Genomic DNA, 235,453 nt, shown 5'->3' on the forward strand with positions numbered 1-235,453 from the left:
CGATATGCTTGCTCACACTTTCAAAGCCCTCAGTTGTTCAGCTTTTTGGTTAGTCTATTGTTTTCCTCAACTGTTACTCTTTGCTTTGGCCAAGCTATTAAAATATTTCATAACTATGCTCTTTTGGGAGGATAGGGGTATTGTTATGACTTTGCTCATTCCAATGAGACCGCATAAAGACCTGCCTTTTTAGAAGTCCCTCCACAGTGGCCCTTGGGATGAGCCTTTGAAAGAGCTCCAACCCTCTCTGCTCCCTTGCTATAGACACAGGGAATATGAGTTGTCATTGTGTGTGTGTGGGGGGGGGGTAGCAAAGAGCTTCAGGGTTAAGTCAGAACTTGAGTAAGAGAAAATGCTACGAAAATGGATACTTTTACTGAGATTTGGCTGCTTTCTGCATTAACTTGTGGAGGAGCTGCTGCATACTTTTAGAAAACATCCAGAGCTCTGAAAAAGGTATAGGATTTGCCAGCCTCTTCACTACTTTTATGGAAGGACCCATCATTTTTACTGACACTGCCTTTTCAGCCAGTCATGGTATTAAAATGGGGAAGTGTTTATGGAAGAGCACTTGTTTGACATGAAAGAATGAAAATAATAAGGTATCACTTCAAAAACAATATCAAGAGTACAAGCAAACAGCTAAATGTCTAAACCAAATAAAAGTATTTATCAAAATATCAAAACGACAAAAGAGAGTCCAAGAAAACAAATTGCCCTCCACCTCACCCCCTAATTCATTCTCATCTGTCCTTGCTAACAATCTAGTCTTTATTGTTTTAAAAGATTTGTTTGTTTAATGTATATGAGTACACTGTAGCTGTCTTCAGACATACCAGAAGAGGGCATCAGATCCCATTCCAGATGGTTGTGAGCCACCATGTGGTTGCTGGGAATTGAACTCAGGACCTCTGGAAGAGCGGTCAGTGCTCTTAACCACTGACCCCCCCCTCATCTAGTCTTTATACTCATTTTTTTTGGGGGGGGGGAGAGGGCTGCTGCTGGGGAATTAAGCTTAGTATTGCATGCTTTATACAGTCTACCACTGAGTTACTGTCTTTTCTGTGGTGCATGTTTTCTCTCAGGAGGTCTCAATTTTTTTTTTTTTTTTTTTTTTTTTTTTTTTTTTTTTTTTTTTTTTTTAGTTTATTGTGCGTATGTACATGTATGTGTGTGCCAAAGCACACATGAAAGTAAGAGGGCAGTTTTTGGGATTTGGTTGGTTCCTTTCTCCATCCATTTTTACCTGGGTTTAGAAGATTGACCTCAGGTTGGCAGGCTTGTACAAGCACTTTTCTCTGCTAAGCCATCTTTCCAGTTCCCACTTTTCTTTTTTGAGACAGGATCTCTCACTGGGTCCTGGGGCTTGCCAATTGGTCTAGTCTAATTCCACTTTCTTACATTTTTGTAGTAATACTCCCTCTCCTTCCTAAGGATTGAGCCCAGGGGCTATACCCTCAGTTCCCCATTTTTGTAGTATTTTATACCTAGAATTTTAAAGTCTTTTATAAGTGCTTTCACCTTTCCTTTTTCCACTTTCCCAGTAGCTCCTTCCCTCCACTGTAACCACAGTGTTGAGCTTCTTCCCTGCTCATTCAAAGAACATCCTCCTGCGTAGACTTCCGAATACAGGCTGGCCTAGAACTCAGAGATGGCCGGCCTCTGCCTCCCAAGTGCTGGGATTAAAGGTGTGCCTCTTCACACCTCTGTTGCCAGTTTGTTCACTAAAGTGTGCCTGGTATCTGAAGAGTCCAGAAGAAGGTGTCAGATCCCCCCTGGACGCCAGGTGTGGTGGTGCACACCTTTAATCCAGTGCTTGGGAGGCAGAGGCAGGTGAATTTATGCGCCATCCTGATCTACTGAGCAAATTCTAGGACAGCCAGGGCTACGCAGAGAAACCTGGTCTCAAAAAACAAAACAAAACAACCCCCCCCCCCAAAAAAAAAACCCAGATCCCTCATGGAAGTAGTTATAGGCAGTTGTGAGTTGTGAGCTGCTATGTGGGTGCTGGGAACGGAGCGAGGGTCCTCTACAAGATTCTTAACCCCTGATCAGCCCATGGAATATCACTATATAACCATCTTTTCTCACAACATCTGAGTGTCCTTCTAGGTTAAAACCAGAGATTGAACATGCCCATTAAAGCCTTCTAGTCTGAATAACAGTCTTATTGTCTTCAAGTACTCCGTCCTCTCTTGTGAACATGACTTACTGACGCTTTTATTTCTGAGAGATTCCTGGAGGAAGAAATGGGGATGGCCAAAGCCATACTTATTTTTAATAGGTATTCCCCATTTCTTACCCCGAGAACGTTCAACTCCCAGGGTAACATACAGGAGAGATCTTCCCGCTGAAGAATCTTGAAATTCGTGCATAATCTTTATTCAGAAGGGACAAGGGAAGAAGGATCGGTCTCTTCAAGGTCGTACCTACCCTTTCCTTTTGGAAATGCGGAATCCACTACAGAAGCCGAATCCAGACTACCATTCAGGCGGGTCTTGCAATTCCCAGCGACTGTTTCCGTTTGTTCCGGGATGGGGTGGGACCAGGTCCGTCGCCCCCCTTCCGTGGTCCGCCGGCCAAGCCCGCTTTTGCTCAGGCGACTTCTGAGTCCCCCGAACGCGCAGCGGCGCCGGCAGACGCGCCAACCGGCCGCAACCGGCCGGCGCCGTCTAGAAACTTCGCTCAGCCTCTCGAGATCGAGGTTGCCGACTGAAGCCCGGCGTCCCTCGGGCCCAGCTGAACGCGCCACTCGCCTCACAGGGCGCTGCCTCGAAGGAACCGGCCAGGTCTCCCTCAGACGCCGGCCCGGCCCTGTGAGGACCCGCGACGCCTCGGAGGCACGCCGGGTCGCTCAGTGCGCGCTCGCGCCGGCCGCCGTCGAGCCGCGCGGGCCCCAGCTGCAGGCCCTCACCCGAGGGCGCCCGCACCTCAGCTGCGGCCCGGGGGCGTGGCAAGGCCGCCGGGCTTCTGTTTTCCCGGCTGGGGCCGGCTTTCGGTTTCGATTCTTCCCAGCGAAACAGTGGGGCCGGACCCGTGAACGTCGCGGTCGCCCGTGCTAAGCCTCGGTCCGACGGCCATGGCCCAGGCCGCGGCCGCCGTGGCAGTGGCGGTGGCAGAGGTGACCCAGCTGCTGTGCGCGGCGGGAGGCGCCTTGGAGTTGGCAGAGCTGCAGCACCGCTGGCGAGCGAGCCAGGGAGCCGACGCGCTGGAGCGGCTGCTGCGGGACCGCAAGCGCTTCATGGTGGCCTCGCGGGCGAGCGCGGGCCGGGCGGGCGCGGCGGCGGCGGCCTCGGAGCGCGTGGTGCTGGCCGTGTCGCCGCTGCGTCTGTGCCGCGCGCACCAGGGTCCCAAGCCGAACTGCACCGGGCTCTGTGCGCAGCTGCATCTCTGCAAGTTTCTTATCTATGGCAACTGCAAGTTCATGGGGACCGGGTAAGGACACCCAGGATGGGCATGGGCGGATGCTCCTGGCCCTTCACTCCCTGGCTTCCAGGAGATTGCGGCAGACACTTGGGTGAGGGTTCCTCAGCTATGCCTGTCCTTCACTCTCAAGAGTGTTCATGGATCACCTCCTTAGTGACTGACAGTGTGTCTCAGAATGGCTCCCAGGAGGGAAGCTGATCCTCAGGACTGGTCAGAAATGTACCTATGAGGAGCAGGCAGCAAGGCTTGCAGTCATAGCTGTAAGGAAGTGCCACTCAACTTCTATTTGCTTGCTTAGAAGTCGAAAGTCAGATTTTCAATGTTCATAGGGGGTTTCTGCACTCCCCTAACCATAGACCTTCCTGGGTGCTTTCTAAACACCCCGCCCCGTCTTGGTTCATTTGGTGACAGAGCCCTGTCAGGAATGCCCTTTCTAGTTTGCTTTTTAGTGCCTAGGGCAGGTGCTGAAAGATTATTCACTTTTTTTGAGCCCTTTCTCTTAACTTTTCTACACTACACCTTTTACTGTCCTTATTAGTTTGGGCTGAGCCTCACTTGCACCTGCAAGGTGATGAGTGAAATTTGTTTATACTGAAGATTTTGGGCCTCACCTTAAAGGTAATAAGGTCTGATGAATGCCAGCTGTGAGGTTTGTGTTTTAGGAAGATGTCTTGGGTAATGGTGTGAAATGCTGGGTTAGGAGAGGATGTTGAGACTTCGTGCTTGGAAGCTAGTCCAGTTATCTAGGAGGATTGGTTTCTTCCCTCCCTGTTTCCTTTTGCTGTAACACAGTAGACGTCATTTTTTATGATGTCAGATGATAATCACCTTGGGTTAGTAACCTTGACCTATGCAGTCGATCAGGCTGACAAATACAGCTACACCCTCAACACTTTTGAGGCAGTTCTGAGCATCAAGTTCTGGGGGTTGAAGGAAAATTGGACAGGAGAGGATCTGGTGGGAAGTTTGTGTGGGCTACGTCTAGAAGTGATAAATATCCCATTTACCAGAAGCCATCTCCCTCCCCTGCCTAAGGGGTATGGTCTGGGAAATGTGGTCTCTAGGACTCATTTATTCAGAAATCAGATTAGAACTTCTCCAAATAATGTGTATGTGAGAGGTTTGGGGAAGTTAAAAGGGAGGATGACCATGTGAGGAGAGGCTGAGGAGAGATGTCGACTCTTGTTTCTGCTCCCACTGTGGACTGAAAGCCAGAGAGGGTCTGAGTTCTTTGCTTAAAAGGAAGGCTAAATGCTTACATGCTAATTTGGAAGCTGCTAGGTGGTAAATCTGTAGTCACAGAAGTAAACCAAAACGATCTGTAGGAGAAGGAGGGCCTACAGAGAGGGTGGAAATCTAGGAACTCAGCCATGCAAGAATGAGACATATCTGGGGTGAAAGTAACAAGCCCAGAGAAAGAGGGTACATATATAGTGGGTGGTGGCTGGCTCGATCGATGCAATGACAGGAATGGCTGGTGAACGAATGAATGAATAAAATGAACACGTAGCTCGGTGTGTTGGCCTGTTTGGCTTGAAACTTGCTAGGTAGACCAGGCTGGCCTCCAACTCAGTGTCTTCCTGCTTCTGGGACTAAAGCCATGCACCACTGAGTCTGCCTGGTGACTCTTTATAATGTGCTTAATTGGCAAAATCGTCATGGAAGGGAAATCTGCTCTTATGCCAATTCCCAACATTTGGGTTCAAATTCTGTACTGGAAATCTGGACATTTGATACTTACTGGCCTCCATAATGGATGCTTTCTTCCTCATTCTTCACCTTTGTCTTTAGTCCATTATTTATACTAGGTAGTTTCCTAAATATTTTCCCCCAATGGGTAATGGGAAGTGAGTGTGATTAAGTGTAATTTCCCTGTGTATTTTACTTGTCTTCTTGATCACAAGGTTAGCTTTCTAAGAAACAAGCCGGAGAAGGAGTCTTCAGTCCCTGACTTCCAGACCTGTCTCAGGAGGCAGTGTGCCTGCTGGTCAAGAGCATGGACCTATGAGCTAGTCACCTTGTTTCGATCCAGCTCTGCTCTTTGCTGGCTAGTAATCTCGGGCAGGCGGCTTTGTGGCTGACTCTGTTCCTTCAGTGATGATAATATTACTCACAGGTTTGTTGAGGACTGAATGGATTAACTAGGAGATGCTCAGGCGACCTCTGTTGTACGGTAAATGCTCATTACGCTCTCGTGCCATTGTTGCAGTTATTTGGTATACTTGGGTTTGGCAGCCTCTAGCCTCTGGGGATGCGGCTTATTTGTTGTTTTATACCTTCTGATGGCCTCTCCTCAATTTTTGGCCAATCCAGACTGTGCAGTTCCTTTTCCCTTTGGTACTACTGTGTTCTTACCACAGCTGACCTCAGACTTTCCATTCCATGTGTGAGTTCTTTTCTGTTGCAATCACCAGTTGGGGGAGAGGAGTCAAGGATGAGTTCAGGGCTTCTGATCTGTAGGGAGGAGGGGCGTTAACTTTTGACAGAGATCAGGGAGCTAGTAGGAGAAGAGGGTTTGGGGACGATCAGGAATTTGGCATTCTGTCAAGATGTTTATTACAGATGTTAAATAAGGTATGGTAATGTTTGCATCGAGCAGATGCTGCTTGCTTGACTTTCCAGGTGGGATCGAGACCGTCATTACAGATTTCTTCCTGAGTTCTTAGGGTGGAGTATCAATGCCTGGTAGATAAGTGCTCACCGGATGCTTGTGGGTTGAAAGTACGGTGGGAGGGGCGCTACAAAGGGGTGGGCCCAGGAGTGTCTGTGTCTCAGTGTACCTGGAAGTAAGTCACTCTGCTTAGCATTTTAAAAAGATTTATTTATTTTAATGTACGTACACTGTCACTGTCTTCAGACACACCAGAAGAGGGCATCAGATCCCTTTACATGTGGTTGCTGGAAATTGAACTCAGGACCTCTGGAAGAGCAGTCAGTGCTCTTAACCTCTGAGCCATCTCTCCAGTTCCCAAAAAGATTTTTATTATTTTAAAGTATGTGTCTGTATGAGGGGTAGAGTGAGGGGAAGGGTGTACATAAGTGCAGGTGCCTTCAAAGGCCAGAAGAGGGTGGTAGAGAGACACCAATATGGGCGCTGGGAACTGAAAGTAGAATAGTGCCCCTAACTACGGAGCCATCCCTCTACCCCTGCACAATTATGGGGGTGGGGGGCACGAGTTAGGTTGAAACAGGGCCTCTACATAGCCCTGGCTATCCAGGAACTCACTGTGTAACCCAGACTGGCCTCAGAGATCTGCCTGCTTTTGCCTTCCAAGTGTTGGATTAAAGGTATGTGCTGCCTGCTCAGGCTTTTCATCCAAGTGCTTACTGAGTGAGTGGCCAGTGTGCTGTGACGGTCCCCACCCTTCTCTTTGTATGCCTGCTGAGAAGTGTTGTTCTGAGCCCTAGACATTGTCCAGTCTCATCTCTTCCTGGTAAATAGGCATATGTTTTCATGCACAGCTGTTTTTTTTCCTCTGCTGCTTATAAGGAGGGTCAGGAAGTGCCTGATAAAAATGCCACGAAGAATGATTTCACCAGCTCTGTGAGTCTCCTAGGGCTTCCACAACAGAATACCATAGACTGGGTGTCCTGACCTTTCTTCTTCCCTCCCTCTTTCCCCTTTCCTTCTCTCTTCACCTCCATTTCTTCTCCTTCCTTCCCCTCTTCCTTCACAGAGGCTTGCTCTGTTGTCCATCTAGTCTATAACCCATGATATCCCTGCCTCAGCTTCTGACTACTGGGACTACAGCTATATGTTATAATAGCTGGCACACTGGGGGGCTTAAACAACAACATTTTATTCCCCACTATTCTGGACGATGGAATTCTGAGATAAGGTTCATGTTGGGTTGGGGCTACTCTAATGACCTCATTTTATTTTCATTACCCCTCTCATGACCCTATCTTCAAAAGAAGTTTTACATCCTAAGGATCTGGAAGTTGGAACTTTTAACAGGGGATTTTAGGGAGGTGACATTTAACCTGTAACATCATCTTTGCTTCTTAGCAGGAAGAACTGTAGGAATGGTCACAACTTGAAGACTGATCACAACCTGAGTGTGCTGAAGACCTATGGTGTTGACCACCTCACGTATACTGAGCTTTGCCAGCTCTTGCTTCAGAATGACCCTTTGCTTTTACCAGATGTGAGTGCTTAGAAGGGTGGTGGGGTGGGGAAGGTCTTCTTTGCTAGTAATAGTGGAGAAGCCAGCTGATTGGAAGATAGATAACTCTTAGTGCTGAGAACCCCATTCTGACCAAGAAAGAACCATTGCACAGAGGAGACTTGGCTTTAATATCCAGCTCTGCTAATTAAATCTACTGGATTTAATATCCAGCGCGGCTTAGCATTTACTGAAAACATTTCTTCCCTATCAGTTAGGCTGGCACCACCCCTGTAGTGATTTGGTGAGGTTGCTCAGTACTTGAAGCAAGTGTTATTTAGAACTAAGCAGAATGAGAGACCTCAGCTGGCCCATCCCTGAACAGTAGGAATTGGAACTGCATGTTTGGGTGTTGTTTCAGTCTATGGAGAAGCCTTCCATAGCTGCTTGACAGTCACCCAATACTCTCTACCCATTCCCTTGTACCCAGGAGAATATGTACGTTAGCTAACATGAAATCGCAGCTTGTGTAAGCTTATTGCGTTGTCTCTGTATTATTTGGTGGGGGAAGATTAGCTGCACAAAGGTTTGTTGGGTAAGGAGCCGGAGAAGGTACAGAACCTTTGAGACAGCAGCAAGGTAGGGACGCTCCTTATGGCAGAGGGAAGGAAGGCAGGGCTGAGTAGGAGACTGACTAAAGGAGAACAGTTCTATTCTACCAAGCTCAGGAGCTTCAGGAAGGAGCAGTGACTCATCAGATCAGAGCTGCTTTAGGATCAGGGCTCTTTTTCATTGTGCTGGGCAAGGCCTTGGTGTGAATAGGACCCTGGCTCCTAGGGTTTCCCTGGGCCTTGAGTTTCTCCAGCAGATCTGAGCAGGATGTTCTCCATGTATGGGGCAGACTACGTGGGATGCTTTGGCACTGTTGCTGGTTTGAGCCAACAGATTAGATTGGCATATTTAAATGCAGATATTTCTATATAGACAACTAATGTCACCCATTTGAGGGATGGCAGCACAGCATCATGACTGGCACATAATAAATACCAACTTTTTATATTTGTCTTTTTCAAAATTCATAGTGGTTTGCTTCAGCTAAGCTTTTTGGGATATGCGTTGTCAGCTAGACATTGATGGCCAGAGGATGACACACACTGCTTTGCCCTTAAGGGAGGCAGATCAAATGTTGGGATAGGAAGGTCAGAGGACGATTTGGGTGATGTTTAAGACACTGTCAAAGTTCACGTTCCACGCTGTGGGGAAAGGTATTTGAGGCAGATGAGGCCTGGGGTGCTGGCAGGTAAGTGTGGCAGAGGGCAGCATGGTGCACCTCGTATGTCCGCGTTGGTATGTTCACGGTTCCCAGTTCAGTAAGCTCAACAGCTCTGTGATATTGACGGCCTTCTACCCATTCTAGAGGTTCAAAAATTGGAGTCTCAAAGCTTGTCTAAGGCAGGTGTCAGAATCGCTATCTGGCTTTTTTCCCTTGGGTAGACCATCTGTATAGTGGAGGCCTTGAAAGAAAACTGGGTTCTGCCTCTGAACCCCCAAGAAAATTTCCTACAGCCTGTGGAATGTGATGTCTAGAAATTGACGAGGTGGGCTACTTTCCATGTTGAAGTATTTGGAGTGTAGAGAAGGAGCAGTTGATTGAGGTTCAAGTTGCATGTTTTATTGTGCATTGTGGTGTGTTTGTGATCTTAACACTTGGATGGTGGAGGCGGAGGACTAGGACTCATCCTGTCTTTACCTATGTTGGTTCAAGACAGCCTGGGCTCTGGGACCTTGTATTAATAAACCAGAAAGAAAGGTGCAGGTTTGACAATAGCCCAGTTGAGCAAACAGCAGATACAGTGACCAGCTGTGGGACTGGGGCTAGCTGATGAAATTTTAATAAAATGTATTAAATTTATTAGGGGGCACTAACATACTAGATACAAGAATGGGTGTGAGTATGCTTGTTCACAGTGTGGAAGTCAGATGACAACTCCAGGGAGTTGTTCTTACTTCTGGTCATTATGTGGGCTCTGGTATTTGAGTCTGATTCCTTTACCTGCTGAGCCATTTTGTTGGCCTTAGTTGTTTAACTTTGGAGTCTTGCTAGTTCCCTTGAGAAATGAAGGGCAGTGTTTGGCCAACTTTGAGATGTCTTGGCCCTAAAAACCTCTCTGATTTGAATTTTGAAAGGAAAATTGGGAGAAATGAACTAGTAAGGTATATTTGGTTTGGTGAGGTTGTGTTGGTAAGGGTGGGTATATTAAGGAAGACAGGAGGCTGCTACTGCTCTGGCCTCTTTGAATTTCTGTGGATCTTCCCAGGAGAGGGTCTTATTTGGAGTTTGTTTTATCTTAGGGACTGTTTCAGTATCTGTATCTTAAGTAAGAGATGAATTCTCCACAGCCCATATGAATGATGAAATGGTATAGTGACCATGAGGTCCCTTTCCCCCATGGCGTGGCTGTTGAGGTGTGCTGTATAGTGTTCATGTGATGATGTCTTTTTTCCTCTTTGTCAACAGATCTGTCTACACTACAACAAAGGTGATGGACCTTTCGGCTCTTGCTCCTTCCAAAAGCAGTGCATTAAACTCCACATCTGCCAGTACTTTATACAGGGAGAATGCAAGTTTGGCACTAGTTGTAAGAGGTCCCATGAGCTCACTAACTCTGAGAATCTGGAAAAATTGGAAAAGTTGGGTTTAAGTTCTAACCTAGTGAGCAGGCTACTCTCTACTTACCGGAATGCATATGACATCAAGAATAAGGGTTCGGCCCTCAGCAAAGTGTCCCCTTCTCCTGCAGATCCACAGGGGACTTCTGGTAAGGCTGATGGAACGTGCTGCAGGCTTTGGGCTCGGGGCCTAGATTTTGGTTGGTTAGTAAATAGAATACGACTGTGGAAGTGTGGATCTCTTTTAGTAGAACTCACTGATCCTTCCCTAGCTAGGTTGTGAAGATGGTTAGATTCTAGACACAGTCAAACAAGGTATTTCAGAGGATACAAGTTGGAGTTGGCACATTCTTAATTCTAGAGGAGCTGGGTCTGTACTGTAGCATGGTCAGCTCCCCTGTGTAATTGCCTTCCACCTCCTGGAGAACTTTTCAACGAGGGAGCTAGAGTTAGAATGTTGGTTACACAGCCTCCGGGCCGTCCCTTAGGTAGCATTCTTTATGATATTACAAATGAATGCAAGAAGGTGTTTGTAAAGCTGTGACTCCAGCCATCCTGCCATGAGCAAGCACAAGTTTTCCCCCTCGTACCGTTTTTTTTGGCCTTGTTCTTTTCTGCTTTTTAGTACCTAAACAATGCCTTGTCCATAGTAACCCATGAATGTGAGTGCGTGTGGTGGTTTGTTTCTCAGTGTCAGGCGTAGTGACAGGTAGAGGAATTTCCACTTGAGATTTTATGTTCATAAGTGCTTTTCTTGTCTGTCTGTGCACCACACATGCCTGGTACTTGCAGAGGCCAGGAGAAGGTGTGAGATTCTCTGGAACTGGAGTCCTAGATGGTTGTGAGCTACTATGAGGATGCTGAGAATTACACCAAGGTCTCTGGAAGGGGAGCCAGCACTCAATGGCAGAGCCATTTCTAGCCCCTAGTAGAGATTTTTAAAAGCATTTTTAGTTATTCTTTGGTGATTTCATACATGTATACAATATTCTTAATCATATCTAATCCAAATCCCCTTCCCACTCTTCCAGTACTTTCTCCTTCGACTTTTATGTGATTTTAAAAGTTTTAAACTTTTATTTATATGCATATGTTGTATATGTGAATGTATGTATTTGTGAATGTCGCATATATGCAAGTACCCGTAGAAGTCAGAAGAGGGCATCGGGTCTTCTGAAACTGAGTTACAGATGGTTTTGATCTTCATGTGGTGCAGGACTCGGGTCCTCTGGAAGAGCAGCAAATATTCTTAACCACAGACCAATTTCTTTAGCTCCTTCATGCTATCATTTAAAAAATATTTACATTTATTTGTGTGTGTACGTATATATGTGCATACATGCAAGTGTGTGTCATAACACATATGTGTAGGTCAGAGGACAGTTTGGGGAAATCTATTTTCTCCTTTCCCTGTGTGGATCTTAGGGATCAAACCCAGGTTGTTATGTTAGACTTGGCAGCAAGTGCCTTTACCACTGAATCTAGTTAATGTTGTCTGTATGTGTGTTGGCATGGGGCTGTCCACCTGAGGATGAACAACCTACCAATGAGCGGTGGCTATACCACCAAAGAAAAATGACTCTTCCTCTCGCAAGCAGTAATCATTTGCCAATAGCTTCTCAGCCAGGGCAGGAGCCCTGTGAGCCTGTCTGGCATCCGCAATGGAATGCTGACTGGCTTGATATTGTGTAGGTAAGCTCTGGCTGCGGTGAGTGCCTGAGTAAGACATTTCAGAGAACTTTTCCTGAGCCTGATTTAGCTAAGCACTTAACAGTCACTTATTTTCAGCACCTTGACCAGCTATAATCCTGCATTGGTAGCTACTCACTGCAAAAAGAAAGTATTGTAAACCAAGGTTGAGAGCACCACTAATATATGGGTATAAAATACATATTTAAAAGGTGGTTTGACAACATGTCCATTTAGCAAAACCACGGAGTAAGTTACCCTCTAATGCCTATGACCTCTCCTGCCATGGACTTTTGCTTGTGTTTACAGTTACAAAACATGAATTCTTACAGAGCAAGCCAGTTGTACCCAAGATGTGCTGTTACTTACTACCAGTAGGCATGTCTTACCTGACAGGCTAATACTGTAGCTTGCAGAACCCACTGTAGGTATGCCGTTGATGACTTTTCTCCTCCAGTGGCCTGACTTGTGCCTTCTAGCACTGTGAAAATCAGCCAACAGGGAGGATGATTTCAGGTCAGTTCCAGTTTGCACTCTCTGTTTCTCAAAGTATGTTGTGTCATCAGCAACCATCTACCTATGCTGAGCAAACAAGAAATAGCAATGCCTGTGTTATTTTTATGGGGGGTACCTCTGGGGCTTCTTGACCAATGACTCATAGAGAGTATTTCATGCTTGGAAATGAGGAAATGAGGGCTTTTTAGCAACCCATGTGTTCTTGGGGAAAGAATTCTCCATCCATGCAGTGTACCTCTACTCAAATTTCTTTTTAAAAATTATTTAATTGAGATTAGCATATAGAGCAATGTTCAAAGCAATGTGTTTCCATTATTTTCCATAGAGCCTTGGTTTTGGTTAATGTTCCCTTTCCCTTTTCTCCCCACTGTACCCCAGACCTTATCCATGCTTAAACCTTTAATCCCCAGTGCTTCCCAGCTGCTACTGTTCTAACCCACCCTGCCTTATGACCTGTTCTTTTTCTCATGTGCGCCTTTTCTAGCTGCCTGGTCTCTGTAGACATTCTCAGCAAATACACAAACCTAAAATTTTTAAGCTAGAATGTACACAAGAATTTTTTTGTGATGACTTCTTGCTCTGTTCTCAATACTGGTCTCAAAGTCAACAAAATGATCTTTTGCCTTGGTCTCCGTAGTAGTCAGACCTTTAAGTGTATGCCTTTGTGTCTGCTTGGAGATTTTATTTAACAGTCATTTCTTAATTACCTGCTGTATATGGCCCTTGAGGGAGCATCAGAAAACTTGGATCTCACAGTAGGGGCTGTTGGCCGGCCTCCTCTTTTCTTTGCTCTTTCATCTCAGCAGCTTTGAGAACTTGCCATATGTTAGTCTCTGTCCTGGCTGGAGTTAGGCTTTAGCCAACATGAGAACAGGCCTTGACTCCTGGCACCTCATCATGCCCATCCACTCACATAGCCAGTGACATAAAAATATTTTTTAACAGATCTTTTCCTAAAATGTCAGCTGAGTGCCAAGACCGCCAGCAAATGTGCTGACTTTTCTAATCTTATCTGATTGTGTGTTTGTGTGTGTGACCTCACATGTGCACAAATAGGTATATTTATATGTAAATAAGAGATCGTGTGTACTAATATGAGTAGAGGTCAGATGACAGTCTTAGGTGCTATTCCTCAAGTGCTGTCCACCTTGAGTTTATTTATTTTTTTATTTTTATTTGAGATAGACTTTCTTATTATCTTGGGCCTCACCAGGTAGGCTAGGCTGGCTGGCCAGTGAGCCACAGGGATGTGTCTGCCACTGCCTTACCAGTTCTAGGACTCCCAAGCATGTCCAGTCATGCCCAGCTTTAATATGTACGTGTGTGTGTGTGTGTGTGTGTGTGTGTGTGTGTGTGTGTGTGTGTAGGCAAGATCTCTTGATGTAGACTAGGCTAATCTTGAATTCAGCAGAGATACACCTGACTCTCTCTACCAAGTGCTGTGACTAAAGGCATGTATCAGCATACCCAGCTCTTCAATTTTTATTGTCACTTGCTTGGTTGGGACCCACAGACCAGCAGATGGTATCAGATCCCTTGGAACTGGAGTTACAGGTAGTTGAGAGACCATGTGAGTGCAAGAATGTGAACATGTGTCCTCTGGAGAGCAGCTTTTAACTGAACTCTCTCTCTAGGCTCAGTTGGGTTTTTAAAATCAAGGGTTCTGGGGCATTGATCTGTGGTCCTCAAGCTTGCAAGTCAAGCACTTACTGAGCCGACTCTTCTGATTTTTTTTGTTAACTCCAAGATATACAGAGGCTTTTCTTTAAATGATGTTTGGAGCATCATCTGGATTATGATTTTATTGAAAACTGAGGGACAGATCTGCTGCTGAGTGGCTCAGGTCCCAACAGTCACTACCCAGGAGATAGAGAACTTGAGGTCTCCCAGGTGTGGAGTTTGAGACTCAGCCTGTGGAAATATTGGGGAGATTATAAGAAAGAAAAGGGAAGGTGCAAATAACAGGGTGACAGGTGATAGGCTAGTAAATGAGGAGAGGCTATAAATGAGGTTTTATTCTTATTTAGGGTAAGTGAACAGGGTAAATATAAGTAAAGACACATTGGAATGGTAATAAGAAATGCATACTTTGGACTGGAGAGATGGCTCAGTGGTTAGAGCACTGACTACTCTTCCAGAGGTCCTGAGTTCAATTTTCAGCAACCACAAGGTAGCTCACAACTGTCTGTAATGGGATCAGATGCCCTCTTCTGGTGTGTCTGAAGATAGCTACAGTGTACTCATAAATAAAATAAGTAAAAAGAAAGGTTTACTTTGAAAGAACTTAATATACTTGTTTTAAGAGCCCTATAAGTAAACTAAAATTAAGAGTATTTTATTTAGAGATAAAAACTTTCCATATATTATCTTTTTTTGTTAGTACATAGTTCTAAAGACTTCATTGACAAATATTTGCTATAGAAATTAAATGTGATTTATAAAATACCTTTCTATTTTTTCTTCCTAGTGATTTGGATAGATTGGAGTTGAAAAAAACAAACTGTGGTGTCCTGGACTTAATAAAAAACAAATCGTGGTGTCCTGGACTTAACAAACAAAAAGCCCTGGTGTGCTGGGTATTCTAGGGTTCACCCTAAAAGCCGTGTGCCCACCTGTGTGACCCCTCAAAGGATAGGTTCTATCAGTTTGCCTAGGCCACTTTTGCACAGAGATGGATGAATTCTTCCTTCCTCTTAGCCATGAAGTGCTGTCATCCTACATGGAAAGTGTTGACGGTAGCTGACATGCCGTGTGCTGTTTCTTTGTAGAAAGAGGAGACAGTTCGGGCCCTGTGTCACCAGGCACCCCTGGCCAGGAGGAGACTGAGCAGATTTGCTTGTACCATATTCGGAAGAGTTGTAGCTTTCAAGGTAAGTTAGACGCTCTTCCCTCTCATGGGAGAGGAAACTGCTTCTCATTACTGGGATGGCTTTAAGGCACCCCTAGAGAAAGCAGGGGTCTTGCCAAACTAGTTCTGAATCTGCTTTTGTTGAGGAGAGAAGAAATTATTTGTATTTTTCAAATGAAGTTGTAGATGAATTTTAGGGAATATAGGACTTTGGATCTGTACCAGGTGTCAAGTAGCCACAGAACTTCATGAAATGGGGCGACTCAGTCTAGTGGAAGCTAAGATAGTTGCCACTTCTGTAGGGAAGACCTCAGTGAGAAGATGGAGGCACTCGAGTTAGCGCTTAGAGGGTTGCTCAAGGTTTCTTCAGGTATTGGGCCAGTTGTCCCTGCTTGCCTCCTCTACTACAAAGAGTAATTCTCGTGTGGGTCAGTATCTTCACAAAGCTTTGTGATCTTCATAAAGATTCTTGTACAAGTCCTGTGACTGCAGCCATGTTTAATCTTTAGATATCACACAAGTAATTCCTGAATGTTTCCACGTTGTGAAGGAGTTAGGCAGTGCAGAGCTGACATCTCCATCTCCTTCATCCTCCCCAGTGGAAAACATGCACTCTGTGCTGTGCCACACTTGCTTATGTGTATGGTGGTTTGCCTACATGTATGTCTGTGTGCCATGCTTGTGTCTGGTGCCCAAGAAAGCCAGCAGAGGGTGTCTGATCCCTTAGAACCGGACTTGGAGAGGTTGTGAACCACCATGTCAGTGCTCGGAAGCAAACCTGGGTCCTCTGGAAGAGTATTCAATGCTCTTAACTATTGAGCCACCTTTCTTGTTTTTAAAGATTTGTTTGTGTTCTTTTTTTAAAATCTCCTTTTGCTTCTGTTTTGTTCTGCCTGCTTTGTAGTGTTGGGATTCTTAAGTGATTCTGATGTCTTTGGGGCACTTTTCATTGCTGTCGAGTACTTTTTACATTTGCTCTTCTCTTTAATCCATCATTTCAAAGGATATAAGAAGGAAGCGGGTGTGGATTTGGGTGCTTCGCCTTTCCATGTATGTAACTCAGCCGGGAAGCCTAGAGCCTGGGTTGTACCGAGGTAGGGCCTTAGGAGGATGCAGATAAGAGGGCAGGCCTCAGGGAGGAGGGCTGCTGCATCTGCTGTTGTGCCAAAATTCTCACCAGTGGCAGTGGCTTCTCCCAGGGGCCTCTAGCTATGACTGACCTAGCCACCACATTGAGTTCCAAGTCTACTCTTAGCCATAGCCTTGGGTCCTTTCTGAGGCCTCAGTCTGGTGGGCCTGAGGGAGATACTTTTTTGGGGGGGGGGTTCTGTTTTCTTTCATGGAGATTTTCCTCAGGCCACCTGGGACTTGCTTGTACTTGGAGTTCTTCACCATAGCTTTTCAACACTGGGTGCTTTCTACTCACCTCTGGCTATTTCCATTAGTGTCCTTTGGGCAGGGAACAGAACTCTTGATTTGACCACAATGTCTGGACCATAACTCCAGCCTGGCCCAGTGCTTCTTTATTTGTTAGGCTCATTTCTTGTCAAGAATCCAATAGGTCTCTGAGTTCAGTGTGAGTCATGTAAGGGCAAACACTGTACAAATGAAGGAGATGCAAGTCCCAAGATGACTGTGTCCTGCCTTATTGAACTTAAGAGCTTTCCTTGGCTGGAGACCCCAGCTTGTTTCATTGCACAGCTCCTGGCTTGTCCCTAGCAATGTCGACAGGCTCCTCTGTGGTACTCCTCGGCTGCAGTACCTTTTGTAGAGTCTGGAAAAGAGCTGACATTGAGAAAGAATGGACATATTTTAGGAAATTTTAATTTTCGACTTTTAAATTAGCCTACATTAATTTTTAAAAATATGAATTAAAGTGGGTTAACTATAGTTAATAAGAAACGAATCTTTATCAACCTCCTTTCCCTTAGCATCCAGGTAGGTTCTTTAAAAACAAAAACAATGATTTCCTGCTCCTTGGGTGTCTGTCTAGAAAGAGGGGACATGTACTAGCACACATGTCTCTTTACATTAAATTTATATGCATATTTGGTTTTGTTCTTATGTAGCACTACCACACCCGTACCTTTCTTGTTTTGCTTAGCCAGTTGCTTACTTTGGAAACTACCTACTGAAGTCTTAAGACTCAATTCAAAACATGCAAAGTGATGGAGGTCTTTCCTTACGTCTCTACATAAAATGTTTGTATGTGTACTTAATTAGAATACTACTAATCTCTGTCTCCTGCTTTGTATGTAGGACTATCGTGCACCCGGTTGAGTATCTTTCTAATAGTTTCCATTCTGGCTATCTCTCCATTTCAGTGAACTTCCCAGGCCTTTTTTCCTTTCTATCCTCCTCACCATCTCTGTACAAATGTACCAGAAACTCGCAGGACTTTTGACAGGTGTCAGAGACAGCATAAGCAAAGATGGGGCAGATACCGGGGCTTCAAGGGGAAGGGCAGTGGTGAGCCTATGGCTCAGAAGACAGAGAAAATAGAGGGAATTTGTGGATACTTATGGACACCAAGCCACCTTCAATGGGATGTGTTAAGACTATGTGGATTCCTGCTTCCTTCCCTCCTTCCCTCCCTCCCATTACAGGTTGAACCTAAGGCTTTTTATCTAGGCTAGGCAAGTGCTCTGTCACTGAACTGTATTTCCAACCCTATTTTTATTCTGAACTTGTGATTCTTCTGTCTTGGCCATCAAGCTAGACTCTGGGACGATTCCTTTTGGAGTTAAACCTGGAATCTGACCTCTGCCCTTCCACATCTCTATGTATAGAGACAAGGAACAGCTTGTCTGTCCTCTGCAGGACTGAGATCTTTTTATGATCTACCTCTTTATGGTTATGAAATGGCGTTTTAGACTAACACATATATTTTGAAAACTCATTGCAAATATCCCGTTTAAAGGGAAGACTCACATAGTAACACCCATAGTAGTACTTCAGTATGTAAATGCACTAGCAAAGCATAACTTCCTCATAACTTTCCAGAATGTTCTCAGGTCAGTAATCAGAACCATTCCCATTGACAATTACAGGGTGGGGCCACATTGATCACTGTAGGGTGTCTTACTACTTTGTTTCTATTTTAGATAAGTGCCATCGAGTTCATTTTCATTTGCCATATCGATGGCAATTCTTGGATGGAGGTGAATGGAAAGATTTGGACAACATGGAGCTTATTGAAGAGGCATATAGCAACCCCAATAAAGAAAGGTAGGAAAATAAAAGCATCCTCTCATGCCCCTTATCCTGGCTTTGTGAAGCCTTTTATGTGCAGCATAAGGGATTTAGTTGCAACAATAGTTTGCGCATGCTACACACACACACACACACACACACACAGGCTATGATTTATACTAGTTTCAGGGAGGAGCTGTGGGAAAAGAAGGTAGTACTTTGGTTTGCTCATACAGTTATTCATTATTATAGACAATTAAGACATTGTCTCTACAGACTAGGAATTTGTAAACTTCTAGTCTTTCCCACAAAGTCACACAGCAAAACTGTTTTAACCTGAATGTTTTCATTCTTTAAAATTTTTCTAGCATTTTCACAAAGCCAATTCGTGTAAACAAGGAAGACTCAGGTAGTCTTCTTTTAGGTATTTAGCCATTACTTGATTTAAAATGTGCTGTGATATACTGCTAAAAAGATAATTTTATTTATTTAATTGGGGGGGCATGAGCTGGAGAACTATCATAGTAAGTAGATAGAAAACTCATTGCTCTGCTAGAAGCCCTGTGTTTGGTTCTGGCATCCACATGGTAGCTGTCTGCAATCCCTTCCCACCATAGAGGATCTTTTGCCTCTTCAGGTTCTACACTCATGGTGAATTTGTACAGACAAAATACCTATACACATAAAATAAAAATAAATAAATCATTATTAAAATAAAAAGATTAGGTTTTATTTTATTTTTGTTATGTTAATATGCATCTCTCTCTCTCTCCCTCCCTCCAGATGCTTATTTCTAAAACCATCTAAAGAGCCACATTTGGTAAAATGTTAACACGTTTCATTTTCATTTTAGCTGTCAAATACAATCTTTTTACACCCCTCTTCAGTGTTACCTGTGTTTGTCTATTTCTGGTCTCTGGTCAGTGCCCGTCTTCCAATCCCACACTGTCTGACCCATGGAAGCTCAATACGAAGTTCTGGTATCTGGTAAAGCAAAGGCTCCTCCCCCCCCTTACTCCTTATTCCTCCTCCTGCTTCTTGACATTTTGCTCTTTAGGAATTTAAAAATCTTATCAGCTTACAGATTACTCTGTATTCTTGACTTGAAATCCCAGTGACTGTTGTGAGTTTGGGGAGAATTTTTATGCATACACATGCCCACCTTCTGAGCCCTAGGGCTTGGTCTTCTCTAGAACTGCTGCTGGGACTTTGATAAAGTATGTGCTGTGTGCCTTGAACTTCACTTTGTCTTTCAGTTTCCTGGCTTCTCCTTCCTTGCCTTTCCTCTTGCTGCATTTAGGGGAGTTCTCAGAGTCCCTGGCCACTAGTTCAGCCTCATAAACTTACTGCTCACTCTATCCCGTTGTAGACTTTGATGATTGAGAAGAATCATTTGCACCATTTGCATCTGTAGATGTTAGTCTGTCTCAGTCGTCTGGCTTTGTTTTTGTCAACTGTTTTCTCATGGAGTCTTGTTTCCACGTGTTTGATTTTAAGTTTGTGTTTGATGAAACTTTATTTCTGGAAATTCCTGTGAGGTGAATTCCTCCAAAACGTTTGTGTTTGCTTTTTTGGGAACCAGTATCTTTACCGCTAATTCTCACATAGAAGCGTGAAACATCCTAAAACTTGTAGGAGGCTTGACTGGACCAAAGTCTTGGGGAAGTTTTTCCTCTTCCCTCCTGAGCCAGTGTGTATTTTCTTCTGATTGCCTGGGCATGTTCCTGGGATCTAGCTATACAGAACTCTGTCTCTGTTCTCTCTCTTTCTCCTTTCTTTCCTTCCCCCTCCCTTTCCCTCTCTCATTTATCCAGATGTAGTCTCAAGTAACCCTGGCTGTCCTCAGACATATGTGTAACTGAGAATGACCTTGAACTTCTGATCCTGCCTAACCCTCCCAGGTACTGGGATCACGGGTGTGCACTAACAGGCCTAGCAAGAAGTGGCTTTCCTGAACTGGGTTTTGGGTGTGGGTCTGTTATACCATCTCTTTGGAAAGGTGAGATAGGAGGACCACAAGTTCAGGGCCTGCCTGCAACTTAATGAGTGCTTCAAAATTAAAAGAGTGGTTTCCTAGTGTGTGTAGAAGTTCATTATCCAGCACTAGAGGGGAAAACTTCTCCTTAGATTTGCCCTCCATTCTTACTCAGACACTGTGTTGGCTTGTGTCCCTACCCTGCTGTCTTGGCTGCTAAAACCACAACTCTTTGTCTTACTCATTGGCACTGTCCTCACTTTCCTTTCTGGTTTTGTGATTCCTTTTGGTCTTTGAGCATCACCACGTTTTGAAAGGAGCCTGGACTGGTGACATGCAACGTAGGCTGTGTAGCCAGACTGTCTCCTTTATACTTTGTTGGCTGTACTTGCTAAGATGTGTTTCTTAGCATTCATGGGCTTTTATTTTTCCATTTGTTACACGGTAATAATTGTCTTATCCCATAGGGTTGTAAAGATTGAATCTCCTAAACATAAATTATTTTATGCAGGTGCTGGCAAATGCTCAATTCATGCTAACTATTATTAATTTTGTGTTTAAGGATTTCTGTTCATTTTTTGACAACTTAAAAAAATGCATTTATTTTTGCAGCTTTGGAGATCAAACCCAGGGTGCTGTTAATTGCTAGGCCAGTGCTCTCTGCCTTCACCATATTTCCAGCCCTAATTAAAAAAGAATGTTTTAACCAATATTTTTATATTTCCAGTCAGAATTTTCATAATATCCAGTCTTCTGTATCACCTTTGTTTCACAGAGGAGAAGTGATGATCCTAAAAAGCAGTGTCCCCACCTTTAGAGACATTGCTAACTGAGTACATCTTTGCTGTTTGTATCTACCCATCGTGTATTCTCTTGGATGGAAGCATCATGTCTGTGTTGTTTGTTTAGTGAAGTTTCATCTGCTCTTCACTTTCATTTGCAGGATTGTGTACACAGAGGCAGCCTCTGGCTTTCACTTTGATAATTTAGACTTTGATTCCATGAAGTTTGGTAATACTCGGGCTCGCCGACTCTCCACAGCTTCTTCAGTCACCAAACCCCCACATTTCATCCTCACTACTGACTGGATTTGGTACTGGTTGGATGAGTTTGGTTCTTGGCAGGAATACGGACGACAAGTAAGTGTGGTGGAAAGGGATGACTGTTCTATATAGATGAAGAAGCCATTCGAAACAAAAGCACAAAGATCTAGGAAGCATGTTTGGTAGACACCAGAATCTCCAGATACCTGGAAGACAGTATATCTTTATAAGCCCATTGAATGATGAGATGTCTTTGTTCATTAATTAGTGTTAAATAACTCATGAATGTTATTTAATATTAAATAGCTGTCATGATGTCAACTCTTTTCATTGATTTTATTAGTTAATAGCAAACACTGGAGTTAATACCTAGTATAACTGTAGTATAATGTTGAAGGATTTCACAATTGCCTCTCTTGCCTGTTTGTACAGTTTTAGAAGGTAGGAGTGTGTGAGAATAATGACGTACATAATACCATTGACGGGAACCCCAGCCAGGAATCTCATTGTCGGTTATTTGAAGGTGTCCACAATGGCTGAGATCTGAAGGAGTCTGGAGAAGTGTGTGACGAAAGCTATTTATGTAGATTTCCCCTTCCACAGTGAGAATTGTCTGTGGGCCTGATGCGTACTTGTGCTCCCTGGCTTGTTGGAGCTTATACCAAGTCCTGGGTTCCTTAGTAAATGTCACTTTTATTTCCTCAAACGAGGTGAAGAGATAAGAGACATACCCAAGCTGTGTGAATACAATTTCTAGAAACTAGGTGTAAACCTTTTGAAGTGGCCATTCTAAATTCGAAGACTTTTGGGAGATGGTAGTTACATCAACTCCTGTGTCCACCAAATCTTCTATTTCTATGTTGTTCACTAGCAACTTTAATTTTGGATTCCAATTGTGTGCCAAAATACATGTTTTCCTGTATTTCCAAAGCTTCTTGATCTTTCTACTGAAACAGCGTTGTCTTTCATCTAGGGAAACAATTACAGCTGAGCAGTCCTGCCACCTGTGTTCACATGGACCATTTATAATATATTCTCTCTCTCTCTCTCTCTGTCTCTCTCTCTCTCTCTCTTTCTCTCTCTCTGTGTGTGTGTGTGTGTGTTGGGTATGCTCATGCTACTGCATGGAGGCCAAAGGACAAATCATGACAGTTGGTTCTCTTCTATCATTTTTTATTGATATACCTTTTGCCTACTGATTTCTACCTTTTTTGTTGCTCATATCTCAGTTACCCTGCTTAGTAGTTACTGTCTCATGTCATTCCCTTCCACTACTCCCTCCCCATCCCCTCACTCTGCTCTCTGGAACCTTCCTCTTTCCTATAAGAAAATTATCTGTCTAAAACAGGCTGGACTGACCAGCATCTTCCCTATCACCATAGGCTGTAGACATAAGGTTTTATGTGCTGTGTACAGTGTGCCTTTGGGTTATTCAAGTGCCGATTTCTCTGTCCTCATATCTTGTTTCAATCCCAACACAACATTGTAATGTTTATACCATGAATCTTCTGGCTCCAGTTTGTGTAAATGATTCTTACCATTTATTCTCTGCCTTGTCAATAAATGCTGATCACCCAGTGGCTGGGCAGAGGAGAGAATAGGGCAGGATATCCACTAAATAGAGGAAGGAGAGAAGGAAGGCAGACATGCTGGTAGGATGGAGGGATTGGAGTCATGAAGAGCCAGATCAATAAGAATATGCAAATATCATGGGATGGTACTGGGAGACAGCCAGACTATCATAGAAAGTAATAGATTATTCAGTTGGTCAGTTATTAAAATGCAATTTCCAATAGATCTTGGTTTCTTTGTGGGGGTAGTTGGGAACTAACACAAGGTAAAGAAATATAGCTGCTGGATTAATTCATTTAATTGTTTTACATTTATATTAAGAATAATTAATTTCAATGGGCTCTTGCCTCCATGACATCTCTGGATTTCCCCTTACAGGGCACAGGGAACTCTGTGACCACCATCAGCAGCAGTGATGTGGAAAAGGCTTACCTGGCATTCTGTGTTCCAGGGGCTGATGCCCAGGCAGCCACCTTGAAATTTCACGCTGGAAAACACAACTATGAGTTAGACTTCAAAGGTATCTCTTACTTGTGGAGTAGAGTCTAGCCTCTCATGTTAACCTGGAGCCTGAGCTGCTATAAGAAAGGAAAGGAGGGCATATCTATCCCCAAAGCCAGAGAGACCCACCAAGAGATGGTGCTGTCCTTCACTGTCGAGATATGCGTTGAGGACACAAGGGTGTGAGGAGAGGGGAGACAGGGTTAGTGAGTAATGTGGCTGTAGTGTTCTGAAGGTTAGCCTCAGTCTCTTGACAAGACCCAGGTGGCTCTGTTATATTGTGTTGCCTTACTATTCCTGTTGTGAGACTGAAGCTGCCACATTTTTTTTCAGCCTTGATGGGACAGAGTCAGGTTCAGCATGTTATAGGACACACGTTTAAACGTTCTGTATGTGTAGTGTCCAGAAGCTGGAGCTGGGATATCTTATATCTTATATTCTGTATATCTTAACAGACAAAAGCAGACAATTATCCATTGGCTAGTTCTTTAGTGCCTGACTTGTGAGAGTGTGTATTAGTTTCTCTGTAACTTCTTGTGCCACCTCCATGCAAGCACACTCGTCTGCTCTGCTCTGTTTTAATTACATCTAGTATTTTATATTTGGCATCTTGCAAATCCATCATCTTAAGGGAATCTGAGGGCTTGACTTTGGTGCAGTGTGCTGGCTACCCTCACTGTTTTGAGTGTTTTATTCTGTGTGGAAAGCAATAACGTGCCATTAGCGAATTTTCCTAAAGCCACTTGGTTGCTTGCTTTGGGACAGTTACTTTTGAATCGTGCTTTTATAGCACTTGTGGTTTTGTTTGAGGAAGACTCCCTATAGCTTATCTTGCTTCTCAGAGAAGTTTCTTCTGTTCTCCAAGGGAATGACTTGTACTAGAGGAATGACTTCTGCCAACCAAGGCACGAGTGTCACAAATGCCAGTCACTGTGATTGATAATGGTGTGTAGAAGAGCACAGGGAGATAGGAAAGCCAGGACCTCCTGCAGTTTGTGCAGATGCCACTCCTCTAACTGATGCTAACCAAAGTCCAGAATAGTTCCTTAAACATCTGGAAAACAAAACAGAAACAACAAAAATTTCAGACACACCTTTTTAGTTCTCAGCTTCAGTCTCTGGAGATAGAGCAGACATTTAGGGTAAGGATCTAGCAATATCTATAGACTTGTAGCAAGAAAAATCATGCTCATCATGGCCTGACCTAAGGTCATTAGGTCATCACAGTTTGCCTCTTGCTTTTATCTTTTGGTGCGTAATAGCATCTTCAAAAGAAAAGGGTGAAAGTCATTGGATTCACCTATACCGTCTTTACTATATATAATGAAATAGAGTCTCCAAGTAAACTATCACAGATGCTTACTGATTATTAGGAAGCAAATACTTTCAAAATGTATATAGACAGTAGCCCAAATGACTTATTCTATGTTTGGGGAGACCAGCTCAGATCCCTGTCATGAAAGAGCAACTCAAAGCAGTAGCCAAGTCTCTAGAAGCAGAGTAATGACATTCTAGTCACTGGCTATCAACAGGCAGACTCCTCTAGAGGAAGCTCTCTATGGATCTATTAAGGAATAGACAAGGTTATTAGGGAAAGGGGCTCTTTTTTCTCCATGGAAGGTTAGAGAAGATGTCTAACATATATGTAACCAGTTCATATATTCTGAATAGCCTATTTTTACTAGGGAAAGGTCATCTGAGTTCATTATAGATCAGCCAAGTGTGTTAACAAGCAGAGCATAAGTGGAAGGCTGAATGATGGGTGACAGAAAGGTTATGGAAGCTGGAAGCTGCTATATGAACAGTGGCCTTCAGAAACACTGTGTTTAGTGTAAGGGACGTGCCCTCCAGTTACGACTATACAGTCTATGTTCAAAGACAGGTGAATCTAAACATCTATGATCTTTAATGTTAAAATGTTCCTAAAATGAAAATAAAAGTTAGCTTTACATATTTAAGTGTAAAAGTAGCACCTGCTAGGAGACACAACCTAGACATTTGTCATTTTCAGTACAAAGGGTGAATAATACATACCTTCAGTTCTTGGAGTGAATCTGATATTAAAGGTGAGTCAAATGTTTAGTTTATTAAAGAGAACATAGGTTTGAAAAGATTGGTTAAAACTGCTTTAGAATCAGTTTACTCAAATTTTTAAAGAGTTATAAGGACAAAATCATTACATATAAGTTACAATAACTCAAGATACAGTAATTTGGTTTCAGACTTGGCTGGAACTTCTTTACATCCAAGCTGAAAAAAATTGCTGAGCAAAATATTAATTTAAGTATGATTGAAAGGAACAATTCAAAAGCACTTATATATAATTGATATACCAATTACTAATCATTTCTCTATTCATTAAACTCAGTCTCCTATGGATACCTATTTTCTTTATGAATATTTGGAATGTATTAAATTGCCTTATTTTTAAGACTGATCTTGGGTTTTATATGTTATCTGTCCAACCCACTTAATTTATGTTTATAGAACATTATTGCTGTGCATGCATCCCCATGTGTCTATGTGTGTTTGTCTACATGTGCATTTTTTCATTGGAATTTTTTTTTCAGCCTTTCTGCAGAAAAACCTTGTGTTTGGCACTTTCAGAAAGGTTCGTCGCAGACCCAAGTATGTGTCTCCCCAGGATGTGCAGATGAAGCAGTCCTGGTAAGTAACATTTGTGAGCTTGCTTGGTGTGTGGCTATAGTTGAGGAATGTTTGCTTTCAGTAACAGGAAGCTTTTCAGACTGCATGGAAGTCTACTGACTGGCATGTGTGAATGCGTACTACTACCATTCAACCCTATCAGCCGGGAAAGTCTAAGCCATAGTGAGAATCAGCATTGTGCATTTCATCACGGTTACAAGGCTATTTGTTGGTATGCAAACATGGCTAGATTTGAAGCCAGCTCATCAGTTTGTCTGAGTGTGACAACTAAATTATAAACCAAAATCTTTACACATGTTGAAGTAATGAAATAATAAAGGCTCATCATGTATTTCATTCTTGAATATCATGGAATACCAAAGTAAAGAAAGTGGTGTAATAGTCCTTAACAAACCAGCTTCACTTCCACAGTGAGTTTCTTTGTGTCACAGGATGGCTGCTGTGGGCCTCTAATTGAACCCATAGGCAGGACATAAGGGAGGAGAGAAACTTTCTGTAGCAGATGGGAAATTCTTGATCTCTCAATTGATCAGATGTCCTTTAAAACCAGAATGGTTTAGTCTTGGGCAGGTGTGATAGGATTGGAGCTAGCAGACCACATATGCACTAGAAGATGACCAGGACAGTGAAGATGTACCACGTCTCCTTACAGTCTAAGGCTGCCATGGCCAACGCTGCGACTTTAAGCCAACAAGGTAGCTAGCTGCCCATAGCTTTATTAATCTGAAAAGCCAGGATTGCTTGGTTCTGTTGGTTCTCTGAAGACTTCAGAGGTTAAGTTTATTGTGTTTGTAAAACAGGGAAGCCATTTAAAAAAGATTTGGTATGAAAAGGAAGTATATTATCAGTCCAAGAAACAATGCCTTGTAACTCATACAACAACAGTTTCCTGATAATGTGCCCTCTTTTTTTCCTTAAAGTTTATATTTGATGAAATGTAAAACATATACTTGTTTGAAAGTCAGAACTCTTTATTCAGTATACTCAGTAGTTTGCATCTGTTTACCCTGTTCCCATTGAGGTAACCATTTTTGTCTGCTTCTGATTGCTTCTTTCTGCGTTTATCTTGCAAAAATAAGATAATTTGTATATATGCATAGGTACACATAAAGCCTTCTGCTTGCTTCCTTTCTTTGCTTATATAAAAGGTAACCTGCTTTATATACACAATTCTGTCTCTTTTAAATATCTTTAAAATACCCTGGTGATTGCTCTGTTTGAATCATTGAGGGCTTCTTTAATCTGCTCCTGCTTGTGTGGCTCTCCAGCAGTTGTATGTAGTATAGTTTATTGATTTGTCCTTCGTTCATAATGATTGTGTTTCCAGTTTTGAGCCATTACAAAATTCACTACTACAAAGAACTCTGGTGGGCTTGGAGGTGTCAGGTCAGAGTCATGGCAAACAGTTCTTCCCATGAACGTGGACTGCTGTGTCACCCAGCAAGTCATGACTGCAGGCTTTTCTTGGCCTTACCTCTAGTGATGCATCAAGCCCTCAGGCTTCTGCCAATGTCCAGAATACTTCAGTTTGCTTTCTTTTATGATTGACATTGATTATATAGATTTTTTTTAAAACATAAGGGTCAGTTCTCCCACTTTGTTTTTCTGCTCTGGGCAGTTTTTAAATTTGATTTTTATTTATTGTGATTGTGTGCTTGTATGATGAATGTGTGTGAAAAGACTTGCATAAGCGTGGGCCATGCATAGAAGACTGGGTGAAAACCTTGGGAATTGGTTCTCTCCTTCCATGGTGGGTGCCTGAGACCAAACATACTCATGCAGCAAGCAAGCACTTTCCAGCTGAGGGCTTTTCAATCTGTCAGGGCTTTGAGCCCTTGGCTGCAACTCTAAACTTCAAATATATTAGCTTGGCCTGTTGTCTGCTTTAGTGCCTTGCTATCCGTAGGGTATTTTTCATTAGGGCTGTTTTTGTTTGTTTGCTTGCTTTTTTAAAAAATTCTATTCCTCTGCAGGGCTCTATATTTTGTAAGCAAAATTTAGGAAACTCTTTGTTTGTCTCTTTTCTGAGACTAGATTTCTTGTGCCATCGTCCTAGTTTAGTTTTTAGGGGACCATAAACAGACATATACTTAGCATGTTCAGTGCGAGACCCTGGGCTTGACTCCTAGCAACACCAAAATGTAGTAATTTTGATCAAATACAAGATAAAGTACAAGTGACTCAAGACCTCTGGTCTGGGCTGTGAGCTGAGTGTGGTACCGCCTCCTGCTCACGCAGGGGAGGTGTCTGATTCTCTCTCAGCCTTTGCCCAATAGCTAGTTGTCAGTAACTCTAGCGGCAGTGGCTGTTTGTGCACACATAAAGCCATACCTTAGTGTCAGGGAGCATCATCTAATGTCAAATTTGAAACTGCATTTGTATACATTTGAGCTTCTGTTTTTGAAATTCAGGGCTCGTAAGATGGCTCAGTGGGTAAAGGCATTTGCTACCAAGTTTGACACATCCAAGTTCAATTCCTTGGACCCATGTAATGGTAGTAGAAAAAAAAATGGTAGAAGATTTTCCTGTGCCCTCCACATGCATACTATGGTACATGTGTTTGTGTGCTTGCACACATGCACACATTCATCATACACACATTTATCATACACACAATATTAAGTGTTATAAAAATTACTTTTAAAAATATTTTTCTCTATTAGTTTGGAAGTTCAGTATATTAAAGACAATGTAAGAAACTATGTCAGCTCTTCACTTAGGCACAAATAAATGAATATTTTTGCTTTCCTACTCTAAGGACCTTCATACTTTCCTCTTGATTTGTTTGTTTGTCTTAACTTTAAGACTGTTGTTTTTTACTGTGAAGGTCTCATAAAATTACTCACATTTTAACCTTGGTTTGTCTTTTTAAATCCCTTAGGTAAGATCTTATGGGGGAAGAGATATGGCTGATTCTAGTTTGTCTGAGTATCTTTATTTTGTGTTTGAAAAGATACTTTTTCACAGATTCTTAGAGCACCTGAGCCACCCCACTGTCTTCTGCCTTTTATTGTAGCTTTGGAGAAATTGGCTGTTGGTCTAACTAGCACTTTTGATTATATCACACTTTTCCCCCTCTGGCTCATTTTAAAGGCCTTGGTCTTAGAGTTCTGTGCCTCACTCTGCTGTGTGCAGGCTTGTGGTTGTATTTATTCTTCTATATTTATTGAGATTCTGTGAGCTTCTTAAAACTGTGGTTGATGTGTCTCCTGAGTTCTGTTCAGTCTTGAGCTTCCTTGGGTTCTTGACTGGATTCCCACCAGGCCTTTCTCCCACATTTCTCATCTCCTTGCTCTTTGAACTAATTTCTGAATACGTTCACTCCACATATCTTTCAGCTCACCTCACTATGACTGATGGGTGAGTCTGTGAGTTAGCATGTTCACTGAGTTTCTGTAGCCAAGGGTCCCTCTGCTTTTCTCACAGTTCTGATTGGTTCTTGCAGGTCTTTTTATGGTTTTCTACATGTGTGTTCCAAGTGTTTTCTTTAAGCATAGGAAGAATAATGGCTGGTTTATAGTCTGCTTGATAATTCCACCATATTAATAGGTGAAATCGGTGAAAAAGAACCTTGAGGCTGGTTATGCTGACAAACTTGCTTAGGTATTTCTAAACTATGACATCTTGCTAGGAAAACTATTTCTGGGATGTCCTGGAGGCTTAGGATAAAGAGACATGTCCCATGCCAGTAGAAACAGAAGGTAGATCTGCTTTAGGAAGGGAAGTGGAGGTCTCACTGAGAGGGAAATGAATTGGATTATAGTTTTGACAGTAATGTTCCTCAGCCTTTAGAGTCATATGGTTTTTTACTGTGGCTTTTATTTGTTTATATTTGTAGAAGGTAATGCAGAGCTTCTGTTACATGACATCCTTTAATTTAGCACAGTTGTGTGTGTCTGTGTGTGTTTTACAAAAAAGAATGCACATTTAAGAAGGACAAATAAAGGGCCACAAGTAGCCTTTTATCAGCTTAACTCAAATTCCTGTTATCAGGTGGGTTTGGGGACCAATTTTACAGCTTTGAAAATATTTTCTCTATGTCAAGTGAATATCATTAAAGCTTCAAAGAGCATTTGGTGCTTTTTGAGTTTCAAGAGTTGGATAAAGGTCGAGGCCTGTGTATACTGCTTTAATCAAGTGCTTTGTCCCTTCTGTGGTTGCTGGTATGCAGGTGAGAAGTGCATCTCTCAGGATTGATAGCCTTTTGGTTTGGCTGGTAGGCAAGATGCCCCTGTTCTTTTGCTGTCAGCATTGTGCTGTGTGCTTCCTTGTCTTCCTCGTCCTCTAGCCTTTAATGTATCACACTGAGACTCGGGGCTGGTGATTCTGGTAAGTAGAGTTCACCTGTGATAGGCTTCCATGTATCGAAGGATTAAGTCTTAAATTTTGTTTACCTTTTAGCAATACAAAGTTACACGGCACAAAGAGCATTCCAGACTACTGGGACCCTGCAGCCCTGCCGGACCTGGGATTTAAGGTATGGGATTCACACCCTGGAGCTGGACAGAGGGTTTTGTACAGATGGATGAGTGTGAAAAGAATGCTTTATGCAGCTGTGTCTCTGGACTTTCAGCTTTGCTTTTGTAGATCTTGAGGGTTTTTAGGCTGGGTGACTTTGTTGGTCACCCAGAGAAAGGAGGCAGTTGAGATGAGAGGAAAAGATGAACTGTGACATTTTCCAGGAAGAGCAGCAGTAAGGACCGTCTAAGCAGGGATGGACCAGTCAATCTGTTTCACTAAGAAATGAAGAGAAACGGGCACTTGAATGTGATGAGGGACATTTAGAGGGAAGACACCAGACAGCAGTGGACAGGAGGGCAGTTTAGTGCTCATTTGAGGTCTGCTTTCTAGGAGCAGTCCTGTGTAGTACAGCACCGTCCTGACCAATGTCTCCTGCTGCTCCATCAGTGCAAGGCATGCTGGCTGGTCTTCAGTGCTGGGGACATGGCAAACGCTGCAACAGGCTCTTCCATTATGAAGCCTATCATGGGAGGACTTTTCTCACAGACGCAAAGCACACACAAATTGTAACAAGAGGCAGCATGTGAGGGGCTAGAGGAGCTCACACACCTTTGTTGATTCCAGTTCTCACAGGACATGTGCTCTTTCTTATATTTTTGTTTTGGGCCTGTGTGGGATGTAAAAGAGGAACAGTGACTAACATCCTAGAGACACTTAGGATGGTGGCTTAGACTTATGGGCCATTTTCAAAGTAACCAAGAGGGAAATTACTATACCTTGTAAGCATTCCCTATCTGAAGAGACTACATTTTGGGAAGAGAAACCAAGCCATCATTTTTTGGCTTTATCCTGAAGTTATAGAGGTTTCTAGTGGTTACAGGAACAGTTCTTGTATATTTGAGTCATATGACAATAACATATGAACCATATTTTCCCCTTGTAGAAGATCACTCTGAGTTCTTCCTCAGAAGAGTATCAGAAGGTATGGAACCTCTTCAACCGCACACTACCTTTCTACTTTGTTCAGAAGATCGAGCGGATCCAGAACCTGGGCCTATGGGAGGTCTACCAGTGGTATGTGTGACTGAGATCTTTCTTATCCTGCTAGCTGCATATTTATCAACCTGCTCTGCCTCTTCAGGACAATCAGAGACAGCACCATGCTCATCCAGTGCTGTTGTGTGCCACGAACTGTCTCTGTTCTCCTACTTTCTTATCCTAAGGCTGTGATGAAGTGGCCCCTTGCAAAGATGAGGGGACTAAAGGTTCCTAGCACAGGTCCTGTTCTCACTGACTAGCAAAGCCAGACTTCACTCCTGTCTACTCTTGACTTTCTGAAAATCAGTGGGACCAGAGAAAGACAGTTCACTCACATCAGCCTCAAGAATGTAAAGCTATAGCCAGAGAGCAGGGGCATCTGTCTGTCTGTCTGCTTTGTCTATCACATCTCGAGAACCAGCATGATCATAGTCATCCAGCATTTCTCCAGATAGGGTAGAAATTCATTATGGCTTTCAATGGTGGCCTGGGACCTGCTGACTTGTCCTCACATGGTTTTGGGATGATAGCATTCCACAGTGATGGAGACAGTCATAGTAGAGAAGGGAGGATGGGCTCTGAGGGTTTATGCCCCTCCCAAACCAGACCTACAGCCGTACAACTTTACTTCCCAGCTTCCCAGGTTCAGCTCTCTCAGGAGCTGGGTGGAAGAAGGGCCCATGCCTGCTCCTAAGAACTGTCTGCTTCTGGAACCTTTTGCTATGGAGGGGAAGCTTTGCTTTTGCTTCTTGGCCTGGTCCAACTGTGTGTGCTCTTTGGCTTGAGCCTCTAGGAGTTAGCCAGGGCAGCCACAGACCTCTTCTAGTCACATGATGCTGTTTTAGAAAATGGGTTCAGGAGGCTGTTCTTTGGAGGTCGGCACCTTCTTCCCTCAACATGTATGTTTCTATCATTCTAGGCAAAAAGGCCAGATGCAGAAGCAAAATGGGGGGAAGGAAGTAGACGAGAGGCAGCTGTTTCATGGTACTAGCGCCAACTTCGTGGATGCCATCTGCCAGCAGAACTTTGACTGGCGGGTCTGTGGTCTACACGGCACATCCTATGGCAAAGGTAAGACACAGGTAGCTTCCAACAGTAGTTGGGAAATTATTTGAAGACAGCCTTAGAGGCTGCACTTGGAGCCAGTCAGTCCATGTTGCCAGTGGGAAGTGGCCTTCTGGCCTCTGTGGAACAGCTCCACCCGAGCTGACAGTACTCTGGCTATTGCTCTACTATGTGTATATATAATAAATGTATTATTTATTATAAGTTCAGTCAACTTATGGCAGGGCAGTCCTACCTCACCAGGACTTGTTTCCTGTTGAATGGAGGCTCTGAGAGGTATTGAGAGTTGGAAATGGAGAGCAACAGTCTTTGAACCTTGCTGAGCACCCGAGGCTGTGCCTTCCTGACACCCTTAGAACAGAAACCCGAGAGAAACCTTTCATCCAGTGCATGAGTTCTAGCGGCCTTTTCTGTTGGTTATTTTAAAACAGTACTTGGTAGTAATTTCAAACTGGCAGGAAAGTTGCAGGCTGTGTTTATATACTTACACACATATGCTATGTGGTTCTTGTATACATTGTATCCACATCCCTAGTATTTTTATTTTAAAAATGTATTTATTATATATGAGTACACTGTAGCTGTCTTCAGACACACCAGAAGAGGGCATCAGATCCCATTCCAGATGGTTGTGAGCCACCATGTGGTTGCTGGGAATTGAACTCAGGACCTCTGGAAGAGCAGTCAGTGCTCTTAACTGCTGAGCCATCTCTCCAGTCCATCCCTTGATTTGAATACATTGTCATGTTGGCCTTTCTTTCCATCTTTTTGTTTTTGAGCCATTTCCAAGTAGCTGGCATCTGTGGTACCTTTTCACCTTTAGCACTCACTAAGAAGAAAGTTATCCCTGTAGCCACATAGTGATTACCACAGTTAGAAAATTCAAGGATCTGTTTGTTGGTCAGGCATGGTGCCACACATCTTTTACCCCAACACTTGGGGTTCAGAGGCAGGTGGATATCTGTGAGTATGAGGCTATCCTGGTCTACATAATGAGTTCTAGGAAAGCAAGGACTATGTAAAGAGACCTAAGTCTCAAACAACAACCCCCTCTCCCCTAAAAACCAACAAAAAGAAGTTGTCTTATTTTATCTAACTGTGGACTGCCTGCTCATTAGTTCTGTCTGATGTGGTGATGCTTGTGGGATCACCAAGCTGGTGATAGATTTGGGAACCCCACGTAGAGGAAGCTTCTGGTTCAGTTTCCCATTTGATGAATCGTCGTTCTATATGTTGGGTTACTGGTATCTATAGAATGGTTCAGTAAGAGGATGTTACTCATTTTCCATGTCACCCAACTAAGACTGCATGGGGCAGCTCCATCTATAGATGGGAAACTGAAATCCAGAACTGATTATCAACGGATTCTAGATTTTCTCTGGATTTGGAGCTGAGAATAGAGAACTAGGTGACCTCTTTGGACGCCCTGCCACATAGAGAGGTGCTGATGCCTCCCTGAGGGAGAGGAAGGTAGAGAAGTGGAGTGGAAGAGGGATGTGGTGTCGAAAGGGCGGAGACTGCTGGCATCACGCGTCACCAATGTGCTCTTCCCGTGCCTGTGCAGCCTGTCTGTATCGTTTCAGGGAGCTACTTTGCGAGAGATGCCGCCTATTCGCACCACTACAGTAAATCCGACACACACTCCCACACGATGTTCCTGGCCCGGGTGCTGGTTGGAGACTTCGTCAGGGGCAGCACTTCCTTCGTCCGGCCTCCGGCCAAGGAAGGCCAAAGCAATGCCTTCTATGACAGCTGTGTGAACAGCGTGTCCGACCCAACCATCTTTGTAGTTTTTGAGAAGCACCAGGTCTACCCTGAGTACCTCATCCAATACTCTACCTCCTCCAAGCCCCCAGCTGGACCCTCCATCTTTGTTGCCCTAGGCAACTTGTTCACCAGCCGGCAGTAAGCATGGCCAGGATACATTAGACATTTCTGCAACATCTGTCTGTCTGGTGGAGCTATTTGGAAAGTTTTTTTTTTTTTTTAACAGAACTTTTAATGAACTCTTGTTTAATGTTGGCTTCTCAGTGAAATTACATTTTTTTCCTCCTTTAGTTCTGGGGATGAAACACAGGGCCTTGTGCTTGCTAGAAAAGCACTCTACCACTGACTTTTTCCCCCAGTCCTTTTAAATGTTTTTACTATGAGGCAGGGTTTTGCTAAATTATATTCTGCCTTAGTCTCCCGAGCAGCTGGGACTAAATGCCTATATTACCAGGCGTGACTTGAAGCCATAATCTTAATCCTTGTCTGATAACAGTTTTAGGTTTTAGGTACTTTTAGGTTGGCTTATGATCTTAGCAGTATTGATTGTGAGCCCAAGTTTGACTTATAATAATGTTCGCATTGCATTTTTAACTCTTTGCTGACTTTGATGTTTATTAAGACCAAGCACAGAATTTATACATAGTGTTTTATGGATTTGTTTTAACTGTGAAGAGTGTCTATAACAATTCTGGTTTTGGAGGGTCTGTGGTCCATTTGCTTTGTGTCAGAGTAGCATAGTGGCTTGTGGAAGGGGAGACTACATGGAAGACCTTGGCATCACTGTCACTTTTGCCCCCTGCTCTGGCACTAACCTGGGCAGTTCCTGACGTAAGTGAAGTACAACTGTCCCTGGCAGGAACATAGATTAGTGTCCCCCAAGTCCTGGGCTCGGCCCACAAGTGCCTCTATCCAAATCCCTTAAGCACACTGGACAGCTTCCAGGTGTGGGTTTTATGTCTCAATGAGATTGAATACCTGTGCTTCAGTGTCACGTGAGAGTATGGAAATAAAAGACTGTCTGAAGTAGACGAAGACTGGAGTTCATTTTTCATTGTCTGTTTATAAAGAGTCCCAGATGGGCACCAGGCCCTTTGCTACATGTTGGGATTATCTTGGTCTTGTAGGCAAATATATTGTAAACTGAGTGGTTTTAATGAACACTAGGCATTTATTCAAGGTTTTGGAGGCTAAGAAGTTCAAGATCAAGGCTCCTGTAGATTCAGGGTCTGGCCAGTATCATTCCTTAGCTGGCCATCTTCTCAAAGTAACCTTGGTGGTAGAGGAGACTATCCCAGGCCCTTTATTCTAGAAGGGTGCTAACCTCACTGGTGAGGGAATCCTGTTTTGGAGCCAGTCACTTTCTAAAGAGCACTCACCCCCAAACAGTCATCAGTGAGTGCAGATTTAACGTGGGTTTAGGGGTGAAATATTCAGAGCACAGCAAGCGATAACAAAGTTAATATCGGCTCAGTAGGACTGCAGGTCTGGGTCCTCACTTGTTACCTCCCCTTCCAAGCTCCAGCAGTACTGTCACATGTATATTTACATTATTTTTCTTACCTCTCACCCATAGGTTTTGGCCTACAAGTGTAGTTTCCTTATAGAACAATGTGTTTTCCACCTGCCACTGTGTCTGAATGCACTCATCTGACCCAAGTTGGCAGCGAGGCTGGCTCCATCTTAGAGTTGTGCTCCTGTATATCCCTTGGAGATTAAATCTAAGGCAGTGTAGCTAGAATTACCATCTTTGGAGTGACCTTACACCTTACACAGGACAGTGTTACTAATCAGTCCACAGATGAAGAGAAACATAAGCCCCATTTTAGGATCAGCCACATAGCTGGAGACAGTGTGACTCCATCACATCCTGGATGGTTCATTGTTTTGTTTGAGCTCTTGGTCTTGTGGTGATGGTGGGGGTAGGGGGTGGAGAGGGCATTTATTGGGTCCTGTGAGTGGTGGAGACCACTGTTTGGTCTGACAATGTTAGGGAGGAGCTTAGAGCACTGAACAGTTGCCTGGTTTTGTGGAGTTGGGAAGGAAAGACTGTTCCTGCATTTATAGACCTGGGACCCATCTGCCTTCCCTTGTCTGCTGTGAATAGGAACAAGACTGTGTTAGAATCACTGGACTCCCATCCCTTGATGGCAGTTTGGACCCTCAGTTTCCTTTCTAGCCCCACATACTTCCCACTCTATTCTTTGTAACACCAATAACCAAGTGGCAGGAAATAGAATGTAGTATTCAAAACCTTCTGGTAGATCCCAACTGGGTCCTCACAGAACCTTCTAATCCTGTACACCTTGGCAGCAGATATCATTTTAACACATCTCATCAAATGCCCACCCACACCCCCACCCCACACAGGCTTTGGACCGTCCTTCAGCAGGACCTGTGCACATTGTTAGGTCTGCAGTGGCTGTAGAGTGGCCAGGGACCGGGAGAACTCTCAGGGAAGTGAGGGGGTCTGGAGGTCTCCAGGAATGTTTATCTCCAGTGAGTTTCCCAGGGCCAACTATCAAGAGAGTCAACAGTGTCCTTTAACCCGTGTTATTCTATCTGTGGAAGCTTCCAATCAATCTCTGTCTTTATTTAATCAAAGTATAGTGAGGTTTTGGAGCTGCTTTGGAGGCTGAGTGTCTACATACATTATTTCTCTGAAATCCATGAGAAGCTAAAAAAGCCTATACCTGTGCTGTCAGGACTATTCACCTACGTGTCCCTGTGTCCCAGCACTGTAGAATACCTCTGTCCTGAAGCCAGGACTTCCTGTGACACCTTACCCTTGGTTTAATCAAAATGACCTTTCCCTTTAATCTCTGTCCCAAGAAAACCATGGCTTGAACCTCACTGATAATTTCAAAATAAAGCATGACAAATGTTTATTAAACATTTATAACTGTGACATAAATAACTTATGCTCCCACACATGAACCCTTTTAATCACCCTCAGCTATATGTTCCTATAACCTGCCCATCTCCACATGAGGCTTTCATTTGAATCTTGGGCGCCACCCTCACAGTGATGTGCGGATGTCACCATTACAGAGCTTCCTCTTCTCACCTCCTTCTCTATCAGTGCGACACAATCTTGATGGAGACTCCATTTTGGGGGCCCAGAGCAGATTTGGATTCTAGCCGAAGTGGAACCTGGAATATAGTAAATTAAGATATTGGACAAAGTTAACCATTCTCTGCCAGAAAACTTTCTTAGAGCCTCTCCTGAGGTACGGCTTGAGAAAATTTTGCTGCGGGCTGGGAGACAAGACCTTTGGAGTCAGAAGGTGCCAGAGGGAGGGCGCCTGGCTTCTATAGAAAAAGCTGAACGTTTTAAAGCTGTGGGTGGTCGTTACGACATATGCTGTTGTACTGAGGGTGATGCTAATAAAACAACATGGGGGTTACGGAACAGCATCATCTGAGCACATGGAGGATGAAACGGAAGCTGCTGTTTCATCAAGAGATGGGCGTCCCTGAGAGGGACTAGACCAGCCCTAGAAGAAGCTGACAAACTATGGGGCAGAGAAGCAGGGTGGCCCCACCCTGGAATATCAGACCCTCACCTGAGTCTCAGGGCTGGCTTCAAAGCGGAACTTGTGGAGGACCTGGAGTAGCGTCAGCTTGACCACCAGCAGCCCCAGCCATACTCCAAGGCAGCTCCTGGGCCCAGCTCCAAAGGGCAGATATGTGAACGGTCTCTGCTGAAGCCGGGCCTCTGCTGTGAACCTAAGGGTCAGGGGAAGGTTACAGTTGGCCTGAAACACCTGCTCTACCTAAAGCAGTGACTCCCAGCCTTAATGCTGTGACTCTTTAATACAGTTTCTCATGTTGTGGTGATCATAAAATTATTTCATAGCCATTTTGTAACTAATTTTGCTACTGTTACGAATTGTAATATAAATATCTGATATATGACTTCCAGAGGGGTGGAGACAGGTTGAGAACTGGTGATCTAAAGTCCCATTCCCAGCTGAGTTTCTCCTTCATGTGAGATCCCTTTCCCTCATCAAGGCCAACAAGATCCTGTGTCTAGGACTGCCCTTCAGGTTCTGGGTAACTAGTAGCTTCTGATCACCAGCATGTTCTGCCCAATCTTAGAGCACTGATCCATTCAGATCATCAGATGAGTGTACACCTCACCTAGGAAGTTATCCAAGGGTATATGAAGCCAGGATATAATCCAGAATTCTAAGACTTGACCAACAACATATCCTGACTCTATCGGGCCTCACCTCCCCCTTACATTGGACCACACAATTCTTCTCATTTCTTCTTAGAAAGGATTTTAGGCACTTTGGCCACATCCCTGAAGCCTTCCCAGGGGTGCAACATGTCATCTCATTGAAGACTGGTAGCTGCCTCCCTGCTAGCATGGCTTTGCTGGTCTAGATGTAGGAAACTTGAGGCCCTGGATGTTGAGGAATTTTAATTCAGTGACATGGCTGCTCTGGCTAGAATAAAAACAATGTCCGTAGTTACACATCTTTAATCCTAAACAATGAAGGTAAGATTAGTTTGTAGAAGGAAGCAGCCATGTTTGAAAGTGACCTCTAATTGAGGGACTGACAAAGTGATGAATCAGAGAAAGATTTGACAGAATGATAGGGTACAACCAACTCTCAGGAGAACAGACAGGACAGGGAGGCTGTTTACGAGCAGTGTGTGGAGGGAGAGCGGAGTTGGAAGTCAGTCAGCTTGGGGCCGTGGAGTCTGTAGTGCAAGAGAGCTGAGTTTGTCCATGAGTTTATGCAGTCCATTGTTGGTCAACAAAGGCAGTTGAAGCCAGAGAATACGGAGCTGGATTAGAACCAAGTGCCAGAGTTAGTCTGAGGACAAGCAGAGCTATTCACTTAGAAGCTGAGAGAAACCCATTTAAATCAGTCATCTTGAAGAGGTATTTTGAGCCAGATCAGCTGAGTTGAACTACCCAGAGTTCAGAAAGAAGTAGAAAGGGTGAACTTACTCAGCAGTAAGCTCTAAGACAACAATTACGTCAGGGGAATTAAAAATACTTTTATACTCAAAGCCTCAAGATTTGGACTAACAGTAGAATGGTTGGTTAGGTTTGCCATGAGATCTCATCCCTAGTTCCATGGATCTAAGTGATAGTTAACAATCTGTGACGGCCAGCTAGTTTCTTATCACTTTTATGTTTTCTTGTGATGCCCTGAGCCCCACAGCTGCTGTTTCTGGCTATGAATCTTTACCATGTTCGTAGGACCCACTGAGATGGGGGAGGCTAGTTATCTGAGTCTCAGCCCTTAAGCAGGTTGGAGAAGTGGGCTGGGTTCAGATGGAGTCAGGAGAGGGAGACCTACAGTAGTACCTTAACTGCATCTACTAGTGGGTCACAGCAGAAGGAAAAGTGACTGATTCTGACAAGGAGCAGGGTGTGAGGGCTGCCCAGGTATTTATGCCACAGAGTGCAGTTGACAAGGGGCCAGACCTGTGTCCATGAAAGGAAGCAGATCCAGGTCTTTTGGATCTCATGAATTTAGAGTTAAAGGACAGCAATGCTGATGTGAATGCACTGAATGGGGTGGTGCTTTGTGGCTTTCTTGTGCAACAAGAAAGGGGGAGAGCTGGTTCAGTAGTTCAGATCATGTACCACTCTTGTAGAGGACTGGGGTTTGGCTCCCGGTACTTATGCTGGGCAGCTCACACCTGCCTATGCTGCAGCCCCATCAGACCTGAAGTTCTTCCAGCCTCGTAGGTGCCTACACTCACATGCACATACTTGCATCCAGAGACACATGATACATATAATTGGTATTGAAATCTAAAAACCTAAAACAACTACCGCCACTCTGCCTCCCGTGTTCTGGCTTGGAAAAACAACAGATATTGATCCTTTGATCAATTGTGCATTTTGCTGTCGTACTAGATCTCTGGATTCAGCTTTTCCTTTGGAATTGCTGTGATCTTTGAGGATGGCTATGCCTTTGCCTCCTGGTTGATGTCTCTATGGCAAGATTTCTATCCCATACACTCACATTCCTCAGGGACCCTGTTCTAGACAGAATTCACTTACCTTTCAGGGTCAAAGGTCTCCGGGTATGGCCAGTAGTCTGGGTCATGGTGCAGGGCACCCACAGCTATCTCCAGCACTGTACCTGCAGGGATGTGCTGTCCCGACACCTCACAGTCCCGTGCTGCCTCCCGTGTGAACCTGTGAGGCGGAGGCAGGAAACCTTGCCAGTGTGCAAGCAGGTAGGGGCCTCAGGGTGTTAGGGGACCCAAGAGTATGGGGTGCTGTTGGTAATACGGGACCCAGCTCTCTTCCCAAAGTGAACCATTTAGAAAACATTTTTGTCCCATAACCCCCTTCTCTCAAGGAGCCTCCAGTCTCAAGGCCCTTGTGATGTGTATGACCCTTGGTGATAATGGCACATCCATGGGCTCAGCACTGTGGATCTCTCCATGGACCTGGGGGTTACAGAGGTGCCTTCCGGCCAATTGACTGCCTCTCTCGTCTCCCCACTCACAGTTAAGCCTCCTCTAATTACCCCACATCTCTCATCTGGTAGTGTAGCCCTGTTGTCTGGCTTCTAGCCTCTACCCACAACTCTGTGGTTGGTTCTCATGATGAGATCTTGAAAATAATGGTGGCTCATCCTGTGGACATGCAACCTATATCTTCTCTTAGCCCTATGTGCCATCGACTAATGGTGGCTCAGCCGCTAGGGGATAATCTCGGTTGTCAACTTGACATCTGGAATCAAAACTGAAGCAGCAGGGCACACTTGTGAGGGACTTTTCTTGGTCTGTTTGGGACACACCCTAAATCCAGGCCATACCTTCTAACGGCAGCCATCATAAAAGGGCATGGAGAAGCTTGGCTTTTTGCCTGCTTGTCCTCATGCTCACTGGCAAGCTCATCTGCCCTGCTGATAAACCACTCCATCACTGAATCTGCCTCTTCAGGATTCCTGTGCACATTAAAAACCTTAAGCTCTCTGGGACTTCCCTAGGACTCCAGCAACATCCAGTCTCATGGAATGAACATCTCTCAGATTCTTGGCCTTTCTCTCAGGAGACAGCCATTGTTAGACTAACACCACAGCTGTAAGCCACTCTAATTGTGTGTGTGTGTGTGTGTGTGTGTGTGTGTGTGTGTGTGTGTGTGTGTGTGTATTCGTTCAGTTCTGTTCCTTTTGAGAATCCCGACTAATGTAACTATATTTCATAGAATAAAGCTGTGACTAAGAGGAAGCAGATCAGAAACCAGGAATCTGGGTGCATTTTGGGATGACAAGCTTGGGACGGAACCTGTGACTGAGATCATGAGCAGGTGAGGGAGTAGAAGCTGCTTTTACAGCATGAGATATTTGCCTGCTCAGATTGCAAGGAGTGTAGAGCCAGGACTAAGACGAGAGTTGGATCTTCTGAGCCACCTTTGCTGGCTCTCCTCCATGGCCTGTCTGTGATGATTGCTCAAGGTTCCTAGATTCTGTGTCTTGTCTTGCCACAGCTCACAACAACCATTACTAAAGAGTGCATAAACTCCTTTCCTTAAAACCTACAAACCAGGGCTGGAGAGATGGCTCAGTGGTTAAGAGCACTGACTGTTCTTCCAGAGGTCCTGAGTTCAATTCCCAGCAACCACATGGTGGCTCACAACCATCAGTAGTGAGATCTGATGCCCTCTTCTGGTGTGTCTGAATTAATAAATAATTAAAAAAAAACATACACACACAAAACCAACATAATTCTCTTGAGTTTTGTCTTATTGCCATGGGCCAGAAATCTAACCTAAAATCTAGCTGTACAGTTCTGTAGCCTTAGTGTTGTGGTTTGCATGTGCTCAGCACAGGGGTGGCACTGTTAGAAGCAGTGGCCCGGTTGGAGTAGGTGTGTCACTGTGGGTGTGGGCTTTAAGACCCTCATCCTAGCTGCCTAGAAGTCACTCTTTTCCTGGCAGCCTTCAGATGAAGACATAGAACTCTCAGCTCCTCCTGCACCATGCCTGCCTGGATACTGCCATATTTCTGCCTTAATGATAATGGACTGAACCTCTGAACCTGTAAGCCAGCCCCAGTTAGATGTTGTCCTTATAAGAGCTGCCTCGGTCATGGTGTCTGTTCACAGCAGTAAAACCCTAAGATACTTAGGATTCCACCCTTAGGCCTGAACATGGAAACCACCTGGATTAGATATAATTTCTGGCCTCTTCCTTCGAGTTTTTGCCCCAGAAGTTAGGACTCTAGATGCATCCTGCCAAGTAGGACTCAGAAGTAAAACTACTGCTTGCTTTCAGAAGCAGATACAACTGATTAATCTGTCCAAGTTTGAGATAGAGCAGACATGTATCAACTACTGCATCCTTTCAAGCCCTTTGCTTGTCTGTATTCACAGAACCCCAGCCTCTTCTCTAATCACATCACCACTGGAGACCAGGCTCCAGACCCTGTGATGTCCTTCCCTGACTTCCCAGCCGTGCCTCTCTTCCCTGTTATGACTGGGACTAGAAATATGTTTCTGGAAATGGAACTAGAGGCAGAGAACTGCAGACCCTTTTTGCTTATTTTAGGGTGCAAGCATGCAATCTTTAGGTTTTTAATCTTGAGAACAGCCTCTTCAGAGCTCTGGTTAGAGTTTATAGAGAATTTTAAAGATAGGACAAAGCTTTGTTTTGGACAAAGGTGGCATTGCAGGTACTGTTTTCTCTTCAACACCCCCCTTTACCATCTCTCTCCTCTCCAACTACAGTTGGGCCATGGTGCTCTAATGGTTTCTTTCAAACTTCACCTTCCTGTCTCAGTAAACGAAAGCCCTTCCTCATCCTTCTCACTTTAGCCACTTCTCATTTGCAGGTGAAGTGAGGCTGGGTGGCCATCTGCACTGGGGTGCAGAGCTACCTTTCAAGGGCAGGTATCCGAGGGGGTACAGGAGATTCTCAACTTTCTCATCCTGACATCTGCAATCAAGCCTCTTTCGATTACCCCCAGTTTTCTCCTTCACATCTGGTGGTCCACCCCTGCCGTCTGGCTTTTCTCTTCCTCTCCCATGGATGGTCCTCATCAGGATCCTTAGAAGTATTATGCAGCCCACCCCATGGGCACTGGCAGCTTTTTCCTCCCTTCCTGGACCACTGCTCATCATTAAAGAAGCCGTGATTAAGAGAAGGAAACAGGCTGGAAAGATGGCTCAGTGGTTTAGAGCACTGACTGCTCTTCCAAAGGTCCTGAGTTCAATTCCCAGCAACTACATGATGCCCTCTTCTGGTGTGTCTGAAGACAGCAATAGTGTATACATACATAAATAAAACTTTAAAAGACAACCACCGAAGATTCTAAGAGAGAGAGAGAGAGAGAGAGAGAGAGAGAGAGAGAGAGAGAGAGAGAGAGAGAGAGAGAGAGAGACAGAGACTAGCCTGGGCCATAGTCAGTCTCACAGACACCTTCCCTGTGTAGAAAAGACCTGGTTCCCTTACCAGGCTAGGGTACTGGAAGCTGTGCACTCCTCCCGTCTGCCTGTTCATCTACCTGCTCCCAGCTCCTATACCTTCTCACTCCTGTACTTCTCTCAGTAAGGGCCTAGAATTAGTGGGAAGCCTTCTGTGCTCTAAATACTTAAAATAGTATATAAGGATGACTAGAATTAGGGTGTTTGCCTGTTACGACAACTCTGGAATATTTCAGCATTAGAACTAGTCTTGGTAAGGTTTGTTTATTTATTACTTTGTGAATAACATAAACTATCATTTGAACCATTTTCAGGGGAGCAGTTCTCTAGTATAAGTCTATCCACTGCTTGGCCAATGGGAAGTGGCACTATTAGGAGGTGTGGCCTTGTGGGAGGAAGTGCGTCACTGTGTAGGCAGGCTTTGAGGGCTTCTATACTCAAGCTCTGCCCAGTCGGAAGAGACCCTCCTCCTGGCTGCTTGCAGAAGATAGTCTCTATCTGGCCACCTTTGGATTAAGATGTAGAGCTGTAGAACTCTCAGCTCCTTCTTCAGCCCCTTGTCTGTCTTCAGGCTGTCATGATGCTAATGGACTGAACCTCTGAAATTGTAAGCCATCTCCAGTTAAATGTTGTCCTTTTGTAAGAGTTGCCTTGGTCATGGTGTCTCTTTACAGCAATAAAACCCCAACTAAGACACCCACTGTTGGTCAACTATCACCCTAGAGTAATGGTTCTCAACCTTCCTAATGCTGTGACCCTTTTATACAGTTCCTCATGTTGTGACCTCCAGCCATAAAATTATTTTCATTCCTATTTCATAACTCTAATTTAACAACTGTTATGAATTATAATGTAAATATCTTGTGTTTTCTGATGCTCTTAGGTGTTCCCTGTGAAAAGGTCATTTAACCTCCAAAGGGGTGGTGACTCACAGGTTAAGAACCACTGCCCTAGACTCTGGGCATTTTCCTCATCTGGTAGAAAACATCCAACCAGATTGTTTGTTTTGTCTAAGCATGTTTTATTTCTCAGAAGTAGACTATATATGCTTGCATGTGGATATAATATTTTTAGAACAATAACCTTCCATATATGGTCTGAATATGAAGTGCTCCCCTCCAAGGGTCACTTGCTTGAAGCAGTGGTTCCCAATGTACTGTGCCCCTAAGGCGGATCTTAGGGGAAGCCACTGGATTATGGGGGCTCTGAACTTATCAGAGAATTAATTGATCCATTGATGGAATTTATAATTTAGTGGCATTGGAAACTAGGCAGTGGGCCAGGTTGGAGGATACAGGTTGGTGCCCGCCAAAGAAGGATCTATCTTGTTTCTAGCCTCCTTTGCCCCTCTTGTTTGTTTTGCTCTTCTTTCTCCTTCTTGCTTTCCCTTCCCCCTCTCTTTTCCCCTCTGTCTCCCCCTTCCTCTTTTCTTCTACCTTTCCTTCTTATCCCACCCTCTCCCCTTGTTTCTCTTTCTTTCTCTCCCCCTTTTCTCTTTCTGGACTTTAATGAAGTAAGCAGCCTTCCTCCACCATGCCCTTCCACAGGGGAGTTTCTGTCTTGCCACAGGCTTGAATGGAATGGAGCAAGCTCACCGTGGATGGAACCACCAGTCAGTACAAATCTTTCCTTCTTTAAGTTGTCTCTCTCAATGGAAAACTGGCCAACTCAATGCCTAAGCTACCATGGTCTCTTCTGGGGTATGGTACTGAGTAGGGCTGGAAGTCCATTTTCTTTAGCACCTTCTATATCATCTAGGGTTTGGTTTGGTTTGTAAGTGGAAGCATATTATTCTTGTGATTTCTATATGGGGCAATGGCTCAGTTGGCAAGTGCATGCCTTGCCAGCACACACACCCGAGTTTGATGATGGATGTGTGGTAGGTGTGAAATCCCACTGCTGGGGAAGCCAGAAATCTTACCTAATGGATGAACTTCAGGCCAAAGAGACCTGTCTCAAAGGTGATGGGTGGCACTCCTGAGGATGACATCTGTGATTGGTCACTCTTACACATGTGCATGTACACCTGCTCAGAGCACTCCCACCCCCATGTTAAAGATAATCAGATGCTGGTGTTTATGTCAAGTGATAGACTTAAGCATCCCTAAATTCCTTAGAGGAAATATGATTATCAGACAGGGTGCAATGATATGTTGGTTTCACTCACAAAAGGAATTATGAGTAACTATGGCTTCCTCTGTTTGTTTAATCTTTCTGTTTTGGATGCCTCAGAAACAGTAAGAAGCCAGGCTAGGGACCTCATCTAGATCCAAAGCCTCTGACACCTTCAGAATGAGGCTTGTAGCTGACTCCAAAACCTAGAACTTAAAACTCAGCTAGTATATGGACTATGAAATTCCCAACCTCAGTTCCAGAAGACACAGGGCCATGCCCTGGTAACTCCACCTTTCTGTCCTTCCTAAGATCTACTAGGAGCAGCATGCAGGACCCCCTGCAAGCTGGGGAAAAGAGCTGGCCTCACATGGTGTTGGTGGGTCTCCTGTTTGACTCGTGAGCTATGCTGTGTAAGGCTTAGGAACAACTGACAGTGGTCAGGTCTTTGCTACCTGCTGTTGTAAGCTTCCAGGTAAGCCATGCCGGCGTGTGGAAGTCAACAACATGCTTTCTTAAGAAACCACCGGGAGTAGAGGAGCAAATTCCCAGGTAGGCCAGCCTTTGTTGTGTAACCCCTCCCCCCAATTTAAAACTTGGTTAAATAAAACTGGCCACAGTCAGTTACTGGGGAGAACAGAGGAGGCAGCCTTTGAGTTACTTGGGTGGGGGGTCACAGGTAGGGACGGACTGCTGGGAGACTGAAACAGCGAGTATTTGGGGAGCACAAATGGGGAAGTAGCCAGTCTAGCTATTAGAAAGTTAGACTGGGGTCATTCACCCAGAAATTTCACAAAAGCCAGATAAATAAATCATAGTCTGAGTCTCATCCATTTGAAACCTAAGATGGGAGATAGAAATATCTATTAAGTTACAGTAAGGAGGCTTTGGGGCGGTGTCCACACGCTGAAGTGTCTGTCCTGTGGGTTTTATTTTTGAGCTTGTTCCCCTCATCCCTTAATGTGTCACCTAGATGAGACCCCCGGGGGGATTTTTAGATATTTATTTTTCAAGATAGGATCTTTGTATGCAGATCAAGCTAGCCTGTAAATCATGATCCTTTCTGCTCGAGTGTTACCTGGGATTATAGGGGTGCACCGCCATGTCCAGTCATGAGGTGAATTCTTGATCTGGGAAACATTTTTTTTTTCCTTTTTTAAAAATTTGAGATAGGTCCTCACTATGACTGGAACTCACAGAGGTCTACCGGCCTCTGCTTCTGAGTGCTGGTGTTAAAGGTGTGCACACCACACCCAGCCTGAAATGGTGTAGTGTTGACCAATTTATATCATTTTCCCCCTGCTGTGGAGATACAGCTGTTGAGCTGAGCCAGTTCCCCCTTTTCCTGGAATCTCAGCAACTATGGCAAGACCCAACCCCACTCGCTGCCAGTCAGTCCTGGGACTCAGAGATGGTCCTTGAAGCCGCCTTGTTCTCTTTTACTACCGAATGATTTGTTTTGGATTTCATTTTGAATTTGCATTTTGCAGCGAATACCAGTTGCCTGCAAGTCCTGTGGGAGGAAAGCTGGATATAAATCATGAAGAAGAAGAAGGATTGGACATCAGGTTACTTGTGGCTCCTCAGAAAGCCACAGGAGGGCCATAGACTTGGGTCTTCATGCCAGCATCAGAAGAGTAGGAATTTGAATTACTGAGCTGATCTGTATCAAGAGGCCCTCAACTGTTGTGGCGGCAGCTTACTGTATTTGCTTCTGGGCCTCTTTGGATTATATCTGTACATACACCTGCTATGTTGTGGTTTGAAACATCCCTTTGAGCTACCCTCACATCACAAATGACAAAAGCTATCTCCATATGGTCTGTGTGGTATTTGAAGGAGTGCTGAGTGAAGTTTGTGAGGAATGATTCAGCGGTTCGTGCTGTTTCTGTGAAGTCTGCTCACGGTCTCACTACCTTCAAGGGACCCTGGTTAAGATACCTTTCCCCCTTGGGGTGCTTGGTTTGGGAGCGTTGGGAAGAAGTAGACCTGGTTACTGATCTGATTTGCAGGTTGGTGTGATGATGTGTTAGTGACCTGCTGTGAGTGCCGAATCGTGTCCCAGAGTGTAACCTGTAGGGCAGTCACAGCTCGGAAGCCCTCGCTGTGGGGCTGGAGAAAAGGCTCAGCCATTAAGAGCTCATTGTTCTCCCCAGGTTCAGTTCCCAGCATCAATATCCGGTGGCTCACAACTTCCTGAAACTCCCGGGCTCTGATGCCCTTCAGCCTCTGCCTGCACCCACAAGCAAGTGGTGCACATAACCCATGCAGGCACACGTGCACATAAAAATAAACAGTTTTTTAAAAGTCCTTGCTAGTGGTGCACATAAGTCCATATGCACTCGCGCACACACACACACACACACACACACACACACACACACACACACAAAATAAACAAATCTTTGAAAAAAGAAAGCCTTGTTATGAAGTCTGATGCAAGAGCTCCAGCAAGGAGCTCTTGGACACCAGGGAAGGAACATTCTACATTCTAGACTCAGATGGCCCTCTGCTAAGTGCCCCCTCCAAGGGGCTTTGGCCTGTTTTGTGTGTAGGCGAATTTTCTAATGCCATGCACAGAATGTACGACGATGGGTGAGTGAAAGATGAACGGATCAATGGGCGGGGTGATCATCGTCAAGGGCTGGGAGGCCAAAGAGACAAGGTTGGGATGAGAAGAAAAGCCATGCAAAGGCTAGTGATATTTGGTAAAGGTAGTTAACCTACAGGAGAATGGGCCAGACTTTTCAGGCCTTGTGTCTGGTGCCCCAGGGGATACAAAGAAACCTAGGAACCCAACCAACCCAGCCATTTAGGGATGTGTGATAACGGGTGGTCAGTGAAGGCCCCAAACAGTGATGCTCAAGGGGACGTGGATGTACCTGAAAGCCGGTGGGTACATCCTCAGGGTCTCTGCAACCACCATGTCCAGATAGGGCAGACCTTCCTGCAGGTTGTGGTACTCAGGGGCTGGCTGAGGCAGGAAGCAGACAAAAGGAGGTTGTGTTAGAAGGAATCTCAAGCTTTTGGTCTTTTTTTCCCCCCATGAGCTCTGAGTCCAGCTTCAACAAACATTTCTGTGCAAATCCTACAAGATGAAAAGTGGAGTCCACCCAGATGGCCTCACAGTAGCCCCAGCATGCTCTGTTTGATTCATTTCTTGGTGTTTTATATTACTGAAGACAAGTGCACCTTGGACTTGGGGATCTTTGGCTGTACCATGGCGAGATCTGATGTGAGGGTTTGTGTTCTCAACTTGACAGAAGGGAGAGTCATCTGGAAGATGGGCTTGCAGTGCGTTAACTCAATAGGGTTAGTTGAGGGAGAAGGTCCACCCACTGTGGGTGACACCATTCCCTGGGCTGGGATCCTGGGCTGTCGGAGCGGGGAAGACAAGTTGAGCATTGGCTCGAATACTTTCACTGCTCTGACTGAACATGTGACCTTTAAGCTCCTGACTCCTTGACTTCTCCACCACGATGGGCTGTAACTTGGAACTGAAACCTAAAATAAACCATTGTCCCTTGGGCCTTGTCAGCATTTTGATCACAGCAACAGGAAAAGCAACAAAGGCAGACACTAAGGCTACAGTTACAGTCCCATTTATGGGAGCTGACGGCATGGTTAAGCACAGCAAGCCTGTGCTCTTGTTTAATGCTTCCAGCAAAGCAAGGTGGCAGATTCCCCCGAGTCTCAAATGAGAAAGCTGTGGCTCTGAGAGGCTGTCACCTGGATGGTAATTGGTACAGCGGAAAAGCCGAGAGACACACAGGGATGTGGCAAAGAATGAAAGCTTGCAACAGTTAGCAAGGATGAACAGTTGACAAAACCCTCCAAAGCTGTAATATACCAGCAAGAAGAGACAGCTCAGACAAAAAGCTGTCAAAGGGTATGAAAAGGCAAAGCCCAAGAGGAAGAATATAAGTCACAGCGAAAAAAAAATTGCAAAATAGTAAAGAGTCTGTTTCTCGAACATCAGATTAGAAGTTGGAAAAGACTGATTAAATTTTGGGAGTGCAGTTGTCGGGGTTCTTAACATCTGATGACTCTCAAGGGGAGGGCAGATTGGTGTGTGGTGTGGGTATCCCATGGGGGGAGCAGGGTGTGATCCATGTACCCCCAGCCTGCCACTACACACGGTGTGTGTGTGTGTGTGTGTGTGTGTGTGTGTTTTCTGACAGGTGCTACTGTTCATTTCTGAAATGCTCTCACAGGCTCATGCTTTGAACACTTGCTTCTGCAGATGGTTTGGAGCATTAATTAGAGTGGTCAGGGGTCTTTAAGACGTGAAGCCTAGCTTCTGGAAGTAGGTAAGTAGAGGCAGGCCTTGGTCCTGGTTTGCTTCCTGGTCTTATGAGCAAATGCCACCGAAGCTCCTGTCACTCCATGGTGGCATCACGATTTCCCTACGTGTCAGGTGTCTTGCCGTGGGGAGAGAGGTAACGAACACACTGGGTGACAGCCTCACTCATTTCAGGTATGGGGAGGTCTTTCTTCTGTGCCCTCTCCTCTGCAGAGCAGCAAGAGGCAGGCACAGAGCAAGTCCACAGACGGGCCCCAGGTGACTTTCCTCTACTTGCAGGAAAGAGGCCCACAACCAGGCGACCACAAGGCCATACCACTAGGTAGGGCACCTCCAGTCCCCTGATGAGAATCCTGGGGCAGCTGCAGTGTTACCTGGGAAACTGGTATAAATGCAGAAAAGCGAGTGGCAGGAGAGGAAGTAGGGTCAGGACACCTGGGGTCTTGACGCCTATAAGAAATACTTTAGCTAATCTATGATGGTTCAGCCTCTCAATAAGACACGGCCGATAATGATGGGTCATCACGCGCCGGTTTGCAGCACATGTATGTAGTTGAATATCTCCTTCCCCTGCCGCCACCCCCTAGGCTGTGGATGCTCATGAGGCAAGGAAGGCAAAGAAGATATTTGCACTTTGTAATAGAAAATGTCAGCCATTGCCTGGCTTTCCCAGTGCTTGCTCGCCTCCACTCGGGGCTCTTATTTGGCGTTCCCCGTGTTGGGGAGCTGGTGCTCTGTGATTGTTGTCTTGAGACTCCTAATAAGTTCACTGTTACATTTGTGCTCTGGAGTAAAGTTGAAAAGAACTTGGGCGCATGTTCTGGAGCTTGGATAACTGCCTCTCCTGGAGGAATTCTCTGTCCTGACCCTTAGACACAGACACGAGAGAATGTGGATGGGGTTCACAAATCACACCATCTTGGGGTGACCACGGTGGTCATCTTAGCTTCAAGCTGGAAGAGATGGGTATGTGGTGGGACTGGCCGGAAGGCACATAGATCCAAGACTTCTGGAGGTAGTGGTCTGCTGTGGGGACTGTGGGGAGGGGAGACACCTGGACTGACTTGCCTTAGACCCTACCCTCAGCCAGGCTTGGGACTGGGGTTCAGGATCCTGTGAAGGTCTGGACTCCCTCAGCCCAGTCCAGGCCCAGAGACGCTTGGGAGTTCGGGACACTTTCTCTTTGGCTTTCCTTCAGCAGTTTGGTTTGTTTGTGACCTCTGGCCGCTAAGTTCACTGAACATGAATTACTGTGGTCCTGCAAGCAGCTTTGGAAACTGGCTTTGTATGATATAAAGATGGGTGGAAAAACTCAAGCAAATAATTGAAAATTTAGGTGATCTTTCTTTCTTTACTAAGGATGACACTGAGTAGAAATGAACCAGTGCCAAGACAAACAAGAGACCTTGGAGGAAAGTGAGCTGTGCTCCACCTGCATGGTTAGCAGTCCTCCTATCTTTGGGGTTAAGAGTCACACATTTGCATTTTGCTTTAGGCCTCACAAACTGTATAGTCAGCTCTGCAAGACGTGGCTAGTTAGTCTGAGGGGACCAGTATAGAAATCTGGATTGGGACAAAGAAAAAGGAGCCTGGAGTTGAGAATGGGTAGGTCATGAGCTGTTGGTGGCCACCTTCTGCTTCATGGGTTACTGAGCATAAAACGCCAGTTGGCTCAAGAAACAAATTAGATGTAAAGAGAGAAGCAGAGGCGAAGGACAGAGATCATTTCCTGGTGGCTCATAAGAGTTCATGGTCCTGGTGTGCTATCTGCTCCAAGCAGGTTCCCACTTGTGGATCAAGTCAGTGACAGCTGTCTGTAACCACAGCAGTCCTAACAAATGTAGGAATGTGAGAGACAAACAAGGGAGGGAGGGACATGGTGACTATACCATAATGAAGGTCTCTCTGTCTGTCTCTCTCTCTCTTTGTGTCTCTCTCCTCTCTCTCTCCCTCTGTCTCTCTCTCTGTCTCACTCTCTCCCTCTGTCTCTCTGTCTCACTCTCTCCCTCTGTCTCTCTCTGTCTCTCTCTTCCTCTGTCTCCCTCTGTCTCTCTCTGTCTCTCTCTTCCTCTGTCTCCCTCTGTCTCTCTCTGTGTGTCTCTCCCTCTGTCTCTCTCTGTCTCTGTCTCTCTCTCCCTCTGTCTCTCTCTGTCTCTCTCTCCCTCTGTCTCCCTCTGTCTCTCTGTGTGTCTCTCCCTCTGTCTCTCTCTGTCTCTGTCTCTCTCTCCCTCTGTCTCTCTGTCTCTCTGTCTCTCTCTCTGTCTCTCTCTCTCTCTCTCTCTCTCTCTCTCTCTCTCTCTCTCTCTCTCTCTCTCTCTCGTGTGTATTTGTTTCTCTGATGGATAAATGGTGCTGGCTCCCAACTCAACTTGTGTGATTATAAACTCTCCGGATTTTTTAAAAGAGAGATGCTCATTGGGGGGCCGACACCTCCATTATAAAGTCAATGCCTGCATTTATTCTTTCTCTGCCTTGGCTTTCACTGCCTTTAAACTTTGACTCAGTGCACCTTCCAGCATCATGACGGCCCTGGATTCTGACATTCTGGGGGTTTAGCGGCCTGTAGTGGGGCCCTTGGAGCCTTCCGGGAACATAGGAAGTGTAAACATACAAGATAAAGAAACACACCCTTCATTTGAGTTAAATCCAGGCCGGGCAATGAAAGTCCAGGATCTCAGGGACGTAAATGGCCTGAGCTGAGCCTGCCAGCAGAGGGCAGCCAGGGGATGGGAAATAGAGAGTCCCCAGTTCCTGAAAGGGACCTTAGAAATCATTGTATCTGGAGGAGGGGGGAGCGAGCCTGGGAGGAAATCTTCCAGCTCAGTCTTGCTGAGAGTGTTCTGAGCACTTTCCACGCGGCACCGGCACCGTGAACACCTTTGACAGCAGCCGGGCTCGGTGCCAGAGATCCAGAGTGACAAGGGCTCTGTCCTTTGGGGACCTGCACTTCAAACAGATCGTGGCAGGAGACGTCACTAGAGGAGAGGCTTGGGAGGAACAGAGCTTCTCATTCAGCTTGCGTAAAGGAATGAATGGGTCCCCAAGCCGAGTGGATGAGGGAGAGATGGGGAAAGAGGGCACATCGCAGGCACAACCCAGAGGGAGCCATGTCCACGCTGGCCTTCATAAAGAACAGTGTGTGGCTGGTACTTTAAACTAGGATTAAACAGATACTGCAGTTCTATCAGGGGACTTGGCTGTTTTTAAAGAATCATGGCTCATTTTATTTTTAGTGCAGTGATGAAATGCTGTGAATTGTAAATATCTCATATGTAGATGGTCTTAGGTGACCCCTGGGAAAGGGTTCTTCAATCCCCAAAAAGGTCACAGTCCACAGGTTGAGGACCACTTCTGTTATCCCTATGCTAGCGAGAAAGAGGCAGGAGGAAACCTAGGTTTTGATGGTCAGCCAGTTTGGTTCAGTGAGAGATCCCGTTTCAAAGAGAGAAAACTCACCTCCCTCTCTCTCTCTCTCTTTCTCTCTCTCTCTCTCTCTCTCACACACACACACACACACACACACACACACACACATACACATACACACACACTCACACACACATCCTTGGAAGAAAAAGCTGAAGACTCACTCAACATGTTTAAAATAGAAATAGCATCTGTTGGAGCTGGTAAGATGGCTCAGTGGGTAAGTGCTTGTTAAACAAGCTTGAGAACTGGAGTTCAAATCCCTTGCATATAAAAACCAGGCATGGTAGCCTGCTCTGTACCCCAAGACTGGGGACAGAGATAGAGGATCCCAGAGCTCAATGACAAGCCAGTGTAGCTGACATGGCATGATCTGTCTCAGGGGAAAAGGGGTAGAGAATGACCGCTACCTCATGTTGACCTCTGACCTCCACATGTACAAACATGAATAAGCATGCCACTATCACACTCATACGTGCACACACACACACACACACACACACACTACAAAGAGACAGAGGGACTACACTGAGCTATGACTAGCCCACCCCAGGCTGTTGTCCCAGTTTCTAACTGTTGTTTAATATTCATGAGGATGTCTAGGAAGTGGGGAACAGAGGGTAGAAGAGTTAAGGGGACAGTGGGGTGGGCTCTGCTTGCTCTGGAGGGCCAGGATAACTTTGGGAGCTGAGTAGGAATAGTCTCTTACTTCCAGTCAGGCAACATGTTGAACATCTAAGTTTCTGAAAGATATTATGAAGTCATCTGGATTCTGCAGCCTCCAAACTTAGAAGTAAGGAACCTGAAACCCACCTTTTCCCCACGAAGAATCCCCATCTCTCCCTCTCCCTGGCCAGTCTTTGGAGAGCCTGAATGTTCCACGAGTGAAGGACATGTTCCACAAGTTATGAGTTTGACCCAGCTGCTAGGATAGCATCAGTAGGTCACCTCAGATGTCCCGCCCCACAGGAAGGGCAACTGCAGGATACAAATGGGAACTGTAACAAACTGGTTGGTGTTTCTGATGGGATACACCCACTGGCAGGACTCCTTTGGAGAAGAGATATCTGTCTTCTGTAAGGAGTGTTAGTAAGAAAGTGACTCTCAAGGCTTATTAAAGTCATATCAACTGGGATTTACTTTATAAAATGAATTTCTGTGCTCCTAGAAAGTAAAAAATTAAACATCAGGAAAATGGAAGATTTAAAAGCACATGGGACCCCCCCATGTTTCCATCCACACATGAAGATCCCTTGGTTTCCAGGGATATTTTCATTTATGTTTGGTCTTCACTGGTCAGTAAGTTCTAGTTTTATTTCTTTGGGTTTTGGCCTCTTTTTACAAATTAATTTATTTTTACTTTATGTTCTTTGGTGTGTTGACTAATGTATGTCTGTGTGAGGGCAACAGAGTCCCTGGAACTGGAGTTATAGACAGGTGTGAGCCACCATGTGGGTGCTGGGATTTGAACCCAGGACCTCTGGAAGAGCAGTCAGTGCTCTCAACCGCTGAGCCCTCTCTCCAGCCCTGATTTTTGGCCTCATAGTCTTAAAATTTTTTTTTTCTTTTTTATGTGTATGTTTTGCCTGCATGTGTGTATGTATACTTTTTATGTGCCTGATGCCCCCATGAGTTCAGGAAAAGGTGTCAGATCCCCTGGAACTGGAGTTACGGATGCTTGTGAGCCAGTGGGTGGGTGCTGGGAATTGAACCAGGGTGCTCTACAAGAGTTCCTCTGCAGGGGCTGTTAACCCCTGAACCATTTCTCCAGCTCCCTATATGGAATTTATTAAACTTTTGGTTTTGTTTTATTTCCTTTTTGAGATAGGGTCTTTTGCCTTGTAGCCATCAGAGGCCATGAACTTGTGATTTCATGCCTCAGTTTCCCACATGCTGGGAATACGGGTAGGTGTCACCACACCCAGGCTATTGACACGTCTTTTAAGTGGAAAACAATATTTCCCTTTCCTGGTAGCCTTATGTTTCTACATTTAGATTTTTTTAACCCCTCCCCTGTTACATTAGGATTTTTGTGTGTATTAAGTATCATTGTGTTCCTTGAAAGCTAGATACACACATAAATTGACACATTTCCACACACTAGCTGTATGCACAGATGTGACCTGAAGGGTAAATGAAGATAAGGATATTGAATTACAAAGACTTTTCTCCTGTAGATTCCTGGACCTCGTGGAAATGTTAACATGTTCTTGTCAACAGAAATAAACATGGCTGGCTCTGATTGATCCTTTGCAGCAGCAGCAAGTGACACTGATAATCCTCCCTCCCCCACATGCCATGGCTACTCCAGTGTTGTACAAACAGGGCCTAGTGATGTCTCCTTTCTCTCTAAAAGCAGGAAATTAGGAAATCTTTTAAGTTTAGGGATAGTTGGGGGAAATATGGACACAGGAAGAAAAAGGTCCCATGTACCTGGATTCTCTGGGGAGTGCAGACCATAGCATGAAACAGACCTGTGGAAAGTGTGATGTCCCTGTCCCTTTCACAACAAACTGAGGAGCAAAACCTTCCTTGAGGCACAGGGCCTGGCTTCTCCCAGTCTGTATTGGTGGGTTTTGTGTGCCCACTTGATACAAGTTAGAGTCACCAGAGAAAAAGGAGCCTCAGTTGAGGAAATCCTTCCATGAGATCCAGCTGTAAGGCATTTTCTCAACTAGTGATCAAGGGGGGAGGTTCCAGCCAATGTGGGTGGTGCATCCCTGGGCTGGTGGTCCTGTGTTCTATAAGAAAGCAGGCTGAGCAAGCCAGGGGAAGCAAGCCAGGAGGCAGCATCCCTCCATGGCCTCTGCTTCAGCTCCTGCTTCCAGGTTCCTGTCCTGCCCTGTGTGAATTCCTGTTCTAACTTCCTTTAGTGATGAACAGCAATGTGGAAGTGTAAGCTGAATAAACCCTTTCCTCCACATGGTGTTTCTTGGTCATGGTGTTTCATTACAGCAATAAAAAACTCTTTGACTAAGACACTGCCTGTCTTGGGGTCTCCATGCCTGTCCTGGGGTCTCCCTGCCTGTCCTGGGTTTTCCCTATCTGCTCTGTGGTCTCACTGGCTTCCTCTAACTTCTCCCAACTGAGGGTTCATCTCTCAGATTTCATAGAAGTTTGTCCAGTGGATTCCTGTCAGCTGTTTCAGCCTCTGAGTGAGAAGCCACAAGACCCTGGATATAGGGTGTATGTGTGTACACGCACGCACGTGCTCATTCATATACACACTCTTCTCTTAAGTTTTCTGGCTTATGCAGCAATGCTCCAAAAGTATTGTATGCTAGTTTTAGAAAACTTGGCAGTTAGAAGCAGAAATACATTCATAGCTTAGAGGAAGCCACGAGGAGTGCGCATGGCAGCTATTTATATCCACATTAACAGAAAAGAGCCAGAAGTCACTTCTCACAAAGAGAATGTTTCAGGTGGGCCTGGGTTTGGAAGCCATTAAGGGTTTAGCTGAGGGGACAAAGGAAAGAAGATAACATTTGCATAGGCATACTCACACTCATCCGCATACCACACACACACACACACACACATACACACACACATACACACATACACACACTCACATATACACACATACCACATACCACATACACACATATACTACATACATACACAACCATATTACATATACCACACACACCCATTACCATGTACCATACACTCATACACACATACCTCATACCACACACATATTACACACCACATATCACATACACACCAAATATCACACACACACACACCCCACACACTTATCACACACATATCACGTACCACACATGCACCATATACATACACAACATACTACACACTCATACATACACCACATATACACATACATACAACATACCACACAGTATACATACCCCATACCATATGCACACATGTATTCAACATGCTCACATGAACACACATATACACATCATCATCCTCACCATCACCACCACCAGCTTCATCATCTCTCTCCCCTAAGGCCCGGGTTGAACGTCATCAACTGTGCCAACCCTCTATAGGGTCTTGCCTTTACAGAATAAAAGCCACAGGATTTCATCTTGTGAGGCTCTGTCCTCATCAGAGATCCCACATCCTGTATACACAGGGCCACCTCTGTTGTCCATCTTGTAATGGAATCCCCCCACCCTCCCAGCGTCTCAGAGGTTAAGCGTCCCAGTCCAGGCCACGTGGCTACAGTAAAAAGAGACTGAGTCCAGGTCTTCCAGACAAAGACATAGAACATTCCAGAACACTGTAGTGCTCTGTGCCCCACTCAGCCATTTCCGAAGTACCTGACATAGGACACAGAAATGGCTCCCCCTCCCCCCAGCTTTTATCAATGGCGTGTTTAGTAAGCGGGCCGTCGGCCGCCTTTTGCTCAGAACTGTCTGTGATCTGTCCGTGTTAGCTTTAGCACTCCCTCTGCCTTTTGCTGTTTCTTTGTGCTGAGGATGAACCCAGGGCATTGTCCACCCTAGTCGGGGTGCTGCCACTGAGCACTCTCACGGGTGCCGCCGTTACCCTTGTGGGTAGCTTCCAGTTTGGAGGCATCATGAACAAAGCTGATGTGAGTATTCTCACCCATGCTTTTGGGTGAGCTTGTACACGGGTTCCTGGGGTACGTGTCCAGGAATAAAAAACTACAGGGTCCCAAATATCAACTCAGTAGATATTTCAAAAAACAGTTTTACAAATGGTTTGTGATGCCTGAAATTTGGGGGATGAATCCGTCAAAATGCAGCAAGTTGACATCTTAGTTTTCCCGTATTTATTCCAACTCCAAGTCCCCCCCCCCCCCACACACATCTTCCCTTTATCCATTCTGATAGTCTGAAGTCTAGCACTTTTAACTATCCCGGGGATAACAAACTTGGGTGCTGTTTTGGGAGTTGAATTGTTTATTCAACTAGTGTGCGCCTTGGGGGTGATGTAGGGGGTGATGGGAACAAGTAAGACATATATCTAAAAAAGCATATCTTATAAAAATTGCCCCAGTTAAATGCACTGCAAGTACCCCTGAGCAAAAGTGCATTCTGGCATCAAGCAGACTTACGTTTTTGAATTAGCTGCTGTTTCATGATCTTTAGCATTCTGTCCTCTTCATTAGCATGAATCATTCAGTTGATTGTATTCGATGCTTAGAGAAATAAGCCCTTTTGTAAATGATCGTTAAATCGCCCAGCCTGCTCTCTGGGTGTAGAGAAAGAGTGGACTGCATTTAATTTGCAGGGAAAATGTATTTATTCACTCAGTCCACAGATAGACATTGCTAAGCAGCTCGTGGGAGGTGGGGGGGGGGTGGGGAAGAGAAGATAAGATGCAGTCCCTGAGCATATGGAATTCATTGTTCGTCGTGGAGGCCATTCATTTGTTCATGCAAAGATTTATTGTTCTGGTGGGGCCACTGGTGGCTTCGGAAGGGTGGAGGTAACACAGTGAAAATGGCATTTCTGTGATCTGACAAGGACAGGAAGAAGGATAGATGGAGCAGGAAGAGCTGGGAAACAAGGCAGGGGGTTATTGCGGAAACAAGGAGCTCCAAGCACAGCCCGAGAACGTGAGCTAGGCACCTCCATCTTGGTGCTGTCTGCTGGTGCTAGGATGGGGTGGGGTCGCCCCAAGGCAGTCAGATCCAAATGGTGTTTTCCAAGCTCCCCAAGGGAATTCTTATTTGGAGCCTGGGTATCACAATCACTGTGGTGAAGAGAAAGGAAGAGTAGAGGGTGGCTTGGGATATCAAGGTCCACAGGGAAGGCTCCCCAGGCTTCCCTGATGGTGACTGAGAGAAAGCTGGAAACAGGATCCACCCAGTAGAGGAGGCACTGGGTACCTGAAGATCTGTGATAGGGCCACACACCCTCTAGAGCCAGCAGCTTGTGCCTAGAAGTGGGAAGAAAGTATCTGTGCCCTTGAGGATTAAAAGAAGGAAAACTGCCCAGTGGAGATGGCTGGGTCAGTAGAGAGTAAGGGACTCGGAACAGCATCTCAGGTTGCTGTAATCTGTCTGACTCTAACCCATCCGTCAGTCCGTGTGTTAGAGTTCACCCAGGAGAGCAGCAGCCCCGTGCTTTCTGGAAGTGGTGGGAATATAGGTGGCAGGGCTTAAGGTGAGGTCATCCGGTTGTTAGAAGGTTGACCTCGAAGGGGATAGCAGGACCCTAGCTCATTCCCCTTCTGTTAGCTTCTCAGCCACGAGTTAAAGGCTTCCCTCCACTGAGCCCTGCCTGTTCTAGGTAACGAAGGCCTGTAACCAAGACCTCACAACTGGGAGCCCAAACAACCCTTTTTGGCTTTACTAGTTGATCATCTTGAGTATTTGCTGTAGTGACATGGGTCACCCCTTATCGAGGGCCAGGGACAGTACTGTGGAAGGCTAGCACATTGCCAGCTAGGGGAGAAGAGGGGCCAGGACAGACACCAGTGAACAGGCAAAGGTGAACAGAAGAAGTGATTGACAGGGAGTATTGTGAAACTCACACACCATGTGTCCTGTGTCCTGAAAGGACTGGGAACAGACCAAATACAGGGAACACGAGTTGTCTGTCACATGCTGTAGGTCACGGATGTGGCAGGAAATGCTGTGTGATATTAGCAGATGTACCTTTGTCAACAGCGGGGTGACCCCAAGGTGCCTCCATCTCTGAGCTGATCTGATGTACAAGGGTCATACCTCACCTGCTCAAAGACAGCTCTGTGACCCCGGCACATTTTAGCCACTCTGTCAGACCAAGTAAATGCCACAGAAGGCGGAGTGGCTCACGGTTTACCGTCCACCCACCCCTACTTCCTGTGTGCTTTTTGTTGATAATCTACCCCAAGAGTCAGAGTAGGTCACTCACTGTTTAGAGAAACGGTAAATGGAGATAAGAGCTCTGAGCACTGGAATTTATTTTTTATCCACTTGGCCTAAAAGCCACTGCCTGTTAAATTTAGACAGCCGGTTTCCAAACTCCTCCCGCCCTCCTGCTTCCTGCCCCCTCTCTGCCACCATGCCTAGAGCATGGTCTCTGCTGGTTGTGGAATATGTAATCCATTCACAGAGCCTGGGCCAGAGTCAGCCTGTCTGGATGTTTATCAAAATGTATCATTGGAGGGCCCAGGAGACAAGAGCCATTTCCTCTGGTCTCCAGCTCAGTTCACCAGTGTAGCAGCAGCAGCCAAGAGCTGCCCAAATATTTACCCAAACATCCTCCCAGGCAGGGCTCCTGGGCTTCTTCTGTCTCACACTGTAGTAGGTGGGTCTTGCCCCACAGGATGTCACAGCATTTCCTGCTGACCGTCTTAGGTTTGTTTGCAAGGTCACCTTCTACCTGCCCAGAATCTATCATTAAATGTCCCTCCCAGCACTGTCTCCTGCCCCCGCCCATATGTCATAAATCCCTTTGCAATCAACTCTTGTTGACCTGGAGTTCTGTTGCTTTTGATATGACTTCAAATAAATGAGCCATTGTCTGGGCTCAGAATGTTCTAGAAAAAGGTCTCCACTGTGATGAAATTTATTATAATAGGATCCCCGTACACACGCACATGTGCACGTGTGTGTGTGTGCACGCACATGCACACACATCTTTAGATCCATATTGTCCAATCAGTCTATTTTCAAAGGTCAGGGTAAAGGTGGGGAGGAGGGCCAAGTCCAAGCCAGGCAGGGAAAAAGCTGTCCTCCATTAAAATAAACCCTTGTTCGTCAAGAGTGATATCTAAATGCCCAAATCATGTCTGATACCAGATTTCAAGAATCATTGAGAATTGAGGCTCTTTTTTTACTTACTTTGATTTTATATAAATGTATGTGTCTGCTGTGCTGTGCATTCACTTGCATGCAGTGCCTGTGATGGCCAGAAGAGGGCACTAGATGCCCTGGGACGCTGTGGGCATGCTGGGACTAAAACCTGGTTCCCTACAAGAACAGTATGTGCTTTTAACTGCTCCATGATCCCTCCAGCCCCAACAGGTATTTTTGTGCACCAGCTCAGGAGAAAAGAGTTAGACACAAGCGTTCTTGCTGGCGCTGGATATCAGTCATGGGACACTTTAAAGAAAACACCAGAGGAAATCTCCCGGTTCCAGAAATGTAACCCTGGCATGAGGAGCCACAGGTGAGCAAACTCACAGTGCTCAGCAAATGAGGGGCAGAGGCAGCTTTGGAGCATAGGCCAATAGATGGAGACGCAGCAGCATGCGTTTCTGCGAATAGTGCTAGAGAGACAAAAACTTCGGGTTCTCCGTGCTCAAGTCTGAGAGCATGCGGTGCTACATCCTCCTTGGGTGACCACAGAAAGTCCCAGAAAAGACATTGTACTTGTGGGATGGAGTTGGCTCTGCTCGGGATCAGAACAGGAGGTGAACTTGAGTAGTGTGGCTTTGCATTCCTCAGCACCCACAATGCACACTCCTGCTCACAAGCAGCGTGGGCAAGAGCTCCCGCCCCCTCCCTCTCTCTGGGGAGCACCGAGAAAAGCCATGAGTGTGGGGAGAGAAGGCATGGACGCTGGTGCAAGCGCTTCCTAGGACCTGGATCTGCCTGTGCGTTCATTCTGGAAGTTCCCAGACCTGTAAGAAACCGCTGTCTGTTGTTCCAGCCCCCAGCCTATGGTGATTTTGCTACAGCAATCTGAATTTACACCCACCACCAAAGATGCTTCTTATTCAAGCTGTGTGTGTGTACGCATATGTGTGTGCATGTGTGTACCCCTGCACGGGACATTCCTGTGCTATAAGAATATCGTGCATTGCTTATCTGAAATTCAGATCTTGCTGGAGGAAGTATGTCAGAGGGGGTGGGCTTTGGGGGTCACAGACTTGCTCCCTTCTAGTTTGCTCTGTCTACTTCCTATATGCGATGGAGAGGAGATCTCACAGCTTCCGGCTGCTGCACCTCATTCTCGACTATGCACTCTTTGTCTGGAACTGTAAGCCACAGTCAACTGCACGTTGTGTCTGGTTAGGGTATTTTATCACAGCAAATTTCAAACAGAAAAGTAACCGATTCAGCCTCCCAGTGGCCGCTCACGTCTCGCCGGAGGAAATGCAGCCCCCAGAGCTTAGGCGGTAATGGGAGAGCTGGGGCTGTTTTCCTTGATTCTATGATGCTTGCGCCCTCTTGTAACACTGTGGCCGGTCTCCTTCCCACCTGCTGCTATTTTAGGTCGTCCTCTGCAGCTGGTGGCTCTCAAGAGAAGGACTTCTTGCCAAGAGTGCCCTCTGCAACAGCAAAACTAAGAGCAGAAAGGCAAACTAAGCAAAAACTAAGAGCAGAAAGTGAAGGAAGGCATGAATTTCCCTCCTATGCCACGCCCCTTCTCCAGCTGCAAGTGAAGCCGGAATGAGGCTTATGGGGAGAAAGGTTTTCGGATTTTGCTTTTGTTTTTTAAATTAATTTGAGGTGGGGGCTTAATTAGGGACCGCACCTGCCTCAGAGTTTTATTTTCCACCGACCATAGTTTAGGGTTTGCTCAAAGTTAGCTGCTTCATGCATTCAAATTCCCCACGTCTGCTGAGCCTCCATGAAGCAGGCGTCCAGCAGCTCTGCAGATAGACCCCACTAGGCCTCTCCAGAGGAGAGGTGGCTCCCCTCTACTCCCTGTGGCGTGTGGAGGCCACCGTGAGCTCTCCTGAACCTTCCTGCTTCTCCTTCTCATGATCCACCCACATCGGAATGCAGGAGGAGCACAGAGGCCCCAGGGCTCTGCATGGGAAGAGTCTGCCCCCTCTTTCCAATGCCCTCAGAAAAATCCCCTCATTTTCTGGGTCACCTCAGCCTGTAGCACCCAAGGATTCACACAAAGGCCACTCCACTGTTCCCTTTAGAGCTTCCTCATACCCTGCTCTGGGTCCTGTTCTTGGAACCCTCTTTTGGCTTTCTTATCTCTGTTCATTGGGCTGTTCTAATATGTGGGAAAGACCCCCCCCCCAGAGGTGACTATGGCCCCATGAGAACAAGTCCCTCAGTCACACATGACAGAAGAGCTTCCGCTTATGTGTTTATTTCAGTGATAGATTCTTTCAGAAATAACCCCTTTTCCCTAATAAGAATGTTGTCTGCCTCACAAGGATCCATTTAGCGTCCCATGGGACCCCTTCAGGTCTGTGCACTGCCTTCCTTATGGCTGAGAACTGGCTGTGTCTGCTCCGCATCCCTGTGGAGAGTTCAGGTAGGGATGGCCAATGCACAGTTCCTGGGGCCAAGGGCATAGGGACATTCTAGTGGATGGCTGGAACCCAGAGCTTTCACGGGGACACTTTGAAGGTCAGGATCCACCCTGGGTGGGGGTGGGGACATTGGAAAGCCTTCCTCAGAGAACGGGAGCCTGATGCTGAGGCAATTTCCCCAACGCATTTGTGTTCTTTCACACAGAAGCAATAAAAGCAGTTAAACAAGGTTTTGGAACAACGCTGAACCGTGTTCCGTAGCCGCTGCATGTTTACTGCCATTTTATTGGCACACAGTCTTCTGTGGTTTCTGCCTCTCTTCAGCCTGGTCCCAGCCCAGAGATGGTGGTGGAGGCCTGTGTTAATGAGGGCAATTTGTTTTGGCTGGGGATCTTAGAGTCTTGTGTTTCTTTTGTCTCTTTGCCTGCTGCTCTGGTTCTGGGCTTGGTGCACACATGGATGTCTGGCTCCTCACCCTACAGTCTCAGTGCATCTGACCCCACACAGGGGCAAGGGCAAAGGGACTTAGCAGGAGGGTTAGTTAGAGTGGCCGAGAGGGTGAGTCCTAGGTATCAGAGGTGGCATTCCAAGTCACATCAGGGGGGACACTAGGGGAGGACCAACCTGCTGTAGATTTTTCTCCCTCTGGATCATTGGGCCAGGCAGCCGCAAGCAGAAGTTAAGTGTATGCCTCCACACACAGACACTGGGAGGGTGGGGTGGTAAAGAGGGTAGGGAAGGAATATCGAGTGCGAGTGTGTGTGTGTGTGTGTGTGTGTGAGAGAGAGAGAGAGAGAGAGAGAGAGAGAGGGAGAGAGAGAGAGAGGGAGGGAGGGAGGGAGGGAGGGAGGGAGAGAGAGAGAGGAAGGGAGGGAGGGAGGGAGAGGGAGGGAGGGAGAGAGAGAGAGGGAGGGAGGGAGAGAGAGAGAGAGGGAGGGAGGGAGGAAGAGAGAGAGAGAGAGAGAGGGAGGAAGAGAGGGAGAGAGAGAGAGAGAGGGAGGCAGGGAGGGAGGGAGGGAGAGAGAGAGGGAGGGAGGGAGGGAGGGAGGGAGGTGGAGGTGGGAGGACCAGGAAGCCTCCCGAGGGGTGAGCACAGGTGAGCTGGAGCCCTTTAGGGGCCAAGATAGGAGGCCTTATGGGTCAGGACCCGGATGCAGGATGTTGGGAAAACATGGTCATGAGTCACTGACAGAAGGCATGTCTGTGGGGCTGGCTGCTACATGGGTGAGCTGAGATGAACAACTAAGTCTGGGCTACTGAGGAGAGTAAATGAAGGAGGAGTGTCAGGTAGGGACAAGCACACCTCGCACCCCGGACACCACCTGTACCACAAGCTGGGAAACCTTATGGGTGTTTGCGGAATCACCCTTCAGAACCTTGGTCCTGACCGAGGGGTAGGAAGACACAGCTATGGTGAGATGGAGAGATGCCAAGCCCCGAGGTGGAGTGGGAATGGGACCAGTGATGTCATTTATAAGAAAGGGAAGTTCTAGGTCCTCCAGAGTTCTGTGGGTGACTGTCACCTGAGCCATGTGTAAAGTGAGTTGTAGTTTATACACAAGGGATGAAGGCTGAAAGATTTACGAGTAAGGTCAGTAGGACAGATGGTGGCCTCTGGCAAAAGGGGCGTGGGGTTTTCACAGAATGAATACAAAGCGAATTTTGACTCTAAGGCCTTTGTCATGGACACAGGAGAGAAGAGGCCAGCGGAGCAGTGCATAGCAGATGCTTCATGAGATGGGATGTAAACCAGGCGGGCAGGGTAAGTGGCCCTCTTGGGACTAGGGCTTTAGGAGTCAGGGAAGGTAAAGATGAGAGGAGAGGCCAGGATTATGCTCAAGAGCAGGGCTCTGGCCAAGAGGAGGAAAGATACGGTGGGCTCTGCTCCCTCAGCTGCAGAAGCCACTGCAAAGACCATATGGAACCTCTCTCTCTGGACCTGGCACAATGCATGAAACAGACAGCTCTGGCTGGTGAGGGCTGGTCCTGGTTAGCCCAGGGCCAGGCAGTTCTTTTGGAAGGGACTGGAAGCCAGTTGGGAACCCTGCAGCCTTCGTTTTTAACAATGTGATTAGCTACATAGAGCTGGTTTTCTTAGCCTTGAACTTCAACCCTCCCTGAGTGTTGGAGGAGTTCTCTGGCATGGAGCTCCTGTGTGGCAGTTACCCCCCCCCTTTGTCTTCATACTCTAATGTGTGGTGGCTGGGGAGCACCCCAGCCCAATTTGTTTATCCTGTTGCCTCAGCTAACATAGCTTCTCCTCAAAGAATTTTTCTGGGACTAACAGGGTCAGACAAGTGAGTCTATTTGGAAAGTAGGAGGAAGTGGACCCAAATGAAGGCAGGAGAGGGATATCAGTGGCCTCTTTGGAAGATTCCCCCATTCACACTGTGTGCCCTCTCTCTGCTTATAGGTCACCAAGCATGACTAATTGGTAGAGCAGATGGCTGAGCAAACTCAATTCTCCTTGCCAGCCAGACTGGCAGAGATAGCCACCAAGGACTGTCTGCATGCACCCCTGGGCAAAGACATCCCTGTTTCTGCCAGACAGAGTCCCATACCGCCCTCTCTGCCCTGTGGCCTGCACCCTGGGTCTACAAGTTTGTGAGCTGGCATCTCAAGTTCTCTAGAATGCCCCGTGAATCACTCAAGTGCTATACACATTCTAGGAGTCAACACACCTGTGCCAAGGTTCAGAGAGAGCTAAGGAGGCTGGGGCAAGCAGAGGTGTCCTGCCTCTGCAAGGGGGAGGTTGGATGTAGGGCGGACAAAGAACTCTGGGACTCGGCATGCAGGGACAGGAGCAAGGTCACATAGTCCAGACGGTGATGCAAGCTCAGATGCCTGTGGAGCACCAGGAGGCACCGTGACTCTGAGCTGGGACCCAGAGGGCATGGGTGTGATGTTGAAGGGCTGCTGGCATCTGGCCTTACTGCCCTTGTCTAAAGCTGCTGAAGGGAAGGCTAAAGGTTGCCTGGGTTGCCATTGCTTCAAGAAAAAGCTAGGGCCTAGGTTTTTGTACAATTATGATTCCTTAAGCCCAGCAACTAACACATATTTAAAAGCTAAAACAAGACCTCTTTAGCTGCATCCGGTTTATAGGCTGCCTGCGCTGACCTTTGTCCTCTATATGACTGGACTCTGAGGGCTGGCATATGATTTGATGTCTGCGTAGAGACTTTGGGTCCCTAGGATGCTGTGGTACCTGACTCCCCATGTAGCTTCCCCTTGGGTTGTGACTCCCACCCTTGAGCATACCCAGAGTGACTATGGAGTTTGTTGCTAAGCCACATACACCAGTTTCTAGAGACACTGAAGCTACAGGGAGCCATAGGCAGTATGGTGTAGCCAAGGATGAGAAACCCTTCAAGAGGCCTGACCCATTACTATAGATCCAAGCTGCCAAGCTCAAGATGGTAGCTTCTAGAACATTACACCAAGATTCGACCTTACAGATTGCTGGGAAAGTTCTTCCGGGGTTTCCTTTGGTAGACTTCAAATCCCACCCGAGGAGCTAGCACCGAATACTAGAAGCACACACAGAGTTTAAATTTGTTTCACCACTCACCATCTGGGCGTCCTGAGCCAACTCTGGCAGCTGCAGTTTCTCACCTAGTGCAAGAGAGAAGTGCTGGCCTTGCTTGCTGCATGGAGCTGTGTCAGCACAGACCTCCTTGAGGGTGGCTGAGAACACAGCGTCTGCAGAAGACTCAGCGGACACTCACTGTTTCTGTTCACCCTCCCCATGTGCTTCTGTGGCTCCTCCCCTTATGGCAGCCTTTGTAGATGGACCTGACCCAATCTTGGATTTGCTCTTTCTGACTAGGCTCAAAGTCTCACTGCATATCTCCCACTGTACTTGGAGGAGGCTTCTATGAGGTAACTTTGGGAACAGGCTCCTAGAAAAGTAGGCCAACTGGCATTTCAACTGGAGGATCCCTTAGTTGTCCTGCACACAGGGAAAGGTAAAGTTGGATGAGGGGAAGTAAGGTTGTGGATGAGAATGGTCCATCAAGATACCCATGATGTTCCAGACACTGCTGGGCAGTGAGGATGCTGGCAGTGAGGATGTTGGCAGTGAGGATGTTGGCAGTGAGGATGTTGGCAGTGAGGATGTTGGCAGTGAGGATGCTGGGCAGTGAGGATGTTGGCAGTGAGGATGCTGGCAGTGAGGATGTTGGCAGTGAGGATGCTGGGCAGTGAGGATGTTGGCAGTGAGGATGCTGGCAGTGAGGATGTTGGCAGTGAGGATGCTGGCAGTGAGGATGTTGGCAGTGAGGATGCTGGGCAGTGAGGATGCTGGCAGTGAGGATGCTGGGCAGTAAAGATGCTGACAGTGCAGATGATGGCAGTAAGGATGTTGGCAGTGAGGATGTTGGCAGTAAGGATGTTGACAGTGAGGATGTTGGCAGTGAGGATGTTGGCAGTGAGGATGTTGGCAGTGAGGATGTTGGCAGTGAGGATGTTGGCAGTTTGGATGCTGGCAGTGAGGATGTTGGCAGTGAGGATGCTGGGCAGTGAGGATGTTGGCAGTGAGGATGTTGGCAGTGAGGATGTTGGCAGTGAGGATGTTGGCAGTGAGGATGCTGGCAGTGAGGATGTTGGCAGTAAGGATGCTGGCAGTGAGGATATTGGCAGTGAGGATGCTGGCAGTGAGGATGTTGGCAGTGAGGATGCTGGCAGTGAGGATGTTGGCAGTGAGAATGTTGGCAGTGAGGATGCTGGGCAGTGAGGATGCTGGCAGTGAGGATGCTGGGCAGTAAAGATGCTGACAGTGCAGATGATGGCAGTAAGGATGTTGGCAGTGAGGATGTTGGCAGTGAGGATGTTGACAGTGAGGATGTTGGCAGTGAGGATGTTGGCAGTGAGGATGTTGGCAGTGAGGATGCTGGCAGTGAGGATGTTGGCAGTGAGGATGTTGGCAGTGAGGATGTTGACAGTGAGGATGTTGGCAGTTTGGATGCTGGCAGTGAGAATGTTGGCAGTGAGGATGCTGGGCAGTGAGGATGTTGGCAGTGAGGATGTTGGCAGTAAGGATGTTGGCAGTGAGGATGTTGGCAGTTTGGATGCTGGCAGTGCGGATGTTGGCAGTTAGGATGCTGGGCAGTCAGGATGCTGGCAGTGAGGATATTGGCAGTGAGGATGTTGGCAGTGAGGATGTTGGCAGTGAGGATGCTGGCAGTGAGAATGTTGTCAGTGAGGATACTGGCAGTGAGGATGTTGGCAGTGAGGATGTTGGCAGTGAGGATGTTGGCAGTGAGGATGTTGGCAGTGAGGATGCTGGCAGTGAGGATGTTGGCAGTTAGGATGTTGGCAGTGAGGATGCTGGCAGTGAGGATGTTGGCAGTGAGGATGCTGGGCAGTGAGGATGCTGGCAGTGAGGATGCTGGGCAGTAAAGATGCTGACAGTGCAGATGATGGCAGTAAGGATGTTGGCAGTGAGGATGTTGGCAGTAAGGATGTTGACAGTGAGGATGTTGGCAGTGAGGATGTTGGCAGTGAGGATGATGGCAGTGAGGATGTTGGCAGTGAGGATGTTGGCAGTGAGGATGTTGACAGTGAGGATGTTGGCAGTGAGGATGTTGGCAGTGAGGATGTTGGCAGTGAGGATGCTGGCAGTGAGGATGTTGGCAGTGAGGATGTTGGCAGTGAGGATGTTGGCAGTGAGGATGTTGGCAGTTTGGATGCTGGCAGTGAGAATGTTGGCAGTGAGGATGCTGGGCAGTGAGGATGTTGGCAGTGAGGATGTTGGCAGTAAGGATGTTGGCAGTGAGGATGTTGGCAGTTTGGATGCTGGCAGTGAGGATGTTGGCAGTGAGGATGCTGGGCAGTCAGGATGCTGGCAGTGAGGATGCTGGCAGTGAGGATGTTGGCAGTGAGAATGTTGGCAGTGAGGATGCTGGGCAGTGAGGATGCTGGCAGTGAGGATGCTGGGCAGTAAAGATGCTGACAGTGCAGATGATGGCAGTAAGGATGTTGGCAGTGAGGATGTTGGCAGTGAGGATGTTGACAGTGAGGATGTTGGCAGTGAGGATGTTGGCAGTGAGGATGTTGGCAGTGAGGATGCTGGCAGTGAGGATGTTGGCAGTGAGGATGTTGGCAGTGAGGATGTTGACAGTGAGGATGTTGGCAGTTTGGATGCTGGCAGTGAGAATGTTGGCAGTGAGGATGCTGGGCAGTGAGGATGTTGGCAGTGAGGATGTTGGCAGTAAGGATGTTGGCAGTGAGGATGTTGGCAGTTTGGATGCTGGCAGTGCGGATGTTGGCAGTTAGGATGCTGGGCAGTCAGGATGCTGGCAGTGAGGATATTGGCAGTGAGGATGTTGGCAGTGAGGATGTTGGCAGTGAGGATGCTGGCAGTGAGAATGTTGTCAGTGAGGATACTGGCAGTGAGGATGTTGGCAGTGAGGATGTTGGCAGTGAGGATGTTGGCAGTGAGGATGTTGGCAGTGAGGATGCTGGCAGTGAGGATGTTGGCAGTTAGGATGTTGGCAGTGAGGATGCTGGCAGTGAGGATGTTGGCAGTGAGGATGCTGGGCAGTGAGGATGCTGGCAGTGAGGATGCTGGGCAGTAAAGATGCTGACAGTGCAGATGATGGCAGTAAGGATGTTGGCAGTGAGGATGTTGGCAGTAAGGATGTTGACAGTGAGGATGTTGGCAGTGAGGATGTTGGCAGTGAGGATGATGGCAGTAAGGATGTTGGCAGTGAGGATGTTGGCAGTGAGGATGTTGACAGTGAGGATGTTGGCAGTGAGGATGTTGGCAGTGAGGATGTTGGCAGTGAGGATGCTGGCAGTGAGGATGTTGGCAGTGAGGATGTTGGCAGTGAGGATGTTGGCAGTGAGGATGTTGGCAGTTTGGATGCTGGCAGTGAGAATGTTGGCAGTGAGGATGCTGGGCAGTGAGGATGTTGGCAGTGAGGATGTTGGCAGTAAGGATGTTGGCAGTGAGGATGTTGGCAGTTTGGATGCTGGCAGTGAGGATGTTGGCAGTGAGGATGCTGGGCAGTCAGGATGCTGGCAGTGAGGATATTTGCAGTGAGGATGTTGGCAGTGAGGATGCTGGGAGTGAGAATGTTGGCAGTGAGGATACTGGCAGTGAGGATGTTGGCAGTGAGGATGTTGGCAGTGAGGATGTTGGCAGTGAGGATGTTGGCAGTGAGGATGCTGGCAGTGAGGATGTTGGCAGTTAGGATGTTGGCAGTGAGGATGCTGGCAGTGAGGATGTTGGCAGTGAGGATGCTGGGCAGTGAGGATGCTGGCAGTGAGGATGCTGGGCAGTAAAGATGCTGACAGTGCAGATGATGGCAGTAAGGATGTTGGCAGTGAGGATGTTGGCAGTGAGGATGTTGACAGTGAGGATGTTGGCAGTGAGGATGTTGGCAGTGAGGATGCTGGCAGTGAGGATGTTGGGCAGTGAGAATTTTGGCAGTGAGGATGTTGGCAGTGAGGATGTTGGCAGTTTGGATGCTGGCAATGAGGATGTTGGCAGTGAGGATGCTGGGCAGTGAGGATGTTGGCAGTGAGGATGCTGGGCAGTGAGGATGTTGGCAGTGAGGATGTTGGCAGTGAGGATGTTGGCAGTGAGGATGTTGGCAGTGAGGATGTTGGCAGTGAGGATGCTGGGCAGTGAGGATGCTGGCAGTGAGGATGTTGGCAGTGAGGATGTTGGCAGTGAGGATGCTGGCAGTGAGGATGTTGGCAGTGAGGATGCTGGGCAGTGAGGATGTTGGCAGTGAGGATGCTGGGCAGTGAGGATGTTGGCAGTGAGGATACTGGCAGTGAGGATTCTGGACAGAGGAGGAGCCTCCAGCCCAGGGAGGATGATTTGCATCTGATCCACAAATGCAAAGGTAAAGGACAAGATGTTTTAAAGAGAGGATTTGAGGGGACATGCAAGAATTGACCATGAAATAGAAGAATGCCCGGAAGACTTACTTAATTCAGGTAGAAAATGAAGAGGTGTCATTTTCACTCACTACGTCATAAACGTATAGGGCTTCTCGTGGCACAGGGTCACAGCGATAGCTACAAACTTAGGTAAATTCAATGGCAACTTTGGAGTGGGTCAGTGATCGGCCACCCCTGCCTTTTGAAAATGGGTATCATGAAAGCAACCTGCAGATTTCTGCCTCACACCTTCCATGTGGGGTCTGCTGCTTGTTCTATACCCAAAGGGACACAGACAGTCACAGGGGCATGGGTTGGCAGCAGGCATTAGCCCTTGCTATTAGGAGAGAGATTGGCAATGCCAGAAAGGTACAGTCTGCCCCTCTTTAGAGGAGATTGATTAAGAGTGGAAGGCTATTGGCCACAAGCTGCCCATCCCCCATCCTCAGGTAGAGGGGAGTTCCTGATTTCTTGTATAGTAGGCAGGAGCAGACAGGGAAATCTCTCATAGAGACCTAGGTGAGGTTCTGGAACCTCAGTGGCTGGTATCCACCCGTACTCTCTGATCTGCGCATCATTTTGTTGGCCTCTGGAAGAAAACTGTGTCCTGGGAAAATAAGATGTCAGAGGTGAATTCAGTAGGGGGGTAGGAAAAGTTTCCAGCAAAAGGGAAATCGTGGGGCTGAAGAGATGGCTCAGTGGTTAAGAGCATCGACTGCTCTTCCAGGGGTCCTGAGTTTAATTCCCAGCAACCACACAATGGCTTGAAACCATCTGTAATTGGATCTGATGCCCTCTTCTGGCATGTCTGAAGATAGCGACAGTGTACTCACATTCATAAAATAAATAAATAAATCTTTTTAAAAAGAAAAAAAAAATAAGTTGTGACTTTCAGTGGCAGGGAAGGAACCTGGTTGCTGTTTTTGTTGTTGTTGGTGGTGGTGGTGGTTGTAGTAGTGGTGGTGGTGGTAGTGGTTGTGGTCAAGGTGGTGGTGGTAGAGATGGTGGTGATGGTGATGGTAGCATGGTTGTGTTGGTGGAGGTGGTGTTGGTGGAGGTGGTGGTGGAGGTGGTGGTGGAGGTGGTGGTGGTGTTGGTGGAGGTGGTGGTGGTAGTGGTGGTGGTAGTGGTGGTGGTGGTAGTGTGGTGGTGGTAGTGGAGCTGGTGGTGGTGGAGGTGGTGGTGGTGGTGGTTGTGGTGGTGGTGGAGCTGGTGGTGGTGGTGGTGGTGGAGCTGGTGGTGGTGGTGGAGGAGGTGGAGGTGGTGGTGGTTGTGGTGGTGGTTATGGTGGTGGTGGTTGTGGTGGAGGTGGTTATGGTGGTGGTTGTGGTGGTGGTTATGGTGGTGGTGGTTGTGGTGGAGGTGGTTATGGTGGTGGTGGTGGTGGAGGTGGTGGTGGAGGAGGTGGTGGTGTGCATAATATCAGAAGCTCAATGACAGAGCAGCAGGGGATGCATATAAGGGACATGTACCTGGGTTTTTGAAATGGCTTTGAGGTAGGAATGACAGGATGTGATGTGACAGTGACATCAGAAGTCTGGCAGGCACTGAGCTCTGTACTCCACACTTCCATGCTAGCCAGTTTCCTGGGGCTCACAGCTTGAAGAGCAGATGACATGACTGTCCCCTTTAACAGGTGAGGACGTAGGCTTGAGAAGGATCTGTACTGTCCCGGGATGGGGTAGTATGGCTGGATAAAATGCAGGGAGTTAGGACTCCGAGCTTGGCATCACAGGCCGGGGCTCACAGAAGGCAGGGTGAGTGTCCATGTCAGCTTTCTGGGTGCAGGCTGCTGGCCTTGCTGTGCCGCCCTATGGGCTTTTGCAGGCAGCTCATGAAGCAGATGAAGGCCAAGAGGGGCAGAGCGGAAAGTGCTTCCTGCAGGATGGGAGGAGAGTGGTGACCTGGCCACTGAGCTCATAGACACGTCTGAGGGCACGTTGGGTTTGGATCCTGTGGGCGACATGGCAGTAACTACTGAAGCATGGAAAAGTGCTGGGGAAACGGGGCTTCCTTGGGATTCTCCTGTCACACCAAAAAGAAAATGCACTCGGAATAGAGAGCCCGTGAAGTGGCCCCAGGGCATTCCCAAGGAGCCGGGAAGACTCAGTGGAGCCAGTGGGGATCTATGTGGCACGTGGGCATCTCTTCACTTGCTGGCTTTTCCTGCCCGCTGGTTTCTTGGCAAGACTCAGCCCAGCATAAGAGTTGGAAGGAAGGCTAGCTTGTAGGTTTCCCTGGGAAATATCTGGCGCTCACTGAGTCTCCTTTCTCGACTCTAAAGAGGAATCATGGTGACTGCGTAGGAGATGGTGAACCTGCACTACCGTGTCACTAGTTCTGCATTTGCCTGGTGTCATCGACAGCGACAGTCCCCAGCAGGGGCACAGGGAAGACTCACTGTCAAGCCCTGCTGAGACAGTGAGACAGGATTATCAGTAAGATGTTGAAGCCAGAACCAGCTTTAATGCTGTTGAAGTTAAGTAGATACCACAGCTATGAAATAATCAACTCAGAAATGTGCCTTGTTGGAAAATTGCAGAGATAACGTTTGAGATAAGCCAGTTTTGTCCCAGTGATGCGGTGAGGAAGGGCGCCACAGAAGATCCCCGAGTGTGCCTTACAACTCAAAGACCAGGCAAAGGGCTAGGAAGAGAAGGGAATGAGACTTAAAACCTAGGCTCACCAGTCGGGATCTCAAGTTTTAACCCCTGCTCCGTCACAGATGACCACATCTGGGAAAGACTTAACTGGTCCGACGTTATTTTCTCATTTGTAAAGTGGATTCATGCATACACGAGTGTGCACGTGTGCATGTGTGTATATGTGTGCCTTCATGCACCATGCAGAGAACAGAGCAAGACATCTGATATCTTGCCTTATTCGTCTGAGACAGGGTCTCTCACCGAACCCAGAGTGAGGCTGGCAATGAGCCAACCTTAGTGACTCTTCTGTCTCTGCGCCCACACAACTGGGGTTACAGGAACACTCTGTAAGTGGGTCCTAGGCTCCAACTCATGCTTACATAAAAGCCCTCTCACCCACTGAGCTATCTTTACCTCATGGAGGCTTTCTTAATCTCTCCACTCACTTTCCTAGATGGTGAATGACCCTGTAAACTCAGGGTTTTTCAAAACAGGGGCCGTGATCCTTTGGGGATCTATGAATTTAATTTAAGGGGTGAAGCCCAACACTTTGAATGCTGTAGTAGCCAGGCATGGTGGCACACACTTGTAATCTTGTCACGAGGGGACGAGAGTGGAGCAGAGTCAGGAGGATTGCTCAAATTTAAGTTCATCCTGATCTTACATAGTCAGTCCTAGAACAGCCAGAAATGTATAGGGATATTCTGCCTCAAACAAACAAAATACGTAAGTGAATAAATGCAGGATACACATATACATGCACATACATACACACATATGCATGTACATACACATGCATACACACATACAATACATACATATATGTACATACAAACATACATACACATACATAAACATACATACATACACACACACACAAATATAGCAACCAGAGCCCCACCCCACCACCACCACCACTGCAGGTCATGTCCTCCTTTGTATATCCTGTTATTCCCATGTATGCTCACATATGTTGCTTGCCTCAGTTTCCCTCTTTTCACTGGAACCCCTGTATAGTGTGATTCATTTAAGTCTGTTAGTGTTCCACAGAGGAGCAGCCTTCTTCACAGCATAAAGGCACAAGTTCCCTGCAGCAGGCATTAGCCCTGGCGATTGTCCCTCTGCTCTGGGAGAAAGACCCAGGGGCTAAGCCATCTCTGAAGCTAAATGTGGACTCCCCAACTTAGAATAGAGACAGAAGTACCCAGATAACTGTAAATATCAAAATACAACACCTACATCTTTAAAGTATAAGTATATCTCATGCTGAATGAGAGACACTAAAAAAAAAAAATTAGTCGTTGTTCATCTGGGATTCAAATTGAGTCAGATACCTGTATTTTATTTGGCAGCTTTAAGTAATAAACAGAGCAAACAGGGGGAAATTTAGAAGATTAAGACTTTAAAATGCCTCCAACTAAAATACTTTGTGCTTTAATATGATCATAAATTAACAGCTGTATTGCATTATGCAAATTTATGTTAAGTTATTCACTCTCTGTCATCACGCCCCAATAGAAATTGTATATATGACATTTAGGGGGAAATGACATCTCCTGATAAGGGTTTTGCTATGCATTTTGGTGCAGCTGACTATGCCTGATCACAGCAGCCCGGCCTCCTTGCGTAAGTGACTCATGGAGTTCCTTCTGGTCTAGGACCCTGGACAATGGTCCCCGGAGCGGTGGTTTCTATGGCTGTCCAGAGGTGCGTACCCCTTTCTATGGTGGCTGTCCAGAGGTGCGTACCCCTTTACCCAAGAATGTCGCCTCCTGCCAGTGAGCACCTGTGCTCCCGGAGCTCACCAGGAGGAGGAGCTTCACCTGTATGTAACCTCTGTCATTCTGTCTCTTAGGGCAGTCACACACAAGGAGAAAGACTGATGTCCCACCAGTTTGCTAATTTAATGTTCAAGCAGACATAGGTGTAGGCCATCAGCTCTCCTTAGACAGGGGCACTTGATTGGCTCATTTAGTGACGTTACCTTCCTGCATAACAAACAAACAAACAAACAAACAAGCCACTGGTTGATTTCTTTCCCTTTTTCCTTTCCATTTATTTATTTATGTTTGTTTATTTGTCTGTTTCCTTGAGACAGACACCCTTTTTAGATAACCTAGGCCGGATATGAATCAGCTCTGTAGCTGAGGACTTTGAATCCTAATGCCTTCATTTCCCGGGTACTAGGATTATAGATGTGCACCTACCCTTGCATGACTGTTTCTTAAGGTTGTGGCACTGCATGTGGTGGAGGTGCCCATTTCCGATCTGGAAGGGAGGATCAAGCCTTGCAAAGGGCACATGACCTCCATTATTAACCTGGTACCAAGTAAAGCTCGGAAGCCAGGAAGCCAGATGGCTTTCGGGAGATCTCAGAATACCAGGCCCTGGCTTGGCAAAATGACCATTGGCAAAAATAAGCTACGGGAGGAAGGTAGCTTAGAGGGCCCAGAATGATCCGGAACTGAAAGTGCTGGTGTTGTTGAAGAAGCAGTACCAGGCTTCCCATGGGTGCAGAAGCCTGCCATCCTGCAGACACAGGCTATCACTGTTCTAAAGATGTACAGGCTGGGGAGGGATATGTGGGTTCCACTGGCCTTCTCAGAGAGGATACTGGTTCCTCAAGCTATGCAGACAGGTGAGCGTGGGCCTTAGGCGAGCTGCAACCCAGTGTGATTCTGGGCGATCTCCTAATGTGCTTCCCCAATTTCCTTATCTACAAAGCAAAGGTATGTATGTAGCTCAGTAGTTGAGTGTCTGCCTTACCATATGTGAAGTCCTGAATTCAATTCCCAGTAGCACATGCATGTATGAACGCACGCACACAAGTGTGCATGTATCCAAAGGGGGGTTAGAGTGAATGATTTATGGTTTTCACCTCTAACCATCAGCTCAACTACTACTGACTACTGCTGAGCACCCACTCAATACGATGAGGTGCGAAAGCATAGGAAAAGGTTTTGCAACCCGAGACTCTTGGTTTGGGCCAGGCACACACACATCTCTCCTAATAGTACATCTCATAACCTATCAGGCTGGGTGTGCACCTTACTTTGAACAATGGCATAAGTTCCTCTTCCCCTTGACGAGGACCAAAACCTCTTTTATGAACAATTTCTACCAAAAGGTATACCAGAATGTGTCTGTGTATAGAAGCAGTTTACACCGCTGTTGAGTGCATGCATGCTTAATTAAACAAATTGGATCCTCTGAGTGGACATTTAGGGAGATTCCTCTTCTTACCATCTACACTTATACACAGTTAGGCACACATAGGATTCAAATCATCATGGGAAGGGACATACGAAACGAGGAAAGAGTTACCGGATGCATCCTTCTCTTAAACCTCATAGGAGGGAGTCTCAGTGGTAAGAAGACCCTTTGAGTTCCTCGTGGTATGTCTGGCTGTCACTCCTGACAGTGTGTATCTGTCTGACCTGCTCCATTGCTACTCTGTTTTCCTTGCTACTTGGCAATCTCTCTCTGTGTGTGCGTCTTTATTTCAGTTATTTGATTAAGATGCCGAGAGCCTAGTGATACCTGGCCCAGACCCTGACCACCATCCATGACAGACTCTGCACTGTGGGGAGACAGTCATGCCTACTGTGGGCGGAGCAAACTGAAAAGGCTTCTACCTGTGGGAAAGCATGGGGGGGAGTGGAAGGCAAGGGAACTGTGAGAAAGTGTGTTGGGAGGTGGAAGGCAAGGGAAAAGAGGGGATGAGATGGGAGCTTCCTAAGGTAGGAGTTTCTTGCCTTTCTGAGGTGGTGAAAACAGATGTGTTTCAGAGGGCGGAGTCTGTGGCTTTCTTGGTCACAGGCTGAGACACTGAAAAGGTAGGAGGGCTTGAGCATGGATGTAGAGGAAGATGCTGGTTTCTGGAAATGTGGACTCAAGAAGCCTCACCAGCAAGGATAGACTACACTCATGGACCGCTTCTGGCTAGGCTGGCCCACATGCAAATGAACGATGGGATCTGAAGGAGGCTTGAATCAGCAAAGCCTTTGACATTTGACGTAGGAGGTCAGGAGCAGGCTAGGGGCAGGGGTGACATTCACAGCCCTTCCTCAGAACTTTGTGGGGGGAAAGCAAGGATGGAAAGGTCACGACTACTGCAGAGAGGCCAGACCCAGACTGGGTTTGTTTCACTAAATTAGGGTCTGTGTCAGACCAGTACTTCCCAGAACTCCAGGCAGACACTGTGGGGCCTATTAAGTAGGCTTTAAGGAAACATTTGGATGTGGGGGAGAAAATGCAGTCAGATACCATGCTACCTGACAGGCTTGATGCATAAATCATCCCCAGGGGAGGAAACTGTTTGTCTGAAGCCCGGGGACAGGATAGAGGGATTCTTGATAGAGCAGGTTTTACATAGGAATAAAAGCTAGTAATACATAGAAGTATCTATAGAGATTAACTTAAGAGACCCAAGGGCAGACAAGGGGAATATACATTTGCCAAGTGTTAAATAAGAACCCATTTCTCCCTGGTTTAGTTTAGGACTGTTTTCAAAGATCTAGCTATTGATCTATTGTTCTCTCTCTTTCTCTCTCTCTCTCTCTCTCTCTCTCTCTCTCTCTCTCTCTCTCTCTCTCTTCTCTCTCTCTCTCTCTCTCTCTCTCTCTCTCTCTCTCTCTCTCTCTCTCTCTCTGTGTGTGTGTGTGTGTGTGTGTGTACTCTCAAGAGTGTATGGGCACCAAGTGTGTAGATGTCCTTGGAGGAACTGGACCCCCATGACAGACAGTTGTGAGCTACTTGGCTTAAGTGTTGGGGACAGAGCTCCTAACAGCAGATTCGTCTCTCTAGCCCCCCTTTTCTTTCTTTTGCTGGGTATATTTTTAATCTTGTTTAATCAGTTTATTAATTATTATTAAACTAAATTTATTCTTTGACTGATAAAGACAAATGCATCTTAACTTATTGGTATTTCCTTGTTGATGAGTAAAAAGTGATCTTTTTCTTTTTTGTCTTGATTGTTTGTTTGGTTGGTTAGTTGGTTTAGTTGTTTTTGCGACAAGGTTTCTCTGTGTATCCCTGGCTGTCCTGGAACTCACTCTGTAGACCAGGCTGGCCTTGAACTCAAAAAGATCCACCTGCCTCTGCCTCCTGAGCACTGAGATTAAAGGTGTGACACCTGGAAAAAATGTTTTGTTTTGTTTCTAATATTGTCCCTTGAGACTTGGTGGCAGCAGAAAGAGAACATCCTAGGCCGAGGAGGAGTCAGCTCTGTGAAATCTCCAACATGCTGTCATGAGCTTGGCTGCCTACAGTGGTGATGGAACGGAAGTCATATGTCCATGTCTCTCATCTTTGTCCTCTCCTCTCACAGAGCAGTCTCTCCAGACTTAGTGACTATTCCCAAGATGGCACCAGGGAACCCAGGTGCTGTTTGACCAGGGTCAGATTTAGTCTCTGTCCCTAACTTAGTTGAGTTGCTTCATTCCAAGCTTTCCTTTCATCTTAGTCTTTAAAATGAAGTAGAAACATAGTGTTGGTTCTTGGGAGTCCCTGGTCCCCGTGCTGTGGAGTGAGAGACAGTTTCCATCAGATGCTTCTAGGAGACTTCATTTTACCCAGGATTCTTGGCTAGCAGGGTTGGTTTCTTTAGAGCAAGGTCAGATTTATTTAGCACATAAAAGTGATTATGAATAATTATAATGCTCCGAAAATGTTTACTGTTTCGCAGGAGGTAAGAACCATCATTAGTATCTTCCAGGTTTACAAATCTCTCATTTTCAGCTGAGCTAGGGACTCATCAAACGAGATTTACAGCAAGAGGTAAAAGGATGAGAGAGTGGGAGAGAGACCAAAAGCCGGCTTACCCCTCTACCCCACACCGAAATACCTCGTCATCTTTCTTAGCTGGGGGAAGAGACCTGTGGTGGGATAGGGCTTCATTTGTCTTGCTGATAAGAGGCAGAAACGGGTTTCATGGTCCTGGAGTTGGCCACAGACCAGATGACCACCTGGCCTTGGGTTTGGTGTGATTTTTGTGAGAGCCTCTTGGACAGTCACCTGCCCACCTTCTCAGAGCAATCATCTCTGCGGCCTTGTGGGACTTGTAGCTGGTAAGATGGACTGGATATACCATCACATGGTCTCAGAAAAGCCTGCTACTTCCCAAAAACCTGACCAGTGGTTTTTCTACAATGCCATGAGATGTTCCAGTCACCAAAAGGTGTTTAGGAAATCACTCCTGTCATTGACGGTGGCTTTAGGTCAGATCTTAGATCTTTTGGAACAGACTCCTCACAGCACTTTAACAACAGGTGATGATGATGGTGATGATGGTGATGATGATGGTGATGGGGATGATGATGGTGATGATTATGATGGTGATGGGGATGAAGATGGTGATGATGGTGATGATGATGGGGATGGTGATGGTGATGGGGATGGTGATGATGGTGATGGGGATGATGATGGGGATGATGGTGATGGTGATGGTGATGATGATGGTGATGGGGATGATGATGGTGATGATGATGGTGATGATGGTGATGGGGATGATGATGGGGATGATGGTGATGGGGATGATGATGGTGATGATGATGGTGATGGGGATGGTGATGATGGTGATGGGGATGATGATGGGGATGATGGTGATGGGGATGATGAGGGGGATGATGATGGGGATGATGATGGTGATAATGATGATGATGGTGATGGGTATGATGATGGGGATGATGATGGTGATGATGATGGTGATAATGATGATGATGGTGATGGGTATGATGATGGGGATGATGATGGTGATGATGGTGATGGGGATGATGATGGTGATGATGATGGTGATGATGATGGTGATAATGATGATGATGGTGATGGGGATGATGATGGGGATGATGATGGTGATGGGGATGGTGATGGTGATGATGATGGGGATGATGATGGTGATGATGATGGTGATGATGGTGATGGGGATGATGATGGGGATGATGGTGATGGGGATGATGATGGTGATGATGATGGTGATGATGATGGTGATAATGATGATGATGGTGATGGGGATGATGATGGGGATGATGATGGTGATGGGGATGGTGATGGTGATGATGATGGGGATGATGATGGGGATGATGATGGTGATGATGATGGTGATGATGATGGTGATAATGATGATGATGGTGATGGGGATGATGATGGGGATGATGATGGTGATGATGGGGATGGGGATGATGATGGTGATGATGGTGATGGGGATGATGAGGGGGATGAGTAGCCGAGAAAGGCTTCAGGCAGAGTATCGGCTGAAGAAGAAACCCAGGACTGAGATCTTGGCTTCCACAATACTCTTGTGGGTGAAACATTCAGGACCTGTGGTCAGAAAGGTGGGGAGCTTCCTATGTACTGTCTATTTCACACGGTTACAAGCCACTCAAAAATCCAGAAACTCGGAGAGTAGGTCACGGTGACAGGAAAAGTCATAGTAAATCTAGGACACTGGCTGCTGAGAACCAGGAGGACAGGTCAGAAACGGTGCTGGTGAAGTGGCTGACGAAAGGTTGGGTCCCCTTGCTACAGATGAACATGGGCAGGGCTGCCCTTACCAACCTGACAACTGGCATCTCCACAGTTCCATGAAACCGAGGCACACACAGCTCCAAGCTCCACCCTGGAAGGTGGTCCAAGTCCCTCTTTTCCAGTATGGCTACAGCCACCACTGCCTACGCGGCTGACATGAACACCACACAGTGTTGATAAGCATACTTGGTACAAGTCAGGAGATTGGAGAGCCAGTGGGAGCCAGGGTCCCTCCCAATGGAACCCTTATCTTTGGATGCTGGCTGTCCTGAAGTTGTGACAAATATTTTGAAAACATTGTAATCAAATGCTGACCACTGTGCTATGGGAAGGTATTTGGCCCCAGAGTGTTAGCATCTACACAGCGTTAAATAAAGGACGTGACCTTGTATCGGGTGGTTGAACCTAATCCGTTCAGTCAGGGCAGAAGAGTGAACATTTCTGTTTCCAGGAGAAGCAATCCCTTCGCCAGCCGGCAGCGTCAGCTCCTTGAGTTTCCGACTGCCAGTCTGCCCTACAGACTTTAGACTTGCCAGCCCCCACACTGCATGAGCCAACTCCTTAAAATAAACCTCGCTCTCTTCTTGATTCTCTCTCTCTCTCTCTCTCTCTCTCTCTCTCTCTCTCTCTCTCTGTTTGTCTCTGTCTCTCTCTCTGTCTCTGGAACTCTTCATTCCCTGCCAATGACATGGGCACAGTGACAACTCTGACTTTGTGAAGTTCTTGTGAGGACCAGGGTGAATCTTGTTTGTAAGGGAAGGAGCTTGGGTCTCCCCCTGAGAACATTCAGTGTCATTGTTACTGACAGCAGAGAAGGCGCCTATTCCAATCCCTCCTTTTAGACAAGGAAACTGAGGCACAGAACAGGTGGTAGCAGCTAATGTGTATATTGCTGATACTGTTCCAATATCACACACGTGTTAACTCGGTCTGCGCAACAACACGTGAGCTATAGAATGTGCCTGTCCCCATTTTACAGAGAGGAAAAGCAAGGAACAAAAAAAGGTGTTGTCAGTGACCCCTGCCGCAGATTGATGGTGGCCATTCAGTGTCTTCCATGTGCTGTGGCAACGAGAGCCCAGTACCTGGGTCTTGGGGCATAGAAGGCATGTTCTTTGCTCTGGTCTAGTTTGCTGAAATCTGACTGGGGGCCTGTGGTCCTCAACTCGATAACTCAAGCTTCTTCACCCAATTACCAGCCAAGGGTCCTTGAGAGATGAGGTGCAATACTGCCCCATCCCAGCCCCACAGAGAGATCAATACTGCCCCATCCCAGCCCCACAGAGAGATCAATACTGCCCCACCCCAGCCCCACAGAGAGATCAATACTGCCCCATCCCAGCCCCACAGAGAGATCAATACTGCCCCATCCCAGCCCCACAGAGAGATCAATACTGCCCTATCCCAGCCCCACAGAGAGATCAATACTGCCCCATCCCAGCCCCACAGAGAGATCAATACTGCCCTATCCCAGTCCCGTGACAGGTAGGGCACAAACCTGTGTCTGATGGGAGAAAGGAAGGGCCAGGATGCCAAGCTGTGCGTTTTTCAGGGGAAAGTGGTTTTTTTTTTTTTTTTTTTTTTTTTGATTTTTAAGAACCACAATTGTAGAACATTTCTTATTTGTTGTTGTTTGGCTCAAATTTGGGTTATTTTGAGATAAATTCTCAGTGCTTATTCTAGGGGTCGCTTCAAATTCAAGATCCTCCTGCTTTAAAATCTAGATTACTAGGGTTCCAGGTGTACACCCCCAGTGCTGGGCCAGCTCACCTCGTTGTCAGCCACTGAAGTGACTCATCTGTGTCAACTCCTTGCCTGCCACGGAGAAGGTGAGGAGTTGGTGTTTCCCTTCTCTGACTAATTACAGCGTGTAGGAGAGGAAGTCACAGGAAGTCACGACAACCAGAGTCTGGGTGGCTCACTACACATTCTCCTACATGGCCAGGGAGACCCCAGTGTTCCCTTCTCATCTCCATAACAAGAATCCCTTGGCATGGGGTCTGTGGTGTGTTTCCCACAGCTCCTGCCCCAGTTTGGTCCCAGCAGGAGGAGACCAGTGGAGTTTAATTACATTCTTCCTAAAGGGAACATTCTAGAAATGAGCCTTTGAAAAACAACTTGTGCTATCAAAAAAAAAAAAAAAAAAAAAAGGAGGGGGGTTGTTGTTGGTGGATCAAATTAAGCAAGTGAGGGGACAGTCGCCTGTGTTCTAGAGACCCAATCTAAATATTTGAAAGTAAAAGACAGATTTCTAAATGCTCAGCTTCATAAACCTCCCACACCGCCTTTGACTGCAGAGTCGCATCCCCTCAGATCTGGAGTGTGCACAGGCCTGGACGGGCGGGCTCATCTAGTTGCTTTTGTCACACATGCCTTGTTCCTTTACCAAACATCTGGGACAGACAACACCACAATACAAAGCATAACACTACTCACAGTCCTGGGGTGGGACAGACTTACGGACAGTCTGTAACACAACACTTTGGAAAGGCCTCTCATTCCCCAGTGCTCCCCACCCCCACCCCCTGCCCGAGTCTAAGGTATTAGAAGACTGACCAGAGTCCCAGAGGAACCCCAGCCCAATGTTATAAAATTGCTAGCTTCTCGGGGACATCCATATCTTAGAAGGAAGTCCTTTGTTCTGAAGCCATCATGCCTGAACATATACTTCCCATCATATACTTGGGTGTATTCTCCCATCATCCTCCTGGTGTGTCACTGCTCCGGATAACCCGGGTTCCCCTCCTTTTCTTGTTCTGAAGGCTCTAGTCGTCACCTGGTAGATCTGAGTGATGCCCCACAAAAGCCCACAAGAGCACAGTTGTTTGATGGTGGGGACCACCTTGTGCATCCTCTTATGCTTCCTCCCTCGGTGGTGACCCAGTCAACTGGTTCCTCCAGGAAGCAGTAAGCCACTGGTTTTACCCAGGATGCCTCCCTGCTGACCATGGCTCAGATCTGCACTCAGGTCTGCCTCCGGTTGGAGAAGGAGGGCACCGCATCCACACCTCTCAGCATCTGTGTCTACTAGGCCAGGTATGTATTAGGTGTTTTTCTGAGACCAGGCTGGGCCAGGGGGCCTGGCAGGTGTGGTTTCCTATTCCTGGCATCTTGCCTGGCCCTGATTTTGGTGCTCCAGCCAGAGAAGTACAGGTTAAGAGTAGATAATGTGTGGACACAGAGCGGTGGCATCCTGAGTCTCGAAGTGGGTCTTTTAAGGATCACGAGTTTTCAAATTCCCATCAGATTGCACTATTTGGAAACTTCTGTGTAAAACAGCATTTGTCATAGGTGTCCAGGGAAGTCAAAACACAAAGTTTCCATTAACTCTTCTATTTCCAAAGCTAATAGTAAGGAACAAAGTCTATTCTTTGTTGTGCACAATAATTAAACAAAAGAACCACTTGGTTCAAGTCTAATTCTAGGCTAAGCTGACCCACAGAACACTGAGCTGTGCTCCGCCTGCGGCTTTACGTCACTCAGGTTTACTTGGAATTCCTGCTTTTCCGGGTTGCTGTGAACTGACTCCCCATCTTATATGCTTAGCAAAGCCTGGATCCTCTAGACCCCAAGATATTGAGTGTAAAACACTCTAAGTCACCACAGGAAAAGCCCACATCCAGGCTGACTGGTGTGTTGTGGCCCTGGGAGGGTCATCTCTATACAGGTCACTTCTCTCTGTGCTCTGCAGGGACACAACAGGGGCGGGGTAGGGTGAATTTGAAACTTTCACTGCTAAACATCAAAAGAGCAAAAGTACAGCGCTTGCTGAGGTGGGACAGCTTGGGAAATCCTAAATCCTTCCTGCCTGCCCTATTTGCCCCACAGTTGCCCAGGGTCTCCTGACGGCTGGGACCTTTAGTGGGCAGTGAGCCTGGAGGTGACGTGGGGGATGGAGGTGGAGGGGATCTGGATCTGGGGAACAGACCTAGAACAGGAATGAAGGAGGGAAAGGAAGGAGAGCAGATGGTACTGTGGGCATGAAGAAGAAGGGAAAGGAGCTGCAGCGGAGTGGAAGAGCATTTGGATTGCATTGGTGTGTGTGTGTGTGTGTGTGTGTGTGTGTGCACGCTTAGCCTAGAGAGTGGCACCTATTAGGACTTGAAGCCTTGTTGGAGTAGGTGTGGCCTTGTTGGAGGAAGTGTATCACTTGGGGATGGGCTTTGAGAACCTCTTTCTAGCAACATGGAAGCCAGTCTACTCCTGTCTGCCTTTGAATCAAGATAATAGAACTTTTCGGCTCCTCCTTCGGCCCCATGTCTGCCGGGATGCTGCCATGCTCCCACCTTTATAATAGACTGGACCTCTGAACCTGTAAGCCTGACTCAGTTAAATGTTGTCCCTCATAAGAGTTGCCTTGGTCATGGTGTCTCTTCACAACCATGGAAACCCAGACTAAGACTCTGTATCTATATCTTGACATACCATCTATATCTATTAGGTTTTTCTTTTTTACCTATTTGGGAGTGATCTATTCTAGCGTTCACTCATTTTAGAATTTAGAATTATAGTCTAAATTCAACTGCCTAGGACAGTGTCATTCTTACATTTGATTCTCAATAATAGATGTAAATGGCTAGAAAGTGGTTTTTTTTTCCATTTCCCTGCTACAGGAGAACCATCGTAGTGTTTATTCTATGGAGTGTCAGTGCTAATCTCAAAAGCACAAAAACAAAGCAATATTGCTCAGCTGTGACAAATGCTCTGTTAAGTGTCTATCGGTGGGGCAAGCAGGGTCTATGCTTTAAAGACTGGTGATCTATATCACGTCCTCCTCAAAAGCCTTGGGTGGCACATGACCAGGGGTACAGCCATCTCTGATGCTGGGGTAAGTTTTCTTTGGGGGTCACTGTGGGGTTGGCACTGGATATCTGTAGTTGAATATGAAGGATTTGGGGCCTTAGATAGTAACAGAAAGAGGCTGTGACCATTTGCAGCCCAGATGGGCCCTGAGAGGTGCCATCTGCCCTTCTCTTCTGTTTGTGGAAAAGCCATGGGGACAGTCTCTCTGGTACCTGCTCCAGGTTTACTGGCCACTCTGCTCTGGGGACTCACACGTGGTCCACGTAGAAGTGTCTGTTGTAGGTTTTCCCTCTAGAAACTATCTTGTTGGCAGCGGGGTCCACAGATCACAATTTCTGAGAGCCTCAGGCACACTTCCAGAGAGGCCCCACTTCACAGGTGTTTAAGACTCCCTGCCCCACATTCATTGTTGGGGTGCTACAAGTTGAGGTTCACTTTGGAGCAACCCCTTCAGTGACAATAGAGAAAGAGTATAGTTGTCAACAACACTTTGGGCAGGCAACCAAGACTGCTAGGTACATCAATCAATTCCCAGGAGAGCCTCAAAGCCAGGCGGAGCTCCCGGCCCGAGGGGAACAGCATAGTGGGCGCGTGCTGGATGACAGGTCTCCAGTTTATACAAGCATCTCTCACTTGCCATCTTTGTCTGCTTTGAGCATGGCTTTAAATCAACCGAAAGCATGCCCTTACCTCCCATCAGAGAGCAACTTAAGGAGGCAAGAAGACTGTAGGGTAAATTTAGGACTAACGGATTTCCAAGATGCGTTAGGATGGAAGGAATCCCGAAACACTCTATCTCCCATCCGTAAAATGACTGGCATCATCCTTGGATAATCTAGAAATCATTAACATTTATTCACAAAAGACGAGGCACTGTAGATCTTTGAGGCCTTCATTATCATTAGGAATAAATACTCAGTGGGTCCATGCCTGTCACAGCAGGAGTGGGGTTTACAGTCGAAGGGCCTGGCTCTTAACGTATGAGCTGCTGACAGACAACATCAGAATCTAGAGTTCCCTGGAGTCTGTAAGGAATGTAGATGACCCGGCTCCACTCTGAATTAACCCAACAGGAATCTGCAGCTTAGCTGCATAGTTCCTATGCATGTTAAATTGTGTGTGTGCGCGTGTGCATATGTGTGTGTGTGTGTGTGTGTGTGTGTGTGTGTGTGTACTCGAGTGTGCATGGTTTAGAGGCCAGAAGTGGACATTTGTACTCTGCTCTGATGTTCTCTATTGTATTTTCTTTCTTGTCTGGCCTGGGAATTACCAGGCAGACCAGGCTAGTCTCAAACTCGCAGAGATCTCTGCCTGCCTCTGCCTAAGTGCCGAACTAAAGGTGTGCATCACGGTGCCAGCTCTGTCTTATCTTCTGAGACAAGGTCTCTTTATCTTATTGAACCTGGAGCTAACCGGCTGGGTAAGATTATTCGGCCAGCAGGTCTCTTGCCTTTGCCTCCCAAGTGCTAGATTTTTAGACACGTACTACTCTATCTGCCTTTTTACATGGGTGCTAGGAATCCACACCCAGGTCCTCATGCTTCCGTGACAGATAGTTTACTAACTCAGCCATCTCGCCAGCCCAGATATTTTTAGCCTTTGGCTAGTGCCACAGCCTGGGCCTACTTCACACTGCTCTTATTTTTATGCTTGGAAATCAGGGTGTTCTTTCTTCTACATCGTTGCTTTGCATTCAGATGCACTGTTGTGAGATCTAAAGGAGAGGGGCAGCTCTGAAGAGCCATGGGGACTGTTAGCCGGGTATAGAGCTGACAGGACGCCCAAACTCCTCAGAATTCCATCAGATTTGGATAAGGGGAAGAACCCTGGCCTGTGTGAGCCTGTATGCGATCCTAGCTGGGAGACTCCCCCCCCCCCATAGTGAGGACAAATTTATAATAGGTTATCCAAATAGTTTTCAACCCAAATGCTCCCCTGTGACAAAAGGGTGCGTGTGTTTATGAAATAGCTGCTTGTGGCTAAGGGCTATTTTATTTTTATAACCATGGGACGTGTTTGTTTCTTTGAGATCCTTTGGATGCTTCAAGGAACAAATCCCCAACCTTGCTGGCATTGAGTAGCCGAAACTAATCAGCTGAAGGAACCAGCACGGATTGTTCTCTGATCCTTAGGAGAAGTAGGAAGAGGAAGATGTGTTTTAATTAAATCTTTATAATGTGACAAAGTGGCTGTTGGGGAGCTCTGGGGAGTTGATTGTCCTTCTAAGTCATGACTGTATTCAAACTACCCTGAGCAGAGGCTGTATATCAGGGTTGTCCGGTTTGTGATAAATTTATAACTAAGTTCTGCAGAGCAGATTTATATCAACAATTAAGCAGAAGGAAAACGGCTCATAAATTTTGGCTGGCATAGTCTGGCACCAAAGAGGAGGCAGGAAAATAGTTTAGCCAGATCAAAAGTCAAGAATTTCAACAGGAAGTGCTAAAGCTATAGCAAAAACAGTGCGAAGGAAAGAATTGTGGGGTTTTTTTTCCCTCTCAATCCTTTAGAAATTATATACTGGAGCATATAATGACACAGCCTCGTGTCAAAGGCCTGACTAGAGAGTTATCTCCTTTTTGTAGTTTCCTAAGTAGCAAAATGGGATAATCCTTCCCCTGATCCTTTGCGACTAGCCTAGTGGTTGCACCCACTCTTCTGTCTGACCAAGACAACATGGCGGAAAGATGAGTTCTCCAAAAGTCCTGATGATTTGAGAAGGACAACACTGTGGTCCAAATATTCAGCTACCAGAATTTATGTCTTGGGTTTTGGTCCTTCATTTTATATGTGAATGCTGTTAGAAGGTAGAGCCTCTGAGAAATTAGGCTTAGACAAGGTCATAGGGGCAATGGCTAAATTTATGACAAAAGAAGCAGAGGAGCTGGGAAGTGGCTCAGCCGGTAAAATGCTTGCTGTGTGAAGATCTGAGTGTGGATGCTTGACAATGTGAAAATCTGGGGTCAGGGGCATGTGCATGTCATCCCAGAAGGACAAGGACCAGACAGGTGGATCCCCGGGCTCACTGGTCACAGTTCAGTTGAACTGACCTCCAAGTTCAATGAAAGACTCTATCAAAAATAAAAAGGAGGGTGATGGAGGAAGACACCTGACATTGACTTTTGGCCTTCAGAGCTGTGTGTGTGTGTGTGTGTGTGTGTGTGTGTGTGTGTGTGTGTGTGCACAAGCAAGTGTGTGTGTGTATGCATGAATGTGTGTATGTGCAGGAGTGTGTGTGTATGTGCACAAGTGTGTGTGTCTATGTGTATATGTCTGTGTGCATGTGTGTGTGCACCTGTGTGTATATGTGTGTGTCTATCTCTCTGTGTATGTATATGTGTGTGCATGTGTATATCATCTCTGTGTATATGTGTGTATCTATCTATGTGTGCATGTGTGTGTACATTCACACAGACCAACATACACAAAAACAAAAGGAAAGGAGCAAAGACCAAGTTAGCAAGTTTGCTATGCCATCATGTGACAATCTCTGACATGTCATGGAGCATCAAGAAAGCCCCTGCTACCTGACCAGCAGACTCTAGTATCCTACCTCTAGAAAGGTAGTGAAACAAACATCCCTCTCTCTGTCTCTCTCTCCCCCTCTACTCTTCCCCCCTCCCTTCCCCCCTCCCTCCTCCTCTCTTTCTGTAACTTGTCTATTTTCAAGCCTTCAGCTACAGCAGCAGACTAAGGGAGAAGGCTCTAAGTGAAAGAAAGAGAGGCTGAGCAAAATTCCCAAGACATTGGAAGAAATTATATGTGCTCTAGAGAGACGTCTAGAGACAGGGATTATTGGGCAGATTGTAACTGTTATATTTATGCCAGAATAGAAGCCCCCTCCCTGAAAGGAGGGAGGCAGCCAAAGTCAAATGGGTCAGAGTAGACAACAGGAGACAGAACATGGCGAGGCAGAAGGCAAAGGCTAAAACTCAGTAGTGAGTGGTTCCCCAGCGTTTATGAACTGTGTTATTTTTGCTAGAAGTGAAACTTCTGAACTCTTGACTTTCATGACCGACGTATCACTTCTTGATTGGTGAAGGTTACGATATGACAACCTGCTAGCCTGGGCTTAAGCAATAGGAAGTCACAGGAAGCAATGTCCTAGGCACTGCTGGGTTCACAGTCCTGATGTCCTAAAGCTGATCTGAAAAGTTCTGAGGGAAGGAGAGCATGGTCACCTCAAAGGAAATTAGAAAGTGGGAAATTCTAACTTGGGGGACCATAGGTTCTATGCCCAAGGCTAGGCAAGCTGTTTTTCAGCTACCCAGAAGTCATTCACCCGCTTCCAGGAATGTAGTCTGTGAGATCTACCTTCCCACCCACTGAAAGTCTGAGAGGAAGGGGTGAGGCCCACTTTCTTCTCTTTTTGTTTTTTTTTTTTTTTTTAAGCAGAGATGGACAAGTAGCCCAGGCCCAAGATAATCAGGACCCTGTGTTCTCATAAGCTGAGGGATCTATCCTTGAGAAAATGTGAGACTTTGGTGTGAGAATTTCAGAAAAGAGAGCCATTCTTCTCCACGCTGGACTGAAACCTGCTGTTCCCATCTTCCTAACGTGGAGGTCAGAGGTCACTGCTGGAGATGAAGCTCTGTGACAGAGGGATTTAATGCCGGCTCATTGGGTTGAGTCATCAGGCTGGTGAGGGTACCTTACCTCTTTACAGTTCCCCAGGCAGTCCTTCTGTTGAAACTTTCAGGCAGGGGCTGGGGACTTGACTCATTCTAAAAGTGCATGCTGTGCTAACGAGGGCCCTCACCTTGGGTCCCTGATCCCTATGTGTAAGCAGAGTGTCACTTTATTTCAGGGCTATGAGGATGAAAGCCCAGATCCCAGAACCCATGAAATGCTGAGTGGGAGTAACCTGCCGGACTCAGACAGTAGAGACAGGGAACCCTTAGAGCAAGCTAGCTAGACAGACTCGCCATACAGGAACTCCGGGTTCAACTGAGAGACACTGCCTAGGTAAAGAAGACGGAGAGAAATGGAGAGACTCCAAACTCCTCTAGCCTTGGTCCTTCACATCCATGTGAACACGAATACACGCACGCCTGCCCACACAACACACATGTGAGGAAAAACAAAAGAGGATGTTTAAAGTATGCGTGGGGGAAAGCACAAAACTGATGGGAGAGACTGCCCAGCGCTTCCGAAGCTGAGACAGAGAGAGCGACTGGACACAGGGCTGAAACTCTTACCTCAGCAATTCTACAGGAGCCCACCTGTGGACATTGCCCTGGGGTCTACCTGGGTGAATTGTTGCTTATGCTAATTTATTGTGTGTGTGTGTGTGTGTGTGTGTGTGTGTGTGTGTGTATGTTACCACAGCTGGAGTATGGAACTGTTAGAGTAAGAACTGTTGCCTCATTCTGTAGTATGGGTTGTTGGAGGGGACCAAGCTTCGCAGGAATTGCCTTTACCACCTGATCTTTCTCACCTACCTATTGGGTGACATTTTCTACCACTGCCCGCAGCAGTCTCAACATGACTGGGGGTTGGGGTGGTGTTTGTTTGTTGTTAGTCTTACTGTTTGGGGTTTTTATCATGGAGGAGGGTAGCAGCTATTACCACATTCCCAGAAGGAAATCACTGGAGTAGGGATGGTGTGGAGACACTTGAACAACAGGTCATCTAAGGAGGCCTGCTCTGTAGAGGTCAGAACACCCTGGTACAGGGCAAGTCTGCAGCCATGGAAGCTGGCGTTAACTGGCACTCAGGAGATATTTGTTGAATGGAAACCAGCAGGAAAGTTATAGCGAATCATACTTCACATGCAAATTTTCAGGAATATTTTCAGGGAAATACTTAATGTGTGAACAGCTAATCTGCATTTCCATGTCCTGACAGATGGCCCATATTAACAGAGTTCTGAGTCTAGTAAAAATAAATAAATAAATAAGAGGAGAAAGAGAGAAAAGGCAAGAAAGAAAAACCTACATGTATTCCCTGAGTGGGGACCACGCGCAGGACTGAACAGAGCTGCGTGCTCCCCAGTGATATCACTTATTGTCTAAGAAAGACAACCTGGACACATTCCCATCTGTCAAAGATCCCCCCAAATACTGTCCAGAGGAAGAAAACAGCCCTCAGGCTGGCCTGGGTAGAGTAGGCACTCTTTCTTGGGAGACAGTTCTGGATCCCAATTGTCTAATGCTGTATCCTCAAAATGAACCAAGGACTAACATCATCAGAACTTCTGGGATTGATGGTCAAAACCCTAGCACCTCCTCCCCCAAGCCTACATTTACAGAATTAGAACTTCTAGAGCCAGGACCCTGAAATCTGCCTTCCGGTCATCTCGGAGGTTGAAGACCTTCACCTGGTACGATCAGTCTATATGCCATGGGTCTCCCCAGTCCTTGGGGGCACTGAACAAAGCTCCATGGGAGATGGTCTTTTGGGGAAAGGGGGCCTGGTCCTAGGCTCAGAGGCTGAAAGAGGTCAGGACTTGGTGAGTTGAAATCACCTTCCTTGAGGTCAGGTCCAGCTCAGATCATGGTAGAAGTGAGCCCATAGCATCAGATTTTGTATGGGAACATTTCTATGCCCACGGCTTCATTCCCAGATAGTCCAGCTTGTAGCTGGTGAACCTAGCAGGTTCCATGGGCTTTGTTGCCGTCTAGATATTACAACAGTCTAGAACTGATTGTGCACACCTTATATGACCCTGGAAGGTTTCTTTTGAAAGAGATATTGCTTAATAGACTATTGGCCATTAACCCTCTCAGAGTGAAGATAATGATCCCACCTCTTGGAGCATCTGAGTTTCTGTCAGATGTAGCACATCACAAAGCACCCTTCAGATACTTCTATGGCCCTTTCTTCATCCATTTGCCTCGCCCTTTGGCTTGAGACTAAGGGTGGGCTTTCCCCCAGCCTTCCTGAGGAATGCATCTTCCCTGGTTCTCAGCCTTGGGACTTCAGCATACCTGATCTTGGGGCTGGAGTCAATTTGCTTAGGCATCTCGGTGTCCCCATGCCCTGACAACAATAATTAGCCCATGATTGGCCAAGGGACTCTGGTTAGTGGCCTCTGTGACTTTCAGTCATACATCCTCTTTGGTGGTGAGCAGTGAGAAAGCTTGTGGTCCCAGGCACCCCTGCCAGACTTTCTATGGCTTCCCAAGGCTAAGCATGTGGCTAACAGGAGGAAACAGGCAAAAACTGAGGTAAGAGACATGAAGGCACGAGGGTATCTTTGAGGTGCCACTAAATAGTTTCCTAAAGTCTCATTCATTCTCAAACTGAGCAAGATTCTGTACCCATACAAACGCTTGTTTTGCTAAAAATCAGTTTGACTCAGGGTTTAGTTACGGGATGCTAAATATGTTGTAAAAGACACACTGGGGTACACCCCATTGTCTCTGACCCTCCTTTCTCCCCAAGTCCTCAACTGGAACCAAATATTAAATAAATACCAATACAGTGGACTGAGACAGGTGGTAGGGTTATCTGGATTCATGGCTTGTTGGGACTCCATGCTTGAAGAATATTGATTAGTGGATCAATGTCAGTCCAGAGGAAACCCTGTCCTGTTCAACATTTTAATCAATGACTTGGATGAACTAGAAGGAAGGTGTGGTTAGCAAGTTTCAGATGACACTAGCTGGAGGAAATGCTAATATGACAGATGGCAGAATCAAGATTCAAAATTATTTTGACTGCATGAAAAAGTAATAAGGTGAAATACAAACCTTGCACCCAGGCCTAAAAGATCAATCTGTATGGGGGGGCTGAGGGAGGGGGGGGCTGGGGATACCCTGCTGGGAGCTGACAGAATTAAGAAACTTCCTTAGCCTGAGTAACACCATTTTACACAGATCTCAGCCTAGGTTTCTGTTTCCCACAGTAAAGGCCTTTTCCCAGAAAATAGGTGATCTCACTTTGGTCAGGGAGCTAGCTGAGTAGAACGATCATCCAGACAAAGGATCCTGCTTGGCAGAACATTTCCTCCTGTTCCTAGGTTGTTCCCTCCTCAAGTAATTCTTCACAAAGGGTATTGTGAGAAATCCTTTAACTGGAAAGTTCCCTTTTCCATGCCTTATTTCCTTCTACCACCTATATAAAACTAGCATGTGAAAAAATAAAATTTGTCAGTTTGATCAGACCACTTGACTTGTTGGCCTACTTCGAGCCTCTTGTTCCCCCATTCTCTCCTAGGTGATCCTGGGTTCCCGTTGACTGTCCTGCGGGTCGGGGTAATACCCAGCTTGGCAGCTGTCATCATAGCAAAGAACTTGAAGTTGACCACATGGGCTCATGTGGAGCAACTAGTCACAATTCTCTGGGTTTCAAGTATTCAAAAAGTGACTTAGAGGGGAATACTAACTTTGTCTCTCCTTCCCCCCTACAGGATGAGAAGTAGAATCTTCTAGAAAGTAGTTTCTGCTTGTGTATATATTTAACCCCAATGCTTCCAGTAGCACAATAGGACACATTCCGAAACTGCGACTGTTGTGTTAATGATATCAGAATGTAATGAACAAGAGTCCCATTGTGGGGGTGTTTTCTTATTTATAGTATAAGCTTCTAAAGTGATTCAGGGCAGCGTAGCCTCCTGAGCAAACTATGGGGAAGTGAGAGAACAGCCTAGCTCAAGGCAGGCAGGCGGCTGCTGCAATCAACTACAAAGGGGCTTCATCTCCAAGGAATACCCAGAATGCATCTGTGCTTGGGGCTCCCTGACTCATTCATTCTACCTTCTTGTTCATGTGGTTGGGCCTCCTCCTCTGCTCACCCGTTACTGCTTTAACGGGTGTTCTGTGTCCACTTCTGCCTTCAGACTCCGTTCCCTTTGCTGACTCCCCTCTCCTGTCTTCCTCGGGGAGGCTGCCCCACAATCAGAACACGTGATAGCCATGGCTGCCCTTTGACCCCCAATTTCTTCCTGGGCCTCTGCAGGTCCCCAGAGTGTCACAAGCTCTTTATTTTCCTGTCATTCTGAACACCCTATTTTATTTGCTAGCCCAGAGAGATAGAGAAGGTGGGCACGAGCTAATTTTATCTTACAGGCTTAGAATGTTATTTTGGCAAGTTATTAATTGGAGGAAGTTCTACCGAATCCACTGCACTGTGGATGCCTGGACCGCACTGTACTTACATACTTCTCCATGAAGAGATCCACCTCTTTCAGAAGCCTCTCCTGGCAGTCAGGGTGGGTGGCCAGCAAATATGTGACGAAGGAGAGCGTGTTTGCGATGAACTCGTGGCCAGCAGTGAGGAAGAGGAAGGCCTGGCCCGCAATTTCATCCACAGTTAAAGGCTTAGATGTGGACGTAGGATGACACCTTTGGGGTGGGTCCCCTGTAGAAGACAGGGCTTCTGTGACCATGTCAAAGTCTTCCACACCCACAGAGCTCATGGAATGCTGGGTATCCAGCACCATCTGCAGGAAGTCTCTCCGCCTCTGAGGACAAGAGAGAAAAGGGTACATTAGAACCAAGGGGATAGGGTTGGGGAGCTCCTAGGTGGCTTCCAAATAGCTAAGTAGAAATAAGTCCTGGTCACTGTGTTATCTGAGATGTTGAGAGCTGGTGGTCACCTGGATGACAGCACTGAGGTGCCGATTGATGCCCCAGTGAAGAGGTGAGGCTGGTCCCTTCTTTGCCATTGTACAGACTTATGGAGCAACAGTGAGATTATTTAATACATGCGATGTGTGATGGTGAAAGCAGGCTTTCTATATCGATCACATGGACATTGTGTGTGGAATCTCCAAACTCTCCTTTTACAGTTATTTATAGAATAGTCAAACCTACCTGTGAATATTCTCACCTTGATGAGCTGGAGAACACCAGACTTAGTTCTCTTACCCATAATGGCTTGGATACCCAGCCACTCCCATTTTCTTTCCCTTCCTTTTCCCCCCATCCTACCCAGCCTCTAGTGACCACCTTTCTTTGTTTCTGAGGTTAGATTTTCAGTTTTGACATACCCAACAAGCATGCTGTGTCTGTTTTTCTGTTCCAGGCTTATTGCACTTAACATAATGTCCTTCATTGTCTTAACTATGTAGCTGAAAACCAAAAGATTTCATTCTTTTTTTTTTTTTAAGATTTATTTATTTGTTATATGTAAGTACACTGTAACTGTCTTCAGACACACCAGAAGAGGGCATCAGATTTCATTACAGATAGTTGTGAACCACCATGTGGTTACTGGGACTTGAACTCAAGCCTTCTGGAAGAGCAGTCAGTGCTCTTAACCACCGAGCCATCTCTCCAGCCCCCGATTCTATTCTTTTATAGGGCCAAATAATATTCTTTCTTGTTAATGTACCATACTCCCTTCGTGCATTCTGGATGAAGTCATTTATATGGGCTGATTCTCTCGACACTCCCCCCAAAATGCTGTGCTTATAAGAAAGCAGGTTTTAGAGCCATAGACACTGCGGGATCTCATCTTTAAAAACAGTAAGTGTACAATCTAGAGAACCGTGTGCATTGCTCATATGTAGTAAACATTTGTCAACCTATATTCGGCAGACCCCTAGAGCTAGAGGAGGTGGGAAAACCAAGAAAGGTCTTTTAGTTCTGATTAATGCTTTTTAACGCTTTTTATGCGTTTGTTCTATTGGCTGGATTTCCAATGAGAAAACACCTGATAGATTTAAATTAGAGCATATGTCTATTGTTAACTCTGCAAAGACACAGGGGACGGCTCTAAGTTTTCTCATACAGTGGATAGTCACCAGGATGGGATGGGAGTGTGGGATATGGGGGAGCTGGCTGGAGTGAAGCCCCCAGACTTAGCTAGCTGCTTCCTACGGAGCCCCTTTTCTCTCCAGTAATCCCCAATCTCCTTTGAGTGCTTAAAGCTGCCTTATCATTTCCCTACCTTCCTTATCAGTGATTTGCATATTCTTTACATTTGACTACCACTAATTCTAACTATAGGACTGTTTACCACAGCTTTGGCATTTACAATGTATATTCCAGGCACATCCTTTCTTTGAAATGCCCTTTAATGTGATAAACGACAACTGGGATGTTGTTCTTTTCTGAAGTTTTATGGGATTAAAACAGCAAGAGGGGAGTATCAGAACCTCCAACAAGAAAATATTAGAATTTCAAAGTATTTTCCTAGTTGTGGTGTTTTCTCAGTTCATTGGCTTCTGGATTTCTGTTGCATGAATAATCTATGCCCCTTACAAAGGCATGTAATTCCATCTTTTAAGTTTTTTAAGTTTGTTGGCATTTTGTGTGTGGCTACTTTTCCTGAGCCATGCGATGAACAGCAGCCCCAGGGTGTGACCCACCCCTTTCCGGGGCCTGGGCCAAGTGTAGTGCTAAGTGCATATTAAACATGCAATAGAATCTTCTACAAATCAGAATCTAAAGCAATGGGTACCCTCAGGGTTAGGTACATTGGGCTTGGTTTCAACTGATCAACTGTTGTTTGGAGCTGGAGGCCTTTGCTGATGAACAGGTTAGTGACCATCAAAGGTGTCATCTAGGACAGCAAGGGTAGGTAGGGCTCACCACTAAGGACTTACATACATTGAGGCTGAGAAGGCAAGGTCTCCATTTCCCACCAGTCCGTTTCAACTATAGAAAACCAGAGCTTCCTTACTGTGCCCTAAACTGCCCATTTTGCTATCCAAATGACTTCTTAACTGCTATTGGTCAGCATCTGGGTGGCTATCGTGGTTCCACTGCTGACCTGTCACAGTGGTCCAGGGTAGCGGAACATCCAAGGCTCCCTGGGTGCCAGGATGTGATTGGGGAAGCAAAGCACATGCTAAGGCTGCATGGCACAGCTTAGTCTCTGAGGCTTGGCTGTGGCTTTTCCTGGGTGGAGCAGGGGCGATGACAAGACAGCTCACAGTCATATCTACACCACACATTTTTTTCAGAAGCAGCATGGTGGCTGGCATGTTTTCCTCTTATCCCAGCCCAGCCAGACTGCTAAAAGGGCTGGTGAAGTCTTACAGAAATCTTACTTAACTGCCAGCTAATGAGGCCAGGGGAAAGGGCCTCTCTCTAGGGTTCATAAGCTAGAGAACATCGTTAGTGCGGATGGGATTCTTTCGTTCACAGAGCATCATGAAGGGCACGTGAAGCTGCCTATTTAGGATGGAAACAGGGCTGGTTTATAGTCATATCCAAGAAAAATACACGCCTTGATAGATGTAGGTGTCTAATCTGCCCATAGGCTCGAGCTTAGAAAAATATTTACCTTTTAACATCTGTGCGGCATTTTCACTGTGCAAACACACATCTGTTTGATGGAATGTATACAGAGTTCAGAAGGGTTCTAAGTGAGTTTTCTTTGTAACTGTATAGCCCTGTCTTGACACGGGCAGCCCTGGATTTGTGGTTGGGAGGTTTTTCTCAGATCAACTCATTGTTTGAAACAAATAGCTGTAAAGTTTATAGAAGGAAAAGCTTGAGGCAATCCCAGTAATTGGCTCTTTAATAACCTCTCACCTCTCAGTTACTCAGAACAACAGTTTTTGAATCTTTAGCCTGGTTTTACAGCCAGTGGGTTTCAGGCTAGGGCCTCCAAGAGTTTGTGTGTGTGTGTGTGTGTGTGTGTGTGTGTGTGTGTGTGTGTGTGAGAGAGAGAGAGAGAGAGAGAGAGAGAGAGAGAGAGAGAGAGAGAGAGAATACTCTCACAGGCAATCCTTTGTAGCAAACAGTGAGGTTTGAAAATGTTTCTTATCTTTTGTCCTTTGGACTTCCTCCTCACAGTCTAGAAACATACTTGAATGAAACTATCCTGTTTTTTTCTGGCTTTAGAGCGGGGCTAGGTATACCAGTTAGCCCATTTTCCCCCACCTCTAAAGGCATTCAAGTTGAGCTAATGGTGTTGTAGGCCAAGGGGTTGAAAGCTTGTATATACATTCCTACACCTTCCCTATCCCAACATAGCTGCTACAGAGTCCCCCGGGTATGCAGCTGAGCAGGACAGGCTGTTGCCCATGGCTGCTAAATGCATCAAGCTACTAATTGACTTGGACTTCATTCTAGGCCAATGCCTTAACCATCAGGCCTCATGAATCCCTGTGAGCCACTGTCTTTGAGAAAACCCTTTTAAAGCTCCATCTTGCTCAAGGCAGTTAAGGGAAAGCCCTTTTAGCCGCCCCCCCCTTTCCATTTCAGTGACTGTCTTTAATGCGATGAGACCCATAATGGGCAACTTTAATGACAAGGGTATACCTCTGATGCGGAAAAAATTATTTCTTACACAGAAAACTGCATTCTACTCAAAGTTAAGTTCAGCCAATATTTACTTATCCCTACTATGTACCAAGCAGAGTGTAAGTCTATAAAGAAAAGGGAAACATGGAAGCCTGCTAAAGAGAACAGGAAGCTTCAATCACAAATTTCCTAGCAAGTGTCTGTGTTGAAAGGGAATACCAGATTGATTGACAGTTGCCTAAACTTCTTGCTAATATTTATGCTGTTCATGCTATGAAGCCCCATCTTGCTGTTTTTCAGCAGAAAGGCTATGCTCATGAAAATTGCATGAGGTTCTGACTTAGTAAATGGGGGGGATGTTGGGCCACTGCAACCTGCAACCTGTGCTTGGGGGTAACAGCTAGGCGATTTGAAACAGTTCAGGGGTTGGCATTCATTCAACAACTCACATCAGCGATAGGCACATAGGTGGAGACTTCTACTATCCTTACTATCCCTCCTTCCTGTTGCTTTCTACTGGCCCTTGAAAGTTCAGAATGGGAGACTAGTAAAGGATAAACTCATGTGATGTGAGGAGCTGTGGAGGGATGGAGAAAGAAAAGAGAGAGTGATGCCAAATTAGGTTCCATTCTGTTTCCAGGCTGTGTCCTATAAAAATAGTTACCTCTTCTGCTGCTTGCTGGTCCCGTAAGGCAATCACATTCCTAATGAGTGTGTTAAAAAAGCCATTCAGTTCATCTCGGTTCTTATTGGGCAGAATCCGGGCCAATGGGACCATTATGGATGGAAATGATACTTGAAAGAGAAAAACAAAAGTAGCATTAGAGGGGGAGTGATAATAAAGCAGGGCTATTAGACTCCCGTGACTGGGAAGCATGCACCAGCCTTGAATCAGAGTCACTTGGGAAGCCAGTCTTCTCAGAGCAGTGCTTGATGTGACTCTAGCTTTTATTTCCATTTCCTGTACATCATAAGCAATCATTAAATGCCTGTGCAATAAAGTGAGTCCTCATGTGTACCTGGCCTTGCAAACCCAATTTCACATTTAGAAGTCCCTACCTCTAATCTTAGAAGGCGAGTGTCTTTGCAAGTTCCTCAGGGCGGAGTGGGTGACTGGCTGTGTGCCAAGCCTTCGCGGGAGTACAGAAGTCCATCTACTTTATTGACTTTCTGGTCATTTGTATTCGTCTTTCTCTGCACAAATGTCCCCACATCAGCCATCTGAATTGTCCCTAAGCATGTTGTTGCAGCTGCTGCTGCCAAGGACACTGGCTTCATCTACTGTAGATACTCTTCTGCCGTGCAAAATGCAGCCTGGGTTCTTAGGAAAAGGTTCCCCAGATCAGGACACTTATTATTTCCCTAAGAGATGTCCTGGGCCCAGGGATGAGGCCTTGCCACAGGGGCATGTGACTTCGATCAGCCCACAAAGCTGTGCATAACCTTTTCTGTTGAATCAGGCTGGAGACTGTAGAACCAGAGCTCACACGCCTCAGCCCGTTGAGAAGTACTGAGAGCAGGGGCCTTGTTAATGACAGTCCTTCCTGTCTGTGATTGAAAGTGCATAGGAGGGGCTGCCTTCGCCCCAGCAGACCTCCTGGACACAAATGCCAACAGGTTTCAGTGTGCTGAGGAGAGAGGTGACAGCTTCCCACCGAAACTGGCTCAGAGATGAGAAGAAAAGCTAGCAAATGGTCCATGATTCCAACACACAAGAGGGTGAGACGAGAGAGTTGTTAATGGGAGATCAGACAAGTTTATATAAATAAAATCCTGTCTCTAAAAAGAAAGAGGAAAGGAGGAAGAGGAGCAAAATAGGAAAGATGAGGAAGATGAAGAGAACTAGGAGGAAGAAAAGGGGAGGAGGAAAGAAGGAAGAAAAGAAGAGGAAGAGGAAGAGGAGGGAGGAGGAGAGAACAAGAGGAGGAAGAGGAGGGAGGGAAGGAAGGAGGGAGAAGGGAAGAAGAGGAGGAGGAGGAAGAGGAGGAGGAATCTGGCCAAGAAGTGACTAGACTATGCCAATATAACAGAGGGGCAGGGAAGAGCTCATTAATACAATATCAGCCACACACTGTTGTTTCCATAAAAGCGAGAAGATACCAGAACTGGCCAGAAGGCAAAGACTCCCTTGTAAAATCAATTCAGTGATCTAGTCATGTTAACATGAAGCCTCCTTCCAGAGCCCCATCTAGTGATTTCTTGTTTCGGAGTTGTTGGCTTCTGGTAGAGAAGTCCTCAGAAGAGGGTTTTGAGTGATGGAAAAAAACAAACCAAACAACCAACCCTAGGAAATGAGAGATGAGTTCTAGTCTTGACTTTGCATTTCTCTGCATCCGTTTTCTGACCCTGGTGTGACAGAGGCCAGGGTTTCCTGCGTTGGTCATAAGTCAGCCTAGATTTTTGACAAGAGAATTGTAGTGGCTCCAGGGAGACCAAGTTACTGCAGGACAACTCTGAGAGCCCTGCGGGAACTTTCCTGGTGGAAGGGACTCAAGCTGTCCTGTGAGTGCTGGTCTATTCTCACCACCTTGCACAGGGGCTGCACTTACACGTTAAAGCCAGGAGAGGCCTGGGGATAGAGAAGGCAAAGACACGCCGGCAGTGCTGTACAAAGGGATCTTCCGGAGCATTCTGGGAGTCCACCTGGGTGCCAAAGGCCACACTGGCCACCATATCTGTGGTATAACAGCAGTAACACCTGTGGGCATAGAAACGCTGGAATTTGAAAGATGCTAGACTGCCCTTCCCACAGCACACCCTTCCTGGGGTAGTGGAAGGGAAGCTTCCTGGATGAGCAGTAACAGCAGAATGTGACTGAGGCTTTTATGGAAGAGAAGGTGAGGGCAGAGCATCATTACCTCAGGCCTTAGAACAGAGGGGTCACTAAGGTACATACCTTCCAGGCGAGGGGTGCCTTCCTGTGAAGGGAAACAGGAGCCCCAAAGCCTAGAGGCTTTAGCCCTATGCATGCATAGCCTATCTCAGGCCGGAATCTAGTGATTAGTTGACAGCTGTCAAATCAGCATTGGTGAATGAATCTAATTAAGCTCATTTTTATTAACTCCCCTCCATTTTTCCTTCTAATGATTTGGCAGGCTTTCCTTTCTTTTTCTTTCTTCCTTTCTTTCTCTCCTCCTTTTTTCTTTTTCTTTTTGAGATGTAGGTAGCCCTGACTAGCCTCTGCCTTTCTGCACTGAAACGAAAGGCATGTGCCACTATACCTGATGAATTTGCATTCTTAAAAGTGCAACAAGGGCTGGAGAGATGGCTCAGTGGTTAAGAGCACTGACTGCTTTTCTAGAGGTCCTGAGTTCAAATCCCAGCAACCACATGGTGGCTCACAACCATCTGTAATGAGATCAGATGTCCTTTTTTGATGTGTCTGAAGACAGCTACAGTGTACTTATTTATTATATACATTAAATAAAGTAAAATTGTAACAAAACAAGAGCTCTTCTCATCCAAATAAATAGCAAACAAACTTTGGGCAGGCTTACGGAATATATTTAATGTATTATTGGAAGTATGAGTTGTTTTTTCCAAACAAACAAAAGGAAAAGTGTCTTCCAATAGCGTCAGAAATTTAACTAACCCCAGGACAGAAGCCTGGTCCTCCCAATGCCATTTTAAACTAGCATTATTTTTTACAAAATGTTTCATGTTTATTATTCTTGTCTATATTTGCACAGTGTGTATGTGTGTGTGCGCACGTGTGTGTGTGTGTGTGTGTGTGTGTGTGTGTGTGTGTGTGTGTAAGCATGCACAAGAGGAGGTGTTAGTGGTGGGTACATGATGGGAACCTGTGCCTGACCGAATGTGGAGGTCATTGGACAACTTTGTGGTATCGGTTCTTTCCTTCCACCTTCGTGTGGTTTTTGAGGATCACACTTGGGTCACCAAGCTCCCCAGGCTTACCTTTGACCTCTGAGCCACCCCACCAGTCCCTAGGATCCTTTTTGTTTTCCTACAGGCATTGCCATCTTAAGGCCTTTTGAATCCCTGGGTCACTGAGACTCTTCGATGACGGTAACAGCTGTCCTCACTGATACACAGTTAGTCCTCCTGCTTGGGTCCTGCAGCCATCATTACAGAACAAACGACCTGACTTGAGGACTCTGAAATTTTGACGGCTTATATTGAAAACATTTCTCTGATCGATCACCGATTCCCCATTGACGCAAAAAGTCTGCAAGGCTCCTGAGTTCGATCCCACCAGTCCCTAATGCTTGATGCTTCCAGACTGAAGAGTTTTTTGCTTTGCTTTAATTGCCGAGGAGGCCACCTTGACCTCCTCCGCCTTCTGCGAACTCTGGGAGGGTGTGGATGAGGTTTGCCGACAGCTGGGAACAGCAGAGGCGCTGCTGTTGACTAGCCTGGGGTTTTATTGGCAGTGGTGATTCTGAGTCAGCTGTGGCTGATCTGCAGTCATTCCGTGCCTACTGTGCTCCCAGCCATGATTTAGCACGAAGCATCTGAAGGTTGCTAGGAGAAAAGTCAGTCCGTTGCTTAAATTGCCAGCTATATAAACGTAACATCGCTCCCCTGACCCCCACTGAGCTGTGGCTGCCACGCACAAATGATTGCTGCTTATTTATTTATTTATTTATTTATTTATTTATTTATTTAGCTGAACTGAGATTTTAATCTAGAGCCTTGTATATGTTAAGGCGCTCTATCCTATGGTACGATGTCCCCAGACAATCACTGTTTTCATTCAGTTATTATTACAGTTGTCTTTAGGGATGTAGTTGTTTATGTGTATAAGTGCTTGCCTGAGTGCATTTATATACACTACCACATGCCTGCAGTGTCCCCTGAGGCCAGAAGAAAGCTCGGATTCCCTGTGACTTACAGGCAGATGTGAGCCACCTGACGTGGGTAGTAGGACTTGAACCCGAGTCTTCTAGAAGAGCAGAAGAGAACTTTTAACTGCTGAGCCATCTCTCCAGCCCCTCAATGCTTTATTTTGAGGCACAATTTCACTAAGCGCCCAGACTAGTCTTAAACTCACTCTAGCCCAGGCTGGCCTTGAACTTGTGATCTTCCAGCCTTCGTTTCCTTAGTAGATGGTGATCAATCCCAAGGCTTTGCTTATGCCAAGCAAACATTTTACTAACCAAGCTTCAGTCTCAGCCTCACGACTCACTTGCTTGTTTTTGTCTTTAGGCAGGGCCACACTGTGCAGCTCTGGCCTAGAATTTATGCAGACCAGTTACCTTCAAACTCTCAGAGATCTACCTGCTTCTGCCTCCCAAGTGCTGGGATGAAAGGCATGTGCCACCACACCTGTCCTCAGAATTTTTCTTGTGAAAGTTTAGGTCCCTGTCTTTTCTGCCCTGACATATCTGGCCCATTGTATCCATGGAGATCAGAGGGTAAGATTATTCTGGGACGAACCACTTCACATTTGGGTTGTTCTCAGCAGGCTGCCATCCCTGACTCAAGTTACTTTGAGTTTAGCTTTCTTCTCATTAGTCAGTCTATCCACACTGTTATGGCCGTCTGGCATTTTCCAGTTTGCTACTCCCAAGGTAATTATCCAGCCATTATGCACCGTGGCAAGAATCATTCACTCAGAACTGTGACTTCTCACCTGTAATGGAGCAGCCTTACCTCTGGATGTCGAATGTGTCCCCGGAAGCTGCATAGCGTTTTAAGTGAGCCAGGAGAAGTTCACAGGCTTGGCTGACGAGAGGTATCATCTGATAATAGATAGCAAAGCTGTAATTAGGGCACGGTGCCTAAAATGGCTGCCAATGATGGAGAAGGTCACACGCAGTGCTTTCTGGGCAAACAGACTGTGTTTCAAAGGTACTTTTCACAAGGCTAAGATTAAGGAAGTATTCGCAATATCTGTAAAATACAGTGTCTATAAAAACCGATTTTAAGCTTAAGTGAGCCTTCTGTGGTAGAAACACAAAAGAAGAAAGGATCAAACATGGATCTGGTGAAATAATTATGAAAGCCGTCATTAAGTGTTTAGACAAAACTTCGAATCAGCACTCAGCTTTCTGACATGTGGTTAGCATTAGTGAGCAACTAGACCATATTCCATATGTCCTGGTCCTGGAACTAACCCAAGTCCATGCGAACTTGTTCCAATTAAATTTTCAGATCCCCCACCAGAACACAGAATCTAGTATCCAGAGGAACTGAGGGTCATCTGGTCCAACTTCTTAATTAAGGCAGAAGTTATCTTAATGGTATTTCTGAGAGAGGGTTTTCATCTGTGTTTCAGCTGTTTAAGCCTTCCAAGACAGGGTAACTCTTGATCAGCACGAGGAATTGTTTGGCTTCTTAATAGTACTATATTTTATTGTGGAAAATTTCTAATGCCAAGAGAAAGGTCTAGAGAACAGCACCGTGCACACCTATGTGGCTCCAACACATTTAGGCTGCAGGCTTGGCTGCCCATCCCTTTGACCTCCAACAGGATCTCTTGGATGGGTAGTACTCTCTACTGACTTTTATTCTCTTCTATATATTTGAAGGGCCAAGTTGGAACTGTCCAGGAGGTCATTCAAACCAGTACACATTCTTAGCTGGGGCAGAATGCTGCTATAGGTTCTTCTGAGCATTTATGAAAATTATACTTTGAAACGGTGCCTGGTGTTTGGCTTTCATTATTATTACTCTTTTAAAGGAGCTTTAAAGCCATATTTAAATGAACAATTTTCAGATTTATTTTACTTTATATGAGTGTTTTGCTCTCATGTGTGTGCACCACATGCCTGATCCTGCAGATGTCAGAAGAACGCAGCAGATCCCGAGGGGCTGTAGTTACAGGTGGGTGTAAGCCACCAGGCGGGTGCTGAAACTGAGTGACAGTGTTCTCAACCTCTGGTTCCTCCCCTGCCCCCCGATTTTACTCTGAAGATTATGTGTGTGTTTGCTTACAGTGAGGAGCATTTCAGGTATTAGAAGAGGTCCTGGGGAATCCTGGAGCTCGTGTGATAGATGGTTGTAAGCCACACAACATAGACACAGGCAACTGAAGTTGGGTTCTCTACAAAAGCAGTATGCTCTCTTAACCACTGGGCCATCTCTCTAGCATCTGGTTTTCATTATTTTGATGCTAAACTACGTGGAGTCTGAGGTCAGGGGAGGTTTCATCTGTTTGTTCAATAAAAAAAAAAAATCTCTGGAACATACAACAGAACCTGGCATATAATTACTTGTTGGATGGATGGATGAATGGATAGATGAATTTCAATGAGCATGCAATATTTACTTTTTGCTCTTCAAGTCTTGAGACGATAGAAAAATTATAAAATGTTAATCTAATTGCCAGAGGTGTGTGTGTGTGTGTGTGTGTGTGTGTGTGTGTGTGTGTGTGTGTTATTGGATGAAGGCCCTTCTAGTACAGTTTGCATCCTAGGCATCCCCTCAGGGTGCTATGACTGAGAGATGGTGAGCTCCTGTAAGTCTGGGCCTACTGCAATGTCTCTCAGCCACTGGGGATGCTTCTTTCAGTAGGCAATGGGTCCCAGTCTTTTTTCTCATTCTCTTTCACTTCTGGCTTTGAGGCATTTTAAGATTTATTTATTTATTATATATAAGTACACTGTAGCTGTCTTCAGACACACCAGAAGAGGGCATTGGAACCCATTACAGATGGTTGTGAGCCACCATGTGGTTGTTGGGAATTGAACTCAGGACCTCTGGAAGAGCAGCCAGTGCCCCACAGTATACCCTTTGTCCATACTCCTTTGCTTGCAAATGTTCATTGCAATGACTCACGTTTGGACTGGTACAAGGCTTCTATCAATACTAGCTCCTCACTGGGACACCCTTTGGATATCCTGTTGCTGCCCTGTGTCATGAAGATACTATTGTTTGGGATCTGCAGGACTGCCTTCTTCCCTTTCATGCACTCCAGCAATTTAGCAATAGGGTAGATGTTGGGTTGGGCCAATACAAAGCCTTGGATCTCGGCCTGAGAGGTATCTGAGCTGGTCAGCCCAGCAGCTCTTGCTCTCACACCCTCTGGGCCAGGTCATCAGCAACTCCCACAACCAGGGCCATCTCTACCCTGCTTCCCTGTGCCGATCTCCTAAGTGTCGTATCTGGTGACAGACACGGCCAGTTCTCCCACTCTCATGATGCCAGGGATAGCTCTTCTCCGGCCATAGATGGCAAGGGATGAGGGAGGAAAGGAGGGTCTTCTCCCTCTGCTTCATTTGCACCACTGTCCAGCAGACAAGAGGCACGGCTGGCTCTCCTGCACTCATGTCCCCAGGCTAGCTCACTGGCATCTCCACATCCAGAGCCAGATCTATTGTGTTGCCCAGGTGAGGTGCAGAGCGTGCTTTCCCAAGTGCACAAACAGGTGAGGGGCAGGGCCAGCTCTCCTGCCTGCCATAGGTGACAAGGAGTGAGGTGGGGGCCATCCCTCCCTCAGTTAAGTCACCACATAGCAGACAAGTGGCAGGGCCAGGTCCCTTGCCTGCCACTGATGGTTAGGGCTGAGGAGGGTGTCTTTTCCTTGTCCATACCACCAAAAGGGAGATGAGTGGTAGGGACAGCTCTCCTACACGTGTGTCACTGAGGCCAGCTCACCAACAACCCCCGTAAAGTGTGTGGTCAGCTCAGGTCAGGGTCAGCTCTGTAGTTCTCAGGCACCCAGAGTCGACTTTTCCACGATGCCCAGGTAAGGGTGGGGCCAGTTCTGCACGGCCCTTAGACACAGACATATCACCAGTAACATCCACTTGGCCTTTGGTGACAACAGACCCCTGCTGCTGTTCTTACCATGGTTTCAGGTGGCGTCACCGGCTACTCAGTTCAGGCCATTCCTCACCACCCTCAGTCTCCATTTCTGCCTCTCTTTACTGTGCCCACATTCTTCTGTTTCTCCTTCTCTCCCATTTCTCCACCACTTGTTCCTCTTAGTGGCACCCAGAGTCTCTGAGTGTCTGGGGCCATCTCAGGAATGGTCTCAGGAGTGCTATACTCTGCTTGTGCACTCTGGCATTGGACAGGGATCATCTTGGGCATGGTCCTCCCCATCCCTATGCCTGCCAGACTGGTCGTCATCTTACCCTAGTTTCCTGTCTGGACCTATGGTACCTCTGGCTAGCTCCTTGCCCGGCCTGCCCAAGTGGTCCCTTGCAAGGGTTGTCTGTCTCAGACTCACTCCCACCCAGGGCCTGCGGTCCCAGACACGGTTCTTCTAGTCTCTGGCTTGCTTCCTGTCCAGGGAGCCCATTAGCATGGCGTCAGACTGTGGTGGTCTTCTCGGGATCACCTTTTTCAAGGGATGCTAGTCTAGCAATCATTCAAATGTCCAAAGGTCAGAACATTGAATATAGACATAGGTTCTCTTCTCTCTGTCACCTACCACTCACCTGTGACACAGCAGCCAAAACTTCAATACCCCTAGGGGCAGGGCCTTTCTCCATTCTTATTGTTCCTCTGGGAGGAAAAAATGTCACTCTCTCAAATAGTAACCCCTAGGTAGAACACAGCCTTATTTCAGGCACTATCTAGTAAATAGTAAATGAGCCCCATTCTGTGACTGAACCCTGTAAGCAAGCAGCAAGGTCAGATTTAGATTGGTAGTTTTGCACAAGACACACACCATAAACTAATGTCAAAGTTCAGGTTGATGGAAGCTATGGGTCTTTTCAGATAAATTATCACTGCGTGCAACCGATCCTTTAGCCCTTGAGGCTCCATTCATTAGAAAGGTTTTGTGTTTCCTTTTAAACATTCTTTCCCTGTATTAAAAACAAATTATCTGTATGAGTGGTGTGTGGGACAAGAATTACGGACAGCTGTGAGCTGCCATGTGGGTGCTGGGAACCAAACGCGGGTCCTCTGGATGAACAGCCAGTACCATTGTCCATCTCCCCTACTCCAGGCTTCGAATGTCTATTCCCTTTATTTCCATAAAAAGTTGTCTTCAGTTGCCCTGGGAAGAACAACCCCTGAACTTCCCTGAACAGCAGTCTGGACAGCTAATGAGATGCTGGGAGGATGTGTGGCTGTGTTGGACCCTCTCCCTGTCACAGCTCCCTGCCAGCCCGGCCCATGTGCCCTGTGGGGTGGGGGAACACACGTATGGCACCAGCATCTCCTTACCTGCAATGCTGTGGGAGCCTTGTGGCAAGGAACTGATCTGAGAGGCATGGGGGCATTTCTGTAACTCAAAGTGGACGTGCAGTCATGCCTTCCTTGCTCCATTTAAACTCCAGTAACATTTACCTCAAGACTAAGCAGCCTGATTCGAGCACAGACCTGTACCCTCCTGCACATTTCCCGTATCTGCAGAAGTTTTCAAAGTCCTTTGGCCAGTCAGGATAAACCTAAGTAAACACTCGGCCTGGCACCGCCTTCTCTGTATCAGGAAGCAACCTTGTCAGTGGTTATTGACCCCAGCTGTCTGCCCTTAAGCCCATCTGGGGAAAGAAATGGATAGGTGAGCCTGGTTTGTTTTCAGTGACTCTGTCGAAATTCTTTTTAACATTCTCACAGACTGTCCACTGAACTGTCCATCAGTATGAGAATACATGTGGGTGGGTCCCTTAAAATGTCTCCCAGGCCTCATTCCCAAGAAATCTGACTTTCTTAACGTTTAGAGCGCAGTGATTTCTAAGCACGTCTCTCTGGCTAGCTTCTCTGGATTCCAGTCTTATCTGATCACAGTCATTTGCTACTTAGCATGTATGTGTGAGCGTGCACAGCACAGTGTGCATGTGGGAGTCAGAGACAAGCTACAGAAATCGGTTTTCTCCTTCTATCTTGTGGTTCCCAGAGAAGAAACTAAGGTCGTCAGCTTGGTAACAAGCACTTTTACCTGGTAAGCCATTTGCAGTCTCTTCAGTTAGCCTAATAAACTTAGCTTTTCAAGTGAATTTTATTTTAATAAAATCCTGGAAATAGGACTGGGTAGTGGTGGTGCACACCTGTAATCGTGGCACTTGTGAGGCAGAGGCAGGTGGATCTCTGAGTTCCAGGGCAGCCTGGTCTACAGAGCGAGTTCCAGGGCAGCTGTGCTCCGTAGAGAAACCACTTCTTGAATCAAACCAAACCAAACCAAACAAAAATGGATCTTTCAAAATTTTTCAGAGGATTATTAAAAAAAAAAAAACTAACAACAAAAACTTGTTGTAATGAGGGTCTCCTTAGACATCAATATTAAATATCCTTATTGTAAGGAAGAGATGACGTCCCGGGTTTCGGCATCAATGTTAGGGGAAGGATGAAGAGAGAGGGGAGCACATGGCCCATGGAGGTATGGCAAGGCCTGGTGGCAAGGGATATACCTCTGGGGGGTTCATGTTGGGAATCCCTTTCCCCTGAGGGACCAGCCACACAACGGTATAGTACAGAATAGAGTTTATTCAGGTCATGGGAGAGTTAAGAGGGTGGTAGAGGCAGAGAGACAGACAGAGAGAGAGAGAGAGAGAGAGAGAGAGAGAGAGAGAGAGAGAGAGGAGAGAGGAATAGAGGAGTAGAGGCCAGCCATGAGCACATGGAGAGAGGGGGGGAAGGGAAGGGGAAGAGGAGGGGTAAGGTTGGGAGAGCAAGAGAGCCAGGAGGCAAGAGAGGCCAAGAGAGAGAGGAGGGGCAAGCAGCCCCCTTTATAGTGTCAGGTCACTGGGGCGGAGCATACCTGGCTACTGCCAGGTAATTGAGGGGTAGGGTTTACAGAATCCCAACACTTATACTAGCCAGGGAGGTGTGGTATAAAACTTGACTTATACAAACTTCTCAGAAGCAGAAAGAATGGCCTGTGTATCAGGAGAGCTCCTGTGTTGAACCTAAGTGCAGGCCTGGGTGACGCAGAGGATCTAGGACCAATCATCTACCATCCCTTCTCCCACGAGCACTTGGCTGAAGTGCTGTGTTGCTGGCTGATGTGGCTGTGGTTATCTACCATGCCTGCTATCTGTCCCACCGAATGAATAATGACGTTTTTATCTGGATTAATGTGATACGAGATTGGGGACGAAAATGTTAAGAAGTAATGCAGAGAAAAAAAAAATCACAAGACAACGGAGCATGATCCACAAGTATGTTGACCAGTTGCCACCATTGTGGGTTTGCGGGTTTTTTTCTTTCATTATGTCCCACTGGTACAGAATGTCTACTATTCTGTGAGATGAATACACAGAGCAACGGCTCCGTGGGTTGGGCTTGTGGTGCTGCAGCTCCCTCCCTGTGTCTTTAGATCATCAGGTGAATGCGGTATATGTCTGGACAAAGCTGAGAGGAAACCCAATGCTCTCCAGGAAGATCCCAAGCCTGCCTTTCATTCTGCTGTGTTCCATCTCCGTGGGACAATGGGTGGCTTTTATTTTTGCTTTATCCAACATTTTCAAGATGCACATATGTTGTACTTTTAATTACATAAAATATTGATACCATTTGGTTTTAAAAATGGATTTCGTCTGGGGGTTGTTGTAGACTGAATGCTTGTGTCCTCTTGAAATCCATATGCTGTTGTTCTAATTTCCAGTGTGGCTGGATTGGAGAGGTAGCCTCTCAGGCAACCATTAACATTAAATGAAATCATAAGATCAATCCAGGGAATGATGGTGTGTGCCTGTAATTACAGCATCCAGAAAGCTGAGGTAGGAGAATTATGACTTCTAGGCTAGCCTAGGCCACATAGTAAGTTTAAGGCCAGCCTGAGCTACATGGTGAGACACTGCCTCAAAAGGGGGATCTTGCAAGCTTATAGCATGATGGGTGACCACCTGCAAGCCACAAAAGAGGAACCACCAAAAGCCACAATTGCCCTGTTCTCCAATTGCAGTCTATAAACTGAGTAAACGGTTATCTATTGTTAAAACCACTCCATGGTATTTTAATACCACAATCTTGAGTTGTCCAAGGTCAGAGAGTCAGTCCAGCAGCCAAGCCTGTGTTGTCCCTAGAGAAGACAGTCTGAAAGTGGGACTATTTGGTAGCTGTAGTTGCTGAGAATGAAGTCCTCAATTTGGGAAGAAAATTCCCCAAGGAAGGAAGTTCTCGCTTAGCCTGGACTTTATCATATAAACTCGGACAGTGCCCAGTGTTTTCCAAAGGATTTGATCAACTGTCTCAGAAGATCGGTGTGGGAAAAGCAAGTGGATGAATTCTAACTCCTAGGAGTAGGCAGAGGAGGAACCTTACAGATGGCCAAGAAAAGGTCCGGCATCTCCCCTTTGAAGAAGCACTCAACACCCGTGATGCCCTTCAGAATCCCACCTTTGGCATTTTTCTCCGAGGGTGAAGGATTTGGCTTGGGTAATGGACACTGGTTCCAAGCGCTCAAAGTCAATGCCAATGACTATGATTCTGCTCCCTGGAACTTTGTAGTTCAGTTCCAGTGGCCTAAAAGCAGAGACTTCATATTGTCACCGGCAGAACGGGAGTATGTCACCTTTGAAGTGCTGCGACCACAATTAGAAACAGAATATGTAAAGCACCTAGCCGTCATCAGGAGTGGTCCAAACAGGACACCTGTGGTATGGGGAATCCATCTCCAGGCTAGTTTGGACAGCAGGACTCCTCTCTGCGCCCCTCTTCCTCCTCACAGACAGCTCCCCTTGGTCTCCTGCTTGTTCTCACTGGGTCAATGCTGCCTGGTTCCGACTTTGCCACTAGAAGAGTCCTGCTATTCTGCCTCCTGGGGATGAAGCTCACAGGGTGGCACCTTTGACTCTAAGTCCAGAAGCTGGCCTGTGGACACTCTCTAAACCCACCAACCAACCCAAGAGCCCCTGTCTTTTTATTTCCCAATCCACCTCAAAATCCAGTCACAGCACTAATCTTCAGAAATTACTGTGTTTTGTGTATTCATTTTGCTGAAATGCTCTGAGTGTCCTCACTGACTGAAGGACACAGTACAAGCTTCTTGGTTGTCTCCCAGAGCCCACAAGAAATGGAATTCTGCAGATAACTATGGCAGCCATCTTTGGAGCAAATGTTCCCTCCTCCATCCTTCAGATAAGCCCACAGACCAGACTAGAAACGTGGCCATTATACCAAGAGGGCCTGAGCCGAGGATCCCAGCTAAGCCAAGAGTGAAGCTTGAGTTATAGAAACAAAAGTTTGTTGTTTCAAGTTGCAAGGTTTGGTAAAAAGTTGTTACGAAGTAACAGGCAACAGGTTTCCAATACCCCCTCTTTTGTACCTGTTGTGTCCTTACTCAGTTCTCCAGGAGTGTCTAAGTCAGTGGTGCTCAACCTTTCCGGTGCTACCATCCACCTTTACCATAGTTCCTCAAGTTGTGTGACCCCCAACCATACAATTATGCTTGTTGCCACTTCATAACTGTAATTTTACTGTTATGGGTTGAACTGTAAATATCTGTGTTTTCCTATGGTCTCACGTGACCTCCGTGAAAGGGTCGTTCAGCCCTCAAAGGGGTCACCACCCACGTGTTGAGAACTACTGGACTGTGTTGATGTTAAAGGCATTTGAGACCCATCAATAGACTGGGAGGTTCTTTTTGTCTTAGCATGAGCTCAGGGTAGATGATTGAAATTTGGCTCTGAGCAAAACAGAGATTTCCACTGAGTCTACATCTTCCTTTGGGCATGGATTCTGAATCTTTCTGACTTTGTTTCCTCACCCTGGGCCATGTTCTAATTGTAATGAACTATAATGTCCCATTTCGTAGCATTCTAGGACCCCAAAGACAAATTCTCACTCTATAGCCTGGATTTTCCTAGGATGTAGACCAAGATGCCCTCGAATTCACAGAGATCTGTCTGCCTGTCTCAAAAAATTGGGATCAAATGTGTGTATTTCCATGCCCAGCTGGCTTATTTGTATTACATATATTACATATAATAGATACAATAATATAATCATATATAAACTACATATATAATTTTAACACTTGGTCTGCAGATGGTGATGCTGCTTTTAGGATCTTCTGAAGGAGGTAGATCATTGGGGGTGGGGCTGGTGGCTGACCTCACTTTCTCTCTACTCTCTGTTTCCTAATTGCACATGCAATGTATCCAGCTGCCTCTTGTTCCATGCCATGATAGGCTATGTCCTTTCTTACACTGTGGTCCAGGAGAAAGCTTTCCTTTCTTAAGTTGCTGTCATTTGGTGGTTTGGCACAGCAAAGCAAAACATAGTTAATATAGTATTAACTTAAATATTAGGCTAAGAATTCGCTTGGGATCATGGGAAAAAGGGAGCCATCTTCTAAATTTGGGTCAGTAGAGGGTTGTAGCAGTAACCCCATTTACTTGAAGTGGCATGTCCCATCTATTAAGAAAAAAGTATTTTCATCTCTTTGACATGTTGATTTTAGAATTCCATAATGATGGAACCTGGTTATTTTTGTGTTAAATAATATCATGCAAGTAGAACTAAGATCATCAAACCGTCTGACTCCTTCCTGTTACTTTCTCCCCCAAATCAGGTGCCACAGTTGTCCCTCAATATATCCACTCTCAGGTTATAGTCCCACTCTCCACAGATCTGATAGTATGAACTCAAGGGGGGGGGGGACAAAACAACTCAGCATTTAAAAGCCTTTGGATCTCTGGAAGATTGGAGAACAGTGCCTCACTGAGTGTTGGGGGGAAAGTATTTCCCATTCAGAGAATGGGAAAGGAATGGTCTCTTGAGTTACGTGATGTTGTTAAAATTATATGAGCTCCACATGCTGATGGTGTCTAGCTGAGTGAGTTGTTTACTGGTGTGTGAAGGAAGACTAAGAAAAGAATCAGAGTACAGACTTGTACCCGATTCTAAAACCACACCCTGGGAGCCCGGCAGTACCCTGCGGCTGGTACTGTGGAGGGGACTCCAGAGGTGGATTTACAGTTCTCATCTGCTCCAGGGCATTTGCCTCATGTGTCTGGGGACATCTGGCCTCTAGAAGGCCAAATGGCAAAATAAAGTGCTCCCTTCCGCTAGAGAGTTCTGAGCAAGTTACTCGTCCGGTTCTGGGCATTTAACAGTTGGCTGCCCCTGACACAGGGCAGCAGCCTTTGTGAGCCTCAGCCCGCGTCTGCAGTAGCTTCCCCTCTGCTTCCTTGCACACTCTGTTTCAGCCTGAGCGAGCGCCCCTGTACTCGAAGCAAGCCCTGCACTGCTCTGGCTGGTGCCTGTGTGAAGCTACCGTATAACCTTCTTCCCCTGTCCAAACCTAACATCTGCTTCAGGGCATTCTTCAGAACAAGACTGGAGCTCTGCCACCGGCCTTCACGACGTGGCCATTATGCAGTAATTTATGTACCTTGCCACACTGCTTCACGCTAACGTTCATAACGACAGAAATCAACAAAAGTAAGAAGTTAACATTTCTTCCTGTTTGGTGCCATAGTTTGAATCTGGACTATTCTCAAAGGTCCAGGTCTTAAAGGTCTGGTCCAGTTCTTGGAACTGGTGTAAGTTTAAGAGGCAGGGCCTGGTGGGAGTTCTGTCAGTTATTGGGAGTGTGTCTTTGAAGGGAATCCCATGGCTTCTGCCTCTTCCCTTTCCTGTCTTTCACTTCCTAGCTTCTGGTGGAGAGTTTGTCCCCTGACTGTGCTCCCTCCATGCTGCACTGCTGTCCCCTTTGCTTAGAAGAGATCTAAAAGCTGTCCGTAGTCAAGGGCTGGAATGCCCAGAACACTGACCTAAAATATCTTTGGGGGGGGAGGTATGGTGATTATCAATGGTATTTCAGACTATCACAGTTGGCCCGAGGGCAGCCATGTTTAAGAGTTAAAGTTAGAGGGAATATCTGAATACATGAGCTACTGAAGGGGGTTTTAAAATGAATACCTTGAAACGCACTCTGTTGACTAACAATTGAAAAATTAATTCTAGCTAATGAATCCTATCACTTCCTTCAGCCACTACACCATTGCTGAAAGCCACCTAGATATTAAAAACATCCGTGAGTCATTTTTATGCAAAATTCCCTGCTGATACACATCAGCTCCAGCCACCTAAATGAATAATCAAGTGTCATTTCCAATAAGTCAGAGACTCCTGTCAAGAGTGGTGGCCAATTAGAACTTACTCCAGTGAGGAGGTGGCTGCTGAGGTTGCCAAGCAACAGCCAAGCTGTAAAGCACTCTGTGATGCTCTTTCCCATTTAACCAGCGGCAAGTTGGGAGTGACATCATGATTCCAGCAAAAGAAAGACAAATTATAACCCAGGACGGGGTATCGGTGATGAGGAGTGTGTTTCCTTTTAAATGCAAATGGAAAATGAACACTTAAAAGTAGAATTTAAACAGTCCATCATTATTCTGATTTTAATTAGAAGATTAGGTGTCAGTGGGATACAACTGTGTCTCAGGATAATGGTCTCGTGCTGCTAAATATTCAGATATCCTAGTAAATGGGTAACTGGTCAGACAGGGACAATGTATTTTTAGACTCTGAAGTATTTATTACCACAGCTACCCTGGTTTATAATGACTTTTATTTTTATTGTTCGGAAGGATTAAGAAATAAAAGCAAATATTAAAAATAAACCGCCGGCAGCTGACGCTGCCAAGAGAAAGCTGCTTGTTCCAGCGTTATTGGAAAACTCACTTCTGCCACAGAAGCCCTGTACTGACTGAAGAGTTTGTGCTGGGAATTCCAAGTCCAGACAGAGCCCAAAGCCACGAAGATGGCTGGAATTGCACACAGACTTCCACATTGAGACGGTCCGAGCCGTGTGTTCACTCCTAAGCTGTCTCAACTTGAGTTTTAAAAAATTGTAGCCATTCTCAAATAATACGTCTTCTCCCAGGCAGGAGAGGCCCATTGGGAGTAATAAGTGCATATGCCTCTGTCTATAAGACTCATACATTATTGACTTTACCTTCCTGACAGGAAACATCTGGATGAAAGTGAGAAATTAGACAGAGTTGCAGCCCTCTGTGCTGCGCAGGATGCCAGCTTTCCACACTGTGGAAACGGGTTCCTGCGCATTGCTGTGTGAGTGGCTTAGTCACTCTGGGGTGACACCCAGCCTTAGGGTCTCACTGGTCCCTTGTTTATCTGGGTAAATGAGTGAATGTCCATCACTGACGGAAGTTAGAACACGTAAGCTGCCTCGCAGAGGTTGACTGCCCAGTGTTGCTGAGGGGTTGTGTGTAGAGGTTTGGTCTTCAGGATTGTGCTATTTAGACGTGCTGGGGACCTTTAACAGCTAAGTTACTAGGAGCATGACTTTGGAGGGGACTGTGGGACCCTGGCCTCTCTTTGTCTCTGCTCTGATTCTAGATGTGACCATTTGTTCCGACAGTCCCTCCGTAGTGGCTAGCCACCATCTGCCGTTCTCACTGGAGGCCAAGAAAGCAAAGATGATTGATTTTAGACTTTGCTAAATTGCAAGATTTAGACCTTTTATCTTGATAGGCTACCAGGTATTTTACTGTAGTGATGAAGTTGGCTAATGTGATGGATGTTGGGTTGCTGCCCTCGAAGCACTAGAAAATGAGGTTGACAATGGGAATGGCAAAGGCCTACTATCCAACAGCGCCATTTTACTCAATAACAAACTCATTAACCCCAAGTGTTTACCTCTGAAAAACTATGAGTCCAGAATAAGCAAAGCTAAACTGATCCTCAAATGTCTTTCTAATATGTTGAGTGTGTATGAATCTACAATGATGTAATATTTTATCAGGCTATTCAACCATGGAGGTCTTTTCATCCTCCATGACTTCACATCTCTCTCCTTGGTAGTTGTATTAATCAGATTTCTGCCACTATGACAAAACATCTAAGGCAACCAATTTATACCAAGGATATGTTTCTCTTGGCTCTCATTTCGGACGGTTCACCTGTGATCACGCAGACCTGTGGTGAGACAGCATGGCATGGCTGAGTTTCATGTCAGAGCAAAACCTCTGACTTCATGGCCAGGAAGCAAGAGAAGGAATCTGAGATGTTTGGGATGCCACAGTCCCCGGATGTGCCTTCTGTCAGCTCCCTGGAGAGCCACACTGGAGACCCAGCCTTTACCACACAGGCCCTCAGAGGCACTGAGAATCCCAGTCATAGCAGAAGCCATCCATCCTAGCTCACTACATCAGTGGGGTTGCCCGCTTCCTCTTCAAAGAGCTCTCCTCCCTCATGTACCTGAAGGCCACCTGCCACTCTCCTGCTGACCCACAGTCTTACAGGAGTCTGTGAAAGTTGTCCCTTCAGGCTGAAAGAGCTCAGCGGAAAACACAGATGCTCACTTTCCACTGTGTCCCCCGTTTCTGATGAGTTATGACGTTTAAAAATGAAACAAACACTAACCTGACCGGGGGCATCCCGTTATTTATGTGTTTCCCTTGGAGAAGTGTAGATTTAATTTTAATTTTGTTTCCTGAAATTAAGTCCATTTACTTCCTGATTCATAATAAAACTGCGCACGATTCCAGGCTTATTCACAGCCTTTGGTGAGGAATCTACTGAAAGATTGTCAAGGCTTAAATCAGCCTCCCAGCTGCCCTCTTAAAGGCACAAACACTTTTGGAGAATGAGTAGAAAATGTGCCAGGTTAACCAGGCAAATTTTCCTTTTATAAAAAAAATCAGTTGTGTTTCTTTCTAGTAGTTCTCAGTAGCCCGTTCTGTAAGTCCGGGTCACTAGTCTATCAGCGGACTGAGTCTGCTGGTCTCCTCTACCTGAAGTGGAGTAATCATTAGTCACATTTGATCTGCCTCTGGCCATGCCTGTTATCCCCAATAAGGCTAAAGCCAAAAAGCAATTTATTTTTAAATGAAAATGTGACCTTACTTGCCCCCCCCAGCTTTTCCAAACAAACAAACAAACAAACAAACAAACAAACAAAAGCCACGCAAACGTGCACTCGAATACTCGTGCAAGCTTGTGCACGGACACAACGTTGATTCTAAAGTAATCCGAAGCAGTGTTGACTCACATTAGGTAAATGAAGTGGGTAGGTGGTCAAAGTCTAAGAAAGCCTCCTGAGGTCAACAGGGTGTGTGTTAGGGCGGGAGGTGGGTGGCGCATAGGTACATGTAGGTAGGGAAGACCATAGCTGCCAAGGAGCCAAAGGAAAAGTCTTGAAATACAAGGAAAAGCAGGCATTTCTTTTTCTTTTATTTTTCTTTTCTTTTCTTTTCTTTTTAAAGAATAACCTCTGGGTTGGGGATGGGAGGGGGTGATAAACTCTGAAGTTTGGTGGCAAAAGTTCAAAAGCCACATATTCAGGAAGGACTGGTGATGTTGAGGTTGCACAGTGATTTCCATGCATCCCTGTGCCTGGGCTCAGCATCCCTGTGCCTGGGCTCAGCATCCCTGTGCCTGGGCTCAGCATCCCTGTGCCTGGGCTCAGCATCCCTGTGCCTGGGCTCAGCATCCCTGTGCCTGGGCTCAGCATCCCTGTGCCTGGGCTCAGCATCCCTGTGCCTGGGCTCAGCATCCCTGTGCCTGGGCTCAGCATCCCTGTGCCTGGGCTCAGCATCCCTGTGTCTGGGCTCAGCATCCCTGTGTCTGGGCTCAGCATCCCTGTGCCTGGGCTCAGCATCCCTGTGCTCCTTCATTCCCCTTTGTCTCTTTATGACCTGCCTTTTCTACTTTCATGTATATGGCTTGTGAGTTTGTAAGGAGAAAGACAAAAATTTGCTCCATCCTCTTAGCCTTCTCGATTACGTGTCTGAATCTGTGGGTGGGAGTGCACATGCAAGCGTGGCTGCCCAAGGAGGCCAGAAGCATCCGGTTCCTTGGAGTTGGAGTTATAGGAGGTTGTGAACCGGGTGCTGGGAACCAAACTCGGGTCCTCCGTGAGAGCAATGTGTGTTCTTAACTAAGGAGCCATCTCTCACAGCCCCTTAATTTTTTTTCTTGACAAAATGATTTCCCTTTCACTGATGTTTTTGTCACAAGCATCAACTAAGGAAGTTTCTTAGTTCTTCGTTTTTTCATTTGCCCATTGAGTCATCATTACTGCATACCTGTTAGATGCCCTGCCCATGCAGCTGAAAGTTAAAAAGGGAACATAACACAGAAAACCAAACAAACAACCCCCTCCCCATTTCCCGAAGCATCCATGCAGCAGGATGAGACACACAGTAAACAATATAAATACGTAAACGGAATGGACCCTTAGAGTCACTGAGAGACGTAAGAAATGCCAGGGCCTGGAAAAGCAGCCGATCTGTGGTACAGTGACAGAAGACCAAGCAAACACACAGGGGCCACCCCATCCTGGCTGCAGCAGAGTCATGGAAAGGCCCATAAAGCCACAAGCTCTCAGGAACCTTAGGTAGTTTGAGTCCATGGGGGCTTGGAGTGGCAAGAACTGCATTTTGTTTTGTTTTGTTTTGTTTTGTTTTTTGAGACAAAGCCTCACTGAGACAAGACTTACACTGACTTCAAATTTGTAATTCTCCTGCCTCCACCTCATGAATGCTGGGATTATAGACAGCGGATTGTGATCTCATTGTGTTCCATAATGAGAACCAGTGGTCTAGAGGTGAAAGGTTCAAGGAAGCTTCTAGAAGCCATTAGGGTCACATTTCCTGCAGAAGGAGGTAGTGACAACACGCTTGGGCAGCCTGCCCTGTCCCTTATCTCCTTCTTCCACAAGTGCCTGGAGAACCTGGCAGGGAGGCAGAGCAAACACCAGCTCTTAAATGCACAGATGGGGAAGGGAGGGCCATTGGGCTGAGGAGGGAAAATGCCCAGAGTCAAGAATTTGTGACATCTCACCAGAGCTTGGTGGTCGCTCTAAATTTATCTTGAAGATGATGGTACTCCGGCTGCCTACCTAGAGTTCTGCTTGGAGAACATTTCTCCTCCCACAGCCCATCACCCATGGCCAGTGCTTTTACATCTAAGCGTTTGAAGTTCACAGTCTCAGACCTGGGGACTTGCATCTGAACAGGCTCCCCTGCCTATCCAGTATACATGATCACAGGAGAAACACTGTTGTACTTTTTTCTCCTGAGTGCCTCAAAGTGCCTCTAGCAGTGTCTCAGGATAGCTGGATATGCAGTGTAAACTTTTGCTTTATGGTACCTGGGTGTGTGCAACGCCAGAGAAATGGAAGATGCTTTGCTTTCTGTATAATGAGTAAGCTGAGGGCCCCAGCAGGTGAGACAGTTTGATGTGCCACCTGGGCAAACCTCGAACCTGGTGCAGCTCTTTGCTATACTTTGGGGGAGAAGCCAGATCCTTAAGGAACTGAATGCATGCTTCCTATTTCTTACCTCATTCAACCTTCCAGGACTGAATGCAGACATCAGGGCACCTCTGACTTCCTCCCATCTTTTGTCACGTAACAACAGGACACTGTCTGCTACTAGCTTGGGTTCCAGTCCTGAGGCCTGATGGGAATTGACAAGCAGATTGTTAGCACCCTCAGAGCCAAAGCCACCTTAGTGGCTGTCCTACTTAGCTCTAATTGTCAATCAAGTCATCTGAGAAGAGAGTCTCAATTGAGGGATCAAACAGATCAGACCAGGCTGTAGAGAAGTTTGTGGAGGTTAACTTGTTTGTGGGTTGATGGAGGAGGGCCCAGCCCACTGTGGGCAGTACTATTCCCTGGGCCAGTGATCCTGGGCTGTATAAGAAGCTAGATAGCTAAGCATGAGCCTATAAGGGAGCCAGCCAGCAATCAACATTCTTCTGCGGTTTCTGCTTTAGGATCTTGGTTGAGTCCTTGCCCTGACTTCCTTCAGTGATATACTGTGATCTGTCTGGACAGACAGGCCAAATAAACTCTTCCCACTCCCACCCCCACCACCCGCAAAGCTGCTTTTGGTCAGAGTGTTTTTTATCACAGCAGCAGGTAGCAATTGAAGGACATAAAAAACACTCCTGTCAAAGTCCACCAATGAGCCAAACCTAGGTTTCTCTTGCAAGAACAGAGAAAAGAATTACACATTTATGAACAACGATCTAAGACCCACAGCTGAGACCAACAGATACAGATCTGATGGCCTTGTCACAGTGTGGACATCATCAAAACAACTCTGTGCACCCTGAGGCCCCTGCGAGGCCCTCTGAGGATGACCAAAGTGAAGGGTTGAAGGTCACATCTGAATTTTGTGACAAGAGATTTTGGGTGTCTGGATTGGTTGGGTTTAGCTCAGAGATGACAGAGTCATGTATCCATGTTCTTAGGATTTTGGAGGTGAGAAAAAGGACTTATGAATAGGTGTCCTTCAGAAGAACCTCAGGTGAGCTGTTTGAAAGGGCTTGTCTGTTCTGGTGGTTCTGTGTTCTACTATTCATTGGGTTTTTCTTTTAACTTTAGTTTTGAAAATTTCATATGTGAGTTCTGTATTGACATCACCCCCTCCTTCTCCCATGTCCACCTCTGCTGACTCCTTCTCAAACTCATGGTTTCTTATGCTTTATAGGCACACACACATAAATTTATAAGTACAATCTGCTGAGTTCATTTAGTACGGCTCATATGTGTTTAGAGCTGGCCTTTGGGATTGGATAACCTGCTGGGGGCTTGTCCTTGGAGAAGACGAATTCTCCCTCTCCCAGCAGCCAGCACCTGTCTGCTGCTCTTCATCAGGGCTGGAATGTTGCGAGACTTCCCTCTATCTGTTGGTAAGCCAACTGGCATTACCATTGATTAGACCTTGCCATCTTTTTTTCTTCTATTGAAAATACATATTTCTTCATACAACATATTCTGATTATAATTTCTGCTCTGCCCTACTCCTCCTAAGGCCTCCCTCCCCCACCCCCAAGCCTTGTTTAGGCAGCAGCATTGTTGAGAGTTCCTGTGTACAGCTTCCCTGTCATGTAGAAGACATGGTAACGTTCTGGTCCTCTAGGTCTTACAGTCTTTCTGTCCCCTCTTAGACATTCCCTGAGTGTAGGAGTTTGTGCTGTAGATGTATTGGCTGGGGATGTGTGGCCCATGGCCAGTTGTTCTTTGCATTTTGACTAATTGTAGCTTTCAGTAAGGATCTCTGTTGACTGCAAAAAGAAACCTCTTTAAGAAAAGGTGAGATCAACATTTGCCAACCGAAGGATGAGACCAGCATTTACATATATCCAAGCCTGAGTGTGCACGTGACACAGGGCAGATGGAAGTTGGAGGAACTCAGCAGACACAGAGGATACTCAGCGTGTCCGGAGTAGGTCTGCGAGTGTCATTGTGTTTTCCTTAATCAACAGAGATGTGTTAAATGTCCAGTACAAGCATTATGGCTTGAGTTGTATCTCCTAAAATGTTATATATTGAAATCCTAATTCCTAGCACTCCATATTTGACCATAGAGATTTTTAAAATCTCATGGTCTTTTAATTAAATCTCTTAATTAAAATAAAGAAAGCCTTATGGTGAGCCCGAATCCAGTGTGTTTGGTATCTATACAGAACCAACAAGTTCTTTTAAGATTAGGACACAGACAAAGGACCAAGGGTGGATATAGAAGACAGTCATTTCAGCAAGGACATAGGACCCAGAGGGTCAACCCTGACTTCACTCATACTTCCAGTCTTTCTAGAACTCAGGAAAAAAAAATCTTTTTTGTCTGTGAGTCCCTCAATGTAAGATGCTCTGCTATTGTTTCTCCAGGAAGCTCAGACAATATTCACAAGCTGGGACTACGAAAGATTTTGCTTTGGCCCTTGTATTGGTTTGCTTTCTATTGATATGACAAGGACCATGACCAAAAGCAACTGGGAGAGGAAAGGATTTATTTTGCCTTACAGTTCATAGTCCATTATGGAGGGAAATTAAGGCAGGAACCTAGGCAGAGGACCATTGCTTACTGATTTGCTCCTAATAGTTTACTCTGCTTGCTTTTTTTATACAACCCAGGCTGACGTGCTTAGAGGTGGCACAGTCCACAGTGGGCTGAGCCCTCCCACATCAGTCCCTAATAATAATTTTTTAAAATGTTCCACAGACTTGCTAACAGACAAATCTTCTGGGGGCGTCTTCTTAGTTGAGGGTCCTTCTTCCTAGATGATCCTAGCTTGTGTCAAATTGACTAAAGACTAGCCAGCATAGCCTTCATGAGGCTGACAATTGAGTGGAGAAGCAGCGAGTAATGGATATCATTATAGATATGAGAGTCTTCCTCAGGGGAAGGTTGGGTGTGGGAGCATGTTATAGGGTGACACGGTCAGGAGGTCTCTAAGGATCAACCATGTAGAAACTGAACCAAGAAATATACAAAGTCGTCCCTAGCCACCTTCTTCTTCCCCTCCTTACCCCAGAACATGCTTTTCCATGCTTAAAGCAGCTATCCCAGAGATAGTTACAAATGGTGCTCTCACTGTTGGTCATGTGGCCCCGGCCCTGCAGATGCAGGGGGATTACAGGACTAAGCACTCTGTAGAACCGTGTGTGCCGTGGGGCGCCACCATTTCCTTTCACAGTTTTAATTATAGCTGAAGCATGAAGCCAGCCATCATAACTCAAGCGCCTTGTAAAAACTCCTATTTAGAGGAAAATTATAATTTTCTGATAAAATATGAACACTCAAAATAAGCCATAAAACATAACTGCAAAGTATCTAGAGGATTTAATTATATATTAGAACCAAGTTGCTGGGATATTTTTTTTTCTGCAAAGGAATACCTCTCTATATTTAGAATGAGATTCTTTAGGAGTGCCGTGGCCACTAAATTATGGTTTTATGGAATTTTTGGAACATAATCTGTTTATTTAGGTTCCAGAGTCAAAGGAGGAAATCATACATTATGGATATTTATAGAGTGGCAAAGCCCCAGCCTGTGCCACACTGCCTAAGACTTTTTGCTTGGAAAAAGAAAAAAAGTGAGACACAGGTTTATACTGTTCTGCTAAGACAGACTCAATTGTCAAATCAGGATTAAGACTGGTTTGATCCATCCTTAAGGCCTAGGCAGTGGGGAGCTGAAGAGCTAGCTCTACTGGCAGAATGCTCACTGTGCCTTGAGGCCTTGGGTTCAACCCACAGAACCCACACTAAAAAAAGGTGCATGTGGTATATGCACTTGTAATCTTAGCACCGGGGATGCAGAGGCAGGCAGATCTATGGCCATCCAACTGTGCCTACTTAGCAAAAACAAAAAACAAAAGGATGGTGCCTGAGAAAAAGACTGAAGACTGTGTCCAGGCTGTCTTCAATCTTTTTTTTTTAAGATTTATTTATTTATTATATGTAAGTATACTGTATCTGTTCTCAGATACACCAGAAGAGGGCATCAGATCTCATTGCAGATGGTTGTGAGCCACCATGTTGTTGCTGGGATTTGAACTCAGGACCTCTGGAAGAGCAGTCAGTGCTCTTAACCGCTGAGCCATCTCTCCAGCCCTTGTCTTCAATCTTATATTCAAGGGGCAATGGCTCACTCTCCAAGCAATAGGTTGTTAGACACTCAACCGCCCCCTTTAGCCTGTTGTGTCTTTGGCCTAGAAGCTTTATTTTGGGGTCCTTCCTCCATGGTTTTGGTTTTGTATTTGTTGTGTTTGTTTTTATTTTTTCTTTCTTTACTTCTTTTTGATAGTCAAAGTCAGGGGTAACATTCACAAGAGTGTTTCACATCTAAACATATATTAGAATAAAATGAACAGTCTTCGATCATTTCAAAAGATGGTGAGAAGGTAAAGATGTCAAGTGTATTAGCTACCATTCTTGTGGTTGTGACTGTGACCAAATACCCAAAAAGAAGCAGCTTAGCGAGGACAAGTTTACTTGGGCCTATGCTTTGAGGGAATATAGTTCTTCAGGGGTGGGAGAGGCAGGCTCTGTGGTTGTTGGGGGCGGGGAGTGTGTGTCAGCTACTCCCTAACATTTCAGTAGATCAGAAAGCAGAGAGGGGTCGGGCAGAAAGTAGGTCATGTTCCCAAGAAATCCATTTCGTGAAGCCAAAAACCTCCCTACCTCCCAAAATAGATTGCTGACTGGGAGCTGGGTGTTCAGATACATGAGCCTCTGGGACGGGCTCACAGCCAAACCTTTAGCCAAGGTATGTCCAAGTTCTTTCAGGCCAGGTGTGTATAGCACCCAGAACCCATAGAATGTTAATGTGGGGAATGGCCACCAACACACAGGAAAAAGAGCCAGGTGTGAAATCTCATGCCTGTAACCCCAGGACATGGGAGATGGAAGCCTAAGGAGTGTGAGTGTGAGGCTGGGCTACATGGTGAGACCCTGTCAGAACAAACACTCCAAACCAAGGAAATACAGAAGGAAGGAAGGAAGGAAGGAGGAAGAAATGAGCAGAAAACCTTGAGTATTTCATAAATGATTTGGATTTTGCTGTCATGTGAATCTATGTGTGTGTCAACATCAAAAATCTATTTTTTTTTAACTGTTGCACATGGCTAGTTTCTTACTATTCGTTAAAAAAAAAAAAAAAGAGTTTGGAAAGCCTATTCTAGTCCAAACCAGAAATCTTTGGGTCATCTCTCCACGTAAAGCTTATCAATCACAAGTCTGAAATCGCTTTGACCAGCCAAGCCAGCTCACTCCATCCTTAGGGCCACCACCCTGGCCGAGGTCACCATTATCTCTGCCCTAACTGATTGCCCTGCCTCCAGCCTTATCGCACCCATCCATTTCCCACACTGCAGGATCTTCCTGAATCCTGAAAGTTGATGTCTTTGGCTGGAGAGTCAGCTGAAGGCTACAACCCGGTGAGGGATGGGAGGGGAACTTCAGTTTGGAGGAAGCAAGATTCTGGTATGCTGCTTCTGTCAGCCATGGGGTGTGGCAAACACTAGAAGAAAAAAATATGCTGTGACTCTTCTGTGACGGAGATAAAAGATAGAGAAGACCCTTGTGAGTGACCTTGGACATTACACAGTGTAAGGTTGCCTCACTGTTATACAAAATCATTACATTTAAAACTGTGTTGTTATTATTACTATTATGTGAGCAGGACAATTTCAGAGTCAACTCTCTTTGTCCACCTTTATGTGGGGCCCCAGGATTGAGCTCAGGCTGTCAGGATCTCACAGAGAGCACTTTTACTCAACAAATCATCCTATCAGACCTAAATATGCTTGCTAGCATTAGTTAAAAGAAACAGACAACAAAAGCAAAAACCCAACCCCAGCTCACAACTCCTCCTTGTGAGACTTCTCACCTGTTTGTAAGCCAAGGATTGTTCTTACTAGTCCCTACTCGTTCCAGACACAGCACAGGGACTTTAACTCTTTTGTTTTGTTTTGTTGTGTGTGTGTGTGTGTGTGTGTGTGTGTGTGTGTGTGTGTGGTCACATGTGTGTAAGTGAACATTTGTGCCTTTGCATGCAAAGGCCAGAGGTCAATCTTGAGTATCATGCCTTGGGAATTATCTAACAATTTTCTTGAGGTAGGGTCTCTCACTGGCCTGCAACTTAACAAGCAAATCAGACAGACTGACCAGCGATCCTTGGGACAGCCTGTCTCTGATCCCACTGCGCTATGAGTACAAGCCAATGCTACTGCATGCAGCTTTTTTTTTTTTTTTTTTTTTTTTTTTTTTTTTTTTGCATGGGTTCTAGGCATCAAGCTCCTATCTCATGCTTGTCAAGTGCTTTTCTCTTCTCTATTGGTATAGTATGAGCTTTCTGGAAGTCCTGGCTGGACTTAGGAAGATAACGCAGTGGTGTGGCTCTGGGTAAGCTATAGGAGTGATATACCTTGGCCTGATCAGTTTCCTGATCTATATATAAATCATCAATGATAGTGTCATTTATACTCTAACAGGGTTGTGAGGTTTCTCACTTGCAAAAGTTTACTGGATATTTGGTATAAGCAAGGCCCTGACTTGGGTGCTTGGTATATATTTATGAACAAAACAAAATTCTCTGTGTACACCAACTCTAGAGGAAGAAGGCAGACAGAAGCATAAGGAATGAGCTGCTCCCAGTGGGCAGGCAAGGTCTGTATTAAATGTATCATTCAATGCTGGGCCCTTAGGGTATGTGATATTTGGACAAATCTTTTGGGGTACATGGGTAGGGGGAGTCAACCTCCAGACATGGAAATCATTTCAGTAAATATACAAGGTGTGTCCTATTGAACTTCAAGGAACAAGCAAGGCTGGACATGGGTGGATGATGGAGAGGTCACGTGACCTGTGTGTGATGGACCATGGGGCCTCCCAAGGACTTCTGCTCTGAATGGGAAGCAAGGTAGATTTTGAATTTGCAATAGGATCTCTTCTAAAAGCCCACATTGGCCTGGAATTTGTTACCCTTTATTGTAACAATTCTGGAATTCTGATTTCTTTTTTAAAAGCCAGAATATGTTTGTGGTTTAATCCCAGGTGTGAGGGTTATAGGGCTGCTTTGGACTGTCTGCAGCAGCTGACTATAATTTGCCTCGTGCTCTAGTAGAGGTGTGATTTTGCCAACTGCAGATAGTTTCTGTGATTGTGTGATGTTTGGAATTCTGGGAACTTTTCAGAGGGTATATGAATGCTAGGGCCCTGAGAGTGGGGTTGTTGGTTGTTCAGGGGGTTGGTTGCAATAGTAGTTGTGCTCAAAGAAGTAAAGATATTAGATTCAGGGATCACTCTCTCTCCTCTCTATCCTTTTTTCTCTCTTATCTGCTGATGAGGTGGACAAAAGGTAGGAAAAGAAGAACAAAGACCAGCTACAACCTTCCTGCTTCTGTACGGGGACTATCAATATGTATCACCATGCCTACGAATGGAAGTGGTTTGAATAGATGTGCATCTGGAGCCTACTTGGTTTTTTGGGCTCACTCTGTATTAGTGCTTAGAACAGACTGTGGACAGCCAGGACACAGACAGGAAGAAACTTTTGGAAAAACACAAAGATAAAGACAGGAGTGGTCTATGTTAGTGGCCAGACAATGAGGGAAACAGATTTTGTGTTTTGGGAGATAGAGCCAATTGGATTTCCTGATGGGTTGGTATGGGATGGGAGAATGTGACCCTTGATCTTCTTTGTCAGCTTGACTGAACCTGTAATCACATAGGAAATACACCTAGAAGTGTCTCTGAGGGTGTTTCCAGAGAGGTTTAACTGAGGAAGGGAGACCCACCCTTAATGAAGGTAGTACCATCCCATGGATTAGGATTCCAGACACATATTCTCTCTCCCTATCTTCCTCTCTCTCTCTCTCTCTCTCTCTCTCTCTCTCTCTCTCTCTCTCTCTCTCTCTGTGTGTGTGTGTGTGTGTGTGTGTGTGTGTGTGTATGTGTGTGTTCATACATGGCATATTTAAATCTGCTGTCTGATTACCAGCTGCCTCTTGCTTCCAGCACATTCCTTCTCACCATGGCTGACTCGTTCTTCAACTTGAGAGACAAAACATCTCCTCCCTAAGTTTCTTCTTGCTATGGCTTTGGTCTACAAGACAGTGACTACTACAGAGACCAGAGTCAAGGATGGCACCAAGAGTTTTGAACTGAGCCACTGGGACGATTGTATCAATACATTTAAGATGCTTACAAAGTCCTTGGCATGCAGTACTTGAGACAACTTCACGTCATCAGCCAATACCACAACACTACTTCATCTTCTCTGAAGAGCCTGAGCTTTCTCACCAGCCCATCTCTTTACCTGCAACTCTTGGTCCTCCCCCCACCCCCTGCACCCAGCCCTTTGCTTGTGTGTCTGCTAGAACACAGCTGAAAACTCCTCCTGAGGGAAACCCCATTGCCTGGAGCTCCTTCCCATACCCTCATACAGACAATACATTTCATTTCCACCTTTTATATGTATAAGCCAGAATAAATTTTAAAGGAATTTTTAAAGAAGGGCTTTTAGGAGTCAGTACAAGTTCACCAACAGCAAATGGTACCAAAGTAACTTCATTCTCTCTTCTTTCCTAGAGACAGATCTGTAGCTGTGGGAAACAGAGCATTCATGACATATGTCCAAGACATTCTTATGGAGAAGGAAGAGAAACAACGGGTGGGTAAATAATTCTTTTGGGTATTTTTATGGATGATAGAACAAAGACAGATAAACTCTACCAATCTGGAGTCAAACGGAAAACCATAGGCTTCTACACTCAGGCTAATCCAATTGCATATGCTATTTGTTATTGGCATAATAAACTACTGATTTGCAGTAATCAAAGCTGAGATTAATTCTCTGAGGAGCACAATTTGACATTAAGCCCTACCATCGCCCGAGTCAACAAACGCTGATTTCAAATCTGTCAGAAACTTGTAAGAAAGAAAAAGTTTCTCATGAACACAAATGCAAACAGTATTTAAACAAAATTCTAGCTCATATAATCTAGTGACAAGACAGAGACCACTTATCAAGATCCAAGAGGGCTTATTCAAGGAGTGTGGGCCTTGATAAGTGTCTGATGTGCTTGGCTAGGACAACACTTTCCTAAGGGACCTGAGAAAGCTTGTCCCAGCATTTGAAGCTTGGAATGGTTGCATGGGATATGGTAGGATTCCAAGGTGACCTGTCTGTGTCAAACACTTTACTAATCAGCCGTCCTAATGCCCCCCCCCATATGGGAAAAAAATCCAAGGGTCAGAGAGGCCAAAAGGCAGACAGGTCACACAGCTAAAATTCAGTTTGTTTATAATTTAAACCAAGGCTTTCACCTCACTGATAGGACTTTTAAGAGGAGGAGGGCTCTTGCTTTCTCTCTCTTGCTCTCTTGTCTTCCCCCCCCCCCCGCATCCCTCCTCTTCCCCTTCCCTTCACCCCTTCTCTCTCCAAGTACTCATGCCCAGCCTCTACTCCTCTACTTCTCTATTCATCTCTTCTCTCTCTTTCTGCCTCTACTACGCTCTTAACTCCCCCATGACCTAAATAAACTCTATTCTATATTTAAGAAAAAAAGAGGAGGAGGAAAGTGAGAAGAAAGGGAATGGTAGAAAATGGAAATGAGGGTGGGGGAGAATGGGGTCAGCCCTCGCCTGTACAATGACTTATCTGATGGTTAGCATCAACTGTCAACCTGACAGGAACTGGAGTCATCTAGGAGGCAAACCTCTGGGCATGGCTGGGAGGAAATTTCTAGAATGGGTTGACTGCCACGCTAAATACAGGAGGTACCATTCTATGAAACACGGTCTCAAGCTGTCTAAAAGGAGGAAAGTGAGCTAGCTGATCACCATCAGATGGCGACCTGGCTCAGTCTCAAGCTCCTGCATCCATGACCCTCCTGGCCCCCCTCTGTGATGGACAGCACCCTGGAATTGAGAGCAGTGGCAGACCTCTGCTTCTTTAAGTTGCTTTTTTGGGGGTGCATTGTCACCCAGAGGAAAATAACCAGTCCAAGCTGGCTGCATGGAATATTCAGGAATACATCCATGGTAAGGCTGCACTTGCTGCTGGGGCTCATTTACAATTCATCCCCCAAAATCTAGACTTTCATCTCCTGGTTGGCACACTGGTATCAGCTTCCATCACAGAAAAGGCCAGGGAAAGAAAGGATAATTATAGAAATAAGGTTTTGTTCATTTATTTAAAAAAATAAATAAACTTGATTCTTTGCTGAGCCAAGAGTCTATTAGCACCAAATATACAAGATAAGTAAGAAGGCTCAGCTGGGAAGGGCACCTGTTGCCCAAGCCTGATGTTCCAAGTCAATCTCTGAAACTCACACATTTGAAGGAAAGATCTTACTCCTGCAAACTGTCCTCTGACCTCCACTTGTGAACCATGGGAGCCTCCCCATCCTTCCTCCCCATCCCTCCTTTCCATCCTTCCTCCTCACCCTCCTCCCCATCCCTCCTCCCACATGTGCACTATGGGAGCCTCCCCATCCCTCCTTCCCCATCCCTCCTTCTCCATCCCTCCTTCCCCATCCCTCCTTCCCCATCTCTCCTTCCCCATCCCTCCTCCCACGGACAAATAAATATAAAAAGAAAAAACATTTGAAGACCAAAAATACAAAATCATTTCAACAACACTTTGAAATTCAGAGAGAAGTGTTATGAGGCAAAGAAAACCTTGAGCATCCAAATCAATGCCGCTTAGTCCTGGCTGCTCCCGTACTCCAGGGCCTCACAGGCACATCCTAGAAAATGATGTCCAAGTGTGGACCAACCCATCATGCTGTGCAAACCCATGCAATGGCCATCTTTAGGACCAGCTACATCTCTGACTAAAGCAATGAGTTGGGAAACTCACAGGCAACAGGCAGGCCACCCAGTGTGATTTCACCCAGAATGCCCAGTGCATTGTTCATTGCCAAGGGCTTCACATAAAACAAAGAGGCCTGCCTTAATAAAGAGAAGGAGCCAAACAGACAAGGTTGTTCCTGCACATTTTGGGGTGCTGGTCTCACTGGACATTCGAGCTATCAGGAAAAACTGCCTTGCTTGGAGCTCTGGGCCTGGGTTGACCTATTGTTATTATTATTATTATTATTATTATTATTATTATTATTATTATTATTATTATTATTATTTTCTTTCTTACCCTATAGACCAGAATGAACTTGTGACTATCCCACTTCAGTCCCCTGAGAACAGGAATTATAAGCATGTGTCTCCATGCCCAGATGAAAAAGAATATACTTCATTCAGTGATTTTTTTTTTAAATTCAATATTTACACTCATTACTATGTGTGTAAGAGTCTCCTGTCATGTCACCTCGGCTCCATGGGTCCCTCATGAGCTGCTCTCGGCTCACATCGAATTCCAGAGCGTCACACAGGCATGCTCCACCAGCTTGTCCTTGAAGCGACGTGACTCAAAACTGGGATGTGTGAGCAGCAATGGGCTCTCAACGGTGGCAAATGAAGCTCTGTGTTATTTAAGTTCCTTTTCATTCAATGCATCAAACTAATATGCCGAAGTGTTTCTGTATCACAAGGGACCTCTTGGTAGACGCTTGCATGGAGTAAGCGTTTAATGTTTACCGAGCGAATGTATAATAAAGCTGAACACTTAAGTAAACATGGCTTATTAAAGGGAAGAAGGCATGGTGTCGGTGGGGGGAAATCACGCCTCACTAATCTTGAGTTCTTTGAGCAGAAAAATAAGCATATGGAAAAGAGGGAACCACAGAACCCGCTTTAATTTGACTTTCAGAAACCTATGAGAAAATCCCATTCTAATGACTTGTGTGTTTTTTTGTTTTAAAGTGAGTCGCTAGGGTTGTTTTATCATGAATATGGAATTGCTTTAAAGATCATAAACAAAGCTCACGATAAGCAGAATCATCCCAGGTGGAAAATGATCTCCAGGGCTTCCTAGAGTGCTAATCTATGACGGGTCTCTGTGAAGGACCTTGCCGGGAAGAAGATAGGGACCCCTGAGTTCAGGCAAACCACACACAGAAGCTTCTCTGTGCATCCTGTGGATGTTTGGATATTCCACTTGGATTCAGAAGAGATCTTCTGTTACTTACCTTTCTCATTGCCAAATACCTGACCTGAAATAACTTATTCTTAAGGATTGATTCTTCCTCATGGTGTAATGTAAACTATCCTGGTGGGGGAACCATGGTAGCGGTAGCAGCTCATGGTGCTGCGGCAGGAGCATGAAGCCACCTGTTCATATCTTGGTAGACCAGAAGCTAAGACAGGCAGCCTTCTAGCTGCTAAGACTCTCCACCCTCCAGGGACCCGCTGTCTTCATCCAGGCCAACCCTTCTGAAAAGTTCTACAGCCTTCCAAACCAGTAGCATCAGCTGGGGGAATCAAACACCCGGGCACACTGGGAGACATTTCACAGGCGAACCATAACAGTCACTATGCATTTGGACCACAAGGGGGGTGTAGAAAAAGCAGTCCTTGGGATTAAAAAGTTAAATTGCTGAGTTAGGACAAAAGCCGGAAGTCCCCGATTCAGTAACAGAGAGCTGATGCAGGTGACCAAGAGTCTACCTCAGAGGAAGGCAGGGACGGCTTCCTGGAGGAGGCAGAATCTGAGAGCCTTGAAGAGCAGCTGGGTTTTGCACAGACGCAGTCAGACCTGCCACACGCTGCGCAGGAACACAGCTTGTATAAGCAGATTCATCTAACTGAGCAGCAGCCTAGTAAGATAGCATGTATACCCCCAGAAGGAACAAGAGCTTTAAGAAGTTAGGAGCTCGCGTTGCTAATAAACACAAGCCCTGCTATTATGTTACCTCATATTATAGGAATTATCAGCATGTGCTAAGGTCTGGGGGACTAGAGAGAGACGAGACAGACCAGGATGACCGGAGGGACACCTTATATTGGAGAGATTAGGTTGGTACGTGTGAATTGTCTCTGAGTCACAGATGTTCTTCCATCTTGAAAGAGGATCTCAAAACCTGAGCTCTTCCTCCCTTACTGAATGCAAGGGAATGCTGGACGTTAGTCTGGAATTTGGGGCCCATGACTGAGTGTGGGAGAAGGAAATTAAAGAGCCCCCCCAAAAATAGTGTAGGAGAGAAGCTGACAGAGGCCGAGGGCAACTTTATTTAGTGGCCTTTGCCACAAGTGTGTTGGGTCTGTTTGCACCACATGCACACATCAGAGAGCGGAGGCAGGGTACTAAACAGTCACCTTTCTCTAATGCCGTGTGAGATGTAGCCCTGGGTAGTGTTCTGGGGCTGGAAGATTAGCACATTGGGGTTTAGGCTGAATGTTCAGTTACTCTGTTTAACTTTGCTCTGTAGAAATGTCCCCTGAGACTCATTATGGTAGTGAAGTACAGAGAGGTCTGGACTTGAAATGCGAGGTGGCCTTCATACCTCTGTCTGTCCTCAAGCTACTCTGTGACTGGGCTGGCTATGTAACCTTTGTGGGCCTCAGTTTCCTTGTCTGTGAAGTGGACAGGCTCACTGTGACAATAATATATATATATATATATATATATATATATATATATATATATATATATATATATATATATATATATATATATAAACGTGTATGAGTATTTACCTGCATGTTTGTCTGGTATCACATGGGTACAATGCCGGCAGAGGCCAGAAGAAGGCGTTTGATCCCCTAGAACTGGAATTGCAGGGAAATGCACACTGTGGGTGCTGAAAACCAAACCCAGTTCCTCTGCAAGGGCAGCAAGTGCTTTGAATAGCTGAATCTGTCCACCTCTCATGTGTTCTTATGATTCTCCAAAACCCACTCTGGATTGCTCCCCCAGCAGAGAATGCTGAGGAAGCCTGTCACTGGATGGCTTCATCTCAAGCATCCTGCGGCCTTAAGTAGGTTTTCTCACCTGAACCCTGGATGACCCTGATATCCTACTGTGCGAGCTTCCCATATATGCTGCAAATGTCTCCACTGGTCTGCTTCCTTCACAAGTCCTGAGGTCTTCTTTCTCTTTACAGTCGGCATCCTCGCTGTGCCCGTCCTATGGCTGGTGTGCACAGGGTTGCCAAACAGTCATCAGACAAATGAATGCATTACCTAACATCTCTGCAAGAGTGGTAAGTGAAACGGGGGGTTGGGGCGATGACCCAGGGGCTAAAACGCTTACTCTGTGCATGTGAGGACCTGTGTTTGGATCCACAGACCCCTGTGAAGTCAGTTTCAGCAGCACGTGTCTTTAGTCCCAGTGTAACATGGAAGACAAAGGCGGGATTCCTACAAGTTCACTGCCAGCTAGTCTGGTGTATGCAGCAGCAAATTACAAGAGCCTCTGTTTCAATTAAGGTGAAAGGTGAATAGACGGAGGCCTGGGGTTGTCCTCTGATCTCTACATCTCTACACACACTCTGTAGCCTGCATGCAGCCATGTGTATGCTTAAACCTGTGCGTTCTCTCTCTCCCTCTCCCTCTCCCTCTCTCTCTCCCTCTTTTCCTCCCCATCTCTCCCCTCAGCCTCTCCCTCTAACCCCCCTCCCTCTTTTCCTCCCCCTCTCCCTCCCCTTTACCTCTCCCTCTAACCCCCTCCCTCTTTTCCTCCCCCTCTCTCCTTCCCCTCTGCCTCTCCCTCTAACCCCCCCCCCCACACACACACACAGTTTTTAATTTGACCCAGTAAGAGATGGCTGATATTCTGGTTGAAATTTACACAAGCATCTGTTTATTAATTCACCTGAGACTGTAAGAACCAACACGAAGGTCACTAACCTTCTTTGTTAGGATTTCTGTCTCCTCACTTTGAGGAACTATGGGCCATACCAAGCACCGATGTTTCTTCCATTTGGAATTTTTTCCTTAGAGGTTAAAGCAGATGAAGTGGGCTGGAGACTTGCACTGGCTCGGGTCTCCCCACCCCCACCTCAGGTTCCCGCTATTAATCCATGGGGGCTAGTTTCCCTACTGATATTGTTTATCTTCATTCTGTGGCTTACATGCTTCCTGAGGAAGATGTCAGCGCAGACCCTCAAAGCTCGCTCTCCCGCTGCTGTTTATTAACCTTGCTTGGATTTCTCCTCACGTGGCCTGTGCCCTGTGGATCCTCTAGTTTTGAACACAGCTTTAGCCAACTCCTCTGGCTTTAGCATTTCTGCCAGCTCTGACTTCTCTTCTGCTCTAGTTTCCTTGGGGGTGTTTCCTAGCTATAAACGCCACCTTTACTGCGGTTCTGGACATTTCTCAGAAGCTTTCTGAGAAGTTTTAAGGGGAGCAGACCTCAGCCCCATAGAAGCTATTTAATCTGCTTCTTGTTCGTGGTGGTTTGATTGCAATCCTCCCCCCAGAGGCTCAGATATTTGAACACTTGGTTCCTGGTCACGGGTGCTGTTTGAAAAAGTTGTGGAACCTTTGTGAAGTCTTAGAGGTACGTCACTGGGGGAAGGGCTTCCTGTGTTTGTAGTATCACCTCACTTCCTGCCTCCTCTCTGCTTCATGCTTGCTTTTGAAGATGCTCACACCTGCTGGCTACCCTGTCTGCTGCTTTGCTGCCATGCTTCCCCACCATGCCAGACTCTGATCTCGCTGGAACCGTAAAGCTAAAATAAACCTTTTCTTCTATAAATTGCGTTCGAACATGGTGTTCTATTGCAGCAGCAACAACAACCGAAATAACTAATATCCTTGTTGGTGTAGTAAGCACCCCGGCCAAAAGTCATTTAGAGAGGAAAGGGTTTATTTCAACTTAGAGCTTCCGCTATAAGTGGAAGTCAGGACAGGACCTCAAGGCAGGAATCTGGAAGCAGGAACCAAATGAAACACAGACCGTGGAGGAACACGGCCTACTGGCTTGCTTCCAGGCTCATGTCTACCTACCTTCTTTATATAATCCAGGGCTATCTGTCTAGGGATGAAACTGCCCACAGCAGGTTGGGGCAGCTAGCAGCAACTAACAATCAAGGAAATTCCCCCACAGACATGACCGCAGGCATTTTTTTCTGCAGAGGTTCTGTTCCCTTTTCCCAATCATGTCAGACTGTCAACCATGGTTAATTATCACAGGCCGCCCCTCCGTACCATACTCCTCAGGATGACCCCATTCTCATCCACACACAGGGAGGAAGCTACATACCATTCTGTTGGAAAAGTTACTGAAGTTCTCAACTAGCACCTCCTTGATCATATCCGGCTCTGAAATGACTACGTACATCTGACGACCAAGATAGTACCTAGAAAGGAACAAACAAAACTGCTTTAAAATATAACATTGACATTATCTATTTCTCCCACCCCCACCCCTCCAAGCACCTCACAGAGGTTTAGAATATGGGTGGATGGTGAGTGGGAAGTTAATACACAGAAGCCAGAGAGCACAGGGTTCAATGGTAAGCAACAGTAGATCTGTAGTAAAGAGCCACCAAAACTCTTCCCATCAACACCTTGTCCCAGAACTGGAAATTCAGATGAAACAGAGTCCCTGACTCAGGCAGCTTAGGAAAGACATGTCAAGAAATGTCAATGCACCAATGAAGGTTTCAGAGATCCAACAGTAAGATGGAGGAGGGGAAATGGCCAAGTTTTCCAAATGGGAGAGATTGGCAATTTAGAACAAAGACATTTGTACTAATTCTACCCTGGAAGAATAGGCAGATGTTTGTGAGACCGTGGGAATGATTAATCCTGCTTCAGGAAGCCTGAACTTTGTACAAGGAAGTTCAGCAGATACAGCATCTGAGAAGCAGAGACAGCCTCAGCCAGTCGCACGATACTGGTGAGCTCTGGTCAGAGGAAGTGCTTACACATGTGGTTTATCCTTTTTCTTCTTCTTTTTTTTAAAGATTTATTTATTTATCTGAGTATACTGTAGCTGTTTTCAGACACACCAGTAGAGGGCATTGGATCCCATTACAGATGGTTGTGAGCCACCATGTGGTTGCTGGGAATTGAACTCAGGACCTCTGGGAGAGCAGTCACTGCTCTTAACCTCTGAGCCATCTCTCCAGCTCATGGTTTATCTTTATGGACATACGGAGGACCCAACCCACCAAGACTGAATCCTTGCCTCCAGTGACCCTTCTTTACCTGATGAGGGTAACAGAACAGCAATTAGCACAGCGGGGTGTTGTAGCGTGAGTGAGATCAACCGGGATGCCTGGGTCAGTACCTGGAGGGTGACATGAACTATTCCCAAAGATGGTTCCCAAACTGAGTTTCTCAAGATGAGCCAGAGCTGGTCCAAGTAGGTGGATGGAGAAGAGGCGTGAGTGAGTTGGGCAAAGGAGTCAGCATTGGCACTGGGTCACGCCCTCTTCCCTGCTTAGGTACCACTGTGAGTAACTAGAGACCAACTGTGCACAGTGAACTTGAATTACAGGGCCACGGGGCCAGGCATGCTTCTAGTGTGTGAGATGACATATTTCTGGGTGTCACTGGCTGGCTGGTATGGCCTGTTCAGAGCACCATAGGTCAGACATTAAAGAGAAGTAACATTAAAAAAAAAAAAAAAAAAAAAAAGCAGCTGAGTTTGCTCTAGCATTTTGACTCAGCTTTTATAAGCCAAAATGCTGTTCATTTAAAAATCATTTCCCCTATCACCAAATAAGGGAACAATAAGAGGAGAGGGGCTGGTGAGGTGGCCTAACTGGCTAAGTACCTGTCACATAAGCATGACGACCTGAGTTCCGGTCCCCAGCATTCATGTAAAGAAAGCTAGGTGTGGCTGTGCCTCCAGAGCCCCCTGGTAGAGTTGTGGAGACAGATGGGTTCTCAGCATCACAGGCCTGCCAGCTGTGAGCCCCAGGCCCAGTGAGGGCCGTGTTCCAAACAATAACATGGACAGTAATTAAATCTGATGCCCAGCCTTGGCCTTTGGCCTCCACATGCTTGCACACACATATGCACCCACATGCACATGTGCACAACACTGGGGTGAGCCGCACAACAGAACACAATCACGCACATACTTTTTCTTTTTTAAAGGAAAAAGAAAGATTTCTCTGGCTCCTATTAGGCACTCAGAAAACATCCAACCAAGTGGTCACATTTTACAAAATTGTTAGGGAAGTCGGCGGACCACAGGAATTCAACAGATGTGGTGCATGGAAGGGAAGGCCACCAACTTGCTTCTTACTGTTTTTAACCAAGAACACTGAAAATAAACCAACACTTTAAAAAACTCTGTGGCAGGTGTCATGGGATCTTCTGAGAAGAACAAACGTTTACAGGATGCTGTCCACATTGAGGAGGGTCTGGACCCTTCGCCTCTACCCAAAGCAGGGCTTCTCAGATTTAAAGTGTGCATTAAATCACCTTCATCGGAGGAAATGCTAGCTGCAGGGGGTGGGGGGAGCCCCAATCTGAACAAAAGACTAAAAATTCAAGAAGAGAAAAAAAAATCAAGAAGCAAAATGAACCTCAAATAGGGTAAACACAAAAAAGCACTCACCAAGGCAAAGGCATGTCACAACTGAGCTTCTGAGAGAAAAATGTTGAAAAAAAAAAATCTTTATGATGGTCCCTTGTGGGGATACTAAGTCAAAGGATAACAAATTTCTCAGCAGAAATCATGGAGACCGACACTCACAGATAGTTTGGTAGGTAAGAGAGCTTGTACAGATGTGAGTGCATGAAACCAGATATGGCACTGTTTCTATAACCCTGGTGTGTGGAGACAGGAGGATGGCTGGTGGCTTAAGTCTGGGTTCTTTGAGAGACCCTGTTATAAGAGAATGAGATGGGGAAGTGACAGCAAGGTACCCGCAGCCCTCCCTCAGTCTCTGCATCCACAGGAAGCACCTGCACGTATATGAATAATATACACAGCGGGGCAGGGGTGGGGTGGGGGAGAGACAGACAGGAAGACCAGGGGGTGGGGTGGGGGAGAGACAGACAGGAAGACCAGGGAAACTAGGGGACCGGAGTGATGACTCAGTTGACTTGCTCAATACCGAAATTAAGTTCAGATTCCCAGCACCCATGGAGGGAAAGATCTGGAGACAGGAGAACCCTGGCCTGGCAGGGCAGCCAATCTTGTTAATCAGTGAGCTCCAATTTCAGTGAAAGACTGTGTCTCAAAATACAAAGCTGAGCTAGAGGAGCTGCAGCATTGATCTGTGACTTCCACACACAGGAGCACACATGTGCATATGCACAGAGATGTACACATGCACAAACATGTACATATACGTAGGTCAAAATGATGGAGATCAGAAGGAATTGGTACATTGTCAAGTGGCACATGCAAAGGATTTTCCATTCTCTCTGGCGAATTTCAGGAAACAGGTTTAAGAAACCATTGTAAGAAGAACGGCAACTAAGAATTTATCACTAACAGATCTACCCTCAAAGGAAGGCTGAGGGAGGCTCTCCAGTGAGAAGGGAAATGATAACAGAAAAAACTTCCCAAAACAAAGACCACAGAATGGGTAAAAGGTAGCAGGCTATCCCTCACAGAGTGGGTAAAAGCAGGCTATCCCTCTGTCCACACACTTCTTAAAGTATGCTTGGTGTCATCAACGCTGGTCAACGTACTTGGAGGAAAAGCTAGAGACAGTTACATTCTGAAGTTGAGAGGGAAAAGGACTAGCAGGGAAGGTTTCAACATGTCACCCAGAGTGGCAAGGCTGCACTCATAGACCAAGATAAATTATGTATGCATACTTACAAAACTACTAAGAACAGGACGCAAAATGATAAAACATTTTAATAAATCAAAAACGGGGTGTGTGGTGGCTCAACTATTAGGTGTGCTTGCTGTTCTTGCACAGGACCTGGGTTTGGTTCCTGGTGCCCACATGGCAGCTCACACCCACCTGTAGTCTGATGCCCTCCTGTAGAGACCCTCATACGTGTGCCCACATACAGGACAAAGGAAGAAGTGCATAGGGACAGAAGGACAGGGCAGGGAGGGCAGCTGATTGATAAAGTGTGATAAATGCTGTTGTTGCTTTCCATGCTGATAAAAATGCTACTAATAAAATAAAAAAAAAAATATGGTGAGAGTCTGAAGGGCCCTGTGACACAATTTTAAATTCCCTGACTCTCCAGGCCCAGATGGTTTTAGGCAAGAACTCTCCTAAACATACAAGCAAATAGCAATAACTCTTCGTGATTTCTTCTAGAAAGTTAAAGCTTGAAACATGGCTCTGCTTCACTTCCAAAGGTGGTATTCAAGACACTATCTTGATACCCAGACAAAGACAGTAAGTTGTATAGACTAGTGTCATAGACACACACACACACACACACAAAAAAAAAAAAAAAAAAAAAAAACTCAACAAATCAAATCCAGCAATATGTAAAAGATATTTACACATCACAGCAACTATCATCTTTGTTCTTAATAAACATCCACTTTTTTTGAAACAAAATTCCTTCTTAATAGATACCAACTTTGTCTCATTGAAAGAGAAAAAAAGAAAATCCGGTCAGCAAGTCTGATGACCTGCGTTCAATCCAGAGGCTTTACAGAGTGAAGGGAGAGAATTGTTTCCCATAAGTTTGCCCTTGACCTCTACAGGCTTGCACACACATACCAGCACATGCGTGTACACCCACATGGATGCACACATGCACACACACATATGGAGTCATGTGGGAACAGTCACACACACATGCACACAGGCATGCACACACACACATGCACGCACATACACACACATGAAGACGTGTGTTAGTTATTTTTCTGTTGCTGTGATGAAACATTATGACCAAGGCAATTCATATAAGAAGAAACGTAGTTTGGCTTATGGTTCCAGATAGATAAGAATTCATCATGGCATGGAAGCCAGAGCAGGAAGCTGGGAGCTCACATCCTCACCTGAGAACACCAAGCAGAGCGAGCTGACCAGAAATGGTGGAAAGATTTAAACTTTTTAAGCACCACCTCCAACCAGCGACATATTGCCTCCAGCAAGACCTCATTTCGTAAGCCTCACCAAACAGCACCACACCTAGGGACCAAATATTCAGTATTTAAACATCTAAGCCTGTGGGGGACCTTTTCATCTAAACCACTACAGTACAAATGATTTTTTTTTTTTTTTAATGTTTAGGAAACATCCACACAGAACCAACCTGGGATGGAGTTTAGTGGAAAAATATTTTCCTAGCTCAGGAGGTCCTAGATTTAGTTCCCATCATTAAAAAAACAAGCAAAACAACACACACACACACACACACACACACACACACCATGGGTGGAAAGACACTATAAGGTGTGATCCTCCTTAGACTGGCAGCAGATTCTTGGAAAACTGTCTTTTCTTCCAAGAATTAACATAAGCAAAGACAAGCTTATTCTAAAGTTTGTATGGAAAAACAAAAAATTAAGAATAACTGATTTTTTTCTTGAAGAAAGAAGCAAGAGAAATGAGTATACCAGCAACTTGCCTACCACAGAGGAAACTACAGTATCGACGGAGAGATATAGTTGTACACGTAAATATTCTATACACACATGCTCATATGTGCACATATAGTTGAAAAGACTGAATAATCTCTCTGCATAAATCAAAATCTGCTGGTTTTGATAACATGCTATAGTTTTACCTGAATGTGTTGTAGGTAAACTAGGGAAAAAAAGACACTGGACCTCCCTGTACATTCTTTTGTTCGTTGATTTGCAAATTCCTGTGCATCTATAATTCTTGCAAACTAAGATAATGACTCACAGGTCATTCAGGAAGTTGATAAAGTTTAAAGACATAGCCTTGTTCCCAACCAAGCCTGTTTTACCAAGCTTGGGTGGGCCCCAGAAACCTACAATAAATACTTGCTCCCAGATTCTGATGCAAGAATGTGGGACTACCCTCCAAAGACAGCACCGAGAAGCTCAGCAGCCGGCCCAAGCCAAGAACGGAGCATTCAAAGAAAGATGGGCCCCACCCAGGCCTACCAGGCCCTAGTCTTGGGCAGGAGTGGGACCAGTCACCTCTTATTTGAACAAGCTCCCAGGGGATTCCGATGCCTTTGACAATGAACAGGCCAGGGCCCACATTACAAATCCTGATCTGTGGGCAGAGGGTAATGCCCATTTGTATTTCATCAGATTCTTAGATGTAAGAGAAAACCAGGTGCACTCTGGGAGGCCCTCATATTTTGGCAAGATAGTTGTATTGAGTTTCTTATGATCAAAATAATTTTGTACACCCCTTTGAATTTTTTTTAAAAGCAAAATAATACTTATATATTCTGGTGGAAGGAGCCGCCACGGGAGTCTTTCCGTATTTTTCTAGTAATATTACTAATGCTAAAACCAATTTTGCAACAATTCCTTTAGAATTGCCTCAGAGCTGGTTTATGAACCTCGGGAGGAAACTGGCCCCATTTTACATGTAAATTGTGTAATCTTGTGAATTTATGCTTATAAAGATGCTCATCTGTAGTTTGAGGAGCTCCTGGCAGGATCTTAAATAGGGAAAAATGTATTTGACTTACACAGTTGTGGCCTTCCTCTCTGGAGTCCGGGATGGCTCTGTCACGTGAGTCTGTCCACGTCTCAGGAAGCCATCCTCCCACAACAGAGTTCAGAAACCCGGTCTCTGTGTTAGTTTTCAGTATGCGCTTTGGTTTAAATGTCTCTACCAAAGCCTTCGCTGTATCTAATCTTCATTTGGAGGGATGCCTTCAGAGGTGTGTTCAGGTGGGAGCTTCAGGGGCTAATTAGACCATGAAGGCTAAGAATAGATGGGTTAATGGGTCTCATTGAAAGCAGATCTGCTAGAGAAGCCACTTTGGTACCATCTCCAAAATGAAGTTTTCTCACCATGCAATGTTTGGCATCAACTTTGGACTCTTCATAGAATGTCCATCTGCACCTGGTCAGAGCCTCTCTGCCTCCAGGACTGTGACTTGAAGAAACCTTTCTTCTTTATAACTCATTCAGTATCAAGTGTTTGATGATGTTTTTGAAGAAAAAAGAAAGTAGAACAGGTGGTGTGTGTTTTCCTGTTCTCTGTTTCCTGCTCCCACACTCACCTGTCACCCGTTGTGGGGACAGTTTTAGGCACAAACTCTTCAGACTATGTTGCAGCTGAAACATGGGAGTAAAATCTAGGAGATCATTATAATTCCCTAGTGATTTAATCCTATCAATATTAATTTAGAAGGAAATATGGTTCTTGAAAGTTAAGCCGATAGGGTGCAAAGAAACGTCCCAAACCATGAAACTGGTCAGTGATGCGTGGCTAGGTTGTGGGTCTTTCTTTCTCGGAACCTTCGTGGTCACAGTCATTAGCATGGGTGCTCCCCGCCTGGCTCTGAGCTTCCTACACCAGCTCCACCAGCACATTCAGTCTTGAAGAAAATGGAAGAGGAAGTCATTCTACTCACTTCTGGAACAGGGAACTAAGACTTGCCCAAGATAAGGACTGTCAGACCCTGCCTCAAAGCTGTCCCTCTCCAAGATGACCCACCTTTCTCTTCTGTCCCCAGGCTGGCCCGGTCTGTGAAATCCAGAGTGAAGGGGCCAGGCAGACTCTAGTCATACCGTCTGTGTCCCCGCCCCCACCCAAACTGACTGTGTCTTTTAAAGGTGCAGTCAGAGAGCAGATTCTTGCTTAATGGACCAGAAACCCCTTTCCAGCCTAATTAAGGAGGTGAGGTCTTGCTCCCCGCTAATCCAAGTTGCACGTTGACTACTACAGAGGCGAGAAATTCATAACCAATTATTCATTTATATTTATTTATGCACATAATAATTTGCTTATTCAACCCCAAAGCACCTGGTTGAAGAGAAAATGTAGGCAAACCAATGAAGTATTGTGCAGTTAAAAATAACACTTATTTGACTTGCTTAATTGGTGGTTTTCTTTTATTTTTCTCTCTCTCTAAAAAATAAAAAACCAACCAACTGACCAGTCTAATCAAAATAGCACTGCTGCCTTCGCCTTCTTTCTGGGAACCATGGCAAGCAAAACTCTTGGCATTAGCCTGAGGACTGCCTGGCCTTCTTCCAGAAGGCCTGCCTCTGGCAGGGGTGACCAAACTATAGGGCTGTTCATGGGGTGGCAATGGGGACACACAGAAAGGCCCAGGCCCCACAGCTAGATGGAGGTGTACTTTGTAAAAATAGCACTGTGGGTCTGTTAATAAATAATAGCCTGCCCCAGCATTAATTAGTGCATCCAAGAAGTGTTTATTGAGCACATACTCTGCCAGGCATCCAGCTGACAAATTCTTGCAAGTCTGGAGAAAAATGTACTAGGCGTGTATCTGAAGCAGAGAATTGTGGGCACTCCCTTCTCTTGATAGTTGGGTGTTTTTTTGTTGTGTTGTTTGTTTTGTTTTGTTTTGTTTTGTTTTGTTTTTATGTCTCGGGATTTTGAAGTGAGTTTGTGTCTTTTGGAAGAAGTAGGAAGGGGTTGTTGCTGGGTTGGGGAAGGGGTTGTTGCTGGGTTGGGGAAGGGGTTGTTGCTGGGTTGGGGAAGGGGTTGTTGCTGGGTTGGGGAAGGGGTTGTTGCTGGGTTGGGGAAGGGGTTGTTGCTGGGTTGGGGAAGGGGTTGTTGCTGGGTTGGGGAAGGGGTTGTTGCTGGGTTGGGGAAGGGGTTGTTGCTGGGTTGGGGAAGGGGTTGTTGCTGGGTTGGGGAAGGGGTTGTTGCTGGGTTGGGGAAGGGGTTGTTGCTGGGTTGGGGAAGGGGTTGTTGCTGGGTTGGGAAAGGGGTTGTTTGCTGGGTTGGTCTACTGAAGCCGTCAGAGGTCAGGGTAAGGTGACAGTGCTGTGTCTTTGGGCACTGGAGCCTTGGGGTCTTGTTTGTAATTAATAGGTGTGTCACCTTGAACAAATCATGTCTACTTTGAGGTCATGGTGAAGGTCAACAGGAAGTTTGTCAGCAATGAAGCTGTTGTCAGTGCAGACAGTGAACAGTGATGAACTGTGGGTACCATGGAGGGGATGAGTGGGCCCCTGATGAAGAGATCTGAACTTGGGCACGGTTGATGGGACCTGCCGTGCCCCACTAGACCCCACACCTCGGAGACAGCCCCTCTTCCTAGCTGTAGAAGATGCTACAGGGAGGCTGCTGTCCTGGCTTCCACCTCACCTTGATCGGATACAGAAGTCTCAGGAAGCTCCCTGGGAAAAGGTGGCCATGTGCTCTGGCAATGACTGTGATGAAGTCTAGACTTACAAATTCTAAGGAATTCAGACAAAGTTAATGAGAGTTTGCTGCTTTTGGACATTTGGCTTAAGCAGCTCCTCGTGGACTCACAGGTCCTCCTGGGCTAGCAGCTCCCCCGAGTTAATGGTCCCCTGGACTAGCTGTTCCTCCTTGTATGGCAGCCCCCATAATGCTATAGAAAAGCTGTAGTTTTCATATTACAAGTGGAGGGTACTGGAATCACTGTCTAACCCTCATGCCAACTGTGTTTGAGCCTTGCTGCCACTTTTACTTGCAGTGGCTCTTGTGAGGAGCCAGGGCTGGGGTAGGGATTGGGGGGGGATGGTGGCAGATCTGTATCAATAAAGCCAATCTTCACAAAGGCCAAACCTACCTTTTGGGGACAGAAGGTGAGTATGTCACCTCACTCACTGTAAGCACTGATTGGTTTCCATTATTTGAAACAAGTGCCAGTTCCTTGACCTTTAACCAGGACTCTTCTGTTTTTCTACCAAAATTAATGAATTTCTTTTGACTCAATAATTTCATGGCATCCAATAGGCCAAAAGAATTACTTAACACTCCTGTTCTTGAGCAACGAAGCCCAACAATAAAACCCATGTTTTAACAACTTAGTGGACAGTTAAAGGGATATCCTTTCTGCTGAACCCTGACTGTCTCCATCGTTTGTATAGCTCCACTCGGTGGCTAGCATACAATCTTTGCTCTAGAGGGACAAAGTGGCATTGTGGGGAGTTGGATGTATAGATTCCTCAAATCACCTTTGACCTCAAACCAAGGCTTCTAATATCATCTCAACCAGTTTCCATGCTGTAGTGATGCTGAGATGTTACCCAGAGATCTCCTCAGAGAATGGTCTGCCATCTAGTACAGAGACAGCGATTGGCTCCCTGTGGGCTGACTTCGGCTACAGGAAGCTTTGTCACCTGAAAGTCAGCGTCCACCAACAGTGGATGTGTCTGACCACTCCATCCTGACAGGAGATGACCCTGACAGCTCCTGTCTTCCTCCCATCACCGACAAGAATCCTAGTAGACATGCCATACCCCAAGCCCATCTCATTGTCAATCAGGAACCCGGCCTGTAAGATCTGCTTTAAACAGCACCATAGCTATGAGCAAAGACAGTCCCCAACATCCTGAGCCTCAGAGCCAGGATTTGCTTGTGTGATGACCTGTGAACCATCTCTGTCCCCATCCTACCCTTTCCTACCCCACTGCCCCGTCTTCAAGACTTTTCCCTGATAGTTCTTATCAAATAGAGTGTACCTTCCATTTGTGTTTCTTATGCTCCCCACAAGGCCATAGTCAAGTACCACCTCCCCCACAAGCCTAGTGTTCACAGCCTGAATCTCATGCTCCTTTCTTGTTCTGTTTTGGGAGTACTATCACTTCCTGCCAAGATTTCTCATGCACCTTGGACAGTGTCTTAGTTAGGTTGTTTCCATTTCTGTGAAGAGACACCATGACCAAAGCAACTCTTATAAAGGAAAACATTTTATTGGGGCTGGCTTACGGTTTTAGAGGTTTAGACCATCCTCATCACGGCGGGAAGCATGGCAGCACTTAGGCAGACATGGTGCTAGAGAGGGAACTGAGAGTTCTCCATCTTGATCTGCAGGCAGCAGACTATAAGCCACAGTGGGAGTGGCTTGAGCATATGAGACTTCAAAGCCTACTCCCACAATGACACACTTCCTCCAGAAGGACATGTCACTCATGATGGCCAAGCATCCAAACATATGAGTCTGGGGGTGGGATGCAATTCTATTCAGACCACCATAGGCAGTGACTGTGTCTCTCTTCCAAATCAGATGATAACTTTCCCTGAGCAGAGACAGTAATGAAACTCTCTTGTGGGGAGGAGTGGTGGCCTTTACCATCACTGTCATCTCAGTGCTACACACAGACAGACGTCACTATTGAGTGGACAGCTCTAAAGAAGGGCTAGTGGGGAGCACTTGTGGGGATAGGACAGCCATCCCTGTTGTCTAGGAAGATCAGTGCACTAGTCCTGAAGAGTCAAGGAGTGGTCACAAAGTGGCTTTCCTTCCCCAGGATGAGCAGAGAATTGGTGGCATTTGGATCTATTTGGAGACACTGGGAAAACTCTGCAGAATCTAGGCCACTGTCCCTATGTCTGGCCAATGTCACAAGTCTTGGATTAAAGCAAATTTTCATTCTTCTTGAGAACATCCCTGCTGACTGCTAAGGATATGCATGCTGGTCTCTAGGTAGGTTTCTAAGCATTAGTGACAACAGAGGCTAATGGGGTCTGGGGTCCTATATGAAGCCAACCTAGAAAAGGTCAGAGAGCCATGAACCTACCAGGGTGGGTCTGGAGAAGAGGCAGCCTCACTATGATTTGCCCTGTTATTTCTCAAGCTCACATCACTTTCTCTGTGCTTTCCTAACCATCCATACCCCATCCACACCCACAGAACATGAATAGGGCTTGCTCTATGAGAAAGGGGCTGCTGCAATGGTTTAGTGTATGTATGGTGTCTAGTTCCAGGGGTGGGGGGCTTCCCGTGTTTCCCAGGAGGCCCTAAGCTTGTCTGCCAGGAGTCACACGTCCAGGCAATGATCTACTTCTGAGACTGTGGCTCAGAGGCAGCTGTTCTCCATTGTTTCTGGATGTGAGCAGGAAGATAGCCTCCCGGCTCCAGCCCTCAGAGTCTTCATCTGAAAGATGAAGCACCCCTCCCCCGTCCTGGTGAGTTACGACTATATTAAGTTATAGTAAATCTTTCTCCAAAAAAAGAGCAATGGCTACAGGAAAGAATTGGGCAGCAAAGGAAAAAATATCTGAAACAAAACCTATAATGATAAACCTCCCTCCTCTATCGGGTCTATCCGCCCACTTAATTTATTCAGTTAATAAAACGTAGTCCCCAGAGGGGGACAGGCAGAGGTAAGCTGCAAGCCAATCTGCCTGTGTGAGTGGGGTATGTATGTGTATCTCATAACAATAAAAAAAAAGAGTAATTAAGAGATGTATTGAAGTGTGTAGAAATCCTAAAGGACACAGAAGATTCCAATTCAAGTTAGTGTCCTTGGCGCAAATTTAATTCAATCGGGAATAGATAAATAAAAATAAAGAAAAAAAAACAAAAACAAATTCAGAACAGATGTTAGGCAAGCTATTTTTTCACAGTAAGAATCATAAACATGAAAAACAGCCTATAAGGCAAAGTTGTTGATGCCAACAGCATCAAGCTACTAAATAAATAGTTGGATGGTTCCTCGGGGACAAAGAAACATTAAAATAGTCATTTGGCTGTCCCTGAATATTTTTGCCTACACATTATGCCCAGGCATATATATATTCTTAGATACTCCATTTGTATTCTGAGCCTGCGTGGCAGGTGCTTTTGTCATACACTTTCAGGTCAATGTATATTCTCTCTATATAGATGTATAGAATAGGAGGGGTGGAACACACACACAGGTATGCATGCCCGTACACATGCATGCGCACTCACGCGCACGCACACACACACACATTTCATACTAAGGAAATGAGTGGGAAGACAACTGGGTGGGAGACACCTCTTTCACTAAGGAGGTTACACCAGAGCAAGGGTTCTCTGGAGGCCTAAAAATGAGAGGACTTACATGCCACATGCAGGGACTGAGGGAGCTAGCCTTGAGCAGCTGTGAAGAATCTCCTAACCTTTATGGTCTCCTCCAAGAGGCCAACTGACTGCAAGAGGTCTTTGAGAATTCATCACTGGACTCCTGGGTCCCTGATGGTCCTGTCTCAGGACTCTGGGTGACCTTGGTGACCTCTGAGTTCCTAATCAATGGTCTGGGATCTAGGCAGGTGCTCAAGTATGTTTTAAAGGTGACCGAATGAATAATGAATGAATAAAGGCTGAATCTTTATTCATGGGACTTCCTGGCTAAGAATAGCTGGGTCAAGACCGGATGAAGGCTTCTAATCCTGTGTTTTCTCTGATGCCCTGAGATGACCCCAGAGAGCTAGGCTACAGACAACTATGGCACACAAGGAGCAGAATGTGATTTGGCAGAGAGGAAGGACCTAACCAATCCTTTTGCTAATGGAGCCCCAGCAGTCCCACCAAGCCACCTTGCCTTTAGTTGCCCTTTAGACCCCAAGACGGCCTTCCATAGTAAACCTTTCACAGGTGCCCAGTGGCTAGCTCCTGATAAGGACAATTTTGACCCCACTTCCTATAAACTTTGATTTTTAAGAGGAATTTCTCCCTCTTCTTTTTTGTCTTCTAGAAAATATCAATTATCCAAATTAACAAAATAATATCTTCCTGAGGTTTGAGGTTTCCTTGGGGACAAATTTGTTGTGAAGAAATTATGTACCAAGAGGCAATTCGTTTAGTCACTTAACAAATATTTAACAAGCACCTGTTATGTGCCAGACCACTGCTCTAGGTGCTTAGAATAACAGGATGGGCAAGAGAGAACTTCTTGTTGTGGGGTTTACATTCTTTCAGGACAACTTGACAATGAACAGACAAGTATGTTGCACGTTGTAGAGGCAAATATCTTAAGGCTTAGAGATTCTGTCCAGTATCTCACGGAAAGGTGGAGTAAGAGAGCTTCAGATGGACAGAGAGATTCATGTATGGTAGCTAGTCTTTTAAAAAGGTGTTTAGATTAGCATACAAAGTAATGGTTACATGTCGTCATATTCATACGTACACATGCCGCTACAGTTTGCTCTCATTCAGTCCCATCTTTGACTGCCCTGCTCAGACCCCTCCCCCTCTCTAGCTAGTCCCTTCACTTCTCCATTAATCCCCTTTTAGTTTCCAATCGCATGTGTTCTGTCACCCTCTCTAGCTCCTACTTCTCTCTATATTTTTTCTTCCTTTCTTGAGATCCTCTTTCTAGTTTCATGATCTACACACACGCACACACACACACACACATGCTTTAAAGTTTACATTCCATCAGAGAGAGAGAAAGAACATACTGCAATTGTCTTTCTGATTGTCTGGCTGATTCACTTACTGTAATGATTTCTAGATATACCTGTTTTTCTGAAAAAAAAAATCATGAGATAATTTTATAGTGGTTGAGCCTGATTGTCAACTTGATTGCGCTGAGAAATGTCTAGGAAATTAATAAGGAACACTTTGGGGTGTCTGTGTGGGAGTTGCCATTGGACCACAAGGACTCTGCCTTCAAGATGGATTCAGCATGAGGTCTATGAGTGGTAGAGGCCACGGATGTTATGCATGAAATGATAATCCCCAGTCTGTAAGGCTGTGCAAAGATGCACATCAAACACCATGACACCGTGGGATGACTGGCTAGGTTGGGAAGGGAGGGAGAAAGGTATAAAGGTTGAACGGAGCCTGTTTTTCATATTCTACTTCCGAAAGATAGTATGGAAAACAAGAGTCCTATATTCAAATGAACACCGCAGCTTGAGTTCTTACTTGGAGAGTTCCCAAGCATGTTATTCCACAAATCTTCACTGATAGCAGCAATGAGTTGTGTGTCCCTTGGACTCTTTTTCCACCATCTGACTAAGGAGAGGCCCTTCCCTTTTATTTTCCATGTGGCCACCATGTTATTGTTGGTGGAAGTGGTCCAAAGGACACACTTTGGGAAATAAGCCCATTAGACTATCAAGGGTTAGAGACAAAAGATTCCAGAGTCCAGACACACCCTGGAACTCCCACTATTCCCTTCCCTTTCCTCTGGTCCAAGGTGATCCTTAAAGTCTTTCATTCCTAAGTCATATTGGACCCACTGTCATTAACAGCCCATGTACTGTCTAAACACTTGCACCCTCCAAATTTGCGTGTTGACATTCTAATCTGCTAAGTAATCATATCCAGAGGTGGGCCCTTTGGGGGTTAATTATGTCAGAAGGGCAGAGCCCTTTCAAATGGCTTTGTACCCTTATAAAAGGATTCTAAAACGGCTCCTTCACATCCTCCATCCATGAGGACACCCATGAACTAGAAAACTAACACCCACTAGACCACCAACCTGCTGGTGCCTAAATATTAAGCTCCCAGACCCCAGAACTGTGAGAACAAATTTCTATTGTTTATAAGTTACCCAGTGTAAGGTATTTTGCTATGGCAACCTGGCTGGACTAAGGCACATTCCCGCTGGCTGCGGCAAGCACGAGGCCCTTTCTCAATTGCCACGCGCAGTCTCTTCACCGTTATGGGGCACCACTTATCTTCCAGTCAGGCATTACTTCCCTTGTGGTTGTGACAAACTACTGGATGAAGAATGACTTAAGAAAGGCTTGCTCGGGCTCACTGCTTGAGTCTACGGGCCATCCTAGCAGGGAAGGAAGAGAAGCAGAGCTGGAGGAAGATTCTCACATTGCTGTGTCCACGGCCAGGAAGCACTGATAAATGCTGGTGCTCAACTGGCTTTTTGCTTATTCACTCCAGGATCCCAAGCCATGGAATAATGTCACCTGCATTTAGGGTTTATTAAATCTCCCCACCTTAATTCGACCATTCTAGAAACTCCCTCATTGGACATGCCCAGGAACAATCCGTATTCACCGCCACAGAACTCCTAGCCAACATCATTGACTCAGGTTGATTCACCTTCATCCTTACAGCCCGAGTCTTGCTCAAGTCTGCTGTTTTTCCCGCAGAACGTTTCTCCTATAAAACTTTCCATCTGTTTTCTTCCCCATCTCTGATGATCCAAATCACTGTTTTCTCACCAAGGCTAACAGACTGTTCACTGTGGATATCCAATATCACATTTCCCAGCATACCCTTCCCGCCCACTCTCCTCCTTTCTATCCTAGCCAAAGTCTCTGCGCTCCTTCCAAAGCTTACATGCCTGGGTACATGCTTCTCTGTAGGCCCCGCTGCATTTGGAGACATGTGGACTATAAGAACCAGAAGAGAGACACAGGCCACCGTGAGCGCCTGGGGAGGAGGCTTCAAGGGCTGAAGGCAGAATGGAAGATGCACAGGTTGTAAAAGGCTCTACGGAGAGGCAAAGAGGAGATCAGGGCAGAGACTGCTGGGGGTTCACTAAAATAACCTGAGCAAGTGCCACACTCTTGTTGGAAAAGGCAGTTTCCACTCAGTATCCAAGTGCCTGATTCCCTTGCAACTGAGTGGCAACTAGAGGAGCTGACAGACATTACAGTTCTAAAGACCACAATCCCCACATCCAGCCGGCATGCCGTGACAGGCTGCCCACCAGTCACTGGTTCAGAACAAAAGTCATTAGGTTCCTCTTCAGAAAAGGCAAAAATAGGATCGCCAGCTAACAGCACCTCCCTCGTGGTTAATGTGGGGTCTGGAGAATGTGCCAGAGAGCCAAACCTTTATAGATTGTCCCATCAACTGAGGCCTGATCCCAGGATGAAAAACCCTCCTTTGTGGTTACAGAATCCTTGCAGTTAGAGGACAAGATGGAGGAGATGTTGTTAGGAACGGGGCCTTGAGATGCCAGGAATAATCAAGGAAGTTATTTTAGTAGTTAAGTTTCTATTATCTGCCCTAGGCATGGAAGCATCATAAAACTTGGTGGTGCCTTGCCAGGGAATTGCTTTGTGCGCACAGCTGTGGAAATGTTACACATAAGACTGATCAGGAATAATTGGAATGCGTGGTAAACAACTCAAACTCTCCAAGATTTAAGGGTCCTAGAGGAAAAAAAGGAGAACTCGGTCCATGTTAATAACAAAGTCTGATCACTCAGAATTTAGTAGAATTTCACTCTTGTCTGATGGATGGCCTTATGTGTTTGAACAGTTAGGCCAATGTTTGGAGTTGATTTGGTTTTAGACATTTAGATTAAATAGTTCATTTTCTCCAGTGAACAAAAAGGTTTTGAACTATATTTTAAATCATTCAAAGGCTCCCCCCTCCTCGCCCTCCTTCATCACCCTTGTCTTCGAGGGTTTTTATTTTGTTTTGCTGTTTATGTGCTTCTTAAAAGGGACTTCGGGGCCTAAGGATAATTCTAACACAGACTCAGAACCAAATCTGTATATCTGCAGCCTAGATGGGCCTTGAACTCATGATTTCCCTGCCTCCACCTCTTGAGGGCTAGAATTACCAGCCATATGCTAACACGTCAGGATTATTCAAGAGTTTTTGAGAAGTTAAAGAGGATTTTCTGCTCACCAGCTTTTGATCAGGAAGAAACTTTAAGTTCAATATGATTGGCTGGTTTTTGTCTCTTTGAATTTACAAATAGTTTTTTAAATTGTGAGTGCAAAGATGGTTTGTTCATCTTTTTTTGGAAAGAGTATAAATGCTGTTTAACTTCTCAACTAATAAAAACTGGGTAAATCTGTAGGATTCTTGAGACTTGCACAGGGGTTTTTGACATGTGCATAAAGCTCTGTATTTATTACCAGACTTATTACCAGAAGAAAGACTGTCTTGACAAATGTCACAGTGATTCATGACAGTGTTATGTAACTCTATTGTGCATTTTGGGTTGAACAACTTAGATTTGTTGCAGGTACAATTCAATTAAATGTGGATTTTTTTTATTTGAATTGATTAGATAGAGACAGAGCTTCTTTTTGCAAAACTCTAATGTGAGCCAGTCTATTGTTTGGGAATACATCTGTGTGGGTTGTCATGTGGGGATAAAGGAGTTATTGATGCTACCTCTGCTTGTCACCATGGAGGAACTCCCTCCCTCCAACTTGAGCCTTGTATGTGCTTCTCCACAGTAGATCTGGGTACAGACATCAGGAAGACAAATGGGGAGATCTGTAGCCTGGCTCTGTGGTACTTCACTCATCTCTCCTAGCTGCTCCATCCTTATCTTCAGGCCTCACTACGGTCCAGTAGCTACATCATCCCAGGAATGCCTGAGGAAAGCAGTTTCCTTGGTCTGGATATGCTGCAGACAGGACATTTTCCTCACAGGTAGAACTGGGAACATGGGCTCTGATTTTGGGCTCTGACTCTCAGACCCAAGCCTGCAAGTGTGACTCATCCCTGGGCTCAGAGCCTATCTTATGTTCCCACCAGCTCCCTTCTCGGGATCCAGAGGCCTCTCTCTTGAGTCCTAATGTCCCAGACAAGCTTCCTTGGCAGCTGCTTGACTGGTCCTGTGACTACTATCAAGTGACCTCCCTCTCTAGGGGTAGCCTTCTCCTGACCGTTCCACTGTGGCCAGTACTTGCTCAAACAGGGAGCTGGCATTTCTCCCTCTTTATGTAAGTCCAGCCTGTAGCCTGCAGGCTGCATGTGTCCTAAGACAGCTAGGAATGAAACCAGGCACATTGGTCATACTGTCATGTCAAAAGGTTAGACACACATGGAACACTGCACACTCCCCATCAGTTGAAGTAATGTCACTATCCAGGACCCCATCTGCTTTCTGTCCCTAATCCACCTTCACTGAAAGGGGACAGTTTCTGGGTCACTCTCTCTACTGTCCCATTTCCTTGGGATTTTAGCCACACTACTCTGAGGCAGAAAAGCCACACAAATTCCTTAGATAACTTTACCTAATGCCAATAGCTTAGATGTTGTTTGCCAGTTAAGACATTATCAATACATTATTTCTGTGAGTATCTTAGCCAAAAAGATTCTAGGATAGGGCTGAAAGTAATTTCGGTAGTAGCTGAATGTGGGGTTTTGAAGACTAAGAAGGATGATACTCTCAGGCAGGAGGTGCTAGCACTGGGCATAGAGCCGGTGTGTGAGCCCCATCTCAAGGAGCAGCTTTGCCACTTGGGTCTGCTGCAGCTGCCCACAGTGGACTCTTGCTGACTCCATCTGAACTTTCTCGGAATTTTAAATCCCAGAGTGATAGCTCTTCTCTTCTCTTCTCTTCTCTTCTCCTCTCCTCTCTTCTTCCTCTCTTCCTCCTTCCCTCCCTCCTTCTCTCTCTCCCTCCCTCCTTCTCTCTCTCTCTTTCTCTTCTCTCTCTTCTCTCTCTCTCTCTCTCTCTCTCTCTCTCTCTCCTTCCCCTCTCTCTCTTCCTCCCCCTCTCCCTCCCTCCCTCTCTCTCTCCCTCTCCCTCTTCCCCTCTCTCTCTTCCTCCCCCTCTCCCTCTTTCTCTCCCAGATGTTTTTTCAAACATAGACAGAGAAGAGTTGGGTCATCACCTATGGAGGTTGCATAGTTGCTACAACCTGGAAAAGACTTTCAGACCCGACCTCGTCCTTTGCTTTTGATACACTTGGTTATGTTGGTTAGATTTTCTCAACTTGACACAAGCTCGTGTCAGCTGCTGAGAGGGAAACTTAATTGAGGGATTGCCTCCAGTGGCATGTCTGTGGAACATTTTCTTAACACTGATGTGAGAGAGTGGAGCTCACTAATAACAGAGCCACCACTGGGCAGGTGGTGCTGGGTAGTACTAAATGCAGGCTATGCAAGCCAGTAAGCAGCATCCCTTTCTGACCTGGCTCACTGTTCCTGCCTTGAGTTCCTGCTCTGACTTCTGTTTGTGATGTACCGGAAGTTGTAAAAAGAAATAAATCCATTGTCCCCCAAGTTGCCTTCATCCTGGTATTGATCCCAGCAGATTTAGGCAAACTAATGCAGAGGTTCTGAAATGGTTTACTGAGCAGCTTGCACTTGTATTCTTTTTCATGAAGTATTCTCGGTGGTTCTTGGAGTAGATAAGGCAGTCTTGTACCAAACTTCCACTTCCTGCATGTGTGCGTGTGATCGTGATTGCTCTTGTGTGCCCACGTACAGTCCTGGATCACAGTGTGGCCAGTCATCTGTTTACTGAGGTCCATCATTAAACAGGGTGTCAGGGTCACTGATCCAGTTCAAATCTCTCACCTCTGAACAAACAGAGGAAAAGTGAATGATTGGCCAAATCCATTAAGCTAACAAGTGGCAGCCTATACGATTGGAAACAGATTTTTTTCCACCCCTTCTTCTACTACATTCTGTTGAGTGCTTCTGAGAATGAACTAATATACTTTTGTTCCTTTTGAGTATGAGTCACAAAATATAGTAGTCATCAAAAAAAAACATCATGTTTTATGGCTATTGCTATATGTGACCAGTATAGATGCCCAGCAAGAGCTGGACGGATACATAAAATGTAATGTTAAGCACACACTTACACGCACTCACACATGTGTGCACACACACACTGGAGTTTGTTCAGTCATAAATAATGACATTATGAATCTGGTGGAGCTGGAGATCACTGTGTTAAGCAAAATAAGCCAGACTCAGAAAGACAAGTATTTTAAATTTTCTCTCATTTATGGAATTTAGATTTAAATATAAATATTGGGAGGGCTTCGATGAGAGAAAGGGAGCAAGACAGGGTAATTGTAAGGGAGAGCTATCACACATGTACAGCATCTAGGTGTGTGTGTGTGTGAGAGGGAGAGAGAGAGAGAGAGAGAGAGAGAGAGAGAGAGAGGAGATAAAAGCAGACAGAGAAAACTATCTGAAGAGGAGAGAAATACTGAGAAGAAGGAAAGGGAAAGAGGGTGAGAGTCAATATGTACAAGGTACAATTATACACCTACATGAAAATGTCATAAGAAAATTCATTATGTTGTATGCTAACCAAATATTTATCCTAAAAACATATCTGCAGCACCCATCACTTCTACTTTGTTACAGAAAGAAGACGGAAGTAAGGCGTAGCAGGAGAGAAATGGGGCGAAAGAGTCAGAAACTCGGGGATTTACGCCAGCTTCAGAGACACCTGTGGATTGAGACCAGGAAACAAGATGTTCTGCCCCATCAAGAAGAAGGGAAGTTTGGGGTGATTCCCCATCAGGGGTGACCAGAGGCTATGACCCTGGAGGGTAACTGACTGGTCAGTTCAGATGTGTTCACGGGAAGCGTGGCTCCAAACAAATTTATCTTTTTCTTTTTGGTCCCCCACACACATTCATCTAGGATAATTGTCTACTTATCAGACCATGCACTTGACTGTTTGTCTTGCTGGCCACTCTCCTCCTGTTCGCAGGGGTCTCCTACATCTGCCTGTTCTGTCAGGGCAGGCACTTGATAAAATAATATTCCCTTAACATTCTGTCTTAGTCAGACCTTCTAGTGATAGGATGAAACACAAGGACCAAGGCAGCCTGGAGAGGAAATGCTTTATTCCATCTTATACTTCATATCATAGTCTATCGAGGAGAGAAGTCAGGACCTCTAACAGGGGAGGAATCTGAAGCCAGGAGCTGATGCGGAGGACATGGAGGAAGAGTGCTACTTACTGGCTTGCTCCATGTGTCTAGATTGATGTGTTTTCATACACACCCAAGGACCAGCAGAGATACCAGATACTGCTCCCTATGGGATGGGTCCTCCCACCCCATCATTAATCAAGACAATACATGCCAATCTCACAGAGGCACTGTCTTCGTTGTGGGTCCCTCTTCTCAGACACTAGCTTGTGCCATGTTAACATAAAACAAGCCAGCGCATATTCAACAGCAGTTATAAAATTCCAGGAACTTAAACACTGTGAACTCACAGGTCTAGCTCTCGAGACCCATGGGAATAATAAAATGTAATGTATAAAACAACACTCCGTGACTATGGTCTCAAGGCCACCAGGTCCCGCTCTCTTTGCTCCAAACTCAGTTGACCTGCCTTTCTCTGCTCTTCAGCGCTCTTCAGTAGAACTCGGGGCAGCCTGATGGTAAGAGTTGTCTCCAGGCTGAAGTCTGCTGTAGGACTTACATCTCTGTAAGTCACAGGTTCCACTCACCTCACACACTGAGTCACATTTTCAAACCCAATGTATTCAGATGTCTCCCAGCATGTGTGTGTCTGCATGTCTCTGTGTATTTGTGTGTGTGTTTGAAAGCCATCCTCCACCACAGCACAGTCTTGCAGGTCACACCCAACCCCTTCAACTTCCAACGTTCTTGTTCCATGGCAGAATTCCTGGAACTCTCCCCTAAGTTGGTGACATCGCCCTTTGACTACATAAAGCTAACCTTCCTCTCTGCCACTCCTGGTCTTCACCTTAGTAAATGAACACAGTGGTTAAGGGCTCTTTCATCAGACGTCCACATGTCAGTCACTTTCAGAGCACAAATACTCCTAAGAAATAGCACCATGATATCCCAGCTTGAAGCAACCTTATTAGTGTCACCACAAATGCCATACTGTCTCCCATGCACACTCCAGAGCTCTCCACGGTCTCCCTGCCTCCTAACAAGGTCCTGTCAGATCACTTATGCTAATTAACTCACGGTGCTAACCCTCCACCTTCCCTTTCCGTGGTGTGAACTTGGAAGCGGCCTGTCTATCCCTCCTTGTTGAAGGCATATTTGCTCTGCACTTTGATACTTTTTTTTCAGCATGAGGACCCATAGCTTCCTAGAGATTGACTGCTCAAGGTTCTCATAATTGCGAAGTTGCTCTTGGAACATCAGCTGCTGCTAGATACAAGGAGGTCCACACAAATCATCCAAATCAGAGTAGTCAGTGTGGAATCCAGCCCGGGATATATCTTCTAACAAAGGAGTCAGAAGTGCTTACAATATAAAAATTCCTAGGGAACGGTGAGTGAAAATGTTATATGTTAAGCCACTTGGAAAGGGGGTAAATTTCTGAGTAGAACCATCTGGAAAAAAGTAAGTGTGTACCTTATGTGAGTCAGCTTTCTGATGTGGTAACAAAACACCTGAGTTAATTAACTTATGAAGGGAAAAGGCTTGTCTCGGTCACAGTTTTAGCGCTCCAATCCATGATCAGGAAACTCATTGCTCTTAAGTGTCTAATGAGGTGCCTGATAGGAACAGGGAAAGTGCATGGTGAAGTGAACTGTTCATCTTGTGACTAGGAAGAAAGAGAAGAGGGAAGGACTAGATCCCGAAGTCCTCTGTGAGGGTGTCCCCAGAATGACTTTATGGGACGCCCCCCACCCCCGCAGACCTCACCTCCTTAAAACTCCACAACCTTCCATTATCATCACCCTGTACATATATTAAATATAAAGGGATACTTTCTTTAATATGTAAAGAGTTTTTATGAATAAATTAGGAAAATATGAACTCAACACAAAGTGGCAAAAGATTCTCCAGAAAACAAAATACAGTGAATTTTAAATGCATTTTTAAAATGCCACCAAATGCTAATACATTTCTGACCACTTATTTTAGGGGCAAATAGTGAAGAGTCAAATTACCTCGTGTTTTATTTGTGGGAGCTGATATATGCCCTCGAGAGAGCAATTTAGTAATATCAAAATAAGAAATGTACATAGTGGCTGGCCTAAAAATTCCATTCCTAGGGGTTTATCCTACAGACATACCCTGGCAAGGGAGTAATGTGTGTCTGAGAATATTCACTGCACTGTTGTTTGTGAAAGCAAAAGGCACTGATTGACTGAGAAATTATTTTTAAAGTCAGCGTATTTCCATACAATTAAATCCTTTAAAAATAATGTAGCATTTAATAAGGAGCGTATTGAAGGAAAATGTTGTCCTGAAGACCATTAATGAACACAGCAGGAGGGGAGAGCAACCCTTACCCGGCACACATTATCCACGTGAGGGGAAGCAGGAGACAAAGGCTGCCTTCTTGGCTCGGGGTATGAAGCCAGCACAGGCTAGGTGTCTGTCCGCACACCCCTTTGTGCTTTAGAAGTCATGTTTACTTATTTACAACTTAATGTCTTAGTGGGAACCCAGGGGATTACACAACAAAGCTGGCTTCATGGAGGGACACAGGTGCCCGGTGCCCGGTGCCAGGAATGAGCCTTGTGTTCCAACAAAGGGGAGTGATGGTTGCACTGGAGATCAAAATTAAAGTGATGGGGAAGCGGGGAGGCAAGAAGAGATGAGAGCGAGGTAAGTAAAAGCAGGGTTGTGGAGTGAGTGCTTGAAAGATGGATGAGGCAAGGGAGAGGGGATTCTGGTGCAGGCCTTTAGCTGTGGCTAATGAGCTGAACGGAGGCCTATGTATCTATAAGTAATAGTCACAGCATGCTAACGGGTTCTTATTTACTTCCTTATATAGGCTGTCACAAACCGGTGTGGCATAATTTCTACCCTGTTTATATTTAATCAGCGGCGATGATGTTGAAACCATTCTTGAGGGCATTGGAACGGAATATAATAATATAACTTGGAGTTGATGCTCAGACTGAAAGAGATTATGGGTCATTATTAATTGCTTCAAGGTTATCCAAAGTCATCATCTTCTGTGGCCGATGGTACTGCTGGGCAAGTCAGGATTGACCAGGAGCACCAGAGGTAGAAGCTGAACCGTGCAAACACTAGGCTACCTGGTTTATACTCAGATTCAAAGAAGGAGGCGTTTTACACAGACCTAGCAAAGCCACCTACACAATTAGACACTTGAAGCTAGTGATGGTGATAGTGAACTTGATAGTGAATGCGAATGTGATAGTGAAAATGAGTGTGGTAGTGAATGTGATGGCTACAGCAGTGTTAATAAATGATAACACTGTCCCTCTCAGCAGAACCCTTCACCAGCAATGGCGTCCCAGAAAGAGAAGTGGGAAGGGGGACAGGCTTAGGAGCCTCTTCCAATTAGGAGTATCAAACTCTGACCAAGCTCTAACACCCAATCACAGTCATCTTATTAACTTTGAGGTCCTTGCTGTGCACATCCCTCTCCTCGAGCAGGCTGTGCTGTCAGGAGGGCTCAGTGCTGCTCTGTTTGGCATCCACGGGGCGGGGTTTCACTTGTCCCGTGAGGAATCAAGCCTATTTGACTTTCCAAGTTCGAAGAAGACCATGACAGGCTCTATTTTCTAGTCATAAAAGCAGCCTGAAAATCAGTGTGATTTAAACAGAATTGTTCCCTGGGGGAAAGGGTGGGGGTCCTTGTTGTTCATGGACCATGGCCCTCTTTGACATTCCGAATCAGGGAGACCATTATGCCAAAGTTAAGGATGAAGATGAGTCTTTCAGGTGAGATAGGAGCTTAGATAGATGCCATTTCTACCAGGCCGCACACTGATGGAGACCGGGAGACAGAGACGCAGCAGGGAGCGTCTTGTGACCCATCATTCTTTCTACAGGAGCAAAGGTTGATGGCTTTGTGTGAAGAAATTATTCCATCATACCCACGCCCCTTTTTCAGCAGATGAGGGAACAAAGAACAGAGATGATACCGCAATTCTGATCTCCACAGCCTCATTTGAAATCATTCTCTGTGATTTAAGTTTTCTGGGAATGAAAAGGGTAAATTGTGTGAACTTAGTTAAAGTTGGAAGGAAAAGTTGATTGGATAGCCTGTTGTCAAGGAGACCAACTCTCTTTCTCTCCCTCTCTCTCTCTATACATACATACATACATATATATATATACACCTGTCTATCTATCTATCTATCTATCTATCTATCTATCTATCTATCTATCTTTCTCTGTGCTTCTGTCTCTATCCATCTATATATGTGTATCTATCTATCTACCTATCTATCTTTGTGCTCTGTCTCTCTCTGTCTCTCTGTCTCTGTCTCTCTCTCTCTCTCTCTCTCTGTCTCTGTCTCCTGTGTGTATCTGTGAGTGTGTTTGTGTCTGGGTGTCTGGGTGTTTGTGTGTATATCTGTGTGTATGTTTGTGTGTATGTCTCTGGGTGTGTCTGTGTGTGTGTTTCTGTCTGTGTGTGTTTGTGTCTATATGTGTGTCTGTGTGTATGTTTGTGTGTGTGTCTGTGTGTGCTTGTGTGTGTGTATGTGTGTCTGTGTATGTGTTTGGTGTGTTTGTGTGTGAATGTCTGTGTGTATGTTTGTGTGTGTCTGTCTATGTGTATGTTTGTATCTATATGTGTGTTTGTATGTGTGTCTGTGTCTCTGTGTATGTGTCTGTGTCTCTGTGTATGTGTCTGTGTCTCTGTGTTTGTGTCTGTGTCTCTCTGTGTGTGCATGTCTGTGAGTGCGTTTGTGTCTGTGTGTATGTCTGTGTGTATGTTTGTGTGTGTGTTTGGTGTGTTTGTGTGTGAATGTCTGTGTGTATGTTTGTGTGTTTCTGTCTATGTGTATGTTTGTATCTATATGTGTGTTTGTGTGTATGTCTGTGTCTCTGTGTTTGTGTCTGTGTCTCTCTCTGTGTGTATATTTGTGAGTGTGTTTGTGTGTGTGTTTCTGTCTGTGTCTCTGTGTATGTGTATGTCTGTGAGTGTGTTCGTGTGTGTGTTTGTGTCTGTGTCTCTGTGTGTATGTCTATGTGTATGTGTCTGTGTCTCTGTGTATGTGTCTGTGTCTCTGTGTTTCTGTCTGTGTCTGTGTGTGTGTATGTCTGTGAGAGTGTTTGTGTGTGTGTTTGTGTCTGTGTGTATGTCTATGTGTGTGTATGCCTGTGAGTGTGTTTGTGTATGTGTTTGTGTCTGTGTCTCTGTGTATGTGTATATCTGTGAGTGTCTTTATGTCTGTGTCTCTGTGTGTGTGTATGTCTGTGAGTGTGTGTGTGTGTGTTTGTGTCTGTGTGTATGTCTATGTGTGTGTGTGTATTTGTGTCCTTTATACTCTTTATTTGACATTTCAAGAGAATTCTAAGGTACTCGAATCTACCACACTAAAACTGTATACAAAAGAAAAAAAAATCTCCAAGAAAGTAATTTCTATAATGTTAAACTTGAGAAAACCTAGCCTAACTCTGGTGGAGACAGCAGCCCTTCGAACCAGTTCTGTGTCCTAGAAACATGGGCGGTCACCGGAGTCAGGTTTGAAAGGTAGAAGGACAGCATTAGGGTTGGAAGAACAGCACACAAGTTCACCCCTCAATGCTTTAGTGAGTATCATGCTCACAGCCAGAAGCTACCCATGACTAGAACTCTGGGCTGGAGAGATGGCTCAGCAGTTAAGGGCACTGACCGATCTTCTACAGGTCCTGAGTTCAATTCCCAGCAACCACATGGTGGCTCACAACCATCTGTAATGGGATCTGATGCCCTTGTCTGGTGTGTCTGAAGACAGCAACAATGTACTGACATACACAAAATAAATTAATAAATCTTAAAAAAAAAAAGAAAGAAAGAAAAAGAAAAGTTCTGAGTGACGTCAGAGACCACAGAGAGGGAGGAGGAGTTTATTATTTTTAGACAATTGTCACCTACCCACCACCCCATGAGAGGGCCATACATTCCCACTCCACCAACATCAGGCTTGACCAAGGGACTCTGTTGCCTCACAGTGGCCACAGCAAGCTCCCTGGTCTAGTTCTGAGTTTGGCCATGTGGCTCGGCCTAAAAGGAAGGGTGGCAGCAGGCGTGCTCAGCAGCGTTCCTTGCTCTCTTGTGTCTCGGCTTTTTCACAAGCAGACCCTGCCCCAACAAGGATGATCTTCCACAAAGGCTAGGAAACATGAGAGGCAGAGATGCACAGAGGAGACCCCTCCCAGACGACACAGGAAGCCCAGAAAATCCCTCTAGCCAGGCCTCTCTAAGGCAGGCAAGCTCAGCCAACTCAGAGGCACGCTAATTGAGAAGTTGCTTATGTCACTGAGTTTGGGGTGGGGAGAGTGTGTTACACACAGCAGTAACAGACCTCTGTACACAGATCATCTACTACAGAAGCTTAACTTGAATTTCTCAAGGCCATACGAGACAGTCGACAGTGGATGGACGGCTTGTTTTCCTGGGTAGAGCAATGCCCATGCATATTTCAAGCCAATACCTTTTCAAAGAAGCCCCAAGAGAACAGGTCGAGACCTTTGGGACAGAAAGCTTTACAAACAATGGAGCTCATCAGAACGGGCAAACAGAAATTTAGCACATCTAGAGAAATGACCGCCAGGCTGGGGGTCCGGGAGAAGCTACTGAAGGTCATTCAGTGGCTGAGGAGGGGCCTTGTGAGAACGCATCGAGTATGGGGACTCTCGTGAACACAGACCCATGCTGAAGAGCAAGAAGATTGGAGTCTTTCGGAGCTCGAATATAGAAAACAATCTAAGCAGAGATTCAGCGCTGACATTCTTGAATCCCAGCATGTTTTAATGAGGGGCTGGAGAGATGGCTCCGCAGTTAAAAGCATTTGCTGCTCTTGCAGAGGACCTGGGTTTAGTCCTCAACACCCACGTTTGGCTTATAACCATCTGTCACTCCAGTTCCAGAGGAGCCAATGCCCTCTTCTGGCCTCAGTAAGTTCTTGCACGCCTGTGGTACAGATACACATATACGGACTCATACACATGAGTTAAAAATGAATAAAACCTTTAAAAAAAAGACAGCATAAAAATAATCCAAGAAAAATAAAGGGAAAGGCTATGCTACATTTATGGCCACAAGGGTAACAAACAAGGGTGACCATGGGTCCCAGTGCATTCAGGACAGGATTGGTCACACTATTATCATATGTCATTATTCACAGAACTTCCTTCCAGCAGCAGAAGTGGGCCAGGTTAGCTGACAATAATATCACTGTTGGCAGGCACAGCTTACCGACAGGATGGGACTAGTCAGGTCCAAACAAGAACCAGTTCTCTGTGTGTGTGAACTGTGGGGTACTTGTTCTTCTTGGGCATCCTCAAAAATAAATGACAATAGTACTGTGTATGACAGTCAGCCCTATTACTGGCATAACTTCCACACCAGTTCAACACGAGAAGTCAGGCGTGTAGAAGAGATTGTGAGTTTTCCTCTTACCCACACAGAGGCCCGTACCGCTTCCGGAGTTCCAACTGGCTCTCCCAAAAGCCCTGGAGAAGGAAAAAAAAAAACACAGCACCATGGTGGGAACACAATTGAGTGAAATTTCAATGCTTCAAACTTATTCAGAAGGAAAAAAAAAAGCCTAGAACAGCAAGAACACAATTACATAAACAATAAAAGAAGAACCACCGTTATATTGCATTGGAGTACTGTGGAATATTGAGTAAAGAAATGGCCTTTTAAAATATTGCTGAGTAAAGCTCTCAGCAGCTCTGTTTAATGGGCAGAAGAGACCATGGGCACTTAAGTCATCCACGTATAATTGCTGCTCGTACATCTGAAAACTATTTGCTTTCCCATCTACAATATTCCCCTCGGATATGGTTCACATTGGCCGAGTCTCCTTTTGTGACCCATGTATGTGTAAACTTCCTAATCTACCCAAATGATCACGAATTCTGAATTCTCATGATCTGAGTGAAAGGTCCCAGCATGGAAACCTCAGCATGATTTTTCATAGGGAGGAACTTCAGAGTACCAGAGGGTGTGCGTGGGGCAAAAGGGGTGGAGGTGAGAAAATGCTGGACCCCTTTGTGCCATAGAGCTGTGGATGTGGACAGAGGGCATATGCAGCTCGGATGGGCTGTCATGTGGGCAAGCATTGAGAACTGAGACGTGAGACGTGGGAAGGATACACAACACATACATCAACACACACACACACACACACATATGTAAACATGCCTGTGTTGGGAGGGGCTGGGTGGAAAGTGCTAGATTTAAGTGGTGAGGGTGGAGAATTGGAGAGCTGGTGGTTAAAGGAAGCACATGTTCTGAACGGAACTGTGCCCGTCCCCAGTAACTCCTTACAATGCAAGCCTGGGCCATAGCAAGGAAAGCCCAGACAAACACAATAGGCTATAAATTCAGGGCCCCACCCATAGACAAAGAGTTACATACAACTACAGAATACAGAGATAGGAGAAATAGTCCTCCCTAGGCATTTAACCCCCTGATGGGTTGCCAAGAACTAAATGGTCAGCCTTGAAGATACACACTCATAAGTAACACTGAGTAGAGCAAATCGTATCTATACATTTTTATTTATAATCTAATGAAGAGGTCATGATTTTGAGAGAGAACAGGGGAGGCATGTGGAAGATAAGAAAGAAAGGCAGAAAATGATGCAACTATATTTTAATTGAAAAAAAAAAAGTACCTCAGGTAGATGCCGAAAAAATTAGTACATCTAAGCTTTTAATAAAGCTCTCTAATGATTTGACCTCTCTGTTAGAAAGAGACATGGTGTTGCAACATCTGTAAAGCAACATCTGTAAAGCTGTGTTTTAAGAAAAGCATGACAGTATTTATATACACAGGGGTGATGAGCGGAGATGAACTGATGTAGACAGCCATCTTCCCGTCAGCCATCTGAGGTTCTCCTCACATGACAGTTATTTTGTCTGCCTCCAGTTGTTAATAGCAAATTAACTTTTACTTAACTGGCTATAACTGATCATCCCCCGACCCCATACCCTGCAAGGTATGGGACTTATTTTTGCTCAATTTCCTATATGATTTGTTTGCTCTATTTTGACACTTTAAAATCTTTTCACACTTGCTTCAGGAGGGTGTAGGAGGTCTGTAGGGGTGATTGTTTGTGGGCTTAAGTGCTGGGCACCCTACAGGGAGAGATGAGAGAAGAGGGTGTTTGAAAGGCCTGGAAGATAGAAATGCCAGCAACAAATGGTGAACCCAGAGAATGGAACAGAGAGAAACTGGAAAGGGTCAGGCAAAAGGTGAGATGTGGGTCCTTCTCTGCCTAGGGAGTGGAGCAGAGGCCATGGGGGTGGGGGAAAATTCCAGCATCCTCCCGGAGTTTCTCTATCATCAGTAAGCCCAAATTAGCCCTTCCTGCCCTTGTATGGCAATTCACAGACAGGATCTGGTGGTGGTCTGGGTGCAGTGTCTCCACAAGTTAATCGGGCTTCAGAGAAAAACCAACGACAGTAAAAAATGACCTTCAAAGGGAGATACTGCGTCCCTATCTACAAACGCCTGGTCAGCTCCGCTGCCATGCCACTCTGGCAAGCTGAAGACCAGAGGCTTAAAATAAACTATCTTCTCCCTGAACCAGCTTCCCTTCCCAGCCACTTCCTTCTGTCACCCCATGGCCATTGTCTCTGCTCTGCCCTCACCCTTCAGCCTTGATGTCCACCACAGCATGGATTATGCAGCCCTGATCTCAGCTCTTGACCCTTGCAGATCTTGCCTTTCAGGATCGATCCTCTACTCAACCATAGTTGTCTAGGTTGGTTTCTGGTTGGACCTTAAATCTGGAAGTATGTTAGCCCATGCATCACCCAGAGCTTTACTCTCCATTGTTAGCTTTGGTCCCTGCAGGCTGCCAGCAGACCGGTGCCACCATTCCCACATGGGTGCCCTCTTAGGCATGGTGCTCTCTCCCTGGTGCATCTACCTTTATCTGCAGCTACTGCAGGACACCGCTCCCCTCCAGGGACTCCCCAGCAGTGCTCCCTCCTAGTTGTTTCTCTCTGAAACAGGATTGAAGTTGCTATCTGCACTTCCCAATTCAGCCCTTGACACAACCCAACTGGTGGTACGCAACCATTGCTGAATAGTAACCTTGTGTGTGTAAGTAGTTTCTACTTTTGCATTCTAGAGAGTATATTTAAATACTCAATAAGTTGAGTTTGGGGTGGGTGGATGAATGTATGAATGTATGAATGAATGAATGCATAGTGATGAGTCCTAAGAAATGAATCGTCTTATAACAAAAGCTGGAGATGTAGCTTAGTTGGTAGAGTGCTTGCACACACAAAGCCCTAGGTTCAATCCCAGCACTTAAGCTGGGTGTGGTGGTGAACCCCTGTAATCCCAGCACACAGGAGGTAGAGGTAAGGGGATCAAAAGTTCAGAGTCATCACATAGAAAGTAAAAAGCCAGCCTTGAAAACTTTGACTAATTCCGGGTTACATCCTGTTTTACATGTACTTTATGCTCATTGTAACTAGTAAGGCCTTAATGCACACTATCAAACCTTTGGGGGGGGGGAAAAAGCCAAGCACTGACAAAAATGTATTCATATACTTTTATGCAAAAAATGCTTAAAAATTGTTCATTTATCTTTGTTTTTTAAAATAAAGTTGTTCAAAAAAAAAAAGTGAGGAAGGGAGAGAGGGAAGAAAGAAAATATTCCGGTGGAGAATTCTTCTTTACATGGATTCTTCCTGTGGAGATAGAACATCCTGATTCCCAAACCATGACCAGAATCTTGTGCAAGATCCAGCAAGCTCATGTCTCACCTGGCGGAAAAACATCAAGTTTCCAACAAAAGGAGAAGGCTTGGGGTGTCTGATGCCTAACTTCTTCAGTCTTGAGAATGCTGATGTGGAGTACCTGGGTGGACAGAGAACCCGATGTTTAAAACCAAGAAACTGATACTTGTAGTCATGCAACTGGGCCTGTAATAAAGGAGAACTATTGAGTTCTCTCAGTGAAGCTGAGAGAAGTTTCCAGTGAATGTATCTAAGGACTCAGGGGCAGGGAACTAGCAAGAAAACAGTAAGAACTCAGGAGTGCCTCCAGATGAGCCGATGGGATCTCTGAGGCCTTTGAAGTCTGAGAGGCCTCAGAGAAACATAGTCTAACAGCCTCCTCCACTCCAACTCTATTGTCTCCACATGTGCACCTCAGTCTCAGCTTCTAAATCTATCATGAGCCATAACTCAAAAGACACAACAAAAACCTACAGTGGCAGAGAAGAAGCTCCCTGGTTGTCTTAGTTAGGGTTTTACTGCTGTGAACAGAGACCATGACCAGGGCAACTCTTATAAAGGCAACATTTAATTGGGGACGGCTTACAGGTTCAGAGGTCCAGTCCATTATCATTAAGGCAGCGTAGGGTTGTAGGGTCCTGTGTCTGCTCTGCCACAGGGCACGGCTGCTGCAGGCGGGACTCGGGAGTTGACTGCACTTACCCCGTGCCATCTCTAGGTGGGTGTCAGGCAATAGGGAAACCTCAGGACACTGATCCTGGGGTAGGGAAGTGAAGCCTGGCATGTGGGACAGCTGGAGCTGGCTCGAGGGTCGAGGGCCTGCATGGAGGCTGGGCCATCTGGTTCTCAGGCTCTCAGACACCCAGGTACCACTGGATGTCCAGGAAGAGCTGAGAATGGAGAGCCTCCCCCCACTCCCAACCCTCGCTGATTCTAGCCTGGGGTTGAGGAGGGAAAGGGGGAGCTCCAGCTGGTCCTTTGGGGAGAGTCCTTAGCTTGACTGAGGCAGTGGGCTTGAGTTTGGCTTGGACATAGCTTGGTGGCACTGTGGTTGGGAGCACAGAGTTTAGATGGCAGCTCTGTAGGCAAAGGCCTTTCCATGGCTCCCCATGGATCCCAATGAAAAGAGGCAGTCCATGGTTTTAAGGCATTTATTGTCATGACAGAAAGTGGATGTGTAAAACCATACCCCAACTTCTCAGGATGGGCCTGAGATTGAATACCTTTCACAGGGCGGAATGTCTGGGAAGAAAAGCTTATTGGCTAAGTCCTACAAGCCTTTAGGTATCTCATTAAAATGGAGATCTGTCTTGAGCCTACATGACCACAAGTCATGTCCTCTACATATGGAGGGGCTTGGGACATTGCCCTTACATGATTGATGGCCACAAATGGGGGCTATGGCTAGTGACAGGGGTCTGGTACCTGGGAACAGGCAAAGTGCCTACCGTCCCTTCAGTGTTCCCAGGGTTTCAAGCCTTAGCTCAAATGGTAACCAGGCTACCTTCCATGGGTCCACATGGCAGCATCCAGGCAGGCATGGTGCAGGAGGAGCTAAGAGTTCTACATCTTCATGGAAGGCCGCTAGGAGAATACTGGCTTCCAAGCAGCTAGAAGGAGGGTCTTAAGCCCACATCCACAGTAACACACTTACTCCCACAAGGCCACACCTCCCAATAGTGCCATTCTCTGGGCCAAGCATATTCAAACAATCACAATGGTATTATATTTTAGGTTAAGCCTAACATCCTCTTCATAAATAACTTGTTACTCATCACATCTATGACCATGGCCTCATTGAGAAAAAAAAGTGGGGATGGAGGGAGGCACCTCATAGCAAGGACACCTCCTCACTCTCCACTTTGTCTTTGTCAGGCTCTGTTTTCTACCTAAACCCACAAGGGAGGCAGATTCTCTTCATCCCAAACCAGGAAATGTGGCTTAACAGGGTCTGTATGACTTTCCAGTAAGGCTGTCCAAACACTGGGATTATAGGGTACTTCAGTTTATGGACACAGAGAGGTGACATAGTTGAGTCAGAGCTGGCTTGGGCAAACCTGCCATATGTCTCCATTCCGACCCAGCCAGACAATTAGGTCAAAAGTTCAGTTGGTTTGGAAAAAATTAATGAGTCAAACTGGGTGTTTAGTATCATGCAGAGATCAGCCAAATCCCAATTTAAGAACAAGGAAAAATAACGAAATAACCCTCCAGTCTGGCTACTGATGAATACTAACGCTCAAAACACTCTGCAGGGGAGAAAGATGGGCATTTATTTTATTCTCTGACCTGAGAACAGTTCAGCATGCCCTCCAAGTACCTGTGTGACTGAAGACACCACCTAAATACAGTTCACATAGACCAGGCAAGGCAGAATGGGAAACGCCGAGTCCTCCCACTATTTGAAAGTACGCTGGTTTGAATGACTTCTCAAAACATAACCATTAAGTCCACATTTGAGTGGATTCATGAAGCACACACTAAAGCCCAGTGTGAATGACATAGATTAGCCACGCCCATATTCCGGCTCATTAGCACCAAAGGTCAGGTGTGGAAAAGGTAGCCTTTCAAGGTGATGATATTTTAAATGACTCCCTTTTTCCCCAAAGGGAGAGATCAAGGGAGATTCAGAGCCATTGAACGATCCCTTTAAAACTCTCAAATCGGAGATTATGTTCACTTCTTTCCTTCGGTTTTTGCAAATTATTTTCTAAATATAATCTCTGATGGGTAGAAAGAAATATGAAGATCTTGGGCCACATAATTACATCTTAATTTAGTAATTAGATGTCTTGATTGTCTAATTAAAGGACAAGAAGTCTGTACCTAATTACACATGCTAATTACTATGCGAGTCCGTGCCCTCATTATGTAACTGCACTTAGGAGAGCACTGCCTGTGTGTGTCTCTGCACAAAATTCAGGCATTTTCACTCATATGGCACCAGCGGAGTGTGCCTTGTGCACAATCACAACTTTCCCTTACAGCTTGAACTCTGGTGCAGAACGTGGGCATCTTCAGCCAGGAGGTGACCAGGTAAGGCCTTCATCGCCAGAGTCCGTGAGCCCAGATCTGCAGTAGGAGGTAACCACCATCTGCACAGAGGGCAGAACTGCAACACAGGCACAATTTGTGCCCATCCCATTTCCTTCTCTGGAACCTGTTTTCATGTGCTCTGGTCCCCGGGTCCCTAGGCTAACCTCCAAATGTCTCCTTGGATGCCCAAGTCCTTGGATTCCTTCAGGGATAGGGTGATAAGTTCCAAAAGGCAAGTTGAGTCCTGCAGGACCCCAGAACCTGACTCTTTCTGGAAATAGGGTTGGTGTGAATGTCTTTAGTTCTAATAAGGCCATAGTAAAGTAGATGCAGCCTCCCATCCAAAAGAACTAGGATCTTTGTCAGAAGATGTTCACCTCCCTCACTGCTGTAACAAGAAGCAACTTGAGGAGGAAGGGTTTATCTGTCCTGGAAGTTCAAAAGGGTCCGGTTCTTTGTGAGGGGGAAAGCAGAAACACAAAGTGTACGCAGGAAGTGTACTGGGGCTTTGAAATATCAAGGCCTGCCCAAGAACTCACTTCTTCTGGCAAGGCTCTACCTCCTAAGTTCCACACACTTCTAGAACAAACCCCATTAACAATGGGAAACGATTGGTCAAACCCATGAGCCCATGAGGGCTGTTCTACATTCAAATAACAAAAGAAGGCAGATGACTGTCAGGACAGAGGGATGCTGTAGCTAGCCAAGGGAGGTCAAAGGTCATCAGAAAAACGTCTACTCAGAGGAAAGACAAGAAAGGGTTTATCCAGAGGGAGCCTGGACCTGCCAACGCCTTGATTTTAGACTTCCACCTTCTAGACCTGGGAGATGATTGGTCCTCTGACAGCGTAGTTGTGGGAAGCTGAGAGCTGGGCTACTCACAGAAACATTCCAGTCAGCCAATGAAAATATTTTAAATTTCTTCTTGTCATTTTCAACATTGTCATTGTAAAAGAAATCTGTCTTTTTGTGTCATTAAGTTCTGTGCCATCCAACAAAAGTACAGGTGGCCTGGGACGGGCTGTGAAGAGCAGGGACTACGGAGCCGTTGTGCGATCACCATGTTGTGATATTTAGAACAGCTTTCCTTTGACAGGGATTAATGCAAATATGCCCAGCACTACCATTCTGGACATCTGTCATTGTTTATAGTAAGGATACTTACGTCGGAAAATGACAGTAGACATACACATTGCCCCATATTAAATTCCTTGGCTTAATTTTCACATCCGAGGCAATCATTCCATGCTACCGAACACAAATCTTACTGCGCCACTTCGGGAGCTTAGGGCATCCCTTCTCAAAATAAACCAGATCGTATGCATTGTCTCTACAATAAGGCTAAATTTGAAAGGTTACAAGCTGCCCAGTCTTTCCTTGTCCTCAAAACCAAGACATTCTCTTCACAGATTTTATGTAGGAGTGTGCCCATTGTGTAGACAAAGAAGCCACTGGGTAAATGGGGGAGCGAGGGGCGGGAGTTGTTGCTGTCTGAGACAAGATCTCACATAGCCCAGTGTGGCTTCAAACATGTTCCTTAGTGGAGGAAGACTTACAGCTTTGTGGGGCGCCGCCTGCACATTCTCCATTACAAGATGGCGCTGACATCCGGCTGGAGTTAGCAGTAAACAAGCCATGTGCACACGTGCTGGGTAACTTTCCACTCCTTGAGCTCTGCCTCTCCCGTGGTGTCATAGGGCCTGATGAGTTTCAACCAATCAGGGGGGCTCCACGTCCAAGGCAAGGACTGATCCCTTTATAAGGGGACGGGCTAGATAGTTCATGGTCTTCGCTTCTACATGATGTATGCTTATGCTCTGCCTCTCGAGAGCATTAAAGTTTACCGCAGAAGGATCCTATTTCGTGTGCCGCGTCGTTCTTGCAGGCGAGATGGTTGCGCGGGACACAGCTTCACACCCTCTGGTCTCCACCTCCTGACTGCTGGGAGTGCAGGCATTCTGCCGCATCTGACTGACTGTACAGTTGGGCGAGCACCCTATAAACTGGGCTCCGTCCCCAGGCCTTGGAGGATGCTTGATGGGTTTAGGTCCATTAGACTGAGGTTCAGGATGCCAGAAGCCAGTCAGAGGCCAGTGTGGCCTGTGGGTTCCCTCACGGTGTTTTACGAAGCTTGTTATCCTCAATCTCCTTCCTTTCAGGAGCGGGTCTTTCCCTTCCACCGCTCACTCCTGCTACAGGGAGAATAGGACCTAGTGTTCCCCATCTTAAAGTCTGGGAGCCAATGCCTGCGATTCCACTCGCAGCCTAGCTTTTCTTCCCTCGGGTGTCAGCAAAGTTTCTTGTGACAGAAATTCTGTGCCCTTCTGTGCTTTCAATGCTGTCTCTGCCTATTGCGCTAAGCTGCTACATTTGCAGGACGGGGGAAGGCTGTCCAGGTCCTGATGAGTCTCTTGAAGCACTGGTAGCTGCTCGTAGCTGGGCACTTCTTTGGGAACACTTTGTCTGTGTTTCCATGGCATCACCCGCTACCCTTACAGGATGCTGGCTCCTTTCCTTCTGTCGACCCGTGGCTGTTAAGACTGTTCACAAGTCAACATGCCTGCATTCCTTCTCTCGCTCCATTCTCTCCATTGATCTCCTCTTCATCCGGCTCCCAACACAAACGCACATCTTAAATGTCTACTCAGCAACTTAGACATTGACCATGGTAGTGGTTTGAATTGAGACATGCCCCCCATAGTCCTGGCATTTCAACACTTGGTCGCCAGTTAGTGGTGCCGTTTAGGGAACTTTGAGTGATGCAGACTTGCTGGAGGAAGTAAGTTACTAGAAGTAGGCTTTGCGATTAAAGTCCTCAGATCACTTCTAGTTCATTTTGTCTGCTCCATGCTGGAGGCTGTAACTCTCAACCTCCTGTTCCTGTCACCGTGCCTATACCTGTAGCCACACCTCCAAGGCTTGTTGGACCCTTATAAGAAGTCGTAAGCCCAAGCAGACTCCTCCTTCTATCAGTTGCTTTTGGTCCTGGTGAGGTGACTTATCATAGCAACAGAAACATAAGCGATACATCTATCAAGTATAACTATTTCTGTTGACAACTTGGTTAGATTAAGAAATATCCAAGCATTAGTGAGGTATAGCTGTGGTGTGCTAGTGAGACATTCTAGAGCTAGCTGAGGGAGAAAGGTTCATTCTAGAGCCAGCTGAGGGGGAAAGGGTCTCTCTTGAGGTTTGTTCTTTTGCTATGTAATATTGAATGCTGGCCCCAAGGCCTGGTTGCCCCAGGTATAAGACTGAAGCTATGTAACTGTAACCATGTCCTCTAAGTTACCCCTGATTGGTGAATGAAGATGCCTACAGCCTATAGCTGGGCAGAAGATAGGGGCAGTTAACTAAAGCAACGATATTTAAACACTACATAAAATAACTAAGCGATTTCCATTTCCCTCTAAAACAATGGCTCCCATCCCCTGTGACTGCAGACCAACACAAGCCAGACACCTCAGAGACCTAGTAGGTTGTTTAATTGTTACAAATATGACTTCCCCTCCGAATTGGAAATTAGACACCCCCATCCTGTTTGTTTCAGGCAAAATGGTGATTGGCATCCAAGACCCGAGTGCTGAGTCTCAACCCCAACCAGGCAAGGACCAAAGCCTCCCACAAACACACACCTCACCAGGAGCTGTCAGCTCTGCTGACACCTAGACTTTAGACCAACAAGGCATGACTAGGCCAAGGATGAGCAATTTGAGCAATTCAGTAATAACTGCAGTGACTCAAAACCTCACATATATTTAAAGTCATGAGTTCAAAATGATACAGGCAGAAGATATCACCTTCACAGCGTGTGAAGAGAATAATTTCTGATCCCATATTTGAAGCTTCCCTTATTGTTGGAAATGGGGGGTGGGGCATTTTCTAGGCAGTAGTGGCGCACACTTTTAATCCCAGCACTCAGGAGGCAGAGGCAGGCAGATCTCTATGAGTTCCAGGCCAGCCTGATCTACAGATGGAGTTACAGGACAGCCAGAGTTACACAGAGAAACCCATGCCCATGGTCTACACAGCCAAGTAGGTAATAACGTGGTACCAGGGAAATGTTAGTGATCCCCCAAAACCAGACAGAAGTTAATCTGATGCAACTCACAGCAGGGTCTTTATTCTATTTGAGCTAGCTGCACCCCCAACACACCACTGTCATGCAGGAAGGTTTTGGTGGGGGAAGCCCCGAACATCTGTCGGGGAAAGACTCTACAGTAAGCAGCAAGTGGGGAGGGGGTAAGTGTGCAAGCATCTAATTGGAAATCTACTGTGGCCTTTAACATAATGGCTGGTGTTGGGAGTCACAGCATCCTTCTGTCCCCTCTGTATTGGAGGTCATTAGGAAGGGGGATGGGCTTGTACCCCTGGGGGTGCAGGTTTGTTGGGGGAATAACCTAGAGATACTGGTCTTGTTGGGGGTATAACCTGGAGATGCTGGTCTTGTTGGGGATTCGCCTAGACACTGGAGCTAGGCTTGGGTTTTGTTGAGGAGCAACTTGGAAACTAATGCTAGGTACCAGCTTTTAGTTTACCTGAGTTCAAATTTAGGTCAGGCTCTCTAAAATAAAGTCTAACCTAAAAGATTTGTCTTCTCATCCCCCCTTTCTCTTGTGACTAGGGGGCCCAATCATGGGACTTCCTGAAGCTTTATGAAAACAGTTAGTAACAGGGCTATCTCTGTCTTTGTGGTGTCCCTGGGGCATGGGTATCGGCCCATCAGAGTGGGACAGGGGGCAGCCTTGAGGCTAAAGTTTCTTCCTGTTGGCCAGGATCTTCTTCAACTGCAAATGGATTTGGCTTCTCAATAGCTTTTTGGAAACAATCATAATTCTAAGAGAAGTCACTGTCTAATGTGTGAGTCCAGAGAGGTAATTTAGTTTTTCATTTTAATCATAAGTCTTCGGGCCAGGAAAGCCAATAGAATCCATTTGTACACACAAACTCAATCACCTCACTCTTCCAAATATATTCGTGTGTGTGTGTGTGTGTGTGTGTGTGTGTGTGTGTGTGACTGACACCTGAGCAAATTTTGACCTATCTCTGTCACCAGATTCCTAATTTGTCATCACTTCCCAATTCCCCTTTTGTGCCTTTTTTTTTTTTTTTTTTTTTTGGCCAAAGGAATTTTTATGTTGTTATAACCTTAAGTAAAAACTCTCACCTCACAGCTATGTCCACAGCCACTGTTTTGAGAAGACAGGACTCTCAGGTTGGTTCAAACAAGGCACAGTGTAAAATGTGCTCTATTTATGGTGCTGACCCTGGCCTGGCTGATGGTTTGACCTGATGGCCAGAGACTGGCTAATGAGACATCAGTCCTTTCTCAATGCTCATGTAGCATGGGCAAGATGGGCCTCTGTGTCCTGTCATAGTGTCACTACCCCAAATAGCTGAGCTGCTCTGCACTTGGCCTTGGGTTTAGTCCAAGCCATGATCATGGTTCGTCCTCAGGGAAGGAAGAAATGCAGGAGTGAAGGCCTGTGTGGCCCCTGGGGCTAATGCAGCAAGTGCATTAGGAATGGAGGGAGCTGCCATGCTGGTAACTGCGCCCTCTGTGGCTCTCTGTGTGTGATTCAGGACCTGGGTGACAGCCCATCATAGAAACCACCACGTCCTGAGCTCAGGCATTCACAGCCTAGAAAAGTTCAACAGCACATAGCAAAAGTGAGTCAAGCCATTGCACTGGGAAGAAGTGGCCCCTGTCAGAGGCACATCCTCGGTGGAAGTGTATCATGTCTATTTCAGTCATTCTGCTGACTGCTGAGCCCTGGCTATAAATCAGAAAGTATGCTTAACGCTACTAAGTTGTTTCCTACAAAAGCTAATCTGGAAACACACTGAAACAAAACAAAAACTCAGGGCCTCCATAGGGAGGCCCTCTCTCTAGGGCATCATAAACCAAGAGATGTGAGCATTACATTATAGCCAAAAGGACACAATATAAGGGTGCCTCAGGAGGAATGGAATGCAGAAGCCACAAGATATTGTCAGAAAAGCTTCAGGAAGAGAGCCTGACCTGCGAGTGTGTTCTACACGGGGTGCCCCATTAAAACTCAGCCCCATATGAGAAGATTCAGCCAACACCCACTAGGACAGGAGGTATGGGGTGGACTGGGTGGCTCAGGAGGGACTGGCAAGGGAGGCCTGAGTCAGCCATTGTGTCCCAGTCAAAGCTCTGTGACATCCCACATCCAGCCATTAAAGGATCCTGGAATGCTGTCCTGCCTTTCTGTACAGTGAGGACTGAAGAAAACTGGACCAGAGGAGCCATGGTGTGAGTACTTTGTTCCTAGTGTAAAAGCAGAACAAAGCGATCAATGATGTCAGAGTGCCAGTTAAGTGGTTTTAATTATGAAATACTCCTGGGGTGGGTGGTGTGGCTTTTTAAAGTATTGTTTATTTATCGAACTTTATCTAGAGTAAGCTACTCCATCGACCAGAAAAAAAAAAAAAAAACAGTGATGATAGATGTTACAAAAATAGACGGGCAGATGATAGGTTGACAGACAAGTGATAGATCGGTAGATGATAGCTATTAATTGAGCACAACATAACCCAAAGTTGTTACTTAAAGCATTATAAGGTTTTCTTTGATTTTTTTTTTTTAAACTCAATTGTGCAGCACTCAAGTGTGGACTTTGTAGATGACAACATCATTTTGCAATGTAAAGAGGTTGTGGAATGAGAAATGACACAAGTTATCTGTCCTTTGACTGCCACATGCACATGCATAGGCCCACCTACAAACACACAACCTTATGTGCGTGCACTCACATGCACACACACATCCCACCGGAAGTTGCTTCATTGTATGACTGCATTACAATGGTATTTAAATGTTTTATTTTTATGTGCATGTGTGTGATCTTGCATGAGTCTATGTATACCATAGTGCATGCAGAACTCAGAAGAATGCATGGGACACTCAGCAACAGGAATTGCAGACAGTTGTGAGCCACCATGTGGGTGCTAGAAACGAACTTGGGTCCTTTAGGAGTGTTCCATATATTCTTAGCTGCTGAGCCATCTCGCCAACCCCTACAATTAGCTTTGTAAAAGATACAAAGATGCACCTGGGCAGCTGATGGGTCAGCAGACAGTAGTCCAGACATGGTGTCCCACAACAGCCTCTGTGCAGCCATGACAGTAGCTGAAGTCTTGAGCAGGAGTAGCATCTAAGAACTCGGACCTCCCTCTAGCCTCCAGCGCTGAGCTCTGCAACCTCACTTAGAAAAGGCCAAGGTAACAGAACCTTGGACAAGCAAAGGGTGCAGAGGACAGAAGGCAGGATACAGAGCTTTGCAGAAGTGAAGAAGAATGCAGTCTCCTCAGATCAGAGGTGACATCACCAAGGACCCACCTAACGGACCTCGTTCCTCCAAAAAAGGTCAGGGCTGAGACCACAGCCTCGGAGGCCATTTCTCATTGTCTGCCAATTAGCAGCCTAGCTTCACACAGATAACCAAGGCCTGAAGGTAGTGGCTTGTTTGGGTAATTGATGGTGTTCTCACTGGGGAGTCTTAGCACATCAAAAGCTGTTGAGAAGCCAAAATTTACCTAGAGTCTTTATTAATCACATTGTCAAGCTCAACAAAGGCCCTCTCACTTTGCTAATAATCCCAGATGAATGAGGTAGCAGCCCTCAGTTAAATAAGAAAGCTATGGGGCTCTTAATTAATGTATCAGGGGTCTTGGGCACGCATTTCCCCATGCTTTATTTTCTTGAAAACTGTGGGAAGCACAGGTAGAGTGGGAATTCTCCAAGCTTCTCGAGTACAAGGAAAACGAGTCCTTGGCTCCCCTGACATTCGTGGAAAGAGATCTCGAGACTTTAGTGGCCCACAGGGTCAGAGTGGCCTTGTCTGAGTTTGAGGAAGTTAGTCTCAGAGAGTAGCTCCAGTAACATCAGCACTTCCTCCTGCCCTGAGCTCGACCTCCGACCTCCTCAACACCAGTACTGTGAGCTTCCTTCCAGACAGCACAGAAGCCAGCCTCCTGATAAGTGCTTTCTGACTGATTCCAGGCCGGCTCTCCCAAGGTCCTGTTCACGCTCGGACAAAAACCACCCTCAGCCTCCTGAAAGGCTTCGTGATACTTTAAATTGTTCCTCTTCTCACCTTCCAGGGCCTCAGGCAGCCCAAGTGTTCTTGGACATCTTGTCACACCTCAGATGCCAACTCAGGTTCTTGGGGGCCCAAGTCAGTACCACAGAACAACCACAAATGCCCAGGAGATGATGAATTCGCTGCAATATTAGTCAGAGCTCACAGCACAGCCACCTTTAAAAGATCAGAGACAGAAGAAGGCCACTTGAAGTCAGGATGGAGTGGGGCTCTGAAAGCCACGGAATTCAAGTCAATGGTGCTTATAATACATGTATGCCATATAGAAGAGACAGGAAAGAGTCTCTTCTCTGAGCAACATATGGGGAAGGCAGGGGTCCCTTTGGTCTTAAGGAAGCCATGATGACTGTCTTCCAGCCTCATCCCTTTTAGACTGGGGCTATCTTGCACATTTCTAGTTATACTGACCTGTTTCCTGCTTTGGGCTTAGACCCATGCTCTTCTTCAAGGCCTGGACTAAATGGAATCAAGAAAGAGTAGAGCACATCTGAGTGAGACCCTCCCTCTTGAGGATGTGACCATACCAACCCTGCTCTCGTGGTCCACACCCTAGCTGCCTGCTCCCCTGCCTGCCCTTTCCTCTTCCTCCACTTGTCGTGTCCCACTTACTCTTTGGCCTTCTGCTACGGGATGCCTTTCCTGACCACTCAAAGGGCTTCATGGTATTTCCCATGGAGAGGCTTGCCGGGGGAACTGGGAAAACACAGGACGTGGTTTATCAGAGTGAAATCCTGCCAACGTTCATGGCTTATTGGATCTTATCCATCTCCAGCCTGGTGGGTTAGTCATCTGAAGCTAATCCTTTGTTTTCATTAAATCCTTAAAGAACCCAAAGATGATGTCATGTAGGAGGGACAGCTGCCTCAGGTGAACTCCACCAGACTTAAGGGAGACCCCAAAGAAAGCAACAGGGGCTCAAGCCTCTGTGTTCTACAGATAAGAGAACCCATCCTGAGCCTTCCTTGGGCAGGGAGCCCCTCGGAGTTCTTCCTGGACAGAACCTCATATCCTGCCTTCCCCCATGAGTGGGATGTGCCCCTATCATGTCCTGTTTGGAGAGGAAAAATCTGAGTCTCGGAGAGATGAAGTAAGTACCCAAGGACACACAGCTGGCAAGAAGCAGAACTAAGACTCAAACCCAGGCTGTCTGGCTGTGGCGTCCACACTGCCTGTTCTTTAGGACACTATGTCTCCTGCTTTATACAAGTAAAGGAATGAATGGAACCCAAGGCGTCTCCAGGAACAAGGCTACAGAAAGCCACACTTTGTTTTCTTCCCTAGGTTAGACCCCTGCGAAAAGAAAACTATTATCCCAAAATTATCATCCCATTGGTCAGATCAACCACTGCATCAGTGAAGCCCCGACACTTGAAATCAGGACACAAGCCTGTGGCCTGTGAAAAAGAGTTTGGCCAGTTGAGCTAGACATCTCCAGCCATCCAAGGTTGGTACAAAAGGGCACTGAACACTGTCATAGGTACACAAAAAGACTCCAAGGTCCTTCGTATCTAACCTAGTAGGCATCCAAAAAGCCATTAATCCCAGAACTCTGAAGGCAGAGACAGGCACATCTCTGTAATACGAGTTCACAACCAGCCTGGTCTACATAGTGAGTTCCAGGACACCTAGGACTACTACATACTTTGTGCATCGGTTTTTTGATTATCTCTTTGCTACAATCATTAACTATGTATCCAATGTCAATTGGATAATGCAAGGTTAAAGGGCAGCTACAGCCTGACTTTATCAAACCTCACTGCCCATTGCTTTTCCATGTGGATGGTCTAGTTCTCACTGTTGAACTCCAGACCAGATGCTCAGACCCACAGAACATACCTGGTCCTTCCCCATGAACAGTACAGTAGTTGTGGCCTCTGGCTTGGCCCTTGCTTCTTGAAATAGTTCCCATGGTTACAGCTTTTTGTCCCACTCCCTGTCCCCATCTAGCCCTATCGTCCCACTGGTATCAGTGAACTACTGTTGACTAATCCCCCACAGACCTAAGTGACTTAAACCAACACACATCTATATCCCAACATTTCTGGGAGGGCCTGGAATCTAATGCAGAGTAGCAGGGGTAGTATGGGGTCAGGGTTAGGGTAGCAGAGATTCAGTTGCCGTGATCACTTACATGCTGTTGGTGGGGTTACTCGTCATATCGGCTGCTTCCCCTGATTAAACAGTCCTAGAGAGTAAGAGCCCAAGGTGAAAGAAAGTCCAGGACTTTCATAACCTGCTCTTGGATGTGATGGGCTCCAGTTTCTTGGACCCACTCACTCCCCCTGGTATAAAAAGGGAGAAAACTATTCGAGTCCAGGAACCCCAGGGCCACAGACGCAAAGAAACGGCATCATCTGCCAAAGCCTCCCAGGGGCTTTTTCAGACAGCCCATCACACAGAGGTGTAACAGGACACTTGACATGTTTGCTGCTTTCCCAGGTGCTGCCCCCCAAAACACTGAGTGTCACCACAGGACCAGATCTATCTGCTCAGCTTTTCCCAAAAAAGTAAAATCAAGGGAACTTCAAACAGCGATGTACAGACATGGATTTGAAGATGTCCAAGAATCATAGGATAATAATGGCCGACATTAACGAACTTTATAAATCAGGCATCGTGATAGAACGTGAGAAACCTGCGCCCTGTGTCTTTCCTGTTGTGTCCTCTTGTTTGAGAGATCAGATCCCACTCTGTAGACGAGGCTGGCTCAAGTTCACCATGTAGCCCATAATGGTCTAAAACTCAAAGCAATCCTCCTGCCTTAGCCTCCCAGGTGCTAGGATCACAGGTTTGAACCACCACACCTGATAATGTCACGTCCTGTATGTACGATGTATGGTGTGTATTGCATGTCCACCAACGCTCTCACGGCCCGAGAGGAAGGCTGGGACCTAGAGTCCAGCCCCAGGACTGGCCCCTCGTCCTATGGGCAGGCTTCGGAGAACAGGGCCTTCGAGTCAAGCCTCTGCCTTGTCTCAGGCCTCTTGGGGTGAGGAAACTGGATTCTTTTCCTTAGACAACCAAGAAATCACACACATTGGACGGCTTAAAGCAACAGAGACCCACGGTCTCCCGCTCTGGAGGCTGAGTGCTGCTGAGGACTCTGGGAGCAGCCCTCACTTCTGCTTGCAGTTTCCGGAAGTGGCAAGTCGTTGGCTTTCTCTGGCTCGTACATGTGTCGCTTCAACTTCCCTCTGCCTTCACCCTGTCTGCACACCCTCTCTGATTCTGTTATCAGAATGTCTGTCCTGTAAGGACAATAGTCCTGGATTTGGGGCCTCTCTAATCCATCTTCACTGGATTATATCTACGGAGACCCATTTCCTAATATGGTTGCATTATGAGATTCCAGAAGACATGAGTTCAACCTACTCCAAGAGCCATCAAAACCTGCAGTTAATTCACATGCGTAGAAGTACATAGTAAATTTGTTTGGTATGTGCGGGTATGTTATTTGTGCAGTCTGGGTACAATGTTGTTCATATGTGTTATGCACTGTGTGTGCCGTGTGTGTGCATATGATGTGTGTATTATGTGTTACATATAGAGTATATAATGTATATAATGTATATACATATAGGTATGTATATTATGTGTGTTGTATATTTATAGTCTACATGTATATGTTCGTGGTATGTGTGGCATATGAGTATATTACATATGTAACATATATGGAATGTATGCTATATGCATGTGATGTGTATGTTATATGTATATGTAGTGTTACTATGGAGCATATGGAGAAGTGGTTACTCTGTGTGTATGTATGTGTGTTGTGTGGTATGTGTGGTGTGTATGTGCTGGTGTTACTACCCCAAAGACAGAGTTGATGAGACAGAAAGAAGCCATCTTGTTCTGGGCTCACACTCAGTGCCCTACTTTTCCCGTTTTCTATTGGTTTTCCTGCATATTATTGACAACACTAACCTATATTCCAGGACGCTTAGTCAGCGCTCTTTTAGCGGTAGAAAGACAATGGTGCCTAGTGTCTGATCCTGAATCACAAAGCCCCAGCCGCTCCGACTCCCCAACAGCTTCCCAGAGAGCAGGGACAGCTCACAGCAAGGAAGAGCATGAAGTGTGACGGGCATCTCTCTTTATCTTTAAAACTCAAGGAAAATTCACCGTGCGCCACAGGCCTGGGACAAGAGGATGTCTCCTTTCTGCTAAAAGCCAGTAGCCAACACCCAGAGTTAGTTACAAGAAATAAACATTTCTCCCTTAGGGGCCCTGAAAGCCTCTCTGGGGCTGTTTGCTTTTCAGACAGTTCCTGACATGACTACATCCATACATTCTCTGCCTGGTGCAGAACAACGTCCTCCACCACAGCTCACAAGTCAGCAAGGATGGCACAGGCTGCTGTGCGTCAGACACGCGAGCACGCTGCACCCAGGTTCCCCAGGCCCTCTACCTCTTCTCTCTGGCTGTCCTAGACTGGAGTTGGGAGCTCAGGATCCCCTGTAAACGTGCCTCATCCTCCATCAGCCAAGGCCCTGCCCTCCATCGTTTGTTTGGCTGGAAATTCTTGGGCCCAGGTCCAAGCTGAGTCCTGTTCTGAATTCTGGACTGCTTCGGGACGTCTTGATGCCAGTTCATCTTTCCACAGCCAAAGCCTGCCATGACACCCCCCCATCCTGTGTCTCGGTGGAAGATTCCGCTTCAGTTTCTGGTTTACTGAGATTCACTATTTTCCCTTATAATCAAAATCCAAATATCCATCTTCAGTGGGTTTTTTTTTTTTTTTTTTTTTTTTTTTTTTGGTTGGTTGCTGTTTTGTCTTTTGCCAGAGATAAGACTGAAAAAAATGTGTAATCTTGGACTTGGATCAAGGGGTGTTTGGAGGCCATCAATTCTTCAAGAGTTTTCTGTATCAAATTATACAGCAGCATTCTTGGCTCAGGCAGAACCAGTGCCTCCCGTTACAGGGTGGAGTCTTTTTCCTCACCAGTTCTAAGTCAAGGCCTCCACCACGTTGCTGTCTCTCCCTCTGTGTTCTGCATCCTTGCAATAGTCCAGGACAGGCTCTCTCAGATCTCAGCCCCATTTACAACCATGTGAAGCAAACACACCCCACTCTCAGTGCAGAACACAGCTACTCCAACTAAGACACACACTGTGGGAAAACTAAATGTAATTATGAATTAATTCCAGGGGACAGGAGCTTGTTACACAGCAATAGCTGACTGATACAGATACATTCATTCGCTTAGTTTCTCTAGACTTTCGTTTCCACATCTATAAAATGGGACCACCGGATCATAATCGGTAAACCCAACCTTTTTACTTATGATGTGCAAATGATAATGGCTGTGCTGAGTGGCGGCTATGACACACACCTGACAGTGCCAGAAACTAAACATTCTAGAGACTAAGGCTGCCGACAGTAGCGGTGAAGAGAGACAGGAAGATTTTAATGGAGGTTATAAACTTGGGACATATTGGTGTTCTTAGAGTGAGTTGTTACAGTGGGAAATGAAGTTCTCCTGGAGAGCTCTGATGGTCTGAATATCCCCCATTGGCTTGTCAACCTTGATACTCTGTGACGCTGTTTTGAAAGGTTGTTGAGCCCATGAAAGGTGAAACCTTGCTAAAAAAAAAAAAAAAAAAAAAAAAAAAAGTACAACACAGAGACAGGGGATGGCTTCTTATTTTACCCCATCTTCTTTTGGCTTTCACCACTTCTTGCTTAGGGTTGAAGATCCGAGCTCTCAGCTTCCTGCTTCAGCTGCCATGCTTGTCTGTTGCCGTGTCTCCACCCATGATGGACTCCCCTCTCAGGAACCATAAGCCAAAATGAACTCCATCCCACAAGTAGTGTCTAGTCATGGTGTTTTATCGGAGCAGCAGAAAGTAACTAATACAGAAGTTGGAATCAGGACCATGAGGTTGGGCTAGCATGGTCCTGACTGCATTCTTGAGTTTGGAAGTTTGGGCTGGAAAAGCTGTTGAGCGCTTAGAGTTAAATAGGCTGTTCTGTGGGAGCTTGTAAAAGAATGTGCAACATAATGCAGCTGGTGAAGCCCTGGCTTGTGAATTTTGCCAGAGGAAAGTTTGAGAGTCTTTGAAGGACTCTATCGGGGCCATTTGTGTGATATATTTTAATTACTAATGAGTGGCTTCTGGTGGGCCATAACTGAAGTCACCTGTTAACAAGAAACTAACACTATGGAAATCTGTGGAGTATTTCCATGTTTAATGATTGATGTGGGAGGGTCCAGCTCACTGTGGGTGGGGCCACCCCCGCCAGGTGATTTAAGAAATCGGGCCGAGCAAGCCAGTAAGCAGCACTCCACGGGCTCTGCTTCAGTTCCTGCCTCTAGGTTCCTGCCCTGCTTGAGTTTCTGCCTTGATTTACTATCATGATGGACTGGAGCCTGCAAACCGAACAACCCCTTTTCTCCCCCAGGTTGTTTCTGGTCAGTATTTTACCACAGCAACAGGATCCAAACTACAGAAAGAGCTGAAAGGTAAGATGGCAAGTAGGGGGTTGGGCAGGGGCCTCTCAAGTCACTTGGCTGGCCAGGGAAGAATGGAGTGGAAGTGGATAGCATATATATATTCAAGAAAGAGATGGCTAAGTGGTTAGTTGTGGGTAATTTGGAGTGCTGGCTGGTCGTCTGGTTGATTGGTTGGTTGATTAGTTAAATGGTTAGTTTAGTTGAAAGGTTGTTTGGTTGGTTTGTTTATTGGTTAGCTGACCAGTTGTCTAGTTGGTTGGTTGGTTGGTTGGTTGGTTAGCTGACTGGATTTGAGATTTGGTTTGAGATAGAAGATAAGTGAATTGTAAGGGAAAGCTCTTAGGTGGCCTGGTAAAAGATGAGGAGAATTGAGGCTTAGGCTACTGTGAGGAGGGAACGCAATACCTGAACTACAAGAGAACAGAGGAAGGCTTCACAGGGTTTATGTGCCAACTGGCAACACATCATTTATTCTTCTCAACCCCAAAGGCAAGGCAACCAGCAACCAACAAAAAGCACAACCCCATGAAAGGGGATGGTGCTCCTCCCTTCCAGCCAGGTGATGAATATGAACTTGACCCCAGGAAACTTGAACATTTTCTGGGACTCAGACTGAGTTTGGTGATTGATTTGCAAAGCAGTTTTCCAGGACATAGATTTTTGAAGTAACTAAGAGCTGACAGTGATGCTGTGATGCTCCTGAACTGTCTTTCTTCCCAGAGAGAGAGAGAGAGAGCATTCATATACTCAGGTAAACTGAGGCACAGTATCTTACTTAGATTGTTTAAGGTCTGTAGGTCATAAGGTCAGTCAGGATTTGAACCCAGGGCATCCACAAAGTCCTAGCTCTGAGCCATGATAGAAAGTGGGAAAAGCAGTTCAGAGTGAGGCGTCTGTGAACTGGCAAGCTGCTAGTGCACTTGAGAGTGTACCGTTCTCCTAAATGGGCTCAACTGCCTACTTTGTCCCCTGCTGGTGCCTGACATCTTTTCCCTAGTAAGTAAGTAGAACAGAGATGAACTTCAATCCACACCATAATATAGCCTGAGTTACAATGGAGAAAAATCTCTTCAGATCCAGAAGAAATCTCATCCAATGAGGGTAATGGCTGGTCCCAGCTGTGCACAGCCAGACTGAGTGTCCTTCTCTAGGATGACAGTTAGTCAAAGAACAGTGGCCATGTACTGGGTGTTTACTTATGTCTCCACAAAGCCCTGTAAGGTGTGTCTTTCCCTTCGGTGCAGTCGAACCCATCAGATGCCTTTGCACAATAGGACCGTATTGAGTGCTTGACCCCGATACAGAGTATTCCAATAAAATAGGCAATGCCTGGCCCTGCCTTGGGGACCCACCTTCAGATGGGGAAGCTGCTGGGTAATCACAGAGAGGTGATAAGGACTGGGAGGTGACAAGAGCCTGTGGATGCAAGTGATGAAGCTATTCACTGAGTGAGGGGTGAACTTCCTACCAAAGGAAGGGAAATAGCCAGTAAGCCATGGTGCATGGAGCACCTGAGGGCAAGAGGGAGCACCTGAGGGCAAGAGGGAGTCCCTGAGGGCAAGAGGGAGCCCCTGAGGGCAAGAGGGAGCCCCTGAGGGCAAGAGGGAGCCCCTGAGGGCAAGAGGGAGCCCCTGAGAGCAAGAGGGAGCACCTGAGAGCAAGAGGGAGCACCTGAGGGCAAGAGGGAGCACCTGAGGGCAAGAGGGAGCACCTGAGGGCAAGAGGGAGCACCTGAGGGCAAGAGGGAGCACCTGAGGGCAAGAGGGAGAACAGCTGAGAAGTTTCTGGCAATATCTCAGCACTAATAGGTCCCCAGGAGCCCTCAGGAGCCAAGAAGAATTGAGTTGAGAGAAGATGGCCCAGGGAAGGTTTTTTCTACACTGAGGTATAGTTAGCTGCTTGTAGGGTCTCCTGACTGTGGGTGCAGAGTGAATCTGAGGAACTGGAAACAGGATAAGCAGGGTAGAGGACTCCCCTAGACTCGGATGCTTTAGAAGTCATCAGCTGTAGGAGAGCAGATGAGAAGAGATGGGTGTAGGGTCACTTAGGAATGCGGACTGGCTGGATTTGTAACTATTTGGCTGTAGGAGTCAGAGATGGACCAGGGGTGGGGAACAAAACAGAGTCCCGGAGAGCGAGTGGGTGGCCAGGTAGGAAGTGTGGGTGTTCAGAGAAGGGGTCTTGCGTCACCCACAGGGAAACGAGAAAGGAAGTGTGACCTGCCCAACATCACTCTGTAGGAGATTGTTGGTCCCTAAATGAAAGGAGATTGGCTGGTTCCCAGAGCATAGCACTTTCCTGAGAACTTCCCATCCTCAGCCTCCATAGTACAGGGGACGTGATTACTATAGTGCATAGTGGGGGGAGGGGGCGTGTGTATGTGTGTGTGTGTGTGTGTGTGTGTGCTTGGAGGGGGTTAAGGGGTATAACTGATTATACTCAGTGCTTGTGTGTGTGTGTGTGTGTGTGTGTGTGTGCTTGGAGGGGGTTAAGGGGTATAACTGATTATACTCAGTGCTTTGCAGCCTGTGGCTCACGGCTTATTGATTAGTGAAGGTGGGAACAGTATGTGAGGTATTTTCCACATCTCAGGGAGCCCAATGTAAATTGTGCATTTATTGACACTACGAAGGTGCAGGTTAGCTAAAATGTCAAGTCGTTTTTGCTCGGGAGCAGAATGATAACTTGGCCCACTGATGCTGGCTCTCTCATTGATCAGCAATGCTCCCTGGCAGAGCTTCCAATTGGCTTGAATCTGAATAATTACGTTGGGGAAGATCAATCAATCTCTACATAAATACATATTGTGGTCAGGACAATAGAGCCCTGGACCTGTGGGGACAGTCATATCAACAGTGGATGTTGGTGAAGAGTTTAGATGCTGTTGCTCTAAGTGGCTGGGGCTGCTAATCAATAGGATATTGTAGAGTCATTGCTCTTTGATGCCTCTCTATAGGTACATAGATACCTCTTCTCCACTCCCAGGGGACCAGGGTGCTCTGCACACCCACCATCTCCACCACCAACTACATCTGCATTCCCTGCATTCCATCTTTCCTACTCTTGGTCTCTCCTTTCTAATGTTCTGTCTCCCTAAATTCGTGGGACTGCTACCCACAGCATACCCGTGAGACAGATCAATGCACAGCCCAAGACATTCCTTTGTCATTCAACGCTTGAAGGAATAGAATTTATTTACTCTTTTAAGTAGAAGACATGAGTAAGGCAGTCAGGTGCTGAAAATACAATGGCTTTAGTGGGCACATGGGAGAGAAACTTGCCCCACCCTCCCCTACTTATACAAGTGCACATACATGCACATTTGGCCATAGACATGACAGTATCCTGTGAAGAAAGGGTGCTGCCTCAGATAGTCAGGTATCACAGCGGTGACCAACATTTACCGAGCAGCTATGAGGTACTTGTGGCCTTAACTCAGATGCTTAGGTCAGGAAGACAGGATAAGTGTCTTAGTCAGGGCTTCTATTCCTGCACAATACATCATGACCGAGAAGCAAGTTGGGGAGGAAAGGGTTTATTCAGCTTACACTTCCACATTGCTATTCATCACCAATAAAGTCAGGACTGGAACCCAAGCAGGTCAGGAAGCAGGAGCTGATGCAGAGGCCATGGAGGGATGTCACTTACTGGCTTGCTTCCCCTGGCTTGCTCAGCCTGCTTTCTTATAGAACCCAGGTCTACCAGCCCAGGGATGGCTCCACCCACAATGGGCTGGACCCTCCCCCCCCCTTGATCACTAGTTGAGAAAATGCCTTACAGCTGGATCTCATGGAGGCATTTCCTCAACTGAAGCTTCTTTGTGGTAACTCCAGCTTGTGTCAAGTTGACACAAAACCAGTCAGTACAATAGGTATGTACAATAAAATGGTGTAGTAGCATCCAGAGAGAACAGGGCAGAAAAACAAGGCTCATTGCTGAGTGGCCTAGTTGAAGAGTCCTTTATGGAAGGAGAATGCTAAGCCAGGCTTTTGAAAGCTAGGCAGGATGTAATGAAACACTCAGGGGAGGTGTTCTGGCATCAGGGCTTGTGAAAGAGGAAGGTGCTGTGTGATAGGCAGGAGAGAACAACAGAAGATTTTAGCTTATTCTCTGATTGGAATGTGGAGGCCACTGCAGATGTGGTGTGGTGAGGCACTGGATATCTCTGCCTCTTTCTCCTGGGTGTCTTGTATAATGCTCAGGGGGTGGAGTGTTGGTAGAGGGGAAGTTGCCGCTATTTCTACCACCGTTATTTCTAGGACGTGGACTTGACTTTTTGGATCACTTCTGAGATCGTTTCCCCATTTTGAAAAAAACAAAATAGGGGACTAGCCTTCTTCTGGGTTTTTGTTTGGGAACTGACTGTTGATGGAGATAAAACTTCAGAAGTATGTTTTGTATGGGATGGATATAGCCCAGTAGTATGGCTGAGAACTGGACTCTGCTTAGGTTGGTGACAATCTAAAAATGCCAAGGGCTTGAGAAGAATCCTGGGCTCCACAGTCCTCCTCACCCCAACAGCTGCATGAGCATCTGCCTTGTCTCTTGGCTCCCCCAAAATGCTCTCCCTGCAAGTTATCCCTGACATGAGGAATACGTCCCTGCAAGGTTCCTGGGGTCTCCAGAGATGAGTGCTTGCTTTAAATGGCAAACGATAGCCTATTTGTTCTTGGGGTATCTGGGGAGGGGGCAAGGAAGTACTTAGGAGCTCTGTTTCTGGGAAAGTCACCTCCTCCTAAGCAAACAAACATCAAACAGGCACCCGAGTGGCTGACGAGACAGACATAAAGCTGACACTCTGATTTGTTGATGCAAGACGCAAGAGTCTTCTTTTATTTCTGCCTATTATGCATTTGATGCCAAATGGATCCCATGCCTAGTGTGTTTGAATACTTGGTCCCCAGTGGAGAGGCTGTTGGGGACACATGTGGGCCCTTTGGGACGATAGCCTTATAAACACAGATGGGTAAGCATCGAAGGTGATGGCCACTCCAGATTCTGGCCTGAATTCTAGCTTACTGACCCACCAAGAAGTGAAGTAGCCATGACATAAGCTCCTGCCACCATAGCTGAGGGGCTCCTCTGGCCACCATGAGGAGGAGTCATGAGCCAAAATAAACCTACCCAATTAGTTAGCTCCAGGTTCATTCAGCAAGAGTTTGTGTCAAAACGATGATGATGATGACGACGACATTGTAGAGGGCTGGAGAAATGGCTCAGCAGTTAAAAGCATGTATTGCTCTTGCAGGGGACCCCAGTTCAGTTCCCAGCACCCACATCTAGAGTCTCACAGCTGCCTGTAACTCCAGCTCCAGGGAATTCAATGTCCCTTTCTAGCTTCTGAGGGTATCTGCCATTACTGCCCAGGTACATATACATAATTTTTTAGATGAAGGTAGAGAAGCAATTGAGGAGGACACATGATGTTGGTCTTTTGCCTCTGTACCCACATTGTGTACAAACACACACAATGTGGGGGAGAGAAAGAGAGGCTTTTGCTGTCCACCGGAATTCACCTTCTACAACTGGCTCATTTGCCTCCATGAGCAAACAGTGCCTGGAAGCTTTATTATTTATAACCACCTTTTATTTGGATTGCAAATACTATTAGCCAGTTTAATTACCTGTTTGCCAAATTGGGAGCTATTTTTAAGGACCAATATACTCTCAACAAAGATGCTTAGCCCAAGGGCTTCCCAGAGCCCGTACCTAGACACCTCCCTGCAGCAGAGTCCTAAGGACACGGTTTCTGGTAGTGGCGGATCTGCAGTGAGGCTCAGCCTATCAGGGAAATGCCTCTGAAGGTCATAGAATGCATCTGGCTGTATAAGTTCTGGTGTGTATGCTAAAATAATCAGTCACGTTGCTTTACAGTCACACCTCGTACTTCCATTCTGGAAAATCAATAAAGTGAGAAGGAGGACAGAGTCACCATGTACGACTGTTGAAAAGAGAAAACAAAACCAACGGCCCATAATATTCTGTGGAAATGGTCCTGAAGGAAGGACCTAGTTCTCATAAGCAGGCTTCATTTTTATCTCCACGCTCATCAGTGCCTTATTAAACTGAAGTACCCAGGCAGATGCAAAAAAATCAGAGAGAAAGAACAGCGCACTGGTCTGTCTCTACGTGCTCTGAGGCACTGGGAATTATCCACGGCCATTGAAACATGTTCCTAAACTGTCAACTATACATACTCCTAATGGCTATCCACTGACTCTTAACCTCTGATAGGCCCTTGCTAAGATCCCGCCCTGCCTGTAACCCTCTCCCTCCTCTCCACTGCCCACTCTGTCCTTCCCTACATCAGACCCAGCTAAAGGTCCATCTGCTGCCAACAGCATGTCTGCCTGGGTGGCAGGTGGGGGAGGGGGAGTCAGGAAGACAGACAGGGCTGGAGACACAGCTCAGCTGAAGAGGTGCTTCCCTAGCACACATGAGGCCCTAGGTTTGATCCTCATGACCGAGTAAAGCCAGGCATAGTGGACCATGGTTGTCATGGCAGCACATAGGAAAATCAGAAGTTAGAGATCATCCTTGACTACAGGGTGAGTTTGAACTATATGAGACCCTGTCTCAAAAACCAAACAAACAAAGCAGGCCAGGCATGGTTGTACGTGCTGCTAATCCTAGCGTGGGATCTGTGAGCTTAGTATTTCCCGGTCCATATGCGCATTGCTCTCACTTACACGCATGCGCAACACCACTGCGCCACACTGCTGCAGGTTTAGCTGGGCAATCCGCCAGAGTCCACCCTAGGCACGCTTAATTAAACAGTTGCTTTTCGAGCGTTCACAGTCCAAGTTCCAGGCCAGTCGGGGCTACACATGAGACCCTGTCTCAAAAAAATAAACAGCTAAAAAGAAAAATAGCAACAATAACAGCCAGAGAGTCGGAAGAAATGGAACGGCTGTTAAGAGCACCAGCTGCTCCTCCCAAAGACTGGGGTTCAATCCCCAGCACCCACAAGCCACTCACAACCTCCGGTAACTCCAGTTCCAGGGGATCTGACTCCCTCTACTGGCTTTCTCCAGTACTGCAGGCAGGTGTGCACATACATGTGTAAGACACTCATAAACAGTTAAAAAAAGAAAGAAAGCCAAACATAACAAAGGCTGAGGGAGACATGATAGCCATTCACAAAGTTCTAGAAGAGGCCCAAACTGCTTCTGAGGTATATTTCCAGACTTCTAGGGCACTGTAAAGCCCAGGAACTACCAACTTAGATGAGTAGGAAGCCCGGACAACAGAAAGAATCCTCATTTGTGGGTCATTTGGGGTTCACCTAACTTTGCAGGAGCAGTAGCTAGGTCCACATAGACATACATCAAACAACACCAAAACCATTGAGTCCCGATCCAGAAGGCTCAGTGCCCTCCTATGCCGCTGGCTACACCATGCCCATGCGCTTTGGTAGCATTCCCGATGGGTGGCAAGGGCACTCACAGCTCTCAGGGTAACACTCCTGCCACCCTCCTGCACAAACATTCGGCTTGCTGCTCCTCAAATGCTGAACTTGGAGGTAGAGCTCATTGTGGACCCTAATTTTGCCGCTAAACTCCCTAGATTTCCTAGGTTGGGAACAATACACCAACCCTTGGAACTTTGGGGTCTAAAAAGGGTCATTTTAATCTCTCAGCCTCTCTGTAGTAGTCTTTACTTTCTACCAGCCCACAAATACATCCAGTTGTCTTTCCCATGGGAAGGACCTAGCTTCCCTCCGGCCATGACCACGCACAGCATGACTTCATCAGACGAATGTCAAAGGCTCTTTTTCCTGTAGAATTTCCCAGGACCTTTGATTTTCTGTGAATCTCAAAGAAGGCCAGGTCTACCTTAAATCTAACATCCCAAATATTGTTAGGAACAAAAGCAGTGGGAAGTGACCAATCTGTGAGTATGGCATCGTGAGCCTGGACATCTTTTCATCCTTCCTTTGATTGTATCAGAAATCGCAGATGCCCCCCGGTATCCACCCGGCCTGGTTTTCAAGAACCCCCAGCAGACATCAAAACACACAATTCTCTAGTTCCTTATAGAAAATGATCCAGGCTTTGTATGGCATCTGTACACGTCCTACTGTGTGCTTAAACCACCCCCAGATGACTTATACTAGCCCATATGATGAATGGACTGGCTAAACAGATACTGTGCTTTATTGTTAGGGAGTGGTGGGCAAGGAGAAGTCTGCACATGCTCAGTACAGGTGCAAGCACCAGAGGCCTAGCTCCATCTTGTGCAAATGCTATACCAGGCAGGCAAAGCTCAGTCCGATGATGGGCAGAGGCTGAGGAGCCGTGACATGTCAGGGAGGCCCAGCAGGAAGTGCCACAGTGTCCCTTTGTGCTGGTGGATACAATGTGGTGTCTGCACGTGGCCAAGTCAAATTATTTTCCTGGAATTTCCTCCATCTTTGTTTTGTTTTAATATTTTAATCTGAGGTTGGTCAAATCTATGACCACGGACCTGGACATAGGGAGCACTGACCATAATTCTTTCTTGTTCTGTTGTGCTCCAGGTTTCTTATCTGGCACCCACATTCTACCCCAGTGGCTTATCTTAAATATGTCCTGGCAGTAGATAAGGCTCTAGAATTAGAACTCATTCTTCCATACAGAAAGCAAGCTCTCGTCTAAGAAACTTCTGAGCATAGGGGTGGGGTTTTCCAGGATAATCTCAAATCCTAATAATCCTCAAGCACGTTTTAATTTAAACCAGTCTTAGAAGCGTTTATCAGCATACCACCCCACTCAGGTTCCTGTGTCAATGTTGAACTGACTCATACCTCTGAACCCTGGAGCCAGAGCTTTAACCACAACCTGGCATCAAAGCCCTTCCACCTTAGACCCCTCTGCCTCACGGTCTTCATACCTGAGGGCTTGGGCTGCTCTTCCTTCCTGATCTCGCCTTCCATGCTGAGCACACTGCCCTTCCAACTCCCCCACTTAAAACTGTGACTCCTCAGGTTCTACCCCTCCATGCCCAAAGTACACATCGGCTTCCTGTGACACCCTGTGCTTGGTGAAAGGAGCAATTTCCCAATTTTTTTTTTTTTTTTTTTTTTTTTTTGGCTAAGTATTCACACTCCTTTAAGAAATAGGAAAGCTATAGAAAGACTAAAAGAAGAAATCTCCCCTAAACCCATCACTGAAAGAAGCCTGTTATTAATAGTTGGGCTATTTCTTCACACTCTTTCCAACAGGATAAAGAAATCTTTATCTACCCCAGGAATCCAGCTGCCGACCCTGAGGCATTGCATGAAAGGTGAAACCCACTAGTAGTACTTAGGGGTGCCTTAAGCACGATTCAACTCAACTTACTTCTTGGAGTAGGAATTTCACAAAACGATGTTCTTCCCCCCCCCCCCCCAGCTCCAGCCCTTACCACTTCTCTGCTGGGTATGAAACCCAGGGTTTTGTTCCTGCTACACAAGCCCTCTGCCACTAAGCTATATCACCAGAAGAAAAATGAGTTCTGATCTAATGGGGGTAAGGCAATGGCTTAGTGGGTAAAGAGCTTACTGGGAAAATATGAAGAGCTGAGTTTGGAACACTAGCATTAAACATAAGAAAGCTGGTATGGCAGCCAATCAGGCTGAGTGTCCTAATACATATGGTAGGGAGCAATATAAGGTGGTACCAAAGTACACACACACCTCCCACACACACACACACACACACCACACACACACCACACACACACACACACACACACACACATTATTTATACAGTGTGCTAATAACCATGACATAAGCTTCATATCCTTGCCACTAATATAATCGATGTCCCCAACTCCATCTCCCATCCTAAGTGAAGCAGCCCCAACCCCATGATACCCCAGATCATTCCAATCAAGCAAGCATCAGTCTATTTAAATGAACATCATTGAAAAATCATACCAATTCAGTTTAGGGGAAACGATAAAATATCACACCTTGCTTATAACAGTCTCTCTTAAATGAAATGGATTTGTTTTTGTCTTTCTTCCAAGCCCACTCCTATACTTAACAGTCATTTGCTTATTACCATGGTCTCTGCTCTGTAAGGTAAGTGGGGTAGTAAAAACCATGCAGCTGACATCATCATCAAGGCAGGCACATGTGAGGTCTTCGGGAAGCAAGCGAGGCTCATAGCAAAAGGTCTGGATTTCACAGCCTTGAAGTCTAAGAGAAGGCCAAGGGAGAAAGGACCAGCAAAGACTTGGGGCCTTCTGCCAACATTTATTAGACATCTATGTGCCAGGCATTGTGAGCAAAAGAGACAGGATTAAGAGGCTGCTAAAACCAGAGGGGGGTTTCCTCTATGGCTTTGGAGGACGAAAGGAAAGACTCCACCAAGAACACACCCCGAAGCTTATTGGAGGGAGCAGAGGGGAAGGAGACTGGCCGTGTGCAGCATGAGGCACTCAGCACTGTGCAGTTCGGTGCGAGCAATGGAGACACTGGAGAGATGGAGTGGCTGCAGTAACAGAGGCCAAACTGGGAGTGGGGCTGATAAATGTGGACTTGTCAAACTGACGTAATTCAGCAAACATTAGCAGTGCTTGCATGCCATGAGCTTGATGCTTCCAGAATCACAACGAGAGGGGAAACCCTGCGCAAGGCCTTGAAGAATTCACACACTTGAGGTGATGGGGTGAAACCCCAGGGTCCCCGGTGCCTTTATCTGCTCAGAAATGAGACCCTCAGTTACTGTCCCCCTGGACTGATGTGACTCCTAAAGGAGGTCAGTTAGGTCCCATGGGCCACATATGGCCAAGGACATCTGTGAATCCAGCTCAACAGAAAACATTAAACTTCCTTAAAACATGGTATTTTTGTCTGGGTTTCTTTTGTAACAGAATTGCATAGCTCTCAACTATGAACTTTACAGATGGCAACATTTTGTGCCAAATACCAAAAGGCTAGCCACCCTCGGAAGATAGCCCAGTAAAACATGCCACTCTCTACAGAGTCTCTTGGTCCAAGTTGACTGTGGTGGTCTCTCTATACCTCAGATTCCTGACCTTTGACTCCCTCCTCTGGAGATACAGCCCCTCTCACACATATATAGATGCTCACAGGAGGTGTAATCTGAGGGTGGGAAGCCCTGCCAAAGCCAAGCTGAGGCTGCTTCTAATGGCTGCCTAGAGTCCTTCCTGGAATAGGAACATGAGAGTCCCAAACATGTCATTACACCGGATGGAGACACACATACAGGGGTACCATGCACACAGCCATACTCACTGATGTTTTTTTCCCCAGCAACCTTTACCTCAATAGACACTAAGCACAATCCTCACCCCACCCACCCACACCACAGCCATGTCTCCGCATCCCTGGCTCATTTGATTCAAATCTCCCCTCCCCTGACCTCATCCTTGGCCCCCCACAGAGCTGGCACACATTAACAAGATGATAAATATTTCTGTGATAACTGTTACTTCCTAGTCACCACCTGTGCCCTGCGCCTCTCTCTCCACCCGGTGTCTTTGAACTTGGTTATTAATAGGGGCCTGGGAGTAGATTCCACATGCACAGCTGCCTTGCTGGGTGGTGTGTCCGTGAGTCTCTGCAGAAAGCTGATTGGGAACACCCAGCTACCGAGCTTATCAGGCAAGACACGGCCCCTCTCCGTGATCAGAGCAATGGTAACATATGCGCCCGCTCATTTGCTCACCAGACATTTATTGAGGCCATGCAATGAGAGTTAAGAATGTAGACATGAAAAGGAGATAGAGAGGAAATGGAGAAATGTGTCCAAGGGATGCTGCAGGACCCACCACCCCCAAAGACCCTCATGGCTAAGGCTTTGAGCATCACAGAACATAGCCGCTAAAGACAAAGTAATGTTAATAAGCATTTCTTTTCCTTTTTTTAATTTTCTTTTTTTGAGACAAGATCTTATATAGTGTAGGTTGGTTAAGGATGATCTTGAGCATCTCATCTTCCTGCCTTTACCTCCCCAGTTCTGCCACTACATACAGACTTATGTCACTATACCCAGAATGTATGATGGTACCAGGGCTCCACCCCAGGGCTTTGTACACACAGGCAAGCTCTCTACACACTGAGCTATAGCCCTAGCCCATAATCAGAACGTTAATTTAGAAAGGAGAATATGCATTAAGAAAACCACTAAGGACTTTTTATCAATGTGGGGGTTTAAACCTAGGACTTTGCACACACGACCCATGTGTTCTTCCCCTGAGCTATCCTGCCCACCCATAAATATGCCTTCCTCTGCTTTCAGTGGGAAATTATAGTGGTAGACATCGACTAGACACCTACTACATGTCACATACTTTGTTTTGATTCCACAGAGCCTAAAACCACATTGAAGTGGGTTGTTAGGGTTTGGGGCACGGGTTTACCCTTTGCCCTTGTTTTCACACATGTCTGGTTTCAATGCCAGAGAAGCTGTGCTGAGGCAGAAGAGTTCAAAGAAGAATTAAACCAGTTAGAAACCAAAGAGCACGGGGACCAATGCTGGGCTTCAGAGCCGATTTCCAAGAAGTCATTTCATCATCAGAGAACATCAAATGCACATTCCACTTCCAGCCATGCAAGTTCCAAAAGAATAATACCTCACATTTGCATAATGCTTGATGTTTTTCAAAGCGCTTCCCAGTTATTAATCTACAGGAGGCTTTATTACCACTAGAAACATAAATTAAAACTCTTTTTCAGCTCTATTTTTTTTTTCACTTTCCCCTTAAAACCCAGAGGCTCCTAAATCCAGGTGTTTGGGCAGACATGGGTAACGCCAGGAAATGCAAGGACCCCACTGGACAGACACAATGGTAGCTCGTTGTGAGACCTTTCTTTCATAGTCATCACTGGGGCCAGTTTTAAAACAAAGCAAAACAAAAACAAAAAAAAAAATGTCTGCTGTTGAACTAACAAACACACAGGGAGCAACAGCGTAGCTCAAGTTCAAATGTCCTTCTGGGTCCCCAGCTCCATGGGCACGGCACCTGGCACCTAACTTGGCACCATTCCCTTCTGCCACATATTAGAAAACTAGGAAATGTATTCTACCGCCTTGTCCTTAAACATGGAGATGACATCTTCACCAACAAAGTCTGTTTGCTGACGAGCTTCCATGTCTTTAACTTGATGGGAACCAGGAGGCTGAAATCATTGTAAACCCAACAGGAAGAAATGTTTTTGAAAAGCAAGGTGAGCAGGTTTGTCAAGGTGGGAGGAAGAAGCCCTTCTCGAGATCCCTCGATGCCTTTCCAATCTGCCTCTTTTCCCATTTCTTTCAGACTTAATTATGTGTAGCGTTCCCAGCCACTGAGTCACCAGCATTTCCTGACACTTGAATCTCATGCATTTTAGCAAAAGATTAACCTGGCTGTTTGCTTTTAATTCCGAAGCTGTGTTAATACTCAACTCCCTCTAGATTAGACAAGAAGAAAAACACACGCCCGCATACCCCACCTGGCTCCACAGGCTGGCTCCTGGGCTGACATTTCTAGTGTCACAGTCCCTGTGGTTGGCTGCACTTACCATTTCAGGAAGGCCAAGAGAGCCACGGACAGAGTCACAGTCACTGCGATACCACTGACTTCAAACTTGAGAAACCCCAACACTTCCATTTTTTGCCTCTGAGACCCCAGAGGGGCTGTATCCAGGAGGAAAGAGGGTGTTGATCTTCTGCCCTTATAGGAGTCCTGATCTGTATGTAGGCCGTGGAGAAAGAAATAGGTGATCAGCAAGGCATCCCACCAAGTGAGTCTCCCAAAAGTGTTCTTTCTCAGAGTGTGCCTTTCTTTACAAAGAGGAAGGAAGCAGAGGGAGAAACAAAGGGTTTCAGGGCAAGGCAATGAATCAGCAACTTTATTTTCTTGATGACTGTGTTGTCAATAAACATTTATGTTTGCTTCCCTGGAAACAGGAGCAGACAGGCCACCTGGACATCAAGAAACAAAATGGTTATAACCATCAGCTGCTCATTCCTCAGAGGAAGACCCCCTCCAAGATGCCTCTCTACACCTTTGTCAGTCTTTACTCCAGCGGTGACACAGACAGACCAGGGCATTCCGGATGCCCCATGGAACCTGGGGCCAGACTCTGCCATGTGGAGAGCACTTTCTGCTTTGTAGCCAGTTACTCCAAGTTCACTGGTTATGGGATACGAGCTCCTGACTGAGAGGCGTGCTCAGAGTACCAGTGCAGACCATGGATCGTGCCTTGGGTGAGCATTCTCAGTATGTGTAAAGGCTCACCCATAGTCGCGACTGTCCTAGTTCTGATTTGATTTGATGAAAGACACCGGATGATTTTGTTTGCTTATTAGTGTTTCATTCTGCAAACCGATAGTAAGGTTGGGTGAGCAGGGAAACACTCACCATGACGTTGTTCAGCCATTCACATAGTAAGACATCATGGGCTCAGCATCTGCCATACTCCCAAATGATGAGGGCCCCCAACCCAGGAGAATTTTCTTTGCAGGTGGATGAACAGTCTACAAATGAAGGAATAATTGCTAGTGGAGAGCGGTGCTGTGAAGGTCCTAAAAATGGCATTGTGGAGACAGCCTGTGGGATGACCTTTTAGGAATTACAGTGAGGAGGACTCTGGGGAGGACGTCCATCCACTGAGATTTGCCTGTGAAAGAGCAATTCATCCTGTAGAGAGTCCAGTAGAGCACAAAGAGGACATGGATGGAGGCCTGGTGGTGGGAGAACCTTTCTGTGGTTTAAGTACTACAGTAAGACCATAAGCCTAGAGTGAGGAAGGCCCACCGGGGAGGTAGTTGAGGGAAGGAACAGACACCTTCAGAGCCATAGTCAGGATCCCCACTTCATGTCCTGTCTCACGTGCGCATTCATCACAGGTCCCTCAGGCTGTGGCTGAAAGGGAAGCAGAGGGATCACTTTAGACCTCCACCTCATCCAGGGATGTGGGAGTTTGGATGGAGTGCATCAGTGACGATGAACACTGAGGAAAATCTAGGTGCATCGATGAGAAAGGACCATCCCTGACTTCTGGGCCTCTCGTGTGGTCTGGAGACAGACAGAGATGGAGGAAGCGGAGGGAAGATGCTCAGGGACATGTGAGACTGTCAAGTCAGAACGGAACCTTGGCTAAGAATATAAACCACAATGGTCAGTCCCTGTAACCACGTCTGTAGAGATCCTGATGCAGGCCAGTTACTAGTCCTCGAGACTTCCCCATGCTCAGGCTTAGCAGAGAAAGCTGGGGATTAGTCCCATTTTACAGGACAATAAACTGAGGCATGGGTGTGTGCTTTCAAAACTCCCTCATCAGATGGTGATAGTCACATGTGGAAGTCACCCACACAACCCTGGCTATGAACTGCAGAAAGATCACTGAATTACCACTGGAAACAAGATGGTGCAGTTTACAGGCACCAAGGCCTTTCCCAGTTCTTAGACAGCCCTGCCTTCTCATTTTAGATGCCTGTGTTGTTGCCCTAATCCACTGGCCCACCTGGATTCACGCAGGTGTTCCAGCACTTCCGGACTGACTTCCTGTCCCTATCCGTGTCCATGGCTTCCTGCTGTGATGTCAGCAAGCCTGTGGGTGTTCCCTCCCTCTCCCCCTCCCCCTCCCCCTCCCTCTCCCCCTCCCTCTCCCTCTCCCCCTCCCTCTCCCCCTCCCTCTCCCTCTCCCCCTCCCTCTCCCCCTCCCTCTCTCCTCCCTCTCCCTCTCCCCCTCCCTTTCCCCCTCCCCCTCCCCCTCCCTCTCCCTCTCCCCCTCCCTTTCCCCCTCCCTTTCCCCTCCCCCTCCCCCTCCCTCTCCCTCTCCCTCTCCCCCTCCCTCTCCCCCTCCCTCTCCCCCTCCAGCAGGCTTCTCATCCACAGGGTCAGAGCAGTGGCAGGTTTATGGCCATGGGCTCAGGGCAGGAGGAACAACCTCAGATACAACTGAAATCACTGCACATGTGAGAGCAACTCTCACAGGGAAAAAACCCAACTTATATACATGTACACAGACACACAAACACATACAGAGACATATAAATACACACAGAGAGACATACATACACATATACATACACACAGACACACACATAGACATACACACACAGAGAAACACACACAGACACACATACAAAGACATACACAGACACACACATACAGATATATACAGACACACATGGGCATACACATACAGACACACAAATATACACAGATACAGATACAACACACATTCAGATACAGACACACACAAGCACACAGTCACACATAGATATACACACAGACACACACACAGACATATACATAGACACACACAGACATACACAGAGCCACACACACAAGCACACACATAGACACACATACACACAAGTACACACACAGACACACACACAGACATACACAAGCAGACACAGACACACACACAGGCACACACATAGACACACACAAGCACACACAGACATACACAGACACACAAGCACACACAGAGACACACAGAGACACACACATATACACAGACACACAGAGACACACACATATACACAGACACACAAGCACACACACAGACACACAGAGACACACACATATACACAGACACACAGAGACACACACATATACACAGACACACAAGCACACACACAGACACACAGAGACACACACATATACACAGACACACAAGCACACACACAGACACACACACACAGAGACACAAACATATACACAGACACAAGCACACACACAGACACACAGAGACACACACATATACACAGACACACAAGCACACACACAGACATACACAGACACATACAAGCATACACACAGACATACACAAACACACAGACAAGCATACACACAGACACACACGCAAGCACACACTGTCCTCTAAGGAGTCCAGGGTGAAATAAGTGTGAGAACATCAGTCGATAGGTTTATTTACTGCAGCGGGGCTCAGAGCTATGAAGCTGCTGATTGCCCTGGGACCGTTGAGTGGGCGTGGCCAGCAGCATAGCCCACGCGCCTTTCCTTTGACCACAGAGCCCTCCTTCAGGGGCACTTATTAACATAGCTCGATCAAGTACTCTAAGGAACTTACTCTGAGAAATGTTGATCATGGCAAGGTCTTATTTATAGCGAGGGAAAAGAAACTCGGGAGGGAGAGGGGCTAGAATAAGGTCCTATAGTTTTGTCACAATATAAAGTAGCCCATCCGTTCCATCCTGAATGTGTCTGTCATGTCATCCTGGGAATGAGGTATGCTCACACCTGACATGCCCCCTTCCTCATGCTCCCTGCCAATGCTTAGGAATGCAAGTGGCAGAGTTGCTCACTCCCCTAGGGACACTAAGTTCATGTGGCATCCCTGTAATGGTTCTGGAGGTCTCCCTAGGTGACCTGTGATCTGTAGAAACTGCAAATGCTATGGAAAGATGGTGTCCTGGTGAGTTTCTGTCAGCTTCACACAAATCTAAAGCCTGGGAAGAGGAAATCTTAGTGTAAAAAAATGTCTCCATAGGTCTGGCCTATAGGCAAATCAGTGGGGTATTGTCTTAATTAGTGATGGATGTTGGGGGGATGTCCACTGTGGGTGATGCTGAACGGATGTTCCTGGGTTCTGTAAGAAAGCAGTCTGAACAAGTGGGCCGTGGAGAACAAGCCGGTAAGCAACATTGTCCCATGACCTCTGCGTCAGTCCCTGCCCCTAGTTCCTGGCCTGACTTCCCTGGATTATGGGCTGCCCATTGTAAGATGAAATAAACCTTTGTCACAGCAATAGAAAACTAAGGCAGATGGCCACACCCTTTCTCTGTCTGCTGCTGGATAGAGGCTATAGCCAAGGACTGAGACAATAAGCTAGCCAAGATGAAGTGGAAGGGCCAGAAATAGTGACCTAAAGGATTTTCAGTGGGACAGTAACATAATTACGAGTTTATTAGAATTCTAAAGTTCATGAAGCAATGTAGGGACATTCTGATGGCATTAAAGTACTGCCCCTAATATATCAATATTTTTTTCCATGTGGGAGAAAAATTCTTATATCCGTGGCCCTTTACCTACTGTGATGTATTCACTTCCGTGGTGTGTTTCCTGTCTGCATCCAGAGCAAGGTGTCTGTTTCTACTTAGGGCTCTGCGCCATGGATACTGGGGAAGTCCGTCCGACAACCCTCTGTAAAGCAGCATTCACATTCCCAGCTTCTTGACTTAAAAGGATCTCCCAGAAGTAGAATAGATAGATGCAAAGCAAGTGTTACCTGTGCATCTGTCCAAGCAGTGTGGCTTCCTGGCCCCCGATCCTGAGAGCTGCGTGAGGGGGTCCACTGAGACCACATAATGGGCAGCCCCAAGGAGTGTTTCTCTCGTCTCCATAATCTAAGTCTGTCTCCTGTCCCTCCTACCCTGAGGCAGACATCTCCCCAACGTTGAGTCAACTGCTTTGACTTAGTCTTGTGTTTCTTTCTAAAGCTGTTCCTCCATAAATCCTGTGGTATTTCCTCCATATTCCTGTGTTTAAAAACTGCATGTGTGGATAAGAGGTGTCTTCCTTCTCAGTGGAAGGTTCCCAGCTGCTCAGTGCTGAGTGTGGCTGTCTCTGACAGAAAAGCAAGACAGAGGCAAAAAAGAGGCATCCTCGGGGGCACTCAATGACAGGCTAACCCTGAGCAATGGTATGGTTCCTCCTTAGCACTGTGCCAGCGTCTCTATACATCATCTCAGAGGAGCCCTGGGAAGAGGTAAGCAATGCTTTCCGTTCCTGGGCTCCAGGCTGGAAAAACTGGGAGTCAGTGATGTCAGACCCACCCCAACCCTGTGTGAAGATCAGACTCTCAATAGATTCCAAAGGCCAGGTTCAAGCCTATGTCTCCTGACACTCAGCCCACCAGCGGTTCTTTCTTTCCCACAAAAGCTAATGTCCAGTTTGGACATTGGAATACTGACCCTGATTTTGTAGTCAGTCCATAGTTCGAGACTTGGTTTTCTGCAAGGCTGGCTTCTTTGAAATGCAGAGTTGTGCAGTAACAGAAAATGTACCTCCTTGCAGAAGACAATAGGGCTCCTTGGGAAGGCTCAAAACCTCAACTGTCCAAGTCCAGTCTTATCTCCTCATTGCCCTCTAATACTTTAGAGACACTCTGGCCAGTTTTGGAGAATGCACTGGCGATTCCTAGGCATGGGGCACCAGGAATAGAATCTCATCATACAAGAGCCAGGTCTTGCCAACAAAGAGTTCATCTCCAAGGATGGGCAAGGAGACCATCAGTAAGTATTACAGATATGGTGGCATGAATGCACACAGATCAGAGAGAGGGTAAAAATCAGGGTGAAGAAGGCTGCAGAAAGGTTTGAAGTCAATGAGACTGAACATCAAGAGCCCGACACCGGAACACAGCTGAGACTGAGTCAAAGGCATCAGAAATTGGTGATGAATGGGGAGGACAGAAAGATACTCTCGGGCCAGATCATGCAAGGCATTGCAGGCCCGCCAAGAAGTTTACACCTCATTCTGGAGTCAGAGATAATCTGCAAGAGGAGGTAAAATTAGGGGGCAACATGATCACATTTGCTTCTAGAAATATCCATCAGAAGGCAGATAGGACGGTTTATACCTTTGAAGAAGAGTTCAGTCAAGAGGCTGTGGGTCATTGAGGTGGTGATGCTCTGAGTGAGTTGGGAGGCGGGGAAACCGGTTAGAAGGGTGAGCTTTGAGGCTCTAGAAAGGCATGATGGATACCGGTATTCTGTGAGCTGGGTTGCAGGGATGAAGAATGTCAAAGGTAATGCCTGACCTTCTGACTTCTCCCCGAGTCTTGGATAGTGTCCTGCAGCACAATGAGCAGGGCCCAGGTAAGGAAAGGACAGTGGCTCCAGTGTTTGCCTGCTGAACACAAAAACATCAGGACCTCACAGGGAATAAGGTTGAGGAAGAAGGTGACCTGTAGCAGTGAGGAGAAGGACCCGAGGAAAGTGGTTTCTATCTTCAGAGACAAAAACTCACCCCTAAACACACAGAACCCAGACAGTGTTGAGAAGTAGGCTGTAGAAAGAACATGAAGATGGCTCAGTTGGTAAGATGCTTGCTGTGTAAACAACAGAATCCAATTTTAATACCCAGAACACACACAAGAGCCAGCTGTGGTAGTTCGAGCTTAAATAAAATCCCAGTGCTGAGATGGTAGAGTCAAGTAAATCCCTTAGGCCTGCTGAGTGGCCAACATGTCCTACTGAGAAAGGCTTAGGCCAATGGAAGACCCTGTCTCAAAAAACAAAACAGATGGCATTCAAGACACAACACCAAACATTGACTTTTAACCTTCTCACATGCGTGTACCCACATGTGCACATGCACACAAACACATAAACACACAGAGAGCATGCACAAGTACACATGCACACATATATACACATACACAGAGTGCACATGTGTACACGCACACATGCATGTATATGTATATGTATATGTGTATGTGTATGTGTATGTGTATGTATATGTGTATATATATATATATATATATATATATATACACACACACAGGGGAGGGAAAGGGAGGGAGAGGGAGAGAGAGAGAGAGAGAGAGAGAGAGAGAGAGAGAGCACATGTTGCAAAAAAGGCAGAGAGAAGTCTGGAAAAGAGAGGAGGGAGGATTCCTAAGAGCAAGAAAATCAGAGAAGCCATATTCAGGTGCTAAGGGACACGAACCTTTTTGTTCCTCGATGTCCTGAGTTTAAATCTTCACACTGTAGCTCTCTAACTCAGAAGTACTTAGAGAGTTACATTATTCCTCTAAATCTCAATCCCCCCCCCCTACTTCTCAGAGTTTTAGGAATCGTGATGTGCTCTGTGTGCTTAGCAAAACTTCAACACAGCGAGCACTTGATGTAAGCAATCTTCGCTTGCCTTTACTGAAGACACAAAACAAGAGTACGGCCAAGGACACTGACAGCTCAGAAGGGCCAAGTGCAGTGGCTCCCAACACGTATTTGTGTCCTTATGGCCACCCTCATGATGGCTTTGGGAGTCGGCACAGAAAGGGCTGAACCGGGTGCCACTGTCTGTGCCTGACGCCGTATGAGGATGTCGCATGCATTTGTAGACTTGTGAAAGACAGCAGCCATCTGCAGCCTATCTGTATGTGTTCCCTGCATGTGATAAGGGCAGAGCTCTCTCTTTGCTTCAGGGTTGCTATGGAGATACGGACAGGTGCATAAACAGCTTTAAGGTCTATGTCAAATCTTGATTTTGTATTGGTTTGTGAGGGCAGGGACCATATTTCTGATCTCATTGTACAAGCATACCGCCTGCCGCACTGCCGTCCCTCCTCCCTGCCCGTCATTAGCCTCCTTCGGCCGACCACTCCCCACTGTCCTCTCCAGCTCCATTCTCATTCCTGAGTTTCCGACCAGTATTTCCAGCTGCCCGCTGTGTCCCCCCTGACAACCATCTCACAGATGCTGCCGACTAGGAATATCTAAAACTGGATTCACGGCTGCCGCTTCCATCCCTGCCTCACCCACATCCTATCTCTGGAGCGCCGAGCCAGAGACTTGGGCTTACCCTTGGCTTTTGCTTCTTCCCACGCCCCCACCTCTCACCACAGTGGAGCACCAATCCCTGTGGGTTCTGCCTACCACGCCTTCCTCAGGATGCCCACAGCGCTCTCCGTTCATCCAGTGTAGTTCATTCCGCTGGTTCCTTGGCAGATGCTCTGTCAGACAGCAGCCTAGGCCATCAGAACCCTGGCACGGTAACTGAGCAGGATTTCTGGTCCCACTGTGCTTGTATTTAGAAAGACATCCATTCCTCCTCCGCCAAGTCTGTGCTCTGCGCGCTCTTACTAGTTTGCAAACCTCTAGTTGGCCTCCCCCTTCTCATTCATCCCTTCAACCATGACTCACTGGATTTGCACAAGGTACTGACTGCCATTGCTTTGTGTGCCTGAGAAATGCAGAGGATGCCGGGGCCCTGAACTGGATGCTGTGGGAGAGATGTGAGACAGTAAAGAGCTTCAAGCAGGGCAGCGGGGAGATGCTAGTCAGACCAATTGTGTCCCGTCTGGCTTCATTACTTGAAATTTGGCTCATCAGGTGACAGTGGAACACCCACGTGTCACCATCTCACAGGTTCTTCCACTCAGGGGGGTGGAAGTGACATGGTCATCTAGATTTTGACTGTGTGTGTCATCAGAAAGCAGTAGACAGTGTTATCAACCACAGGCTACTCTTGATGTGGCTCTCCAGACATGGCCAAGCCTGCCTCCTTCACTTCTCCATCTTTCCATCAATATCTGTCACCCACGATCTCAGCCTGTGAGCTGTTGGCACTTCCTACACTGTCAGAGACTCTCCCTTGGCGTGTCTCATGACTGAGTGTGGCCACAAGTTGACAAGGAGACACGTTTTGCCTACGAATGTGCAGAGTCAGCAGATGGCTCAACTGCCTTGCGGCAAGTCAGAGAGCTTTCAGCAAGTTAGAGCCTGGCACAGTCATTTGTCACCTCCCAGTCACTGGGCAAGCCTGGCACTGAGGAAACAGACTGTGTGCCTAGAAAGCAGAGTGAAGACCATAGTGGACCTTCTTATGTTGTCAACACGGGAACATCCCACCGCAGGGTGAAGAGGGCACCATAGCATCTACACAGGACCAGTGCTCTAGAACAGAAGATGTTCTCAGTGCCTAGCAGGACTTTGCTGTCCCCAGAGAATTGCATGGGAATTAGAATTGGGTCTAGGGGAAGAGTAGGAAGAATAATGTTGTAACAAAGATCTGCTAATCCTTAATAGTGTAAGGAATTAGATATAAAGTGGTTGTTCACATAATGGTCCAAAAGAAGGCATGCTGTGAGCTGCTTCCATGCGTTGTTTGGAGATCCAGACTTCCTTCTTCCCTTAAGCTTGCCACTCAACAGACCCTCAGATGTCCCTGCTGGATCATCCGTAGTCAACTAGCCAATGGAGGAAATAAATAGGTGGGTCTTTGCAAGACAGGCCTGGAAGAAGTATAGATCTCTGCCATTCTTTGCCTTGGCTGGATTCAGATATGTGGCCACATGTAACTGTAGAGGATGCTGGGAGGTGGAGTCAGAGAGGAAAAACCATTAGGTTGGGTATACAGAGCATTCCTGTCCCTGGTAGGGGGCCCAATGAGCTACACATTCAATTTCAGAGACTCTTCTATGAGACAAGCCATTAAGACAGGCTAGCAACCAGGCTCCTTCTGCATAGGCAGTTCAGGAGACAGGCATGAAGAGGTACTAGCTCCTAAGGGGATAGCGTGTCAACTTCGCAACTGCCTAAAGGCTCCACTGAGTTCTGTTTTATCTAACTTCCAGGAGCCTGCTCCTAGCCTCACAGAGACTCTGGGTCTGTCTGCATGTGATTTTCATCTTAGCCCACCTCACAGACCCTTTGGGACCTGGGAGTGCCTGGACCAAGGCTCAGTTTCCCATATCCTGAGAACAATGTGAACTGAAAAGGTTTGCTTTAAGGCTGTGGCTGGCACTTGCATGCATAGGCCCTAGGCTTAATCCTCAGTACTACCAGAGAGAGACAGATGGAGAGAGAGAGAGACAGGCAGAGAGACAGAGACGCAGAGACACAGAGCAAACAAACAAAAGAAAATCCCCTCACCTGCAGAAGTCTACTTCATACTCACACAGAGAACTTTCTAGGCTCCTATCTGTGTTGGTCTACTTGCAGAGGTCCTAAGTCCTAGTTTGTAAACTTATGACTGGCCCGGGGTCACCTACACCTCACCCTTCTTTCATAGGCTAGGTTCCTTCCTATACATCTTTATTACTCAAGAGTAAATAACCCCATCAAGAATGCCCCCAGACATCCCAGAAACCAGGGCCAGACCATTTTTTCCTACCATAGCACACCAAACCTATCCTACCCAGGTTACTCTATAGACTTACACTCCGAGCATAAGTCAGACTTCTAGTGAAAACTATACCTGTCCAGTGTTGTCCCTCCAGTGTCCAGGAGATGCTCAGTATCAGTTCACCCAGAGCTGAATGAGTGAACGAATGAATGAGATGAACTCTTGCCTGTGTTTTAGGTAGCTGCCACCAGGTGGCAGTAGCACTCTTTGGGTTATGAGGGTCAGTGGTAGCTCTCTGGCAAACTGCAGTGTGTTCCCATAACCCAGCCAGCAGGTACATTTTCTAGACAATAGCCATCAAGTGACTACTCAAGACTAGATGTCCTAAGAAAGCATTAGTGGGTGAGCTTCCACAAGGAAAGAAAGCACCATCGTGTTCTGGAGCCGTTGAAACCTCTCACCACAGAACAGTCTCTAGGTTGTACTATTTAACTCAAAGATCCAGGTGAATCGGTTCTAAACCTGAGAGTTAGAAGCTGCCCATTGCTGTTCTGAATTCACTGTCTCTGGTTCTACTTGCTTATCTTATCAAGGCTTCCCAAGTGGACTCTTCTGACTGGAGGCAGGGTTCACAAAGAAGGCTAAGGAGTGATAAGCCTGGTCTCGGGGAGGTGCCCGCAAATGGAGGCCTCTGGATGCCAGGTCTAGAAGCATGGACTTCACCCCGAAGGTGCCAGACTTCTGGTTAAGAGTCCTGTGGGCATGCGTGTGTGTGTGCATGTGTTCAAGCACAAGTGTGAGCAGAGGTAGAAGGGAGGGAGGGGTGGGGATGGAGTGGGGTTGAGGATGACACTAACTATCTAGGGGCTGTAGAGACTCACAGACCAGAGACCCACACAGCGGTCTCATAACCAGGGCTGAGGTTACAAGGGAGACAATGCATGACAGCCATCTTGGGCAGGTTCCGGAATGTTCCTCAAATAGAACTGAGAGGCTGAAGACCGAAAAAGATGCCCCAGAAGAAGCCTGGGCTGTTGGATAAAGGGGAAGGTTGTGTAAGTGACAAGAACACAGTAGAAAATGACGGGCCTTCCTGGGCTTCATTGGACTCGTAACTTCTATCCACTGAAAACCTGTCTACTGTGCTCCTGGTGGATGCTGTGGACTTGAGCCCCACCCCACCTGTGAGGACACACAGCACTAAGGGGGATACCTCGGAGCTCTGAAGCTGCAAGCAGGAGCCAGGGGTGAGACTTCTAAGGGCCATGGGAAGGATGGAGGCCAGTTGCTTTTGTGCTTGGTGGGCAGAGGGGTTCAGTGTGGCCCTGTGCACACAGCACACATTCATCCATGTAAGTGTGCACCTCAGCAAGCCCATGGAGGTCCCTGGTTGTAGATGCTTGTTTGTTGAGACAGGGTTCAAGCTCCCCGGGGTTTTCCTGGGTCTACCCCCCATTCTCTCATAGAAGTATGGGGATTCTTGACGTGTGCACAACTGGGTCCAGCTTTACAAAAGTTCTGAGGATCCAAACTCAGGTTGTTGGGCTTGTTCAGCAAGTGCTTTACCTACTGAGCAGTCCAACTCTGGGGACAGCCATTTTTAAGGGGAGTATCTGAAGCTTCTAGCTTCTAGTGCACTGGCTTTTCAACTTGATCTCGTGAGACTCCCCCGCAAGGTGACATGTGGGCTCCTGGACTGTACAGCAGAGCTTCAGACTCAATCGGTCTAGATTGGGACTTGAAAACTTGCATTGTTAGCAAGTTCCCAGATGATGATGGGGCTCCTGGTGAGGACGCTGTGCTTCTCAGCCCCGCCTGTCTCCCAGTACTAAATTCTAAAGTCTGGCCTTACTCACAGCAACTGAATGAAAATCCAATAAACACTTGGCCCAGAGACTCTCCTCCTCCCCCTCAGATTCCAAAGAACACCTTCTCTTCTCCAGGTGGCCTCTCTCCCCAAGCCCCAGGTGGCCCCTAAATTTTACTGCAACCACATTCCTGGGAACAAGTGTCTTTGTCATCTCCCAATAGCATTATAGGGAGTTCAGCAGAAACCCAAGTGTGTCCTTCCTCTCAGCAGTAGAAGATGAGGTAGCATAAGGTATGTGTGGGACGGGTGTAAACATGGGTCTAAAATCCCACGGAACTGCATGATGGGGAGGTGTTGCCAAGGTAAATTAATAAGAAAACAGTTGGGTGATGTTTACCAACAAAATCAGTTTGGGGTGTGTTAATTCAACTGCATTTGCTTGTTGAAATAAGCTGACGATTAGAATAATTCATGTCAGGAGATGTGGCCTTCCCCCCATGGAATGGACCACATGATTCTGTCTGCTTGGTCAGGCTAGCCAGGAATAGAAAGACTGCCAAGGTAGGGTCTGGGAGCCTTGTAGGGTTGCTTTGTGAAACCAAACAAGCACTCTCTGCTCACACCACACACACACACACACACACTTTGCTCTCACACACACACACTCTCCCTATGATTCTCTTACAGTTGTTAGAACAGTAGCAGAATGTGGAGTTAAGGCAGAACTTGGACTTGTACCTAGGGTTGAAAGGCCTAATGCCATTACCCAACTAAAATACTGTGGAGAATCTACTGGGTGGCCGACTGCAGGAGAGAGCTGGGGGAGGACCCGGGGACCAGGACATCAGACTGAAATGGAGATCACAGGATGGAGCCAGTGGTAACAATGGCACTCTTGGGAAACACGGGGGAACACACAGACAGTCTGCGCACTGAGAATAGTCGGAGTCCAGTCAAGCACACTGGTGAGGGAGGAAGAAGGGAGGGGACGGAGGGACAGAGCCATGTGCTCCAAACTTAAATCTTTGTGAAGAACAAATCAATAGCCCAGGCTATGTCTGTGCAAACCAGAAGTCTGCATATGGCTTCTCAAGATGCAAGACAGATAGACAGATGATTCCCAGCAATGAGGGGCTGATGTCTGAATGAAGCTTCCTTTAGGCCAGACAGGAAGCACAGAGAGGTGCTGGTAAAGGCAGCACTGAATCCTATGACCTACCCCCCAAAGAAACAGTTGAAGGGAGACAGACAGAGGTAAAACAATGCCCAGCTGACAGAAAGGAAGCACTTTCTCTGGTGAGTGGAGAGCCACACCCTTCATCCTCTCTTCATCTCTCATTAGATCCCGGAGGTCACGCCTCTCTGTCTGTCTTCACAGAACCTGGCATTTGTCAGAGTTTAATGTGAATGAGGACTGTAAGAATCTAGATAATCTCTAGTCCCTGAGTTCTAGAGTTACCAGAGTCTAGAGCCACAGGGAAGGTGGCTTCGGGGATATACTTACAAACAGGCAGTAACAGGGAGATAGGGTCTTGCTACATAGTTCAGTAGGGCCTCGGTGCTAGGCCAACTCTGGGTGGTCTTTGGAGTACAGGACAGAAAGGATTCATCCCCCCACACTTACCACACTCTCTTCCCTCACTTTTGCTTCAAGCAGCATGAGGGCCTCCCCAGGGGGTTCCCTTTGCAGGCACGGTCTGGGGGGGGGGAGTGGAGTGTCCATCCTGTGTGTCCAGTCACCCGCAGGGACGGGAAGTGGATCACCAACGGATTCCACCTCCACTTCTTCTTACTGCCCTTCCTACTCATCTCCTACTCTTGTTTCTACCGTTCTTTCTCCATCTAGGCACAACCCACACAGGGCACCGAAGGGACAAAGATGCCTTGGGCAGGCACAGGAGGCCAAAGCAAAAGGTGTTTTATTCCTTACACCTGTCTGAACTTAACATGGAGAATGAACATGGGTCGCTTCTGTGTATGTGCGAGTGTGTGTGGGGGCAGGTGCACAGGCATGTACTCATGTGTGTGCTTACGTGCAGAGGCCAGAAGACAAACTTAGCTGCCATTCCCTGGACAACATTCATTTTGTTCCACTTGTTCACATGTTGTCAAGAGAGGGTCCCTGACTGGCTTGGGATTCACCAAAGAGAAAGAGCCAAGAATGGCCTGCCTCTGCCTCCCCAGCGCTGGGATTACAAGCATGCATCACTATGCCTGGGTCTTTCTGATAGAGCCATCTCCCCTGCTCCTGACATGTATATATGTATGTATGTATGTGTATGTGTGTTTTATGATAGGATCTGCAAAGTCTTTTTGTGTGGGTCAATGTGTCTGATTCGAAAGCCACTGTTCTGTGGCTGTACATCCTCCCCCTAGACCGTGACTGAAAAGGTCACCCCTGCAATTCGGGGCTGACAATCGTGTCTCTACAGCCATGCATACTTGCTTGGTAGGAATTCGGCCTTGACCACGCAGCGCAGAACATTTCAGCCTGGTTGCCTCTGCTTTGGAGAGACCTCCCATCAGCCTTTTACGATCCAGAAAGAGACGTCAGCTGTTTTGGCATTCCCCTGCACGGCCACTTTCAAGGATGGCAATAAGAAACAAGTGTAACACACTGAATTGCCACCCGTGGAAGACTGTTCTGTGACAGTTATACTGAGGCCAGCATTTGCGAGCCTAGAATATAAAAGCTAGCAGCCCTGGGCCTAGATTTATGGCCATTCCTACATTTCAACCATCTGCTTCAGGCATGTACCTGAAATGTATGAAAAGCAATTGCTCTGGAGGTGCAAGGCTGGGGAAAAACAACAATCCACCTCACAGAGACAGCGTCACATGGGTCAGTTTCAGGCTTTGTTACTAGTGTGGAAGCCTTTCTCATCACAATAGAGTATCCTCTTGGGACACTATATGTATGACTGTAAGGCAGTTATATCTGGCTTTCCATGTTCGGGAATATCCCTGCCCAGAGGTTCCTGACAACCCCATCCTTGGAGTGGCTCCTGTGTGGCTCTTGTCAAAATGGAATGACGCTTTCCTTTTTGTTTTTAGTCTGTAATCTTCTTTTCCCTCAAGCACATTGTTGCAGTTTTTCCTGAAAATTTTTGAAAATTATTACTTTTTAAATTGTGTGTGTGTGTGTAGATGAATGTATACCATGTACATACAAATACCCAAGGAGGCCACAGAAGGGTGTCAGGTGCCCAGAATCACAGGCGGTTATAAGCCTCCTGAAGTGAGTGCTGGGAACCAAACCTGAGTCCTGTGTAAGTGCCACATGTGATCTTAGCCACCAAGCCACCTGCCATCCTGTGCCACCTGTCATCCTGTTCAGTCTTTGCTGTATAGATGTTGATTTCAGAAGTTAGGTCCACCATGTCTCTCTTCAAGAGATTTGGCAGTACTGTGGAATCTACAGACTAGCCTACAGTCAGAAAGTTCAGACCCAGATCATCCTCCCAAGCAACAGACAGGAGAACCTGCTTGTCCCCTCTTAACCTCTCCAATGGGGACAGTCTGGCTGTGCACAGCTCTGAACAACCTCATTCGGCCAGCTCTGTACTTTTGTAATGTGAGCTCTGAGTAGGTGGAGGCAGGAGGGCCAGGGATTAAAAGCTAGCCTCAGCTACATAGTGAGCTCAGGGCAGCCTGGGCTATTCGAAACCCTGTCTTGCACAGCAAACAAGCATCTATGAGGAGATGGCTCAGTGGATGAAGGGTTTGCCGAGACAGCGTGAGAACCTGAGTTCTGATGCCCAGCACCCACACAGAAGCCGGGCTGCTGCAATGGTCTATCCCCAGCACCCACACAGAAGCCGGGCTGCTGCAATGGTCTATCCCCAGCACCCACACAGAAGCCGGGCGGCTGCAATGGTCTATCCCCAGCACCCACACAGAAGCCGGGCGGCTGCAATGGTCTATCCCCAGCACCCACACAGAAGCCGGGCTGCTGCAATGGTCTATCCCCAGCACCCACACAGAAGCCGGGCTGCTGCAATGGTCTATCCCCAGCACCCACACAGAAGCCGGGCTGCTGCAATGGTCTATCCCCAGCACCCACACAGAAGCCGGGCTGCTGCAATGGTCTATCCCCAGCACCCACACAGAAGCCGGGCTGCTGCAATGGTCTATCCCCAGCACCCACACAGAAGCCGGGCTGCTGCAGTGGTCTGTCTGTAAGCCCCACACTGGGGATGCAGAGGCAGGAAAATCCCCGGATACTTAGAGTAGCAGTAGTGAGTTTCAGGTTTAGGAAGTTTATTCTGACCTGGCCTCGGAAAACAAAGTAAAGATTGATTGAGAAGGACATTAATACCTGGCCTCTACATACATGGACATACACAGTCATGTGGCACCCTTAAGCATCTGTGTCCACAGGCACTCAAATGTGCATGCACATGTGTACATGAAAGTGCATACGGTGCACACGCAATCAAATAACCAGTCTCATTGGGGAGGCTCCCAAGTCTTCATATACCTCATCTTTGGATAAAAACCCTAGATTTCTTTGTTAAAATCTATATCACATTTTAATGAGATAGAGGGAGAGGGGGAGGGGGAATGGGAGGGAGAGAGAGAGAGAGAGAGAGAGACAGAGAGACAGAGAGAGACAGAGACAGAGAGAGAGAGAGAGAGAGAGAGAGAGAGAGAACACACATTTGCCATGGCATGCATTTGAGAGAGGAAAATTGGCTGAAGCCAGTTCTGTCTTGCCATGTAGGCCCTGGATCAAACACAGGTCATCAGACTTGGCAGTGAGTACCTTTTCCCACTGAGCCATCTTGCCAGCTCAAGAACCTAAGATTCTTGGGAAATGTCTGCTAACTACAAAGGTAACTACAAAGGTGACTACAAGGTAAACTCGGCAAAGGGTAGCTGAGTGCAGATATTATGTAGCTCTCTACTTACCATAAGCAAGAAAGAATGTTTCTGCATACAGAGATTTTTGACAAATCTAAATCAAAATTGGATAAGGTTGAATCCAACTCTAAAATAGGTTTTTTTTTTTTTTAGATGCTACTCAAATTTGAATGAAATTTGGAAAAAAAATCCATTTTTGGAGTTTGCCTTTCAGACTGAGGCCATTTGCAGACATGGAACCTTAAAAACGATAAACTTTTCCTTAAGGAAAAACTCCGATCTCTCCCGGGTTTCAGTGACACACAATTTCCTCAAGATCTGAGTCTGGGCGAACTGGCGTAGTTTGAGGCTATGTGATCTGGTTAGTTTTAGCTCTGTTATGGTTTGCTTTTAAATATTTATTTGTGAAATATAAATCTTGCTAAGACTGAAATCTGTTCTGGAGATGTGACGGCGACTTTGGCTGTTGCTTAATGGAGCTGTTGAATCTGCTCAGAAAACAAGAAAAGATTCTGTTTTATAAACAAGCCATTCTTGTAAGGGATAAAGCAATTCTAGCGGATACACAATGGCTCGTCCCTGGTAAGATCTGAGCTCAATTTCTGTAGATGTCTTACAACTTAGGAGCCCAAAAATACCATCCCGTGCAGTTAATTGACTGAAAACATATGAGTCTCTTGGAAAAGGCTTGGAAATTAGAGTCTATGTCACCATAATACAAGCATCTCGTGGATATCAATGATACCGGTACATCTGTGAATTATATTACACGGCAGAGGTTAATACACCTGTCACACAGAGATGCTCAATCATGGTTTTGTTCCGTCCAGCAGGTAACTAACTCTTCCTGATGGACCACCCTGGCTTTCTGTCCATCAGAAAGTGATTTTGAAATCAATTTTCATTCAGTAAAAAAGATTAAGCCACTGCTTAGAATACCATATAGCATCAGATAGATAACCACTTTAATTGGTCATTGTGGTGGTTTGTTTTTTAGGCACCAGCTTGAGTAGGCTAAGGAATACCGCCTGGCTGGCTGGTGTAGCATTATGTCTGGACATGCCCAGAAGAAACTGGTATCGGAGTTAATGCTATGAGTGGAGAAGCTTGACCCTGAATGTGGGTGGGCCATCAAATCTGTTGTACTGAGGATAAAGGCAGAGGAAAACCAAGTGTGTACTCTCCATCTCAGAGCTGGGGCTCTTCCATCCATCCTTTAGGTGCAGAAGTCCGAAGTCTTTTGCCTTTAGACTCTGGACTCAACGCCTACCCCTACCTTACTCTAGTTGTCAGGCTTTGGCCCTGTGCTGAGATCTACATATCACACTGTCCCCCGCTTATGAGATCAAACTTGGGCTGAGCAAACTTCTGACATTGCTGAGACCCCAGGTTGCAGACAACCTTTCATGGGACATCTCTAGCTCCACAGCTTTATGACTCAGCCCTCATAGTGAGCTCCTCTTGTCTTTCCTTCATCCATCCACCTACCCACCCACCCAACCTTTTGACTCCATTTCTCACAAGAGCCCTGCCTAAAACAACCACTTTCCCACAAGTAATGAATTTGTATTGTGTAGCCTAAGCCATGATGTCATATGTATCAGTTTCTCAAGTGATTAGTTAGAGATAACAAAAGAAAGATGTTGCAAACATAAAGCACCCACACTGTGGTTACTGTGGCTACTGTGGCATCAGGCATTGTAATGGGGTGACAAAAAGGAAACATGGCCTCTGATCTCAGAATGCTCTTGTAACAAGAGGGACAATAGATCCTTGTCCTTATAACACCATGAGAGTACTGTTAGAGTGGGAGAGGGGCACATCCCAGTGTAGCCGAGTTGATTTAAGGGCAGAATGACCATCAAAGATTAGGGATCTTCAGGTAAGAGATGAGATGAGCCACACCCACAGCTGTCTAGAACAGGCTGAGAAAATACATTTACTCCATGTTTTGGAATCTTACCAGCCGGTTGTTAAGTGTAGCCATTGTTAAAAATTAAATTGCATAAATGTATAATTAAGTGGAGAAATAGAGATAATAAATATTAAAATACCGTAATTATTTTACTACATTTGACCATTATCTCTGCTCTGGGGAGATCTTTTTAGGTTTGTTGCACCTGGTGGAAATATTTTCTAATGATAGCTACTGTATATCTCTCTCAAGTCTGCAGAAAGGTACACCATGCTTAGATTGAAGACGGGTCATGGTGGGAGGGTTTTCACCAGTGAAACCAGGAAGTGCAAAGGACCAGGAATTAACTCCTGAACAGAAGGTTACTCTGGCAAAGGCGAAGGAAGGATTTCTTTTGCTCACAGTTTGAGGTGATAAAATCCAGTATGGTTGGGAAGGCATGGTGCTAAGAGCAGCTGTAACTGTGGAGACAGAAGTGTGAGGGAGCCAATCACAGTGTTCATAGTCAGGAGAGAGACAAGCTCTGGTGCTGTTTGGTTTCTCCTTTTGATTCCTTTTGATTCCATCTGGAAGCCCAGCCTATGGGATAGTGCTACCACATTTGAGATAGGGCTTCCTGCCTCACTGTGTTTTCCTAGGCAGATCAAAACCCAAATTAAGTTGGCAATGAAATCAGCCATCACAACCACTTACTAGCAGATAGGGCCAGCTTGCACAGGGAACCTTAAACTGTGCAGAAACAGGGTAGGTGAGGTCCAGAAAGCTCTTTGGGAGCCTTTTGAGAAACGGGAAGATTGTAGTTTCGAGGGACTTTAGGAGAGAAGTGATCATTTTTGCAGATGTGTGGAAGGACTGTTGAGGCAGGGTCATTTATTGTGAGAGTAACTGAGCTGAGGCAGGAACTAAAGGTGACATTGAGATTACATGCACTCAGTCAGCATGCAGGAGACGAGTCCCGTGAGAGAGGAGGATTTGGTGGCTGTCCACATGTGGAATTGCGGTGTCTGGTTTGGGAGAACTTTGGATGACAATATCCTACAACTAGCTCTTTAGGCAGCTTTGGAGATATCTAAGCTGTGCCTCTGAACCAGACACCTGGTCTTCAGATGGCAGTAAAATCTTCAGAGGCATAATGCTATCTATTTAGGATGGTGGGGAGAGTGGACAGACAGACAGAGCAAAGAGGAGCAAGGTACAGACAGGTATATACAAAGGAAGGTAGTGAGAGGCAAGGGGAAGGAACTTTCAGAAGCAGGAAAGAAAGATTTGGTTGGTTGGTTGGTTGGTTGGTTGGTTGGTTTTGGTTGGTTGGTTGGTTTTGGTTTCAGTTTTGGCATGTGTAAGTGGTATGGTATATGTATGTGGAATGTGTGTATGTGCGCTGTGATTTGTGTGTGGTGTGATATGTGTATATACTTGTTAGTGTGTGTGCACACTTACGTGTGTAGGTACATGTGCACACAAGGGCAAATGGAGGTCAGAAGTCTATGCCAGATGTCTCTCCTTGATTGCTCTCCACCTCTTGTTTCCTGTGTCTTATCTGTCTCCCCATTGAACTCTCAATGTCAAAAAAGCCTGGACCTTATATATCTTGGGAACCATTTTTTACCTACTAGCTCAAGGCTCAAGGCATAGCACAGGGTCTCTCACAGAAACACTTCAATTTAGCTAGCCTGGCTGGCCAGTGATCTTCAAGGACCCACCTGTCTGCTCTCTCTCCTCAATGCCAACATTATAGGATTATTTTGTTTTGAAGACTGCTAAAACTATTTCTGAAATTGATTTGGAGTAATAAAAAGAACCAGGAGGAAGAAGTATAAGGAAGAAATAAATGTCAATGAGACAGCACAACAAGCTGAAGGCACATTGCTGGGAGAAGAGGAAGCTCAGGCTGGAGAGATGACTCAGGAGTTAAAAACACTGCTCTGGTAGATAACCCCAGTTCAGTTCTTCACACCCATGAGGGCATCTCACAGCTGCCTGTATTCCAGTTGTGGAAGATGTGAGGTCCTCTTTTGGTCTAAGTGTATACACATACACACACACATACATACACACACACACCACATACACATACCACATACACACCACACACACACACTTATAGTTTAAAATAGATTTCCTCATATATATATGAAGAATCATATTAAATTCCATTAATAGATTGGTTTTGGGTTTTGCTTGTAATAAAAGAAATTAAGCAACCAATGGGAAAACACTGAAACTTTACGGCAGCTGAGATGTCAACTAGAGGGAGCAGAAGAGGACATGAGAAAGGCACAGAGAACTGGATGTTGAGGAGAGGGTTTCATATGAGAATCATTGAAAATCAGTAACACAAAGCCTTGTGTTAGAAGATAAAGGATGTTTTTCAAGATATACAAGGTCCGGGCTTTCTTGGCATTGGGAGTTCAATGGGGAGACAGATAAGAAACTGGAAACAAACAAAGCAATTGCAAATAGAGATCGAAATATACAAAGGAATAAATAATAATAATAGAATAGTGGTAGAAGGTAGCTCTTCTGGAGATACTTAGCGAAGATCAGAGCAATGATTTGGTTTCTGCCAGCCAAGAAATAGAAAGAAGGTGGACAATGGATGCTTCTCCTGAGAGCCTGTCAGGGAGCCAGGAACTGTGGTGTTGGGACCAGTGTAAAACCAACAGATGTCCAGGTAAAGGGAGGCTGGCAGTGAGCTGGGCAGGACCCTGGATAACAAAAATGTGGGACTTTATTCTGGTTCATTGAGAAGCCATTTGCAGAATGGTTCAACCTGACTTGCATTGATAAAGATTGCTCCTAACCACAGCGTGGAGGAAGAGTTGGAAGAATAGAGAGGGACAGGGAGACTAGGGTGGGTTATAGTTATCATAAGGTGTGGGGCTGAAGAACCCTAGGGGCTTTTGCCAGTATTACACCCACAGCCTCAGGTCAAGATTAGACCAAGTATAAGCTTCCCGCCCCAGGTCAAGGCTAGGCCAAGTTTCATTCTCCACCCACAGTTATCAGGAGGAGCAAGAACATTCTTAAAAAACTGCAGCATGTACTAACTAATAGTCACCTGACCCTCTGGTCCCAGATAGAATTTGAATGCATGTCATATGCTTGCTAGCCAATAGATTCAAAGGTCAATATGCTTAACCAATAAGTTTAAACTGTAACTTTGCTGATGTAACCTGTATCCCTAAAAAGTATAAAAACTGCTTGTTATGGCCATTCAGGGTCACCTTCTAGTCACTCACTACAAGGGGCTGATTGAGGGTTGACCCCAACGCATAGTAAAATAAACCTCTTGCTTTTGCATCAATCTCTGATCTCTCATCTTATTCAAGGGAGTCTCCAGGTAGTGAAGACTTGATTCAAGTCTTACAGGCTAGCTCCAGTGAAGGTAGTAACCATGGAGATGATGAAGGGGGCAAAGTATACTGTAGAGGTATGACCTACAGAACTGTCTATGGAAGAGGAAGGAATACAAAATGATCCCTAAGTCTCTGCAAACTCATATGTTTAGAGGACCATAGGAAATCAGTAGAAATTGTTGTATTGTAAGTTGCATGAGGTAGGCTGGGCTTCCTGCTGTAGAGAACAGGGGGACCTCAGAGATTCTAGGATTGAACACTGTGCTAGGCATATTGTCCTAGGTTACGTGCAGGCTGAAACAGTGAGTCTAGTGAATGAGGACCTGGCAAAGGAGGAACTAAAAGATAATCTAAAGAAAAGGTGTCAGGCTATGGAAGTACAGGAGAGAGAATCAACTGGGCAGATGGAAGATAGAAGAATACAGCAGAGAGAGGGATGCCAGCCAGCTCTCCTCACGGTTTCCAGTGATGACAAGGCTCCCAGATCCAAACACCTAGATGTCAATTGTCATCTAGAACCAGAATGAAAATGTTGAAACCAGCCTGGCTGGCAGATGAACCACATCCGAGGTCACCAAGGATGAATCTTCCTTTCCAATAATGAATTCAGTCTTCTTTGGCCCGTAGTTATAGCTACTAGGGATACTGAGGCAGGAGGATTGCTTGGTCTATACAGCAAGTTTAAGGCCGTTCTGGATAAGCACAAGAACCTGTCTTCAAAAATGTAAAAATTTGCTACTTTTCAAAGGCTAGGCATATAGCCCTTTGGTAGCACACTTGCCTAGCATATGCAAGGCCCTAGGTTTAACACCCAGTACCAGAAAATGAAGATGATGAACAAGAGGATGATGATGATGATGATTAGAATCTAGCAATCTACTCTGTGGTTCTCAACCTGTAAGAGGCTACATCACACTTTCACAGGGGTTACTTATTGGATATTTACATCACACTTTATAACAGTAGCAAAATTACAGTTATAAAGTAGCAATGAAATAATGTTATGGTTGGGAGTCACCACACCCCCAGGAATAGTATTAAAGGATCACAGCATCAGGAAGGTTGAGAACGACTGGTCTACTCTGTTGTACTCAGAATGATCAATTTTTCTTTAAAAATTAGTTTACTTCTTTTTTTTTTTTTTTTTTTTTTTTTTTTTTTTTTTTTTTTTTGGTCACATTTCAAAGTTCAGATCCTGCATTTTCAGTGGTGCATTAAAAACTCTTATCTGGAACATAACCGTCAGGATTTGGGAGCAAACACCACCCTCTTCAAACTTGGATGTGTGGCATTTACAAAGGTGCTGATCTCCCCTACAGATGGATTCTAGTCTCACACTTCTCAAAACCTCCACAGAAGACAAGTTTCCCTTGTCAAGGTTAGTGACCGGCATTTTGTTTTCTGTTCTGTTTTCCTCACACACCTCGGAAGCCAGATGGCAGGCAGCAAGTAATGCAGTTTGAGCAATATACCTGCTTCCCTGCAGTGGGAGCAAGCTTGTCCCACCCACTGCTCCCTGCTCCCTGGCTTGGATGACCACACACACACACACACATGCACACGCTCACACTCACAAGCATCTATCTCTCACCCTGCTTTATTTTAGTGCTTCCTGCTTCACCAACTTCTTTCTTTCCTCTCTGGCTTGCTTCTTGTTTTCTTCCTCCGAATTCCTGCCTCATCAGCCTTCTCCCAGTACAGCTCAGAGATTCAGAGCAGCCCTTGCCCAAGTCTCATTGTTTGACTGCCCTCCCTGACTTCTGTCTGTTAAAGAAAAAAAAAAAATCTCCGTCCTCGGTGCTTTGAGACGCCCAGATTCCTGATACACTGAGATTTATTGTGTGTGCACAATGGCGACCCCCAGGCTAAGCACTTGGAATGCAGAGCATGAATGTTCTGGAAAGAGTTTAAGCGTCTCTTTGCTTTAGTTGGTAAACACGATGCTTATAATTATGTGAGAAGGTGATAGAAAGAATCAAATAAACTTTATTTGGCTAGACCAATGCTCAGGATTCAGGAGGATTTTGAGTCTGGTACTGCCTTTTTATGGTGCTCAGATACAGTCTCAGCTGTAAATGAATACTTCAGAGTGACCAGTAGCATTTGCTACCTCCATTGGCTAACCCTCCTATCTCTCTGCCTCCCTTCCAAATACAAAGAGTTCCTGAACAAGTAAAGGGCTGATGGGCACTGTTTATTTGGGACAGAAAATACAGGTTGACTGGAGGAGAGAGCCTTTCACTTCCTCACCAATAATGAAGCAACTTCCAGCATCCAGCTGGGTTCTCTATGGTTATTAGGCAAGGCACGGAGAGTAAGGTTTTGTCTCTCAGTTCAGCCATTTTAGTTGTCATGTAAGATGATGTCAGATGAGTGAAATGGCAGAGTCTGTGGCCCAAATCTTTGCCTGACCTCAATACTCATTCCTTGGTATCCTCAAAGAACTAGTTCTAGAACCTCGCAGATACTAAAACCTAAAGACATCAGTGTACACTTAAAATCATCTGTAGGTTATTTATAATACCTAATAGCATGCAAATCTAAGTAAATAGATGATGTTGCATTGTTTGAGAAAAGTTGGACAAGTTTAGTATGGATGCAATTTTTAAGAAACTGTTTTGATCATCAGTTGAATTCATAGGTTTGGAAGCTGTGACTACCAGGAGTTAAGCTGTGACTACAAACAATTTGGGTGTTGTCACAGGGGAAATGTCTCCTTGGTCAGTGTCTTAGTTAGGGTTTTATTGCTGTGAACAGACACCATGACCAAGGCAAGTCTTATAAATAACAACATTTAATTGGGGCTGGCTTATAGGTTCAGAGGTGCAGTCCATTATCATCAAGACAAGATCAGGCAGGCATGGTGCAAGAGGAACTGAGAGTTCTACATCTTCATCTAAAGGAAGCCAGGAACAGATTGACTATCCTTAGACAGATAGGAGGAGTGTCTCCAAGCCCACTCTCAGAGTGACTCATGTCCTCCAACAGGGCCACACCTTCTAATAGTGCCACTCCCTGGGCCAAGCATATGCAAATCATCACAGTTAGTTACCATAAGCATATTCTTTCAAAGTTGGAAGCAACACTGTGAATTGGGCTCCATTGCTAACTGAACCGATTGTCTCTGACTACAAATACCCATCTCATTCTAGGTAAATGTGGCTTGTCCTCAAAGTATCTGTTAAGGAGTCAGAAACAGGGCCAGGTGGTGGTAGCACATGCCTTTAGTCCCAGAGGCAGAGGCATATGAATCTCTGTGAATTTGAGACCAATGGAAAGCCAGGGCTACAAAGAGAGACCTTGTCTCAAAAACAAGAACAAAAGCAAAAGCAAAACTCTCCAAAAGCCAACCAACCAAAAGCTTAACAACAAAATCAAAGAATATAAAAGCAAAGCTGGGGCATGGGGATGTTGCTCAGTTAGGAGAGTGCTTGCCCAGCCTGCCTAAAGTCCTAGGTTCAATCCCCAGTACTGCATAATTCAAACATACATAGAAGAACATGGCTGTAATCTGGAAATAGTTACATGACTATAATTAATAAGTAAAGGCAGAAAGAGATGTTATATATTTGAAGTCATCCTCAGATCCATACAGTTTAGTTTGAGTCTTAGAGAAAAGGGTGGAGCTGAGGTTAAGTCCCCATTAGTGAAGGGCTGGTTGGGTGAGCCTGAAGACCTAAGTTTGATTCCCAGCACCCACATGACTGAGAGAGACATCTAACTTTGACCTCTCACCTCCACACACCCATGTATACTCAGGTCCTCTTCCTCTTGATGAGAAGATTCCACAATTATATTATCATGGAATTTCTTTCTATTAAAATTTGTGTGCTAAATGCTGAGGTTTTCTTTAACATTGGAACTGGGAAGGACCTGTGTCAGGAGAATGTATCTTTCTCTTGTATATTTTTCTGCTGTAACTCAATTGGTTGATTTTAAACTCCTAGTTATAGTATCAACTTTCTACCAAGTAGCAGATTTGAGTGAGTTTAAATAGTAGCCACACCTATAGAAATGCAGGTTGCATGAAGACATATTTTCCTTTTGGTTTGGGGTTGTCTTGCTTTGTTATGGAACAGGACCAACTCTGACCTATAAAAGCTTTTTTTTTTTCTTTAAGTATAAATGAGCCTTGGTTTGCCTAGGGCTCACCATGTAGCCCAGGCTAGTCTAGACTCACAGCAATTTTGTTTCAACTGCTGGGATTACAAACATGAGCCAAACTACCAGGCTCAGATAGAACATTCTTTATCCCTGTGGCCATTGGTAGTTTCAGTCAAAATTAGTCAGGTTAGTAGCAGATTTGTTTTTCAAGAAAATGAGCAGAAAACACAAAAAGTTCTTATACAGCCCTTTGTGTTCCCCTCCCCCATGCAGATTTTAGCCTGCCATCAATGCCTTGTATTAACGTGGTACATTGTTACAACTAATAAACCAATATTGACAAGATTGTTTACAATCCATTGTTTACATTAGGCCTCATTCTTTCTGTTACATTTATGCTCTGGAGTTTTGACAAATGAATGACGAATCTATTAGAGTAAACAAGAAGAATAGTTTTACCCGTGCTAAAAGCCCTCTGTGCCCCACCTCTTTGCCCCCCTTTCCTCCCCACTCATCCCTGACAACTGAGGACTGGTCTGGTATTCCTGTATCCTTGGCAGTCTTCAAACATCCCAGCTGGAAGGACTCAGTACCTTGGCTTTTCACATTGGCTTCTCCCTCTGTTTGTAGTACTCATGGCTGCTCTCCTTCCGTGGCTGGCTTGCTAGCTCGCTTGCCTTGGTCTGTGGATATTAAATGGTGTGGATAAATGATGGTTTGTTTGTACAGTTATTTTTAAATCAGTGCCCCTGTCTATTCTGTGACCTGCCATTACAGAACTTCGAGCATCTTCTATCTCTCGTCACCTCTTTTAAAAAAAGAGATTTATTTACTTATGTATTTGTTTGTTTGTTTGTTTATTATGCATACAACATTCTGCCTGCACGCATGCCAACATGTCAGAAGAGGGCGCCAGATCTGATTATAGATGGTTGTGAGCATCCATGTGGTTGCTGGGAATTGCACTCAGGATCTCTGGAAGAGCAGCCAGTGTAACCTCTAAGCCATCACTCCAGCCCTCATTGCCTCATTTTTTGGGAAAGAGTCTCTTTCTGAACTGGACCTTTTGGCTAGACTGGCTGGATAAAGCTCCTGAGACATGCTCACTCTGCCTAGCCACTGCCACACTAATGCAAGGGTTACAGGAACTTGTACCCAGTGCCCACTTCTCTGTGGAATTTACCCTCTGATGCTCTTGCTCTCACAAAAGCCTCTACCCTTTGACACATCTCTCCAGACTGCTTATTTATGTATTTATTTTTTGAAGCAGAGTCTCATGTAATCCATGACCTCAAATGAACTATGTAGCTGAGGATGGCTTTGAACACTCTTCTGTCTCCGCTTTCCACATGCTAGAATTACAGTTAAGGATGACTAATATCTATTTTTTTATTAACAATGAGCCCAACCCAGATGCTAGGCCACATTCCATAAGAATTGAATTGAGAGCCAGAGTCTTTAATTTCTGAGACTTAAAGGGAAAAACACAGAGAAGAAAATGGCCAGGAGCAAAAAGGCTGTGGTTGAGGCCAATAACTCCTTTGACATCCGAGGGGTTGGCTCTGTGTACTGGTCATGGGGAGGATCCAGGTCTCAGCCTTGTGGTCAAGGTAAGTCTATTCTATGAGTTACCAAGAGTTATCAGGATCTAACAAGTCGATCCACCAAGTCATAGATTCATATTGATTATTTCAAAATCAGAAGGTATACATAATAACAATATACAAAGGGAAGCAGAGAGATTGATTGATTCTAGGGCCCAAATATTTAGGTGCAGAATACTTAGTAATTTTATATATACCAGCTGCTAATATAGTAAATATTGAGGGATTAACTTGCTATATGTAGAGTCAACATCTGGGTACTATATCCTGATTCATACAGGTACCCTGTTCCACTTTGAAAAGAAAAAGTATCTTTCTAGAGGAACACATGTTGAGATGTACACACACACAGAGAGATTGTGAAAGAGAGACAGAGAGAGAGAGAGACAGAGACAGAGACAAAGAGAGACAGAGAGAGAGAGACACATACAGAGAGACAGAGACAGAGACAGAGACAGAGATTGTTTTCTCCTTTTTGCTGCATTTCACAGGGCTCACCACCTACTCACGTGAGCTATTATAAAATGCTTCTTTGTTTTGGTATTTTTAAATCAAGTCTTTTGCGGGGGGGGGGGGGAGTATTATTTGTTTTTGTGTTTTCGAGACAGAATTCCACTACGTGGTCCCAGCTGGCCTGGAACTTTATATGTACATTAGGCTGTCTTCAAACTCACAGTGATTCACCTGCCTCTGCCTTCTGAGTGAGGGGATAAAAGGAGTTGTCCACTACACCTGCTTACAAGCATACATATTAAAACATCCAAATTAAATGTGTGATCATTAGTAGAATTGAAACAAAAGCCAGAACTCAAAGATGTAGAAGGAAAGGCTCAGAGTGCCATATCTCTGCCAGCATTCCCACCCTGCCTGTAAATGGAGAGATAGTCATAGTGTGGTGTGCCAGCCTCCGGAGCTTGTACAAAGGCACAAAACACCACTGGGAAGTCTCACATTTCTTTTATAAATATCATATGATACATCTTACTGTGAAACTTACTTCATCACTAATATATCATGGACACTTCCCCTTGGTCAACAGAGATAGCGCTAACTCTTTATTTTTAGAAGCCATATCATATTTGATCATTCCCCAGCCGCCTTTGTGGTTAGATGGAGTCACAGCACTGAGTGTTGCTCAAGTAATGTGGACAGAAGATAGGACATCACTCCTAGGCCGGGCCCCATGGAAGGAGGTTCATTTTCTTCTCCTGTCTGCCAAATGGGAAATAAAGCACTGAAAGAATCACCCACACGGGGGCTGGAGAGATGGTTCAGTGATAAAGAGCACTGACAGCTCTTCCAGGGGTCCTGAGTTCAAATCCCAGCAACCACAGTAGCTCACAGCCATCTGTAATGAGATCTGATACCCTCTTATGGTGTGTCTGAAGACAACTACAGTCATATACATTAAATAATAATATTTTAAAAAATCACCCACATGGGTCTACTATGGGAACCAGAAACTTACACTGTGTTTGATGTTTGTATAGTCCACATTATGTGTCAGTCAACTGTGTAGCAGCCTCTCACAATTTCAAAGGATTCACTAATTCATATAAGTGTAATATGGAATCCAGATACTTATCTATGCGATTAAAGACATAAGCACAAGAAAGAAGGGACACCTGACATTCAGGTGTCTGACTCATTACACTAGAACTTGGTTTAGTCAAAGGGCAACTCTTAATTCCTTTGATCAAGACCTGAGGGACCCTTTTCTTTGTGAGTGCCATTTTGTGTTCTTTCTTCCTGCTATTCTCATAAGAGTAGAAACTTTCTAAATAATTATTCCAGTTTCAAGGGCTGTTTGTTTGTTTGTAGATTGTGTTGGCTTTTCCTCCTTTTGCTTTTGAGACGGATTCTTACTCTATATATAGGCTGTCCTGTAAGTCGATATGTAATTCAGCGGGCCTTAAAATCATGACTACTGTCTTAACTTCCTGAATTCCAGGATTAGGCCTGGGACCTGGCTTGTTGCTTATTGCTTGTTTCTTTTGCTTTTGCCTTAAAGGTGGAGGACAAATGAAAAGATGCTGGAGAAGTGAAAGGGAATGAGCAGGACTTAAAAAAAATCCTATCTGTGGCGTGAATGCTGCTGTCTTAACCCTAAACGGGTGTGGGGCTGAATTGATTGTTACAAGTCTGGGAGGCAACTGGGAACAGCCATAAAGAGGTGATTGTGATGGAAATCCAGGAGCATAAAATACATCAGCATTTATCTGTGGCCTACCCAACAGAACAGCTCACAGTTAAGATCAGTAAGGCTTGATGGAGAAACCGACCCAGGCCTAAAGATATTCTAAGGGAAAACACAATTTAGGACACATGGACTTGAGGGTGTACAAAAGAGACCATCGGATCACACCCGCTGGGCTATATATTTCACTGGTCCATCAAGCAGATGAAAATGATATGCGCTTTTGTGATGTCTCAAAAGCTCCAAAGATAGAGTATGCGTAGCCCCTCAGAGACGAACCCACTACTGCCATTTTACTAAATAGACATGTTATCAAACAGCTGCCTAAGTTCATATCTCTAAACCCGCAGATTAGTGCAGCCCTCAGACCTCATCAGAGAAGTTTCTTCGTGCTGCTGATGGCAGTTAGCACAGTAACACACAACTGATCAGAATGCAGGGAATAAATGTCAGGAGAGTGCTCAGCATTAAATGGAACATCTCCATGACCACCACCGTCCATTAAGGCTCGAGGACCATGACAGAGGAGAAGGGTGGAAGTCTGTAGGCACCAGAAGGTAAGGGGGACCAGAACTGAACAGGGTCTTGAGATACAACAGGGCCACTTGTGAACTCACAGCAGCTGCACAGGACAGACAGTTAACGTCCTAGCATGAGGGAGGGGCCGAACAAGGCCCCACCCCTAGCTGAGGAGCTATTGAATTACCGACTTCTGGGTGAGTTTTTGTTTTGTTTTCTTCTCCTTTTTTTAAGGCTATGGCCCATGGCAGATTGACCATCCTCCAGCAGATGGCCCTGTGTCTGTGAGTATATGAAGTCCAAATAGGATTTGGTGGGGAGGGGAACAGAGTTGGGAGTGGTCAGGGAGGTGGAATGGATTGGATCTGGGAGAAGTTTGGGTAAATGTGATCAAAATACATTGTAGAAAATTCTCAAAAGCATTAAAAAAAGATTTTTTTTTTTTAAAGAGAAAGGACAAAGGTGCATGTGTGGTGGGGTGCTGAGGCAGGAAAGAATGACACATTATCACATCAGGATCCTTGATGAGCAAATCAATGGCTGTCACATACACAGAAGTAGAGAAGGGGGTCAGACATCTCCTTTGATGATAGCTTATAAAATGACTTCTTACTCAGGCTTAAAACATTAATGTTTTTCCAACCATTCCTTGTGTCTCTCTCAACTTATATTCCTGTTCAGAAATATTTGCTGTCTCTCTATCATTTTATTGAATTACATTAAAATTCCTCTTCCTGGCACTAAAGGCATTCCCAGTCCAGAGCCAGCATACTATCTAGTCCTGTTTTACACCCGGTATTGCCTAACAGCCCTCTGCTGTCTGGGCAGGGCCATCTTCTGGGCATGGGTGTTTGGATGCCAGGTTCATTTCTACTTTCCCAGCCTTCAACCCTAAATCCTCCTAGATTTTCTCATCCCTCCCAATCCCCCACGCCATTCCTGTCGTGCTGTGCTTGGAGAGTAGCATCCTGGTGCTCTTTTCTACAGTCACCTGCCTCTCCACTTCTCAGAAGAGCAAGTGGATTAGGGAAGGCAGCTCCCTGGGGGTAGTTGCCCTGAGTGTCCACAATCCTCAGGGACTGAATACTTGCTCGATCCCAGTCTTGAAATGTAGGCGTTTCTGAGGCAGGAAGTCCTTAGACTTCACTTCGAACATGATTGATTGGTCTTGCTGGTTTTAGCAGTGCATGAATGCAACCCTAGTACTAAGAAGCTGAGGCAGGAGGATCACTAGTTTGACTCTATCTAGGATTACATAGGAAGACTCTATCAAAAAAATGATGATGATAGAAGGAGAAAGAGGAGAAAAAGAAGGAAGAAAGAAGGAAGAGGAAAGGGGGACAGGTCTAAAGCCCAAGAATGGATTCCAGCCCTACTGTACTTAGGCTTTGGGGAAATGTATTCAGCAGTTCTACAGCAAGGTAGAGAACCAAGGCACGGGCCAGGGGCTCTAGCTCTGTTCCTGTGCTGCAGGAGGGTACCAGTGCACCATATTTGGGTTGTTTTATGGCCTGTGTGTGCAGGCAGTCAGCCTTCTATGTCTGAGGATCCTATATCCTTGGTTAGGATATTTTAAACTGAATCTATATTGAACATGTCATTGGTTTTCCTAAACAGTCTAGTATAATGGTTTCTTATACAACATTTACATTGCATTAGGATAAGTAATTCAGAGATGATTTAAAGTATATAGGAAGAGGACTGGCAAGAAGACATGGCAGGTAAAGGCACTTGCTCTACAAACTCCCACAGCTAACCAAGGAAGTGCTCGAAAACACACACACACACACACACACACACACACACACACACACACACACACACACTATTGGTCATTACCTATATAGACTTCAACTCCGGAATGTCTTGGAAACTAGCAATTTCTACTGTCTCTTCCCATCACAATGACCCCTCATATTGTCTCCTCATATAGGCCTCTTTGCAGTCATTTTGCATAAAAGTTTTTAAACACCTGTAGCTAATCTGGTGGCTCCTTAACTTCCCATTATTTCCGAGGAAATCCCAGCCCATTGATTCGGTTTAGGAAGCCTTGTTAGATACACCCTGTTTCTCTCTCACCTCCCTCCCTCCCCCTTTTTCCTCAGCGCCTCACCACCCTCCTGGTCAGTTCTTATGCTCTAGCCAGACTGACTGGATGTCCCTCAGCTGAGCTCTGTGACCTCTCATTCCACAGAGCTGCTGCCTTCCTCCCTAACACTAAGTCACTCCCTTTACATTGTCCCTATCCTCTGTGCTCCTGGGTACTGGCAACGTCCACACAAGAGGGTGGCCACAGCCCTCTTCTCCACTAACCACCAAAGAGAACCCTGAAATCCTTACCCTGCCCAATTTCTTCACCCCTAGAAAGAAGGTGAGAGTTTAATTTAATCCACAGGAGGAAGCCCTGGGATAGCTGGGGGTGGAAAAAAGATTTCCTAACCCTTGGCATGTCTTGTGAATTTAGATCCTTCTTGGTATGGTTCCAGATGTGGAGCAAAGGGAGGGAGACAGGGAGGGAAGAGTTTTATTTGAACTTCAGTGGGATGACCTGTTTTCTTCTTGACTGTGGCAGTATGCTAAAAGTGAATTTGGGGGGCCCGCAGGAGTCCCCTGCATCTTGCACCTTGTCATTGGCTCATATGACAAGATAGCACGATCATGCTGTAACCTGTGTTTACTTCTCCCCTCCCCCAACACTAGTACATACAAATCACAGGACCAGGCATGTAGTAAACCCTCTAATGATTGACTAACAAATGGGGGAAGAGTAAAATAAAACCTAACAACAAGCAAAGTAAAAACCCAAGTCACAGAAAAGTTAACAAATGAGTCAGGTGATAGACATGACACAGAGCCTTCTCTGTGGTCATCACATAGCACTGAGCAGAATAGCCAGTTACACCTTAACAGGAACAATAAAAAACAAAATTTAAAAGCAAGAAATAAGTGAATATTTTACGATGTTAGAAGACCGATAAGTCTTTGTAGGGAAACAAAACCAAAATACCAAAGCCCAAAACAAACAAACAGACACACCCAGGGAACTAGGATAAGAACAGATTTTTTTTTTTTTTTTTTTTTTTTTTTTTTTGACACAGAGTCTAGCCTGGGCACCTTGAACTCTCTATGTAACCCAGAGAGGCCTTGAACTCAATGGGATGGATGCTATTGCTTCAGGTTCCCAAGTGCTGGGATTATAGGTGTGTGGCATTGTGGTTTAGAAGAAGAATTCTTATCTTAGAGTCCCAGATCCACAAGAGTTAGCTCTTACATTAGCAATCAGGGGGCCCTATGAATTTGAATAGGCAGGAGGCTGGGACATTTTTCTTTTCATTGACCTTAAAACCTCAAGGTGGAGTTTGGCTTTCTATGAACAGACTAACTATAACTTTGTTACCAGCAATCACAGGTTTTTTTTTTTGTTTGTTTTGTTTTTTTTTTTTTAATCTTTTTGGCAACTGTTACAGATATCTTGACTATTGTTTCTGTTCATTGCTACTTGTAGCTATTGGGCATCTGGTTAGATCTTGTTCTTTAGTGTATCAATAAACAGATACTTAGTAACTATGTCAATAGACTTAGTTTCTTTTGCAACCATACTATGCCTTTTATTTCTCTGGTTTAAAAGTGTCTCTTTGAAATTTATAATCCTAACACCCAGAAGATCAGGAACTCAAGATTATCCCTAGCTGTATAGAGTTCAAGACAGAACTCTGTCTGAGACCCTTTCTCTTAAAACAAGCAAACAAACAAACAAACAAACAGAAAAAAACCAAAAACAAAAAAAAAAAAAAAAAAAACCAAG

General features: G+C 46.0%; 2 protein-coding genes across 3 annotated transcripts; one reads left to right on the plus strand and one right to left on the minus strand.

Annotated features, from left to right (window-relative positions):
* The first annotated feature begins 3,064 nt into the window (after positions 1-3,064).
* PARP12 (poly(ADP-ribose) polymerase family member 12) lies at positions 3,065-35,437 on the plus strand. Its single transcript, XM_080931955.1, has 12 exons — positions 3,065-3,435; positions 7,439-7,574; positions 10,051-10,351; positions 15,176-15,277; positions 18,360-18,483; positions 21,366-21,561; positions 23,416-23,557; positions 26,109-26,205; positions 30,607-30,682; positions 31,610-31,740; positions 32,624-32,775; positions 34,353-35,437. The coding sequence occupies exons 1-12, from the start codon at positions 3,080-3,082 to the stop codon at positions 34,676-34,678; spliced, it is 2,139 nt and encodes a 712-aa protein (XP_080788081.1). The 5' UTR covers positions 3,065-3,079; the 3' UTR covers positions 34,679-35,437.
* Positions 35,438-37,393: 1,956 nt separating this feature from the next.
* On the minus strand, positions 37,394-201,116 carry TBXAS1 (thromboxane A synthase 1; the record flags this gene model as incomplete). Of its 2 annotated transcripts, XM_080932156.1 has the most annotated exons (13): positions 37,394-37,689; positions 38,103-38,265; positions 40,571-40,708; positions 48,939-49,030; positions 95,900-96,205; positions 100,606-100,736; positions 102,491-102,639; positions 105,555-105,643; positions 122,054-122,170; positions 138,114-138,210; positions 166,607-166,659; positions 169,939-170,032; positions 201,028-201,116. In XM_080932156.1, the coding sequence occupies 13 exons, from the start codon at positions 201,114-201,116 to the stop codon at positions 37,615-37,617; spliced, it is 1,593 nt and encodes a 530-aa protein (XP_080788282.1). In that variant the 3' UTR covers positions 37,394-37,614. The 2 variants fall into 2 exon arrangements, with proteins under 2 accessions (XP_080788282.1, XP_080788283.1); XM_080932157.1 differs by lacking the exon at positions 122,054-122,170.
* Between the last annotated feature and the right edge of the window lie 34,337 nt (positions 201,117-235,453).

Source organism: Micromys minutus (assembly GCF_963924665.1).
Source record: "Micromys minutus genome assembly, chromosome: 18".
Classification (NCBI taxonomy): domain Eukaryota; kingdom Metazoa; phylum Chordata; class Mammalia; order Rodentia; family Muridae; genus Micromys; species Micromys minutus.

What these genes read in the sequence shown, in the direction of transcription:
- PARP12 (XM_080931955.1), top strand. Translation starts at nt 3,080, where the DNA reads ATGGCCCAGGCCGCGGCCGCCGTGGCAGTGGCGGTGGCAGAGGTGACC. An exon ending in GGCAGGAATACGGACGACAA is followed by an intron (nt 21,562 to 23,415) that starts GTAAGTGTGGTG and finishes TTCCCCTTACAG; the next exon opens with GGCACAGGGAACTCTGTGAC. An exon ending in CGGCACATCCTATGGCAAAG is followed by an intron (nt 32,776 to 34,352) that starts GTAAGACACAGG and finishes GTATCGTTTCAG; the next exon opens with GGAGCTACTTTGCGAGAGAT.